The sequence below is a fragment of the Anabrus simplex genome, chromosome 1 (assembly GCF_040414725.1).
Source record: "Anabrus simplex isolate iqAnaSimp1 chromosome 1, ASM4041472v1, whole genome shotgun sequence".
Lineage (NCBI taxonomy): Eukaryota > Metazoa > Arthropoda > Insecta > Orthoptera > Tettigoniidae > Anabrus > Anabrus simplex.
In genome coordinates, this window is record NC_090265.1 from 480,383,491 (window position 1) to 480,627,430 (window position 243,940).

Here is a 243,940-nt window from a genome sequence, read left to right on the forward strand (position 1 = left end):
TCAGGAGCTAACAACGACAACAACGTCGTGATATAATGGTATCCTTTTTCTTGCTTGCTTTTTCTGTTTTGTTCTGCTATCAACTAATTTTTTTCTTCTCTGCAGGTTTCTCCCCATGGTGGCAATAACGACAACAACGTCCGAGCTTGATATCAGTTACTAATTCAACAATTATTAAGGTGAAGAAAAAAATAGATAATAGTTTCCTTTTTCTTGCTTGCTTTTTATGTTTTATTCTGCTATCAACTAATTTTTTTTCCCCTGCAGGTCTCTCCTGGTGGTGGCAGTCAAAGATTCAGTCTCTGCAGGTCTCTCCTCGTGGTGGCAGTCAAAGATTCAATCAAAATTTTATATAAAAGACTCTGTAGTTTCTCATTCAATAAACTTGAATGTAATGTAAAAGGAAATATGTTTTTATTCATTCTCCTACTCCTACTTTAGTTAGAGTACAAGGAATAAAAGAGAGGTGGCGCAGGATAGTTGAAAGCAAAGTTTTTAACACCTTTTGATCATCTAGTTTGGCTTTTATTTTTTTGAAAAATGATAAAGATTAAATAAAGGTTTACACTGCACTTTAATATATAAAGAAAGTAGACACATAGTACAAAAGCTTACAGTGCACTTCAAAAGAGAAAGTATAAATACAGTATAATACATTGAATAAAAGGAACAGCAAGTTTAATGTTTATCTAGTTTGAAATTCTATAAGAACGCGATTTTTCTAAAATAAAAAAAGATTGATAAATTAAATACAGAAGAAACAGAAGTTTCTAAATAAAAAGATTAAAGTAAACACAGAAGAAACAAGAGCTTCTTCTGCTATTACTTAATAATCACCTACACATTAAATTACATTATTTTTACATACAGAAGGGTAAACCGATGAGGAAGTGGAGGAGGTGCTCACAAAAAACGGGAGCCTACTATGAAAGATAGCTATAGATTGGTTATAATTTTCTCTGCAAGGCTGTAATTTCCAAATGGTAATGTATTAATTTTGTTGTCTGTGATGTACCTTTTGTCATTATTAACTGTGAGTGCTAGTTTATATTGACGAACCGCGAACACAGAATGAGAAGTGGAAGTGATGCAGACTTGTAGTTTGATCACTCGCTCACCTTCATACAGACAACGTCTACACTGATTAATTGTAAGGTGATCGTCAACATTTTTTGACACCTTTAGCTTTACAAGTAGGTTTCTTCTTTTTCACACAACTTAATAGCATACATCTTTGGTCGCAAACCTACAAATTCTTCAACGATACTTCCACCGTTTTCATCCTTCATTAAACCTATTTTACCTGAATTATTTCCTTCAATTTGGAAAGGATTATTTTCGTCATAATTTCCTGTGTCAAACAAAACTGAATTTTCCTTCACAAACTTGTGTATATCAAATGAAAAATTGTATATCAAACTGCCGGTGTCAGTGTAGTTATGAGTTTGAATCAGTGTTTCTCAAAATAACGTTGTAGTGAAAATAGTTCATTTTCATTTTTGACAAATCTGAAATTGGAGCACCGAGGTAAACCGGCTGATTGTGAAGAATTTGAAGTTTCTTCCTTTCGATAATCATACACTGTTCGTCCACTACAATACGACATTTGGAGTTTGCTCTTGAGATCAGCTTACGTGCACCATTACAACCCTCCCACTGTGTGACAAATTTGATGTCGCGCAGCTTCCTTACGTTCATTAATGAACGACCAAAAATTGCGTTATTCATTAATTTATAGAAACTTTTCTCGAACTCATTTTTTGCTAGCTTTCGTTTCTCTGTGTTCATATAAATGTAGCATTTTAACCATGCGCTATTATTAAACTGAATCGCTCTGTAAATGCGAGCTACTTTCATACCTAATTCTACACACTGTTTTAATAGCTTATAATGAAGAACATACCGTTCCTTGTTGTAAAGAATGCTCATTAGTTTCGTAGATTTTTCAGGGCACAAAGGATAAGCGGCATGTTTATTATGAAGTTATCGGGGGTAGATTAAATCAGCCTCTACCATAAACCCAACATCTGCTTCATCTCCTACATTCAAAATGTCTAAAATCTCGACGTTCCTTACCCACTGAAAGCCGCCCGTTGGAAGAAACTGCTGCATTGCGAATCCATACAAATTGTTCACGACTCAGTACATTATGAATGATTCCGGTTTGGACTCATCGTATGTTAACATGTATTTGTTATTTGCTACTGCATGCCGCGTAACGCATTGCACATTACCACCGCGTATGGAGCGTTCGAAAAACAGCAGCCTGTCAACATCTTGAAGTAATTCTAGATGGACAGCTGTTATTTTTTTCATAGCACTCCAGGCCATAGACGGTGCCGTGTAGAAATGAGCGGCATCAACAATACCATATGTCTCTTTTCCACTCAATCTAAAGTTTTCAAATACATCAGCCAAGATTAAAATATCGATTTTCAAGTAAAGATCAGAATATTCACCCAACGATTTACAGTTAAACTTATTCCAAATAAGGCGAGCAAACGCGTAGTTTTCTTCCGACACAGTGTTACCCTTCAAAGAGCTAAAGAATGAACTCCTTGGCAGTAAACGAATGTCGTCTAACACCTCCATGTTAGTGATATATTCGTATGGAAATATCCCTTTCCGAGAAGCGAGTTTAAACTGTAAATCATCGGTGAAATATCGTCTCGTTACAAGCTTTGACTCCTCACTAAGTAATAGGACCGTTTTGTCCAGCGAAAAAGGAATGAAGTTGTGTCTATAAATCTTAGTTCAACACATTGTCTTTGGTTATAACGTTAAAAAGTTTGAAAATCCCTTGTATCACTCAATGTTCACTGCTAATAGTTTAATGAGATTTGTCGCAACATCCCCTCCCTTCCTATGCAGTTCTGTAATTATAAAATGTCCATCGTAGGCTGTCAAATTATGGAATGCTACCGGCAAGGTAGAAATTTTACGATACTGTAAGTTACAAGTTACACGATTATAATAGGTATTACCATGAAGAAAATTATTACAAATGCGTGAAAGGTAACAATTACATTATAAATTTGGTCATCACCAATCAAATAACCTAGTTGTCTCAGTTCTGCTCGAATTAATAAGCTGAGAGATGTACCCACCATTCCTGCTCAAGCACCAAAAATGAAGTATAATGTTCCAATATCCTTAAGATTAGTTGAAAAACGTCATTGTTGCGATAGGGTGGCTGAGATTATAGGCGGTAAACTGTAATTTTTTAGGAGAGTTTTCTCCCCTACCAGGCTTTGTAGTCAATAATGACGTTAGACTGCAATTCTAAAGGAGTAGGTAAACTATTAAGGCTTAAAAATGTTCTGTCTTTATTTATAGCTTTGAAGGCTATTAGTTTCGTTAACTTAAAGCCTTAAAGCCTAAAATAGATGGCGGAGCTAAAAGGTAACCCTAATGTCGAAATTCCAGTAAAGGTTAATACAAGAGGAAAAGCGTGCGATTAAAAGAACCAACTAAAGTTAGTTTTAGTTCAGTATAGGAGAATAGAAATGCAAGAAATGTTAATCGAAGTTTTCTTTCTATTTATTTTTTGAAAGTAGTTTGATTCCCACTTTGTTTTTAATTTTGGGTTGAGGGTATCAGCCCGAGCGATTACAAGCAGGAGTATATTTATTGTTTTATACTTTATTAGCTTCCTTGCCTTTGTTAGTAGGATTATTGAATGTCCCAAGGCTGGGACTGTTCAAGAATGGAGGACATCAGTGGCGGTAACTAGCATTCGAATAGATGTATTTATAGGAAGAACAGTTCGATTATCTACATCTAATAACCGAAAACCATCTACAGGTATTTCGTTATAAGGGAGTATATATGAGTCAAATTCATAAGGAGTGGTAAAGTCTGGTTATTAAAAGTATTTGAGCAATAAGTAGAACAGAAAGTGTAGAGTGTACTAAAGAAGGTCCGTTGTTCCATAGAAGAGTTAAAAGAAGGTGACCTGCAATTATATTAGCGGCTAGACGAGCTAACGTTCCTGGGCGAATGATATTTCTAATAGTTTCAATACAAACTATAAAAGGTATGAGGACTGGTGGCGTTCCTTGAGGGACTATATGAGCGAATACATGAGTTGTATGGTTGATTCACCCATATAATATGAAGGACAATCATAAAGGTAGTGCTAATGCGAGTGTTAATACTAAATGGCTGGAACTTGTGAAGATATAAGGAAATAATCCTGTAGACACCCGTTAAATGACAATGATGGCGAACTTTAATTTCATTATCTGAGATTTCCTTCTCACATATGTGACATAATATAGACGAGAGGAATTTATTTTCTTGCTCAACAGTCAATGGTAACATCGGTTTCGTTTCAAAATAATACGGCGCAAGCGTGTCAACTAAGTTATACATCTCATCTACGAACCATTTAACACAATCACTACCTCGATAGAGTTTGAAAGAGCACAAATCTCTGTCAAAACTACAGTGTGAATAATATGCTACGCTGCATGGCACATGTTCGTGAATTGGAGTTGAATGCAACGTGTTATCATTTCGAAAACAAGTAGACACAGGTTTCAGTATGCATTCTGTGTCAGCATACACAAATAAAAGGCACTGTCTCTAACTTTATACTCTGCAAAGTAAACTAGCCGTTCCCTATCCGAAGGCATTATACATTTTGCCACCGGAAATTGTTTACTGTGCAAAGCTAATTTTTCTCATTTTGGAAGTAAGACAAACATCGTCTGCAAATATAAATTCTATTCCGGCTCTACGTAAGTGATAAGCGCACAAGACGTGCAAGATTATTAATTAAACAGAAGTGATACTTCTCACTGTCACCAATCTGAAGCATTAGAAGATCTACTTTCTGTTCACACGTTTTATGCGAAACGTACAAAGGTACAAGAGTAATCTCTTTATTGATATCTTTCTGAGCTATGCACACCCAGTTGTTCTCGTCATACTGCGCTCCGAATACATTCACGGAGATTTCGTTTTGATCTTCAAATTTTCTCATGTATCTCATTTCCATCGGGATTGGTATGTCTTTTAAATTTAGAATTAAATTATAATGTGGATAAGAAGAAATGCGATCCACATGATGTTTAGCTGGAACTAAGCCAGCAACTACACTCCATGCAAAGCAAGCATCCCGTGTGTTCTGCAGATTAATAACTGCTTTCTTGTTACTCAATTGTTGAAGGCAACCAACATTTTTATTAATGTTTATCCGCAATTCACGAATTCGTAGTAGAGACCAATCCGAATCAAGAACCTCGAACTCTGTCATTTTTTTCAGAATCGGCTTAGTTGCATGGTCGTTGTACCATTCTCTTAAATTAGTACCTTCGGTAATTTCTGCATTCCTTGAATGAAAATAATTGTTATCGATTTTATCGTGAAGAACATGTTGTGTGCAGAGAACGGTATTTACTTTTAATGCTTGCGTGTTAAGTGCTTTCTTCACATATTAAACCACACGTATGATTTATCTAGGAACTCTTCGGGAAGTAAGAAATCATTTTTAACTTTTACCACCGCTAGTGTGTACACTCTGCGCCGATAAGCTTCCTTGATTTGCTTACACTGAAAGCAGACAGATCTTCTATTTGAAAAGTTAGCCCATTAACAGTGCGAGCATGTAAATAAATTTCTAACATCCGATTACGCATTTCCTCTAGCTCGTTAAGATTTTCTATCAGCTCGAACTGAGCTTCTTCTTCTCGCTCCTCGCTAGGTTCGAACTTAAATGAAATTACTTTTTTTTTTGCTAGGGGCTTTACGTCGCACCGACACAGATAGGTCTTATGGTGACGATGGGATAGGAAAGGCCTAGGAGTTGGAAGGAAGCGGCCGTGGCCTTAATTAAGGTACACCCCCAGCATTTGCCTGGTGTGAAAATGGGAAACCACGGAAAACCATTTTCAGGGCTGCCGATAGTGGGATTCGAACCTACTATCTCCCGGATGCAAGCTCACAGCCGCGTGCCTCTACGCGCACGGCCAACTCGCCCGGTAAATGAAATTACTATTGATCCATTTACCTCCCTCATAAACTCACGAATGCGTTCAAACGCTCTATCAAAATGATCTTGCATTCTTCCCTCATCTTCATCCGTCTGTAAATTAATGTCTACTTTTCTACGTTTGCTCGAAGGAAACTCCATGACTAAAAATGTGGTCACAAATTACGTTCTGGTGCTAAATTTTTCTGCGTTCTCAAGACAAGTCCAGCAGTTGCTGTAGCAACGACTTATCAAGAATGTACAATCCGTCATCACACAATATAACCATCGAGCTAGCTAACTCTCTATTACACATAGTGAACAGCTTCGCTTGGAAACTCGTCCTGAAGCTTCCCTAACAATGTATTCCGGTAATAGGAAATTTTATTCAATTCTTGTGAAGAAAAGGAAAATTCAATCTTGTAAATTTCTTCGAATGTGTTATACCCAACAAATAGTAAAAAATGTTCATTACTTGAAAATTCGGTCAGGAGAAATCGCACTACAGCAGCTGTCACCTCTTGCTGGCTTTCATATGCTTTACTCAGGTTCGTCACATATACTGTAAAATTAAAGAGTGCACACCCGCTGTTCCATAGTTCAATACAATTACCACTCAGTTCTTGTTGTTGTTCTGCACTCAGTTGTCCCGCTTCATCGTGAACAGGCTGAGCACTGGCGACGATGTATTTGCAAGCGTCGACACTGTATGATTGCATATGTTTGATTTTCGCATCCAGCCGTAATCTCCACTTTCTTCCACTTCATCATAGCAACACGGACCTGAAAAGTAGCAGCACATACTATTTTCAATTAACAAAACAATTATACAAATACGGTAAAAAGAAGTTACATGTAAGAACGAAAAGACCTTCTGCATACTTACTTAGTTAAAATAAGTGTCGTAACTGTCGGCATTCTACTGTAGGAAGCACACTTGATGGTAGCCCCTCTCCATGCCTTTGTACATCATTTTCAAGTTGTTTATTAATAAATTTATTTCTTCTATTTCTTCTCCAGAAAGTTTCGCGAATTGCGCTGGCAAGAAAACAGTCACGGTCTCCTCATCTTCCCCTTCAATATCGGCTATTATTTTCCTTCCGAAACTTGTTTTCACTGCTCTCAGCTCTTTAACCTTAAATGGATGGTTAATTTGCAACTCGCTTAATTTTCTGTTATGAAACTGTGGTGCCTTCGCTATCTTATTTCATTAGCATATCCATTCTGTTGAAACTGGTATGTATTTTACAATAAACAAACTAAATAAACTTAAACTCATTTACTGGAGAGGAAAGAAAAGTAGTAGTAGTAGTAGTAAAGAAGTTCTCTTCCAACTAGATGATAGTTTTCATGTCGTGCTCTGCTCCTTAAATACTCCCTGCCACCACCTTCACTCCTCACCAGTGGGCTGGAGTTGTCGCTGTTTCACCTTCACTCAAAATTACAACCTGCCATGAACATCCTGTTCACTTTTCGTGATGGAGATAATGTTAATAATAATAATAATAATAATAATAATAATAATATTTGCTTTACGTCCCACTAACTACTTTTTCGGTCTTCGGAGACGCCAAGGTGCCGGAATTTAGTCCCGCAGGATTTCTTTTACGTGCCAGTAAATCTACCGACACGAGGCTGACGTATTTGAGCACCTTCAAATACCACCGGACTGAGCCAGGATCGAACCTGCCAAGTTGGGGTCAGAAGGCCAGCGCCTCAACCGTCTGAGCCACTCAGCCCGGCGAGATAGCCTACAACAAGCTGCAAAGCAGATCTTGCCTAGTAACAGCTGCACTGCACCACTCCTTAGTTTACCCCTCACCCACAGTAGGGGAGGAGGAGGGGGATCTTTTACATAAACTAACATCCTCTTCACCTTTCGCCAGCAAGTGACCTTTTAAAGCAAATCCAGTTGCCACATAGTCACTGTACCTCACCCAAAATAGTAACATTCAAGAAATGATTGCCTCTTACATAAAGACCTCCGGGTATGTGTAGTTAACATTCCACACGCGCCCTGGCAAGTGAGAGGCCCCGCAGGGGGGCCCGCGCGCTAACGCAAAGGCTGCGGTGGTCCAGACTCCCTGTGGTCCAGAGTCCCCTTTCGTAATCTACTGATGATCATTTTTCTTCCTCCACATGCTGTTTTTGCTACTCTCATATCATGCATTACTATTATAAACACGATTGGCGATAGAACACCTCCCTGTCTCAGCCCACTAGTGATTTTGAACCAACTTGTCCTGCCAACTTGTGTTTGTAGGCAACTACAATATTCCTTGTACATAGCCATGATCATTTTTATTAATTCCTGTCCAATTCCTTTCTGGACCAGACTCCCAAACTATAGTAATAAACATATTTTGGCAAGCATCTGAACCTCTTGTGATATCTGAGAATAGTTAGTATACAGGAAGTAAGCTTATAACCTATAAGGCGCTTCTACTTTGATATGAGATACAACGCAAATAATACAGCGATATATTTTTGATATATTTCCGGGTTACTACTATTTGTATTTCGCATTCAGGTAAATATGGCTGGAAGACACAGTCGTCAAGTACATGATATTGAACAGTGGCTTTCAGAAGATGCTTCTGATTCAGATCAAGACTGTGAAATATTCAGCAATCATAACACCGAATGTGAATTAGTGAGTTCGGATTCAGATGATGAAGATGAAGAAGGGCTGGTAACACACCAACATCATTTCAAGGGAGAGGTCAAATTGGAATAGGAACCCACCGAATTCTAGTGTTCGTACAAGGCGTAGCAATATAATAAAAACGCGCGTCTGCCCGTGTGTCAAGACTTAAGCAAAGCAGCTACTGTAAAAGCCCTCCGGAAGCATACTTGTTATTTTTCAATCAGGAAGTGACAGATTTGATTCTTAACAATACCAATCTTTTCATAAGGGAAATCTGTAGCAACTTCGAAGGATCGGGACTGCAGAGATATTTCATATGATGAACTGCTTGCTTTCTTTGGATTATTGTATATGTCTGGACTGCTGCGATTTTCTCATTCGAACGTCAAGGATTTATGGGCAGGTGATGATGACATTGAAGTAGAAAACTAGTGAAAACAATGTCATACAATCGCTTTTTGTTCATTAAACGAAGAAGAGTGGTGGAAAGATCGAGTAAGGTGGAGGAATTTGGTACGCTACCCTACCCAGAGAGAATCTTGCATTAGCTATTATCGTGTCGACATTTCAGTTCGGTTTATTCTGAACAAAGTATTACTGTAATGGCGTCTTGCCGCTTCACTTGATATGAGTTTAATAGTACCATGTATGTACGAGTGATGGCGGATATCTCGGTGTCAAACTTCCTGCCACCTGGAAATCTTTCATCTCCTTGACTGTTTTGGTGGTTGTTATTTTGTGGACTGTAAAAATGGCTTCTTTGCACATTGGAGCAGCGTTTTTTACTTATAAGAACGTTTTTAAACGTTTTAAGTGCATCTGTAACTACCTTTCATTTCCCTTTTGAGTCTTTGATACCTCAAGGTATTAGTAAGTAATATATAATATTGGCTTTTTCTTATTTTCGATATGCAATGTATGATAGTACATATATCACAACCTCACAGTAAATGGAGAAGTGAGAGATATTTTTGTCAGTATTCGATTATTATTATTATTATTATTATTATTAATTATTATTTCAGTTGTATGGACATACGTCGATAGAAATCTTCCGTGCTGCCGTTTCGCGTGTAATCGTAATCAATTGGATCGCCAACCTTCGGAGGGAGATGGCGTCATAAGAAGATATTTTGTCATTAATATTTGTAAGCTTGAAGGTCTCCATATGTGGTATGAGTAATTTGTTTTGTACGACGGCTGGAAAATCATTGATATAATAACTCAGGAAACTTGGATGAGTCATGTGTATATCCCAGTCTGATGAAATGGACTTGTTGATTTAGTCGGAAAGTTCCAGTGACTCATGTCAAACACCCTAGAGTCCGTTGATCTTGTGATTGCCTTGTGACATTGGAAAAGATTCAGGACGTGGTCTTGACATGTGGATCTACTGATGATTGGATGGCCAGGATCAATCTTGACGTATCATATGTGGGAAAGGGCAGGCTGAGATCTATAAAGGTTGATTATACGGCGAGAGTGCGGACACACTGTACGGGAATGAAGTAGTGCTAACACACGATACGGGAGTGAAACTGGATATACGGTACTGGAGTGACACTACTGCACTATACTGGACTGGACTCCAAACGTTTGTAGAACGTAGTCCTTTTATGTTCGTGGAAAGTGGCTGACCTACAAGCTGTGGAGTGCTTACGCACTGGGTATTGTAGCACTTGTGGCGGCCTGGTATTATATGTTGGTGAAAGCTATCTCAGACTTTCCATAATTTATGTCCACGAACGACAAGCGTATGTTGCTCAAGTGAATATATGTTTAAAACAAGTGTTAGAGTCAGCGAACACAGTATTGTGAGGTACAGAATCTGTGTGATATAATAAGTGCAGATTAAGAGAATCGGCAAGTCGTGTTGATACAGAGACAGTGAAGGGTACATATTTACATATATGTACATTGTTCAACGGACTAACTAGAAATGATGGCTTAGTTCTCGCTTTCGTTTTCCAACTGTTTTCATTGTTGTTGTTGTTGTTGTTGTTGTAAATATGGAATCTTCCAGTAATATTTTGTTGGTGTATAATATGTATATTTTGATGTATTTATGAGGTACTTCTTGCGTGTAGTTTGTGGTTATGGCAATGCACAACTGTTTATTATATATTTTGAAGAATAAGAATCAGTATGAAGGCGATGGCATAATTATAAATAAAAAGAAATATACGTGCTGTTATCCACAAATAATTCAGTTACGAAAACATCGCACCGATCGTAATCAGTCTGTGTCACTGTCAGAACAGGACGGTACCAAAAGACTGGAGTAAATATGCGAGACCACAGAAAGGCATATATCGAACATAGAGTTTCGCAGTCTGGTTACTGATTCCCAAAATATACAATATTAGCAAGCAGAGTCAGTGAAGCGTTGCCAGACAAAACTAGAGGGTTATCCATGGTAGGTACAGAATATAAAGAAGGTGAAACTTTCCAGAGAAAATCAATTTTAACAAGATTATATATTATATATTTTTAAAGAACGATAACGCGCTATGTTACAAAATAGGCTTATAAAATGCCCACAGTTTTGAAATTGGCCAAAATAGAAAGAATCAAATGTGATCAAAAAAGACTGACTAGATTAATAAGGGTGACCCTAAAGAGCCTCACAAAATCCATGATACACACACCACGACAATCTTTTCCAACTTAATTACAAAGTTTAAGAAGTACAGAGTGATCATACAACCGAATAAAGGCCACACATAAAACCATTATCAAAACCCACCAGGGGCAAAGAAAGTGTAATTTAATTAACCTAGAAATAGCTGGAAAAGTACTGGAAGTGTAAGAAAAAGGAAATACACAAGGTTAGAGGTAGACAGACAGGGAATGGGGGAGGAGGGCTCTTTCAGGCTGCTTTAATCATAATAAAGTCAATATAGACGCATACATTACGCCCCCAAAAGAAATTACTTCTTAATGTGTAAGCACTTCTGAGGTTTGTCCATGATAAAGTTCCATCACCAGACTTTTGAACACAACTTGAAACGAGAGTCAGCAAGTTTCCAACTCACAATGATAGCCAGAAGGGCATGCACTCGTAAGCCATCAAGACTTTAAGTTTTGAAAGGAAACTCAAGTATAATATGATTTTTGCTCACCCAGCAGTTCGTAGAGATTTCAAAGTAGCGTCGTAAAATAAATATGAAAATATCGCAACGGACCAGCCACTTGCGTAGTGTAGCTCTTTCTCTCTCTCTCTCTCTCCACTCTAAAATATTCACATCAATGTCTGACCGGCGATCAGAGACAGGAGCAGGCTTATATACTCGTGGCGAGGCAAGTCCAGACGTTACGACAACAGAGTGTACGTCATACTTACGCAGCGGCGGGCTGAAGGGAGTGAAGGAGAGCAGTACAGTTCGCGGTGAGCCGGACGAGCATGACGACCACATAGGAGTCACACCAGTAGAGCGGCGAAGTAGGCAGAGTGTGAGAATATATGGAAAACATTTGAAGTTGTAGAGAGTGCGTAACATGCTCATGCACGGATTTTATTGAGAATATATTTAGTTATTTTAGATTCAGTGGAGTTATTGTTGAACCTAAGTGCAGTTCCTACGTACTTAGCCGTTTTAGGAGGTTAGGTAAGGCCTGAAGCAGATGTACCAGTACGCAACATTATGTGCACGCCCTGGTAGATAAAGTATTATCATGCTCTATCTAAATTCGAGGATCCATTCTGGTGAACTCTGGCGCCCATACTACGGACATTTCGATTAACTATTGTTATTAACCTTATATATTCATTTTATTTCATTTATTTTATGAAGTTATTAAGTAATTTTATTTATGATTATTTTATTATTATTAACAGAAAGTTACAAATGGTGCCCAAGCGTGGGGCAATGTTTGTAGTTAATTATTATTATTTATTGGTATTTATCAAACAGTTTTAATTGACGCCCAACGTGGGGCAATGATTATAGTTAATTATTATTTATTGGTATTTATCAAACAGTTGCAATTGGATGCCCAACGTGTAGCTGAATGATTAGTACATCTGTTAGACATATAAGCGTAGGTGCACTTGTCAGGTGTGGTTGGAATTCTACAAACTATGTTAGTGAAGTGTTGGATATGCATTTTGGTGTATGAAGAAATGTTTTAGCGTGTCGAGTATTATAAAATTAAGAAATAGAGAGGTTGTTAAAGTTGCTGGTACTATGAATCAGGATAAGAGGGGTCAAAAGAATTCCACCACATCAAGTCTATCGAATTTAAGTGAGAGTAGCGAAATGGCTGATAGCAGGAAATATAAGTTGGCAACGATAGGTGAGGAACCGAGTAACCCATCTCAAACATTAAATCGCTATTTAATGAATTGTCCAGTAAGATTGATAGAGTAAGAAGTTAAATTCAGAGAATGATGAATTAAATGCTGTTAACAGTGAAATCGATAATCAGAGTATTTGTTAACAGTAAAAGTGATGAATTGTCCAGTAAGATTGATAGAGTGTTGAACCGTCCAGTAAAATCGATAACAATAATGTTAAACTGTCCAGTAAAATTGATAGAGTAAAGAGTTGAAGAGTGATCTGAGTTTTTTAAGTAATGAAATATTAGTGAATTAAATTCTGTTAGAACGGAACTGTCCAGTAAGATTGATAGTCAGAGTAAGGAGTTAAATTCAGTGCTGTATTGTCTAGTAAAATTTATAGTTTAAGCAGCGCTGTGAATGGTAGAATAGATGAATTAAACCAGAAGTTCGACCATCAAAGCAGGGAAATTCAGGAAATCAACAATAAGGCAGAAGCTCAATGCTTGCAACTGACTGAGAAAATTGAATGCCGATTTAATGTAATTAGGATGGAATTTATTGAAAACAGCAAGGAATGTAATAGGAAAACACAAATAGTGGAAGATAAAGTCGAAGAAATATATAGAATTGAAACCAGTCAGAATGTTTTTGCGAGGCGAATAGATGAAAATATTGAGAAACTGGAGAGAGACCTTAAGTCGGTAAAAAACCTCAAGTCAGTCGAAGGAAATGCCAGAATGGTCGTGGAAGAAGGTATTAATGCATGTCATGTGAAGTTGTTAAGACAGGAGATCGGTCAAATCAAAGTAGGTAGGTATGTATCTTGTACGAAGGACTCTGAATTACCCAAATTTAATGGTCGGCAGTTAAATCCGATGGAATTCTTGAAAACGGTGGAGAAAAAGTTTTCCAAGGATCTTGACGATGGTTTGATAGAGTGGAGTATGGTTGATGAGATGTTGGATGTTGCATTTGTTGGAGAAGCGAGATCTTGGTTTCAAGTTTATAGAAAGGATATTTCGAGTTTGGAAGAATTTGCAAATTTTCTAAATTTTGGAGTGAAGCTATTCAGGGAAGGGAAAGAGAATGGGTGCTATTTGGCAAATATAGACCTCAGGAAGGTGTGTCTATGACGGAATATTTCTTGGCGCACGTTCTTATCACCCAGAATATTGAAGGTCTATCATCGGAAAAAGATACAGTCGGCCAGATATTGAGGAATTTTCCTGAGAAGGTCGCATAAGCTGCATGTATGCATGCAGAATATCGTTACGATTAAGGAATTAGGGCAGCTGTTAGAGATGTTTGATGCTTTGGAAGGGCAGGGGAGGATTGGGCAAAGTGAAGGTAGGACTTATGGGGATAATGAAAGACAAGGTAATCAGCTAGGATGAGATAGTAATAATCATAATTTCAGTCATTCTAGGCAAGGGAATTAGGGTGATTAATTCCGGAAGGGGAAAAATACACTAATCAAGGAGTTAATCACCAGGAATATTATGGCAGAAGACCGAATCCAGGGGAATCCGAAAGTAGGGGGCGTACGGATCAAGGACCTCCAGATCAAGTGCAGAAACATGGTAATAGTGAACAGGCCACGTCAAGTAATTTAAACCGGAATCGGTCTTCTAAGGTGGGTCAGATAGGCAGTCAGATACCGAAATTCCTATTCATACAATGAAACAGGTAAGGTACGATTTAGACGTGAAAGGGGAATTATTAAATGACCAAGTGCTCTTTGATCAGGAGAAATCTGAAGTTTTTATGATCACACCTCTGATTGAAGTTGAGATTTGGGAGTACAAGGTCAAGGTCTTATTAGATTCAGGCAGTTTTGACGCCGGCGCCTGGAGAGATCTGTATGGACCGTTAGTGTCTTCTCGGTATGGATACAAGTTCGTATTTGTCGTATTAGATGCCTTCAGCAAATACGTCAAGTTGTATCCCATGATAAAAGCCACGGGAAGAGGGTGTGTCAATCAGATCATTAACAAGTACGTGCCTGAGTTTAGAAAGCAACTCAAGATACTATCAGACCACAGTTCACAATTTTCCTCAAAAATCTGGAGAACCAAATTGGCGGAAATTGGGATCCAACATATTTATTTGTCGATACTATCTCCTCAAGGAAATAGTCTGAAAGAGTCGTGAGAGAACTCGGCAGGATGTTCAGATCGTATGTGAGCGATAAACACAGCTCATGGTTTAATCGCCTGGACGATATTGAGCGGTAGTTTAACGTCACTAAGCACGACAGCACTGGACATTCTCCGATTGAGGTTCAATTAGGTAGGAAGCCTACCAACGAACTCGCTAGAATACTAGGTTTAGCTACAGGAGAGGCGGTGCCCATGGATACCTGCATCCAGCTGGCTAGGGATAACTTAATTAAGGCAGGTAATAGGAGTATTCGCCAGCAAAAGGGGAAAGTACAGGACGAGTTTGAGGTGAGTGACGAAGTGCTTCTCAGAGTTCCTCATTTGTCCAATGTCGATCAGAACATTATGCATAATTTTTTTCATTTATATCAGGGTCCGTATTCTGTGGACAGTAGAATAGACAAGTGTGCTTATCGGCTTCTAACCTCTGACAACAGGGTCCTTGGGACATTTAATATATGTAGTCTTCGCAGGTATAAGAGATATGATCTGCACCTTGGATGTTAAATATTATTACTATTATTGTTTGGACAAATTGTATTTCGCGTGTGCGAATTCGATGCAGTAGACTATCATAATAATTTAATTTTTCAGTTATGTCATTCTTGGATTATTTATGAAGTTCTGTTTTATAGTGAATCATAATATGTGATATCACCGATTCAACAAGTGGGCGTTATGTGATAGTACATATATCACAACCTCGCACTGTATTTAGAAGTGAAATATTATTATTGTCAGTATTCGATTTATTATTATTGTTTTTATCATTATTTCATTTGTATATTTTATTCTTAATATTTTAACCTGGAAGGTCTCCATGTGTGGTATGAGTAATTTTTTTGTACAACGGCTGGGAAAAGATTGTTATATTGAACTTGGAAACTTTGTATGAGTCATTTGGAACTAACCAGAGTCCGTTAAAGTTGTAGTCGGAAATCTCCGATGAGTCACATGAAACACCCTAGAGTTCGTTGATCTTGTGATTGCCTTGTGACACTGGAAGGGATTCAGGGCATGGTCTTGAAATGTAGATCTACTCACGTATGGATGGCCAAGATCGATCGTGATGTATCATGTGAGGGAAGGGGCAGACTGAGGTCTATAAAGGTTGATCATACGGCGCGAGTGCGAACACACTGTACGGGAATGAAGTAGTGCTGACACACGATGCGGGAGTGATACTGCTGCACTATACTAGACTGGACTTCGAACGTTCGTGGAACGTAGTCCTTTTATGTTCGTGGAAAATGGCTGAACTACAAGCTGTGGTGTGCTTACGCACTGGGCATTGCAGCTCTTGTGGCGGCCTGGTATTAAATGTTGGTGAAATCTATCTCAGACTTTCCGTAATTTATGCCCAGGAACGACAAGCGTGTGTTGCTCAAGTGAATATATGTTTAAAAGAAGTGTTAGAGTCAGTGAACACAGTATTATAAGGTACAGTATCTGTGTGATATAATAAGTGCAGATTAAGAGAATCGGCAAGTCGTGTTGATACAGAGACAGTGAAGGGTTTTTATCTACATATATGTACATTGCTTTCGTTTTTCCATTGTTTTCATTGCTGTTGTTGCTGTAAATGTGGAGTCTTCCAGTAATATTTTGTGGGTGTATAATATGTATATTTTGGTGTGTTGATGAGGTGTTCATTTACGGATTTTATTGAGAATATAGTTAGTTATTTTAGAATCAGTGGAGTTATTGATGAACCTAGCTGCAGTTCCTATCTCGTTAGCAGTTTTCAGAAGATTAGATAAGGCCTGAAGCAGATGTACTAGTACGCAGCATTATGTACACGCCCTGGGAGATAAAGAATTATCATGCTCCATATAAATTCGAGGGATCCATTCTGGTGTACCCTGGCGCCCATAGTACAGACATTTCGATTAATTATTGTTTTTGATTTTAGTAATTAATTTTATTTCAATTATTTTATTAAGTTTTTAAGGAATTTTTATGATCATTTATGATTATTTTATTAATATTAACAGTAAAGTTACAAATGGCACCCAAGCGTGGGGCAATGATTATAGTTTATTATTATTATTATTATGGTATTATTTATTGGTATTTATCAAGCAGCTGCAAACGTTTTCTCCTTTCTATGAACGGACTGTGTGCGTGTGAGTTTTAGAACTTGGTTGATATTCCTTTTGATTATAAGATGGTCCAGCGTATACAGTATATTTGGGTCAGCCTTCTCCCTTGCCTTAACAATCAGATTGTGATTGCCGTTCGTGTCATCGTGAGAATTCTCTTGCCTTGAATGAATCGCGGTCGTGATGGGAATTCTTTGGTGCGTTGTATTGCACGGTCTTGTTACCATATTCTTCGTGCATGCACCATACGCACGTTCCTGTGCCCGTCTGCGTAACCTTTGGGTGACCTTGGGGTCACGATATCACGATATTTACGAAATTATGTTACTGTTGGATCTGTGTACCCTGTCTAATATTTGCATATCAGTACCAAAATGTATGGCGGTGTGGATGAGTGCGCAGGTGTGTTGGGCACGTGTCATATCGATTGCCTGTTTCGATTATTCATTTCCATTTTATCTGTGTTTTGATGCCGACTCGAGGCTTGTAGTTTCGTTCCCGTATTTTCCTCTTACTATATTATTCATTTTAGAGCACGCAATTAAAATCGTGTCTTACAAATACGAAATAAAACTGTGATACAATTCACAAAATTGATATCCGTCTAAGTGAAGTTCCGTTAATGATATTTGTGTTAGGAATTGTGATGATCCTAGAGTATAATATACAATATCTATTTCAAAAGAGCACTAGACAAGATTTTTTACAGGATCTGCCATCTTGGAGCCTACTTCACGAAGAACACAGAAAAAACAGATATACCAACCAGGGATACCGAAAGGAAGCCACCAGCACACTACAACACCTAGCGAGGAAATTGATAATCATGAAATCTGTTCAATATTTGCGACAAAAGACTTGAAGAAAATGATGCAGCTGTGACCTGCGATGGGTTATACCAGCGATGGCACCACCTCCCATGTGCGGAGCTACAACAAAGTCATTTAACGCTCTTAAATCTACCAATAAAAAGAAGTCAAAACTTATATGGTTATGTATTAGCTGTGAACAAGATTTCGCCCTATATAAAGCAGGAAAGAACATGCAGAGAGCACGGGAAGACATGCGTGCGGAACTAACTATGAAAATAAATGAAATGGCCGAAGCACTTTCCAAGCTAACTGTAGAATGCCTCAAAAAAGTGAACAACAACACAAAATCTACACAGAACTTGATTACCGCCCTCGGAAGGCAAAGACAAAACCGAATGACAGAGAAAAGACCAAAATCAATAGAGCAACCTATCATCACCGAAACAAAAGCTACCATCCACGATTCGAACATAGAATATGTAGAACGAAACTTCGAACACCATTGCAATAAAAATGGTGAAGAAGATGAACATAACAGTTATAAAGAAATGAATAACAGAAGAAGAAGAAAGTGCTATCAACAGTCATCATAGGAACCTCTATGGACAACACGATTCAAGCAGCAGAAAGAAATGCATGGCTGTACTTGGGTAAACTATCCAAAAATCCACAACAGAAAGCGTCAAAAACATCCTTCAACAGAAAGGGATAGAAGAAAACATAATATGTGAGAGATTAAATTCACCGGGTACCTTTAAATCGTTCAAAATAGGATTCCCACATAGGCAACTAAAGCCCCATGATTTTGGCTTAAAGGAGTGATTGTGAGGCCTTTTCGTTTCCAACGTCGACACAGAAACAGTCCAACTCAGGGAATCAAGCTGGAAACTTACATGTGAAGATGAAACCAATGCAGACAAATATGAGAACGTCCACAAAAATGCAAAAATTGAAACCGTAAAAATGAATAAAAATTGCACCCCAGATTTATTAAAGACACTACTTTCGAACATTGAAGGATTAAAAACGCCCTGGATTTGATACCAGAAAACTTATTCCAACCATACGATACAGTAATCTAAACTGAAAAATTCCTCACCGTACAATGGAACACCAAAACCTTTTACTCCATACATTCTCACGCAACACAAGGTCTACGTGGCAGACCTAAAGGCAGTATCACATGGTTATTCAAAGGCAGACTGTCCCTATTCAGTGTCATGATGGAAACTGATACCATTCTAATGGAAAAAAACAAAGCTATGCATAATAATCGCTGTCTACTTTCAGACCGAATATAAAGAAGGTACCATCGATGAGCTGGCCACAGCAATAAATATGATACATCGGAATGGAAGTACCATATTAATGGGAGTTTTAAACGGCAGAGTCGACATTAGTCAAAAGAAATCGGAGAACGTAGTCGAGTATTTAGAAAGCGAAGGCTTGATAATGGTAAATAAAAGAGACTCTAAAACATATATATGTGTAAATGGCTGCAACACAATTGATCTAGTCTTCAGCAATGTAAGGTCAACGCAACAGAAGTTACTATCAAATATAGTTGCAAGGAAGCACCTACCAGTCGACACTATCATAAAACTGGAAGAGTTGCAAACGACCGAAAATGAAAAAGAAAAACCCAAGACGGGGAGAAGAGTTGACCAAATTAGATTAGCTGAAATGGACACAGATGCAATAAGAGTGAAAATTCGTGAAGGCAATATAGATATTGCCATTGCCAATTTAGACATTTGTATAAAAGATATCGTAATGTGTAACAATCAACAAAATCGAAAAGCGAAACCCTGGTTTAATCCCAACTGCTACAAAGCAAGGAAAGATGCGCTGAAGGCACTGAGATGCGCGAGAATAACACCAATATAAACATCCCCACGATAATATAATGACGCAAAGAAGAATTATAAAACAACAATCAGAAGAGCGAAAGATATGTTTCAAGACAAAGAAGAGCAAAAACAAATAGAACAGGTAGAACAATGGTACAAAGTAGTACTGCCCAAACAACCACATTTTCCGAGCAACACCCCGAGTGAAATATGGAAAGAACATTTCTACAAAAAGCCTTGCAGGCAAAAGAAACTCGACCATACGAGCTAAATGAAGACGAGTACTCAGAGATTATTTCAATCCTTTTACGGTAGAAGAATATAAGAATTAGAACATGTAATAAACACAACGAAAGACAAAATAGCTTGCGGTCCAGACGGAATTTACTACGAAACACAACATTCGCGACACACCTCAAGATAATATGGACAGACATATACAATAAGTGCATAAGGAAAAGAAAATACCTTATAACTGGAGACTTTCTACTCTTAAAATTTTGTACAAAGGGAAAGGAGACATTAGAGATCCAAACGCATATCGTGGAATAGCTCTCGAATGTACTGCCCTAAAAATATTGAGAAGCCTTGACACCTAGGTGTCGTATTTATTCATCTTCCCCCCTAACGTTTTGGTTCTGGGCTAATCGCCATTGAAATTTATGTCTTATAACTCTGATTTTCCACAAACTATATTCCTTTCTTTTCCTTACTACTACAAGTTTTATTTAATTAACAACTTCTCTGAGCATTGTGCTCATAGTCTTAGTTTGAACTTACGAAAATAAAGTTCCTTGTTTGTGCTGCACTCTCTACGAAAAATTCGTGTTGCGATGCTCCGCCCCCTAACCAATTAGAGCTCTGTGTTGGAAGCTCTTACTTGCTCATCTTGGATGAGCGAGAGCGGCCATTAACGTGTAGCGAGTTGTAGGAGATGGATCGTCTGTGTACCGTATCTCTCATGTGGGAGCGGATTTCGGCCTGCGTGATGGATTACGGGTGAAGAACTTTTGTGAATTGGCTCTTTCTCTTGCCCTCAATATGTTTGATATGATCTACATCTTCTTCATGGGAGCGTCCCCAGGCTGTATGGATTTTTATTTTCCTTAAGATGTTATCACCACTTATGTTAGTATTAAAATGGCGCTATGGCGTCATCTCAGCATTGGGGAATTAATTCGGGACCTTAGTGAACAGGAACTTCTTTCGGCCTGCATTTGTTTTGAAAATTTAATTGTATTGTGTGGCGTGTTGGACTCCGAATAGAATTCCGTCTGTTTTTCTCGGCTATTTAAAAACTAACGTATCTAAGGTATCATTCGCTGTAAACATAATTTCACATTTTGAGGTATCCATTCTATTAATCGCGTACTGTAAGTGCACTTAAACTTGGGGTGAAGCTAAAATTATAAAAAGAATTCAAACGTTTGTGTAATATTTCATATATATTTGCTACCTAATCACCTCACCAGGTAAAGTCTTGAACCATTTGAGTTCTAACCAAGAGGACGGAAATTTTATTTAATTTTCTCTGTCTTTAATTCGTTTCTGGGTTCTTTACTTGATTTTTACTTGTAAAATCATATTTATACCTTCGTAGTTATGGCAATTGTTACTGTTGTAACTTTTGGTAATGTTTTGGTACATGGCGTGTGTGCGTTGCTATGACGACTGGTGATTATTGTGATTGTTGATTAAGAGAAAGATAATGATGTTTCTGCTTTCTCGGAGACGAGCTATCTTGTGTGAAATGAGCCTTTAATTTTTAAATATTTGGTTTCTTATTCTCCCTGTGTGAAGCAGTCGTTGTGATAATTATAATCTGGACTGCCGTAGCCGTTCCTGTTGGAGAGAACTCCGTGGTTAAGGAAGTAATATTTTAAAGAAAAATAATAAATTCCTCTGGTATGTTGATGCCTCCAAGATTAGTTTAAGTTGTGACTATTTCATTTTCCTTTTTTTGCGTTGGTCGACCACGATTTGTAATGTTAAATTTTCCTTTGGTATTCTAACTTAATTTATGACTTTTCTCATTTAATTTTCCTGGGTGGACGTTTTCCCTGTTATAATTTTTAAATTCAATCTCCTTTTGAAAACAATTCTCTTTCGATTTTCAGTCTAATTTTAGTTTAGGTGAATAAAGTTGTTATATTTTTCTTTTCAAAGAAAGATATGTTGGTCTTCCTTTAATGTTATCACCGGAGACCAGGCACAGTTGTTATAATTTGTCCACGGGTTAAATTGAGACACCTCTCCATCTGTTCAGGTAAGTTCCTTCTTGTTTATTTTGGTGCTGTTTTGGGGGTGTGATTGCGCTTCCTGTTTTTCTTTATGAACTAGCTTCTTTGCTGTAACTACTAGTTTATTTTCTTATTTTTACTGCCGTTATCGTAGTTGTTGTGGTGTTTGACTACGTAAAGGGTCAGCCTTATAACCAAATCTCTATATAGTTTGGTTGAAGGATCAATACCGGAAGAGCAATTTGGATTCATGAAGGGTAAATCCACTCTCCAAGCAGTTAAATGTTTACAAGGGGATATAGAAGATGCATTAAAATTCCAGAGGTAAACTACACGCTGTCTTTATAGACTACACCAAGGCCTTTGACCTCGTAAATAGAAATATAGCAATCGATAAACTGGAAAAACTCAATGGGAAAAATTACAACACGTGGATTTTAAGGAACATTCTGAACAAAAATTTCATACAAATAGATGACAATATTGATATTTCAATTCCAATAAAACAAACAAACGGGGTTTTACAAGGGGATCCGCTTAGCCCGCTCCTATTTAATATAGTAACTGCGGACATAACTCAGAGCATTAGAGCAGAAAAGGTCAAATTGTACGCATACGCGGACGACATGGTGCTTGTATCCACTGAGTTAATGGGTTGGGATATATTACCATATCTGAAGTACTTGTTTGATATTTGTTTGCATAAAGGAACTTTACCAAATGAATGGAGAGTTGCTATAGTAGCCCCTGTGTATAAAGGAAAGGGTGATAGGCATAAAGATGAAAATTACAGACCAGTCAGTTTGACGTGCATTGTATGTAAGCTTTGGGAAAGCATTCTTTCTGATTATATAGACATGTTTGCAAAATTAATAAATGGTTTGACAGAAGGCAGTTTGGGTTTAGGAAAGGGTATTCCACTGAAGCCCAACTTGTAGGATTCAAGCAAGATATAGCAGATATCCTGGATTCAGGAGGTCAATTGGACTGTATTGCGATTGACTTATCTAAGGCATTTGATAGGGTAGATCATGGGAGACTACTGGCGAAAATGAGTGCAATTGGACTTGACAAAAGAGTGACTGAATGGGTGGCTCTGTTTCTAGAAAAGAGAACTCAAGTGAATTAGAGTAGGTGAAGCTTTATCTGTCCCTGTAAAAATTAAGAGGGGAATTCCTCAAGGCAGTATTATTGGACCTTTATGTTTTCTTATATACCGGTATATCTATGATATGTGTAAAGAAGTGGAATCAGAGATAAGGCTTTTCGCAGATGATGTTATTCTGTACAGAGTAATAAATAGCTTACAAGATGTTGAGCAACTGCAAAATGACCTCGAAAATGTTGTGAGATGGACAGTAGGCAATGGTATGATGATAAACGGGGATAAAAGTCAGGTTGTGAGTATCACAAATGGGAAAAGTGCTCTCAGTTTTAATTACTGTGCTGATGGGGTGAAAGTTCCTTTTGGGGATCATTGTAAATACCTAGGTATAAATATAAGGAAAGATCTTAATTTGGGTAATCACATATATATGATTGTAAATAAAGGGTACAGATCTCTGCACATGGTTATGAGAGTATTTAGGGGTTGTAGTAAGGATGTAAAGGAGAGAGCATATTTGCCTCTGGTGAGACCTCAACTTGAGTATGGTTCCAGTGTATGGGACCCTTACCAGGATTACTTGATTCAGGAACTGGAAAAAATCCAAAGAAAAGCAGCTCGATTTGTTCTGTGCGATTTCCGACAAAAGAGTAGCGTTACAAAAATGTTACAAAGTTTGGGCTGGGAAGACTTGGGAGACGAGCTGCTCGACTAAGTGGTATGTTCTGAGCTGTCAGTGGAGAGATGACGTGGGAGGACATCAGTAGACGAATAAGTTTGGATGGTGTCTTTAAAATAGGAAAGATCACGATATGAAGATAAAGTTGGAATTCAAGAGGACAAATTGGGGCAAATATTCGTTTATAGGAAGGGGAGTTAGGGATTGGAATAACTTACCAAGGGAGATGTTCGATAAATTCCTAATTTCTTTGCAATCATTTAAGAAAAGGCTAGGAAAACAACAGATAGGGAATCTGCCACCTGGGCGACTGCCCTAAATGCAGATCAGTAGTAGTGATAGTAGTAGTGATAGATAGAACGAATCTCCAGGAGGCTTTCAACAAACTTACAGTATGAGCAACCGAGAACGAACTTCAGTTAAATGAAAACTGTGGCAATGACTTTCAGAAAAGTAGGGAAACCAGCAGCTAACGATGAAATGACTTATAAAAGAGACACACTATCGATCGTAACACATTACAATTATTTGGGAATCACATTACGACTCACGGATATGTATACAGTATCCATGTTCGGGAGAGAGTTATCGCTGCTCTATCAACTATGAAAAGTATATCGAATTTATCATTAAATACTGCGTTAAAAATGTAAGGTATAAATCACCCCAATATTGACATATGGTTTGACATTAACCCTTTCGCACTCAGCGCGCCGATCTATCGGCGCGAGAGGTTATGGCGAAAACACTCACGGCGCCGATATATCGGCTCTGTCCTATTTAGGCATTTTCGTCATTTCCGTGGCTGTTAAATCGTAATAGTTGATCGTGACGGTACCTTAAAACGTTGATTTTGCGTTTTACTCTACAGATGTATCCACCTGCCCTACAAAATATTTTTATTTTCGACAAATGAAATCTGTTGACGGTGAATGTTTATGTTGTGGTTATTTGAAGTTGTTAATTGCGTGGATCTGTTTTGGTTGGCTGATGAATACAACAATTTGATCTTGATATGAGTTTAGTTAAGAGTATATTTCGTTTCTTTGGTATATCGTGTGTTCACTGTACTTCACAAACTATAATTTTACTCCATTTCATAACTCCGTTGTTGCACGTGCTTGCGTCATCTTTTTATCGTAATGGCTAGGCCATATTCAAGGCCGAATGAGGCCGATATCCTTGAATTTTCAGATGATTTAGACAGTAATAATGACCTTCTTTTGCCGAAAGTGATTCGCATTATGTGGAAAATGACACAGTCACAGCTGCTCACCGTGCATCGGACCGCGAGGACCTGACATCGATGACCGTTACGTGTACAGTGAATAACTATATGCCATGCTTCATAAACGAATTGCAGCACACACATCATATTGATATCAAATTAATCAGAAATAAATGTTCTTTCTTTCACGTCTAAGAGTAAAGAAGGAATACGCAATAATGTCTGATTTTTCAGCCATTGAAAATCAAAAATTATTTTTTTAAATTTATTTTCAAAATTTAATAATTTTTTCTGGCTTTACCAATAACAATACGTTTTACGTATGTTCATTTCTGAAATGCTCATAGTTTCCTGTATTAGTGTGATTTATTTTATTTTAATGTGTGTTAAACTCTTTACGTGTTGATTTTTTGTAAGTCGGTTTGGAAAATGACAGAAATTAGTCTGAGTGTCTTCGAGCAAACTCCTGTATATAGGCTGAGTGCCAAAGGGTTAATCTGGGACCAACTAAGAAAGAAGAACCTCAATAAAGCGAAAAATTAAAGCAAGATTCCTGAAAAAAGGCTTGTGTATTTCAAAGTATACACCCTCACGTCTGGCGTACGTTCTTACCAGAGAATCCTTCTACATTGAGGATTTGATATACGGCCTATGCCTGCCATCAACAGAAGCATACCAGAGTCTACACTGAGAACTGCAAGGAAAAAGAGAAGAACCTATTTCCTGAATTTTACGCTACAGATTCTATGGTCAACAGAGAATGGTTAAAAGCCAATTATGCATTGACACACTTCATGACGCGTTTTGCTGTTCATGGTTTTCACCACAGTATCTGCACAAGAGACATCTACCACCAACCGGATGAACTATGCGTATGCAAACCGTTGCCTACGCTATAATACAAGGCCTTGAAATGCACTAATGAAAACGGGTGCCATCTTAGTTCACCATTCAGCCACTAGGATCGCGCTGTTGCCCCCTTGTGTTCGCATGGCCGTGTATGTCTATAAGTAAATTATATCCTAAATAAAGAGAGTTGAATGTTGTAGGTGTCTACAGTTTTAAAACTTTCCTACTCAGGGGCTTCTTATTGAGTTTCAAAACTTTCTCACTTCTACTTGAGTGGCTCGAAGCAATGTTGTCTAATAGAGGTCTCAGAAATTTTTGGAGTAGAAGAAGAGGTAGTTTGTCGTCTTTACACTCTCTACACTTAATTTCACTGATAAACCTGGCTTTCAGAAAAAACGTACACATTTTTAGTAACTGTCGTCGGGGTAAATACTGCACAGCAGAGGTAACAAATTCCGTCATGCGCTGCAGAAGAGCCACAAACGATGATTTCGGGTATCTGAGGGCTCCTCGATCTTGAAAGCGAATAAGACAGAATGTTGGACTTTCACTAGCTGGAGAAGTGATATGTTCTAAACAGCCTTCACAGTCTGTTTATTCTTCTGCCACACGCACTAAGTATCCTGCTACCATAGCTAGAGAAATACCAGGTATTGTAGCTGTTGAATCTGAAACAAATTAATCATATTTATGTTCTAGCGAACACTTAAATAAAAAAGTATTGTTCACACAGATCTGATGTAATTTACCTTGCAAGGGTTTTGTAATGATAGACATTACGTGTTCAGGAACCTGCGGAATTTGCACGTCATCGCAACTTTCATTCCTTCTGTGACTTTCACCCATCTAGCACATTCTTGGTTGTAGTAAACTGGTTCGTACATTGCGGATCTTATTTTCATCCCTCAGCTCAACATTGCCATGTTTTGATGCCGCAATAATTCCTGTATGGAGCGTTGTTTCGATTGCGTTAAGGCATGACCTTAGGTCCATTGTGTCATTGTATCCCGCTTTGCGTCGTAGGTGGCTAAAGAAAAGCACGATATCATCGCTTGTTAGATTCCTCGTCAAAACATAATGAAAATTTATACTTATGAGGTATTTTACGCAGGCCACAGGGGATTGGGTAGTCAAGAACAACGCCTGATTCGTTTACCTCGTGAATATTTTCTCTTTCTCTGGATGCATTTGAATGTTCTTGATATGACAGGAAATCATTTATTAACCAACTGAGGCGTTCATCTTCATTGCTGAAAAATGCCAGTTTGTTCTCATTCCTGGAATATGTCCCATACGATGTGTTGCAGACATCATGGGCATCGAACCACTTCATAAAATGCTCCATGAAAGAAATTGTTTCTTTTAAACTGTTCCTGTCTTTAATGCTCTCGGGACAAACCACCTCCATACTCTTCAAACCAGCGATTGTTTCAGGGGAAAATACAATTTTGGCTCTTGCTACATTCATTTTCTCCAAATTTGTAGGGTAAACTACTTTTCTGGTTAGTTTCCTCACCGGCTTCACAATTGAAGATTTCTGGAGTTTGAAAAGACCTCTCAAATGATCGCCGGTCACTATAGCATTGTTTACAAAAAAGGTCTCGTGACAAATGTTGGGATCGCACATTTTTATGACGTGACTGGGATCGAAACTTAGGAACAGAGGCCTAGTTTTATCAGCTGGATGTCGTATCTCACGCGTAATGCTTCCTCCACATAATGTTTCGAACATCGAAACATTTACCTGAGAATTGTCGGTCACAATTCTGATCACTCTGAAACCACACTCTTCAACAGCATTTAACGCATCCAAGGTTAATTTTGCAAGTTGTGAGCCCGTAACGGATGAAGTGAAATAGAAAGACACCGGTATTCTGTAATATGTAGAGAGTCCCTTGAACAAAACACAGAGTAGTTTATTGGCCAACCTATCTTCGATTCCAAGAGCGTCAATGTCAATGTCATTCAGTCCAATAAACATATCTAATTTCCTGTTATACATAAGTTTCGGCTTTATGGACATTTCATCTATTATAAGGGAACCAACCTTTTCGTTATCGTTCACTAACGACAGTTTTTCTGCCAGTAATCGGGCTTTAGTTAGCGAAGTTATGCCCGTTTCTCCTTTTGAGTATCCAACATACGATTTCAACGTTCTTGGATGAGGAAGATGCAAAATGTCGAGTGCACTGAGAAGCCGATAACCAGTTGGCGACCTTGAAGATAATAGCACACAAATTTTAACTGTAGTCTCCTGGTATTTACATTTCTTTTTTCCAAAGCTCTGAAGTTGTTCTAAAAAAGTTTGCTTTCATATTACCTCCCTCAGCTTCCTTCTGAATTTTAGAAACTCGACTTGCAAGATTTCCGCGATCCTTCTTTACCTTACTAAGTTCTGCTTCCAAGTCACGAATTTTTACGCGCAACTTCTTAATAATTGTCACGTGCTTTCTATTTCTTCTGATCTCCTTCCTTAATTTCCTGGTAATGTATTTTGGTACTGTTGATTTTAGGACGGGAGAAAACTATGTACCTACTGTTGTGGCGCCTACATTTATCCAGTATTATCAGGCACAGGAGAGTCCGATTGTTCCACACATTTTCTCTTATTTCTTATATACTCATTTTCACTGTCCGTTTTTTCAAGCTATCTCTTCTTAGGAGCTTTCCTACATTTTAAAGTGACTTGTTTGTGTTTGGGGAACTCTGTAAAAACTGAAGGGACTTTATTAGGCTGGAGTGTCTTTTTCGATGTACTTATACTAAAGTCTTCTTCTCTGAAGTGTTTACTGCACACCCTCGATTTTTCTGTAGGAACCCAGAGAGATCCCGGTTTGTCTCCTCTGCGATATAGCAACAAGCCACCGTTCTTTTAAAGCACTATTCACTGGAAAATTGTAAATTCCACTACCTTTAATTTGTCGTGAATGACAATAAGGAACACAGCAATAAACCATGATTGAACCTGCGAGTGCTTATTATCACAAGAATACACACATTCATAACCAACTCAATACACACGTTTAAAGGCGCGAACCTGGTAAACAGGGGGCAAGGTAGCGATCCTAGCGGCCCGCCAATGATTTGCAGCGTGACCACTTCTATAGCGTTTTACGGGCTCTATTTCCAGGCCTTGTAAAATAGCGTAGGCAACGATGCAAACTTTGTGATAAACCATATGACAGATATCACGTAATGACAAGTGTGCGCAGAGAAATATCTCTGACAAATTCTGTGAAAGTGCTTAAGAGTATATCCTCTATTTATGCACATCGTGCGAAATTAAATTAAATAAATCTATATTATTAATTTTTTACCAACATGTTTAATTTCTTCGGTCCGTACGTTGTTCGCACAGTTTTGACCTCAGTCATTTATTTTGTTTTTCTTTGCTGAACGATCTCGTTTATCCCTTTTTAACTTCTGGAGCTCTCGGAACAAATAGTACTTTTGCTTGTTCCTTGGTGCGTGAGCGGGTAACGACGGAGATGGGATTGTTGAAAATATAAGATCTATGCGATTGGATGAAATTCATCATTGTTAGCAGCCATCTTGGAATTAATCGCGAAAATGTATTCTCCCAAATAAAACACAAATAATAAGTATTTACATCCTCTTTTGAACAGCGATACAAGTCGGTTGGTCAAGAACGAAGTCGGAAGTGTGTGTGTGTGTGTGTGTGTGTGTGTGTGTGTGTAATAACCGGTGCGTGTGTTGTAACATACCAATTGATTGTGCTAAGTGTGAGTGATGGCGGCCTCCAGTGGAGGGTTATAACCGCCTGTACAGTTACCCCTACTAGTAAGTCATGAAGAAATAGTGAATATGGAGGAAGACGCTATTGTGGATTCCCCCTCCCCTCTGTGACTCCTAACCACGTGCAAACCACGCTTAATCAGGAAGAACCCCAACAAGCCCAATCATTCATTAATCAAAGGGAAAACGATAATGTGCAACCTCTCACTAATCAGAGGGACAGTGATAGGCAAGAGACCCCGTCCAATTTGGATCAAGAATATTATCGAACCTCACATTGTGGCCAAATTGTTGCATTTGTTGAATCCAACAATGACAAAAACATTGGTCAGTTGCACCCTATGGTTTTATGACGAATGTTTTATGATAGGGATATTTATGTGAAGTCTATATCTCGCACGGGGCGTAACCGTTTGCAGGCCACATTTAACTACGCGGTCCAAGCAAATGAATTTTTACGTAACCCTCCACTTACTACCCTTAAAGTTAAGGCATATATACCCAGTTCAAATGTTCTTCGTGTTGGCATTATTCGTGGTGTTGATAAGTCTTTGAAGGATGTTGAAATTCTCAAAAACTTGAAATCGATAGCTCCTGTCAAATCCGTACGACTTAATGGGAAAGTGGTTCAAAATTATAATATTGAATACATTCCCACAGGATCCGTAAAAGTCGTGTTTCGCACCCAGAACTTACCCCAGCAAGTTTCATTATTTCAAGTATACTTGGACGTTGAACCATTTATAGTTTCTCCCATAATATGTAAAAAAATGCCATGGGTATGGCCACACTGAGAGAAATTGTAAAGCGCAGGTATATAGATGTGGTTCCTGTGCATTACAGCATGCAACCAATCAGTGTTCCGAAAACTTTCGTCAATGTGCACACTGTAAAGGACCCCATTCAACCGGGTACTCCGAATGTCCCGAACAAAAATATCAACAAATCAAGAAAATAATGAGTACTGAAAATATCCAATTCCCCGAGGCCAAATCTAAGCTTTCTCCTCCAACCTATAATCCTGATAGGTATTCACAACAATTTCCTCCGCTTTCGCACGAACCCCCTTCACCCCCTCAAGAAAGTCCTCGTAAACGTAGTTTACGCAAGTCGTACTTAAAAATCCTAGACCCACTTCCCCCCCCCCCCCGGTGTATGACAGAGCAGGTTACCTGAACCTCTTTGAGAGCAGAATGTACCGCCATCAAAACCAGTAGTGACCCCATTTACCCCATCACCTCCTTCCCTATCCTCACCCTCTACGTCCACGGCATGTGACATGCCCCGTTCGAGTTCCTTTGCCCCAATCGGAGCATCCCGTCCAACGCCAAAAATACTTTTTACAAAACCAAATACAGGAAACATTGATGCTTCTTTTACAAAGATTAGGGGATCAACCCCAGATATCCTCCGTAATTTTCCAACTTCGTGACTGTATATCCCATATCATTAATTTATATGATCAACATCATACAATGGAATGCTAGTAGCGTCCTTCATAAAAAAGTATGAATTGCAATTGATTACCCAAGAGACCTCCCCGCAAATTCTCGCAATACAAGAAACTTGGTTTTTGCCCCATATCAATTTTCGTATCTCAGGATATCACATTGAACGACAGGATGGTCAAGGTGGAGGTGTAGCGATCTTCATCCATCATACCCTTCATTATCGCATACTACCAATCTCTTATATCATCCCCAATACTTTTGCTCTAGGAATAACGTACAAGAACTTACATATTAATATCTGCTGCCCCCCTGATATTTTTATTTTTGAATCACAATGGTCTCAATTTTATACCCAATTCGATCATTTGCCACAAGTTATTTTCCTCGGCGACCTAAACAGTCATCATACGATGTGGGAAGTATTATAGATACCTCTAAGGGCACTCATCCCCCCACAGCCTCTCAACATGATCTTATTATTTTAAATGATTGTTGCCACACACGACTATCTCCTCACGGCTCCCCTTCAAGCGCGGTTGATTCACGCTATGTCGTAGCTTTCTGGCTCCCATCACCACATGGAACACTTTATCCGATACCTTTACTAGTGACCATTTTCCTATTTTTATCGCATATGGTATAGGCAACCCTATTCCTCACACTTATGCACGAGTACGCGTGGGCAATATCCGAATACTCCGTAACTTTGATCCACAAATATACAACGCCTATCTCTTTACCCACCTCAACCAATTAAATGATCATCCATTAACGTATTCAACATTAATTACAATTCTGAACGATTATATAAATACATTTCACCCCTACAAATCGGTAACAAACTATACCACTCGCCACTCCCAATGTATTTATTGGTGGGACAGAGAATGTCATCAACTGATACAGACGCGTCACACGCTATTTCGAACATATCGAAACGATTTAACACCTTCCAATTATTTCAAACTTAAACGACATATTGCGCACTCAAAACAAATTTTCAACTCTAAACGCAGAAAAGCTTGGAAAGAGTTTATTACGTCCCTTTCTACCCATATCCCATCCACTGAACTATGGAATGCAATCCGTGCCCTTACCCGTGCATCACAACATTCAATACCGAAACCAGTTCCCAGCTCAATTCTATCCCCAATCCTTAATTCTTTAACTCCTGATTGCACAGTCCCACCCTCCATATCCACTGAACCTTCATCGCGTCCTCAATTTACAACTTTACTCCAACCTATTAATTTACGGGAATTAGACATGACCCTCACTAATGCCTCTAATTCTTCACCTGGCCCGGATTATACTACGTATAGTATGCAGCGTTTATTGCCCGATCGAGCTAAACAGGTTTTTTTCACCTTCCATAATAATATCTTAATAAGTACTCATACACCCCCTCGTGGAATGAATTCTTGTTAATACCTATCTTAAAACCCGAAAAAATATCGTCTGACCCTGCCAGTTACCGTAGCATTGTTTTAGGGTCGTGTATCCGTAAAACCTTCTTAAGAACTATACTCCAACGCTTGGTTTGGGCTTTAGAGCATTATAATCTGCTTCCTAAAACCCAATATGCATTTTTGAAAGGGAAAAGCACCCAGGACCCAATAAATACTCTTATTCTTGACACCCTATTAGCCAGATATCGAAAACACGGTATTATTGCAATATTTTTTGGACATTAAAGGAGCTTATGACTCTGTTCCCTTCACCTTCTTTGGGAAAAACTTGTATTAAAAGGATTCCCTCTCAAATTCATATATCTTATGAAACAATTATATCATCAAAAAATGACAATAAAATCCCCTACACACCACATTCCCAGTCGCCAATCGTCACATGGAATCGCTCAAGGAGATATACTAACTGGGCTACTTTTTGCCCTTTATATAAGTGATCTTCGAACAAATTATCTTACAATCCACTAGATTAGTATATGCGGATGATTTTGTTTTATATTGCTCTCATCATAGTACAGATGCGTGTAAAAACCATTTATCTAGTGTCATGTGTAAAGTCTTCACCTGGCTCAAACTACATGGTTTAAAACTTTCCATTACGAAAAGTGGAACGATGCTTTTTACACCGAAACGCTCTTATGACCACTCCCCTATCACGTTTGACGGACAAGAATTCCCTTTCACCACCCATCATACCTAGGCAGTACCATTGATCATAAACTTAATTGGAAGATCCGTATAAATAATTTACGACAAAAAGCTAACGGGTGTATAAAAATATTGAAAACGATCACACGTCGTAACTTGGTATCAGATCCTATAACAGTTCTTATACCGCGCGACCATAAGGGCATACTTTGATTATAGTGCAACTATAATTGACACTGCACCTATTTCCACTTCACAACATCTTGAAACTTTACAATATCAAGCTATACGTACCAGCTTAGGAGTCATTCGATCTACATCTAGTAACGCATTACTTGTAGAATCGGGTGAACATCCACTTTTTATTAGACGTCAAATGATAGCCAAAAAAATACCTCCTTAAAAATTCGAACTTTTGAATTCCCCACATTCCAAAACTACAACTTTTGAATGAATATTACAATACAAGACCTAGAAATGCGCGAGCGCCAGCACTATATTTTGCATACAAGGAATTACATATCTACCGCACTTCCTTATTAACAACCCCTACTTTGCCTATGATAGTCTTGGTTATAATCCTTACATTACAATATCCACTGCGGAGAATTTTACAGGAATTTCTCACTCGTCGCAAAATATTACACCCAGGTACAAAAAACTCAAAGTACCTCTTTCGGATTGTAGTACTGACATTTATACGGATGGATCCAAAACCAAACAGGGAGTAGGAGCTGCACTCTTTGTTTCCATCACCTACGTTACCGAGCATTATCACTTACCACAAACTTTCTCGAGCTTCTCCGCTGAATTATTCGCGATCCGTCAAGCGTTAACTTGTATTAAAAACCACTCGTTTCCGAGGGTAACCATATATACAGTTGCATTAAGCATGTTACAATCACTAACGTCCTGTAAATCATCATTTAATTGGTACCTGCACAAGTCAAGCATCTTATTTATCAATTTGAACAATCTGAAGTTTCCTTAACTTTAGTATGGACATTCCGGAAACATAGGTAATGAGCATGCGGATTCTGCAGCAAAATACGCGGCCCATCTTCAGACTGACCCTATTAATGTAGTCACCCCCCCCCCACACACACACACGGACTATTATAACCTTGTCCAGGACTCAGCCAATCATACTTGGCAAGAGGAATGGTGTAACTCTGCCCGACATAAAGGAAAATGTTATTAACAACTTCAACCTCACATACCTGCTAAGTCTTGGAACACACAATGTTCATACATAAGACGACACATTACCAACGTAATCCGGTTACGTTTTAATCATGCCCTTACCCCATAATATAAATAATGCTTTCATCTCACCACCCTACCGCACTGCACATGTGGTGATAGAAATGGTGACATTAACCACCTACTTTTCCAATGTCCTGTTTATTCTTCCGCACGGAGATTATTTTTCGAACGATTAACACGTATAAACACCCCTTTCCCAACCAGTGTTTCTTGTATATTGCTTGACCCCACCCCTGTAATGATTCAGATAATCAATCGTTTTATTGATGACTCCCGCCTAACAATGTAAGCATTACAATTAATAATTTATTTAATGCGCACAATGTGCAAAGAATATACAAAATATTAATCTTCGTTACAAAATTTCACCAGTGATTCCGATAGCTGTTTACAACTTAAAACATGGTACCTAGTACAGTGTGCACCACATCTTGAACATACACAGTTCAAATCTGGTTCATGATAATGCTTTATATTACGTAGTTTATAATGGAACCCATGAACGGAGAACCTTGTCAGCAAGTGTCGCAGTTCATATCCACCTTGAACCCACTCGCGATTTAGCATGGCATCGGTAGAGTAGAAATCTTCCCAGATGGCAGCCTTCTTCGATCGTAGGTCTCGAAGCAGATGTATATAGGGTGTTGTTGTTGGAAGTAACAACTGTAGCCTTAGTTCTTCCACATAAAACCCCTCTCTGCATAGCTCATGCACGAGTCGGGAAGGAGAATATTTGGAGAGGCACAGAGCCCGTTTCAAGTAGTTTGCCTTCAACTTCTCGATTTTATCTAACTGTTTCATACTCAAACGTTCCCAAATGTTTTCCAAGCCATATGTTGCTATAGGGCTGATTTTTAGATGAAAGAGTTTTATGGCTGTTTCTAAAGACAAGTTTCTCAGATGCTTAATGTCAGATATTGCTTTCATAGATGCATTTAGGCGGTCCATGGGATGGAGGGTGAAAACATTACACCTAAGTATTTAAAATGCTTTACGGACTTAAGTTCTTGGTCTCCATAAAAGAAGGTTCCATGAGGCCCCCCTCTTCTAAACGTCATGGAAACTGTTTTTTCTACATTCAGTTTGAGCTCATTTTTATTTATCCAACCTACTATTTGGTTGAATGATTCCTGGAGTTCTTTTTCTGACGTTGATGTTAAGACCATATCATCAGCGCACATTAATAATTTGACGCTTTCATGGTTTACCAAATCCACTATGTCTGCTGTCGCAATGATGAATAGTAGTGGACTTAATGGGTCTCCCTGTAATACCCCGGTTGTTTGTTCCAAAATAATGGATTTGGTAATGCCATCATCTACTTCTATTGAATTGTTGAGCAGTAGGTTCCTAATCAGCGGTACAAGGTAGTTCGTACTACCAATGATACTCTCCAATTTTTCTAACACTATGGTTTTGCTTATGGTGTCAAAAGCTTTCGAATAATCTATAAAGATGGCATGCAATTTACCCCCTGGTTTCTTTAAGGCTTCTTCTATGTCAGTCTGGAGACAGCGGATAGCTAAAGTCGTTGATTTTCCTTTTCTAAATCCGAATTGCGACTCCGGTAGGTTATTTTCCACCAGTTTAATGAGACGTTTACCTACTAGTGAAGTTAAAGTCTTTAGTAGAGTACATTCTAGAGCTATTCCTCTATATGAGTTGGGATCTGCGGTGTCATCTTTGCCTTTATATAGCATTTTAATAGTAGATTTTCTCCAGTTGTCTGGTATCCTACCTTGCCGCAAGCATTCATTCATTAGGTGAGTGATGGATTCACCCAATTTTGGGAGAGCAGCTTTAAGATGTTCATTGAAAATGTGATCTGGGCCACATGCCTTATTATCTTTTGATGCTGTAATAGTTGATACAACCTCATTAATTCAAAATTCGTCAATTTCAGGGATTGTGTCTCTCTCTCTTGAAGCACTGTACTCAAGTGCTTTTACCAAACTTCCATTGGTAAGTTCCTGGAGAACTTCGGTTGTCTAGGCTTCAGGGCGAGGTAAGTATCTAGACTGGAACGTTCTATATGTTTCTTTCTTTCTTCCTCTCTATAATGATTTTTGGCTTCTTTTAGTGTTAATTTGTATGTAATGCTTCCAGTACATCTCTACGACATTTATAGCATACCTTAGTGAACCAGGGTTGAGATTTCCTGACCACAGGTATTGATGGTAGAGTAGCATTCTGGAGCAGCACTTCTAGATATAACGCCGCCTCATTAAGATTACCCTCTCGTAATAAGTTAAGTATCGCTTGATTATCTTCATCACAGATAAGAGACGGATTACTTTTTCTACTTATTTTTGTACGTTCTTTAACTGTATCAAGCATACTAGGCCCTTTCTCCAGCTGTAAGGAAGTTGCAACTGATAGGTGTTTACGTTGCGCCTCGAGAATAACCTCCTGCTTAATCGGCACAAACTTGGAGTTTATAAACACCAGATCTATTGAGCTAGCACCATTATGAGACATGTAGGTATTCATGTCAGAGGCATTCACCAACCGAAGACCTTCCTCTTCTAAGAAGTCCAAAACTTCTGTTGATTTTCGATGTTCTGTATCAATGCGACAATTTAGGTCTCCGGCAAGGATAATGGCATCATCCCTAGCAGTTACAGTTAAAGCTTTACTAACTTCCTCAATAATCTCAGTTGATGAGAAATCTGGCTGGAAATATACACATACACAAACACACGGCTTGGTTCGAACTACTAAAACGTTCGTAGATCTGTATTGTACACCAAATGGTGAGAATTGATCAGTCAACCGACGTGCAATGCCTCCTTTGGGCCTCCCTACTGGAGGTTTTTCTGCCATAAGACGAATGTTGAATAATGTCTACTGGTTTGCCACGCATGCGTTAAAATGTTTCCACTAGGATTATTACATCAAATTCCTGTATCATCTCTTCTAGTGTGTTTGTCATACTCAGCAGTCCTTCAATATTCCATAATAGTAGCTTAATCTTTGATGTAGGCAAAACGTTGTCGTCCTTAACAGGATTTGGTTGAGAGCATTGTGCCCGAGCCGTTATGGGGTCGAAAATTATACCTCCTGACCAAAATCTTCCCTGGCCAGAATTCTGGGTTATTTACTTTTTCTAGGTGGTCAAAACTAATACCAATTCGAAACGCCTTCTTTATGCCTTTTGTGTCTAATTGGTCGCAAATAATGTCATCAGATATGTTATCTCGAAGGAATTTAATAATATCCTCTCTCTCCGTGTTCTGATGACGTTTGCCTATATACAACCAGGCTGTTCTATTAGCCGCTCTTAGGTTGCTAGTTTCATCAGCCTTTCTCGGCGCCGGTTTCGCTTCACACCTTCACAGCCTCCGTCCAAGTGCCCTCTTCGGTGTTATCAGATGACGTTTCTTTGTCTTCAATTACTCTAATGTTCTGTTCGTGGCTACTTGACTCCACTTGTGGTGGTTTCGGGGCCAATCCTTTCTTGGCAGTGATTCTTCCTTTTTGAGGTCTTTGGTGTTTTTTCTTGGACTACTTCACTGTCTGAGTTCAAGTTGGTAGCCTCAGTCGTTGTGGTTTCGGTGTCTCCCGTTGTTTTGGAGTTATTTGTAGTTCTTCTGGTTGCAGATTTTTCCAAGCCTTTCGACAATATGCCTCCTTGCTGAAGTTGCGTCTCCAGGATGAGTGTCATTTTCTTAATTAAATCTTCGTTTACTTCATTAAGCTTTTCTTTGATTTCATCGCATGTTTGTTTATTTTCAAGTGCGATTTGTCTTGTCTCATGATCTTCTGAGGTTCCAGAGTTCAGTCCGTAGGTTTTTAAGCGGTTTCTGCATGTTTCACACATCCATAACAGGGATCCTTTCTTTGACTTTAGAGCGTTGTACTCTATTATTGTGAGCGTAGTGCATTCTCTGTGGAACCGGAGTTCACAGTCACCATCACAGCTGACGGTGTTTTCGTCCTTTGTCAGGGTCATGGCACATTTGGGGCACTGCTTATTTTCCATGTTCTGGTTGTTTGGTTACAGGAAGTTTCCTCGCAGTTGTTGCAGGTGTCTGCCCAGATTGTTTTATGTGGCGTAAGACGTTCGCCACCCTGCTAAAGTCCTCTCGCTTTAGCAGTGAATGCCCGTACGTATTTGTTGCAGCTGTAGACTTTTTCTTGTGTGGATCGGTTATGAGATAGTAGTGAATGTCTGTCCGCATTTAATGCAACTGTGGAGTTTCCCTCCTGTGTGAACCAGTTTGTGGGGTAGGGGTAAATATCTGAGCGCATTTATTGCAACTGTGGAATTTTTATTCAAGAGTACCAAGACGTTCACTGGCTGGAGAAAGATCTCTCGCAGATGTGGCAAGTCGGTAGTTTCCTTCCTGTGTGTGTCGTCGTCGTCGTGCGTTGTCTGTCAGTAACTAATGTATTTTGTGTTAGGAGACTTTCGCTGGTGTTCTTTGTTTTGATGTGCGATTTGCGTTTTACTCTATTTCGGCCTTCATAACCTCATTTGTACTCTTATTAAAGAGGATGGTATTTAGTGTAAATATCTTTCTAATTACCTTCAATGATGATAGGTCCTTGCTTACTTCCTGTTTTGTTTCCTATTCTCACCACTCTAACACTTATTCAAGCTACGAGAAAACTGTTTAACCTTCTATAAAACCCAGAAAACCGGGACCGGATTTCACACGCGCGCACTCCGGTCGTAACGTTCATTGAATTTGTTTCCTTGTAAGCCATTTGCTCTTGCTTCCAATTGTATTTTGTTTATATACATGTAGGCTATCTCTTGGATGAGACAACAATATACGGTTATCGACTCACTGATGTGGAAATGATACTACCCTCGAAAAGGTTGTGAGTGAATATCGGTACTTCACTGTTTTTAGACCAAGTGGACCGTGTTATAATGTGTCTATTGTTTTAAAACAGTGTTTGTGACTGGGCGACACGTCAATCCATAAATTTCCATAAGAAGAGTGGATGAAATTGTACGATCTTGAGGAATGATACGCAGGGGACCTTCGTTGATCTGTTCTGTAATTACAAAGAAATTGTCCTTGATGATTTTAATAATTTTCTAACTGTCAGCGCAATTGCAATGAGTAAGTTAAAAAAACAATTTTAAAACGTGTTGGAATGTTCACTGGCGAATGGTCGTGGGTACTACCCAAAGATCGACGATTGAGTTACGTACTATGTATTTGTCACAATTTCTATTGTTTCAATTTCATTCAGTTCTTTTTAATTTGATTTTCTTTGTTTGAATAAACCTTGTTGTTTGCACATTTGCATTTCATTCGAGTAGCATTTGGACTCTTATTAGTACTATTTTAAGAGCCCGAATTCCAGCTCAGGGTCTTAGCCTTCCCGCCTTTCCCAGTCACGGTTCATAGTTTTGTTCTCACGTACTATATTATACCGATTTTTTGTTTTTTGTTACCGGGGATTTGCGCGAGGGTTCAGAGGACGCTGCAGCTTCCGTCAGTATATTCCATACAGGCCCAATAAATTTGGAATAAGATTCTTTGTAGTTGAATTTTGAGATTCATTGCGGAAAACAGCCTGAGGGACCTTTTCAGTCCACTAGAGTACAACGCAACCGGGAAGGCGGCTTCGTTTCTTCGACTGCGCAGACAGAAGTATGAGGTGCGGTGATGCTAATTTGGCTACTCATAACTTCCATTCATTTTTCGAGATATTAGTCAACAGAAGGTACATAGAACCTGAGAGAAATGAAAGGCAAAGTGCATAGAGCATAACAGCACGAACGCGCTTATCCACTTATATCTTGAATTTCCTTAAAGTCCAAATTCATTTTTAACATCAAAGCCCGTGAGGTGTTGAGGGAAATGTTCGAGATACTGAGGAAGGTAAATGGACGTCGATACGTCCACGATTACTGGCAAAATTGAGAACTTCCCAAATTCACTGAGCAGGCCGAGTTAGTGGGAGGTTCAAATTTGGGGATTAGAAGCAAAACACCGGCAAGTACGCAAGCCGTGTAGAAATTAATGAATATGCAATTACGAAACTAATGTACTAAACACACTTGCGTGAGCTACACGCCCTTATCTATACCGTATTGAAACTGAGAAGCTTTAACCCATTACCTACCAAATCTAATTCAAACTGAATTTTACCCTATAATTGTCTTTATTTAAATGTTTGGGGTAAGAATAAGCGAGAAAATGGGATTTTATTATAGTTTGATGCAGGATCCTGAAATTAAGGGGCATCCCAATTTTGGGATACTGGCAACTTTTGATAGCAGAAGGTTACACTATTTTATTTATGCAAAATAACAGTTACTATATTGCACCCGCTCACCTCCTGAGTCCCAGACTAGCATTTATCTCAGGGGTGATCGGTTCGTAATAAAATAAAATTTTACAAAATAATATCAAATAGGCGCACAATGAACACAGGGATGAACGGGGCATGCACATTAAGGCAAGGGGATGGCTCATTCATAGGTACTAATTATAGGACAGGGAAGTGACAACTTAAATTCCATGGGCGTACTGGACTAACTACAATAAAAAGATATGATTCCTATTGAAATTGCAATGAGGAACAATTTTTTGACTTATTTTGCAAACTGCACATAATGACAATTATTACATTGAAAAACTTTAATCTTGAAAAAGATAAGACATAATACTTGGATTCACCTCACTACTCTGGTAGTGTAAAATATTAGGTAAATTCACCCCATTGGCTATTGGGGATCGAATCCCCATCCGAATGAATGGACGTTTCACCGCTGGAGATCTTTCGGAGACGAGAGAAACATTTTACTGTCATCTCCCCGTTCCGTTGGACACGAGTCACTTCCGGTATGAAGATTCTAGTGGGCCGGATCCCCACCGCGGAAATGTTATCGTATCTAAAACGGGAATTTATTGTACGGACAAACTCTAGCCTATATTTTCAGATTCACAAACATGCCAAATGTAACTCGTTAACTCAAAGCTTATCTCAATATTTACATTTGTCAAGACAAGACGTACGGAAAGGTTCATTACTATCTTCGCACAATGAAGACATGTGCCGTCCGTGGGTTATTTCGCACTTACTGCCAACAATCTCCTACATAGAAAACTAGCATCTGGTTCCGAGCAATTCGACATATGACGACTGTCCCTATCATATCTTCCTATGATTATTAAGTAATTATCATTAACATTCTTTATCTCATCATTATCATATTCTGTGACAACCATCAATTATTTTATAATTATCGTTAATTTTAATTATAATCCTATATTTATTATCATTTATCATACGGGATGATTATATGCTAACCCTTGCCGACATTTCAAATGAAGGGTCGTTTTTCCTCGTAATTTATCCGCACAAATTAATGATCAATTTCCTAATTATTATTATTATTAGTCATATTCGTAACACTGGATCATCGTCCATTAAATATCTTAATTTCCTTTCACCATAATTATTCTCCAAATACTATTGCAAGTTCTTCTTCTTCATCAAATTATTATTATTATTATTTATTATTTTCATTCGTGGAGATTATCATTATCGTATCACTTATTCATCATGCATTTAATATTTTACATTGATCTCACCATAATTATTCTCAAATTAATCTAATAAATTCTTCCTCTTATTCCTCTTCATATTATTATCGTAAATTAATTTCACGTGTTACACTACCGTTAGCGATATTTATGGTTAATGCATAAGCTTTTACAATTTCGGTCTACTTTGGCACTAAGCAATTGATTTAAGACAAGATTCACTTGGATTATTATCATCCTTATTGAAATGGAAAGTTTTATATTTTTATTTCCACTTTCTAGAATTTAGTCACACATGTTGAGTCCCAATATTAACCACCAAGATCCGACTTACATCGATCGGGACACCACAACCTTCATTCTCGTACTGCCGTTAATTTTATGCGGACACCATGTCCTCCCAAGACACATCTCAAATCCTATGGCACATCGCGGCTGGGCAAATACATCCAATGTCTGCGATTGCTGACTTTTAATATACTAATTATTCCTCGGTGCGTGGATTCTGCCACTCATAACACCGGAATCGACATTATATCGTCTTAGGTATCGAGATTTATCTATTTCATCATAAAAAACAGTACGGCTCAATTCTCACCTCATGCCGGATTTTCGTCCTGCACGGCTTCCGATCTTAAAAATAGGCTCAAACCACTCTGGTCTTTCAACATAACGTGACCATCCTATACACGTGCCTCTATCACTTCTAAACGAATTGTTATGGTTATTATAGAGTCCAAAAACGTGAAATCAACAATTTACGGCAAAATCAAATTTACTGCTCGAATTAAAGTCTTTAACGCTACATGTCATCTCCACATTGATTATAATTTTCACTAGCCAACTCACGAAGCACTGTCATTATTATTATTATACTTTAACTTGGAAGCGCACAAAATCTTATTACTATTATTATTATGACCTTCCGTACCCATCACAAATATTACACTCTCTGGCACTTTCATAATCTGGCTGTCTGGTAACAAATATCCATACTAAAATACAAATAATCACCGCAGTGATTGAAAATCAAATCAATGGGTTAGCACAAAAAGAAATCTAACACTTGAAATGAACTTTGGTCAAAGTATTGACAAATAACATACATTAATTAAAGATAAAACCCATATTTACATTATATACAACAAACAAATAGTTAATTAAACTAACCCATAATTACGTTAATATAAATTAGTTCGTCCGTCTATCTTAAAAATCATGGATTCAGGAGGCGATCCACGTTAAGTAACCATGATTAATCTACACTGAATCCCGTTTTGTCGCGATAACATCCCCAAATATATCAAATTCGTGTACTCATTCCTATGTAGAATTCCACTGTCTCGTAGCAGATGAGAAGCCTCATGGCCCCATGGTGATTTACTCGTACATCATGTCGCACTTTATAAAATTAACACAACAAAACACTTCTGGGCGATTACCCATGATTAACATCTTACTAGAGAATTTACAATGATTTCTACAAGAATAAAAAACACTTATAGGTGCCTCTAGACCCATTACACTTGCAACAATATCTCCGAACACAGACTATAATGGACTACTTTTATGTAACAACATAATAAGCAGAAAGTTTCTTAGCAAAAAGTATTTAAAAATAACATTAATCAGTCACATTTCATATTCCACGTTAATATAAAGAAAACTAATTTAATATGAACAATTTAATTTGAATTGCGAAAATATGATCTAAGAAATAAGTACACGTCCAGTATCTCATCACCAAGCCTAAACCACAAGTCGTGACACATTACGACGAAGTCTTGTTTCATTCGAACCGGCGCGTATCGCGTTCTTTAACCGGCACTTCCTGACGTATACGAGGCCGTCTTGTGATCGCCACGCTCCTACACATCCCTGCTACAATAATTGTTTCACCGTCTATTTTGAAATATTTATTTCAGGCTCTGAACACTGCCTTCAAAAAGTACTATCGGCGTTCCGACGATCCTTTAATTCCAACACATGAAATGTTGAGAAATGTATTAATTTCATATACAGTGATACCGATTATTTACACTCGATATTCTAAATAATTCTCACCGTTCGTCTTCACCTTCATGACTACTATACTTTCAACTCTAACAGAATCTATAATGCGTTTTCTGGTACTGAGTTACAGTCACCGTGTCAGCGTATCAAATTATTTCAAACGACTGGTTGCTGTGAAGCTCGACTCCCTAGTATATATGGTCGACCTGGTTTCGCGCGTGGGTTATCTGCGTACACTCCAGGACGGGGAGGGGGGGTGGTTGGTTATCCTAAATCGGCACTTGCATGTGGATTTGGATCTCTGAATTTATCCCACTTAATAAATTGGCGATACTCATTCACGGGTCGCATTCTGATTTCATATCGTTCGGCGATTACGAAGACTTCTGTCCTCCACTTTTCGCGCGCTAAGTCGGCGTCCCTGATGGCGTGATCGTCTTGACCAATGGCGAGATAGCGTGGGTAATTTCCTATAATTCTTTACTTTAATTCATTACAATTACAATAAATCAACATTGGGATGATAACAAAAAAAATCCCCTCTGTTCAATTTGGTGGTTGGAATATTTTATTATTGTTATCGGAAGGGCTAACTGGAGTTCATATTGGTTTCACTTATGTTGGCGCATCTGCGAGTCCATGATGAATTTTGTCATTGGCTAACACTGCAGCGGTTAGTTTAAATATCTTCCTGGCAACCTGACGACAAATATGCCTTGACTTATGGGAAACTTTGTTGCGACACATTCTCAGTATCGTGACGCGCTGGCTGCATCTAGTTCAAGAATAAATGCTCACATTTTTCTCGTAGCAATTAGCTCTGTTGTTGTCAGTGCTCGATTTTAATCCTCTTAGCTTCTGACAAGGAAATATACCATCCATTATGACAAGGTTAACTTTGGCGACAGATTGTCGAGAACACGTCTGACTATGTTGAAACTCTTCCTTCCACACAAAACTGACAGTGTATAATTCAATATTCCCATATCTACATTTATTTTATATTATCAAATCATGATAAGTATGGCCCATCTCATCCGGGTACAATATGCACTCATTTATTGCTTCACAACACATTTACAAATTATATGACTCTACATCTATTCACTGATGAATTTTATAACCATAGGATATACAAAAAGTTGAGGTAGGATTTTCAGAGCATCGCAGAAAATTGGTCACAACGTGGAATTCTGCCACAAGAAATAAATCTTCGGCTCCAATGAAATGTGCAACATGAGTTAGGCAGTCAAATTTATGGCAGCTAACGTTCATCGGGTGTGGAATGGAACAAAGCATTTATCGTGCAGTGGCACACTGACACGTACACAAACTCTTGTCTTCTTCTTGCCATGTCCGCATCTTCTCCGAGTTTCAATCGGTGTAATGAAATGATTTCCTGAATGGAACCTTACTTCAGTGCTCTCTGCGTCCTAGGAGTTTACCTCTTTGAGGGCCTCTGCGTATGGGCATTGAACCTGATGATTTAGAAAGATACGCTAGCGCTATCTTCCTTCGTACATACAGCAGAGATTTATTACCTTATTCAGTGGCGGTTTGGTATGCTCTCAGAGTATTTACTATTGTGACATCCAACATTTGGGTAAAACGTGGCCACCACTACATTTTGGAGCGAGTTCTTGTTTGTAAACATCCAAACGCATCAAAGAAAAATTTTTCAAATACATCAGCAACAGACTTTCCAGGTAAACTGTCAACAATATGACCAACTTCTATTGGTGAGCAGCTTTCTATACAGTATTCTAGTTGACATATTTTCCACCTGGGTGTAGCTTCATTTTGAGTATGTTCTGTTTGATGCGTGGGCTTACAGTTGGATGACATCTCTGTTAAATGGCATGTTTTCTGCCTTTCAGGCTGCTTTTTTGCTGCAGAAGGCGGTGGTTAGATCATCTAACTGTATTTCCGTTTCCTTTGTATTCGCATCGATACGAAATACTTCTTTTGCTAGTTGCTTTACGTCGCACCGACACAGATAGGTCTTACGGCGACGATGGGACAAGGAAGGGCTAGGAGTGGGAAGGAAGCGGCCGTGGCCTTTGCCTGAAGTGAAAATGGGAAACCACGGAAAACCATTTTCAGAGCTGCCGACAGTTAGGTTCGAACCTACTATCTCCGAATACTGGATACTGGCCGCACTTAAGCGACTGAAATACTTCTAGTGTCCCTGCTACATCACGTATTTCAGTGTCCAAAAGTTCATTCTCTATCACATCCTCCTCATCAGTTTCGTCAGGATCAGGCGGTAAAATTATTACTCCGATATCATCCACTTCCTGAGAATCATTTTCCAGCTCTTCGAGATAGCTTCTTATCTCTGGAACTGTCAGGCGTGTAGTATATGACATTGTATTTGCCTAGAACACAAGAAGTAACACGAAGTGTTGTACTGTAAAAACAAGAATACATTTATTGAATAAATATTCTCTATGCTAATATAATGAACTAAAATTAGAGAAATGCAGGATTGTAGGTGATGAAGCATTCAACAATGAACCAATGTAAGTGCTACTCCTTTATACCAATGTCTCAAAAATGGGACGGCGTGAAGAAACACATGTGGTTCTTACCTATATAATAATAACGGACAGCTCATGCACCATTTGCACTCTGGAAACTTATAACTATAGCGCTGATACCGGAATGAGCTTCAGAAATTCACCTTGAGGAAATATGTTCAGCTTCAAAGATCAGTTGCAAAACCTAACAAGAACACATGTAGATAAAACACTTGTGGTGGAAGAGTGTGAAACTAAACATAATGCTCTTGTTTTCTAGTGCAACATCAAACAGTATGACCAACAGGACAGAAAAAATACCCCTAACTTTGTAAGAAGTGTTTAAAAAATAGTAACATACTTGCGTCCCATAAATGGGACATTGGCTGATAATGGGTTAAAGTTTATAAAGTTTCTAATATGAAAAATTAATCATAAACACAGAATGAAAACAACAGTAAATATTAGAACAAAATTAAAACATAACAAATTAATTCAATTGGTTCATAAAGAAAGGGCATCAGTCACATTTTTTCAAAATCGAGTTAACATTGAATTTCTCATCTTGAACGGTCATCACATCGCTTTTTAAAGAAGAGATAAGGCCAGCCTCTCCTTCACTGTGAATGGAAAGTTAGCATTTTGTAAAGGAAGGGCATCGCTCCGGACTGAAGCCCTACTTTATGCTACTGATATGTAAACCTCCTTTATCAAGATTGTAAAAAATCTGTATAATTCAACTACTGATGATAAATTCGTGAAATATGTTCAGAGGAATCCTAATACGCATTCTTTATATAACAGTGTAAATTTTACATTTCTATTATGATAGTAAAAAATAGTAAAATTCAAATACAAAATTACCTGAGCATTAATTAGAAGCAGAGATACCGCCAAGATCGTCATCTCAATCATCGTCGTCTTCACTTCCACTTTCTTGGAGACTGATAATAAAGGGCTCCATTATATCTCTCGCGCAATATCTTCTTGTGTCCGCATGCCGTACACATTTTTCCCAAGCTTCAGTTGACATGCTTGCAATAGCCTCATGCGTGTCTCTATACGTCGGCGATTTTGTGTTATTTCTGTTGGCAACATATTTTCACTTGGGCCCAAATGAGCTCAATTGGATTATGACAGTAGTAGGGGGGAGAGGCAAACTGCGTGATGGCCATGTTGTTCGGCAATGCTACTTCATATTTCTTTGATTCGAACAATTTTACTACAGCAAGCAATTCTTCTCTTGTATGGGAAGACGTGCGAGGAATATTGCGCCTCGAAAGCCGAGACAGTATATCAGCTTTCCGGGCATTGGTGCATGGAGTTCAGTCGAGTTGAAAAGAATGAATACTGGCATTGTCCATTACTATTGTGTTATTGGGTGGTTTGTTAGGCAATAACATTTACACAAACTTTTTCTTTAAAAGTGAATAGTTCAAATCTTCGGGGTAGTCTGTATTTCTTGTCTTTGATTTCGAGCAGAATAATAATTTGCACTGCGGGATTAATCAAGTAGCAGATGAACAAGGCATGGCACACAATGAGGCGTCCCCCGCTAGCAAAGGGTACTCTGAATCCTCCAGAACCATCACTCATTTTCCAACAGACACTTTTGGTGTGATTCTGATTCTCCCATGTCACGTCTAGATCGAGTATTAAAGACTTCCCGGCTTCTCTTATTTTATGAATTGTTCTCAAGGTTATTCTAGCTGCAACAATGTCAACCTTTTCCATCAGAAATTTCCTCCTGGCATTGCATTCCTTAAAGAAACACATAATTTTTTAGAATCCACAGTATAGAATCTTTAAAACCCACTGCTGTCTTAATTTTCTGGGCCAGTTTCAATGCCGTAGGATATTCAACGTTTTTTATACATATCAAATATTGTTGCACGTAGAACATTTTTTTTTGAAATCGATGTCCGTCACTGGCTTCTTCCCTGGCGACCTGAACATTGCATAATTTTTATTTCTGTGGCTTATCCTCTGTACTGTTCGCAGGGCGATACCACACGAGTTCAGTCTACTTTTGAGGCGCGGCAACATCGCGTTCCTCACCTTCCCAGCTTCTGAATGCCTGCTGCTGTATATTTACAAAATAAACTCTCCAGTATGCATCATGATACAGCTATTGAAGAGGGTGAAAAGAAGAAACTGCAAATATAGTTTTGTCATACAACAGCATGATGATGATGATGATACTTGTTGTTTAAAGGGGGCTAACATCGAGGTCATCGGCCCCTAATGGTACGAAATGAAACAACAAAAAATTCAAATTCATCCACTGACCAAACTAAAATTAAAAATGTCATGAAGAATGAATGGATGAACATGAACCCTACAAAAAAAAACAACAACAGTGGATCAGACTCAAAAAGACGGTAGTTAATTAGACTATTACTGACCAAGGGACAATTTATAAAGCACAATGATGCTTGATGTCTGAAGGGGTGTTAAATTCACGTCTTAAGGCCCCACAGAATGGTACTTGTCGTGAGTAAAGTAGAACCATGGTATTTGTCATTTTGGGGTACTGATCAAAAGTAGCAAAGACTCACGGTGGTCCACACGAGATGGTACTATTCATAAGTATTGCAATTCGTACAGGGAACGCAGACCTATGGTGTCTCACACAATGGCGCCACTCATAGCCAACGCAAACCGGTAAGATTCCTCACCTAGGTGTACTAGTCACGGGCGCCGGTATTCCCGTGGTGTTCCTCACATAGTGGGTACCAATCACAGGCAACACTGACCCACGGTGCCGCTCATATAGCGGTACAACTCACAGGCTACGTCCAGACCCGCGGTGTTGCCCATATGGGTACAACGCACGGGTACTGGAATCCACCAGGACAGGCTTTCTACTGCAACTAATCACAAACCCATTTCGTACCAATTTAGTGATACTACTCGCAAGTACATGCAACCCATGGTGTTCCCCGCATGATGGTACAAATCAAGAGTAGTTTCATGGTTCTAATTCAATCATCCCTTGGTCGCCCCTTGTAGTCGCCTCTTAAGAAAGGCAGGGGATTCCGCGGGTGTATTCTACATATAACAGCATGAAAGGCGGTGGGGAGACAAAATAACAATGTATGCTAAACTTACAACGTAGCACGACAAACCGACAGAGACACTCATTTTCTACCACCTCTTCAATGTAGTTGGTATCAACGCATTTGTTGTATGGGATTTCAATTCCAGTCACGAGAAAAACATGCCAAGGAGTGTGTTTTTGAAAGAACTGGCGAAAAAAAAATTAAACCATGGCTGTTGGCACACGCTGCTTTACCTATGGTTCATTCCACGTTAAGAAAACAGTATTGCTATTGCTCTTATAACAACAGGGTTGCCATATCGAACAGCTCTGTGCAACACAATCACGGGGAAATGGCGGCACATAAATCTGTGAAATTCAATACTTAACTTCAAGATAACAAGTGGAATAAACTAAGCTCCAAGTAATTTGTATGAACTAAAGGGGACAGGGAGTTTACAGGGGCTATTTTTGGTTTGTACAGAATTGGAGGTAAACTACAGCACATAAAAAACCTCAGCATTGAAATGTATGGTAAATCGGCGAAGAAAATAGTCAAATAATATTTTTATGGGCTCAAAGGGTGAAGGCTGCATTTAATAAATTTCCCCAGACGGGCTGAGTGGCTGAGACTGTTGAGGCGCTGGCCTTCTGACCCCAACTTGGCAGGTTCGATCCTGGCTCAGTCCGGTGCTATATGAAGACGCTGAAATACTTCAGCCTCGTGCCGGTAATTTACTGGCACGTAAAAAACTCCTGTGGGACAAAATTCTGGCACCTTGGCGTCTCCAAAATCCGTAAAAGCAGTTAATGGGACGAAAAACTATTATTATTGTTATTATTATTACTATTATTATTATTATTATTAAATTTCACCAGGCAACGCGGGGTACTACTGCGCTGTCGTATCGCTTAACAAAAGACAATAGTAAAAATTAAATGTGGTCTTAAAGAAAACAGCAGTAATTAAAATACACTTAAGAATGAACAGCTAAATAACAAAACAAAGCACAAGCAAAACACATGACAAATTTTTGTATCAGTACAAGTTATGCTATGACTTATCGCTGCACACCACAGCATCAAAATCTTCAGTAACAACTTCTATACAGTACGAAAATAATACAACACACACATACTATGCAATATACAACCAAAGTAAAATATCGGCCATTAGACAACTTTATGGTACTCACTCAACACAAGACAAGTACGCACTGATCTACAGCCTAAAACACACGCATGCAATAAAGAAACATTGTATGTGACTTCACTACAGAAGTGAGCTGCCCGCAGTTCACAGATGCTTGTACCACAGCAGCACAGAAGGCAAATGAAGCGATGGCTGTTCCCTCCATTGTACTTCCTCCCCACGAATGTATATATGAAAAATAAAATGTTGTATAGTTATTTTAATATCTCACGGGCAAAAATGCCTCATCTTTTTTACCTATCTTTCATAATACATTACAAAGTACAGTATAATGTCTCTTAATCACGAGGAATTATGGATGTCTTAGAGGGGGTATGTTCACTTGTTGTAGGTCCGTAAGAGCAATACTGTTTTCTTAACGCGGAATGAGCCATAGCCTGCTTATAAATCTCAGGAAAAGACTCCGTACAGATAATGGTGACAAGGAAGATGTACAGGAGCCTGAAAATTCAAGAAAGAGATGCTAGATTTGGCCAAGGTCGAAGGACAGGAAAATAAAAAACCAGGTGTGAAAAATGTAAGGAACATGTCTGTGGAGAACATATGAAGAAAGTATGTGAGAAGTGTGTGTAATGTGTGAAAAAGAACACTGTCATGAATTTATTGGTACTTAATATGTATTAATTTCTTGTAAACAGGAATTTAAATATGGTGCAGTGTTTGCAGTAAAATAAGATGCAACTGCATTGTAATTATAGTACTTTTTAAATGTATTCAACCCCGGAAACCTTAAAGACCCCACGTGAGTAATAAAGGGGGTAAAACAGTGCGAGTAACTAAACGTTGATACCTAAATACAGTGAAACCTGTTAAGACTGAAGTGGTCGGGTTCCAAATTTTTTTTTTCAGATTTGGTCAGGTTTCCATATTATATTCAGGTAAACCAAATAAAGTACGCAAGAACTTTTTTTTATCCCGCCCTCATTAATCTGGATCGAAAATGAACTTTTTTTATTTACTTGTATGTCTTCTTGAATGTCTTTTGCGCCAAAGACAGGAATTTGAAATAATTCGGCCTAGTGTTGGCTACTGAATGCATGATTCGAAGCAGTGTATCGATTCATTCAAGTGTCCGAGTGAATCGATTCACAGGAACGGCGAGCTCACGGCATACGATTCAGGTTACTCCCAGAGGACAGTGGACGTTGACAGGGAGCCGAGCTTCCGTTGCAGCGAGACAGTGAATCATGGCACATCGAAAGAATCGTGAACGAGCGCGGCATAATACCCATTTGCATTCACTGTCCTCTTCTTACAGGGAGATTTAAATAATAGATGGATTTATTTGCAGTGTTAAAAAGGTAGTCCAAACATAATTCTGAAGTAGCTAGTAAGTAGGTAGGCTATTAGGTTATACTATTTATTAGTTTAATGAATCTTAGGATTATAACTTAGTTGACATTTGACAAACTCTACACTAGCCTGCCCTATGACTGTGAGTCATGCTCATGACCACTCAAAAGTACCTGTTTTATGTTGGGAAGAACGGCACAATATTCTCTCAGTTCATATGTCACATCGTTGCACAAGACTTCAATCATAAGTGGACAGACGCAATAACTTAACCAACAGTATGTTGAATCAGAAAACCAGCGGGCTACTGTACATCTCGGGTAGCCTATACAAAACATGACGATTGAAAAAAATCCTCAGCTGATAGAAAAATACATATTTTTAAAAATGACTGAGCGAGTTGTTGTGCGGTTAGCATCGCATAGCTATGCACTTGCATTCGGGGGATAGTGGGTTCAAATCCCACCGTCAGCAGCCGTTAAGATGGTTTTCCATAGTTGTCCCATTTTCACACTGGCTGCTACCTTCCTAATCCTAACCTTTCCCAGCCTGCGTCGCCGGAAACCTTCGATGTATTAGAGTGACTAGAATTTTTTTCTAAGAAGGGAGTTCATAGTATGAAGACCAGATGGCAGCTGCGAGCACTGAATGTTGTTGCTGCTGTCTTACCAGCACATACTACACAGATGCAGTAGGAGCGGCGACTAATGTGCCGTGAATCGGATCACTGTATCGATTCAGTAACGTGAATGGAATCAGATGTCCCATCACTAATTTGGCCAATGTCTGTCAAAGGTCCCGTCCCGGCTTTTCCCTGGAATTGAGAATGGGAAACTGTGGAAAAGCATTCCTAGGACGGCTGAGGTGGGATTCGAACTCACGCTCTTCTGAATGCAACGCAATATTAATTCACCGACGGTGAATTTGAAAATGAAACTGGTGCTCCATCAGAAAATACAATGACTCATGGAGAGGCAAAAATGCAGCTGGACAAACTGATGGCCTATTTAGAATCCTTGACTGAAACCACACTGGCAGAACTGTCGTTAGTGAAACGTCTTCGTGATCGTGCTGTGCTCAAACGTTCTACAAATGTAAAACAGAAAAAAAAAACCGCTAAATTATTTTAGTGCATAAAACAGCCGTAAATGTACGAAAAGTGTTCTCATATTTTCTGTATAATTGAAAAAAGGTATTACTGTACAACCTACGTTAATACGTAGATTATGTAACATGTACTGTATATTTTAGTTTTTCCGGATTATCGATAATCCAAATCAGTTCCGGTCCCACTTAATCCGGATAAACAAGATTCTAGTGTTTTAAATGTGACACTGTTATACAGTGTTATCTGAAAAGTCTTAACAGTGAAAGGCATGCAATACATTGTGTGAAAACTTTCACACTAGGCAACTGTACTTGCGTAGCAAAGAGCCTCCAGCGTCTTATCCATCAGTAATATTGATGTAATTCTAATTCACGGCACAACTTTTGTATATAAAAATGAGGAATCTGGTTCAGGGCCCTGACCTTTGGATGATATGCGGCTAAAGATGCTTATTGAGTTAAGCAAAACATGTACCACTTTAACATCTATGTAACAATTGTATCCTAAATGTAAGGATTATAGAGTATTGGAATGGTAATTTTGAATAAACCTGATAATTTTTATATTCTAAACTCCAATACAGTTATCAGAATGACATTCGTAACACATTTTGGAAACAACCACATTAAATTAAAAATCAACACACTACGGCTACTACAAAACTATTTCTCAATACACACAAACTTATTTCTTGCTGCTCGAGCTCCAAAAGTCAAGTTACTTCACCTGCTTGGTGTTGTGTTGGATTGAACTTCTCTCGACAGATTCTTTAACCCGGCATAAATATTCATATAGTTCAGGCAAATTCCGTTTGGCAGCAAATTTTTGTAGACCTCTCACATGCGCGAGAGCTTCACTACAGTTAGAGATTTCTAGAGTCGTCATCAACTTCTGTCTCCGTTTTTTCCTAGAGTCTCTCACCAATGATTTGTCGCAAAATCAGCAGTTTGATATGGCGACACATTACAATCATCGTTGATGTATTGGGCAGCATCCACGTCAAAGTTTCCAGATGGACACACATGGATGATATGGCCTGCACACTGTCTTCCACTTCATCCAAGAGTTCTGTTATCTCCAGTGCTAGGAAGAAAAATTTTCTGTACTGCCATGCGGATCCAGTTCACAGCATCCAGCACAGAAATAGATTTTGCCATGTCACTGGTTGTCTCCTCCATCTTCGCAGCTATTGCCTGCAGAACTAATCTCCTGTAGTGACTTTTAAAGTTGTAGATAAAACCTTGGTCCATGAGCTGAGTGATACTTTTAGTGTTCAGTGGAAACCATGCTTAGTGTTACGTTGAACAATTTAATGTGTGGCTGGCATGTAGTGTTGTCAAGGAATAGCAACACATGAAGATTTTCTCTCATCGTTTTGGCATTGAAACTAGTGAGCCATTCCTCCATCAGTGCAGCAGTCATCCAAGCCTTTTTGTTTGCTCTCCATAAGACTGCAAGATTACGCGGATCTAGATATCTGAAGCACCGTGGCTTAGCTGATTTTCGTATCACCAAAGGTTTTTCAAGTTGCCCCGCCATATTCTCGCAAAGAAAAACAGTGAACCGTTCTTCAGACATTTTGCCGCCTACACATTTTTCCCCGCGCAATCAGAGCGACTTTGAAGGAAGTACTCTATAAAACAAACCAGTTTCGTCTCCGTTGTAGATGTAGTTTGGAAGAAACCCGTCCCGATAGTTTTCCCAGTCACTCACTAACAGTAAGGTTAGCATCACTTGCTTCCTCACACACCTGATTCCAAACAATTATGCCTATTTCTAAAGCTTACGAGCCAACCATTGGAAGCCTTGAATTCTAGCTTATTCAATTTCTTTTGGAGGCATTTTCTTTGAATGAGCATTATGAAACCACTCCCACAGCAACCCATTAATTTCCTCACACCCAATTAGTTTCTGCTTCCTTTTCATATCACCATTATTACCCCCCCCCCCAGCCACTAGCTCATTAGGCGACCTTTGCTTTTCAAAGTGTCGTACACCTTTATTTTACCGCAATTAAACTGTAACAATATATCCCAAACACTTCTTTGTTCTTTTTCCTTCATTTCTATCTTTTTTACTTTGTCGCGTAATGACAGTGGCACATTTTTACAAGACATCTTGCATAAGAATAACCACATTCACCCAACCACTTAAGAGGTACTGAAGAGCCAGACTGCTCCCCCGTAAACAATGCAATAAAACAGAGGTTCCTGCCGCGACTGTCACCCACAAACAAAGTTGTGTTTACCTCCGCGGCCTACTGTTGCGAGTTGCTTGAAACTACACATTGTATTAACATAAAATTTACTTCAGCATAGTCTGTTACAGATGTGAATTCTGTTTCGAAACATAATTTACTTCAGAATAGCCTGTTAAAAATGTGAATTTCCTTTTGAAAACTCTTAAACAATTTCCGTTTCTGCGTTTAGCAGTTTCAGTTTTATTGAGGAAAAAAAAAAAAAACAAAACAAGTAATACATATGATTTTCATCGGGATCAAGAAAATATTCTGCAATAGACGGGATTCTATGTTATCCAGTGTCCGATTTGGACAATTTCACTGTATAAATAAACGTTTGCATAAATTAATATAGGAATTTTTGAAGGGTATAATAGTCATTAAAACAGGGGTTCTCTTCTATTGTACTACAGCAGCTGAGGTTGGATGTGTATCTGAGGCAGACATCTCACTTTAACCCTATGTGCCTGTGCTCAAAATTCCACTTCTGCCTTGAATCATCCTTAGCAAGCTTAGAACATCATTTCATAGGTTCTTTAATGTCCCAAAACCAAAACGAATAGAAATACTTAAGAATTTTAACATTTCCTGAACACTAAATGCAGGGTTTTCCCTATTGTGAATTACGTTAAATCGAGTATAAAATTGCATTGCTCTTACGGAATAATTTTCGGAACTTGAAATTTCTTTGTTAAATGGTTTACATTAAACAGAAGTCACGCAGGATGGGGGTTATATTGTAACATGTCGAATGTAGCATCCGACATGAATAAAGCAATTATAAAATAAATTCCTTTCTTTTAAATTAATCGATCAGAATTAGAACCTGTCAAGTATGCAGATCAACCCTATGAGTATAAAAGAAATGTTGACTAAAGTGACCTGGATTTTTAAATTTTACTTCACAGCCTGTAAGGTAGTGATGGGCAGTCTGAGACTAGGTATCGAGATTTCTCGAGGCTAGCGCAGGCACTATTTCTCGCGAGAAATTTCGAGAGATCTCGAGAGCGCTGTCCCTACATTATGCGGCGAGCAGCGTGTCGTAGGCCTACAGGTAGTCGGAGCTGAATGTTGTTTGTGCCGAGTATGCAAATAGCCAACCACGGGTCTTTGTCCATTTCGTAAATACGTGTCAGCAAGTGACTAGGGGGTTCACTTCTACCAAGGTCTATTTGACGCAGTATAACATAATTATAAAGGATACGCATTCTGGCATTGTATGCACCAGTAGGTACACGAATGAGTGGTTAAAGTACAGAACCTGACAGCTACTGTAGGTACACGTACCTGGATACTAGAAGCGTGCATTATTCAAACTCGAGACGAAGCAATATGCGCCTTGCTGCATATGCAACCACCATTACGCATGAGTGAAATGTGTAATTTAAAATGCTCCATTTTGCTCAAATTATTTCGACAGATACATGCACATAGTTATTTTACCGCACATTCAATAACATCTGACCACTGCTTGTGCTTACCGATATTTTGGTGACGAACGAAATAATTCCTTGCAATGTTATAGAATATTCCCGTCATAATTAGGTACTTCGATATATGATGGTGCAATGTGAAATTGTACTAGTTTTACACAAAACTAGAAGACGATGTCCGAAACGGAACGTAAGTCATGTATGTCGGTTATTTTGAAGAGATGTCACATAGTACAGCCTGCTGTGTTTCTTGTTCAAAAGAAGTAAAATACGTCAGCAGAAATGTTTCTGGGATGATCCAGCACGTACAAACGCATAGGCCCATCAATGAAGGGCAATCGTCACAGAACACCTCCGGCCCGGTCTGGATCACAAGAAGCTACCCTGCTGACAACTATTGTGAGGCATCCAGGTAGGTTTACATCCTAATAACAGTTAACAAATTATACGGGTTATTCAGTTAAGAATTCCACCTGAAATAACTCGTGAACAGTTAAAGATACTGGCATTCTGTCTTCACTTTCGTTAATGGTATAAAGGAGCGCATAGTTCAACATAAAGTGCTTTCCTAGGGTTTTGACAAAATTTATCGTCTCACACGTTTCCATACGAGAACTACTGATGATAACTATCAAGCTTGCACTCGTAGTTACTGGGATGTCGCATCGCACAGTTCGCAGCTCATGAGAATCGGTCTTGAGAGCGTTGGCCATCTCCCCTGCTATCTACAGTTATTCACAAATTATGTAAGGTTATTCAGCTAAGATCATCATCATCATCATCATCATCATCATCATCATTTCCCTTTATCCAGCTGTAGCCGGGTAGGGGCTCAGCTAAGATGTCCACCCCAAATAAGTCGTGAACAGTTTAAGATACTGATATTCGGTTTTCACTTTCGCTGACGGTAGTAAGAGGTTCATAGTTGAAATGCAGTACCATACTTTTCCAGGCTTTTGATCAAATGTATTGGCTCACACGTTTTCATATGAGAACGTTATTTCACGCAATAACTGCCAATGATATACTATCGAATTTACAGCCGTAGTTACTGGTACGTCGCACAGCTTGCACTACAGGAGGATCGGTCTCAAGATTCTCAAGATCTGCGACGGCAGTCTCGAGAGTCTTGAGCGAGAGAGTTGCCCATCACTACTGTAAGGGAAGTTTGCAAATTCTGTAACATCAGTGACCGAATATTTTTTCAGTTTCCAGAATGGTAATACATTTTACTCAACATAGTTTCTTCTGTAGGGAGGTCATTACCATTTACTGTGTTTCATGTTCATAAAGGTTCACAAAATACATTTAAACTTTAATGTTACAGGCTTTAAATCAGTAAAAATGTAACATCCCAGTCAACTGGAATGGCTGATAAATATCGATAACAAAAAAATAACGCACGCTAAATTGCTTGTAATAGTAGATGCATCTCGCTGCAACCGAAGGATAATACACAGTTTAATATAGGAATTTTCAAGGGACAGAAAAAAAGCTGTAGTTACAACGGAGTTCTCGCTATCTGGCGTACTCTCTATAGTGGACGTCTAATGTACATAATAAACAAGAACAGAATTCCTTAGACCACACATCCTTGGGACGATTTGAGATATCTAAAAGTCTCAGGTTTGATTTCCCATCCCTATAATTAGTTTTGACCAACCCAAATTACTGTATTTACTCACCTATATTGCCCCGTCCTTTTATTTTAGACTATTATGGAGAGGGATTTGAAAAGAAAAAAAAAGAAAAAAAATCAAGTGACCAGGCAAGTGCAACACTTTAGTTAACTCTAAAACAGATACTTCTGCACCACCTGTGCACTGGTCTTGGCTACTGTTGCCCCCTACATTTTTCAATGTCCTTCCAGCTTCTGAACTCTGCGTCTCGCACAACAGCATGCAGTATGTAATAAGGAACACAAGGAGGAATGAAAATGAGCAAGAGAACAAGTTTTATGGCATCCTTCAAGATGAACATGTTAGAATGTACTGCAAAAAATGGACTGAGAGCAGTGAGTAGTAAATATGAAGTGCAGCCATGTATGATTTCTCATTTGTATATTCAGAGAAATTATTGGGAGGGGACCAACATCCATTCCTTCCGTGGTGTGAATAGAGGAAAATACAAAAATATGGACATAAACGTTTTGGAGTGGCTTAAGAGAAGCAAGAAATGGCAGCAATTCCATAAATTACAATATAATGTAGTTAAAGGGTGTGAAATTTCACAAAGGCTTGGTGTTGCAGGGAAGATTTTAAAGCAAGTAAGATGTTTTTTTTTTTAAATTTCGTGTGGCTATTTCTAGCCGGGTGCAGCCCATGTAAGGCAGACCCTCTGACGAGGGTGGGCGGCACCTGCCATGTGTAGGTAACTGCGTGTTATCGTGGTGGAGGATAGTGTTATGTGTGGTGTGTGAGTTGCAGGGATGTTGGGGACAGCACAAACACCCAGCCCCCAGACCATTGGAATTAACCAATGAAGGTTAAAATCCCCGACCCGGCCGGGAATCGAACCCGGGACCCTCTGAACTGAAGGCCAGTACGCTGACCATTCAGCCGAGTCGGACAGTAAGATGGGTCAGCACGCTTTATCTACCAGAACGAACCAAGTCCAAAGAGGACATCACCAGCGACTTCCATCAGATTATACCGACAAAGTGCAAGACTTCAGACATTGACAATGCTGCACAGCCTTGAAGTCTGTGCAGGGCTTAGTCATGTGACCAGTTAGCCGTGGTAATGAAGGAAGGGACTAATACAAGACTGTTTAAAGGTGCTAATATTATTTCTGGCATGAATATAAACTTAAATAACGAATAACTATTTTGTGCATTAATTTTCCACTTCTGAATCATGCCAACCTAACCTACCCTCCGATATTCCTTAAGTTTAAACTTAGGTAAGAAAATAAATGCAGGGAGGGGTCAAGTAAATACAGTATTTTCCTAAATAGTGCCACGTGAATTTTATTGACATCCCCTACCGCGTTACTGCCTTCAGACTACATCGTGCAGACTTAAAAGATTCCCTTTGTATATCAACACTGTAAGGAAAAGTTGGGCATGAATTATCACAGAAGCTGAACATTATTTTAAATATACATATTTATTTAATTACATACAAAATAGGTACAATTTACAGCAGAAGTTGACTTTGTCACACGTTTCATTTCGTCATATAGGAATGATACCTTCATTGAATGAAGTACTTATGTCCGAAATCATGTATGTTGTGGTTGCTAAAAATTATTACAAAAGGGTTCATTGTTACATATTGGATGTAACTGAAATTTCTAATGTTTTGTAAGAAGGCAGTGAAGACAACTGCACACATGCTTAACCCAAAAATCCTTGTATTTTTTATTATACACCTATAAACTGATCGTAGTGACACTTTTGAGACGAATGGATACACAGGTGGGAAGTATGAAACTGACATACAAGGAACAACATGGAGAGAGGGGAAGGAAACATCATCAGAAGAAAGGAACTAATTACAGACTAGCCACATGTGCAGGTGACTTTCGAACATTTTTCTCAAACATGGCCCTCACACCCCACCCTCCCACTTCTTCTTCCGTCATTCACCAAGCAAGCCGTAGATTAACATGGAGGGACACCACAATACTGATAGGCGATGTTGCCTCACGCTAAAACAGAACCGAATATGGTGAAAATAAGTTAAGGAATATTAAACAGAAGTAACAAAGATTTATTCAATACATTAATTAAATAATACATTTTTAATATACTGTACATAAGGCAGCTGTGAGCTACCTCCTCTATGCCTTAGGAATGGACAGGTTGGGGACAGTTGAAACAACTAAGGATGAACGCATCTGCAGTGTTCATTGTCCATTCATCTTGCCGGATGGGGAAATACGTCATGACATGACTTTGCTACAGAACACAAGTCACTTTCTTGAAATGATTCGCTAGCCACACGCCAGTATGTCTTGCCGATACTCGTATTTCATCTCTCCCCAGCAGCTGAACTCCAGTAGCTATCCCCGATCACATAATCATCTAAAACAAATAAGCAATAGCACCAGAAGATGAAGACAAGTCACTGCAAACAGTTCATTAAAATAAGGATTCAAGGAGGAATAATCTGAAAATAAATATGAAACAGAAGAGAGAGAGCTGAAGATAATACAATCCATGACAAAACTCAGTATAGCGTATGTAACTTATCATGAAGTTATCATCTAGAATTTTTTCATCATTGTCTTGTCTGAAGTGCAAAAATTACAAGGAAAATAAGATTACTTTTTAAAAGTTGTGAAAAATTAATGACCCCAGAAAAAGAATTGATTTGACTGTAATGTAAAACTTGTTGTCCCTCAGACACAAACCTTTCAACAGTGTTGACTACCGATGATGAATCGACTGATCATACCCGTAGCCATTAGCCATCAAAGGCCTTGAAGACTGGTAGGGCATGTTCTGGTATGACATGCTGTTCCCCATTGAGTTGTGGGGACCAAGACCATTGGTTGCATACTGTTGCTGTTGCGGTGGAGGTGGAGGAGGGGCATAATTGCTAGATCTTGGAAGAGGAGGAAGAACATAGTTGTTTGATCTAAGTGCTGGAGGTAATTCAGGACCATAGCTAGCAGATATTCTCTGCTGCAGCAATGATGGCTGTTGAGGAGGAGGGAGGGGAGGTAGAGGTGGCTGTTGCTGTGGAGGGGGAGGAGGAGGAGGTTGCTGTATGGGCAACGGAGGTTGCTGTGGAGGGAGTGGTGGCTGATGTTGTTGAGGGGGAGGAGGAGGTGGTTGATGTTGCTGTTGGGGAGGAAGAGGTAGAGGCAGTGTTTGATGTTGTGGAGGATGTGGTAAAGACTGTTGTTGTTGTTGTTTATCTTGTTGTGGTGATTGAGGAAGTGGTGGTGGATGTTTCTGTTGCGGTTGTTGTTGGGGCGGAGGCGGAGGAGGGGGTGAAGGAAAGAAGAGAGTCGGAGGAACAGGAACAGAAACAGGAGCATTGGGAGCGGCTTGAGGAGGCGGCCCACCGCCGTTCCCGATCTGCGAACGAGGCCGCCCGTAGTCAGGCGATGGTTGCTGCAGCGGCTGGCTGTCGAACTTGCCTGATCGGTCATCGCGCCTGTCGCGCGGGCTCCTGCTGCGAGTGCGGTCTCGTCGGCTGCGATCTCTGCTCCGGCTACGACTCCTGTCTCGACCTCTGCTGCGACTCCGACTCCTGCTCCGGCTTCGAGAACGTGAACGACTACGATCTCGCCCACCAAACGCTCGTCCACCACGATCACGGCCACCTCGCCATCGATTGCGCCCTAATAAACATCAAACAGAACACCTGGATGTAGATCATGGAGGAAGTAACAGCATGCAAACATTTTCAAACACTGCAGCATGATGATAATCTTATCAAGAGAACATATTCTGACACCTTAACTATTGTATTATAGGCAGCTAAACAACTTCTGGGCAACAAGAGAGAACATGAAAGCCACACTTAATTTTTATTCAGAAAATTCAACATACTTTGTGACCTTGTTATAAGCAACTCCTATGATCGCATAAAGAAAATAAATAAATAAATAAATAAAAATAAATTTTAAATTCCATGGGAGATTAGGAAGGAGAACTTACAAATAGGACATACTGACAGTTCTATGTACAGTAGAAGTCCGCTATAACTAGTACGGCTTGTAACGAGAACACCATTGTAATGACAATTTGTCTGTCCCTTCAAAATTTCTACATTGAACTGTGTATTATCCTTCGGTTACAGCAAAATCCGTATCACTGACACATCCGTTATTACGAGTGACTAAGCGTGCACGATTTTTTCTGCCACCAACATTTATGGACCCAGCGATATATTGCACGCGATCAATCATCTTTGGTAGTTTCCTCACCATGTCCACTAGCGAGCTCTCTCGCCAACATTCGAAGGTGATGTCGCAGTTGATTAGTAATACCCATCGCCTGCTGTACCGTAAAGAAAAATGGAAATGAAAGAACACGTGTTTGTAATAAATGTGTAAATAAACTGCCGATAGCAGTTGTTAACTCTTAAAACAAAAGCTGAACTAAATGATCGCTTAATGTTAATGCTAAATCCTGCAATTAAGTAAGAATGGGACACACCAAAAATGGCAAAGGGCATTAGTGTCCACAGAAATGTTCTCTCAAGTTTCCCTGACCTACAAAGAAAAATTTCCCCGACTCACGAAAACTGAGTGACAAGTTAATTTGCCGAGCAGCACGTTTTACAAGGAACAAAAAAGGAAATTCCAGCCTCCACCATCCCCATACATGGCTTAATACTTCCTTTTCCCAATTATTTATGGAAAAACAATTTCATTGATGGCACTTTACACATAAACAAATATTTGAATGGTAACATGTTCCATTATCTTATTTCCAACAAACAAATTACAACCAACTTATTAATAGAGAAATTCAAATATGAAAATAAAGTTATTTTACAACAGCAATCTAATACTATTTTATGTGGATTTAAAGCACTCTTGAGATCAAAAGCAATTAACTTGTGTTTGTAATGTAGATGAATATAACTAATTCCCATCAATCTATGTCTATATGAAAAGTAGTTTTCAAATTTGAAGATCAGTCAGAAAAGACAGGAGAGGAAGAGGAAAAGTTTGCACTTATTGAAAAGTTTACGGTTTCGTTTTAGCAATACCAATATAAATGGTCCATTATTGGACATTATAAATTTTCCAGCTAACTCATTTTGGTTGCCAGCGTTTCGCCCTCGTGTGCTAGGGTGGGCTCATCAGTTGGTACCTAGCACACCTACCAATACGCTGGCTAGTGCATACCGTGGAGGCCACTGCGTAGGCTAACTGGAGCCACCGGCAGTGCCAATGCACTAAGAGACTTTGTCTCATCACTAAAAATTGATGCCTGCTTGGCCATCAGATGATATAGATGTTGATTCCATTTGTCCTGAATGAGTAAATTTATAATACCAATATAAATGGTCCGTTATTGGACATTATAAATTTTCCAGCTAACTCATTCTTGGTTGCCAGCGTTTCGCCCTCGTGTGCTAGGGTGGGCTCATCAGTTGGTACCTAGCACACCTACCAATACGCTGGCTAGTGCATACCGTGGAGGCCACTGCGTAAGCTAACTGGAGCCACCGGCCATCATCTGATTTTGTATCAAATACAATTTAGTTATAAATAAATTTTTTGATTAATACAAATAATGGTATTAAAAATTCTTCGTATAATGGCAGCAACCGAAAATTTCATCATCTGTGAACTGTCTAGCTAACTCCTTCTCCACAATTTAATGGCCTGTCAAAACCACTATGCGGAAGCACAGTAGGCTTAATAAATTTATGGACGTTGTTACACAATTCGTTCACGAACGTAAAAGTAAGCACCGTGTCAGCTGTATACGTGAGAACAGTAGGCTTAATTTACGTACATGGTTCACTCAGGCCTCTTTCACATGGCGCAGGAGAAAAACGTGCCCGTGTGTACGCGCAGGTGCACCCGCTTCTGCTGACTCTTGCATACACAACGGGACCATCATAGTCTTCGTTTACACTTTAATAAAATACAAAAATAGTTCACACATACTGTGTCCTTCACATTTTGTTTGAGAAGAAGATGGGTACAATTTCGGAGATACTTTCTCAACAACGGATCTAAATTATATCACGCTTTCCCGAACATGAGAACACTGGTATTTCCGACATTACAGTTATTTAAGTTCTCAATGTCTATTTCGGGTTCCATAACGACACTGTCCAATACATAGGAAAAGAAAACAGCAAACAAATAACTTTTAAATTGAAAATGAGAAATAAATACTGTACATTAAATGGGTGTGGTGGTGGTGATTATTGATAAAAGAGGAAGTACAACTAGGCAACCATCCTCTATTTAGCACTAATCAGAGAGAGAAAAAGGATCAGACACTTCGAAAAATGAAAGTAATGGCCAAAGGAAGACAAGGGCCACGAAGGGCGTGAAAACTAAAGACTACCTAGGCCTCCATACGTAATACCGCCGGCGTCGGAAAAGAACAAGAGTTGACCGAGGGAGGTCGGATAGGATAGATGAAAGTGAGGAGCCTGGCACAAGTACATTAAGTGGAAGCAATGTTAGAAATCAACTGGGGGCCCCGTGGTCGCCAACCCACGCTCCAAAGTTCAGAGCCCCTGGGGCCCCTTTCAGTCATCTCTTACAACAGACAGGGGATGTGGGCGTTATTCTACCGCCCCGCAACCACAGGGGTGGGCCTACTTTTGTTTATCGTGTAAATCCATTTTTACTTTCTTATAGGTACACTAACGGGTTCTGTACTGATGTTGCGAGCACGGTTGATCCGTTGTGTATGACGGCATGCATAAAAACTAATGTCCAATTACAAGTAACAACGTGTGGGACCGCGACTCACCATGGTCCACCGGCTGAAACATTTCAGCCACGTGCTGTTACTCTCCGCCTCTGCAACGTCTGTAAAATTGTATTTGAAAAATCAGTTTCTAGTTTAGTCCTAGGCAGACTGGCGGCTAAGCGTGCAAGCGGGTCGAACTCGTGCCATCTGAAAGAGGCCTCACGGTTGTAAAATTAAGCACCAACACGTCAGACACAAAGAGAATAAGACTGGCTTGGGACTGACACCTCCTGCAGCTGTAGGCCGACACGCGACCGCGCTCCGTGGCCGTGAAATTAAGTTCTCTACCAAATCCTTACCCTGGCCAGTTGTTGTTGGCATTCTGTGCCCGCAACTTAGCCGGGAACGGTAATTTAAATTGCTTGTGGTAGGAGTTACGAACGCACTAAAGAGTGATTTAAATGTGCTATCCAGGTTTCTTTAACATGTATTTAATAGGACACGTCATGGAACTTCGGAATAATGGCATAATATCCAGGAAAACGTGCTAGAAAGGGACGCCTTAACCAGTTTTCACTGAATTAGTTTGAAATTAAGCTTTTGAAAATCCATACAAAAGGATTGTCAGGTAATTTTTCTAGACAAGAAACAGTCAATTTACAAGAATACCACACTTACCTCTTCCACCCATACTCTTAGACATTTCAGCCATTTCATATAGTTTAGGGTTAATAACTTGATTTGCTTCCTTGAGTACCGCTACAAGATCTGGAGCCTGTCTAGCATTACTAGGAGTAAAGAATGTGTACGCTGTCCCTGTTCGTTGAGATCTTCCTGTTCTACCAATTCGATGAACATAATCTTCCGAACTTGAAGGGTAATCAAAGTTGATAACAAATTTCACGTCTTCTACATCTGCAAAAGCATAAAATAATGTTTTAACTAGGAAAGGCAAATATAATATATAAATAAAAAATAAAACAAAGCACAGATTCTATGCAACTAACAATTTTTTTCTCACTGTGAAATTACTACTACTTAACATCAATGAAATACAAGATAAAGAAAAAAACTGTAATATTTTAACAGAACTAGGCATGCCCAATATAACAATTTTAACATATACAAAATTAAAGAACAAGTAAAATTAATACTTTCTTTAAATGTTACTTGCAAATTATATTTTGAAAAGCAAATTTTTAAAAAATTCAAAACAAGAATGAAAATTGCTACCCCCACCCAAATTACAAAACCTGCAATAAAATCAGTTAAATTTAAGTACCCTATTCCTGAAATCAGACAAAGTGAAGATACAAATCAACCGAAATCTTATGCAACCCAAGGTGTTAACTTAGCCATTTACCTGTGGTTGTACCACTACCCAGTGTTAGGCACTGAAGGGCTGAGAAGCTAGATGCACACTCCACACAAGCTGCCAAGCATTAAGTCAGTGAGCTACATCTTGTGTGCGAGCATGCACCAGCGGATAGCCCCGTCATGCTCCGTTGCCCTCGTCTGCGCAACAACAGCGCAAAGTTCGCTTGCTCGCCTTGCGGGCTCCCTACCACCGGAAGGGCAGCGGGCAGGCCCGAGGCGAGGGCAGCTGGCGGAGCCGAGCTGACCGGCACGGCAGGCCGAACGGGTGGGCGGGCAGGAGGGCGGTTGGACAGGCAGAACGGAAGGGGCTCTCCGTTTGTGCCCCCCCTTCCATCCGTACCACCTCCGCCAACCCCACAATACCCATCGTGGGTGGCACGAGAAACAGGGCCAGAATATACCTCACGAGTGGGGCCCAATCGTAGAGAGGCACAGCATGAAAGACAATGCAAACCACCTTTTGCATTATCACGCCTGTGCCTCTGCAAGAGAAAGAGAAGAATTGACTTTGTTAATACTGAGAAAAATGTTGTCTCCATCTCTTTCTTTTGAGAGCATACAAAATAAAATTCAACAGTAGTTGCAAAGCATTTGGCAATTACTGTAACCCTATCAGTTAACAATATCTTTTCAACAAACATTAAGGCTTACTTTACTTAAGTTGAAACCATGAAATATATTATAAGCTGTAGTAACAATTACATCCAAACAAAAGAGATATTACAAATTACCCAAAGAACCAGAAGTACATCACTAACCTTAATACTTGTATGACAAAACTTAGAAGATAATGGCAAGCCAAGTGAATAATCAAAAAGAGCATCACAAGTAGTTTCAAAAATAAGATATTTAAAGAAGAAACATACATCTTAACTAGGCATAAAAAAAGGAGGCATCATAATAAATTAAGTAAGCCCTCCTGATTAACAACCTGACTCACCACGTATCTCCTTAATTGGTCTTTTAAATTTCATTAGCAGCAAAGATTTATAAATTTTATCCTTAAATCAATGAGAAATCTGAAGGTTTGAGACCCAATATTTTATCTGCAAATTAAACACACACTAAAATTATCAGTATTATAAAACATATAGATGGTACACATGAACAAGTAAAACTCACAGCAAAAAGTAAAAGAAAGGTAATTCCTAGGATGCATATTAAAGAACGAAACAAATCATAAATCACAACTAACCCTGCAAGTTACTACAGCTCAGAATTTTAAAAAAATATTAAAATGAAAATCTGAAAGCAAATACCATTTAAAAATCAAGAGATTTTTCCAAAATAAAACAAAATAATCTTGTAAAATGTAAGTGTCTGAAGAATACTTACCTAAACCTCTGGCTGCTACATCAGTGGCTACCAGAATAGGAGATTTGCCAGACCGGAACTCTGGAATACAAACAAATTCAAATGGTAAGCAGATAACTCAGCCTCATGTGTATGTTTATTTACAACATGCTGCTGCTCTTTTTTCTCTCTGGAAAACAAGTTAATAAAAGAAATAAAAAACCAGAGTCTCATATGATCCAGCATTTTAGTAAAGCTACACTGCTGGGCCGCCCTGTCTGAAAGCCTTACAGTTACTCACATAAGGAGGGTACCACAAACAGAATAAACATGAATAGGAAACACAAGGCGAGCAATAACGAAGTAGGTAAGAATACCTGGACGATAAAAGAAAATGGTCCACTCTTGAATTCTGGATACGACTTAAGATAGAGATAAAGAAAAAGGAGCTGACAACATAATGACACATAAGGGAGGTTATATATGAAGCAGAATGGTTCCGTTTACCAGAGAACCAGCCAATGTGAAACATCTAGGTCCTTCAAAGTGAGGGATTGTGTATAAATGGTGAAAAACTTGAAGAAAGTATTCATTGAATTTCATCAGGTTGGTTGAGCTGTAGCCATAGCAACCTAGAATATGGTAAAATTTCATAGCATTGCCAGGCAGTGTAGATATGTTCAAAGAGGAATGTATCAAAATGTATTCTAGGAGCATAAATGTCTTCAGAACTATTCTGAGCTTAGGCAGGGACATGACTATCTGAGGGACATTAGGGAAGAATATCCTGGAGGTAAGGTAGAGATGAAAAAAGGCTCCTTGTCTTGTGGAGACAAAAGTTGTGTCACATGAAAAATGTCCTAAAGGTTACAACATAACCCCTAGCGGTGCTATTTGAGGATCCAACCAGCCTCTGAAGTGATCTAACAGATGATGCGATTCATTCTGCAAGGGTTTACGTATTGAATTGTGCCAAATAGTAGATCTGTATATCATATGTGAGTGGTGTGACAAAATATTAGGTCAACTATTTTAATTTGGAAAGTGAGTGCTTATAGTCAAGATGAGCAGCAACATCAAAGGTCATACATGTGAAGTTAGGTTAACATATGATCTTTATGATGATGATGATTGTTGGTGTTTGAAGGAGCCTAACATCTACGTCATCGGCCCCCAATGGTACATGAGACAAAATGTAATGAAAAATTTAAAGTCCAAAATCCTCCACTGATCAAAATTCAAAACACGAGGACAAAGAATGAATGGATGGAAATGAATTTAAAACAATCAGTGGATCCAGCCTGCAATGCCTCACATTCACAGAAACGGACGTAAAACAAGAGTATTACTGACCAAGGGACTGCTTCTATAGCATACTACTGAACCGATGATGCTTGCAGTCTAAAAGGGTCCAAAATCCAAGTCATCTGCCCCTCACAATGGTACTTATCGCTAGGAACGTAAAATCATGCCATGCCATGTTGCGGTACTAATCAAACGTAGCATAGACTCGCGGTATTCCAAATATTATGTACTACTCGCAGGTAATGAAATTAGCACAAGTAATACAGACGTATGGTGTTTCGCACATTGCGGCACCATTTACAGGCAACGCAAACCTATGGTGTTCATCACATAGTGTACTAACCACAGGGACTCTTACTATCCAGTGGTGTTTCTCAGAGTGGTGACTAATCATAGGCAAGCCAGAACCATGGGGTTGCCCACCCATGATGTCGCTCATATAGTGGTACTAATCACAGGTACTGTAATAGCCGGAAGCGCACTATGTTGCTACTTATCACAAACCTATTTCGTACTGAACACAGTGGTACTACGCGCAAGTAAACGCGACCCTTGGTGTTCCCTGCGTGGTGGTACTAATTACAAGTAGTCTTATGGTTCCAATTCGATCATCACTTGGTCGCCCCTTTTATCCGATTCTTATGACAGGCAGGGGATAACGTGGGTGTATTCTTCGTCTGCGTCTCCCACCCACACGGGTAGGCAGAGAGGAAAAAAAAAAGAAGGGAGCCGTCACTTCGAAAATTGAAGAAACGGACGACAAAAGGCAAGGGCCACGAAAGGTGTGAAAACGAAAGACTCCCTAGCCCTCGGAAACCTAATAGCGTCGGGGTCGGAAAAGAACAAGAGTTGACCAAGAGAGGTCGGACAGGATAGATGAAAGTGAGGACTCAGCTAAGGGCCCCTTTTAGTCACCTCTTACGACAGGCAGGGGATACCGCGGGTGTATTCTTCTTCTTCTTCATCCCCCACCCACAGGGGTTTGTGTGTTTGGTCTGCGAGAGGTATTTTATTTCCCTGAAGTCCGCCGGCGAGCCGGTCAGGACCCCCCTATCCTCCACCTGGGACGCACCACGTGGGAGTATCACCTCTCCCTCTGTTACGCTAGCGCAGTAGGTTCGTGGACATATGATCTTAACCCCCTGATGCAGACCTCCATACTTTGCTGGACCTCCTTGTCTTCAGAAGCATGGTACAGAACTCTACAGGCCTAACTTCATTTAGTTCTAGCTTACATTATAAAGACGAGAATGGTGTATCTCTGAAGCTGAAGAACTCTTCTTTCTATGTATGAATAAGCCAAATCAGGGTTTCTTTTCATTTACATCTCTTGCTGTTTGAGTGCACATGAATCAGATTTCAAAATTCCGTTGATATACACTTTTTTTTAATACTGCAACCAACATTAGTCACTTGATTATGAATCAAACATTTGAATAGAATTTAGCCATTTCTCCGCTGAAAATCGAAAACCATACTGCAGGGCTCACCTGTCGACTCGGTTATCAGCTTGCTGTAGCCGTCTCTCAGCAAACGCCACCCTTCCAGAACTGTAATGTAGAGCCAAATCGCCTACATACAGCGATGGAATGACTGTGGGCCCAGTGCCGGCAACTATGCTGTTGATGGAGATTGCGAACAGCGCGACACTCTGTACCGATACCTGAGGTACCCCCATTTTCCTGAACGTAATATTGAGAAAATGCATTCCCTACTTGGGCTCAAGAGCCGGAGGGACATTAAATTCTCAATAAGTGTTGGCAAATTTCCCCAAAATCCTGACTGGTGGAGTGTGGAGTCTGACCAGATGATCGGGGGCAGACCGATGAGAGCAAAAACCACACTGGTAGTTAGACAAGAGACCTCTCTTTTCCATGACCCACACAAGACGCCAGTTAACCATCCCTCCAAATAGCTTACAAAGGCCATTTGGAAGGCATATTGGCCTATAACTATTCTGAAGTTTTGGATTTTTACCTGGCATCTCCTGTTGCCACCTAGTATTATCTTGTAGCAAAAAAAACATCTTTGGACACCACATGATGTAACGGAAACGTACTTTAATAGAGTTAAATCACTTGGAGAAAATTCCTGGAATCTGGTGAAAGGTTTCCACAAGGAATGCCACTTATTCTGCTTGGGTACAAAAGTCCGCTATTCTATTCCAGTACATTTTCTAGTTTTTTAAACACCCAAGATGCTACTGATGCTTTTGCATGCTCATATAATTTACAGAATAATATCACTCCATCTCTCCTGAGTATGTTTCACCGAAATCACGAACAAAACTTTGCAGCTTCTCGCGAACTGAGACTTTCTTTTTAGATATATTGAAAGCAACTGAATGACTGAAGCTACCTCACTTACCAAGGTCATTCAGTGTATTGAAGGAGGAAGAGGGAAGGGTGAAGGAGAGAGATATGAGCAATGTCAACTGCCGAATTGCCTCTGCTTCTGTGTAAACAAAAGCCCAGTTTCCACTAATTGACCCAACCAGCAAACAATAACTCTTACCTGCTAGAAACATTCTATACACTAATTTCCAGTGGTTCTTCAGTAGAAGTATATTCCAGTCTATCCTAAAAATTAAATTCCTACAACTTACTCTGATGTTTATAACAGGAAGTTCAAATGAAGATTACAAAAATAAATGAGATTTTGTTCAAAATATGCCACAAAACTTAAAAAAAAGGCCTAAATGCATAAATGCCCAATAAAACCTATTTAACTTTGATCGCCATGCTTGGAAATGTGTTGAAAATCCAAGACTAAACAATATAAAAGAAAAAATGACTTTTCATAGAAATCCGCCCCCTAGTCGTTATGCTATTTATTTAGAATAAACCTTATTCTGCTTTTCCTAAATAAATTGGTTCACAATCACATTTTTTTGGAAATTGAGTTAACAGTGAATTTCTCATCTTGAATAATCATCACATAGTTTTATAAAGAAAGGAGATCCGTCCAAGCCTCTCCTTCACTGTGATAATGTGATTGGAAAGTTAAGTGTTTTGTAAAGAAGGGCATCGGTCCGGGCTGGAGCCCTACTTGTTTGAATTTTATAGGACGACACAGAAGATTTCATCTCATTTCAGCAACTATTTTTCATCCTGAGACTACGCTCGCATCGGTCTGCCCCTGATCATCTGGTCAGACTGGAGAGCGCATTCAGGAGGCCTTTTTAAGGAAGGAACACCTAGTCATCGTGTTTTTTGACCTCGAGAAAGCAAACAATACTACCTGGCGATATGGGATTCTCTCCACACTCCACCAGTCGGGATTTCGGGGAAATTTGCCAACGTTCATTGACAACATTTCACTCCGAGTAGGGAACGCATTTTCACAATGTTACGTTCAGGAAAATGGGAAAACCTCAGATATCGGTACCGAGTGCCGCGCTGTTCGCAATCTCCATCAACAGCATAGTTGCTGCTGCTGGACCCGCAGTCGTTCCATTGCTGTATGTAGGCGATTTAGCTCTACATTACAGTTCTGGAAGGGTGGCATTTGCTGAGAGACAGTTACAACAAGCTATTAACCGAGTCGACACATGGGCCCTGCAGCATGGTTTTCAATTTTCAGTGGAGAAAACCTCAGTTGTACACTTCTGTTGACGTTTGCTTATGCATCTTGAATCAGAGATCCGCTTGCGAAACAATGTTATACCAGTGGCAAACACCTGCAGATTCCTGGGTCTCAATTTTGATAAGAGACTAACGTGGCAGCCACACATCCGTCAGTCAAAGATTGCCTGCATGAGGAGACTTAATATGCTTATTTCGTGGGAGGCTGACCATGCGGTGCTGCTACGTTTTTACACTGCAACGATCCTCTTCCGAATTGACTATGTTAGTGCGGCTTATGGCTCAGCACCAAAATCTACGTTGAGCCCTTTAGACAATATTCACCATAGTAGAGTTTGGCTGGCAACGGGAGCTTTCTGTACTCACCCCATTCCCAACCTACTCGCTGAAGCGGGAGTTCCATCTTTACGGATTAGGAGGCAGCAGTTACTCTTCACGCACACTGCCAAAATTTGTGAAATGCTGTTACATCCAAGCTATGAACGCATCATTAGTACCCAATACCAGCAGAGGTACCAACTTTTAGCGAGGTACCAATGTGATTAGTTCTGCGACCGGAAAGATGACTCGATCTTATCCGTGGACCCAAGGTGAACACGGATTCCTCCGTTTATCGGAGGTATTTCTAGGACTTGGTTAACCAACACCCGGCGGATGATTCTAAAATCGGAGAAAATATTGGTCGCTCTTTCGTCACCGATGATATGAGCATGAAGATCTCTCTTCCTAGTGTATGTACCGTGTATAGTGTGGAGCTTTACGCCATCTTAAAAGCTCTGCAGTTCGGACTGGGTGATGAAAGAAACCACTTTCGTATGTGTACCGACCAAGTAAGTTCTCTGCAGTCTATTGAAACCTCTTTCTCGCAACACCCACTGGTGCAGCAGATTCATGACCTTCTAGCCAGGTTAAGTAATGCTGGTACCAGAACCACTTTCACGTGGCTTCCAAGCTACGCTGGGATTGCGGGAAATAAAATTGCGGATAAAGCTGCAAAGGAAGCAGTACGTTTATCTCCAAGACCTATTAATGCACCTGCTTAAGATATTTGCTCTGAGCTACGTCAAACCATCTTGGCGTCCTGGGAATCAGAGTGGCTAGCTATCCGAACTCCCAAACAAGCTGAGAGCAATTAAGAAGACAACCTCCATGTGGCGGTCCTCTTTTCAGCCTTCGTGGGGAGAGGCCATAGTATTGTATTGGCTGAGGATTGGTCATGGATGATCTACGCACTCTTATATCCTAAAAAGGTAAGACCACCCAGTGTGTTAGTGTGGTGCCCACATCCTCACAGTGTGCCGATCTCTCTGGCCTAAAACGGAGCCTCGGTCTACAGGAAACACTCGGAACGTATACATGCTGATGACGCGACTACTTCTGATCTCATCATCCACTTTACATGCGCTAGTGGATTAATCAAGGGTATGTAAATTAGAGGTGTAATGTTACTCACTCAGGGAACGCACATTCCCTTTTGATTTGTTAGTAATATTTCGGCCTAATTCAAAATAGTTTGTTTCATTTTGTACTGCATTTCCAAATTCCTTCGTTGAATAAGTAGTTTTCTTTTATTTGAAAGTTCTTTTGCACTAATTTGTTCAGAGAGCATAATCACCCAGTTGTACTTCCTCATAAAACATAAATCACAACCATCAGCTTCTCATTCATTAATCTTAAGATGCATGCAGCCATAAATTGAAACAATAATGATAATGAAGCCTGGATCAGATATGAAAGCTACATTCACATATCACATTTTGTGTATAACGTAAAACTGATTAAATATTGAACAGTGAAAGTAACTGTAGTTTTTATGTCTTCCACAGAGTCCATAGTTGCCTAGGAGTATGCAGTGTTACCTTAATGAGTTCATGAAGTATTCAACATTACAATCGATTTTTAGGTTAAAGATTTCAAGGAATTAAAACTATTTTAACTCTGCATTATTTCCAGGCTGTAGTAATTGTAATAAAAAGGTTTCTGTATGTAATGAAAATCCACAGCCTGTTTCCAGTCACCCGACCAGGTCAGGAATGGAATGAAGCCCCCATCTAGCGGCGAGGATAGGAATTGTGCTGGCTGCCGAAGCCTGTCACACTCCTCTGGGGCAATGGTTAATGAATGACGGATGAAATGAAATGATATTGGAGAGTGTTGCTAAAAATGAAATATGACAGGGAAAGCCGGAGTAGCCGGAGAAAAACCCGTCCTGCCTCCACTTTGTCCAGCACAAATCTCACAGGAAGTGACCAGGATTTGAATCACGAAATCCAGGGGTGAGAGGTCGGCGCGCTGCCGCCTGAGCCACGGAGGCTCCTCTCTATGTAATGTAGATGCTATTCATTAAGTTATACAGGGTGTCCACCAAATCCAGATTTTGAAATTCCGACATTTCCCTGTTTTCCAGGCATAAAAACAATTTTTTTTCCCTGACACACAATGACAAAAAATTAAATTATAATAGAAGTTTCCAGGTATGACCGTAATATTAAAATATATTTCGAAAACTTAACATGCAAAAAATGAATGAGTAATTAATGTGCATATTAAATTTCAAAACTTGGAAGTTGAATTTAGTCCAATTTAATTCACTTTAAGATTTTAAAAAAATATTACCATTACTACTTCAGTGAAGAAATTTCTTTATCTATAGGCAGCAACGACTGCCGAGCTTCTGCCATCACCCTCCGCTTCTTTTCTTCCGATTCAGCAAAGTGGCCTTTCTCTCTTTTTTTTTTTTCAAAGAATCTTCTACTTCCAATGCTTCACGTTTCTCCTTCAGATTTTGAATATACAAAGCATGAGCATTCCTTACAGTATGGAGCATGTTCTTATTAATGGAGACCTTTTCAACTCCACCAAGGTTTGAGATAGCATCAGATATTCTTCTTTGAGCTACAAGGGATTCTTGTAGCATGTTCTCTACCCTAATTTCTTTATTCAGAGAAAAACCACGTTCAAGTGAAGTATTTCCATGAAACAACATTGGTATCATTTTGAGAAATGAAGCCAACTTTTCTGTTTTCAAATTTACTGTTGGCAAAACAGTGCAGAGCCAAGGGTGACCTTATCTCGTTTTTAGAAGATAAGAATTCACTACTTCTTTGAAATGGCCTGGTTGTATAAAGACATCTGACTGGAGATCAATTAAGAACTTAGTTCTGAAAATGAACAGAGATTACGACTTCATCGCGTTGTATAAAACTGAACTCGGTTTACACATTTGTAGTTCAAATGTAATCGGAGTTCAAAAAAGTTGACGTGGCAACACCGCAAAACAAATGAAATACGAAATAGCTCAGCCCTTTGGATAATACATAAATGGCGGGATTGACCTGGCCGTGACTGTAAACAAATGAAATACGAAACTGCCGTGACTGTCGAAGAAGGAGAAGAAGATAATATTGAAATCTCGCGAAGTAAACATGGAAGGAACTTCAAAGGAGCGTTCTGCGAATTTCACACCGAAATAAAAGGACGATCTGGTGGATATTGTACTATCAAGGTACAAACATATAATAGAAAATAAAAGAACCGATATGGTGACATCAAAGTTAAAAGAGAAATCCGTTAACTTGTCAATTTAAAGAGATCTCCAACAACCATTTGAAAACTTCTTGTGGCATAAAACGTACACATGGGTGACAGGGGATACTTTCTTTGAGTAGGTTTTTGTAGTGTGTCCCTTAACTTCAGTTCCAGTCGTTCCTCAATATCTTTCGAGAAACGAAATCTCATTTTGAACATTTGATCACTCGTTTCAATCATCGGATTCCGTCTGTACCGAAAGACGCAAGGATCTCATCGTAAAATCAACTCTTCTTCATCAGACGAAAAGTGGGAATAATCTGACATCCCTGCTAAAGAATATACAGTATATATTACACAGTTGCTTTGTTTTGTAAACTTGAAACATAATTTAAAATAATTATTGAAGCAGTATCATAAAACTAAGTAACAACAACGTGTTGGTATGGCAGTAGGCTATTGTTTATATGATATTCACATAACCTCACTTCTGAAAAATCGAGCGATCTTTAGCAATATTATTTAACTACTAGCATTCAAGATATTTATAACTCATCTCGATATTATTAAGGTACGGTATTTTTAGGCAAATACGATACAAGGAAACACTTCTCAAGTCTTCAGGGCTAGTTCAATGTTTAATATGAATGATAATGATCTAGGTTCAAGGAGATTAACCGACGAATATTCGCCGGTCAAATCTGAACTTAGATCGAGACGAGATGACCTTAGATTAGCGTTTATACAACGGAAAATCAAAGTTCAATTTGACTGGCGGCCATTTTTCCTCGTTAAACTCAGATCAAATGTTTTATACAACTGGGCCTGAAAGTATCATTCTCACTAACAGAAGTGAACATCCTTTGTACATGATCGGCTTCATTACCCGAGATCAATTTCTTTTCAACAAAGGCATTTAATGCTACCCTTAGCCGTTTGCTGCTTAGAGGTTGCTTGGCTACACTTGGATCGAAACAAGAAATTCCTTTAGTTAGTTTTTATGCCAGCGGTGACCGTTCCCATATCTTCTTGAATAAAGCTACCATTCCTCTTAGACAATCTGTGCGAAACACTAATATATCTCTTATCATTTAATCCAGTGCTGCTCTAGCAGCATAACCTATGTCAATTTTAGATGCAGGCAGAAGATTTTCTTTACTGTCTAAATTAATTTTGAGGACATTTTCTGAAGACTGCAGTGACTCAGACTTAACAAACCTTGTCATGACATTTTTCATTGTTGCAATGAGGGATTCATACAGGAGTGGTGCAAATGGAAGATCTGTCTGCAGAGGTGCCAACCTTTGAAGTGGATTATCAGTAATCGCCCTTTGCCCCGGAGAAAAATTTCTAGTCAAGTCCAAAGTGTGCTCCTCCCTTCTCGATAATGGCACCCTTTTTGTCCCTCCCTCTAGCAATCCATTCGAAAGTATATCATATTTCACAATAACATTTGCACACAACCTGTTAGTTCTAGTTCTCTTATAAAACATTCCTTGTACCTTGTTTCTCACGAAGCAGCTGATTTTTAGTGTAGTTTTTCTTGAAACATCCTTCACACTGTGATGACATTTTCGTCTTCTGAACCATAAGCGATTCCAGTGCAGATGTGCTTAATGTAGGCCTCACTTCTTCCTGTCAACTGTCAGGTACACTTAACTCAGCAAATACAACTTCATTGAAGGATTTATAGTAGAACATTATTTTTTCTAATAATGTCAGCTTTTCCGTAATAATTTCCCCTTTGTCCGTAATTCCGTAATCGTGAGGTGAGCTCCGTAATCATTACGGACAATCCGTAATAGTTGGCACCTCTGTGTCTGAAATGGTTTTAGGAATGGTTCCAAATCTCCAACAAGTGATGATAAAAATGACAACTTGGCCTTAAGTAGCTTATCTTTAAGTGAAGTTGATACTATTTTGAAGCTGTTACAGTTTGGGATTTTCTTGTCTCTGTTTGCTCCTTCCACATATTTGTCAACACTAGGTAGGATATCTATAGCACGTTCAATGACTTTCAAATTTTCAAGCCATCTTTTAGCACAATATTTCAAAGGAAATACGTTTGAACCTGAATAATGAGTATAATCAGCACGTCTTGCAGGAACGTAGCAAAACAAGAAGTGAAGATCATGAAGAAACTCTGCAATATTCCATTGGGTTTCTTTTACTGCTATTTTATATGAATTGTGCACAGTATGCAAGCCACAAGATCCAATGTTCACCAAAATAGGAGCATCTGGATCATCACTTAATAAATTACCGATATCCTGAAGAAACTTCTTATTAACATTTGGACCATCTATTGAAATTTGTAAGAGGTTTTTTTATTATTTTCTATTTTTTTAAGATTGAGTCCCTGCAGTGCTCGCATAAAACTACTGAATAAATCTGAGGAGATAGAGTGACCAAGAAACACGGAATCAAAATAAGAAGAGCATACTTCATTGGTATCAGGATTGAAACCACGAACTACAAGGTCCATTTGGCCCATCCGAGAAACTTTATTCAGCGACTCGTCAAAACCAACGGTGAAATGTGTGCACTTACGACACATCTCAAGAACTTGCTTATGAAAATAGGGAGCCAAACCATGAGTGATTGTATATGCAACTTTCGTTCTGTGCAGTTCAACTTTCGAAGCGATTTCAGAGTCTGGAAACATTACTGGGAACAAACTTACACTAGCTTCACTGGAACGTAAAGAATGGTGTTGCATGTCAGTATGCATGCATCATATAATCTCAGCTTTGGTTACTTGCTCTCTTGAAAGATAATTCTGTAGACATCTCATCTCTGGTGATGTCTACAGAATTATCTTTCCGTCTATAGACGGTGCGCGAGAATTTTTTTTATTAAGTTACCCGGTTCACTTTCGAGTGCGAATTTGATCTCTGACATGTTCTGCAGTCTGTTCGGCATTATGTAGAACTAACTGATCAGAGATTATAGCTTCGCGAAGTAACTTACAGAGCTTTTTGTAGACATCTGTGATGAAAACAAACATGGCGGAACAACAATCTCGCAGTGATGTTATTTCGGATCACAGAATCTTTCGGTTATTATCCAGAGTGGAAAGTGATGATGGAGATGTTAAACGATTTTGAAAGTGAGAGTGGTAGAGAGAGTGCCGAAAATATTGTATGTGAGATAAACAGAGCTTCCTACTAAACGAAAGAAGAAAAACACGGTGAGTACAAAAGCTATTTTATCACTACCTTCGTGGCGGATGGATATTTTTCTTCACCAGATATTTAAGTAACTGTGACAGGCTCTGAGGGCCAAATAGTGTTTGATGACACCCCGAAAATCATTTTGACGTTTTGAAACTTTTGTGCCAGTGGAGTTGGTGCAGATAGTTGAACAAATCGGCATCACAAAAAACCAGTAGAAAACATTTAACTATCACCACATTCCAGGTTTGGAAAATATTTTAAAATATCAACTTATATACTTCTAGGAGTTTACATGTTGCCTACAGATTGTCGGAAATAATATTTTGGGCTCTTTACTTTGTATAAAGATAATACAAGCATGGGCAAAGTGTAATTTTATTTTCTCTCAAAAAATAATATTGAACATAAGTGTGGGATTTTCCATTTGCATTTAGATTTATAAACAATCAACATTTATAAACATTTTAAGGTAATCACAGAACTGATTAGTTAAAAATTGAGGCTTCTACAATTCTTTTTACGAATGAAAAAACTCAGCACTGAGGTACCAAACAGTCAATTAGTAACTCAGCACTTAAAAGGTTAATGGAAGAAGCAGAAGCAGCAGCAGTGGAGTCACATGTGATAGAATTCGTTGTGGTAGATGTGGCAGGCAGAGGACAATTTGTGTTTGCGACTAGGGTATTATCTACCGAGTTTTAAGTCATTTGTTACTTCACTATTCGAATGTTCTTTTTTAAAATAACTTGAATGGGATGATGAGAAATGGCTGAACTTGACACTACTGGCATGCTTCTTTCCTCTCATGTAACTTTTTAATGCCTGCTTCCCCATGTTGCTAAGAGAAAATGCTGTTTTACATATTATGCAATATGCTGAAAATTTGTCCTGAGGCATGGGCTTCAACCATGTTCTGAAAGTATCATCAAGCAGCCACCTTACATTAAACAAAGTTTTCCTTGGCTTTAATGAAGACATTGTTAGCTGAAAAAAGAAGTAAGTAGATTGTAAAAAATCTTTAAATAGTTCTATACTCTGCACGGCTTTCTTCTAAACTGACAGTTCGTAAACATGTGAGCATTGCCTTACCTATGCTGCCAGCACTCTACTGCTTCGGTAACAGCTGATGCAATACAACTGCGGCTCAGAGTCCTCGTAAAATGTAATACCCTACTATGGAAATCACACGCAAATCACAAGTGAAAACCAATTCACAAAACCTTCCAAGATGGCACATGCACTTCCTAACAATATCAGAAACTACAACAAGAATAGGTACATTTTTATTAAGAGTAAAAGAAATAAATTGTTCGCAGCAAATGACTGGCATAAGGAGGTTATTGCTGATCGATACCACAGTGTCAATTTTTGCCGAGTCACATTCTTGCCACTTGCCTTTCACAAACTATACTGGGGTATGGTACACAGATGAAGTATATTATGGTAACCAACACACGGATGTAAATAAAATTACAACTACAGTGAATACTATTAAACCTATAAACCACACACGCCAAGTTAGGTAGTTTAACCACGTGGTGATGTAGACAATATAGTTGGCAGACAGGTTTCAAGATTGCGCTCAACCAATAAAAATCGATATGAACGGTAGCTTGGGATTGGCTGGATCAAGAACGAATACATATAAACATACTTCACAAACTCAAAATCTCCTAACCAACAAAACCTTCATCTTGCAATGTGATGTCGCTTTATTTCAAATCTTGTTCTCTATTCACAAAATTACAAGTGATATTACAAGCTACTAGTCATGCCTGAAAACTTCCGAACCGCTCTCACGAAAGATAGGTTAGAAACTCAACATGGCGCAGCCCGAACTGTGTCACGATGCATTACACATTTACAAAAGGCTTACCTACGTCAGCGCATTTAATAATAATAAACATGAGCACTCGAATGAGTATCAAGTTTAAATTAATTTCACACTTTCCTGCATTCAGTCAGTGTTTGTTGTCTGTTTTTACATTTTATGAGGTAGTGACTATCGCACATGTCATTACACAGTAAACAAACACAGTTATCCGCTGGGTTGTGGAATTTTGTCTATATGCATATTTTGTTGTGGAAGCCATGTATTTAAGCAATTAGAAAAACTGAGAACTCAATATAGGCCTAATTCATCAAGCTCGCCATTCCCCAACAACACAGCATATTCAATAGTAAGCACATCAAAACATTGAAAATTTGATCGATCAATCGTAGTCGCTACTGCTTGCTATAGGCTATCCATATAGCTATTGATCCTATTGGTTACTTCACATTCGAGATCACACTTGACTTTTTAAATGTTTATTCGATTTCTTTACAATTTATTCCTGGCATAAAAGACATGCCGTAGATTAAATGAAATATGTTCTTCTATTAACGGATAAATACGGTATGTCCATTTTATCTGGAAGAAGAACGAATTTCCAGATTATTTTCTGAACTCCCTGACATTTCCCAGTTTTCCCATCATTTATCAAATTCCCTGACATTTCCCGGTTTCCCATACGGGTGGCCACACTGTTATACTTTGAATTTTGTAAGTCGTATTTTTTATATTTTAAGTCCGGAATGCACTCATATTTAATACATTTTTAGGTTATAAACATCCGCCCCCTAATAATGACGAATCTAAACCTCAAGTGGCTGATTACGTATGGTCTATTTACACTTTTCCTCATTAAACAGTACAGATAGAAGTATGTAAATAATTCTAAAGATAAGAACAGCCTGGACTTACGGAGCAACAAAATAAACATTTACTGATAATAGTTTTCCTACATTCTTTTGACACATGCTGTTGAAATTATGTGAGAAAGTAAACTTACTGTATTCTGGGCAACTGAAGCAGAAACACTGCTAACAGGAAGAACAGCCAGAGCTATGACCACGATGTAACAAAATTATATTCCTCTGATAAGGTACACGACACAAAAACAAAGATAATAAGAAAAATAACTTACCTTGGAGTACCCAGTCTCGTTCTGGTTGGGACTTATCTCCATGAATACAAGAAGCTGGCCACCTGGAAAGAGATAATTCCACTGCTTTATTTCCACAGTACAGATTTTTATTTAGACCCATAAAAAGAATAATAGGAATCCTTACCCGTCTCTCTTCATTTTCCTAGTTATTTCATCTACACGTCTTTTTGTCTCTATAAATACAATACTTTTATTTTCCTTCTCAGCCATTATTTCCTTCAATAATGTACTCAACCTGTAACAATAAAAAAGAATGTAACACGTTTTTGAAATAATGGCTTATAATATTCACTCATTGAAACCATCATTAACTCAGAACAAGCAAAGTCAAATTCCTCCCTAATACACACACACAATTTTGTAAAAAGAAAATACGTAAATTTAACATTCCACCAAAAGGTTGACGTTTTAAAGTTTAGTTAATTTATTTGAAAACTGTTTCCCATTGGAGATAGTCCCATCAGACTCAGTATACCTAAGTTTACTATTTACTATGAATCCTGTACAATTTTTTCATTTATGTATCTGAATGACTAAAATTTGACACGATTTATTCAGCACTACCGTCAAAATTTTGTCTTGTAAAGACTGAGAAAATATTAATTCCTTCCTAGACAATAAAAATAACTTTGAAGAAACACCACGAGACCCTACTCTAAGTTCTATTCCTTCTAGATGTTTCACTATGTTATTGACTGCCTCCTGTATCACGCTACTTTTAAAAAATATTCATGTTTAGGTTTGAAGGTAAACAGTCAACTTTAAGAGCTTCCTACCAAGAAAAAAGAAAAAAAAAAATCCTTATCTGCAACTGATCACTGTCAAAACCAAACTTCTGCATATATTGTCAACACTGCAGTTAAGAGAGCCCTTTTCTAGGATAAGGTCTTTGGTGGATGCGACTCAAAAATATTTCATTTCATTAAGGGCTCTGGTTTTGAAACCTTTTCTAGGATATGGTCTTTGGTGGATGCGACTCAAAAATATGTCATTTCATTGAGGGCTCTGGTTTTTTGTGTTAACCTCTCAAGTACCATCCACAATCAAACATTTTATTTCAGCCTTTATTTCTAAGGAAACTGCTGTCAGTGCACTTATTGTGAAAAATGTTCGAAGAGGATGTGAACATGTTCCCTCAATCTTTGTTTACATCAGTCAACAGCACCTTTGAATGTCAGGGAGAGCTCCCTCGTGCATGTAGTGAGGAATCCGTTAAAAAGGCTGATGCCCTTATAACAGGTGAAATATGTCCCATCAAATGTTAGTATAATAAGACGTAAATCCTAACTATAGGAACATAATTGTATTGAATAGGTTGATCCTAATAAAATTTTAGTAATATTTTTTAAACCGAAGGATAATGCAGATTATTACAGGAATTTTCAAAGGGCATAATATTGTCATTACAACGGGGTTCTCTTCTACTGTACTAAAGCGGCTACGGCCGGATGTGTATCCAAGTCTAACATCTCACTTTAGCCCTAAGTGCCTGCGCTCTAAATTCCTCATCTGCTTTGAATCATGATTTGCCAGCGTATAAGTGCTTTCTCATAGGTTCTTAACAACCCAAAAACAAACGAATAGAAAAAATACCTGAGAATTGGAACATTTCCTTGCACTAAATGCAGGTTTTACTCTAATGCGAATTAAGTTAAATCGAAGATATTATCACATTGGTCTTATAGATTAATTTTTGGGACTTGAAATTTCTTCCATTAACCTTTTCACTGCTGAGTTTTGATGACCAGGTGAGCCCGCTGGGCCGAGATTTTTTTAAAAGGAAGAAGCACTTTTACAGATACATTTTTACCTATACTATTAATGGAATGCATATAATTCTCTTAGGGCCGCAGCCCAATACAGTCCCGGGGATGAAGTGAGATTATATTTTACACCATATTTTTATGGCTGGATGACCTTCCTGGTGCAAACCTCAGGGCGTGCAGCTGTGAACTTGTATCCAGGAGATAGTGGGTTCGAATCCCACTGTCCGCAGCCCTGAAGATGGTTGTCCGTGGTTTCCCATTTTCATACCAGGCAAATGCGGGGGCTGTACCTTAAGGCCACGGCCGCTTCCTTCCAACTCCTAGCCCTTTCCTATCCCATCGTCGCCATAAGACCTACCTGTGTTGGTGCAACGTAAAGCCACCAGCAAACAAAAAAAAAATATGCACTGAAACATGCGAAACTACCACATACAAAACTATTCAATATGTCTCATACCTTATTAACATACGACTTTGACTGGGGGGGAACACAGAAACATAAGAAAAAAAGTGATCTACAACTCGAATGAAACTACACACAGAAATGATGTTAACAGCCCACGAACCACACAATAACAAACTCATTCTTTCGTCCCAATCAACTAAGTTGCTTTTGCGCACTAGCCTCTCTTGCTTGTAGGATGACTGCCATCTCGAATCCCGAGCTGTAAAGCATACACACTGCTGTGTTGAGCCGGGAAACACGATACACATGAGATATAAAGCGTGAAATAATTATGTTTGAAAATGAGGTTGTGTAAATTACACAAGCACATAAGAATTTGTCCTTTATCCTAGGGGAAGAGTATTGGGCATACTGGAGGTCACATTGGTCAAAAATAGGAAGAAAGAAAAATAAATCAGAAAATCAGAAGAGTTGCAGTGTAGCTGGCTGATGCTCACCTACTTGTGTTGAAAGTATGAAGAAAGAAACGGAGGGAGCAGTAGTAGTGTTGTGATAGGCAGAACTTGTACTTTGTGGGAGGTTTTTTGTATGTCTTCTGGAATTCTTTTTCGCTACAGCTTTTTCAAACACATGTGGGGTCGCGGGTACGAACAGTATCGCACATGTGGATTTGGCCCTGTTTTCCAACCGAATGCCCTTCATGACACCAACCCCACATGGAGGGATGTAATCACTATTGCGTGTTTCTGTGGGGGTTGGTAGTGTGGCATGTTGTCTGAATATGATGAGGAGAGTGTTAGGATGGACACACACACCCAGTCCCCGAGCCAGAAGAATTAATAAAAAGTTATTCAAATCCCCAACCCGGCCAGAAATCGAACCCGGGACCCTCTGAACTGAAGGCCAATATGCTGACCATTCAGCCAATGAGCCGGGCTTGTATGTCTTCTGTAGTCTGTAGTGCGAAATATTCTTAAAAGCCTTGTATTTCTGCATTTTCATTTTTCACAACCCTTAAAACAATTTTTAATGAGTTTTGAAAAAGCAATAAAATGTAAAATTGACTTAAAATGCAAAAGTTATACCAAAATGCTATGTAAATGCATAAGCCACAATTTTTAAAAATAAATCTTTTTCTGGATTTCTTTCTTCTGCGAACTTCAGATGGAGTTTGTACAACATTGAAATGTTTATGATGGCTTAACCACCGTTCTTCAGAAATTGAAGTTGGAAACACACTATCATTATTTTCTGCAAGCTCACGTGTATCGTGTATCTAACAGTTCCAGGAAGACATGCTATGCCTTTTCCACACTGTGTGAAATGTAGTGAGATCACACTGCAGCTCATGTCACGACTGTTCGCATTGAGGAAATCGTTGCTCACCAGTCGCTTTCATTCCCTTCGTGTAGGTCAAGTCAAGAAGTGTGAAGATGGTACCGGCTGAAAATATACATAAAACAGCAGACAGAACATTATGAACACGAAAGTCTTTATACCAGTGATAATGAAGTTTTAATGTGTAAATTGAGTAATCAGAGCCTTGAACAACAGTGGACGATGTTTTAGACTAGCACAGTAATAGCTGTAGATAGATAGATAGATAGACATGATTTATTTTAACTGGCAAAGTTAGGGACACGTGTCCCTGTCTTACACTTAACCAGTGAAATACATAATTAACATAAAAATATATAACATACTGAATAAATGAAAAAAGAGAATGAAACAAATTACGACGGTACTATGCTATCCTGCTGTACATAAAAATAACTATTATAATACACAATATAAATTAACATTTTGCTTCCTGTGAAGAAATTAACATACAACAAAGAACAAATTACAATTTCAATAATAATAATAATAATAATAATAATAATAATAATAATAATATAGATAAACTTACTAATATTTACAATTAATTTGTCCAATTCCAGAAGTATATCACATTGACGAAATGTTCAGTTTTCATGTGTTTACTGTGGGTGAAAAACATTGCAAAATTGGGATAGGGATAAGGATAACTATGCAGGAAAACCACAGCTGAGTACTTTCTAACACTACTGATGAATAATAATAATAATAATAATAATAATAATAATAATAATAATAATAATAATAATAATAATAAGAAGAAGAAGAAGAAGAAGAAGAAGAAGAATGTCACACTACGAGCTCGTTTCATAGAGATATTTTGAACACACTTTTAAATCTTCCGTGGTTTGATATCCCTCTGACCTCCTGCAGAAGGAAGTTCCATTCACGGCTGGCCACAACAGTGAAGGAATTGTTGTAGGTTGAGGATTTATGCTTAGGAATAGCGAGCAATGTCGAGCTCAGCGCTCTGGTGTTTTTATCATGGTGTTCAGAAAGGCTACGAAATCGTTCATACAGGTAAGATGGGGATTGTAAGGTAAGGATTCGGTGCAATGAAGTCAGGGTATGCAGCTCGCGTCTCTCTTCAAGGCGTAGCCATCCGAGGTCGACGTAAAACTTCATATTACATATAAATCTTACACAGGCATTCTGTGCACGTTGTAGTTTATCTCGAAGCTCGGTTTTCACATCTTTGTAAACTACGTCACAATAATCGAATATTGGAAGAACGAGGGTTTCAACTAGTTTCTTCTTTAAATTGAAATTGTTTAATGTGTGCAACGTAGCAAAAACTCATCTACTCACAGATATTATCTGATCCGTCCACGAGAGGTGCTGGTCAATGGTTACTCCAAGATTTTTTACGCTCTTGCAAAAGGGCAAAACTTGATTTTGAAGTTGTACGTCGGGGATGGGCATGCGGAAATTGTCGGAAATAAGTCTTGGGTGGGCAATTACTATAGTTTGGGACTTTTTTGGGTTCAAAATAAGTCCATGCTGGTAAGACCATTTACTTATGGCCTCTAGATCCATGTTAATTTTCTCGATTGCTGTCAAAACGTCTGTTGGTTTTGCATGGATGTACAATTGTACGTCGTCAGCATAGATGTGACGTTTACAATGTGTCAGCTGTTTAGCTAGGTCGTTGATATAGAAGAAAATAGCAAAGGAGCAAGGGTTGACTCTTGTGGGACACCTCTTTTTACATATTGCCACGAAGAAAATGCACCTTGATTGGCGACACGTTGTTGACATTCGTGTAAATAAGCTCTCAACCATCTCAGAGTACTGTAGGAGAACCCTAGGTGATAAAGTTTGGATAGGAGCAACTCATGGTCTACAGAGTCAAATGCTTTGCTGAAGTCCAATAATACTAGGATAGTCAGTTTTTGCTCATCAATAGCCTGTCTTATATCGTCAGTCACGCTTAGTAAGGCAGTACATGTACTGTGATTGCATCGGAAACCTGACTGGTGTGGGTCTAATATGTCGTGGTCGTTGAGATAGTTGATTTGATTATGCACTATGTGTTCGAGTCCCTTGGCTACTATTGACAGTATATTTATAGGTCTGTAGTCACTGTTTAGTCTAGGAGATTTTATCTTCGGTAAAGGATGCACCAGGGCCATTTTCCAGACAGTTGGAAATACACTATTTTGAAGGGAGAAATTGTATATGAATGTCAATACTGGAATAATAGTGTCGATAATTTTCTTTAGCATTATGATACATATATTGTCCACCCCTGTGGATTTAGTTTTGATTCGCATGATAGCCGCTTTCACTTGAAGGGGTGGGACATAACTAAAATAAAATTTGTCTCTGCCTACGGGTGGTGTGTGGTAATTTGCACACAAAAAATTTCTTTAGCTTCTTCGTTTAATTGTACATGGGAGGATACAAAGTGATTATTCAATTCATCAAGAGAAACTTCCAAATCGTCTACCTTGTCCGGTTTATTTAGTCCAAAATGGAGGATTGACTTCCATAAAGTAGCGGGTCTTACGTCGTACCGTAGTCGAGCGTTTCTTACTGTCTGAGTCGTTTTATTACGTAGTCGTTTGTAATAGATAAAGTTTTCCTCTGTCGGGTAATGTTTATATTTCCTATGAGCTGCATCCCGCTTAGCCATCATTGCTCTAATATCATCATTTAGCCACGGGGAGAGTCTTTTACAGACGCATGCTGTTCGTATAGGGGCATGTTTGTCAAAAATTTGTAGTATCATGTTATTGAAAGTGGTGACCATGTCGTCAATATTAGTTTTATGAGTTATCTCCTGCCACGGCATCGAAAAAGCGTCTTCCAATAATTTTTCGTTGTTAATACGGCTATAGTCTCGGTAAGTCACGTGCTTAGGTTTATGTTTAGGGCATTGCAGTGCGTAACACATAAAGATGATGTCATGGGCTGACAGTCCGGGAGCAGATGTCTGGCCGTGATGTAATACTCTGTCAGGGTTGTCCGTTACTATTAGGTCCAGTAGTGTGTGTGAAGTTTTAGTCTGGTGAGTGGGAGAAAGTGGGAGGACCGCCATGCTGCATGCCTGAAATGTATTCAATAGATGGGTGGCTTTGGAAGAATCTGGATCTAGAAGATTTGTATTAAAATCTCCGATCATTATAAAATGTTCGTACATAGGTAACAGTCTGTTAATATCAGTCTCTAAGTCATTCAGGCGGCGAGCTTTAGGCGGTTTGTATAATACACCTACCAAGCATTTAACAGTATCGACCTGTATCTCTATGAACATGTACTCAGGTTTACGCTCATACTGTTGAGGCGACTGACAGATAATTTGAGGTTTCAAGCGCGACGAGACAAAAGCACAGACCCCACCTCCCCCTTTGCCAAGTCTGTCATTCCTCAGAAGGCAGTAGCCAGGTAATTCAAGATTCTAAGCTTGATGTTTGACTTTCAACCAACTTTCACTGCATAAGATGATATCAAAGGACAGTGGAATGAAAATCGCTTTTAGTTCATCTATACGAGTTTGAGAAACTAAACTCTGGGCATTAAGGTGACATATGTGAAGTGCGCTTTTATGTCTATTTAGAGCTGACTGGGGAATTTGTGTTGTAGCTTCAAGGGGTGGGGTTCGGGTCAATGGACTAGCAGGTAGACAGGTTGAAGGGCTGGGCGGGGAAGGGGAAGTGTGACAAGGAAAAGTATTGCAATGGTCAGAGGGATTACTGCTGTTAGTGGTATGCATTGCCAATTGCTAAAATGAAAACTAACTAGAAGTAGAACACAGCATGCGAATACAACCAATGAATAATCAGCACTTTACGTATTTTAGATAGCTAAATTGTCTATAATAATAATAATAATAATAATAATAATAATAATAATAATAATAATAATAATAATAACAACGTGCAACAGCAGATCACGCGTACAGAATAACTCGAGTAGGAGCTTATTATACGTTGTGTAGATGTTAGATCTATGTAGACGTAAATACGAGGGCCTGATTTAAATTTTAACCAGTTAGGAAAGTGATTAAAGAGTAAGTCAATCGACAGATGGTAGGATAAGAAGACAGATAAGCTAATCGATATTAAGATCAATTAATACGGTAAATGGATGGACAGATAGACAGACGATAGATAGATAAATAGATACATAGATAGATTTTCTTAAACTAAATAAAAAGATAGCTTCTCGGCTGAGACTTACGGTAAAGGATGGGAAGTAGACTCACACTGTCAAGTGATAAAGCAGCACTGCAACAGAACCTTATGCCATAGGAAGTTCCTTTAACTGGCAAACTCATAATTTCATCCCGTCCGCCTTCTTGATTATGATGTCTCCTGAATCAGTCCAAGTGTTTGTAAGTCCAAAACGCTGGATAGCCGTCTTCAAGATGGACATTCTGACAGCCGTAAGATCTTCACGGATTGTTGTAGATTATCCTTTCAGTTTCCTTTTCTTCGTGAAAACGTCCTGCCGTGAGCAATAAGACACAAATTTCACTAGGATAGGTCGTGTTTTTCCTGGAGATAGAGGTCCTACTCTCTGACACCTATCGATGTCATTAAGTCTCACATCTGCACCTACTGTTTTGCACACGTTGAGCACTAGTTCATCGCAGTTTTCGTTCAAACTTTCAGGAATGCCGAAAATTCTTACATTATTTCTCCTGCTATATTGCTCCAATGAATCACACTTAGTGTCCATATCCTCATTCAGTTTGCGGATTTCCGCCTCCTTCTTATCAAGTTTATCAGTTAACTCTGACAACGCTTCGATATTAAATTTTTAACTTTTTTCAAGTTCCTTTATGACCACTTCTGTTATGCGGGATGAGATGGCCTGCACAATTTTTTCAAGGAAGCTGTCCGAGTTAATGAAGTTGTCCAGCGCGCACTTCACGAGGCGGTCTACGTTGGCAGCACTGGTAATGGCTGGGCTTCCAACTCCGTTGTTTCGGTGACCCATTTTCTTTACAATGCGAATTTGGAAGAAAAAGAAGATCAATACCAACAAAACGTGTGTGTATTGATTGGTAAATACAAATGTTGCACTTCCGCAAATTTTTGTCACTTTCACTGCTGTATAACACCTTCAAATCACTTGATTACTGTGGAGCCTCACTCACTCACGTCCATCACCAAGCATACGTTGAGAGAGACATGTTGGTGCAAAATAATGTTTTTATAATTAATGAGAAGAGAAGCAATATGGAGTAAAGCAGCAAGCCACCGTGCAAATGATGCAAAAGGAAAAGTGCAACATTGGAAAAAAATGTTTTTGTTGAAGACACAGTGAAGATGTTTTTGGAGGCAAATGTAGCTATTCATAAAGCGGACCACCCAGCTTTACAGGAGTTGTTGTCAAAGTACCTTATTTTAAGGTTGTATACCGCATATTTAATTTTACCTGATTCTTAAAAACGAAGAGAGCCATGATTTTAATGAGATCATCTCCACTTTATAGAAGATGTCTGATATGTCCGAAAACTAAATTGAATTTAGTTAAAATGACAAAAAACCACATTAAGTGCCCAATATTAATCATTGTTGTACGGTACAGATCTTGTGCTTAAATCGTTTTAGCTGGATTTATTTCAATTGTACATTCAGGTACATGACAGGATCAGGAGATTTGCCAAAGACAACTACACTGCGTCATTAATATGTACAACTGATATGAATGGACCATTATTGGACATTATGGGCCGATTGCAGAAACGGTATTTAGACAATGTCTACGATTAAACAATGCCTAAATATGGCTGCCGCATTGCAGAGACGTTATTTATCACTTAGACACTGTCTAAAACCGATGTTCAACCGGTCATGTTTAAACACTGCGGACCGGGCGAGTTGGCCGTGCGCGTTGAGACGCACGGCTGTGAGCTTGCATCCGGAAGATAGTAGGTTCGAATCCCACTATCGGCAGCCCTGAAGATGGTTTTCCGTGGTTTCTCATTTTCACACCAGGCAAATGCTGGGGATGTACCTTAATTAAGGCCACGGCCGTTTCCTTCCAACTCCTAGGCCTTTCCTATCCCATCGTCGCCATAAGACCATCTGTGTCGGTGCGACATAAAGCCCCTAGCAAAAAAAAAAAAAACACCGCGGAGAGCACCGTTTAACCTCAAATGAGAGGAGTGAATCGCAATCAGAGGTAACGTATAATTAAATATGTAATATGTATTATGATGAGACGATTCCGGAAGAAAGGTTAGTCCAACGGCTGCTCTGTGGGTCCCCCACTGCTAAATCGCAGCATTTCGTTTGACATGCACTGGGAGATAAATCTTAAAATAAGGTTTCGCTTTTCGAGAGACTTGTTTCTTGAGACTGACAAAGTGACAGTCCAGTAACTGTCAACTTGAATACAATTTTTGGCGGGAGTATTTGCTACTACCACCAAGATCTGCAGCGACGGTGGCTCCAGGCAGGCTCACGCCTAGACCCTTCTGCGCTCACCGCCGCGACCCCCCTACTCGTCAGGGCTTCACAGGGCGGGCAGCCAAAGCAAAACCGCGCACCCCTCATTGCCGAGCTGACTGCAGAGTATAGGCAAGACGCTTCAGCGCCATCCATTTTCAGGGCTAGTTGCTTCGGCAGGCGAGTTGTTAGTGGATTCCGACTTCCATGGCCACCGTCCTGCTGTCTTAAGCAACCAACGCCTTACATGGTTTCCCACGAGCATCTATCCGGGCGCCTTAACCCTGCGTTTGGTTCATCCCACAGCGCCAGTTCTGCTTACCAAAAGTGGCCCACTTGGCACTCCGATCCAAGAAATAAATCTCTCGCGGCTTAAACGATATATTTTTATTATATACATGGGGTAATTTCCATGGAATTATAGGTCACTTTGACTACATACATATCACAGAATTCTGTGTCCCGGTCGTCAGAGGGCTGTCACATACATCAACCAGGAGGGATTCACTTATATTTACTGCCAAGTAAACACATATAGGATAATAATGAAAACTAACAAGGAGGTTGTGTGGGGTTTATATTTATATAATCATATAAGTTTTCAGCAACTATCAGATAGGAAAAGGATAGTGGTGGTGACTACCGTTCAAAGAGGACCGGGGAAGAAGAGCCATGGCCATAATAACAGCCCTAGTATTTGCCTGGTGTAAAAATAGGGAAACTACGGTAAACAATTTTCACAGCTGCCGATGATGCGTTTCAAACCTACGATCTCCAGAATGCAAGCTACATCTACAGGATGAAGTGAAATTTGCGCACTCGGGCATCGCAGCGCGACTCCTTACATGCCAGCAATAAAAAAGTCTCTCACAAACTTTCATCCTACGAGTATATCCGCAGAAGGACGTTGACGAGTGGCAATCTGGCAACACTGTAACCACATGTAGGGAAACTATCTCTATCAGCACATATTAGTCGTGCTGTACAGTTGGTGCAGTGGATAGAGTTTTGGGTTAGCATGCAGGAGGTCGAGGGTTCGATCCTGGGTTGAGGCATATGTTTTTTATTTTGTAAATATAGTCCAGATGGTATGGTATCTGCCACCATAATCGTCAACAGCGATTGCAGCGGATCCTCTAGAAACCTTGAAATGGACGAACAATCGTTTTCATTAGTCAGCTTTGAAAGATGCCCTTTCCACGTCGTGGGCATGAATTTATTCGCACTACTTAATCTACTAGGTGCGAAACCTCATTTCTGTGTACCTCCTCCAGTGGTCCCATAGATTAGTACCAACTATTATTCTTGCCTCGTTCAGGTCCATTACATTTCGTTTGGGCCTTACGTTACCAGCAGGCCTAGCAGCGTGGCTTTGCGAATAATGTCCAAACTCTGTTACAATTTGTATGTTATCACCATGGTCCCACTAAGTATGCCTTTCAACATTGCGTCTGGTAACCGCATGCTGTTTAGTACGTATCTCATTACACTGTTATTATTATTATTATTATTATTATTATTATTTCGATGGCATTGTGGAAACATCACCTCTATTACTGTTAGGGAAACAGTGCAATTCCAAACCGACCATTTCACAAGTGGCGGTGTCGGGGTGAACCATGCAGAACAATATCTGTCAAGAGGGGTAATGCGCGTTAGGTGGAACAGCGTGCAGGACTGAAGGAGTGTTTATTACGTAGTGTATGCACTGTCCACCAGACAAGGACTAGTGGCAAGCTGAATAACGCGGTCGTGACAGACTCCAATATACATGCGTTCACGTATCGAATGTCCTTCTAAACCAGTGTGGCAGACGTATGCCATACACAAGCGATGAATATGTGCATATGCTTTTGGTCCTTGGAACATCTGATAACCGAGCTGGTGTTGCTGCTCGTGAATATTCTGCTAGATATCCTCGGCAACGCCATCCAGATAAAAATGAGTTTCGTCGTCTGGAGCTGCGCCTTCGGGAGTCAGGTTCTTTCCTTCCACCATCGCTGACAGAGGTCGTCCACGGACTCGCCGTACTCCAGCTACTGAGGAAGCTATTCTGGAGGTCATACACCAAGAATCTCAGCGAAGTACACATAGCGTAGCAAGGCAGCTGCGTGTCTCGCAACGCACGGTCATGGGCTGCACCCCTATCATTATTCTTTCACGCTACACCTGCAAATTGCAGATCGCCATCAGCAGGTGCAATTCTGTGAATGGTTCCAACAAAAACAGGAAGCCAATGATGACTTCGTGAACACCACACTATGGTCGGATGAAGCAGCATACACTCATGAGGATGTCTTCAATATGCACAATGGCCACCATTGGTGTGAGATTAACCCGCACGTCACCCGCGACTGTGGATAAAAAGTTCGCTTTGGTACCAACGTCTGGGCCAAAATATTCAGCGACAGGTGTTTGGGCCCCTACATGTTGCCTCACCGGTTGACTGCATGAAGGTATCGAGCATTACTCTCGAACTATCTGCCTGATGTGCTGGAAGATGTTCCACTATATGTTCGGTATATAGTGGAACCACTTTCATGGTTCCAACATGAAGGCGCACCTCCACACTCTGGAATTAATGTGCGACAGTATTAATTGGACAGAACATTTGCAGGGAAATAGCTCGGACGTGGTGGTCCAGTTGTATGGCCACCGCGTTTACCTGACCTAAATCCCCTGGATTTCTTCCTGTGGGGACAACTAAAGGAGCACGTGTAATCTACTCCGCCGACAAATGTGGAAGAATTGGTAGCGCCTGTTCATGCTGCTCTTGTTACTGTGGACGCAGCTATGCTGCGAAGGAAGGGTCCAGAGCTGTATGATCCGGCGGGTTGCGCAATGTTTGGACGTGCAGGGAGGTAGCTTTGAACATTTGTTGTTCTGAGGACAACTTATTCCTCTGTGAAGGTCATGCGGTCATTAATATGGACAGTATTATTGCTAATGTGCTACATCTGAGCGCTCAAACATTACATGTAGTATGTAAATGAAAAGTAGATGTGTTATTGTACTATGCTATCATCTTTAGCATCTACAAAGTGATACTGTATTGTTTTTGTAGTTATTCTGTCCTAAGACAAGTCATTTGTTTTAACTGTCTATTTCTTATTTGTCTAACCGCGTATCTGTTGTGTTCAGCGTTACAAAATGTTGTAAATGTAGGATACATGTGACCTAAGATACGGTGACTTACTGTATTACATTATGTAATGTCCGATGGAAATTAGGAAATTAAAAAATGCGTCTCAACCCAGTATCGAACTCTCGACCTCCTGCATGCTAACCCAAAACGCCATCCACTGCACCAACTGTACAGCACGACAAATATGTGCTGACAGAGGTAGTTACCATACATGTGGTTAGAGTGTTGCCAGATTGCCACTCTTCAATGTCCTTTTTCTGCCGGATATATTCGCAGGACAAACTTTTGTGAGAGAAATTTTTTATTGCTGGCATGTGAGGAGTCGCGCTGTGACGCCCGAGTGCACGAATTTTGCTTCAGCCTGTATATGGCCCATACAACACACTCGGTTACACATTACTATTGCTTCATCTTCCCTTCGTCGAAGCTACCGTATTTATGAGTAGATTACACTCACTGTAACAATCCTATAACATAAGCTGCACTTACTCGTACGGTGGCGTGTCGCTTTAGTGTTGATAATATGAGATTTAATTTCCACCGAAAGCGATACTCTTATCTGTGGGCAAGTCATGCTCAGCCATATTTGAGTAATGTGTAGGAAGACAAACAGCTGACTGGCGTTCAGCGCGCGCACCAACGAATTTCATTGGTTGCGACAAGCAAAGAGTTCCATGAAAGATACCAAAATTGAAACTTTAAGCAATGTCTAGTTAAACATCTGAACATTGTTTATGCAATGGAAGATCGTGCTCGACTTACACGTTGTTTAGGTAGACAATGTCTAAGGCTTAAAACTAGTCATCGTTTCTGCAATCGGCCCTATAAATTTTGCAGCCAACTCATTCCTGGTTGCCAGCATTTCGCCCCAGTGTGCTAAGTTAGGCTCATCGACATTGCGTGCATTCCACCATCCTTGCAACACGTTACGTCACTGGATGAAGAAAAATGTGCCGAAGCAGAAAAGTCAGAAGCTATTGAAATGGGTGGGGGGAATGTGGAATTTGACATTAACTTCATTTCTTTTCTGTTCAGTCTTAACGGGGGGGGGGGAATATGACATACCTGTAAAAACAGTATTTTTGGAATATTTTGGAGGAGGGTTCTGGGGTTATTTTTGGCTGCATCATGATACGTCTGGAACTATACCAAGTTTTGTCATTTACACTGTGCAGCCCCTACACCTAGCAATAGAAGGCGGCACACAACAATTACAAATATAAAACTTGTTCGAGCCAGAGAAAGCTAAAACACTTGATGTATCATACATGATACATAGGATTGCTAGGGGATACAGTACAAATAAGCTGCAGAATATGCCAGCACCTATCAGTAATAATAATAATAATAATAATAATAATAATAATAATAATAATAATAATAATGGTGTGTTGCCTCTGCAGAGGCCTGGTGCAGGTATTTTGAATAGACGCCCTATAGATGATCCACACCTCTGAGAATGGGGCCCTATGTGAGAAGAATTCTAATGCTGTAGACTGACACACAAACACCCAGCCAATGAATCTAAAGAATTAACCAATTAAAGTTAAAATCCCCGTTCCGGTCAGGAATCGAACCCGAGGCACCTTGAACTGAAGGCCAGCACGCGAACCATTTAACCACAGAGCCAGACTGCATCTACCAATTAAATGAAAAATATATTGCAAGGATAGTCTAACATCGGCAACTTTCCTCTGCATAACACGAAACCCCTACTAACTTCAAACACAACAGTAGCTCCAGCAATCAAAGACTAAGAAGAAAAATTTGCTACTTACTTCTGCTCTTTCTCGTACTCGTGGCATACATCAATAATCTGCAAAATATTATGATTAGCAGAGAGCTGTAGAGAGCCAACATTAATCTGAGCATAGTCCTTCAGGAATTCTTCAGCTAAGTTTCTTACTTCCTTTGGCCAAGTAGCTGACCACATCAATGTCTGTCGGTCGGGCTGAAAGAACAAAAACTATTTCCTTACAACAACAATTTATCAGTAGAAAATAAACTGATGAGCCTAAAACAAAATAAAGAGGATTGAATTTAAAAAAAACCTTTCATTTCAAAATAATGTAAGCTTTCTCTATCTTAAACATCCACATAGCCATTACTAGCGCCCGGATTTTCAAGCAAATGCTTGTTTTCAAATAAGCTGGTTACATTTCTCAAACTTTGCAGATATTCATTTTGACTGAACTATCCCAAATAATAGTTCTTTATCTGTGCATGTTTGCATTCCTTGGCTTATTAGGAGAAAATTCATGCATAATGCCTATTTTGAAGATGGATTTAACAGCAAACATTTAGACGTTTTTATTGCACGCAACATGACTTTCCTTTCGATTTAGGCCATATATAATGTTAGTTTGCAGAATTTGAGACCGTTTTTCCATGTATATGTCTTATTAATACAGAATGTATTCCTGGCACCCTACATGACAGCCAAAGTTAGTACATACTGCAGAGATGCCAACTTTCAAGAAAGGCAATTCGTAATGCACCCGCTAGGGCACGGGAGGGGGGGGTTAATTCCCCCCCCCGAGATCTTACTAACTTACATGTCATTGAAAAATCAATGAAAAACACACAATTCTACCAGCAATTTAAAGACTGCCATATAAAGAGTGTATGATTCTTGCTAAAATAAAAGGTGATCTGTAGTACATAACTGAGTGGAGGTTGAAGGATCATTTCTTTTGTTCAGTACTGTACTCGCTCTCTTAGCAACTTTTAGTTCCTGTTTGGTAAACGTACATTGGTGACATGCTTTTTCTTTTGATATCATGTGCATCCTCTGCACTAACAGAGCACTAAACAGTTCAGAGTTCATACTAGCACGGAATTCAGTCTTATTCTTCATCATGTGCATCTGAAAAATCGCGGCTACACACACTACAAAACACGTGCGAATGAGATTTTGAGAAACGCAGTAAACCGCGTCATACATTCAAGTATTCCTCCCTAAATTTTTTAACTATTTTTGGTTTATTACCGTACTAGCGTCACTAGTCACGATAACGTCATTACACGTATTTTCCTCCACAAGAAATCGCTTCATTACTTCAAACCTTTCGCATTTTGTAACATACGATTAGCATATATCCTAGAAGAGAGATATATGTAAATTTGGCAAGCAAAATCGCAATAAATACTTCTTCAACAGTCACACACACAGTATTCACAATACTTTGCATTAAGTCTGATCATGTGACGAACAAAGACAACTCCGCAAGATATACCACTTCACAGGTGCCTACTTTTTCGGTAGTACAAGCACACACTGCGTACGGCACGTGAAGACTCGAAATATTCTTAAACGAGGGACACGAAAGGGGTTTAAATGATTACTGAGAAATCCGTAAAAAATATTCTGAGAATTCAAGCTGTAATGCCATTCCTTGTGTATCATTTTGAACACTTCATACAGTTAGATTTAAAAATCAACAAAACATCGTAATTTGTGGTGTGTGATTTGTAAAGGGGTAATTATGGTGGGTGATTTGTAATTGTTACGATTGAATCATAATAGTTGGCATCTCTGCATACTGTATAGAGATGGGATATTTGATCATTGTATAGAATCGATTCATTTGACTCCATTCATGTTACTGAATTGATACAGTGATCCAATATTATCTGTCCACGTGCAACTTATCACTTAACTGAATTATTTTTTCCAGTTTTCGTTCGTAGTGGACAACTTTCCAGTAGATTACCTTTGCATTAAAGATGCGCATATGGAATTCACCAGGAAGAATATGCAGCAAGACTTAATTGATATAAAATTAAATGTTGGCAAATTGCCTGCTGTGATACCAAAAGGGAAAGCTACAGATCTACCCCTTGTCAAATCGTTAGCAGTTATTGAAGACATTCAAGTGTGCCTGCAATAATTGCACAGAAAGTAACTGTGGCAGCTAGAGATACAGCTGTACAAAGTGAACTGTTCAAATCGTGATTTTGAATTTTTCTCCCAAATGTTTTCAGTTAAGCATCATGCACCTGTCACTTCCTGTGACATAGATCATTTTCTGTGTTTAAGATTGTGCTGACAAAGCAATTTGGAGAACTTAGTTGTGCAATGTTTCCCAAGAAGCTGAAAATGTAACCATGTTGAACTGAATTTTGATAATGCATATTTTAAAGTTTATTTTGCATGTCTTGCCATATGATAGTGCATGAATGGATGAATATTTTGAGATTTGATAGTGCAATGAAACCGTGCTCTACTCATCACATGTATTACACATGCATTGTTACAAAGGACAAAAGAATCTGTAAAGTCTTGTGAAGCAGAACGAAGTCAGCATAGATATTTCTTGTTTGCACAGTGATCAAACATTCCATGCTCCCACCAGATGAAAATCACTAAAATAACTCTGTGATTAAAATACAATCTCTGCAAGTGACCCCATTCTTAAATAAAAGGCTTGACTGATACTGAAAGTTATATTTTACATAAATCATTCATTCTTATACAATATTTACATGCACAATCCCCACATTTCTCAGAATGCAGACCAAAAATTGACAAAGAGGTGCGGAAATATAGAAAGTAAATTTTAGATAGTGCCAGCAATTCATATTTCCATACTTAAACCTTATTACGCATGCAACGGGCAGCCCCTACAGCGCGAACATCTCACATGGATCCTACATCAAACCTCATGTAATGATACTGTTGTTTACACCTGTTTGAATAGAAATCAGCACTACAAGTCTGCTATATTATTGATGGCACAGTGGACTTCTGCTGAGCGATGAGATATTTAGATGCAAGTTATTTTTATTTTAGTGACAGTGGAAATCTAATTAAATGTTGATGAAAATGAAAATCCACAGCCTGTTTCCAGTCATTTGACCGGGTCAGGAATGGAATGAAGCCCTCTTCTACTGCCGAGGATGGGAATTGTGCCGGCAGCCAAGGCCTGTCGCAATCCTCTGGGGCAATGATTATGATTAATGAAATGATATTGGAGTGTGTTGCTGGAATGAAAGACGACATGAAAAATCGGAGTACCCGGAGAAAAACCTGTCCCGCCCCTGCCTTGTCCAGCACAAATCTCGCATGGAGTGACCAGGATTTGAACCACAGAACCTAGCGGTGAAAGGCTGGCATGACCCCGCCTGAGCCATGGAGGCTTAAATGCTGATGATATTGTGGAATTAGATTTCAAGAAGACATGAAACAGTATTTTTCTGTAATATGTGCATAAGAAAGGCTTGACTGCATCCTCGCAAGAGCTTTGAAACGATGCTACACACTACCTTAAAGTGGCAAGATGATTTTGTGGTTTAGCATGCCATTCTTGTACTGTCCGCAGTGCCAGTGTATGAAAATTTTGTCAACAGGGTACACACCCATGCTGCTCCCATACATGCTCAATGCGCTTTAGTTCAGGGCCAGCCATTACAGTCACAATTTCTGCCTTCTGTAGAAATGTTGACACACACAAAGCTGCTTGAATATTGACACTGTCAAGCATTAGAACATTCCCCAACATAGGGAATATAGGAATCTCTATGTACTGGTATGCATTCATGCCCCATTTTGGATGAATACTAGCTCAGTCTAGGCACGAGAACTGATCTACACCCATCCGCAACATAACAGTACCCACTCCGTACGGTCTTTTTGCTGAGAAGGTACAGGTTCACCGTATTTCACCACATAATCGTCACACTTTATATACAAAACTTTTCAAAAAAAATAGTAGGGTGCCCATGACGTGAAGAATATTTTAATACCAGCAATCGTATTACTGAAAAAAATAATTTATAACAAAATTGTATTTTATACAAGTTTAAGGTGCATGTAATAATTGCGTATATACATCAAAATAGTCCAAATCAAAATTCATAATGTAATCGCAACAGTTCGGGAAACATTTAAATTAAAATGAACTTATGTTAATTGTCACTAACTGGAGCATTAAAGTTAAAATATTGCACTAGCAAAAAGTTATTGCATTATTGTGAAATACAGACTTCCCAGTAAACAATTTACTCGAAATCTTCTGTGTTGCTACCGCTGGTTTCGGTATCTGATCTGTCGCCCTTGCCATTGTTCATACCATCATGAGATTCTTCATCCCTCTGCCACACCGAGTCATATTCAGATCCGTCTAGTGCAAAATCAAAGTCTTACTAAAGCGCTCGGGGACAAGTTCAGGTAGTATAAGGTCCCAACTCTTCACTGCCCACGAGCATAATTAAGTCGCCGGATGGACGCCTAATATTTCCAGCGGGCGTCACCTTAGGCCACCGGAATGACTACCTGTTCTTATTTTCATTGAGCAGTTGCTTCACTTCGTTCAACAGATGACCTCATAATCTAAAATAAGCAAAGCCAGGTGTTCCAATAGTGCACTGGGTCTTCTATCTCACACAGTTTTAACCCAGTCCAGCATGAGTTCTACAAACATCCAACCGTTTGGTTCCACTCATACACAAATTCCACGGGAAAACGGTATTTGCTTAGGCATCGTTTTCCTCTTTAAAATAATGTAAGGCGGCATCTTTCTTCCGTCAGCTGCAACTGCATGCATTGCCGTGCATCACAGTTTCTCACTAGCCGATTTTCATAAAATGTTCACTCCGTAATCCTTTCAGCACAATAGTGCTGTTGCAAAGCACATCGAAAAAGACTGGAACATGATCAGCATTACTGATTTGAGAAAGTGAATGAGGCTTCCTAGTGCAAACATAAGAAAAATCGGTGAAAATTTACAATCTTGTCCGTGTAATCAGCAGGCAACCTTTGACATAGTGTTATTCTCCTTTGCACTGACAGAACATAATAAACCACCCACAACTCGCCTTAAACAGATTTATGCGAATAAAGTGTTGTCACATCACCTCCCGTGCTTTCATTTGTAACATTTCGTATGATACACTGCAGTCATTGTTGCATATTTCATTGACGTACACAAACTGTTAGTCAATTTTTGGACAGTTCTCTGATTCCAGGCGTCTAAACGCACATCTAGAATAGTTCGTGCTTTTTAGCTTGTCATAATTTCTGGCAGTCACGAACTAAGTTTTCACTCACCGAAAATTTTCTTTCCACAGCTGTTACTGTGCTAAGATAATTACCTTTAGCTTGAAGGCCACAGAAAGGTTTCTGTATTGATCTATAATTACAAATACGGTATTACCTTGCATTTACGTTCCCGGCTTTTACATTTTCCCGTCTCTTACAACATTTTTGTTGGTCCCCTGAGATTTCCTATGCTCACAATGTATTAAAATCCTCAAATTTATGTTTGCGACATTCTATACTTCCCGCCATTTACACCACCACAAGCCGTTCGAGACGAAAAAATCTGAGGAAAAATGGCGTCGCAACTAACCTAAAATGCTTCGAGTAACCATGGTATGACAACCAAATCAAACAACCATGGTCCATAGTAACTCTTACAACTCTCAGTATTGAACTTCAGCTTAACCAACACAGCGCATTCTTTGATATCAGGGGTTTTCCACAACGTCCTAAATTTTATTTTCAAGTCCGACGAGTTGAATTAACAAAAGCGCAAAGGAGGAGTAGAAGAAGGAGATATCAGGCGTTTGCTTTATTGCTAAGTACAGTATAAGCCACAAGAAGGAGACGTTATCAAGTGATTCAGTGTTTGTCTTGCCCGAGTTCGTTATTTCACGGTTACTGTTTTACACATGCATTTATTGTTGGAGTTTCTAAAGTTATTGTCGCTGATTCGTCACATTTACTGTATTTTTGTTATTTTTTATGTTTTTTGTTCTTGTTATGCGAGTCGAGCAGCCAATAATAACAATAATAATAATATCATTCTGAAAAAATATCTCATGTGAATTGTCGCGATCTTCCTTTCCTATCATGTATATTCTTTGTTACTGCTTAATTGTTTTGCTGCTAATAATAGAAAAAAAGGAAAGAAAAACTTTCACTATGAGAAAGTTCGAATATTACAAAAGGTTGAATCGTAACGCGGAACACGTGTTTCATCGGCACGCGAATTGCAGCTTCCAGTATCCATGCTGAAAACCATATTCAGGGCTGCAGACAGCGGGGTTCGAACCCACTATCTCCCGAATACTGGATACTGGCTGCACTTAACCAACTGCAGCTATCGAGCTCGGTGAAAGAACTATTCATAGACAGAAGATGCGAGAGCCAACGGGTAATGATATATATATAAAAATTTTGTGACCCTCTGTGCCATAAACAGCCTGATATACTTTCAACACTATCTCCCGGATGCGAGCTCACAGCTGTGTGCTCCTAACCGCACAGCTAACTTGCCCACAAACAAATGGCCATGTCTACTTGCTTTACGCATTAGTAAAAACCACGTGTTCTGCAGTGTGTGTTCGTGTGATTTCTCTGTGGTTCACAGTGGACGAGATGATGCCCCCACACAGAATCAAAGAAACATCACGTATATGGTGAATCAAAATTACGAAACTAGTCTGTTTCATCGTTCTTCGTAAAAAGTAGTGAAACTGCAGTGGCAAATGCCGAATTGCTATTCACATAGTTTCTTTTGGAGCATAATATTCCGTAATCAGTTTCAGACCACGCTGGAAATTTATTTAGATCAATGTTCCCCAACTCTAAAATATCTCAGAAATATGGTTGTGCAAGAATAAAACCATCTGCTCTAGTTCAATACACAGCACACTCAAAAAGCAGTTTAACTTTATCCTATAGTTGTCTCTTTCTTTAATGCTCAGAAAGGCCAAATATCAACTCTTCTACTGTCATTGTTAGAGAGTACCGACAATAGAGGTGAGGGAATTTTCTCTTGTTATTAATAGTGAATTGTCTTCTTCAGCCATTCCATGGGAAAATTGCATTTCGTTTTCATCTGAGAATGTATACACAATTATCAGAGGCAAATAAAGCCGTCGCCAAATTTGTGAAGGATAGGTATTCTTCTGTTTATGTACCGGGTTGTTCATGTCATCTGATACACATCTGTGCACAAAGAACAGAACTTTTTGGTTCAGGAGGGGGAGGAGGAATGTAGAGCGAATGTTGCAGTCAGACTGCACTACTGAAGATTTTCTTTGGGTAGATGAATCTGATCACTGCAGAGGAAAGAGGTCTGGAGGAGTTGGTTGCTGGGCAAACAGCAGCCAAGTCTCCAACCAGTGACAGCGATGAAGCAGAGGAAGACAGTGAAGTGATGCCTACCAGTGCTGATGCAAGTGCAGCAGTGGTTGTTTTACGCAGGTATCCGTCATCTGTAGAGGGGGGTGAAAATAATTTTCATAACCTTTATGAGCTCGAAAAACAAATAGAGGTCATAAGAAGGAAGTGTAAACAGATCGATTCTGGACTATATTGGTAGGAAGCAGTGATTGTGTAGTTTTCCATCTGGAATAAATTTGCGTTAATGTAGTAAATACAGGTACAATAGTAGCAATTAAAATGTTTCATTCAGAGAAAATATTGCATCTTATATAATTCTATTGCCATTCTAAGAAAGTAACTACTGTATATTAAATGAATATATTACACAAATTTTTAACCCCCTACCGGTAACTTTCTCCTGGGCAAAGGATGATCAGAATTAAAAAGGCAGTGTAAACAGTTAATACAGTACAGTAATTAACTTACATGGACCTTTATTTGAGGTAAGTATAGTAAATTGATTGAGATTGAAATACTCTATAAATTAATAATATGTACAGTGAAACTCTGTTAAGAAGTTTTTCAAGGGACTGCAAAAAAAAAACTTCTTAAGCAGGAAACTTCTTAAAAGGGGTAATGCCCAAAAACTTATTCTGTACTTTGAAATACATGTGAAACACACAGCCAACAGATTTCCTTGTTTGTGAACAATACCGAAATAGGCCGATATATAAGAGCTACTAACAGAGAGCCACAATATAAAAATTCGATTATCATGACAATATTTTTAGAGATAAAGTAAAATAATTGAACATACCATATTATAAATATATTTGATAAGAGAAGGGAACATATTAAGTTATATAAAAACATTGCAAGGTTTGCTAATTTTAGCAGGCAGAACCATTTCCTTCCACGCTTTCCTTTCCTCCGCACTTACAGTCTCTGCTTCGCAACAAATTGTTTTGTAAACGATGCGGGCTCGATTTTTAAAGCGGTCCAGCCACCCGTTCGACGCGGTAAAAGGTACCCTTAATTTGTGTGCGGCTTTCTCCTGCACAATAGTTCCACTGAAAGGTATGTTTAAACTTCGCTGCTGTTTAAACCACATTAGCAGAGCTTGTTCTATTTCATCGTACTTTTCAGATTTAACTTCCTTACAATTTGCTGAAGTATTCCCTGCAGAAGCAGAGATCTCTTCTTTCTTCGCTATAATACCGTTCAAAGTAGCTCCTTTGCCAAAGCAACACGGGAAAGTGTAGATGACTCCACTTTCCTTACAATCTCCACTTTGTCTTTTATTTTTAGTGCCTTTCGCTTGATCTCTTTCCTCTGAGTTCCGCTCATTTTCACTTTAAAAGTTTGTACGTTGATATTACAAATACAACTAACTTCACCGACTCCTATTCATACTAATTACGACGCTACACTATGCTTGGCAATCCGTAGCTTAGGCTTACAAGACGCAAAGACAAGACGTGTACTACAGTTTGTTAGCATGTGCTTTCTATCTTCCTCACACCCCTGACACCTGCTTCAAGGATAACGGCAGCAAATGGGAAGTCTAGCAACTTATTCTTAAAGATCTTAGAACCTAGGCCTAAATCGCCCCTGCATGCCTACTGGTTGTCACGGCAACGGGCATAGTTTCTGGCTGTTTCACAAGTACCGCATGGCCAAGCCAGTATTGAGTTTATTTTCCCGCTTCAATCCTCTTCATCTTATAGGTAATGAAGAAAAGAAACACAGGTTCGAAATTGCAAAAATGAGTGCATGGAAAAGTATCTGGGGTATTACGTGGGAGTGATAAAGGCGCAGTAGCAACGCTAGCACATCGAAACGTAAACAGTTTCTTTCCCCGCGAGAATTTTATTTCATGTCTCCTCGTCCTTGTACTACGTTCTAATAATGCGATGTAATAATTACGAGTGACACGATAATACAATGTTTAGCTCGTATAAACGTAAAATCAAAAATAACTTTCAATTTTATGCCAACACGTGGTATTGCAATGCGTCTGTGTGCCTCCCACCAACACCCAGTTGGCTTTCAACATTCGTTCAACTTCGTAAGCGATCGGGATCTTTCGGCTGGCTGTGGCGGCATGTGTATCAGTTGGCTGCTGGCAAGTCGGCTGTTTCCCACATAGAGTCAGAAAGTTGTTTTTATTCACCTCACTAATGATGGACACGGAAAATCTTATCAGTTTAGTTCAAAAACGTAATTTCCTCTACGGCAAGACCCATAAGTACTATTGCAACAACAACGTAAGAGAGAATGCCTGGAAGGAAATAAGCAAGGGAATGAAAAATCAAACAGGTTAGAATATTCAATTTTGTGGTAGATTAACAGTAATGTTGTGGACAAATACACTTTACGGTTTTTAATTAATGTTTAGGCCACCTCAATTAATGACTTCACCCTGTCGCGGCCCGCAAATTACTGCATTAAAGTTTTTTAAACCATCCATTGCGTGCTTTATATTTCCCACGTAGAATCCCGTTCGATTCTATTCCGCGAGATGGAACGGTGGAGTGGAAATTTCGATTGATGGATTCGATTCGATTCCGCAAGGCGAGAGTGAGCATCTGCTGTCCAAGACCAACAAAGACCAACTACAATATTGTAATTGTAGTTGGTCTTGTGCTGTCCATTTTGTCATAGCGTGACGTCATATGGCCTTGGCAGGCCCGCACATGTTCCGTGACACCAGACACACACCGCGAACGCGCGAACAGTCTAACACAGAGTGCAACTTGCGCGGAGACTGGAGGATTCTAACCATGGGCTGCTTTGAGCGGACGTTTTCTATCTCAAGGGGCTCTAAAATCTGAACTGTTTAACCGGGAAATATATTTACAACAGAACACTTTAAACGGTAAAAATATACATATATCTTAATGCAACTGATCAAGGGACCAAGAATATCACACTTCTTAGGCGGGAAAACTTCTTATGCGGGAACTTCTTAACCGAGTTTCACTGTATTTGTGTAACATTTACCTCCTTTTCCAGAGCATTTTTATATATACCTATACAAGTTGTTTCCCCCGATTTTACACTTTCCCTCCTTTTACGCCAGTATTCCTGAGTCCCTTGAAAAGTGTAAAAGAGGGGTAATACTGTATATACTTCTTGTGTTAATGTGTTGCTATGTAAATTACTGCCTAACTGTTCCATATAATTGTATTCAAACACAAAATATTTCTACAAACATCCTGAAAACGAAATAAATTAATTCTCACCCACACATGTACATTCCAGAGCAGTAGATACTTCCACTAGAGTACCTAATGAACATGAAACAGGAAAAACCTACATACCCCCACAACATGGAGAGGTCCTTTAGAGGTGAAGTACAAGGGTTACAACCAGGGGTGTACCTACTCGTAAATTTCCCAGTATCAGAATGTTCAATTATGTACTACAGTAGACCACAAGAACATGACAATGTTATAAAAAAGGAACATATTCATTCTGACATTTACCACTGATAAGAACTAATATGAACTCCCCCCCCCTCCCCGAATTAGATTCCCAACGACTCATTTTGTCGCCGTTTGCCTGAGTGTTACGGAACCAGTGCCCCCCTGGCTGCAAGGCTTCAAAAGTCGTACTAGAAAACAAGTATGCACAGTGCCCGATGTCGCCAATAAGCGATAACTTGCAGCCTTGCATATTTTAAATGAGAAATAATATCAGATCAAAAATTAGATGTATGGTTTTTCAGGCGTTTGCTGATTTTTGCTATGCTCTATTGGTGGAAAAATATCCAATTCCGTTCACGGGGACTTCGAATTTCCATTGAGAAATAATATGTCATTGGTGTATAAATTGTGCCCTGTCTAGCGACCTCGTCAAACTACCAGTAATCCAGGCGTCATACGTATACAGGTATCTTATTAATACGTTGTACATCATCTCGCAAATGTGACTGTATTGCCGAATTGTCGAAAACCCACATACATATTTAAATTGTGCATTCATATGCAAGTAACATTGCAGTTCCATTTATCTTCAAACCATATTGATGAACAAAATTTGGACATGCGACGATTATGCACTGAAATTTTGAAATCCGATTCTTGCGTTGAAAATAAAGGATGTGAAGATTATGCAATGAAATACCGGATTCCTTTTTATTTAAAACCTTCAGCGATCTACTAGATGCCTTGAAGTAACATAATCGCATTTTGGCAGCTAAATGCGATGCCCTAGCCCGAATCTCTGTTCCATAGGAATATTCAAATTCCCAGCTTATTTAAACCATTTCACAAAAACATCTAAATCCAGAAACTGGCTTTTACGAACACTTTTCACTTGGATGCTTTCCCCCTGCCAGACAAGCATCCTCAATCTTCTTTGGTTGCTTACAATTGTGTTTAAAGACATCACAGGAAAGTCCAACATGTCGGAAATTTGCACGTTACATGCAAGGATTAGCATTCATTTTCTCAAAACTAATTCTTCATCATTTGTACACTGTCTACCTTTCTTTATCTCCATAACGATATCCCACAAACCAGAACAGTAGGATTAATTAATGTACGTTTTACGTAGGTCGCTTACGAACATAGAATTAAGCACAAACACACGAGCCGTATACGTAACTATAGCAAGCCTAATTTACAGAGATGCCAACTCTCAGGGGTTGTCCATAGTGCCAGTGTCTGCTGCAGGTAACAAGAAACACACCGTGTAACACTATTATTGTCACTTTTAGAAGCATCTTGTATTGCCCTTCAAAGCATCCACACACTTCACGTTTTATTAGATTTCACATGGCGTGGATAGTCATTGCGTCTGTGTTTAACTGAAAAATCACACATTTCACAAAACACGTGCCTCCATAAAAAATCAATGGTTCTAGACACAAAATCCTTTCCATGTACTACTTTTGGGAATAACGGTTTGTTCCACAACACTTCTGTCTGATCATTCAGCTCTTCATTGTTTTTACTTTTACATAGCTTGCTATTTTATTTAATGATGTTTTCCACTTCACCAGAATAAATGTTTGCACAATATAACATACATATGCATCAAATGCAGGCAACGGAACTGTTAATCAGTGCAGATAACTCCTTACTGAATCAGAGGTAATAGAACAGAAACCAAGCACAAATGCTGCAGATCTACATTAATCAAAGAATGCTACTGAATGTTACCCTGTGCTGTTCTAAAACATGGCTGTATCAAGTCATTCTTTCGTGAACTATTTTCCAATGAGTTTCCTGTTTACAAAACATTTGTCATGAACTCACGGGCAAAATTAAGAATTTAAGACAGCCTTTCTATTTCATAAAATCCGTAATCAGCACCCCTTCTGTATTGCCGCAGTGTGACAGAATCATAGAAACTACGGAAAATCCGTAGTCAATGGCATTTCTGAATTTATGTATGTTAAACAATTCGCTTATGAATGGAAAATTAAGCATCAACACGTCAGATGAGCTACTGTTGCATGATCAAAACCACCACAACAATGATTGGCTTGACAATGACACTGCCCGAAGCTGTATGCAGAAACTCTACTGTGCTGCATAGTCCGGGGCTGCAAAAATAAGTTCTCTACCAAATCCTTACCCAGGACAGTTATCGCTGGTACGCCAAGCGTTCAACATGGCCGGGAAAGCCAATTTAAATTGCTTATGGCGGAACTTACAAATGTACTGAACAATGGCATAATAACCAGGAAAACGTGCCCGAGAGAGGAAAGCCTTAACCAGTTTCAAATGTGTACCTCCAAGGGTTTAATAACAAGTACTTGTGGAAAGAGTACCAAATCTATCACGCTAGTGGCTATATGTCGCACCGACACAGACAGGTCTTATGGCGACAATGGGATAGGAAAGGGCTAGGAGTTGGAAGGAAGCGGCCGTGGCCTTAATTAGGGTACAGCCCCAGCATTTGCCTGGTGGGAAAATGGGAAACCACGGAAAACGATCTTCAGGGCTACCGACAGTAGCGTTCGAACCCACTATCTCCCGAAAACTGGATAATGGCCGCACTTAACCGACTGCAGCTATCGAGCTTGGTGAAAGAACTATTAATAAACAGAAGATGCGAGAGCCAACGGGTGATGATATATATCAAAATTTTGTGACCCTCTGCGCCGCAAACAGCCTGATATAATTTTAACGTGTTTTGCCTTATAGAACTCCTAAGAGGCAGCAACATAACTGAACCAAAATGTTCTGTTCTTTGTGCACAGATGTGTATCAGATGACATGAACAACCCGGGACATAAACAGAAGAATAACTGTCCTTCACAAATTTGGCAACACCTTTATTTGCCTCTGATAATTGTGTATACATTCTCAGATGAAAAAAGAAATGCAATTTTCCCATGGAATGGCTGAAGAAGACAATTCACTATTAATAACAAGAGAAAATTCCCTCACCTCTATTGTCGATACTCTCATAACAATGACAATAGAAGAGTTGATATTTGACCTCTCTGAGTATTAAGGAAAGAGACAACTATAGGATAAAGTTTAACTGCATTGTGAGTGTGCTGTGTATTGAACTAGAGCAGAGGGTTTCATTCTTGCACAACCATATTTCTGAGATATTTTAGAGTTGGGGAACATTGATCTAAATAAATTTCCAGCGTGGTCTGAAACTGATTACAGAATATTATGCTCCAAAAGAGACTACGTGAGCAGCAATTCGGCATTTGCCACCGCAGTTTCACTACTTTTTACGAAGAACGATGAAACAGACTAGTTTCGTAATTTTGATTCACCATACACGTGATGTTTCTTTGATTCTGTGAAGGGGCAATCATCTCGCCTACTGTGAGCCACATAGAAATCACACGAGCACACACTGCAGAACATGTGGTTTTCACTAATACGTGAAGCAAGTAGACATGGCCATTTGTTTGTGTAAGAGTCTTGATATTTCTGTAACACTGCTGTCTTCTTAGAGGAAGATGCTATTTGACAATTGCTCTGCCTCTTTTCACAAAACTAACGAGCGAGTTAGCCATGCAGTTAGGAGCGCACAGCTGTGAGCGCGCATCCGGGAGATAGTGGGTTCAAACCCCACTGTCGGCAGCCCTGAAGATGGTTTTCCGTGGTTTCCCATTTTCACATCAGGCAAATACTGTGGCTGCACGTTAATTAAGGACTCTGCCGCTTCCTTCCATTCCCAGCCCTTTCCTGTCCCATCGTCGTCATAAGACCTAACTGTGTCGGTGCGACGTAAAGCAAATAGCAAAAAGAAAAATAGCATTTCACAAAGCGAATCTCTTCTTTTCGAATCAACGACTAGGATAATTAGAACTGAAACGCGCTAAATATACCATTCGCTCTACGCACACAACAGAGAGAGAGCCGAATACACACACTAGAGAACAGCAGAGCAAGGAGTAGGGCCTACTTCACGGCCGACTTGATATGCCATTCTAGCTAAGAGAGCAGGGTATGTACTGTATATGCAGCTGGCCATGATTTCACAACGCTAGCGGGAAACAAAAGGAAGTGACAACTGTCAAGTATGTGTAGTTGCCAACTAACCAACACTGGAACGATCAGTAATGCTCTAAGGGATTGAACGCTTTTTACTTCTTTTTTCTCATAGAAAAAATTTTTTTAACGTCACCATGTTGCTTTTCCGAAATAATTTCCCCTTCGAACATAATGCCGCATTTGCGAAGTGAAATCCGTAATCATTACGGACAATCCATAATAGTTGGCACTTCTGCATCATGTCTTTGCGTCTTGTAAGCCTCAACTACAGATTGCCAAACGTAGTGTAGCGTAGTAATTAGTGTGAATACGAGTTGGTGAAGTTGGTTGTAATACCAGAGGAAAGATATGAAGTGAAAGGCACTAACAAAGACGAAGTGGTAATTATAAGTGGAATCCTCTACACTTTCCTGTGTTGTTTGTCGAAAGAGCTGGGGATGCCGCTGTCTACTTTGAAAAGCATTATAGCGAAGAAAGAAGAGATTTTGGCTTCTGCAGGGAATACTTCAGCAAATTGCAAAAAAGTTCAATCTGAAAGTACGATGAAGTAGAACAAACTCTGCTAATACAGTTTAAAGAGCAGCGAAGTACCTTCGAGCGGGACTACTAATGAGAAGAAAGCTCAAGAAATTTTAATCAAATTAAAGGTACCTTTTACTGCATTGAACAGGTGACTGGGCCACTTTAAAAATCGAACACGCATCGTTTACAAAACAGTTTGTGGCGAAGCAAAGAGTGTAAGTGCGGAAGAAACAGGAGTGTGGAAGGAAACAGTTCTGCTTGCTAAAATAAGCAGTTACAAACCTTGCAACGTATTTAATCTCGATGAAGTTGCACACTTTTACCACCTTATCCTGGACAAGTCTCGAATTTTGAAGGGAGAATCCTGAAACGGGGGAAAATTAAAGTGCGAGTTACTGTATTGGTTGGTGCTAATATGGAAGAACTGAAAAACTACCTCTACTGATGATAGGGAAATCTAGCAAGCCACGTTGTTTCAAAAATGTCAGGATTTTACCATGCAAGTACACGAGCAACAAGTCAGCTTGGATGACAAGTTCCCTGTTAGAAGAGTATACTGTATGTAGGCACCAGATACCAAAATGGGGAGCCAGAACAGGAAGATTGTGGTGTTTATGGACTACTGCCCTGCTCATCCCAAGGAGTGGCCCCATTTAAGGAACATGAAGGTAGAATTTTTTCCACCAAATACTATATCGGTACTACAGCCGATGGACAAAGGAATCATCAAGGTATTGAAGCAGAGGCACCGAAAACCAGTTGTGTGAGATATGCTGCTACGCATGGAAGCAGGCAAACCCATCATCAAAACATCTCTTTTGGACACAATTCATTTCATTGCCTCATCTTGGGATTCAGTGGAGCCTGTAATAATAGCAAATTGCTTCAAGAAAGCAGGCTACGGTGGTGGCACCAACAGCATTGTTATGGAAGTTGGTGATGAAGAGCCAGGATGCTGGAGAACTATACAGAAGAAGATTGAGATTACCAGTAGTTTCAACGACTTCGCTGCCATTGATGATATGGTAATTGCTTGCGAGGAGCAGACCATCGATGAGATCTGCAAGGAAATTCAGGCAGGAGATGATGAGAATGAACAAGCAGAATAAGAATGAGAAGAACAAGAAGAGGAGGAGAATCCCCCAAGGCCATCTTGCAGCGAGGCAAGCAACAGCCACCATGTTAATGTTCATAGTATTTCTTCTCATCTCTTGTGCAAGGTTTTGTATAATATGTTCCCTTCTCTTATCAACCATATTTTTAACACATTAGGTACAATTATTTTACTTTATCTCTAAATATACATATCATGATAATCAAATTTTTATATTGTGGCTTTCTTTCAGCAGGGGCTGCCTGGCCGAGGTGGTAAAGGCGTGCTCCGTTCGCCCGGAAGGACATGGGTTCAAATCCCTGCCAGGAAGTCATAAAATTTAAGAAACGGGATTTCCACTTTCGGAGGTGTATATGGTCCTGAGGTTCACTCAGCCTACACCAAAAATGAGTACCAGGTTAATTCCTGGGGGCAAAGGCGGCTGGGCGTAGAGCTAACCACTCTATCCCATCACGTGCCGAGGTTAGCAATGGTGGAAGCCTTTACCTTCCACTCCTCCAAGGGCCTTCATGGCCTGTACAGAGGTGACTTTGCTTTTTCTTTCAGCAACACTTATATAATCGGCCTATTTCGGTATTGTTCACAAACAACGAAATCTGTTGGTTGTTTCGCATGTATTTCAAATTACAGAATAAGTTTTTAGGCATTACCCCTTTTAAGACGATTCCAGCTTAAGAACTTTATTTTTTATTTTAGTTCCTTGAAAAACTTCGTAACAGTTGTTCACTGTATATTGCATTTATATTGCATGCCAGATGTTCAAGTTAACATGATGCAGATTTGTACAATTATTAATTATGACCCTAGTATAACCTACCAGATCACTGGACTTTTGAAACACAGTGCAATTCAAAGTAAACCCTTATCTAACAAAAGGTTTTCACCTCACCGAGAGTAAGTGAAATGAGGTTTACTGGAATGAGTCATTTTTTAACATTATGATCTTAAAATAGAACAATCTAACATGTTACTACTTGATTCTTCTTAACACAATGAAGTTAGATCTTCCACTGTGGACTGAGCATTTTAGGGAGTTTCCACATTTTTATACAAAACCGATAACCTTAGTGACAAAACTATTCTGGATTCAGCAACATTTGAGCTACATACGCATATCCTGTTTCTCAAAATCGGAACAAATCCACTAACTTTTATAAATAAATTAAAAACCCTTTACTCTAATTTCATTTTTTTTTCAAATGTTCACAATGCATATCAAAAACATGAAAAACTGAGCTCGATAGCTGCAGTCGCTTAAGTGCAACCAGTGTCCAGTATTCAGAAGATTAGTGGGTTTGAACCCCACTGTCGGCAGCCCTGAAGATGGTTTTCTGTGGTTTCCCATTTTCACACCAGACAAATGCTGGGGCTGTACCTTAATTAAGGCGACAACTGCTTCCTTCCCACTCCTAGCCCCTTCCTGACCCATCGTCGCCATAAGACCTATCTGTGTCGGTGCGACGCAAAGCAACTTGCAAAAAAATGAAAGGTTATGTAGTCACACACACACCACATTTATAAAATACAACATACATACTAATCATTGAGAAATGAAAAAATTACATAAATTGTGGAAACTGGCTCTATTTGTCAGCCATGTGAGACCATGTAATAACTATTACAAAAGTTTAGAAAATTAACTTTTATTTTTTTTAATTCTCTAAGAAGTTACAGAAAAGTCTTCCATTAAGAAATGACCAAATAGTTAAAATATATGCTGCACTGTCTCAACAGAAACAAAATAGTTTTCATTTTATGTTGAGCAGTGATCCAGTCCAATTTAACTGCAGCAATTATTAAAATATTCCTGTCCAGTGAACACAGAATAAGAATTAGTTATTATGTAAATTTTTTAGCTACTCACCCTTATCTGCTCCACAATCTTGCGAATCTGTGGTTCAAAACCCATATCTAGCATTCTATCTGCTTCATCCAGTACAAGGTACGTACACCTCTTCAAATTCGTCTTCCCGCTCTCCAGGAAATCTATCAAGCGTCCAGGAGTAGCTATGACAATTTCCACACCACGTTCCAAATCACGAGCCTATAATAAATAATGTCCCACAGATAAAGCATTATAAAAATATAAAAATTAGAAAACTTGTTAAAAAAGTGAAGCATAAATATGACAGGCAAACAACTTACTACCTTCTCTTCCCAATTTGGAGAAGAAGAGTATGCAAGTTGTAGTTCTGACAAATAACAGTGGAAGTAAGAAGCCAATGAACTGATTCAGTGTTTTATTGATGTGAATAAAGGAAGCACTTTCTTTCAAGAGATGAATGTGCCAACGGAACCAATGAAGGAAAAACGAATTTACGCAAATAATTTGAGCAGGAAGGTGAGAAAGAAGATAGTGAAACTATTCGGCAATAGTCATTGTCACAGCCTTTCTGCGGTTCTCGCAGAACTGTGAGGTGACAGTGAAGGTTTCAACCAAGTGCCCCTCTTTCAGTAGTAGGGACCCCTTTTGAAGAATGCGGATAAACTCTCATCAAATGACACCAGTAGTTGACAGCGGATCCAACGACATAGCGAGAAATGAAGGACATCAAGCTCAAAGTACAGAAGAGTCTCGTTAATCCGAAATAATTGGGACCGGAATCTGTTCGGATGATATAGATGATGATTCCCATAGGGAATCTGAAATATTTGTTCCGAATGAGTAAATTTGTAATACCAATATAAATGGTCCGTTATTGGACATTATAAATTTTCCAGCTAACTCATTCTTGTTGCCAGCGTTTCGCCCCCATGTGCTAGGCTGGGCTCATCAGTTGGTGAAAATTTATAATGTCCAATAACGGACCATTTATATTGGTATTATAAATTTACTCATTCGGAACAAATATTTCAGATTCCCTATGGGAATCAACATCTATATCATCTGATGGCCAAGCAGGCATCAATTTTTGATAATGAGACAAAGTCTCTCATAGTGCATTGGCACTGCCGGTAGCTAAAAATTAGCCTACGCAGTGGCCTCCATGGTACGCACTATCCAGCCTCATGGTAGGTGTGCTAGGTACCAACTGATGAGCCCAGCCTAGCACATGGGGGCGAAACGCTGGCAACAAGAATGAGTTAGCTGGAAAATTTATAATGTCCAATAACGGACCATTTATATTGGTATTATATTGGTCTGTTCAGATTACAAAATTTTCGGATTAAGCGGAAAATATTTTTAAATAATAATGTCATTGTTTTTACGTCCCGCTAACTACTTTTACTATTTCCGGAGATGCCTAGGTGCCGGGATTTTCTCTCGCAGGAGTTTTTCACGTGCTAGTAAATCTACGTACACGAGGCTGACGCTGCTACGCCCACTGATGTATGTTTGAGACGCTGGTTTAACACTGCATCTTCGAGTAGGTTCCAGTCACAACGGCAAAAGAGACTAACAGACTTTCTAAAAATAAACAACCCGTGATTGACGCTTTATGATATGTAATTATGTTTACATTAAGTTATTCTAGTAAAATATGACTAATAAAACGCAAGTCAATCTTCATTCTAAAATATGTTCTTTCATTTCAATACGGAGATTTTTTTTTTTTTAATTTCATATTTAAGTTCGGATTAACCAGACTTTTGGATTAACGAGGTTCGGGTTAACGGGACTCTAGTGTATTCTCAAAAGATTCTAGGTAAGCTGACCCATACAAATGTAATAGTGACAAAAGTGGCTCATTGAGATGATTTAGCTGATTGGTAAATTGTAAATAGAGCAGTTAAGAACACAAATGAGAAATTAAAACATATGTACTTATTTTAGAAATGTAACACTATTAGACACTAGTAAACTGACTGTAGGAAATCAAGAAGATGGAACCCACATGCAGAATATGGGCACCGAAAGCACGATATCCAGATCAATACTCTACCTCGAAAGCATTCAAAACCCACTGAAGCCTGAGGTGGGCTGTGTTATGTAATTGGAGGGCGAGAATACTGTATTTATTTGCCTGTACCTCATTTACTTAATTTTCATCTTCAAAAATTGGGGATGGTAAAATAGGTGCAAATTTTACATATGGTAATATACGTTGGAATGATTTAGAAACAGAAGAATGAACATCTAAGATCATCAAATCAACACACAAAATAGTTATGGTATTATACCCTATTTACACATAGTTATATTAGCACATTGAAACAATTTTGTATCAAGCTCCTTCGTGCACTGCTATAGCTGACTAGTCACACGACTAAATGCTGTATCATAGCAACATCGTGCAATGTGGAGAAAGTTTAAGGCTGCACAGTGTTGAAATGTCATCATGCAAGTGCCTAAAATACGAAATATTTGATCCTAATAGTGGCTGACTTCTACAAACTATTTTTAAAAATGTACTCGCCTGCAAATGTACTGCAAATCAATCTGATTTCGGCAGAGTTTTTGTTTCAAATATGCAATACAAGAGAAGCTTTCTACCATCCGTTGTCGCCGGTATCACAGTGAATCTTAATTTTTCATGTCAAGTAATTTGAACTAGAATGTTTGATGCACCAGCGGCACTAATTGTGGTATTTGATGGCATATCAAGGTACAACGGCGTTCGATCAGCGTTGCCAATTTCAGACAGCAGAAAGTGACGCAGTTTCCTGTGTCTTGACAAAGCGCTGAAATTCTATCATTTTGTCCGTATAATCTGATGGAAGCCACTTGGACAGTGATGTACTTTTCCGCAAACCTAGTCCATTTTGGCACAAAGCATTCTGACAAACCTCTACTTGTTTTAAAATCATTCCATGTACCACCAAGACTTCATGCAATTTCACATGGTTTTTAAATGGCACCATTTCATGAATTACAGTATACTGTCCTTGTCTCTTGCTTCTCTAACCCACTCCAGGACTTTTATGACCACATTTTTGTAACTACCTTTTTCACACTACAGAAGAAATTTTCAGATTTCTTTTATCCCCTTTGTGTGTCTGGTTACACCAATAGAGAATCATGCAAGGCTGAACTTCGTATTTACAACTCACAGCGCTCACACGCACTTTCTGCAGCACATTCTAACACACTGAACTTAACCCTCGGGCCCGTAGTTGATTTATCTCTAATTGGTGGGTGTGCATCACACGTGCAGTATCTGTTGTATATCACTATGCCATGATTATTCACATGATATGCACTTATAATACACCAAAACGTTCACAATAAACTAAATATTTGAGAGTAGTTCACATTTACTTTCAAATACTTTATACACTGAGAGACACAAAAAACGCAACACTTCAATTTATTTCAAAACTGAAATTTAAAATAAATTTATGACACTAATCGACTATCTATGATAGAATATTGTGGTACGGTCACATCTGTGTGTCTAACAATGAAAAGAAAAGACTATTATAAAGGAATTTAACAAATTAAGCCAGAGATGAAAATTTCAAGGAAATATTGAGTAACCACATAAAAGTAATGCACTTGTTTCGATGTTATACACTTTCATTTCACAGACCTTGGAGACTATCTCACGGAAATCTGTTCACATCTTCAAAGGCGTGTATTGCCGCCTCTTGCACCAATGACAGCATTCAACCTTTCAGGCATGCTCCCTCTTAATGTGGTAATGTCCTGATGAGGAATTTTCATCCATTCTTCCAGGAGGCCATTCCGTAGGTCCTGTAGGGTCTCTGGATAGTGCTGACGGCCTCTTCTCCCCAGCTGGTTCCAAATGTGCTCAATAGGATTCAAATCACGGCTTCGAGCAGACCAAGCCACAGCACGGATCCCTGTTTCATCCAAGAACTCTTGCACTATTCTTGCAACATGTGATCGTGCACTGTAGTGCATTAGTGTAAAACCATCAATAAACAGAGCGAAAGGCACTACATGCTCCAGAAGGTTTTCCTCCACATACCGATGTGCAGTAAGGCTCCAATTCTCCACGGAGACCGAATCCGTCCTTGCAGCTGTATAGATTACTGCTCATACCATCACAGAACCACCTTGAAAAGGTGTCCTGAATAAGAATGTGCAACAAGAATACCTTTCCCCTGGCCTTTTCCAGCTCTCTCTCTTCCGTCAAGTGATCAGGTGCCAAATCGCAACTCATTGGTGAACAACACTTGATCCCATTGTACTTCCAGCCAAGATGTTCCCTTGCAAAATGCAGTTGAGTTGTGTGATGCTCTCTGGCGAGTTCTGGGCTTGTAGCAAGTCTTTTGGACTTAAGACCGGCATCTTCCAGTCTTCTTCGAACACTTTTCTCACCAACACTGACCACTCGAACTTCAGAGTTCATTTTGTGCTTCAACGGCAGTGGTGCAGAAAAGAAGCAGTAATCTCTCTCCAATGTTGCTCTTCTTGGGCCTGATCCTGGTCTCCTTGCAAAGCCTCCAGTTTCCCTGTACCTTCGTATGGTTCTGGAAATCGTGGAAGGTGCAGCCTCAACACCTCTACTACGTAATGCATGCTGCGAACATCATCTACCAAAGCAACAGTTTTTGCAGCTTATTCAAGGCTTAACGGCACGTTTACTCCAGAAAGCTGATGAAGACAATCGCAGAAAGATCATTACAAGATATTTGAATCATTCTGTATGGACGGTTTTCAACTTAAAGGAAAAATTAAAAGTATTCTCCTAATTCAATAAAAAACAATTCCATCATTAGATGGAGCAATAAAATTCAAACATGTTTAGACTCGTTTGAGCCATCTCCAGTGAAGTAAGGGGGTTGAAGTAATCTACATAATACAAGCTAAAAATGTGCTGAAAATATAATGTAGGAATGAAAGAAAAACAAAAGAGACAAGACGGAAATAAAAACAATAACAATATACAATATTTACGTCACTAGATGGAGCAATAAATAACTCGCTGAGACAAATTCAGTGAAAAAAAGATTAATATAAAACATAATTGAATCCAAAAAGTATGCTAAAACTAAGAAAAAAAATAAATTATACAGACCGAACGAAACAATAAGTGCTAATGGTGAGGCTGCAGACCACACAGTATAAAAATTGAGATTGATAACAATTCAAAACAAGACAAAATATAAGTGTTGAAAATTAAGGCTGGCAGTCTTTGTAGAAACACCACCACCACGAATAGCTAGGAGGGGAGCCAACATTGGAAACAATCTTCGAGAACGGGACTGCTAAATTGAGAATGCTGCTATTCTGAAATTCTAAATTCATTGGCATTTTTTTCATCACTTATCACATACATTTCACCTGCCACGTTGTCTCCTCTCAATGTTGGTTTCTCAAATTTTTTCGCTCCCCTCCTAGACATTTGTCGTGATGGTGTTCCTACAAAGACAGACTGTCAGCCTGAATTTTCAACACTGATTTAGTCTTGTTTTTGAATTATCAAACTAAATTTTTAGACTAAGAGGTCCGTAACATCACCATTAGCACTTATCGTTTTGTTTCTGTCTGTATCATTTATTTTCTTTTCATAGTTTTAGCACACTTTTTGGATTCAATTATGTTTAATATTAATCTTTTTTCACAGAATTTACCTCAGCAAATTATTTATTGCTCCATGTAGTGACGTAAATATTGTATATTGTTATTGTTTTTATTTCTGTCATGACTCCTTTGTTTTTTCTTTTGTTCCTTCATTACGTTTTTAGCACACTTTTAGCCTATATTACGTAGATTACTTTCACTGAAGATGGCTCAAACGAGTCCAAACTTGTTTGAATTTTATTGCTCCATCTAATGATGGAATTATGTTTCATATTAAATTAGGAGAATACATTTAATTTTTCCTTTGTAAAGTGAAAACAGAAAGATCATACAAACATGCGTAAATGAAAGGGGGAAAAATTAAAGGTGAGTGAGTGAGAGAGAGAGAGTGTGTGTGTGTGTTTTCGTGGTTTATAGCACACAAAAATCAAGAGATTTAGCATTTTGATTTTCAAATGTAGCATTTTGTAGCATCTATACTTGAGGCGTCTAGTATCAAAACCAGCCAAGTCACAAAATTTACGAAAATGAGGTAAGGTTATCAATTTGAAGAAGAAGTATAGCACTATCAGGTGAAACAAGAATATGCTTTAAAATCATCCATGTCTTCATGTTACAGAGCACTGAATTCTTGGTCGTGCAACAGAATGGGCCAAGTCATGCAGGCAGTGAATTCAAAAGCGGCCATGTCATGTTGCAGCATTATTGTCTGGATTCTTGTGTTGTTACATTATGCAACAATGTGATATCTGTAGGCAAAATTGTTCCATGTATTGTATATTCTTTGAAGTCATAATATTTTCTATTTTGTTCATTTGCAACACTGAAATACGTATTCGCAGGCTTGTTACCGTTATTTGCGCAAAAGCAATAGTATTTCCTATGTGCTCGTATTTTGTCATTGTTCCTGTGTATATTTTTCCGAGTGGTGAACTGAAAAATTTATTTTCATACCTTGTCCTACATTACGGAAACATAGAAGAAATCCCCAGATCAAGTGCAAGAAAAAAACAAGAGATACATCACATTGGAAATAACAACAATGAAAGCAAGAGTGGTAAGAATAACATTTAATTTTATTTTACTACAGATTATCAATGTTTCTCGCACAAAATTCTGTTCAAGTAAAAGGTGAGGTATTTTACAATAATGATCTTGGGAATTATCGAAGTTTGAGTAAAAGAGGTAAATCGCTGGCTCAAATGACACCTCACAGAGTGATCAAAGGCATTACTCTTCCTGTCCCTAAAACAAAAGACATAAAAAATCTCCTGCTTTGGCTCAACATGGCAAGATCATCCATCACTGCAGTTTTATAAAACTATAATATTAGCAAGAGAAACAACTTTCACTGGTATGAGAGTTCCAACACACTCTGAAGTCTGCATCAATAGTCCACGTAAAATGCCTCGCGTATAATAAATAAGAGCAAATTGAAGACTTAAAAACAACAATATTATATAGTATGTGAGAACAGTACCTATCTTAATAATGATTCTTTTAATATAAGTGAATATTATTGCTGATCATTTTCTTTTACTGTGTTCAAGATCTAAGTGAACTACAAACTTTAAGTGAGAGAAATCCTATTTTGTACTCTCCTCAGCTTTCTGATGTTCTTCATATATTATTATTCCATTTATGCTGAAATGCTTTCTATTAATTGCAATAAAGAAAAGTAATTACCATGTCAGTTTATTTTCACGTAATTGCCTTTTTTCATATGAGTTTGGAATTTAAATTGAATACAGTTTTAGAAAATCTTAAAATTATACAAAATTGCAACAAAAACGGCCAAGTCAAAATTTATATTAACAAAAAAGATGGGTTCATTATGAGTCAGATTTCTGAAAACAGTGGAACTTAAATATTGAACTATTAAGAATGAAACTATGAAAAAAAAAAAAAATCTTTTGCGACTCTCATTGCTTTGTCTCTAAAGATTTTTCATCCATATTGAAAAATATGCCTTCACTGACTTGGCCGGTTTTGATACTAGACGCCTCACTTCTCAAATTTAGCGTTTTGTAGTAAATTAGTTAAGAATAGGCATTATTTATGAAATTGCACACAACACAGTTGGGAGTAAAATCAAGTTTAATCGCACATTGCTCGTCATTCAGTTTTGATTACACTATGGAAAATAAGACAAACATCAACATAAGTCGGCAAAAAGTATTAACAAAAAAATATGCATATTTACAAACACAATTTCGAAGTCAAAAATACTACAGTAGAAGTCCGTTATAACGAGAATCCATAACAGCAAAAAATTTACTCGCTATAATGGATTGTAGTTATATCAAATTTTTTGTAGAAGTTGGGAAAACCCCCTAACACATTAAAATCCGTATGAAACGGCAATTAGTTTGTTCAAAACTTGCATTTTCGGGGATATTATCCACACTACGGCTTATGTTATTTTTTGAAATCCGATACTACGTGAAAGTGAATGTGTAATTTCATTCTGAAAAAATTATAACTCAGTACTGTATTTCTCCAAATCCAAGACGACCCTCACTTTTTTCTTCAAAAAAAAAAAAGTCCATTGTAAAATCATATGAATGCCTTTCTTGTACAGTACGCATTTTAGACTATTTTTAGACGCCGAACATTGGCTTTAGTTATGGCGTATTCCTTTGCGGCTGCGTGATCATTCTTTAAATCAGCGGGTTCAATAACCATCATAATATCAAATAGAACCCGTTGAAAATTTGCCAGCAATACCTATTCCACACGTCTCTACAATACGACGATCCATCAGGAAAACATTCTTGCCTACGATAAAACTATTACTTTCACTCAGCATCACACATGACTGGCTGCCGCTACACGCATGTCTCACTTGCCGGGTTCAGCCAACTTTAGCAGCTAGCCTAATCGCGGAAGTTGAAGGTCAGCGAATGACTTTATTGCGCTGTGGTATAGCAATTCCGACCTTGGGTTTTAAGCACATACCTCACAATTTCATCTCCGACTTCTTTAAAGCGTCCATGTAGCGGACCATTGAACGCATTTTTTGTGCAGTATAGCATTTTTAAGCTATCTTTGTCTTCACGCTAACACCGAATACTGGCTTTAGTTAGGCCTATATTTCCGAGTGTTTAATAAGCACTTAATTGGCATCATAATTCCGACAAGATCCCGTTGAAACTCTGCCGGCATTACTTTTTCCACGTATCTTTACAATACAACGATCCATCGTGAAAATATTCCTGGCATCTATAAAACTTTTTTTTTTTTGCTAGATGCTTTACATTGCACCGACACAGATCGGTCTTATGACGACGATAAATTTAATTTTACTAAGCGTCAGGTACAGTAGATGCGTTATAACTCTGCTACTGAGTAACTTTCGCCTTTCTAAGAATTCAAAGGCTTGCATTTTTTTATGCCATTCTGCAGATTTAAGAAACAACCGTAGAGGCTAAATGAATATTATTCACTCTTCAATACTTCCCGAGATCCAGTGACGTTACACATAGGCACTGTGACAACCGGTCGCTGCGGCTAGCAATGTATAATAAAGAGGGAGTGGGCGAGTTTGCCGTGCGGTTAGGGGCATGTGGCTGCGAGCTTGAATCCGGGAGATAGTGGGTTTGCATCCCACAGAAGATGGTTTTCTGCGTTTTCCCATTTTCACACCAGGCAAATGCTGGGGCTTGTACCTTAATTAACGCCACGGCGGCTTCCCTAAAACCCCTAGGCCTTCCCCAGCCCATCGTCGCCATAAGACGCGTGTCGGTGCGACAGGAAAAAAAAATAAAAAAAATAAAGAGACGATCATTTACTGTCGACGAGTTTTGTGCGCGTGCGGGTGAAAAGAAGTAGCATGGTTACTGCAGTACTTGCCAGTGGTGTTCATTACTGTTCGGCCGGAATGCAAGACAACCCTCGATTTTTCACACGAGATTCCGAGAAAAAATATATAGTCTTCGATTCGAAGAAATAAGGTATACTTTTTGTAGTCAGTTTAACGAAATCTTGCACCACTTAAATTAGACCTACATCGACATTTAAAGGTTCTGTTGAACACGAGAATATTGTTTCGAGTAAATATCGATCTTCAAGTTCTTGAATGCATTATATTCAATTCCGCCCATTACTCATTAGTCAAATTGGAAAAACAAGAAATATCATTAACACTTCTGAAATTACAGTTATTCGCGACCTTGAGCTCAGCTGGAAAGCGTGTGCGCTCTACAAGTCTGTACGAGTGCAAATTGATACAAAGCTTTTAAAAACAACATGTGTAAATAAAACAACTGCAATTTTTTATAACGTTATAACACAAAAACGTTGAATTCCCACTCTTATATTAGGACGAAAACAGTAATAGGCATGGCTTTATGTATTCTGTGTAAAGTGCAACATCTGTTCTGGTCTCGATAACAGACCTAAGACAAAACGCTGGTTAATAGGGCGAGCGACTGAAAAGCCTTACATCTGATATGGATATATTTTTTTTTTTTTATTTTTTTTTTTTTTATTTATATGAAATGCTCTATTGGTGAAAAATATCTAATTCCCTCCATGGGAATTTAGAATTTTCCATTCGGAATTGCTAGGCGGGCAATAATTCCATTGTGGAGATTTACCTCCCGTATGCAGTTATCAGACTGTACCTCTTATAAGGGCTTCTGATAAGTTCACCTGCATACAACTCAGCGTCAGTGGGTAGGGTCCGACACACATCCCACTCTGATGAGTCTAGTGTCAGACCTAAGACAAAACGCTGGTTAATAGAGCGAACGCCTGATGAGCCATACATCTGAACTGAAAGAGGTTTTCAGAGGAAACGGACGATGTAAGAAAAAAATTCAAATTTCAAAGAAAATATCTCAGGGTGGAAAGGCAAGCCCGGACAGGCTCTGTGACACCAGAGACCTACCGCAAGCGTGCAAACTGTCTGACACAGGGTGCAACTTGAACAGACTGGTGGGTTCTAACCGAGAGCTGCATTGAGTGGACGTTTTATATCACAAAAGGCTCTAAAATCTTAACTGTTTAACCGGGAAATATATTTACAACAGAACACTTTAAATGGAAAAAGATAATATCTTTATGCAAACCATCAAGGGACCAAGAATATCACACTTCTTAGGCATGAAAACTTCTTATGCGGAAAATTTTAAGCGAGATTCACTGCAAGTTGTCAGTTTCCAGCAAGCTACACAGAAGATATACAATGGGTTTCAAAAGGGGCATGTTTGTAAATATAGTAAATGCACAGTTTCCAGTAAAAACGTGTATTTTGCATTGTCTGCACTGTTTGGCTATCCGTGCAGTCTCGGGTCCGCACTACCCAGGTTATCGAGAGTTTACTGTACCTATGTACATACGACTTAATTTGACACTTGCTTGTTCTTTCCCGATACCGATATCCTTTTTGGATTCATTTTTCGCTTTGTGTCTGCCCGGTGTTCCTAATATTTTATGAAGTATACGATGGTTATCTTAAGTTCTTTACATTTAAAGTCCTGACATTGTCTTTGTCCTATTATGTGCACTTTTTCTTGTTCCTCCCAGTGCATATGACTTGATTTGAAGGCTGTATATACAGCATGAGGTTTACATAAAGAAAACTGTCCAAATACAGTATCTGTATTTTATTATTTTGCTTCCCCCCTGTTTTTTTTTTTTTACCGATGTTACCAACATTTGTTGTGTTCACACATCCATTGTCCTTTTCCCTTGAAAAACTATGTAACAAGTTTTCCTGTATTTGGCAAATGAATAAAATTCCACCGTAAGACAGATCACAGAACAAAATACAATATGTGTTGAAATAATATTTACCTGAGGACCTTTGGGTGCTCCACCAAATATACAAGTGTTCTTTATTTGTGAAGAGGCACCAAAATCCGTTGCAACTTGTTGTATCTGCTGAGCTAACTCCCGAGTAGGTGCAAGGATGAGAGCAACAGGACCATCGCCTCGAGCCAACCTTGACTGATTGTTGATGTGAACAATGGCTGGCAGAGTGTACTGCAAAAGTAAATAAACAATAAATGAATAACACTCAGACAAAATATAGTACAGTATTTTTGAAAATTAGACTGGAGATTGTGGGAAATCAAGAGGATGGGACCCACATGCAGAATGTGGGCACCGAAGGCACGATTTCCACATCATTTCTCTACCTCATAAAAGCATTCACGACCCACTGAAGCCTGAGGTGGGTTGCGCCAAGTATGTAGAGGATTAGCGCGCGCGCACACACACACACACACACACAGAGTGTGTGAGGCTTCTCAGATTACAATACATTTTTAGGCAGTAACTCATGAAATTTTGAAGATTTGTCATATTTATATGACATTTTTGCAAATTTATTTCCAAAGTTTTTGGATCTATAACAGATTTCACGTCCTTGATGCCAGGTGCTTGTCTGCTTACTCATCCAAATTTTTAAAAATTTTCAGTTCTCAAAAGGTGGTCTTCTGGAATCATGCGATTTGACACCTTATCTTCTGAAAAAAATCTGCCTTGCCATTTTTGAAGGCAAGTTTTCATAAATCAGTTTCCTAATTAATGCTGTTCTCTTTGAAGGCCTACAAGGCGAAACTTTTCCTAGAGATTGAGAGCATTTGTACAATTAAAACTGGCAAAACGTTCTGCAGACTGTGGACATTTGAAGGTGATCACATATACCGGCCTTACAGGAACGTAAAAGAACTCTTGCTGTTGCAGGACGAAATTCTGGTACCTCAGCATCTATGAAAACCATAGAGGTAGTCAGTGGAACGTTAAACGAATAACATTATTGTTGATACCTCCACAGTGAGCTTGAAAGCTGATCTGATTTCCATTCACGTAGCTTGGCACATTAGTGCTCCTGTATCTTTCCCAGATAAGCTTGAAGATATGAAGCATGTTTTTTTTTTTAAGTAAGGTCCGTTTTGTTGTAGACACTAGTAGTTTATGCCCATAACGCAACGAGCTTGTGCGTCGTGTACCGGCATGCCTCGGGAACAACTGTGCTCAGTTTCAGCTCTGTAGTTAACTTGTACGGTTCTGTTCTGTGCTTTCAAAATGTTTAAGACTATCAACTCGCCCGCCATGTGCGAGGTTCGGTCAGTGATACGGTTCTTGTCAGCAAGGAACCAGTCTGCTGCAGAAATTCATCGACAGATTTGCGAAGTGTGCGGTGATACTGTTACGGGTGAAATCAAAGTGTGAAGGTGGGTACGACAATTCAAACATGAACGTCCATAATGAGGACCGCTCCGGTCGCCCTTCTTTGATTGCAGACAATTTGGTGGCTTCAGTTCAAGCGAAGATTCGTGAGAACAGGTGCTTCACAATAACAGGTCTCTCAAACGAATTTCCTGATGCGTCGTGATCAGTGCTTTACAACATTGTTTCTGAACACATGTGCTCCCGTTGGGTCCCAAAACTCCTAACGGAGGAACACAAAAACCAACGACTTGAGTGTGCGATTAGGTTCTTGACTCGTTATGACGAAGAAGGTGCCGGCTTCTTGAGTCAGATCGTAACTGGAGACGAAACATGGGTTTCGTATATCACGCCCGAATCGAAGCAACAGAGCATGGAATGGAGACACACACTCGCCTGTAAAGGTGAAGGCCAAACAGACTATGTCCCAGCGCAAAATCATGGCGTCAGTGTTTTGGGATAGGCATGGTGTTTTGTTGCTCGACTTCATGCAACGAGGAACCACTATCAACGCACTGCCAAACCCTGAGAAAGCCACACAGAGCGATTCAAAACAAAAGACGCGGCATGCTGACAAAGGGAATTGTCCTTCTCCATGACAATGCAAGACCTCACACTGCAGGTCAGACCCGCGATTTATTAGACAGTTTTGGCTGGGAAGTTTTAGACCACCCACCCTACAGTCCTGATCTTGCACCGAGCAATTACCACCTGTCCCTCCACCTCAAACATCACCTCAGTGGCAACCATTACAATGACGACGACGTGACAACGGCAGTGAACTCTTCGTTATGAGAGCAGGCGGCAAGTTTCTACGAAGAGGGTATTTTAAAATTGGTTACGAGGTATGAGAAGTGTTTGAACAAACTTGGCAACTATGTTGAAAAATAGAGTGAAGTATGTACTTTCTGAAAATAAATTGCATCATTTAAGATATCCCTCTTGTCAAGAATATGTTTATAGTAATGTGCATATCAAAATAAAGGCAGAAATATATAACATTAAGTTGAGTGAGGGTGAGAAAGCGTTTATTTCCTTAATTCCTCACCGAGCGTGGAAATAGACTTAATTATGAATCTCTTTATTTATTTAATATTAACTTTTATCATTTACATGGGTAAGGGAACATTCATTATTGATGATTGCATTGATGTTAATTTGTTATTGTTATGTCTGGTGATTTTAATATGGTCGGTGTTATGCATCAAGCGGCTATGCGTCAAATCTTAGTTTAGCGCAAAACTCATTCAAAGGTGTTTCATATTAAAACCCATCTTATGAGAGATAGGTATTTTTGTCAAAATAATGATTTGGTAGTTACATAATGTGGTGCACGTAACGCAATTACAGTGGAACCTCAATTCTCCGTTTTTGGAGGGACCACGGAAAAAAAACATACCACACGGGAAAAAATGAATCATTTGGCTAAACTTCACAAAAAAATATGTATACTTATAATCTAACATACACCCCTAAACCAAACCATAGCCCCAATGGCCCTTCTGCCAACCAAGAGACCGCTGCTCGCTCCGAAGGCCTGCAGATTACGAGGTGACACATGGTCAGTGTGACGAATCCTCTCGGCCGTTATTCCTGGCTCTCTAGACCGGGGTCGCCATCTCACCATTAAATAGCTCCTCAAAGGTAATCGTAGAATGAATGAACCTGGAACCAGCCGACATATCCAGGTAAAAATGCCTGGCCTGGCCAGCAATCGAACCCGGGCCCTCTAGGTGAGAGGCAGGCAAGTTCGACCGCGGGGCCGACTTCAAACATTAATTACCGGTATGCGACTTAAAAATTTCGAAACTTTACATTCAGTTTTACCGGGGAAACTTCGTCAGTTTCCTCTGAAAACTTCTTTCAGTTCAACAACTTTGATCTACCAAGCCAAACAACAATCGACCACAAGTTGTTTTTAATTATCTAATCTAATGGAATAAAGCACGTTGGATAAAAAAGCACCCAACATGATGGCGAAATCCCATTTTTTAAAAATCTTCCACTGTAATTTGGTCCCCGGTTCACTGTTCGCAGTCATTTTATGGAAATCTTATACCGCGTAATTTAGGCCTACATCGACTTTTAAAGGTTATCCTGAACTCGAGAATATGGTTTCGAATGATGTAAGTATAGATTCTAAAGTTCTGGAATGCATTATATTCAATTCTGCCTGTCACTACTCACAATCAAATTGGAAAGAGAAAAAATAACATCAAAACTTCCGAAATTACAGTTATTCGCGACCTTGAGTTCATCTGGAAAGCGCGCTCGCTGTACAAGTCAGTACGAGTGCGAAATGATACAAAGTTTTTAAATGTAATGTGCGCAAATAAAACGACTGCGGTTTTTATAACATTTTAACACACCATGGACCATGTAATTTGAATGGATAATACGGGAAAACGTAGTTTCCGGGAACGTATAATCGAGGTCCTACTGTGTTCAGAAAAAAACTCATTTAGTGCAATATTTTCCTCGTATTTCTCAAATTTAACTTAGCCGTATTTGCAGTTTGCGGACTAAGATATGCATAAAGTGGTTAAGTGGTAAACTGTGGTGGATGGCTTGTTGATGCTCAGGGCTGTGGAACATTTATTTATGCAACAAGTTAAGCACCACTATGTGAGATTTTGTTGTTAATAACCAAGAACCAGCAACAGAATATTAGTTTTGAAAACCTATTACTATTTCATTATACAAGACGTTCACAGAAACATACAAATAAGTGTAACTCAAAACAAATAGCAGAAAAAGAAGGATGCGATAGTATCACTCCTAAATTCAGACTACCTGATGAGGAATCTAATCGACATCCTTCCGAATACACCTTTACCACCTGTGCTAGCACACCTATCTCAAGGTCTTAGTGGATAATTTATAATTCTTAAATTAATGAAAGCTTATAACTTTACTGTATGTATTAATAAACGATTTGGTGATATTTAAATCCAAACAGCCATCTGTACACTTATAGTGTGATACAGTAAAAAACAAGCATGCACTAATGATAATGACTGTAGGCCCTATAGCAATAACTCATACTAAAAAATACTTGCGAGGATGTTACAGAATGCTGAATACCACTTGGCGAATCAATTCTTTGAATAAGGCGAATGGACGGTTAATGTATAACCTGCAATCCCGCATTATGATAATGGCGCTTATATTTTTTCTTCTATAAGAGCTATTTAAATTTAAACACAGCGACGTAAAGCAACTTGCAAAAAAAATTGAAAATAAATAAACACAGCTCTGCGAGTATACGAGCAGTTAGATCGGTTCTTTAGGTGATGGTACCAGTATTCCGTTTTTTGAAACTTGTTGCTAAGCCGGTTGATGCATAACACCATATGTAACTAGTCAGGTCGGCAGCAGTGTTCAGCCATTTAAAAAAAAAAAAAAAGAGAATAGGGTGGCGATATTTACCTTTTAGTGTATAGCCTGAAGTGCTGACTACTATATAAGGAGCACCGCAAAAAAAATTGAAAATAAATAAACACAGCTCTGCGAGTATACGAGCAGTTAGATCGGTTCTTTAGGTGATGGTACCAGTATTCCGTTTTTTGAAACTTGTTGCTAAGCCGGTTGATGCATAACACCATATGTAACTAGTCAGGTCGGCAGCAGTGTTCAGCCATTTAAAAAAAAAAAAAGAGAATAGGGTGGCGATATTTACCTTTTAGTGTATAGCCTGAAGTGCTGACTACTATATAAGGAGCAACACAGGGAAAATCTTGGAACATGATTTTAAAAAATTTAATTCGGCAACGACTGAAGCAAAAAATTTCTTCCGTACTATCTTCTGTTGGTTCATTCAACATTTCAACTATGGATCCACCTGTAAGTTCATAGCGTTCATCACTCTTCATCTATTCTGTAACTTCAATTTCACTATCGTCTTTACATCCGGGTTATCTGCGAGATTAGATCTGATAAGATTGATATGCCATCATCATTGCTGTAATCGGAGTTACCAAAAACGGACAGGATTCTGCTAACCAATACATTATATGCCCTTCATGGTTATCTGTTGGAGGAAATTCACATAAAATTTTGCTTTAGTTTGACAGTCCTTGAAGCGGTCCGTGTTCATTTTGGATCTTGTAAGTATTCTTTGTTACCTTTGTTGTAAACGAATGTGAAGGTTCATCACTGATTGCATCAGTTGGTGGTCAGTTCAGCAGTCATCAGCACTGCAGAGCTTTCATGACGTATGCCACTGGCATAAATATAAAGGACAATTGAAGTGTGCCAAAATCAGGCCAAGTAGCAGAAATTGAAAAGGAATTGTGAAAATATGAAATTAAGGCTATTAAGTTTTGCATGAAATTCTATTCTGGAGATACAGAGAAAAGCAATAAGGAATCTCACAGTTCACAGAAAGTACGAAGTGGCTGTGTAGAATATTGCTTAAGATCAAAACTTCCTTTTCCAAACAAAGGCATCTGTATACCAGCATTTTGCCAAAGGACTATACTGAGAAGTGTAGGAATTCCATCTGTATTTTAGATTCAGAATTGAATTTTCACATTTCCCCATTCCCATATTTGAGGTTGAAACATCCTAAAAATGCAGTAAATAGCACTATCCCATCATAACAAATTTCTGAAGTGATTAGACCTACTGAATTCACAAACAAGCCAACATCAGTTCACCTAAATGACAGAATAAAACAAAGGACAGTAAATTTGATTACCGTATTTACTCGCATATTAGACCCCGTTTTTTCCCACTTTTACAGCCAAAAATAGTAAAGGGGGGTCCAATATGCGATAACCTCAACATTTTGTGCAGTGACTTCTAGGCTATAAAGAGCTATAACCCTTTCAGACCTGAAAGAAAACTGGCAGTGGCACATAATTGTGCGTGTCAGGACTTAATTCACTACTTTCAAAAAAAAAAAAAATACCTCGATGCATGTGAATATACATATGTACATGATCAAATGTTCTATTTTACAGTGGGGAATAATTAAGAACAATTAAATCTTTGTTCAAACACGAGTAAATAGAACATTTTCTACACTGAGGGCGAGTTTTGCTTTTACTGCCCTTTTGGCAGCAGCGCCTCGTCGTCGGATCTGAAAGAAAACTTGGTATGTGAATTTTTATTTGTACGTCAAAGACTTGGTAAAATACACTCAAATACATGTTTTTACAGTTTATTTTACAAAATGAGAACTTTCAGCTAAAAAACAGAACCCACATAATTGTGCGTGTCAGGACTTAATTCACTACTTAGAAAAAATAAAAAGATTCACCCCAGTACATGTGAATATACACATGTACATGATCAAATGTTCTATTTTACAATGTGGAACAACGTATTTTAAACAATAAAAATCTTTTACATTACATTTCTCACGTAGAGTACGAGTTCTGCTTTCACAGTCCTTTTCGTGGCAGCACCCAGCACTCTTGCATGCATTGCCTGTAGGGAAACCTAGCCCGCACACTGGTGCATATCTACATTCAAAACCTCATGGTATTACAGTAGGTATGATGTAAGTTCAAAATTTACGTTTGCGAAACAATTTACACACTTCATTGATTATATTCTGATGTTCAGTAGAGCTTCTAGATTATTACGAATGAAATAAATAAATAAATCAATAAATAAATAAATAAATAAATAAATAAATAAATAAATAAATAAATAAATAAATACATACTTATTTTAGGCATTGCTGCTTCCCGCCATCTTGCCGATGAATATTTTAAAACTCTTCATCCTGCCCCCTGGTAGTCAAGCAATAAATAAAGTACATGCTACGTGTCCTGCACAAGCACTGCAGTCCGGTCTAGCCCGAAGAAAACGTCAAAAAAGCTCAGACATAAATAAAATACGAACCCGCACAACTGTCCGTACACAGTTTGAAAGGGATAAATTGTACGTGTAAACATTCTATACTATTATTTAACAAACTTCGAATGTATTTAAATTATACTGGCTATTTTCGTCAGAAGGCAGAATTTCTAAACGTAAAAGGACAATAAAGGGTGAAGACGATTTTTAGGCCTACGGTCCATATAAAAGTCTATTTTAATTACTCATATCACATCATTCGTTACATCTCATGAATTCCTCTGGTGAGGCTGACGTCAGGAAGGCATATGGCCGTAAAAACTCACTACGAAGATTCGTTTCGCTTCATACTCGACCCCGTAGAAAAAAGGGATAAGGGTATCGTGTAATCATATAATTAAATATTGATACAAAAGAGCTTAATGGCCAGTCATTTGTCTGTCAGTTCAGCAGTAGCCCTACCGCACAATAAACCTGATCACTGCTTTCATTTGAATATTATCGCCTTGTGCTGTCAACTTCCCTGCCCTTCTACCAGAAATTCAAGTGACGTCATTTTCACTGCCATCTCGTCAGTCGCGTCAGCCATGCTTCATTCTTTTTGAGCCAAGCACTGTAATCGAGAGCATGCAAGGTCCCGTCTTTTTGAACCTTTTAAAAATAATTTTGTGCCCGACTATAGAGTCTAAACAGTGTGAATCTATTCCCAAATGGTTTCTGAAGATTGTCTGATATTCCCAGTTGGTGTACATGTAGCAGAAGCCACTCCTTCCAAATAAAGGCATGCTGATAACTAGCGTATGTTACGAGTTGTACTTCCGAATGTAATACATAGTAACTGGAAACATTCTTTTAGCAACGGTGGCTGTTGAAACACAGACCCTTATTTTTAAGTACATTTCTTGCTTGTTCTCTACATTTATCACATCAGGATTTACGTTAACAGCTGTCCATAACATAAAGGCAAGACCACATTGTTTAGGTTAGGTATATTATCGCCCTGATAGTGCCAGAAGTTCCTTGACGGAAAGAACAATAAATAACAGGAAAATATAACGCATTTATGGATATCTACAGGTGTGGCAGTAATGCGTTTTATTATCATAATGTTTAACTTTGTACGTTTGTTGTCCCTTTATTAACGCATGCCAGTACCTTAGTATGTTTTGTTTGGCGTCTCCGAAAATCGTTTTAAGTAGGCCTACGTGGGGACATAAAATTCTTATTATTTGTTAGGTACGTAGGCGAGTAAAACAATAGTTTTAATTGGATAGCTTTTATCACATTTTAAACTTGCTTCTCTCCAAATATAGGTATACGTATATTGACCCGAGTTACGAGATATTAAACGACCACTTTGTTAATGATCTCGCCTGGTGTATAAATAGCAACAACTGTGAATATTTATCAACTAAAGTAAACACGTTTCCTCATCCCAAGGCGGTACAGCTCTTTTCAGACAGACCCCCAGTGGAAGGGAGTTACATGTACCCGGTATTGCTTTTACCACATATCAACCTTCCTGCCATTCGTAAATGTCTGACAGTACGGTACATGGAATCGAAGTCAGACTCCCGAGAACAGCAACTAATTGTGCTAACCATTAGACTGGAGGATTATTATTAACTACAAAACACAGATATATAACATACTTGCAATGTGCGGGTCAGACACGCAGCTAGGCCTATTCACTTACAGCATTTGTGCGAAGTCATCAGAGCTGCAGTAGACCTACGCTACGGTGGCGGACATTTCTTAACTACGAAACACAGATGTAGGTAACGCATGGATTCGACACGTTTTCATTGTGTAGGTCGTACGAACGAAACTATTCACAAATTTGTGCGATGTCATCAGAGCTGCAACCAGACCTACCTGCTTCGAAGCAGAATCATTGTTCTCTGACGAATTACGTTGGGGGTCTTATATGCGAGATTTATTTTAGTCATTTTCTTCATCTCGAAAAGCCAGGGGGGGGGGAGTCTAATACACGAGTAAATACGGCATTTATAACTTACAGAAATTCTAACAAATTTGCTATAAACATCTCAATAGATACCAACACAATATTTATAGATTCCTGGGTCAGTTCAATGAATGCGTAATACTTACCGATAAGGTTTTACCAGATCCAGTCTGTGCAATGCCAACCATGTCCCTACCACTCAACGCAATGGGCCATCCTTGAGCTTGGATGGCTGTAGGCTCCTTAAAGCCTTGTTTCCTGAGAAAGAAACCACAAACACACAGCAGTTACACACAATTCCTGTTAAGATATTCATCGTTTACATGTTCTATCGAAATTCTCAAGCTATCTCGAGAATAAATTACATTCTTTCTAGTTTTCATTACTGATATACAGCTATTCTTACTGCAAAAATATAATTCAAATACAGTATATCCATCTCACAAATAATGAACACTGTATAATAAGAGTATCTTCAATTTTGCAGTAATTAACTCATTCACAGCTGTTTGTAGGATATATATTGTACCCATAATTGCTTCACACATGAAGGTTCCAGGAATGAGGAGTGAAATCTTAGCTCTTTTGTATTCTTTCACATACTAATTTAGTCTAAAGTTATGTACTTCGTACTTATTTTATTAGTACTGTATACAGTAAAACCTTGTTAATTCGAAGTCGTTGGGACTCAAAAATCGGACTTCGAATTACGTGATTTCGAATTAACCGCCAATTCGCAATTCAGAAGTACCAACCCTTGCCGCGTTACAAAATATTCTAAGGCCCGTTACTGCATGCAGTTAAACTTGATTCACAATTTATACTACCTTTCAAAAGCCATGAAAAAAGAACTATTTCCAAATGTATCCAAGAAGGTGCATTTACAGTATTCAAATAATGCACTCGGATATCTCACTGGTAAACATAACCTCACGCAACGCAAGAAAGAAAAAAAAGCACGATTCAAAGACGAGGAGAAATCTATGCTGGCTCCCATGTGCAAGTGCTTTATTAATTGGATTACTATACTGTATGCATTTTAGATGCCTTGTATTTACACAGAAAGTATCCGATGCCCTTAAAATCGAACTTTCCTATGACTCTATCCTTGTACGATTTCCCGCCGGCACTTCGCTCGTACTTCAGAAATGTAAGCACTTGCCGCGTCACAAAGTATTCCAAGACCCATTAATACATGCAGTCACGTCGATTCACAGTTTAAACCTTTCAAATGCCATGGAAAACTATTTCCGAAATGTATCCAACAAGGTGTATTTAGAATGTTCAAATAATGCACTTGGATAAATCACTGACAAACATAACCTCACCCAACGAAAGAAAAAAAATCGCACAATTCAAAGACGAGGATATATTATGCCGGTTCCCGTGTGCAAATGCATTATTTTTTGGATTTCTGTACTGTTTGCATTTTTATTATAGATGCTTTGTACTGGCATGGAAAGTGCCCGACGCTCTTAAAATATTGTGGCTTATCGAACTTTCCTATGGCGACGAGATAAAGTATCTCGCTTCCATGTGCATTGCAACGCACTACTATGACCCCCATCCGTCACACTTGTACGATTTCGCGGCTGGCAATTTCTCCTTTAAAACCATAAGACCGTTTGGGCTCGCGTTAACATAAAGCAGTGCAGTTTCACCGGCAATGCAATATTGTTCGGTGCCTACGAATTTATTATATGAGCCACGTTCTTTCGTCAACTGTCGGCATCGCCAGTGTTCCCGGATTCTATTTTCCCCGCACACCGCCTGTTGCGTGATATTTCGGCGTTCCTTAAAAGGTTGAATACAAAAGAATTCCGATTTCATTCAACTTAGCAATCATGAAGCGCACTGTAGACCCACCGAAGTGAGTGAAAGTGCGGAAAGCTACCCCTCCACGTTACGGAACGCGCGATCTATTATGACGCGGAGCGGAAAAAAATTCGAGTTGAAATTACCCTGTAACATACTATTGTTTTAAAATGTAAAGGCAGTTTCGAATTAAAGGTCTGAATTTCGGTAATGGGGCCGAGATTGTACTTCGAATTACGAATTATCCGCATTTCGAATTAAACAATTGAAATAACATGTAAAACTGTATCTCATGTTTCCGGGAACGAGAGCTTCTTCGAATTAGGCGGGATTTTGAATTAACCGATTTCGAATTATCGAGGTTCTACTGTACATGCCTACTGTTGGTTACAGTATTTTAGTTTGGGGTACACATGTTCGTTCTCGTGCTGAGAGATGGTAAAATCATTTTTTTCCCCAAGACTGAGCAAGAAGTTAAAAAATTAGAACTGAGACAGACAGAGGATTAAAAACACAAACAGCTGAAGAATTTGACATTCTTGGGTCAATGCCTTCAATACTTTCAAAAAATTATGAGACCATAGACCCGCAATAAAGGCAGAGTGCAAATAACGCAAACACGCGTTCAAGGAGCTGAACTCTTCGATTTGGAAGTGGATATAATGACCCTGTGGTTTTGGCACGTTTGAGTGAACGATTTTCCCAATGATAGCGAGGTTATTATGGGGAATGCGAATGAACTGACGCTGAAGATGGAACCAGAGTTTCAGTGTTTAAACCGATGGTTTCAGTGTTTTAAAGAGCACCACAATATTACGTGGCAGACGGTGTGCAGAGACGCAGAATCCCTGAACACTGGCAGTGCAGACAGTTTGTAAGAAAGCGTCTCATATCATTAATTTGTACGCACCAAACAACATTACCAATGAAGACGGAACTGCATTATTTCTTAAAGCCGAGCCCGAACGGCCTTATGGTTTTAAAGGAGAGAATGCCACGGTGTAAGGATAACCACACTGTCCTCCTGTGTTCCAGTGCTGACAGAAATGCAAAAGTTCAATCATCATAGGAAAGTTTGATAACAAGTCATGATGTTTTAACACATTGGGGGCAGCCATATTTGAATGTGTTTCCCTCCAGAAATTGCAGGATTTTTAATGGTTTTTGAAATGTTTTCAATGCTAGGGTAAATACAAAGTATTGAAATAGAAACTTGTTTCCTTGAATACTCCTATTGGAGAATAAGAAAAAGTAAAGCTGATAGACTGTTGAAGATGTTAAAGACGACTGTTGTCTTATCTTAACATACAAAATTAACATCTCTAACAGGATCTTACTTACTTTTTCTTATCCTGAGAGTATTCAAGGAAACACATTTCTATTTCATTATAAAGATTGAACTGTTTATTGCTCTACCCTCAACAGGTTTTGGGCGCACTGACTCAGCGCTCCAGAGTGTAACTTTGTGAACTTGTGACATGTAGCTTGATACTACGATTTTAACCAAGGACATTTTAATAATTTTATGTTAGACAAAAACCTATATTGATATCCTCTTTTCACGATTTGTAAGAACAATCAGGATCATGATTATTCACCTTACAGGTTTGAGTTTGAGGCTGATGATGCCCTTAATATGGGCGAAACATGCCCCTTGTAACTTTTTATGATAAGATTTAATTCTTAATTTACTACATCTCTTTGTATTGAATAGGTGGTTATTAAAAATAACACTTGTAACATACTTTGTATATAACATGTAATGCCAGGGTAAGCCATGATTATAACAACTTTAGGAATATTTAGAAAGATCACACTTTGTTCAACACAAAAATGAGTTTTAAATACACTATGTGATCATAAGTATCCAGACACCTGGCTGAACATGAGGTACAAGTTTGTGGCGCCCTCCATCGCAATACTGGAATTCAATATACTGTTGGCCCACCCTTAGCCTTGATGATAGCTTCCAATCCCGTTCAATCAGGTGCTGGAAGGTTGCTTGGGGAATGGCAGCCCAATCTTCACAGAGCACTGAGGAACGGTAGCGATGTCGGTCAGCGATCCCTGGCACAAAGTCAGCGTTCCAAAACATCCCAAAGGTGTTCTATAAGATTCAGTTCGGGACTGTGTGCAGGCCAGTCCACGACAGGGATGTTATTGTCGTGTAACCACTCCGCCACAAGCCGTGCATTATGAACAGATGCTCGATCGTGTTAAAAGATGCAATCGCCATCCCCAAAGTGCTCTTTAACAGTGGGAAGCAAGAAAGTGCTTAAAACATCAATGTAGGCCTTTGCTGTGATAGTGCCACGCAAAACAACAAGGGGAGCAAGCCCCCTCCATGAAAAGAACGACCACACCATAATACCACCGCCTCCGAATTTTACTGTTGGCACTACACACATTGGCAGAAGACGTTCAATTGGCATTCACCATACCCACACCCTGCCATCGGATTGCCACATTGTGTATCGTGATTCGTCACTCAACACAACATTTTTCCACTGTTCAATCGTCCAGTGTTTACGCTCCTTACACCACGCAAGGCATCGTTTGGCACTGACCTGTGTGATGTGTGGCTTATGGGCAGCCGCTCGACCATGAAATCCAAGTTTTCGCACCTCCCGCCGAACTGTCATAATATCCTGATGCAGTTTGAAGTTCCTGTGTGATGGTCTGGATAGGTGCCTGCCTATTACACTTCACGACCCTCTTCAACTGTCGGCGGTCTCTGTCAGTCAACAGACGAGGTCGGCATGTACGCTTTTGTGCTGTACGTGTCCCTTCACGTTTCCACTTCACTATCACATCGGAAACAGTGGACCTAGAGATGTTTAGGAGTGTGGAAATCTCGCGTACAGACTTCCGACACAAGTGACATCCCATCATCTGACCATGTTCAAAATCCAAGAGTTCCACAGAGCGCCCCATTCTGCTCTCTCACGATGTCTAATGACTGCTGAGATCGCTGCTATGGAGTACCTGGCAGTAGGTGGCAGCACAATGCACCTAAGATGAAAAACATATGTTCTTGAGGGTGTCCGGATACTTTTGACCACATAGTGTATCATAATAGTGCAGCAATTTTAAAATATAAATTTATGAAGATAATAAGTTTTACAAACCAAAAAAAAAAAAATCTGATGCAGCTATGGATGCCAGTTGGGTTAATATTTCGAAACCTGTCTAACAATGTGGACACATCTACTTAAACACACTAACACAGATTCTAATCTAATTGGTCAATTGGCATCGGTGTCCTTGTTTACAACCAGGAATTTGCTTTCCCACCATTCGCTGTTCGACAACTGGGTTGCATCGAATTGCTGCAGGTTGTCACCTGTACATGAGCAACACCCACATTTTTGGGAAGCAATATAAAACAGTATAACAGAACTCGCTTCAGGAAGCGGTATAAAACTACGTTACACTTCATACCAATTTGAAATTAGCTCAATATCTACATTTACTTGCCTGAAGCGCCAGAATCATCATATTTACTTAGTGTGTAATTGTTATCCTCATCCTCATTTTCAGAACTCATCTTCCACAAGAACATCCATTATGGATTCGCTGTCGAATTTTCGTACACTTGAATTAGACATGCTAAATATTCACAAGAATGACACAAACAAGCCTGCCTCTCGAACACTCTCTTCCTGTCCCCATGTACCTTACGTACTTTCCCACTCGTTTCCCAGCTGAGAGTCAACGATGACGGGGCCTCAGGTTATGTAGGAACGTGGGTGTAGAGCTCTCGACTTACGTTCAAAACTAGTGCTTATAGAAGCATTCAACAGTATCTTAGTTAAGTCACAGCTCGCTGAAACGGCAGCTGCTATTTTTTTAGCTATGGTGAAAACGTGCCCATAGATTCTCCGAGCTTCATCAGCATCAATGAAATTGCACGCTCGTAGTTTCTATGAGCGGCGTCTTTAATGTGTTAAGGGCATTGGGCACTTTCCCTGCAATTACAAGGCAGCAAACTTTTCAAGGAGTGGCTGGTGTGACTTGAGTGCAAAATGGAATACCAGGACACAATACCTCTCTAGTTAGGTCAGTGGGTGGTACACAACCGTACTTAAATTTTTTAAACCAGTGTGCCAACTAGTAACCTAAATCCGTTTTCCCTCTACTTTCCCAATGATATTCCAGTTTTCGTTGCATTGGATTTACTGGGACAAGGTATATAAGAGTGATGCTCGAGTATGTTTATCATACTCTGTAATCATCATCTTGAAACATATTGTGCACGGACACTTACAATGGCATAATGAACTTTAAAGAAAAAGTCAAACAAGCTGAACTGTGAAGTGGGTTGTCAGTAATCCCATCATAAACAGCCACTACAACAAACAAAAATGAACTACATTGCTCACACCAAGCCATCAATCACACTTCAAATTAACGCCTGTGTTAATCAGCGACCTTATTCTTGAAATTGGCGTGAGTGAGAGTGGTAGAAACTGCTCCTAACAGGATAATATTGGGTTAGTGATCAGGAACTCGGGAAGTTCGTATTTACGTATGCTGGTTAACTAGTGTGCATAGGAACAAGCATAATTTAACCATACTTTGAAAAATTCATTTTCCATGATAATTTCACATTTTCGTAATGATTTCACCTAAATAACGAGGCAAAATCTGTATTTACAATGAAGCCATAATAGTTAACACCTTTACATTATATAAATTACAAGGTAGCTTTTAAAACACTAGGCATTTTAAAAGGAACATTAAGAAAACGAGTTACTGTCTTTATAATTTATATTATAACTTAACCAGCACTTTGAAGAAGGGAACAAGCACCAAACGTGTTATTATAGACGCTCGTTCCTAGTTATAAAAAGGAACCAAAAACCACCCGCACACTGGTGTAATTGGACCCGGAATTATTCATCAGTTTGAAGAATGACAAATATCCCAATTTTGTTTCCTTCTTCGAACTGATACCAAGCTTGTCTGCCATCATTGCTGTGGTCGCGTTCCCCAACAGCCATTATTTCTATCTGCTGATCAAACTTGTTAATAACCTCATATTATGCAGTTCATAGTTTTATTTTGTTCTGTGTTTTATGTATAAAGTCTGATTTTATAATACTCTTAATTGATTTGTGGACCTACCATGAGTTTTAAAAGTGCTTTATTTTGGTCTTTCTTAAGTGCTGTAATGTTTTTTGCTGGAATGCATCCTGACTGCTAGGACTAGTTTTAAATGCGTTTGGTGTTTAGGTTAGAGTTATGTCATCAACCACATCTGAAAGTGACAACTACTCCTCTAAAGAAAAAAGGATTAGTCGTCCAGAAACACATAGTTACAAAGTACAGAAAAAACAAGGACTTTGTGTTGAAGTGTATATCTTCATTCAATCATTCATTATTTATTTAGCTCCCATAGACTGTACAATTACATATTTTGAAATATGGCAACAGTACAGGAGTTGTGGAGTGATTTCTTAATACTAACATTAATATATTCACAATAATGAACATTTTGAAAAAGAAAAGAAAAAAAAAACACCACCAAATGCCTCCATGTTAGGACAGCACATCTTAATTCTTTTGAACATCATCATCATCATCCTAAACCATCTCGTTTCCCGGGTGTGGTATATGAGCCTCCTCCATCTCATCCTGTCCTTGTTCCATTCTTCCTCCACCAACTTGTCCCAATCATGACCTCTCAGCATTACATCGCTCTTAACTAAATCTATCCATTTCCTTTGTGGCCTTCCCACGGGTCGTCTTCCTTCTACCTTTCTGTCAAATTCCTTCCTTGCAGTTCAGTTTCCTGGCATCCTCTTCATGTGACCAAACCACTTCAGTCTTGATATGTGAATCGTATTTAGGAGAGAATTGTCTATTCCTACTTCTCTAATTTTCTCATTCCTAATCTTGTCTTTCCTGGTTTTCTGGATCATAGTGCATAGGAATTTCATTTCAGCTGCCTGAAGTTTGGAATTATCTCTATTGGTCAGTGTTGTGGTTTCGAGACTGTATGTAAGAATTGGTGTATAATAGGACTTGTACAATGTCATTTTTGTTTTCATGGGTATTTGCTCATCCCACAGCAGGTGTCTTACCTGGTGGTAGAATTGTGTTGCCTTATTGATTCGATTGTTCACCTCATGTTTTGCTAGGTTGTCATTTGATATAACGCCACCCAAGTATTTCAAAACTGGCATGCTGTCCAGTTGAGCTTCATTTAACATGACTATTGGTTCTGCTCCTTCCCCATACACTTTCATCACCACCGTCTTGGTCTTGCTGATGTTTAAACCATATTTCTTAAACTCCTCATTCCAGCTTTGTATTCTCTCTCCCAATTCATCTTCTGAGTCACTCCAGATCGCAACATCATCTGCAAATGTGAAGGCTTTGATATCTCCATGTTCTTTCCTTTTAATAGATTTCATTACTACATCCATTACAATAATAAATAGAAGTGGTGACAATGAGCTGCCCTGCTACACTCCTCTCTTTGTTTCAAACCAGTCCGACAAACCACATCCTACTTGAATACAGCTTCTGTTCCCACTATACAACATTTTCACTTTGTCTATGAGGCTGTCTCGCACTTGAAGTTCTTTCATGCATTGCCAAATTCTTTCCCTTGGTACACTATCGTATGCTTTCTCAATGTCCAAAAATATTAGGAATAAAGGCTTGTTCTTCTCCCAGTATTTTTCCATTAGCATCCTAATTGCAAATATAAGGTCTGTAGTTGACCTTCCTGGTCTGAAACCATACTGCTCTTCTTCCAAAATTGGTTCAACAATATCTCTGATTCTGGTCTCTATTATTTTTTCCAATATTTTCAGGACATGAGACAGTAGTGTGATACCACGGTAATTAGTACATTTTCGTCGGCTTCCTTTCTTGAACAGTGGTGCAATGATGCCCATCTTCCAGTCCTCAGGAATAGTATTTTCCTCCCATATCTTGTTGAGCAGTCTATAGAGCCATTGGATTCCTGGAACTCCCGCTGCTTTCAGCATATCTGCACTTAGTTCATCTACGCCCACTGCCTTTCCTTTCTTCATGCTCTTGAGCGCATTTTCAACCTCAAGCCATGTAATTGGTGGATCAGTTGTGGTTCCTCGACTTGGCTCTCCTCTATCCGTTGTTATGTTTTCTGTATCTCCATTCAGCAGCTTTTCGAAATAGATCTTGAGTTCTTGTTTAATTTCTCCCTCTTCTTGTGCCAGAGTTCCATCATCACGTTCTATTGCTTTTATGGTCTCTTGATCCCTTCGCTTTTTTTCACTACTCTGTATAGCAATTTCATATTTCCTCTACTGTCCTCTTCCAGTTTGTCTGCAAACTCATTCCATTTCTTCTCTTTTTCTTCCCTTACAATGTTCTTTACAGCAAGTTTCTTGTTCCTGTATACTCCTTGAAGTCTTTGTATTTCTTGTTCATTTCGTTCTTGTCCCTGTTTTTGTTTCTCCTTGTCCAGTGCCTTCTTTATTTGGTTTCTTTCTTTCACCGCTGTTTTCACTCTATCATTCCACCATGGTGTCTCCTTTTTTCTTTTGATAGAACTTGTAACTCCACATAGGTTTTTGGCTTCTCCCACAAAGGTGTCTTTGAAGGCCTTCCATTCTTCATTAACGCTGGTTACTTCACACTTCGGCAAACTCTGTTGAATCCTTAGTTTGTATTCTTTCTTTATTTGGACTTCTTGCAACTTCCAAGTTTTAATCCTTGGTTTTTTTCGTAATAAGTTTCTGCATTTCATTTGTCTTATGTTTGAAGTCTACTACCAACAATCTGTGGTCACTGTCCATGCTTTCACTAGGGATGACCTTTACATCTGTGATGTACCTGCCACCATCTTTACTTTGAACAATAAATAATATTAATAGCCATTATTTACAAGACAAAAAGCCTCCGTGGCTCAGACGGCAGCGCGTCAGCCTCTCACCACTGGATACCGTGGTTCAAATCCCGGTCACTCCATGCGAGATTTGTGCTGGACAATGCGGAGGCGGGACAGGTTTCTCTCCGGGTACTCCGGTTTTCCCTGTCATCTTTCATTACAGCAACACACTCCATTCTCATTTCATAGCATCTATCATTCATTAATAAATCACTTTGGGAGTGGCGACCCCATCGTACTAACAGCCTATACCTGCTTCATTCATTACATCCCTGACCCGGTCAATGACTGGAAAACAGGTTGTAGATTTTTCATTTTCATTTGCAAGACAAAATAAAAATCTATTAGTGTGGTGTTAATAATTCACGTACATAATCAACGTGACATTAACATATTTTAAGAATATATACTAGATATTAAGAATGTTTACAATAATTAACAGCATCATTACCAGCACTTCATCATGTATTCTTCTGTATTATAGAAGCAGCTACTCAAGAGATTTTTTAAAGCTGTGGTAAATGAACTGACGGGACTAATATCTTTAATCTTATTTGGAAGCTTATTATACAATCTGATTCCAACAGTCTACATGTCTCAAGGCAATGGTTTTACTCTTGTGCTCGATAAAAATATTATTCCTTGTTCGAGACTGGTAATCGTGATTGTCAATTCTTTCTGATGTGATATTTTTTTTCACGTGTAGAATGTACTGCATGATGTAAATGCTTGGTACTGGGAGTATCTTTAGACTTTTAAATAATGGTCTGCAATGATACAACCTGTCACGCCTCGATTATAATTCTGATAGCTCGTTTCGGCATTCGAAAATTAACATCAAGATTTTACAGCTCCAGGAACCAATAGCATAAGTGATGACTGAATGGAAATATCCAAAATTTACTATTCTAACATATGCTAAACTACAACTACAGTAGAACCCCCGCTTAACCGAAATGCTCTTACAAAATCGTCTTTTAATACTTTGTTTTTACCGTCTCATTCTTAGCCGTCTATATTAGAGATTCTCTTGCTATATGAAGGGGTTAAAGGTATAGTGGTGTAAGTCACTTTATCATCGTTCTTAGGAAATGAGCATAATGCGAAAGGTATTGTAGTTAATTCAGTAGACAAGTTTTTGTGATGGTATTGTTTTAGAGGTACTACGTAGGTCCAAACTTAGGGATTAGGCTTGATTTGAAATTTTTTTTGCTCAAAAGTTGTACCTCACGCACTAACCAAAGTCACTTGCACCACTGTGCCTTACCAAAGCCTGTGACATACACCACTGTATGACCTAAAACCAAAGACTTACACCACTATGGACATCAACAAAATGATGTAAAGTTGACTTGCACTTCTCAAACACATTTTTATTGAACATTACACAAAGTATAAGAATAATACAAACAATTTAATTTTTTATCACGAATGGAGTCTTAATGTTTTTAACATGGCAATACGGATTCAGTCTATTTCATCAGGATATGTGGTTTCCACAATTTCCAGAGGTCCAACATCTACAAGCTCCTCACCTTCTTCAATAGTGGTTCGCAGGGAAACGAAGAATTCATGTTTCACTGGTGGAATGTATGGCAGAAGATCAAGCATATCTTTCTTTTTAGCCTCGGTAACAGGCCTTCCCCTTGGGTACAAAACATCTTGAGAAACGTTGGCCAGAGAATGTCGCCTACCGGGCTTTGCTGCCTTTAGATTTAGTTTAGAAAATGGGATATCCTCATTCACAGTTTCTTTGTAGAAGAGAGTGTAAGGTTGATCTTTCAAAATTCGTATCCATTGAATTTTCAACCAATTAACAGCAATGTTGTTCTCATTTTTCTTTCGTCGCGTGATACAACTTTCCAACTTTGCAACAGATTTGAAATCCTCTCGGCTCATTTTCGTCACCATGAATGGATTGTTCCTTCGGCACTTCATTATGATACTGTACCAGTCGTCTGCAGTATAAATGGACTTGTTCTTTGCGTACGATTCAATTGATCCAAATTCAGCGTCGTTGGGTAGAAAAGAGTGGCCACTTACCATAAATTTGTGATCGATAATTTCTGCATTGCTTTGAGGGCCCTGTATGTACTTCATGAGGTACAAGGAAAACTTAATATTACGGTTTTGGCCCGTGCATGCGTCACTGTACAACACTATGTGCCTAGCAGATGACGCTCTTGCTGCAAGATGTTTGACGATACAGGAACCAATCTCTTGAGACCCACGAGAAGCGATCGTTTCATCCCAGCAGAACATGAAGCCTAAACCTGTTCCAAGTTCATGGCAGCCAAGGTTATAACAATACATATTCCGCTTATAGTAAGCCACGGACGTCGTCAAAACAGGAAATGGCAAAGCCTTTTCGAGGTCGAATGTCAGACCATAGAATGATTCGTCTTCCCGTGCTTTCACTTTGTCCCGATCTCTAGCCTCTCTCACCTTTTCGGCATTTCTGAGGTGTAATTCTTTTTCAGCCTTCAGCTTTGTAGATTCGTCTTCATCTTCACACACTTCAATCTTCTTGTCAAGCACATCGCATCTGGTGCACGTATCTTTAAGAGGCCGGTGGAAATGCAAGTTGAACTCATTGCTAAAGGTTCGACGGTAGATGGCTTCAGAAACAGGAATATCACCTTTTTCCGTGCACTTTTCTTTGTACAGTTCATACATTGTACGTACATTCATGTCAGGAAGAAGGTATTTCCTGTTAGGGTTCTCTGATCTACTGTAGTGCGATTGATACGATGGGAAAGATGCTATGTGGTCACGCACACCATTCATGGCAGCCTCCGGTGTTTTATTTTTGGGGGGATGGCGTCCTCGGCCATCACTTCCTGGTTGTTGACCCTCTCGTACTTTTTGTATTGCCCTTGTCATTCGCCCATCCGAAACTTGGAGTGTTTGTAAGAAAAAACGCTTGCACACAGTAACGCTATTGCCTCTGACTTGGAATCTGAAGCTGTTTGAAACAGACTTTGCATTTCTCGTTGAATTTCGTGGGCGTCTTACATTAGGTTTCTGTTGCACAATCAAACCACATAAAAATACGTTTTGTTCAGAAAAACTGCTTAGCTTCCAAAAGGTGTCGAAAATTTCTCGCCTCGCCACTTCAGGTACGTTCTCCACACACTTTTTTTTACATTTACAATCAAAGTTCTGATACAGCTTACCGGCCACTTCTTTTCCTCTAGAGGACACGTACGGGAGCCCTGAATTTCGTGCTCGCCTTCGCTTTTGAGCTTTACTTTCGTGTTTTTGTCTTTTCCTCGTTCTCGGGTGAGCGTTTTCTCGATTCTCAGAAGTTCCAGCAGTAGGAAATTCGCTGGAATGGTTGCGCTGGCGTCCGCCGTCTACCTCTTCATCTCCTTCTGATTCTGAAACAACAAACATCTTGTTACACTTACTACCGAAATAAAAAACTGCAGGGGAAGCTTCGATTCAGCATTCAAAATTACGTGAAAAACGATACTCAACACGACCATTTTCAATAATCACAGAAAATTCACTAAAAACATCACTCTTCGTGCATTTTTCTCCATTTTTCCTTTCTTTTTTTTCCGAACCGATTACAAAGGTGTATTATTCAGGGAATAGTAGACCAAAAGGACCTAAGGCATAATCTAATGTAAGTACTTGCCAAAAACGTTGCAACAAAATAGGTTAGTAGGTGAGTAACTGAGAGGTTAGAAGGTGAATAGTACTTACCATCATCTGTTTCTGATGTGTTTTCTCCTTGTTCACGCTCCCATTCATCACTGGACTCCAGCTCATCCAACGGATCACTTAAACTTATTTCAGAATCCATCGTTTCTTTGAGTATTCACGCATGCATTCAACACTCGATGAACATCGCGGAACAATTACAACCACACTGGTGTAAGTCTGACTCACACCACTTCAGTTATCAGCAAAACAGATGATCCATTACCAGTCTAACTTGTGCTGCCATCTAACGACGAAATGAGTGAAGCTCTGACTTACTCCACTTTTTCTATGAACAGTTTTTTATTTCTACATCGCCTTTCTGTGCCTAAGTCAACTTCTACCGAAAATTGACTTACACCACTTTGACTTTAACCCCTTCATATGTGCTGAGAACTACTAGGCAAACCCTATTTTCATATTATGACTTATGCCAGAATGCACGTGTAGCATAAAACAAAACAGTTTCTTACCCTCTAGTTCGTTCCATGATACACTTTTCTTGAACAAGCCGGAATTATTATTACGGTATTATTATTATTATCATCATCATCATCACTATTACTGTATTATTCGTCCGGAAGATTATGCCGATGACTTCGACCTTGATAATAGCAGCAGTTCTGAGAATTGAGTTATATCAGATGATGGATTTAATGCATAGGAGGCAAGACTGATTTCGTATTTTTATTAAAATACATTGCCACACGTTTTAATTACAGTACTGTAATAAAATTACTGTGTACAGTATTCAGTGCAGTAGTAACAAAAAATTGTTTCATTATTTCAGATTACTTTGCGCTTTGTTGAACAAAGCAATGAATCTACACCAGCTGATGTATGGTTGATTAAACGGTGGCGTGACATAGCTGCACGACAGCACTGCACCAATAATATTCAGAAGAAAATCACTGATTTTATACAAGTGATATTATGGAAACATTTTTATGTTAATATACAGTAACCTTTGCTTAACATTTCAATTCCGAAAATATTTACCATGTGTCATCCGAAAAAACACCTCAACCTAAGTGGCTCCGCCCCGTTTATTTATTTTCTACCATATTAGACAAAATCCTTAAAGCAAAACTAACAAAACGCAGAGACTTCCCAATTTTTTTAATATGACAATCCCATCTTAATTTTTCATCTATATGGACACCTAAAACTTTAAGAGGTCAACGTATTTTCAATTGCATTTGTATTTAATATAAGATTGTAATTTTTTTTGCAGTTTTGTCATGGTAGTTAGATGCCTTGAATTCCATGTATTGGGTCTTTTTTAGGTTCAATGTTAATTTGTTTATTCTGAACCATGATTCTGAACTAGACAGACTGTATTTGCTGTAGGTTCTATAGACGCAGGGTCAGGATTATTAATAATTATGTTTGTATCATCAGCATACGGAATTGCAGTTGCTACTTTATTATTGTGAGGAAGATCATTCACATAGATCAAGAAAAGAACGGGATCCAAAATACTACCCTGCAGAATACTAAGTCTATGTTTTTTACCTGAGAGTGATATGTCTCATTACGCCCTTTACTGGTACAATGTGTAATTTCAACGAACTGGGATCGTTTATCCAGGTATGATCTAAACCAGGCGTTAACAATTCCTCTAACTCCAGTCTGATATAATTTGTGCAACAATATTTCATGATCAACAGTATTAAATGCCTTTGAAAGGTCAAGAAACAGTTCCATCATTATCAAGAGCATTTACAACCAACTGTATAAAATGTGATAACGCATACAAAGTACTTCTGCCAGCTCTGAGCCCGTGTTGTGCATTATTTAACACGCATACCTGCCAACTTTTAGAAACCAAAAATAGGAAGATTTTTTAATTCTTGGATTTCATCACATATATTCCACCAAGGTCTACGTGAAAAAAGGTCAGGATAAAAGGCATACTTGTCTACAGTTACGATGCGAATTGACCATTAAATTTAAAATCTTAAACTAAGAAAACATAACAATGGTTACAAGAAAATGTACCTAATCACTCTCATTTATGACATTAACATACGAATAATATTTGTCACACCGACACGCGCAACAAAATGCATAATACCGCATATTCTCGCGTAATTAACGCACTTTTTTGACGAAAAATACAGGCGAAAACTTCGGATGCGATTCAAGGAAATCGGATATTTACAAATTATTTACAATTCATTTACATTTAAAAGATACTGGTACATCAAATATAATTCAAACACAATTGGTTCAACCCATTTGCAGTTATCGTCATTTGGCGTAAAATTCCGGCGTGAGATTTTTTCTGAAAAGTCAAATAGGGTACATCAGATAAGTTAGACACGTGGGTTTGAAGTACCGACACTGGAAAACATTCTTCCCATTACGAGCTGACAATACGACCTGAATGACATACCGGCAAAAAAAAAAACCCCTGCCCAACACGAGAAGGGCCGGGCATCGATGGAGGGACCCTGCTACATTACCCCAAACCGTTCGTATCCAATCTTGTACGAATGACGTGTCCATCCACCTTTTTTCTTGAATACGAATGTGGATCACTCGCGGAAATTTTGCTTTAGGCATTGTCTTTCGTTTTAGAACAATGTAAGCTGCAAGCTTTCTGCCATCAGCTGTTACAGCAAGCATTGCAGTACATCGTTGTTTTTCTGCTTCCGGTAGCGCGTGCGATAACACTGTACGTTCCTTTCTTATCAATTGTTCGACTTAATGGTATATGGAAACTGATTGGCGTCTGACCTGCGGTTCCTATAAGGGAGATAAAATATTCCTTCATTTTATGCTTCCCAATCACAAAGCGCTGAAAATGGTTGAAATCATTCGTCACTTTTTGGCATAATGTTGTTCTTCGTCGAAGAGAAAGTCCATTTCTCTTCATAAAATTAATTCAGCCTCGGCTAACCTTCAAATACGAGACAATGACTCCACGTGCCGCGGCCATTTCTCATTCTTTAAAATGCAGCATTTTGTGAGAAACGGCTTATCCAACATTGCGTAACAAAATCATATAGTTAAGCAGATAATCCTCTACTTGCGGAAACTTGCCGCTTTTTGGTCCGCGCAACGCTTTGCGAGACTTGTTGGCCGCTTGAAGTGCACTTCTGTTACCGCGGTAGCGCATGTTTCATTTGCACACTGAAAAATTGCTGCCCGCTGCTCTATTCACTATGTTTCGGCGTAACTGATCACCACAGGTTCGTATGATGCAGTATTAATCGAGTACTGTGGACTGACAAACAATTTTGAGATCACATTATGTCCCGTACGCGAAACACTCGTAAAACTAGTGCAGTGGGATTTCCTGCCGGCTAATACAGCACGTTGCCTGTATTTGGAATGCCCGTTTTCGCAATAGGAAGCCTGCAACCTGAGTAGTTGGCATCTTTATTTCGAAAGGCATCCGGAGCTGAGTGATGGCTCTTCAAAGTTGTGGGTGCGTCGAATTCCACTTTGGACCCAAAAATATTGGGATGTGTAAATTATTCAAGGGCGTCGATTACGGTTCGCGGGAAAATACGGTAGTTTCCTTCAATAGCCGGTAAAATGTACAGAAATGTATAGGCATCTCTGAGCACTTGGAGATAACGTTTGTCATATTTTTTGGCCATAACGAGAAAAGAAAATACCAGAAACGGTCATAGAAATGCAAGGAAAAACACGTGGCCTACAACTCCGACGAAACTACGCACAGAAACGATGTTAACAGCGCGCGAACAACACAATAACAAACTCATTCTTTCGTCCCGATTAACTGAGTCGTTAGCGCGCGCTAGCCTCTTGCTTGCAGGACGATTGCCGCCCCGAATCCCCAGCTGTATAAAGCGCACACGCTGCTGTGGTGAGCGGGAAACACGATACACGAAGGCGACGGACGAAACACTCACGAAATAAAGCATCAAATACGCTTGAAAATTAGGTTTCGTAAATTACACAAGCACATAAGAATTTATCCTTTATTCTAGGGGAAGAGTATTGGCCGTACTAGAGATTATATTAGTCAAAAATCGGAAGTAGTAAAAATAAATCGGAAAATCGGAAGACGAGTTAAAAACCGGAAAGTTTCCGGGTAAATCGGAAGGGTTGGCAGGTATGAACACGTTATATTTGATTAAAAATTCAGTAAACCGATCTTTCATAGCACATTCAAATACTTTTGAAATAACAGTAAGTTTTGATATTGGTCTGTAACTATGTAAATAATGCAAGTCTCCACTTTTAAAGACTGGGATAACTTAAGCTAATTTTAGGAGATTAGGAAACTGACCACTAGAAAATGATTCATTAATAAGTTAAAAGCTGTACCATATAAGGAGCACATTTTTTAATGAGTATTGTGGGAATTTCATCTATACCTGTGGAAGTTTTATTCTTCAAAGACTGTATGATTTTAAGAACTTCCAATTCTGTTACTGGAGTTAATTGCATAGAGTTTTGCACAAAGGTTGGGAGTTCTGGAAATACACCTGATTTATTTGCATTTTCAAGTTTGTATGGTAGGGATAGAAATAAATCCTTTAAATAATTAGCCAAATGATGAGGGTCATTCATTTGTATTCCCTTATTTTTTATGGCAGCAACTTTATTTCCAACTGTGTGTCCGTTGGCTTCTCCCTTGATTACATACCATATGGTTTGTGATTTATTGCACGACTAACTTTCTTGTTATTGTGCATTATCTTAGCCGGCCTAAGAACTCTTCGATAGACTGATTTCTAGTTTTTAACATAATTACAAAAAAACCAGGTCACAACTCTGCTGTGCTAATCTACTTAGTAATTTACATTTTTGACTTGAAATATATATACCCTGCGTGCTCCATGGCCTTTTTGAAGTTTCATTAATTACTGCATTTTTTTTTACAAAAATGTAATTCAAATTGTGTTAAAAACATGTTCAAAAAGGTTCTATGCTTTCGGTCAATGCGATGACCAAATATTAATGGAGCCCAGGTCTGAAGTTTATAGGTGGACCGGCGTAAGGTTGCACATGACAGCTGCGCACAATGTCGGTCACACTGCAATTGCACACGAAGCGATGTTGCCGCCATAACAACAGCTGATTGCATGACACGTGAGTTTTTAAAAACATGGGAGAAACGTTTTTAATGTCATCGCGATGATACACAATACAAATCAAAACGGCCGACAAAAACCGAACTTTCAACTCACCAATTATTCACCACACAAAATGATACAAGATAAATACTACGTATACTACGAAGTTATCAATATTGCTATGTTAGAAAATACAGAAGAAATCGGCCGACAAGAATCTCACTTTTAATACACCAATAAATGTTAGAATAATATACACCGGCGCTAACACAAAATGTTTCAAGTAAAATCTATAACATTTACGAAAATTCAGAAACAATATTTTCATACCTGATACCCTCCAGATCACTGCCATCACTACCGTAGCCTTCGTTGTCGTCATCGTCTTCTAGGTAGATCATAAGTCCTGACAGTCACTGATGATGCCATGTATTGCCATTGCCGAGTTAATGAATGCTGCGACATGGCTAACTTTTTTCCTCCACAAAGCCGCATCCATTCGAGCAATACTCTCCCGGAACAGTCCTTCCACTTCAGTAACTATGAAGGACTTGTTATTAGTGTGTACGTAATGTTTTACTCCACCCCATACTGTACCAACTCAATAAGGTTGAAGTGACAGTGGTACGACGGCAACATAATAACCTTGTGCCCTTGTTCCTTCACTACCTCGTCGACGAATTTAGTCATACACATATACGCTGGGATATTTCTTTACTGCAGCTATTCCACTAACAGTTCTTTACGGGCACTCGAAGTAGGGGTCTTGTCCATTATTATGGAGTGGTAAAGTGCATTGTCCATAACAATGACAGAAGGGACTTTGAGCTGTAATAATCGTACTTGTGTCTTTGTATTGCATCAGCCTGGAAAGAATTAATTCCTGTTACAGGAGATAACTTCATTCATTTCTTTCCCGGAGTGCTTTGAAACAAGTCCCTACTATCAGCCCCGTCTCCGCTACTGCTATGTACCCCAGTCCCTTTTTCCTTCTGTTCCTGGAAGCAAACACCTCTCTCAATAACAGAACGCTTTGAAAGCCCTAATGTTTGACATATGCGTTCCACAACATGACCTGCAGGAACAGAGAGACGGCTATACGAGCTTACGAATTTCCTCCCCCTCTCGTAAAACTGAAGAGTTCTCCGCACTAATTCTAATGCCCAACTATTAAGGGACATTCCACTTCGCACTTCATGACTATGTTGTCATTTCCAAGACATCGCACTGCATTCGTTAAAATAAAATTTCACAATTAACTCACAATCAAAACAAAACTTTCATAAACGCGCGAATCACACCCGACCACGTGCTAGCGGCGACAGACAAAACGGCAACACTTCAATACAGTAGTCGAGCTACTTATAGATGGCACCACTATACTACCCATATTGCCAAAAACAATCAACTGAAAATAGTTCGTATTTATTTTGTGGCTCGCTTAAACCTTATAATTTTTTAAATTGCTCATATTTGTGTAAGCAAATAAAAATGTATTAGCACTATGCAGAATTAAATGCGAATTAACGTGAATAAAATGTGCAACTGCATCTGGCATTAAAAGTAGTAGATTGGCGATTCTGACTGACGGGTGACGTTCTTCATTTGATTTTTGTAGTGGTGCCAACATGACTTACAACTGTCAAGTGCAACCTTGTGCCGGCCCACCTATAAGACTTTCAATGAAACTGCCACATGCAGCTGCAGAGAAAAAACAAGTTAATTGTGCCTGCATCATTTTGGTTGAATGCTTGTTAGCATTCTCAATTTCTAGCTGTAAAATTTGAGCATGATCTGATAATCCATAATTTACATGTGGCCACTTGCATTTTAGAACAATGGAAATTAATACAAATGTTGTCTATCGTAGCTGAGGAGGCAGTTACCCGGGTGTTTTAGATTACAACTTTGAAGAACATGCAGTAGTTGTGACGTTGACAGGTTTTCTTCAGCAATATGTATGTTAAAATCACCACAACGTACTACTTCTGCACTACTATTCCTATCGAAAATGTTATGAAAGACTTGATCTAATTTTCTACGAAAATCTCCACATCAGAATCCGGTGAAGGGTACATGGTTAACAGAATTACCCTTTTACAATAGAGAAGCTTAAATTCCACTGAAGTTGGTTCAAATTTTAATTCACAATTATGCTCTTCAAGAGCCTTCCTTTCTTTACATTCAATTCCTGACTAAGCAATGTTAATGAGTTCAAGTTCAATGTTCATCCAAACAGATAAACATAACATCCTCTACTGAATTTAAAATTACCTGTAATTCTAACATTTTACTTTTAAGACACAATGTTTTAAGACACTGAATGTTCTCATGAAATTTTTTTGAACTCCTATTCCCGTCATCCAAGGCATTACGGGTATTTAATTCTGGATTGAAATGTTATTGGGTCCAGAATCTAACATATGTTTCCCGGACTAGGTAGTTCCAGGACAGTCTTTTCCTGATCTTTACTTGTAATGAAGTTACTTATCGTAGTCGTTTTTATGAAACCTCCTATGTGAGAAAATCATAATTTTTCATGAAAAAGAAAAAACGAACTCAGTACAAACGGACCATGAAGTTGAATTTATTGATCAGCGACATTGTATACTGCAAAAATGCACACTGTCAGTTAAAATGCATTAAACATATTACAGGTATTAGACAAGACAATAAATTCGATTCTATACTAGAAACGTCACATAGGAGAAATCAAACAGCTGATTTGAAATACATAGGAGCTTCTGTTAAAGGGTTTCTACAAACCTACTGACATTCATTCTTGTTTTAATATCAAATTCTACATTTTAGCATACTTATGTATACACTTGCTGTATGCATTTTATCTAGTTTAAATATTTCCTCTGAAACATGGGTGTGTTTTTTTTTTTTTTTTTTTTTTTGAATCTTTTGTTCAATGTTGCAATGCTATTTCACATCGGTGTATGTTAGGATGTGATATCTAGAGTTTTATATTTTTAATTATTTCCATTCACTAAACTTAATAGTACAAATATTTTCAAAGTTTACTATAACTTACCTTATGTTTAGCATATCTCAAATCTAATCTTATTTAGATCATAAAAACCTTTTAGAGACTAGGTCATAATCTTGTTAATCTTTTGATATCTAAATTCCCTTTCCTAATTACAATAGATGTCGTAGAAGAGAATCACCAGGCTTTCAATAGCAGCCTTCCTAATATCCAAATTTGATGAATCTGCCTTTCCTAAATCCTTCAAGGAACATACAGTCGATCTTAAAAGTACATTATAATGACGGAAACGCACTGTAATATTAACTCACAGATCTGTTAATTCAAGTACCTACTTCCTTATCTTATCTGGCTTAAAAGGGAGGCTGTCATAGAAAGCATGGCTTAAAAGGGAGGCTGTCATAGAAAGCATGATCTTCTATGAATTCTTTCATTTGTTGTAAATGTCTGAATTTGGATTCAGTGATAGGCTCACAGGGTTCACCAGTAGACCTACTCCTCTTTTGTGGCAATGGCTCAGAGAGCGGAATGATCATTCTTGAAAAGAATTTCACCACTTGGGAGATACTGTAGAGCCCTATATCAAATACAACCAGATCTCCAGCTTGTTTTCCAGGTCAAAGTGATACCAGATGTGAAGAAACTTCTTCATAATTCTTGAAGAATGTGTAATCACATAGGTTAACTTTGTATGGATGTGACGGTCTGGCAAGTCACATAAGAGCCACATATAAGATGGGGAATTTATTGGAGGTTTGAAATATTTCCCTAATGTGGCATGGACACTATCTGCCTCCATCATAGTGTGCCCTTTTCTCAAGAAAAAGTTGTTCAATCACAATTGATTTTCTCTGTGCAACATCACTCAGAGCACTGGCAAGAATTTTATTCCTGTTCTTGTAGCCACAACCATCAGAAATAAGAGTAACTTTTTTTATTGAATCTGGTATTTTTGTAATGAAATCAGTAACGCAACTGTGGACACATTGGCAGTGACGTTTCCGTTTGCTTCATGCCAAACATACAGTGTGACGTCTCCATTGTTTAGTTCATATAGAGTGAAGTTGTGCAGTTGTAACTTTTGTTTATTGTACAACTGAGAGGCAAGTTATTTAGGGCATGATAGCACAATTCGCAAATCCATTGTAAGGACCAAATGATCCTTACTTGCAGAGCTTTTAGCAGCATTCTTCGCTGTTGTGGCATAATTTTTTAATTTTTTTTAAAGGTGTGCTCATGTCTCTTTACTAATTGCGCCAACTTTAAAGCTAAAGCATACATCACACTAGTCTTTGCGAGGCATGTGAATGGCAATTTCCTCCGATTCCAAAACTTCATGGATTAAAATTCTTGATGCATGTGGGAAGTTTTTGCCTGCACTCCACTCCTTTGTAGACGCTGAAAAAGTGAAGCTCTGATCTCAATGATGACTCTACATAGATTTGCCTTGATGCCCTACAGTAATGGGCAGGAACTTTAGGAACCAATCCTAAGCAACATTTAACCCTCTCAACCATTTCAGGTTTCCTTCTATTCTTGGTTAGAGCTCTGTCCAATCTTTGTTTCTTTCTGGAAGGCTCACGGTGTTGGTTTTTAGATCTATGAAGGTCTTGCATTTTCTTATCTGGGGGTATTTCTCATTTCACCCATCTTTTATGTGTGTCCTCGCCAATATCAAAGGTAGCTAGAAAAAATCTACGGCACTCCCTCACTTTGTCTTCATTTTCTACCTGCAAAAATATATCATGCCCCCCTTTCTTTTTATATTCTCCACTGTCCTTTCTTCTTTATCGAACAATTCTTGTGTTCACCAATCCTTTCACATAAGCCTTTTCTTGCCACGTTGGTATTTTCCAAAACTCCTTGAATATTTTTTCTGTGTCCATCTGTGTAACCCGAGCACATAAAAAGGTTTGGTTACTTTTCTTATCAATAGCTAAATGGTTACAACGCAACCAAACTCTTCTGCCTGCTTTTGGAACATTCTGAATTATCATCATTCCCCTTTGTTTGAAGCCTATGTAAGGTAAACCTAAAACTCAATTGTGTTTCGCAGTCCTGTCCTGTAGAATGTTTACCCCCTTTGCCTCCTCCTGTAATGCTTCAAATGACTCCCCTAACCTAGGAATTACATCATTTCATCTATACGGTGCCGGGCCGGGCCCACTACCAGTTGACATGGCGGACGCTATGACCATTACACCGTTTCAGCTGTATCCTTCAAACAAATTTCTTCCCGTTCTGAGATATTTTCTGTTTGTATCATTGGAATAATTCCATCCTGAGGTCTGTCTTCACGTCTTTCGGCAACTTCAATAGTTTCTTCTGCACTCACAGTCTCCTCCTTTTCTACGTCAACAACTTTGTTAACACACCTCTGTTCTCCAAAGCCAAATTTATCATTGTGTATAGCTCATCTCTGGGATTCAAAATAACCTCATTTAAACCTTCCTTTTCATTTATCACTACCTCTGACATCTTATTTGTATTCAATACGCCATTAACTGCAGTAGCAACTTTATCCCTACTGGCATTCTGCATTACCATATCAACCATTTTCCTTCCACAAGATGCCATAACGCCTAAAAAAATGTATAATGAAGCAATCAATTAACTGAAATCGTGAGCTAGCTGGCCTGCTCTATGTTGAGGTTAGCTTGCAGTAGCCTACAAAAATATTCCAGTAAACAATATGAATTGTAAATAATAGCTTTATTTTCAATAACAAATATAAATAGTGGGTTTTTAACAGTTATTCATCACTTACCACAATTCACGCCACAATATTCAAGTAAAATACGAACAGTAACTTATCTCCCAAATGCATAAGCCACTAAAACTAAACCATGAATATTCAACAATTAGTGCTGACAAAACCTCCTATGGGAATGAATTCACCTATGAGCATTTCTAGTCACCATAGTAGGGTGTAAGTCTAATATATGATAGCTGCTATGTGTGGTCTGACCACATAGGATATATCACTTTTAAAGATTTTAATGCATTATTATCTATGTTTATCCACATAGATGTTTTCTAAACTGTGGAGCTTGAACAGCTAAATCCAATTATTTCTCAAAATAGCCAGTTTTGTCACATAGGAGGTTTCATAAAATCAACAACATTATTAACTTGTTTACATATTGCTTCCCCAGTCTATTCAAGTGCATGCTATGCATCGTATGAAAAGTTTGGTTCATTTCACTGATGTCTAATAGTGTTAAACATTTCTGAAATGATTACATATTTGCTTGAATTTCTCATTTGTCCCCTTGACAGCTTTATTCACAATTAACCAGACAGTTAAATCATGTCTATGGGGCACGTTTGTCATTCACATTTGTATGGGTCAGCGTACCCAGAGTCCTTTTCAGAATACTTGCGGCCTGAAGGCCTTCATTTCTCGCTACATCGTTAGTTCCGCCAACAATAACTATGACGCCGTTTGACGAGAGTTTATCACCAGTCCTCAAGAGGGGATTCACTACTCCTGAAAAGGGGGTACCTGGTTGAATAAAAGTTGTCACTTCACTGTCGGATTTCAGTTCTGCTAGATTTGCTAAAAGGCCTCGACTGTGACTATCACCAAACAGTTTTACTTTCTTCTCCTTCCTCACTTTCTTGATCACGTTATTGGTGTGAATTTGGCATTTTTTCGTCGGAAGAATCGCATCTCGGGAGAAAGAGGTGCTTCCTTGCTCTTCCTGAACTTTGTGTAAAACGCTGAATCTGTTCATTACTACAGGATAATTTTCAGATAAATTGGGAGCGCACGCGGCCATGCACACACACGCGCGTTCATAGATATTACCAGAACAAATGTCTTTCTGGAGAGAAGGAGCGATTACTTTCACTACTGAGAATACCTTGACTGTTCTTCTCACCATCTGTTACATTTTCTGTACATCTTATAGCATATTTCCCTTCATTTTCTAACAAAATCTGGAAACACTCATTAGAAGCTTGCAATGCGACGGTGTTTTTTTTACGACGTAAATATTACCGCACCTGAATTTAAGGAGCAATATTTGTAAAAAAAGAAAAAGAAAGTGCGGGTGGTATTCAAGATTGTACGTTTTTTTTATGGAGAATGGATATACTGAAATGAGAATTACAGATCTTCAAAACTTATCAAGAGAGATACAAGGCAGTAATAGAGCCTTCGTAAAGGATATGTAATTAGCTGAGGGTATGCTTTGAATACACGCAATGTTATGGTAGGAAATTAATTCCAGCGTTGTTTGTTTGTGTGCGTCTTCAAAATTTTACCGTAAGTGGGTGTGATGTTAAGGGAGAGATATCCATATAGATAACAGAATATGCATCTTGATGTTCTTAGAATACAATCTCGAAGACTATACCTTGTTTTGATAACTTTTCAAAATTGACATCAGTAAGCTCATATTCATAAAGTGCGTGTATATTTGCGAATGTAAGAAATATTAGTCGCCTACAGGCAACAACCATGGTAAACGCACAGAAACAAGAACATTAGGGTTATCTAACCAGTAGAATACACGGGAATGAATTTTGAGTCCAGCTCCTTGGCTAAATGGTTAGCATGCTGGCCTTTGGTCACAGGGGTCACAGGTTCGATTCACGGCAGGGTCAGGAATTTTAACCATCATTGGTTAATTTTGCTGGCACAGGGGTTGGGTGTGTGTCGTCTTAATCATCATTTCATCCTCATCACGACGCGCAGGTCACCTACGAGAGTCAAATCAAAAGACCTGCACCTGGCGAGCCGAATATGTCATCAGACACTCCTGGCACTAAAAGCCATACTCCATTTCATCTCTTGTTGACGAAAAAATTGAATGTCTCCTCATAAATAGTGATTCTGGAGAGCTATATTTTGATAACGAAGATGGAGAATATCTAAGTGTCTATACTGAACTAAAAAAAAAAAAGCGAGACAAAGTAGTAATGAGTCTCATGGGGAATTGTCACCCCTTCCTCAGATAAATTACAGTATTTTTTCCCCAAATGTAATTGATTTTGATATTACCAGTTCTTGGATCAAGAATTTTATATTTCAGTAATGGTATCACCGAGCGGAGTAACCGTGCGTATTAACATGCTACGGCTATGGAGCCAAGCTCTCCACTCGGCAGGCGAGTGGGTTCGAACCTCACCATCAGCTGACCAGAGAATTTCTTCTCTTTGTGGTAACCCTTTCATACTCCCAAGCAAATGCCAGGACAGTTCCTCTTCATAAGCCACACCCGATTCCTTCCACTTCTGTACACAATTTCATTCACCATCATTGAATTCATATTCATTATCTTCTCAACTGAGGTTTGCGTCGGGAAGAGCATCCGGTCGTAAAATTATGGTGTAAAATTGATCTTTTTATTGCAGAAAATATATCACTACATCTGTGAAATAGAATAGAAGAAAACATATAAAAAGGCGTAACTTTTTACCCCTCCGTCTTTCTAGGTGGTGCGACTCATTCTGTCTTTCTAGTGTTAACATGTAGGACAGACTGGGACTTTGGAATTATGACGTAATAACCAGATGCTAGAGAAGGACATTTTAATCAGTTTTGACTGTATGTATCATGAAAACACATTTCAAGCGCAAGTAGAGAAATTATAAACTTCTCGCTATGAATTCACATGGGAATAGCCTTTCCAAAATTTAAACACACGAAAAAAATTTAAAAATTTTTAACTTTTATTTTACGTCACACTGACACATGTAGATCTTATGGCAACAATGGGATAGGAGTGAGAAGGAAGGGATCGTAGCCTTAAGGTAGAGCCCCAGCATTTGCCTGGTGTGAAAATAGGAAACAACAGAAAACCATCTTCAGGGCTGCCCACAGTGGGTTCAAACTATCTCCCAAGTGCAAGTCGATATCTATGTAACCCAAAATATAAACTAACCTATGAAATCAGTGATGCACTCTTACATTAAAATTCAGCGATCGTTCATCACAGCCTTTATTTCTATTTATTTCTAACTAGTTAATTGCCATCGGCTACGTTATTTACGCATTTATTACGAAAACATGTTCTCCATTTTGAATTTTCTTTATAGAACAGCAGTCGACGGATAATACTAATCATCTCCGAAGTCACCCTCGAACGTCTGTGAGAAAGCTTGCTAGTGTAGTGTACACAGCGATAATGATACCAAAGATAATTGATCGCATTCTGGTGCAAACGTTGCAGTTTTCTTATTCATACGTCGCCTAACCTGACTTATCATATTTGTATTATGAAAACAGTGCCAGTAGAGAAATTATAACCTTCTTGCTATAAATTTACATGGGAATAGTCTTCCTGAAATTTAACCAGACGCCAGAAATTATAAATGAACCTTTGAATTCAGTGATGGACTCTGCCGTATCATGAAGTGCATCACATTCTTACATAATATCAGTATAAAGCTTTATAATTAAGTAATAGTTCACTTCAGTCTTTATTTCTTACAAGTTAACATCCGGTATCGGCCGAATTATTTACACATTTACTACAAAATATATTCCTCTTTCATTCCTAATTTTCTTTAAAGAACAGCAATCTATGTGTATTACTAGTAGACACCAACATAGTCTTCAAATGCTGATAAGAGAGCTTGCTGGCGCATACAGGGAGAAAACTATACCAAAGATGATCGATTGCATTCAATGTGATCGCTGCAGTACAGAAATGTTTATAGCTGAAAAAATAGCATGCACTTACCGCTCACATTAACGGATGCATCAGTGATACAGTTCTTGCTGTAACCGAAGGATAATGAGTTCAATGTAGGAATTTTAAAGGGATAGAGAAAAAACATCCGTTATAACAGGGTTCTAGCTGTATGTCATACTCGCTATAGCGGACTTCTACTGTATATATATTTTCTCAAGTTGTATGGTCAATACAGATCAATATGAACATGATTACTTTGTAATTACTTGTAATTATTTTTTCTCTACCGGCCGCAAACTGTCAACACACCTCTGAAACATGCTGACAAGACACTACAGTCTCTCCATAAACCTCTACCAGGTGCCGGTGAATTTCAGCCGCGGTTAGATGTTTCGCCCGCAGAAATCTAATAACTGAGCTGAAACCAGTTTTACAAACAAGTTGCCATTTGTGTTTACCTGTAACTTATGGATGTAGATGGCGGGTGGCTGAAACTCTGGACAGTTGCCAACCACATGTATTAGAAGAACTGCACACTACTAATTTCTCTAACAAACAGAACTCCAGGAATATCAGGCCAGTAACAGTTTTTGATCATCTCTCATAAATGCACGCTATAACTACCATTCTTTCGTCCCATTCTGCAAGTCACTTTACAACTCCCTCGTCTAGCTGCTATAAGAGACTGAAAGCAGCTACTTGTTCCTTTAACTCTCGTCCTGCCCAGAGGAAGACCAGGGTAGCTGGTAATTGGAAGCGATGGCTAATGGCCCTAGACTTTCCATTTGCAGAGGTATTTATACTTGGTCCAGGAAACACGTTTGTAAGGTGCAAGGGGTGTCCAATTTCTTACCACCAAAAGTGCTAGTAGAAATTAAGCAGCATGCAAAAAATGTAAAAATAATATTCAGAAAATGTCTGAAAAATCTTAAGAGGGGGAAAATGGCAAGCGGGAGGACAGGGTGGGGAGACACATTACGCAGGTAAACACTGTATATTACATTCATAGTGAATGTTATGCCTATTGTACACTACCAAGGATTGAATAAATGAGATTCACGTTGTGTTCCAACTACATTAATTATTAAGTGAACCTGGATATTCACCCACACTTTCAGAAAGGTCATACCATTAACCAGACTGTTTGTTCATCTACCTTCTGGGAAGATTCCTCATTGCAAGAGCAACATGTCCTGGCCTCTACCTTTTCATCCCCCCTCCAACGACACTGTTAGCACATTGTAGACGGGGACTCCGTATCTTACAAGTCTCAGCTGGCTAACTGCAGTTGCACACATTTGAAGATGAAGTTGCCAAATCCCCATGCCTTGCGAGCAATAACTAATTGAAATATTTCAAACTAGATGGTCAAATGCCACATAACAGTGAGCAATAAAAGAAAACTGATTTGCAGGTGTGCGATGAAATCGTTCAAAATGTTTATATAACTTCCCATATAAGGACCACCCTAATAACCGCTGATACGTAAGTAATAGCTTAAAAAGAAATATTTTCTTACCGAATTTCCTTCAGCACATAATCAGGAAAGCCAGCTTCCTCAAAAGTACGGATGGGATGAGGAATATTCTTCCCCTTCAGAGTTATTTCCTTGGCACTTCTGTATTCTTCAACTTCATGAAGGGGTCTGTGGAAAATGCAAAGCATAAGTAACATAGAAAGCAAATTTTTCAGCATGGTGTTAATTCTATTCTGCAGAAATAGAGAACAAAATCATTCACTAAATTAGCAATATAAGTTGGTATTCAGAATAACTGTAAAGGATGGTTTTATTACATTACGGGCTGCTTGCATAAATCGTATCTTAGATCAGAGAAGAAAATGACCTCAGTTCACGCTTAACACAGATTTGTTGTTGTATAAATGTTAATCTGAGATCAATTCCCACTGAACTAGGATTAGCTTTGACTGGAGAAATTTATCCGATTGAACTCTTCAATCTCAGTTCAAGGAGTTGTTTTCTATTCGAGATACAAGAACAGCTGATTGTGAACATAATATTACCTGTGTTGTTACCATAAATCATAAGAAAATACATGAAAGACTAACCTAACACATTGTTGGCTATAGCTGTTGCCTGTATATAAGCTATATTACGCTTCTTGTAACGCTATAAAACATAATTCTACAACATAACCTCTATGAATTGCTTACGATCATGTTTTACAGATGTCCGATTACTGGGATATAGAGGGTTATTCAGTAAGTTGTCCATCCCAAATAACATATGGACCGTTCAAGATAGAATGGCGTCAATATCCTCTGAGATAACGCTGCTAATTTTGTTTTTAAAATGGAACTACACTGTTTTCTACACCTAGTCTTAAATTGACAAACATTACATGTTCAGCACTGTGATTATTCCGTAAATCGATCGAAGTACTTCTCAAGAAAAGGTATTCAAATGTGCTTCATTTGCCAGCTGGGAACTGCCCTGTTCGATTCGCACTACGTATGAAACATGAGCTAGCCAATGACATGCAGAGTTGCTTCACCTTTTCCTGACAGCTACGAATTCGCTCTGTTGTGCTCATAAAAGCACTATGATCAAATTTATGATTTACAACCTCCTTAATATCGCCATAGGTAACAGGTACCGTAAAGGGAACGGACATGCGATGGGCTCTATGTGACAACATATTTATCCTGACGTGATATTAAACGACATAAGACCTAACGAGCCTAGTGCAACTCAGCACTCGCCCCTTCTTAACACTAATCGAATCTTCAAAAAATGAATAAAAGAAAAAATGGCCACGAAGGTCATGAAAATGAAAGATTCACTAGGCTTCGCAAACCTAATACCGTAGAGATCAGAAAAAAAAAGCAAGGATTGACTGAGGGAAGTCAGATACCCGTTTTTCATTCACCAGTGTTCGCTGTGAAGAAATTCAAGTCCGTGCTGCTAATGACGTTCAATTGTCGACAGTCAAGGCCAGCTCCATTCAACGTCTATTATCCAAGGGGCAAAGCAATTTTGTATTTCATTTGTTCACAGTCACCACCATGTCAAACCCACCATTTAAGTATTATCAACGGGCAAAGCTATTTCGTATGTCATTTGTTTTGCGGTGTTGCAACATCCACTTTTCTGAACTCCGATTATATTTGAACTACACATGTGTAAACAGAGTTCAGTTTTGTACAATGCGACAAAATTTGTAATCTAAGTCCATTTTCAGAACTAGGTTCTAAACTGATCTTCGGTTAGCCGTCTTTATGCAATCAGGCCTAAGAATCTTCATATAAGGGAAGTCCCTGGCCATACAAAATTTAGTGTATGACCAGGAGCGTGTTCACTAAGGCCCGGATTTTTATGCAGTAACAGGATGGATTGCAAACTAATTAGGTTAGTAGGAAGTGTCGGCCACCCGCTCTTCCATAATGTAGCAAGAGTAACATAAATTATAGGGGTTCTGATGGGCCGTACCCCTAATGTTCATGCAAACCCCATAGCATAGTCGTTGTGAAGGTAGACTATACTTGCTACTCGCTTCAGTTAGTTTGCATTCTAACCTATTAATGCATAAAAATCCGGGCCCTAGTGTTCACGCATTCATGGAGCAGAAACTAAACCTAAAGTTGCAAACAGGTGTAGGTACCATAGGAAACTTCTCATATTGAGCAGGAGTACTTCAGCCACCTGCAAAGTACCTGATTATATGTGAATTAGATCCCATGGCATTTCAAGAAAAAGAAAATTTTAAAAAATTAAAGCTCGCATATACGATGATAATCCCAAAAATAAGATCTATTTTTTAATAAAACACAGACCTGTTCATTTCTACAATGGTTTACATGATTTTACAGCTTGAACATTTAGCTACTTTTCGGCATAATCATCATTTCGGTTGATGCATTTTTGTAGACACTGTGACACTTTTTGTATGCCCATGTCAGACCAGATAGCCGCCATGCTGTTCAGGAAGTTGTGAAACTCATCTTTCACCTCGTCGTCGGTGTTGAATCGCTTTCCAGCCAAATGCTCTTTCAACTTAGGGAACAAGTGACAGTCACTGGGCGCCAAGTCAAGCCTATTGGGTGGATGGGTGTTGATGATCCACTGTTAATTGTTCCAGGAGAGCAACAGTATGCTGGGCAGCGTGCAGGCGAGCGTTGTCATGCAGAATGTTTATGCACTTGCTCAACATTCCTCTTCTCTGGTTCTGAATTGCCCGTCTGAGTTTTTTCAGCGTTTCACAGTACCTGTCAGCATTAATTGTAGTCCCAGCAGGAAAAAGTCAACCAACAATACCTCTTTTCGATCCCAAAACACAGTTGTCATGACTTTACCAGCAGACTGTGTTTGCTTGAATTTCCGCAGCTTTGGCGAAGAGGGATGCCGCCACTGGCGTGGTTGTTGTTTGGTCTCAGGATTATAGTGGAATGCACAAGTTTCATCACCCATGACAACTGAGTGCAAAACGTCGTCCTGTATGGCTGCAAAGTGTTGAAGAAATGCACAGGAACAATCAACTCGTTCCCGCATGTAGTCTTCAGTCAGCATGTGTGGCACATCTTGCGCACACCTTCCGGTAGTTCAACTTTTCCGTTAAAGTTTTGTGAGCAGCGCTTCGGGAAACCTCAGGAACCAAAGTGCAGAGATCATCCAGGGTGATCCGCCTATCTTCAATTTGCCCTTGTGCGAGTTCGATTTTATTTTTTAAACTGCTCAACTAAGTCACTTCTGTGCTTCGAACTGGACAACGATTGTGCGGGTTCCGCACTACATCATTCAACTGTTTTTCCTTTATATACCTGTCTCCAGCGGCTAATAAACATTGGCGTTAAAAACTGACCATGTGCTCTCAAGGTAAGTGCTTTATATTTTTTTAAATACGTTATTGGGCTATGTTTGGGAATGTGTCATTTGTAGACATACTTACTGATTTTACGAGCATTAGTTTGATGTAAATACAATAATATTAATTTATACTTGCATCAAAGTTCAACTAGCAAGATTGTAACAGATGGCTTTGCTTCAGGTCGGCGGGAATTCTAACCTAAAATTGAAACATTACTTTGTAAGCAGTACTTTTGAATTAATTCATAGTTATAGTATGACTGTGCAATATTTATGTCCAATTCCATATTATTTACAGTTACAGGTTTATCCGAGCATCGGATATTACATTATTTGGACAATTCTGATATTAGTGATCTGTCAAGTGACGAAGATGACTGGATACCCACGGGATCAACACCTGTTCCCTTAGCTCTAGGAGATGAGAACAACTCTGGCGATGGCAATAATGATAAGATTGTTAAGTGGAAGAAACGTGTGAACCGGTTAGGTCTACAAGTACAAGATTAATCTACAAACAACAGGAAATTGTCACAAAAGCTCATCCTGCCTCTAAGGATTACCATACCATCCGGGTCAGTATCTTTCATTTTAAAATTTAAAGTGATGTCAACTCTAAATAGGGGTAGAAAATTTTCACCAAAAGTCCGAACATCTCTGCAATATTTTACGGACAATTACAGTGACCAATTGTATGAAAGAAGAGCAGATTACCAATCTTTACAGTGTTTTATAGAAGGCAAAATCTTTCGGAATAACTATAGTGGAGTTAAAGAAATTTTTTGGGATGAACTTGATCATAGGTTAAGAATGAATTGGCAGAAAGGAATCGATTTGGCCATGGTCGGTGACTATGTCCAGGGATAGATTTCTTTCATTAAGAATTAACCACATTTTGTGGATATCCAGTCATCCCCAGATGTAGGGAATAAATTGTGGAAAGTGCAGCCTGTGATCGATGCAGTTAGGGTTCAATGTGAAAAACTACCAAGGGACCATCACTACTACTCAATAGATGAACAGATGATTCCCTCCACAGGGCGTTGAGCATTAAAGCAGTATGTTGAGAACAAGCGGAGGCCTGTAGGCATTAAAAATTTCGTCCTCTGTTCATCTAAGGGTATGGTCTTGGATTTTGAAATTTATCAGGCTGACACTACTCCACTGTCTGACAGGCAACTAAGTCTGGAACCAGCTTTTGTAACGAGACTAGTTTGTACTTTGCCACAGGGCACTTTTGTTTATTTTGATAGGTATTTTACCACTTTAACACTATTAGAGACATTGGGACAAAAAGGTATCGAAGCCTTGGGAACAATAATGGTGAATCACATGGAATGTGTAAAAGTGAAGGAAGGAAAAATGGAGACGGGCGAATGTCATGAAGATGTGCATTCTGACAATGCCATTGTAGTTGTGGAATGGAAAGACTCTCAAAGAGTTGTTGCTTCTACTTGTGCTGGGATTGACCCCTTAGCCAAGGTAAGAAGGTGGTCCAAAAATGAAAAATATATTGAAGTCGACTGCCCTTTTTTTATTAAGAATTACAACGAACACATGGGGGGAGTACATATTTGCAATTAACAATTAGAATGCTACTGAACACGGTTCAGGACAAAGAAATGGACCTTGAAAATGATACTCCACTTCCTTGATATGAGCATTATTAATAGTTGGCTACAGTACCGGGAGGACTGTCGAGCAAATGAAGTTCCTAGGAGTAAGATTTTCGATCTTCTCAATTTTCGAATGGCAATAGGGCAAGCGTTGATAGCAACTCCAGACAGAGAGGGAAGAAAAGAAGATGAGGATAAAGAAGTTGAAGACCATCTTGCAAGAAAGAAGACTAAGATCTACACACCATCTCCTAAGACTGTCTACGAAAAGAGATGACTGGTACGAACACTGGCCCAGTGTTGATGACAGGTTCACCATGCTCTTGTCAGTACGAAACTTGTAAAAGTAGAACCAGAACCCTTTGTCTTAAATGTGATTTATATTTGTGCATTTCAAAATTCCACATCAGGTAAAAATTTGAAGAATGTTAGGAAGATTTTTTTGGTGCGTGTTTGTGTGTAGGGTGGGGGTGGGGGGTAATCACCACCACTGCTGTATATTATTCATGTAAGTTTTGCTTTTTAATCATTTCCATACTTGTGTGTAATGTTATTGCTTGTATTTTGTCTGTCAACTTTGTAACTTTGTAAATATGGTGTAACACCTAACTAGACTAAGCAGGTTAAGTAGCATTAAACAAAACCTAACCAGCACAGACGTGCTAGTTAAGTTTTGAAGAAAGTATCAATTCTGGAATTTGTTATATTTTTTCCCCCGATTCTGCATACCAAACAATGGGTATAAACATGCACTGTACACAAAAATTCAGGAAAAATCTCTCACAGATGAAAGGGTTAGCATGTGCAAGTAACAACCAAAGATCTGAACAAAAAACACATTGAAATACTCCTATCGACTAATCTACATATTCTTTTGCTTTCCTTCCGTTCTCTAATTCCTTCAACTCCAATCAGAATTTGAAGGCTAAATCAAGGTTGGGAACCATTACTTAAGTCCCATTCACAATGCAAACGTAACGTAACCTTAAAGTTAACATTAACTTAGAAGTTAGTGGCCATGTTATCTAATGGAACCATCCACAATGCGCCGACGGAACTGCGAGTCCGTAAAATTAAGGGACTGCAAACTCCAAGCTCTTGCAGTTAATTTTACGTTAGGTTTAAGAACCAGCCAATCAGAGCACACGTAAACATTGTATTTTGTGCGCGATATAATGACTTCTTTCAACGAAATATTTGTAATTCTCTTTCAAAATAATCTTTGTGTGTATGTATGAAAAAAGGAAACAGAATTAAAAAGACGCTGTACCGAAAAATACGCGGAAATAAATATGCTGTAGCAATGGAATCTGACGGTAAATGGCGGGAGACAAGCTCGCAGCACTGGCGACCGGACGAGAGACAATCCCTGTCATAGATAAAACAGTGTCCCTGTATATATATTTCTTAACATCATGACAGACTACTAGTTTACGAAAACGATATCATCCAAACATCTCATCGGAGTGTAATAGCTAGGCGCATAGATGTTGGTAAAGGAGACGTTAACACTTCTTTTTAGTAGGAAAAAGGAATCAAATCGTAGATAGTGTCAAACAGTTCAGGTTTCATCCGCAAGTAAAAAACGAACTGAAGAGGCTCATTTCTTACAGTAGATTACCGAAATCGTCCTGAAATAACCTTCTTTGATCCAAGGGATGAACCCATTTTCTGCACCGCTGTTTAGTTAGCCTTTTCATGTACATAGCACCCAGGAGTAAAGCAAGGGATGTCTGAAGTAATATGAATCTCGCTACCACGTTTGATTCCATAGAGATATTAAAATATAAAACTGCGAGGTAGCCTAAAACCAACTTCCATGCTAAATAACATGGTACGGTTTTGACTGGCTGCTGTGTTCTCTTTACGTCCATGTTATGTTCCTCCATTGTGAATACCACAAATTTTACATTAATTTTACGGTTACGTTTGCATTGTGAATGGGGTCTTACTCATCTAATAGAACACATTCATTTTTTTTAATGTCAGCCTAACCATAATATACCTGCCAACGTTTAGAAATAAAAAACAGGAAGACATTTAATTCTAAGATTTTATCGCATATAATGCGCCACAGTCTCGATGAAAAAAAAACCTACAGTTACAAGGCGAATTGACCATTAAATTTAAAATCTTAAAAGAAAACATAAAAATGGTTACAAGAATATGTAACATGGAACAAAATGCATAATAGTTTCCTTTATTAAAATGCAACACAAATGGAAATTCAATTTTATAGGTATCTCTCAACACTTGGAGATAATGTTTGTTATATTTTGTCGCCATAATGTGAAGAGAAAATACCAGAAACTGTCACCCACATAGCTCTCTGAAATACATTCAACTCATTCAAATTATGAACTAAGAACGAACACAAATGCACTGAAATATGTGAAACTACACAATACAAAACAGATCAATATGTCTCATACAACCTGTGTCAATAAAGTACGGTGAATAATCCTGTATTATCAACATAGATGAACAATGCATGACAGTGACCTTACTGCCCTTCGAAATAGTCCCCTCCCATAACCATGCACTGCTGAGATCGACAACACATGTCCTGTAAACTTTGCAAGAAGGCTTCCTTTGGAAGGGTGTTCAAAACCCTCATCACGTTTTGCTGGATGTCAGGAATATTGTCAAATCTGTTTCCTTTCAAAGCGAGTTTGAGTAGGGAGAATAGGAGGAAATCTGGAGGATTGAAATCTAGCAAGTATGGGGGATGTTCAAGTTACACCACCCCCTTTTTTGCCATGAACTTTCTGACGATACTGGCGAGCGTTGTCATAGGCAAAAAAAAACGTGATCCTAGTTGTGCATACTGGGGTCGTAACCTGCATAGACTTTTCATGAAAATGAAAAAATGAAAACCTACAACCTGTTTTCCAGTCCCTGACCGGGTCAGGGATGCAATGGATGAATCATATATAGGCTGTTAGTACGATGGGGTCGCCACTCCCAAAGTGATTAATTAATGACTGATAGATGCTATGAAATGATAATGGAGTGTGTTGGTGGAATGAAAGATGACAGGGAAAACCGGAGTACCCGGAGGAAAACCTGTCTTGCCTCCGCTTTGTCCAGCACAAATCTCACATGGAGTGACCGGGATTTGAACCACGGTATCCAGCGGTGAGAGGCCGACGCGCTGCCGTCTGAGCCACGGAGGCTCCTAGACTTTTCAACGGGTCAAAATTTCAGTGTACCGTGCAGCATTCAACGTTGTTCCCTCAGGTAGAAATTCCTTGTGGTTAATGCCTTGACTATCGAAAAAGGTGATGAGTATTATTGTGATGCGCGACTTTTCGGCTCTGACCTTTTTCCGACTAGGGGATAACGGAGAACAACATTCCATGCTTTACATATTACAAATCTCATGTTATGGTCCCTACTGAAATGTACTTAAAGTCAACTAATAACACTAGATTATAAATTCCACCTGTTCAATACATAAGAGTTTTTTATTTAAATTTAAGAAAAAGTTCTTAACATATTAGATACAGGGACATGTTTCATCCATAATGAAGGCATCATCAGCCTAAACATCTCATACCTGAAAGATAGATCAGGATCCTGATTATTCTTATGTTCATTGCTCACGGTAAAATGTTCCGTAAAATTTGTTTTACAATTAATTTTATAAGAATTTGGTGAAAACAACTTGTGTTGCTCACGGTAAAATTATTTTATAAAATTCGTGGAAGCATCAGGATAGCCATCTATGAACTCACTTCTGAACTAAGGTTTGTCTGTGCTGCTATCTATCGATAAACTTTTAAACCAAGAATCAGCTGTTCAACTTACAGTGTGTTTGAGAGTATGGCTCCAACAAACAAAGCAAAACTTGCTGCTTTAGCTGCAATTATATGTTGTACAGTGGTAAAATGGAAGAAAAGAAATGTCAGGAAATGCTGGACTCAGGATCAGATCAAAAGAAGAGAAGAAGGTGGAGGATTGCTGTCCTTGGTCGAAAATTAGTTGAGGTTAGAAGACCAGCATTCATATTGGAATTCGCCGATTGTGTTTTCTGCCTCTCTTCTTGCATTTCTGTTGTGATAAAGTGGCATTTTAACTTCGTACAAACAAGGATATTTCTGGTATTCGTCCAGTAAAACACTAACAGCTTCTTTAGTCCACCCGGATCCAGCCATTTTAGAAAGAGGTGTTTGTTTACAATCGAGCTTCACAATCTTCTCACGACGTAGCGCCAGCATAATCGTGATGTCAGCTTCGCTGATTGGTTCGTTTCGTAAAATTAATTTTACGGAATAGAACGTCCTATTTTATGAAACGTTTTATCAAAGGTTTTATAAAACTTGAATTTGACCGTGAGCAACAGACATTTTATAAAATTAAATTATTGTACAATAAATTAGACAGAAAATTTTACCGTGAGCAACAGGCATTATATGTAAATAAGGGGATACTGTTTTAGGTATAAATGTGTATAAAATAGAATATAGTAGTTATAAGTACTCTTATGACGAAGTCTTACAATCAATCCTTATGTAGATCTTTACGAATGTCTTGTTTTTGTAAATGGTAACAAGTAGTTAGTTAAAAGTTCAAAAAGAATACGTAAATTACTGCGTTGAAATAATTCAAACCTTATAGATATTATTGAAGTAAAGAACCCATTATACGAGATTTTACAAAAATTGTTGCAATCTCTAAACTATAAACACAATAACTTAATAAACTATTTAAAATTATCACTTTCCAAGACCCCTCCCACTTTAGCAGGCACAGCTTCCCCCCCCCCCCCCAAGGGCCAACCAAATCCAATGCCACTTAAACTTTGATGCCCCGCCAAGGTCACCCCCACCTCCGCGCCCTCTCCTGCCAATCTCGCATCGGTATAACACTAGAAGCAGAAATATCAGCCATCAAACGCTACCCTAGCAACTAATTAACATAACAGTTGAAAAGACAAATTAAATGCACACACAATATACAGTAGAAGTCTGCAATAGCGAGTACAACATAACGAGAACTCCGTTATAGCGACAATATCTTTCTGACTCTTCAAAATTCCTATATTAAACTGTGTGTCGTCCTTCGGTTATAGCGAGAGACCTATCACTGACGCATCCGTTATTACAAGCGATTAAGTGCGCGCAAATTTTTCCGTTCCCAATATTTATGCACCCCAGCGATTATATCGCATGCGATCGATTACCTTCGGTATCGTTTCCTCCCTATGTCCACTAGCGAGTTTTCTCGTCGACATTCGAGGGCGATGTCAGAGTTGATTAGTAATACCCATCGACTGCTGTTCCGTAAAGAAAATTCGAAATGAAAGAGGACAATTTCGTAATATATGCGTAAATAACGTGTCCAATAACGGTTGTTAACTCGTTAAAAGTAAAGGCTAACTAAAAGACTGCTTAATTTTAAGGTTAAACACTGCAATTTAGTAAGAATGGGATACACCTCAAGATAAGGTAGACTGCATATTGATTTCAGAGGTTAGTTTATATTTTCTCGCGTCTGGATAAATTACGGAAATTCCTACAGCTAAAGCCCTCCCAAAGATCCATAAGGCCAACATCCCTATCTGCCCTATTATTAACTATAGGCCTAGGCCTCTGTATAAAGCCTCTCAATTTGTCCAAAGTTTCTTGGCTAAAAAAAAAAAAAAATTTTCTCGCCAATAAGTCTATTAAAAACACCACTGAACTAACTGACAAACTAAAGACCTTTGACTTGCAACCTAACCACTCCCTTCATTCTTTTGACATAGTCAACATGTATCCAAGCATACAAACAACAAAGCTTTTCCCTTTTATTGAAAGCAACTTAAAGAAATACAGTCCTCTTAGCAAACTTGAAATACATGAATTCATCTCCATTCTGAAATTAGTCGTCAATAATAACTTTTTCACTTTTGACAAAACTATTTATCAACAAGACGGATTAGCAATGGGTTCACCCAACTCTGGTATCTTAGCGGAGATTTATTTAGATTATCTGGAACACACTAAAATCAACAACAAATTTCCCAACATTCTTCTATGGGCCAGACACGTGGATGACACATTTGTAATTATGAACGAAGAAATTAAGAACGAGGCCTCTATGAGAATGCGTACATTGCACAAGCACACAATTTATCCTAGGGGAAGAGTATTGACCGTACCGAGGTTATACTGGTCAAAAATAAGAAGAACTAAAATTAAATCTGAAAATCGGAATACAAGTTTAAAAACCAGAAAGTTTTCGGGTAAATCGGAAGGGATGGCAGGTATACCATAATGAAGTCCATTTGATATCTTCCCGTGTCCCCAGGTCTTCTCAGTGCACCAATTGTTTCACTGAGGGTTTTGAACCAAATTGTTTGTAAGAAATGAATAAGCACCAGCGAAGAATTCTACAACAGCCAACTTCTCCATTTTTTGGTCCTAGTCCAGATTCTTCAAATCCAATTCCCTTCTCTCCCTTGGTCTATCACTGCATTGCAAATCATTTGCAATGCTGATCATAGTAAATTACCTGCTGCCCTATTTCTTATTAATCACGACAATTATTATTTATAACAGTGCATTTCATATTTGAGTTAATAATTCTAAAATCATCTGACTACAGATCCTACTCTTCCTCCCACTGTTCCTCACTTAAGGACTTCTTTTATTTCCAGAATATTTTACCCCAGGAGGAAGCTACCATTAGAACATGAGTATTTAATAAAGAAATGCATGTCCTCAGAAGCTACAGCTGTTGCTTTCAGCCATGCAGCCATGTTAAGTATTATTACAAGGACATTTCAATTTGTACTCCTAACTGCCATCATTCCAAAAGACTGTTACCCCCATCAAGAAATCATTTATTACCCTGGTCTCATCAAATAACCATTCCCTATAGTTGCATATGCCTTAGCTGGCGGGACCTAGTGTTTACAGTGCACTATGTCTTCTGGTATAGGCTAGAACAATTTTGTTACTTTCATAGATCTGTCTCTGTCTTATCCTTGGCTTTGACAATATGAAAGTGATTGAGGTATAAGCAATGCTAGTAATGCCGATCCTTATGTAGCCAGTCCCTGCTAAGAATGGTGTGAAAATGTTGCTCATAGGGTCAGTTGGTGTATGCATTTCAGTGGGCTTGGCAGACTGATATGTAATAGCAACTCTGGCTCTGTGAGGAAAGCAACAGGAAACTACCTCACTCCTCATTTCCCTAGTACGCCTCTTCAGTGATGCCTAGGCCACCTATGACAGCTGATGGCAGAGCTGTTGAGGATCCCACCAGCGGAATCGCTGACGGACTGAACATACATACATAGTTGCATCAATAGCTAATTTACCAGCTTCATTGGGTCACAAGCCACCATACCGAGGAAAGGATACATGGTTAACAGGGGAGGCCTATAAAACTTACAGCTTTTATAACCCAGTTACAAAAGGTTAAAAGAGAAAAATTACAATTATAGAATCAGAATGTTTGGACTTATTCACTGATTTTTCCAACAAATAAGCATTAAAAAAAGTATGTACATACCGGTTGGAAACATCTGGATGTGGTACATAGAAATCTTTCCTAAATGATGGAAGCCTGCTTAGGTCCCAATGAGGTTTCCGAAGACTTCCGCCAGGCTGAGATCTCTTTCCTCGACCTCCAGCTCGACGATCATCTCGAAATCTGTCACGATCCCGGCTGCGGCTGCGTTCACGCCTGCGATCTCTATCTCTATCACGATCTCTGTCGCGATCCCTGTCACGATCCCTGTCTCTGTCACGATCCCTCTCCCTGTCACGATCCCTAGAAAAAAGAACATTTATCACATAACATATTCATGGGGGTGATTAGCGTATACTTTAACCCTATAAGTGCCAATGTTATATTCTGTAATGCCATGTGTTAATGCTAAACCTGTAATGGTTCAGAAAGTATTTTATAAAATGGGTAAATACTATCAGAAACAAACAATATATGCTTCATTTTGATCACGAAGAGTTGTTTCACAATAATATGACATATAAAAACTGAAAATATTGTAATTAAAGATCCTTTATAGAAAGCTAACTTCTTGTTGGTTTCAATTTTTGTAATCTTGAAAAAACAAAGTGAAATTGCACCAAAAAAGTCATCATAATAAAAAAGCAGAAATATACAAACTTTTCCCTATACAATGCTGAAATAACCCTGAAGGTTTCAAGAATATTTGTAATTAGCACTCCTAGAGCACCTTGTCATAATCGGGGGAAAGGAAAAAAATTCACTTTTTCTTTGCAGCTTATTCTGATTCCGCTCGTCTCTCCTTGTTCTGAAGAAGTGCTCCAATTGATCCCAGCATGATTCATGGACTTCCACGTTACATCTGGATACCAATGTCCGTATCGCCCTCGCTTTCCCGTTGTCGCACATAAAGCGCACTCCCTCGGTTGTCCGCAATGGTGTATAGTCACGTAACACGACCTAATACGTTGAAAGTCTGTTTCGATTATAATGCGGTCATGAAAATTCAATATTCATAAACCAGTTATGCCATTCACCACTGGTCATTGCAATCTCACCTGGCACTAGCACGATGTCTAATGCGCCTTGAGCATTTAATTGGAAAGGAATTAAAATCAGTCATTTTTGTGATATTTTTATGAAATTAAAACTACAATGACTGAATATTTTCACCACCATACTTAGAAAGTTACAGACTTACTATAGCAATGTTTGAAGAGTTATATTTATAGTTCTATATCGAAATTTTTTTTTTAGGTTAGTTGCAAGAAAATGCCAACATCAGGTAAAAATTTATGTTCAGACTACAATCTACGCTTATGAAAGGAACCCATACGTAACGCTCTCCAGGAAACCATATATTAAGTTGGAAAATTGCAGTTTTGGTTTATTTTATATTTTGATATTTTCCTGAACACCAGGAACACTTAAAAAATGTTCACTTAATGTAACAATGAAGTTGTAAAACAGAATTTATTGAATTTCGAGAAAATCAATTGGAAAATTTGGAACAGTACACCGGTAATATATTAAGGATTTAGGAAAACTGAACATTTCACTGGGTAAAGGAATACCAGCTTTGTATGGTAAAATGATTTTCATAAATAATTAGTAGTTTCATTCTGTCCAACTAAGTGGCTGAACAATCACCATTGAGGCCTTCAGTTCAGATGGTCCCAGGTTCGATAACCGAGCGGGTCAGGCATTTTTAATGAGTCTGATTAATTTTTCAGGATAATATATAAGTAATAATAATAACAACGTAAACGTTTCCACCTTTTCAATACTAAAATATATTCACAAAATTATAAATTACACGGTACTAGTTTCGACCCATCTAGGGGTCATCATCAGCCGTATTGGAGCAAAGATCACTTTTGGCGAAATCCTAAGAAAATGTTATTTTAAAGAATAACAAGTGAAATGAGATGTTATTATGGTAATAGTTAATAATACAAGGAATATACATACTAAGAGGTTTTTAACAAAGAATAAAGTATAAATGGGGTGTTGTAAAAATTATGATCATGGAAATCAGTAAGTTCTTCTATTGAAATGAAATATGGCTTAGGAAGAGGGCTTAAGGTATCTTAGCAGAAATATACCTGGACTTCCTCGAATACACCAAAATTGACAACGAATTCGAAAACATTCTCTTTTGGGCCAGATATGTCGACGATGTCTTTGTAATCATGAATGAGAAATCAATTAACGCACCCACCACCCTCTTAAGACTCAACAATATTGATCCTCATATCAAATTCACACTAGAATCTGAATCAAATCAAAAAATCAACTTTCTAGATTTAACCATCACTAGAAACTCAGATTCTTTCAGTTATAAAATTTTCAGAAAACCCACTCAAACAGCCTCCACCATTCGCCAAGATTCAGTGCACCCCCAGTCCCACAAACGAGCCACACACAACAGCCTAGTTCACCGAGCCTTCAGCATACCTACGTCCAATAAAGATCTAAAAAACGAACTCAACACAATCCGCGGAATTGCAAAATTCAACGGCTTCAGCAATCATTTTATAGAAAGGATAATCAATAAACACAAACATCGCCCAAAAACTACCCTCAAAAAAGAAATAACCAAACCTCTAACATTTTCCACCTTCACGTTCAACAATGATATCTACAAGTTAACCAACATCTTTAAGAAACAAGGCGTTAAAATAGCCTTCAAAACCAACAATAAGAACATGAACATTTTATACAATACTTCACACATCATCAAGACCAGCAGTTTTTTAAAATCAGGAGTTTATAGGATCAAATGTACCACCTGTAAAAAAAACCTACATCGGGCAAACCGGGAGAAACTTCATTATCAGATACCACGAGCACACTAACGCAATAAAATACAACAGGTTTTCAGCCATCGGCCAACACATGCAAGATTATAACCATAATTTCACCAATATTGAACAAGACATGGACATCCTCGTATTAGCAAACAAGGGCCCTTTACTCAACATAATGGAAAATTACTACATACACCTAGACCAATACTTTAATGCCAGTCACAATCTCAATGAAATTTCAGAGAAACCCAACATACTCTTCGATCTATTTATCACTTTCCTCAGAAACAATAATGCAGCCAACCTAAACTCAATCCTAAATTTAATCAAAGGTACTTTTCCAAGACAATTACACTTTCTCCCGCACCCTTCAGCCCCACCTTAAGCCCTCTTCCTAAGCCATATTTCATTTCAATACAAGAACTTACTGATTTCCATGATTATAATTTTAACAACACCCCATTTATACTTTATTCTTTGTTAAAAACCTCTTAGTATGTATATTACTTGTATTATTAACTATTACCATAATAACATCTCATTTCACTTGTTATTCTTTAAAATAACATTTTCTTAGGATTTCGCCAAAAGTGATCTTTGCTCCAATACGGCTGATGATGACCCCTAGATGGGTCGAAACTAGTACCGTGTAATTTATAATTTTGTGAATATATTTTAGTATTGAAAAGGTGGAAACGTTTACGTTGTTATTATTATTACTTATATATTATTCTCAGTTCAATACGGGCCAAAAACATGAAATTCATAACCATTAATAATTTTTCAGGCTCGGGGACTGGGCGTTTGATGCAGACAACACACTACACTACCAACCACCACAGAAACACACTAGTGATCACCCCCCCCCCCCCCACATAGAGTTGGCGTTATGAACGGTACCCAGCCACAAAACAGGGCCAAATCCATATGTGCGACACAGTTCACACCTGCAACCTCATAGGTGTGGGAAAAGTAAAATAAGTCGCAGTAGTAGTAGCCGATTCTCCAGAAATTAAACCTTTTTCATTTTTTTTAAATACTACCGATCTGTATTTAGGGCAGTCGCCCAGGTGGCAGATTCCCTATCTGTTGTTTTCTTAGCCTTTTCTTTAACGATTTCAAAGAAATTGGAAATTTCTTGAACATCCCCCTTGGTCAGTTATTCCAATTCCTAACTCCCCTTCATATGAACTAATATTTGTCCCAATTTGCCCTCTTGAATTCTAACTGTATCTTCATATTGTGATCTTTCCTACTTTTAAAGACACCACTCAAACTTACTCATCTACTAATGTCATTCCACACCACCTCTCCGCTTACAGCTCGGACCATTTATATTGGTATTAAAAATTTACTCATTCGAGACAAATATATCACGTTCCCTATGGGAATCAACATCTGATCAACTGACACACCACTTAGTCGAGCACCTCGTCTCCTTTCTCCCAAGTCTTCCCAGCCCAGATTATGAAACATTTTTGTAACTCTAATCTTTTCTAGGAAATCAAGTGCTTTTCTTTGGATTTTTTCCAGTTCTTGAATCAAGTAATCCTGGTGAGGGTCCCATACACTGGAACCATACTCTAGTTGGGGTCTTACATAGACTTACATACCCTATCCTTTTCATCCTTACTACAACCCCTAAAACAGCCTCATAACCATGTGCAAAGATCTGTACCCTTTCTTTAAAATCCCATTTATGTGATTACCCCACTGAAGATCTTTCCTTACATTAACACCTAGGTACTTACAGTGACCCCCATAAGGAACTTTCAGCCCATCAACACAGTAATTAAAACTGAGAGGACTTGTAACCCCGTTTATCATCATACGCCTACCGTTCACACTACAACAATATCAAGGTCATTTTGAAGTTGCTCACAATTGTGTAACTTATTTATTACTCTATAAAGATTAACATTTTTTTTTTTTGCTAGGGGCTTTACGTCGCACCGACACAGATAGGTCTTATGGCGACGATGGGATAGGAAAGGCTTAGGAGTTGGAAGGAAGCGGCCGTGGCCTTAATTAAGGTACAGCCCCAGCATTTGCCTGGTGTGAAAATGGGAAACCACAGAAAACCATTTTCAGGGCTGCCGATAGTGGGATTCGAACCTACTATCTCCCGGATGCAAGCTCACAGCCGCGCGCCTCTACGCGCACGGCCAACTCGCCCGGTAAAGATTAACATCATCTGCAAGAAGTCTTATCTCTGATTCCACTTCACTACTCAGATCATTTATATATATATATAAGAAAACATAAAGGTCCAATATTACTGCCTTGAGGAATTCCCCTCCTAATTATTACAGAGTCAAATGAAGCTTCGCCAAATTCGATTCACTGAGATCTATTTTCCAGAAATACAGCAACCCATTCAGTTACTTTTGTGTCTAGTCCAATTGCACTCATTTCTGCCAGTAGTCTCCTATGATCCACCCTATCAGATGCTGTAGACAGGTCAATCGCGATGCAGTCCATTTGACCTCCTGAATCCAAAACATCTGCTATACCTTGCTGGAATCCTACAAGTTGAGCTTCAGTGGAATAACCTTTCCTAAAAGCGAACTGCCTTCTATCAAACCAGTTATTAATTTTGCAAACTTGTCTAATATAATCAGAAAGAATGCTTTCCCAAAGCTTACATACAATTCATGTAAAACTTATTGGCCTGTAATTTTTAGCTTTATGTCTATCACCCTTTCCTTTACACACAGGGGCTACTATAGCAACTCTCCATTCATTTGGTATAGCTCCTTCATGCAAACAATAATCAAATAAGTACTTCAGATAATGGTACTATATGCCAACCCATTGTCTTTAGTATTTCCCCCCTAAGACCTTATCAATTCCAGCTGCTTTTCTAGTTTTCAACTTTTGTATCTCATTGTAAATGTCACTGTTATCATAGGTACATTTTAATAGTTCTTTAGCATTAGTCACCTCCTCTATCTGGACATTACCCTTATAACCAAGAATCTTTACATACTGCTGAATAAATACATCTGCCTTTTGAAGATCATAACATACACACTCCCCTTATTCATTAATTATTCCTGGAATGTCCTCCTTGGAATCAGTTTCTGCCCAAATGTACCTATACATACTCTTCCATTTTTCACCAAAATTTGTATGACCACCAGTTATGCTTGCCATCATGTTATCCTCAGCTTCCTTCTTTCCTAGATTCAACTTTCTAGTATGTTCCTTCAATTTCTCCTTACTTCCACAACCATTGCTAATTCTATTTCTTTCTATACTGCACCTCCTCCTTAGACTCTTTATTTCTTTATTATAATAAGGTGGGAAAATGAGGAAAATGTAGTTTCTACAATACAGTACAGTACATACTATAATTTCAAATGTACATTCATTATCAGTTACATTAATAAAATACTGTATAAAATTACAGTAGGGTAGTTAAGAACAGAATTACAAACAGACCAAGAAATTGTAGCTATGGTGGAGAAAGAATCTGGAGTTCATTCTTCATTATTACAGTGTTCTGTGTGTATGCCCCTACAGAGGGGGCAGAAGATGAGGTGAAAGATGCATTTTACACCAAATTGGAGGAAGTAATCAACAAAAAAGACATGATGTAAAAATGATCCTTGGAATTCTAAACGCAAAGATTGGAAGAGAAGATGTGTATAAACACAAAGTAGGAAAAGAAAGTGATGATAGTGGATTGAGACTGATTGACTTTGCGAGTGGAAAACATATGATCAAAAAAGTACTTGATATCCTCGGAAAAACGTAAGGAGACGTGGATATCGCCAGATGGAGTGACGAAGGAGTGACAAACAAAATAGACCATGTTACCGTATTTACTTGTGTATTAGGACCCCCCCCCCCCCAAGAATGGAAAAATTAATCTCGCACATTAGACCCCGTAACGAAATTTGGCTGAGACAAACAACGACTCCACTTCGTAGTGGGTACTACAAGCCGTACTGCAGCTCTGATGACATCATACAAATATGTGTACAAGTTTGCGCACATTTCCATGAGCCCTCAGCTGCCTTGTGCCAGATCGGCAGAGCTTGGTACTCTTTGCTTGCCCCCTTATCTGAGCAACAAGTCAAACAACAACTCGGACAGGCACATTGCTTTACACTGCTAACGGATGCCTCGAACCACTGGAATGTTAAAGTTTTCCCAGTTGTTCGGTTTTATGACCCCTATGACTGTGTTCAAGTGAAACTGCTGGACCTTCAATCTCAACCAGGTGAAACATCAGACATTATTGTGAAATACTTGGAAGTGCTAGTAAAAAATGACACTGCAATAAAATCATCAGGTTTTGTGGTGATAATACAAACAGTAATTTTGGAGGGTCAGCAAGGAAAGGACTTAACAATACTTTCAGGAAACTGAACGGTTTTTGGGTAGGGACTTGACTGGTATAGGATGTGGTGCTCATATTATACATAACGCAATAGTCCTCTCGTGATTGTTTACCTATTGATGTTGAGAACATAATTAAGGTGTACTCTCACTTTCATATTTACACAGAGTTGAACAGTTGAAAGAGTTCTGCGATTTTGTGGAAATTGAGTATAAATAAGTCCTTGGGTATAGCAAAACAAGGTGGATAGCACTCATACCAGCAGTGAAGAGAATGCTCGACATGTACCAAGGACTGAAATCATACTTCTTAAACAAAATGTCCGGTTTCCTTGAGACGTTTCTTTGAAGATCCTATTTCAGAGATGTGGTTAAATTTTGTCTTCACACAAGCCAGTTCTTACCACTAAGTAGTATTGAAAATTGAAGGTGAGCTAATTTCTGCAACAGAGGTTATGGAAGCAATCAGTGAGCTTCTTCTTCTTCTTATGACACCGTCTCCCTTCGAAGGTTGGCGATCCAATTGATTATGATTACACGCGAAACGGCAGCACGGAAGATTTCTATCGACATATGTCCATACCACCGCAAGTCTTTCAGCCAGGAATTTCTCCGTCTTCCCACAGATCTTTTCCCATCAATCTTCCCTTGAATGATCAGTCGGAGAAGTTCGTATCGTTCACCTCTCATGATGTGGCCGAGGTAGTTGAGCTTACGCTCCTTGATGGTTATAGAAGCTCTTTCTTCTTGTTCAAGATGTTGAGGACTTCATTTGTCTTCTTTTCTACCCCAAGATATTCGGAGTATTCTTCTGTATAAGTACATTTCAAAAGATTCAATACGCTTCTCCAATAAAGGGCTAAGTGTCCACCCTTCGAAACCATACAGAAGGACATGAAAGACATAACACCGTAGCATTCGAACTCTGAGCTGGAGGTTGAGTTCTCGGCTGGTGAATAAGGTCCTCATGGTATTGAACATATTTTTTGCTTGTCCAATCCTGGATAAGATTTCGCATTTTGAATCACAATGCTGGTTAACTAGAGTTCCAAGATATTTGATAGAAGATACTTGTTGGACAATGTTGTTGATGTAAAGGGAGGCCTGTTTTAGTGTTTTTGAGAATACAATCAGCTTGGACTTGTTAATATTCAAGGATAAACCGTAGGTTTCACTGGTCCTCACGATGTTGTTTAAAATGATTTGAAGATCACTAGGGTTGCTGGCTAACACAATCGTATCAGCAAATCGGATGTTGTTAATGACAAAGCCATTGATCTTGATACCTAGATTAACATCTTCCATAGCCTCTCTGAACACAGATTCAGAGTAGATGTTGAAAAGGAGAATGAAGAATGAAGTCTATCTGATTCCTTACAATATGATCTTCACAATCTGCAGGAGACGTCCATGTATACAAGCACCGGGGATGTAGCTTGAAAAAGGTATTAATAACAGAGAGCTGTTGTTCTGATCAAAACTGAACTAGATGATCACCTCTGGCATTTCTCTCACCAAGGCCACATTGCCCAACAATTTCATCCTCTGAACTGAGAGCTATCTTAGCATTGAAATCACCAAGGACAAGAGTTACATCCCCTTTCTTTGTAAGGGACATTGCCTCCTCTAGAATGGAATAGAATTCTTCTACTAATTCGTCATCACCGGTTGGAGCATAGGCCTGGATAATATTCATGGGATGATGGGAAGTTTGTAGTTTAAGAAACATGACACGCTCTCCAAAGGGAATGAAATCGATGACAGACTTCACCAGATCAGACAAGAGGAGCACAGCCACTCCGTATTGATGTTGAGGATCGTTACCACCAGAGCAATACAGAACTCCATGATTAGTTTGTTGTGTTTCTGACCCAGGCCATCGAACTTCACTAAGGCCCAAAATCTTGATTTCCAAGCGTTGCATTTCTGATTCAACGTTTGCAAGTTTCCCAGCCATATATAGACTTCGCACATTCCAAGTGGCGATTCTTATTCTTTTGTTATAAATTTGAAACTTATCAATACTTGACCTCGGGGGGATTCTTAGCACCCTCTCCCCACTAAGAGGTGCCCCGGACTGAGGGCAGTTTCTTTAGTATCTGTAACCATAATCATATTGAAAGATTTGGAAAGATAGCTCAGTAGGACTTTCGTTTCTTTTCTGTGCCGAAGTGTGAGAACCGTGGAGGCTGTTACAGCTGCGCTTCTCACATCCAATGTAGTACCACTAAAACACCATTTTTCAGATAAGTCGTCTTGTAAGTTTTTACTATATAAGATAAGAGTTCTTGTTGGTGTGCTTGAAAATGAAGGATTAGCATTAGGAAAAATGTTGAAGAAGTGGAAGGAACTTTTTACGAGACCTCTATAGAGTATTTAGACCAATGGTCTGGTCATTTTAAAGACATGAACAATTTCCAATGGGCATCACTAAAAACTGTCCCTGAATGGTCTGATGTGAAAAAGGTTGTGATTTTGTTGCAAGTAAAGGATTTTTTTGACAAAGGGAAATGACTCAGAACTATTTGATCAATTTTCCTGCTTAACCCCTCAGCGTCGCAGCCGTTTAAAGAGCTTCCTACCCCGCGGTCAGATGCGATTTCAACTACGCGCGACTGAAATACATTAAAAATTAAATAATTGAAAAAAGAGGTTCAACCTCTATTTAATTTTTAACGTTAATACTTTCAATACAGAACAATGAAATTTTTATCTTTAAATGAAATACATTGATTCACTTAAAGTGTTACTACTAGTATAAGAGTATCCCAATATTCATGAAATTTGGAATTCCTTATGGTAGATCTATGTACATGAAGATAATTACATAATTGTTTCACATTTCCTTAGTAATTTAGTTCCGTGTGATAGAGTTCGAAGCACTCTTCGAGACAGAGACCCAAGGCACACTCCTGGCAGCAGTACACAGATGTCTTCTTTTCACCGTGTTTTGAACACGCGATACGTCTCTGAGGTTTGGATTTCTCACTCTTGGGTGCTAATTTCCTGATAAAACGTATTTCCTGCAACCTTGGAATTGTATTATCTGATGCGCGCCGGCCTTGAATATTTCGTTTCCCGCCTGAGAAGCGTATTTTCTACTACGTAAACAAACCTTCCATCAGCTGAAACTGATAAGATAACTGCTGAATGTTTGTCCCTGTGACTTGTCTAAGTATTATTGGAGAATCTAGGAATCATAATTCACTGTTGAAAACTTCCCTTTGACCTGTATGCGTATCTATAGTCTCCTACATGAAATTTCCAAGTACTGGTTCCTCCTCACCGTCACTCACCATTTACCACTGCATCGGCCACAGCCACATCATGTATTTCATTATCGCTACTGCTAATACTGCCACTACTACTTCCGACTAAACTTTCATTTGAATTATACAATATTTCAAGCAAGTTACTCTCAGCAGGAACTAGCCATTGAGCGCGGTGCATCACACAAGCTGATGAAGCTGCAGCAGGACCGAAAGCGGCAGGACGAAACTGAATGAGGGGAATAACATTTATGACGAATCAAACCAACTCGATACATATTTCAGATTAAAAGGTCAATACATAGTCTTTCAAACGAGATATATACCATGCACAACTGCTTCTCGTGTCGTATGACAGAAAGCAGCACTAACTGATGCCTACACAGAGCACTCGTGGAGAGTTACGAAGACTACAAGCTGAAAAATAAAGACAAACATAATAAATAAACTGCACTCTTAATACAAAATTAGAGCAAAGCACATCACACGAAGACAAACTCCTCAGATCATCATTTCTTTATTTTATTCTGTGGGAAAGAATGAAGCAAACGGACTATTAAAAAAGCAGGGATTGGTGATCAGACATAATTGACAAATACTTATCCTTGCAAAAGCAACTACACTTTAACGATTTTCAATTCTTATTTAGAACACTGATAAACCTGAAAATGTCTTCTTGGAAACAAAACAATTTGCATATCCATAACACCAAAACTCTTAGCGCTATAGCCGTAAATTCAAAACCATGTATGGGTCTATACCACGTATAGAGGTCGGCGGCTACGGAAGAAAAGGGGGGTCTATACCACGTATAGAGGTCGGCGCTGAGGGGTTAACCAAATATGCCACTACAGAGAAAATATCCAATTGGAATGACGCAGAAGTTTCAGTAGACAAAAGGTGGACAGAGGATTATCTTCACTTCAAGGAAAACAATTAACTCTTAATAGGTCTCTGGGATATTATCTTCCCATCTCGTATACACATAATGGTTTTAGGGAGTTTATCTTCCCAGCTATTTCAGAGCATGCAGTTCCACTTGCTAGTGTTGGAGGGCTGCACAGTTTCATTTCAAACTTAATAACCTGATCGCTACTGCGACCTAGATCACTAGGTGAGAAGTATATATCCCAGTGGTTCCTAGCATGCATACAGTGACAGTCACTTTGTGTTCAACTGCAGTGAAACGGTGTTTGTAGGAAGAAGGTGTGGAATACTCAAGACAGAAGATTTCTAAAGGTTAGTATATACTTCAGAGATGCAGTTTTTAATGTTTTATTCAAGGAGAAACTCTATTTGTGTCACGGATATAATAACGATCTATTCGTTGTGTCATTCAGAATAGTAATAACAGAATCATAGTTTCTCTGCAACTTAGTAAGATGCTATTTCAAAATTATTTACATATTTTTCAAACTTACTACACTTCTAAAACTATTTTAAGTTTCCCCTTATGATGAAGGGGCAAAGATGTTACAGTCATTTGCACTTAGTCTGTACTTGGGTTTTATGTAAGATCTAGGCCTAATTTTGGTTGGACTGTATTTATGCTATTTAGTTCTCCTAATAAGTGGTTTCAAATCATAAACATAGGTAAAGCATGTTTCCTCTAATAGTAGCTTGGTATTAATAATAATAATAATAATAATAATAATAATAATAATAATAATAATATTTATTTATTCACGAAGCACAAGATACAGCTACACTGAGCAAATTTCACTTGCACTGTCAACAGACTATTTAACCAACGTAAACTTTCATAATAAAATATAACAAACATAACAAAATATAACAAGATCAGGTACACATCCTACTAATAACTGTCCAAATCAAAAACCATGAGAATGTCCATGTTCATAGCCAAGTCGTCGTGGGTCAAGATGGCGGTATAATCCCTTCACATCAACTTATCTTTAAGATACTATTTACACACCTCTCGAATACACTTTTATTTGATGCTATATCAAGCTCTTGTCTCCTATTAATATTGTTAAAGAGTGTTGGGAGGCGGATTAGGAAAGATCGTTGAAGTATTGAGTGCTGAGTGTGGGGAATGTGGAGAAGGTCTTTGGTTCTGGTGGAGCAGGAAGGAACGCGGAGAGAGAAGAGAGAAACAAGATGTTCCGAGCAGTAATGTCCATTTAAGATCTCGTGGAGAAAACTCAGGTCAGCTACCTGTCGCCTGATGTGCAGCGGTGACACATTAATTGCCATTAATATCTGCTGCGTAGACAGATTTCTGAGCTTGGGGTTTCTGTTCCTTACAATTGCAGCAAAGAAGGACACTGCTCTGTCTAACTGCTTGGTATTGGAGGAGGTGGCTGTTGTCCAAATCGGAGAGCAGTAGTTTAAGAGAGGTTGAACGATCGTGAGGAAGAAGTGACGAAGAGCAACGGGGTCAGAAATTTCTGTGAAGAGATAGAGAATGTCTAGTAATTTCATAGCCTTAGTTGTATATGTTTCTATATGGGTCTTAAATTGTAATTTTGTATCGAATATTACACCTAGGTCACGCTGTTGCGTAACTACGGTGATGGGCTTGTCGAGTAGGTAATATGATGTCGGTAGAGGAGATTTACGCAGTGTTATGGTCATGTGGCTGCATTTTTGTGGATTGGGGATAAGTTTCCAAGTACGGCACCAGTTCGAGAGGGCATTAAGCGATGACTGTATCAGAGCTGCATCTGCTGGATTCCTGATCTCCCTAAATATCTTGCAGTCATCAGCAAAGAGTAGGGTATTCGCTGTTTCGTTGAGTTTGGACGGCAGATCGTCCATAAACAAAGAAAACAGCAAGGGGCCAAGAGTACTGCCTTGTGGGACACCGGAGGTGACTGGTAACCATGAGGATGAAGTGCCAGATATTACCACTCTCTGCCAACGGTTATGTAGGAAGCCAGCAAGAAGGGTCAGTAGACTGCCATGTATATTAAATCGTTTCGAGAGTTTATGGAGCAACAGAGTATGGTCAACAGAATCGAAAGCTTTCGAAATGTCTACGTAGCAGATATCCAGCTGTGATTTAACTGCAATGGCGTGTGATGCAAAGCTATGCAGAGTGGCCAGGTTTGTTAGACAAGAGCCACCTGGTAGAAAACCATGCTGCTTGGTTGAGATATACGGCAAAGTGAATGCGAGGAGACGCTGGTGTATAATTTTTTCAAAGATAAAGGATAGTGTGGGGAGAATAGAGATTGGTCGGTAAGATGAAACATTAAATTTGTTGCCTGATTTGAGAAGTGGAACAATATTTGCCTGTTTCCAGGTAATAGGAAAATAGCCCGCGGCAAAACATCTGTTAAATAATTTAGAGAGAGGGATGCAAAGAGTGCTAGCAGTATTTTTTAGGAAAAGAGGACCTATAGTGTCGGCACCGGTAGCTTTGTTGGTACGAAGAATTTGAAGGAGGTTATGAACTTCACTTGGTGTGGTAGTTATGCTTGATAGGGTTCTGTTTGAAGCTGTACCAACGGGAGGGAGCGGTTGGTTTTGTAAGGGAGGGGAGAAGTTGGAGAAGAAATACCTGTTGAACAGTGCATTGCGATCGGCGCCATCTGCTGTTGCATCGTTGTGGTTCACGCTGACAGGAATCCTCTCCGTCCTTCTCCGTGTGTTGATGAGACTCCAGTAGCGCTTGGGATTGCTGCGGACGTTTTCAGTGACAGTGTCTACGTGTGTTTTGTAGTCTCTTCTGACCATAAACTCGCGTGGCGGCGGATTTTAACGAAGGTATTGTGAGTGTGTGGGTTAGGGAAGTCTTTCCACAGGCGCCAAGCTCTCTTCTTATTAAATAGTATCAGTCTGGTCTCTTGTGATATCCAGTGTTGATGTTTGCTAGTAGTATCCCGTTGTGCAGGTACGAAGTCTTTAATTGCAGCTTGCAGCCAGTCGTACAGCAGGTCAAGAGCCGATTCGATATCAGCTATTTCGAGCAGACTTCAGGGAAGGCATTCCAGGGCACGACACATTGCAGGCCAGTCGGCACAGCGCCAGATGTAGGTAGGGTGGTAGGATGTCCTGCTGTGAGGCTTTGAGGAGGGGTGGGGAAGGAGGAATGTAGCATCGAGGGACTGGTGGTCGCACAGGAAAAGGTTTCTGCCTGGGTTTATTGTTTTAAGTTCTAATGAGGAGAGTATGAAGTCCAGGGTGTTGGGCCCACGGGTTGGGTACATATTAAACTGTTTCAGTCCGAGGCCATTAATAAAACTGTCTATAAAGTATGTGTCACAGTTGTTAGCTGACAGTCCGGTAGTTGGAGAAGACCACTTTATAGACAAGTTAAAGTCCCCCATTAAAATTACTTCACCATGAGGGAGAGCTGCAATGACTGAGTCCAGGCACTGCTCAAGGTCACTGAATGGGCTGTTTGGTGGTCTGTAGTAACATCCCACAAGTACAGGGCGTCGAGGAAAGAGTAGCTCCACCCACACTAACTCACAGTTCCGTTCGAGATCTGACCTTCGTTTACACGGTAAAGCACTGTTCACTGCTAGCAACACTCCACCACCTAGAGTAGTGCGATCACAACGGAATATGCTGTAATTAGCACTGAGTGGTAGTTCACTGTCACTAGCCCAAGAGAGCCATGTTTCAGTAAGTCCGATCACGTCAACTTCTCTTAAGTCTGGCAGGGACAGTTCACAATCAGACAACTTATTGTTTAGGCTTTGCACATTCTGACAATTGATGTTTATGTCTGTTTTCATTTCACAAGTGGTGGGACCGGGATTTAAGTGGACATCTCCAGCCAGTAGTAGGAGGCAAAGCAAGCCCCTAATCGCTGAGCGACCAGGCCTAGGCTTGTTCGGCTCCGAGCTAGTAGGGAGGCGCCTATAAGTTTGGAAAATGGCGCATCCAGTCAGAGAGAACGCCGGAATGTAGTAGTAGTAATAATAATAATAATAATAATAATAATAATAATTTTAATACAGTATTATATTGGAACTAATTGTAGGCTGATTACTACTGCTCTGAATATGGAAGCAAAGATTGAAGTCTGGCTGGATGAAATATCGGAAGAACAATCTGTGGACTCGGAGAAAGGTGGAGACTGATGCTGAAGATCATGTCCAGTACTCTGGTAAGAAAAAAACAATGTTCAACCCACACAACCTATTATGCTTGGAATTGCTATACATACTGTCTTATAGGTTCATGTTATCTTTTATTGGCAGGTCAAGAAGTAAAGAAGATGGTAGCTCAAGATTTGTATTACTTCCTGGACAGTATGTTTGTCAATTCACACACAGTGTACAAAGCAGAAATGAAAGAGGAGACAAAAGGTAGGTCACACCTGAAGTTTAGGTCACAACTAGTAAATGAAATGATACAGTCATTTTCAACCAAGATACACCCTGGCTATTCCCCAGCGAACAGGCGTGGAAGGAAGAGAAACTGGTCTGATGGACAAGCAACGATCGAAAATACCATGAGATTATCAGACATCGGCAGCCATCTACCTGTGCTAATAAAAACATATCGTCGCTTTGCACAGTGTAGTATCGAGCAGAAAAGAAACGCAGTAACATGAAATGTAATGTTGCATTATGTAAATCATGCTTTGAACCATTTCACAAATTATGGACAGTATTTTCAAAATTTTCTGCAACCAAAGTAAATGAGGTTTGAGAGATTTCATTATCATTTTTTATTACATAGGCCATGTAGTATGTCATGTTATTGTATTATATTGATGTCAATAAAGTAACTAATACGTAATGAGCGCATTATCATAACAATTTTTAAGTAGGAAATTATTATATCACTGCTTACACACAAACACTACCTATCCAAAACGGACAGTGGGATAATTTCCTACCCCATATTTTATGAAATAAGGTGTAAATCCATAAACTAGTTGTACATCCCTAGTCATACATATTTTTATGTACAAATTAACTGGTTTTTTAATCCCTAAAGGGTTAAGACACAGTCAACTCTCGTTAGTGGCACAGTATATTATTTTTTTCTCTTCCCGGAACTAATGCTTCAGTTGAAAGAGTTTTCTCTCAAATGAACGAACTGTGGACATCTGAAAAATCTCGCCTGAAACTTTCTACTCTTAGGCTTTGTTAATTATCAAGTTTAACTTTTCGCAGAATTGTTTAGAGTTTGTAACCGTACAACAGGGTTACAGATTCCATTCAGTATTTTTTATTATTATTATTATTGTACCGGGTGGTACACCTCCACGCCGCTAATTCAAATATTGCGCCAGTTGAAACTTCTCTACAGGAGAAAGCCTGAACTTTAACAAACTGTATTAACTCAACAGTTTCTCGGAAGATGCCACTACTGTAAATTTGGTAATTTTGAAGTGTTCTGAACTGTGTCTATTTTGATTTGTGTTTGTTTGCTCCATATCAAGAAGTTTGAACATTCTCTAACAGATGTCGCTACCCAAAACTATGGTAACACACTCTGGTGCAATGGAATGAACTTTCTTGAAGAAATATTGTATTCCTAAGTTTTATTTTTACTAAATTTTGTTCTGGGGTTTGTGGGTTGGCAATATAAATCCTTTCTTTCAGCCCGTTTTGAATGTAACCAATCACGAATTTACGTAATTAATTTTCCACCAATAAGGTGTTTCTTCCTCGTCTTGTGTATTAGTTTTTGCTGTTTGCCAATAAAAGTTGTGTTATCATTCATGAAAGGTCTTGAATGTTCCACGAGTGTATATAAACTGCTGGTTTCTTGTCTCGGTGCCACTTCAGTAACATCTTTCTTAGTGTGTGAATATGTAGCAGGGGGCGGGAAGCGCCTCTTTCTTCAAGCAGCAGTTCTCTAACATCTTCATTTCTTGCTAGCTCAGCAGTGTAACTCTCGGGGAGGGTTTGAAACCTTTAGTATGTAACCTATCTTTTCAAAATATAAATTCTTTTCTATGTAAAATCTATAAATTACTGTAAAGCGGGGATAGAGAGTGCTTCACCCTCTCGAACTCCCCTTCATTTTTGAAAAGGAGGTGACGACGTTTTCATAACTGTTCTTCTCTTCTTTATTGTAGTAAAAGTTTCTCATACGTGTCACCTCCCTTGCTTGGGATTAGCCCCTGTATGTTCGGCCTAGTGCCACATAGGTTTTAGACAAAAATGCAAGTTATCGCCTCCATTCAATTTTGTATTTTGGGCCATTTACTTAACCCGTTTTGTTTTCCTTCCTGCAAAGGCCCAGTAGATTGGGTACGATATACCCATGTTTCTTTATTATGCCTTGATGGCAGGTTGTGTAAGAGTCCGTTATTGCCTTTACTGGCTTGAAAGATTGAGAGCAGGACAGCTCTTTATAGTGTTGTGGTAAAAGTGCCTTAGAGAGGCTTGAGATGTAAAGTCGGGAGCTAAGGCTCCATGTAATTAAGGGTGTTCTGCCCTTTGGTGTCTTGTTATTGTGAGCTGAGAGCTCAGAAATTATATTTGGGGCTCGGAGCCCAGATCTTGTAATACCCCCCTAAATCTTGTGATTTCTTTGTACCTGATTTTGGCTTGTGGTTGACTTGTTAAGTTTACAAATTCTATGTCATCATTGTTAAGTTTTGAAAATATCCTTTGTTAAAGTTTTAAATTAACTTTAATTTTGTAGTTGAGACCTATTCCTGCCCACACCTTCTTTCACCTCTAACTACCACGGATATCTCCTTAACAATTATTATTATTACTATTATTATTATGAACCCGATTCATGAGATTTTATATTCTGTTTCTCATCATTTAGACTGTAATAATTAGGTATCACGCATATTATTGTAATTAATCATAGGTTAAGTGAATATGTTTGTAATTATGCTGTATATTAGTGAGATTTGTTGGTTTGATATAGTCATTCTGTGGCTTGTAACCCTAGCCAGATGTGTTGGCAGAGTATTTTGCAATCGAGGCTATGTTTAACTGAGAATGTTATGTGCAAGTAGGTTTTCCGATAACTCATGCAGCATAGTCAACTGTAATCCGCCTGGGTACGCTTATACGACACATGACTGATGACATCAGTGCGTGGGCACGTGATTGCGACCAAGTGTCTGTATTCGCCAGCTACTGTATATTGAGGTGGAAGGGATGAAGAGAGAGTAGGGAGATGAGTCGTCATCGTGAGGTTATAAAGTCGATGCAACGGTGGTGAGAGGTATCAGATCATATGTATCAGTCAGATGTATCAAATGGAAGAAGTGGTCTTAGAGTGATGGTCAGAGCTAAGAGTTGTGTTTGAATAAGTCTTGTAATAATCGAAGTCTACAAATGGTGGTTGTATCCGAGCAGAGACGGGTACTATGCTGACAAAGGAACATCATCATCTTGTGAGGATGGACTTCACAAGATGTTTCAATAATATTTTCCAATTTCTTATAATATATTGAGTGGATGTAATTACATTGGAGCTCCCTACACGCGTACATGGTATGTAGGCCAACTCCTTGTTATATAAGAAGATAACAGCAGACGGCTCCCGACCTCAGCTCATAGATTTTTCAAGGAATTTTAAGTTCATCAGCGGTATATGCAGACATCAGGTAATTAAAGCATCAGACATGTTATGCATTCATAACATGAAGAAGAATGTAATCAGCGGCGATATCACATTTCACTTCAAGTTCATGCCAATAGCTTTTTTGTTTAGATTAAATTTTCTTTTTAAATGTTACCACAAATCTCAATAAATATACTTTTTTGTTAAATTAAAATACGTCAATGCTTGTTCATTGTGACGTAAATTATAGTCATAAACTCAGTTTTATTTTAATTATAATAAGTGATTCTAGTTCCATGTACAATCCTCAATTGTGGAAATGCAACCATAAATTAATATTGTCCTGAACCATATCCCTGTATATTGCCAGATGTGTGAGTTTATCACCTCACGCCTTGAGAGAATTGATTTAAGAGGTATGCTCTACCGAATTTTGTTGTTTTTTTTTTAAAAGCAACTGGCGCTAAAACAAATGTTATTTATATTGTGTGGAAGATATGAAGGTATAAGAGTAGTGGTTGGAGTAGCAACAAGTTTCATAAGTTTTTGAAATCAACACCACAGTTGTTTGCACACACACACACACACACACACACACACACACACACACCCGGCGCAACAGCACTTGAAGGGCCTTGGCCTACCAAGCGACTGCTACTCAGTCCGAAGGCCTGCAGTTTATGAGGTGTCGTATGGTCAGCACAACGAATCCTCTCAGCCGTTATTCTTAGCTTTCTAGACCGGGGACACTATCTCACCGTCAGATAGCTCCTCAATTCTAATCACGTAGGCTGAGTGGACCTCGAACCAGCCCTTAGGTCCAGGTCCTGACTTGACAGGAAATCGAACCTGGGGCCTGTGGGTACGAGGCAGGCACGCTACCTCTACACTACGGGATCAGCTCCACAGTTGTTACAGATAATTATATCCTCTGTGAAGTACGAGTAACACTGGCGTGTATCACAAGGGACGGTATTGTATTATTATAACTTTATCTTAAAATCTGTAATTGAGAAATATTGCAATACGAACTTCAACGTGTAAAAAATAGCTGTGTCAAAATTTGACCTCTCGTTTATGTGGCGGCTGTTGGATCAGTGTGTTCCACTTTGAGCCATGGAAAAAATGGTCAGTTTAATCCTGCGTATCCCTCTTACTCACAAATACCCGTCCCTCTTCCAGTGTCTGGAGTTCCCACGAGTGTGTTTTGCTAGATTATCAACAAGTTGCAGGGTCAAATGCTCTGCACGTCCATCTACTGATGAGCTGCTTACCGCACAGACAGCTGTATGTGGCTTGCTCCAGGGTCATACCTTCCAACTTTAAGAAATAAAAAAAGAGGAAGATTTTTAATTCTTGGATTTCATTACATATATTAGTCCCGGTCTAGGCGAAAAAAAGGACAGGATAAAAGGTATACATATCTACAGTTACAATGCAGTAACCATTAAATTTAAAATCTTAAACTAAGGAAACATAAAAATGGTTACAAGAAAATGTACCTAATCATTCTTATTTATGAGCCTTGCGAATAATATTTATATCACACCCACACATGCAACAAAATGTATTATTAGATGGCAAAATGAATGGAAATTTATAGGTATCTCTGAACGCTTGGAGATAATGTCTGTTGGGTATTTTGTGCCATAACATGAAGAGAAAATACCAGAAACTGTCACGATACAACTCCCTGAAATGCATACAACTCATTAAAATTATGCACTGAAATACACAAAACTACCACATGAAAAACAATTCAGTATGCCTCATACATTAACATACGACTTTGACAAGGGGGAAGGCACAGAAACGCAAGAAAAAACACGTGGCCTACAACTCCAATGAAACTACGCACAGAAACGAGTGAACTACACAATAACAAACTCATTCTTTCATCCCGATTAACTGAGTCGCTAGCCTCTCTCGGTTGTCAGACGATTTACTATATAGAAATAATATGAATCACCACCTTATCAATACACTATTTTATTTACTACCAAACTGGTAAATAGGGTCAATACCGGTTTCGACCCCTAAGGGGTCATCCTCAGTTGACACATATAAATATCTATAAAAACATCACATATAATAGTTAAAGTTTAAAATTGATGTGTCGTTAGTATACTGGTAAGTACATATGCATGTATTATGGAATTTATAAGTTTGTTCTATTAGAGCTATTATGTAGATTTTCTGTTTCTTTGTAAACAGTATCAAAAGTATTGTATTGGATGTGGTTCATCCATTTGACAAAATGCTAGTGGATTGAATATGTACATTTGCTGAGAGATACATGCTATTCTATTTTACAATTTTTGTTTTACATAATATGGGGTAAAATTATTACATTTGCACATATATGGTGATATTAGGTACAATGTAGGGTGTTAAAGATGTACTATTTGAATTTTCAGTATCCTGATTACATTTCATGTAGTGGTTGTAAGGTTTACTGATTCACTTGTTTAGTTCAGTTAAATACATAATGACCTTGTTGGTTTGAATTCTTATGATTAAAATATTGGTATGTAATACCTAGTTAACATGAATCCTTAATATTAATATATAAGTTTGTAGCACCTCATTCCCGTTTTCAGTCTTAAAATAGAATTGTGTGTTGACACTTTATTTTGTTAGACATATAAAAGTCTTGTTAAAATAAAACTTTGGGGCTAAAACCGGTATGAAATACCTATTTAAAATACATTAGATAATGGTATTGATATGTGGTGCTATGTGCATATTCAAAAAATCTAAATGAAATATAAATATAAATTGGTGACAGTACTGTAGGTTGTTGTGTTGTAGTTAACGGCTGGTCCATTAAAAATATATATGTTTACTTGAATAGGATCGATCACATGCTGTACGCGTTACGAGTGAAATTGCATAATATATTATAGTAATAACTGGTAATTTTGTAGGGTACTGCTGTTGTAGTTGGAAATCTTGAATATCATTGAGAAAATGTTCTCATTTTGTCGCGTGTCGAATACAGGTTGAGTAGGTCACCATTAAGAGATGAAGTGCATATTGGATGTCGTATATCTAAATTAGGTTGTACGTTGGTTGTATCGTGGAGACGTGTTGTAAATTAATATATCTGTAAGTAGAAATAATAAGTGTGTGAGATAATGTATCGAAAGAATGTAGTGGCAAGTATATATCGTATTACTTACGTTGGCTGTTGGGATCGTGTGCTCTGTATGGCTGTCTGTTGAGATCTGTAACGTGTTGCTCTGAGGTTATAGTTTGCGGCGGTAGAGGGGAGGCTTGAAGGGATGGGTGGAGCGCTTGTAACGGGAGTGGGATTAAAGGAGGGGAGGTCTTGGAGCGGTAGATTTGTATTTATGGATTTTTGTTTATCTATTCTTTTTAAATAATAATCTTTCAGGAGGGGAATAACTGTATGAAAAAGAATATTATTTCTGTCTATGTTATCGTTCAAGTTGGAATTTGGATTAACGTATTTGTCTAAGTTTATATAGAATTCTTCTAGTATACTGAGCAAGGGGCTTTTTGGGTTTATTTTGAGGATTTGCATATCATTACTGATGTCTGTAAACTTATGTTTCTGATCGTTGATGTGTTGTCCCATGGCTGAGAAGTGTCTATGTCTAACGGCATTTACGTGTTCGTTGTATCTTATTGAAAAACTTCTACCAGTAAGCCCTACATAACTGGCTTGGCAATCATTGCATTTTAGACGGTACACTCCTGAGTGGTTGTATTTGTTTATGTTATTGACTGATTTAGAATTGTATAATATGTTGGTGTTGACCCTATTTACCAGTTTGGTAGTAAATAAAATAGTGTATTGATAAGGTGGTGATTCATATTATTTCTATATAGTGATACCAATCAATACGGACATGAAGCTTATAAATAATAATAAATGTCAGACGATTGTCGTCCCAAATCCCCAGCTGTAGTCTAAAGCACACACGCTACTATGGTGAGCGGGAAACACGATAGACGAATGCGACGGACGATACACTCGCAAAATAAAGCATCAAATAAATGCGCTTGAAAATAAGGTTGCTATATTACACATGCACATAAGAATTTATCCTTTATCTAATGGAAGAGTATTGACTGTACTGGAGGTTATAGGAAGAAGGAAAAATAAATCTGAAAATCGGAAGGGTTAAAAATCAGAAGGGTTCGCAGGCATGTAGGTTGAACAGCAGCAGCAGGGATCTGTGCGTCTGCATTTTTGGGGACAAGAAAGAAACTATATGGTAAAAACTAGGAGCCTGAGAGACGCTATGGTCAGATGGGTCGATAAAGTAAATGACAGACAAACAGAGGTGCTGAACCGCTGAAGGTCAGGAGGATTGGAGACTGATTGAAGAGGTGTATGCCCTGCAGTGGGTATCAAAAGAGTGAAAGGAAGACATGATGCATACAACTGTACTTAACATTTTCAAGAAGACTCACCAAGTGTCCCAAGATTATAATCTGCTGGGGCCTATTCCACAAAAGTATGGTCATGTACATTACAAGTTACTAGTGTGGGTTCTTGTAATGTATGGAGTTGTACATTTCTGTTCCACAAAAGATTGATAGTCTCTTGTATATTACTAGTGAATTGTTACAAGTTTTACAAGTGACAGCATATCAATAAACATACTACGTCATAGCATGAATCAGCTGTTTATCTTCATATTCCATTCGTTGAATTAGATTATGCTTGCTCATTAATCTTAATATCGTATTTTAAGTTATGTAGCAAAGATTCAAAGAACTCTAATATTTCTGTGAATTTCTCAATGCTACAATGTTATTTTTCAGTTTATTTCTTTGATGATAGGAAATTACTCCGTTATTATCACCCATTCTGATCTTCCGTGATCCTCGCATATGTTCCACAACAGTCTGACATACCCTCCTTGGTCTGTCATATGGAATCGGATGCCACTAATAACGACGTTCGGCCGCCAAACTTAATTGTTACAAAATTGCACACTCTGCATGAATTGTTAAAATGGTGTCAAGGAAAGGAAGTTATTCATTTTGAAGGAAATAGAAAGAAGGAAAGATATTCATTTCGGTGCATTCAGCGAGAGTCTGAAAAAACAAGACAAAATAAAGGGTTGGATGGAAATATTTGATTTGGAAAAGCTCATGGAGCTTTAGAGGGGAAAAGTTGGATTAATGATTGGAATTACTTGGAATTAATGATTCCAGGAATGTCCTTCTTGGAACATGTTTGTTCAGTATTTTCAGGTCAAGGAACAATTTGAGGAAATTTTATATCATTTATTGCAGCTACCACAGAATGTATTGACCTACAGACCGAAGATTTTCATCCCATGCATATGTGCAATACCATGGTACTGACCACAATTTCCTAGCCAAAGCAGTGTTGTTAGTAGGCCTAACTGTTGTTTAGCAGAGAGAGATTTATTTCTGTTCGTAGGATGTTTCAACCTATGATAAATATCCATCAAAAGTTCTTCCACTTGTATTGTGCTTAACCTAAAACTCTCATTGTATTCAAATAGTGTTAAACTGGAAGTTTATTCTTTCCCTATACAGACGGTAGTTTTCATTTTCATTACCATCACTATCACTTCTGCTAGACCACATATTTATCAAAATGTATCTGAAATAAGTATATTTAAATAGCACTAGTACATTTATATATTATTGTCCATTCACTGGTAGAGAATAGTTCCCAATTCACTAGTAAATTACAAGTACTAGTACTTTTGTGGAACATACCTATAAAAATTCACTGGTAATTTGTAAGTATGGAGTAATAAAGTACAACTGTAGAAAATTCTTTTGTGGAACAGAAACTCTGGTATTTGTACTAGTTACTAGAGAATTTACTCGTAATGTACAAGACCATACTTTTGTGGAATAGGCCCCTGGTATTAAAATAATTACTGGTAAAAACCAAATTTCATGCAGATAGAAGTTACAACCATATAATCTTATTTTTGTCTGCAATTTTACAAATACACTAGCATATGTACCCGTTCCTCGCACAGGAATTTGTAATCGATTTCACGACTCCTTCATGAATTTATGCTGTTACAAGCCTGTATTCAAACGTTTAACACAGCACGTTAAACGGATATTCTTCTACGAAAGCAGTAACGCGAAGTACGATAATGTTGAACAAAGTGGACACAGAATTAGGACAATAACAAGAGTTTATTGAACAGTACAGTTCCTGGTCCGAAATAGCACATAATTCTCCCTATTTCTCGGTTACATATTGTTCATCTGAAACCAGGAGTGGCGCTGTGGCTGAAGACTCACGAAACCAATCGTTGACAATAACCTCTCTTATTATCTATTCTACTGAAAATAGTAAAATGGCTCTTTAGTTAAACCCTTTACCCCACCTTGAAATGACATGACAGCCTGTAAAACAGTATGTTAATGACATTTCCCTTGTTATCCTCTGATTGGAAATGTGCACATGACAAAAAAGTTTTTAGAAATCTATTTCCATTAACCCTCGAAGTGGAGGTCATTTATCCTGTAGTGGCAGCGATATTTTACCAGTGTTGCAGACTCTTAGTGTAAATCAATTATGACAATATTTAGAGGCACAAACAACGTAGAACATTACTTCTCACATCAACAATATGTCTAACGACTAACACAAAATTTTTCCCGCTCACCAGCAATTCATTCCGCCAGAAGAACGAAGAAATGATTCAGTATTGCTGACATGAGTGCATATCAACACTTCAGATTGATATCAGAAGGAAAACTGGCGACTAAATATAGCTGGCTGAGACATAAGTGTGGCCGGCCGCTGAGTATGTAGCAGCTAGCACAAGACAGCGGAATTATGACACTACTTTGGCAACGATTTACAATAGATTAGTGCAACATGCTATTATACAAACTATTTCATGATTATGACCGAACAGTTTTCCTTCGATTAATTCGTAATTAGCACATTTCGATAAATAATTTGATTATTGCGATAAAATAAAGAGCTTGTCAAAACGCCTGATAACAAGTGTTGCCACTGGGCAAACGCATAAAACGCCTGATATCAGGTGTTTGCCACTTGGAGGGTTAAGGTGTTGGCAATGTATATTTTGTGGGAGTTGAAATCAGTTGACTTCCTATAAACCCCCAAAACAAACTGGGAATTAAATAATATTGCCCATAAAATCTACCCAAAGGACAGGTGGATTCTAAATATGAAGTTGTTAGAAATATACCCAGCAGAGTAAAATTGTTCTATAGTTAAGCACTTCAATCCACCTTGAAATGACCTGACAACCTGTAAAACAGTCCGTTAATGATATCTCCCTTATTAATCCTCATATCGAAACGATGCTCAAAGAAGTTCTATAATCTGATTTCCATTAAGGCAGGTAGATTTCCATTAGTTTGACTGCGATTATTTTGAGGGAGTACAAAATCACAGTTTTGGTTTCGTGTAAAACCCCAGTCAGTTCAGGGATTTAGAAAAAATATTGGCCCAAAAACCTAACCAAGGACAGGTGGATTCTAAATATGGTAGAAATATATCCAGTAGTTTTCAAGTTATATGTTATAAAAGACACCAAAGCTAAAAAATATACAGATAGTCATTATTACACCTGAAAAGGATAACTGAATGAAAATTTTGCCAAAATAGTCAATGTACAGACACGGTTGTTATGATTTTATTTATAAAGATTGAGTTGTTAACAAGATAATCACATTCCAGTGAGCAGACACTGCCTATTATATAATATGCAAGTAACACTGCGTACATGTAGGTAAGAGGACTGACTTTATCTGGGAGCAAAACTCAGATAAAGTTAATTAATCTTCCAAGTTGATTTAGCACACAATATAACAGAACTTGTCCAAGTTGGTCAAGCCCATAATTATGTGTGCATACAAACAGCCTACTGCAGCATATGAAGACAAAACAAGTACCAAAGTCTGTATCCCATGGGAAGCTGATACCATTGCTGTCGTTTTCATCAAGTAAAAAAATATTTAATTTAATGTACTGAGTGGGTGGGTTAACGTAACATAGAAGCATTTGGTTTGACAGTTCTCTGTAAGCCAAAATGCCTCCCAGTTGACACAGACAATACATTACTTTCTAATAATAATAGTACAAAACAAAATATACAAGTCCAATATACTATATACAATTAGAATGTTTACAGAAGGAAGTCCACATGATTAGTAAAGCCATCTAATAACTTACAAAGTAGTACAACAAACTTGCAGGGTACAAAGAGTACAGTTCAGTGTAAAGAAATGCAATCAAAGATAAGGCTGTTTGCAGGTGATGTTATTTTATACAGAGTAATAAACAAGTTACAAGATTGTGAGCAACTGCAAATTGACCTCAATAATGTTGCGAGATGGACAGTAGGCAAAGGTATGATGATAAACGGAGTTAAAAGTCAGGTTGTGGGTTTCACAAATAGGAAAAGTCTTCTCAGTTTTAATTACTGCATTGATGGGTTGAAAGTTCCTTTTGGGGATCACCGTAAGTACCTAGGTGTTAATATAAGGACAGATCTTCATTGGGGTGATCACACAAATATGATCATTAATAAATGGTACAGATCTCTGCACATGGTTACGAGGGTATTTAGGGGTTGTAGTAACAATGTAAAAGAGGGGGCATGTAAGTCTCTGGTAAGACCTCAACTAGAGTATGGGACCCTCACCAGGATTACTTGATTCAAGAACTGGAAAAAATCCAGAGAAAAGCAGCTGGATCGGTTCTGGGCGATTTCCTACAAAAGAGTAGCGTTACAAAAATGTTGCAAAGTTTGGGCTGGGAAGACTTGGGAGAAAGGAGACGAGCTGCTCAACTAAGTGGTGTGTAAATAAAAAGTATGTTACAAGTGTTATTTTTAATTTTTAATATCCACATGAGAATTATAACGTGTAAGTGGTATGTTACAAGTAATAAATCTCATTGTAGACCGTATTGGACATCAGATATGAACATTAAAACAAGAATAGTTAACACCACCTTTCCAATACTTATCTTTCCTTGTATTTTGGAAATAAACATTACAACACGCGTTGTAAGATGGGACATGTTTCGCTTAACAGTCGTAAGCATCATCAGCCGAAAATAAATCTTAGCCTAAAGTTAGGTCAGGGCCCTGAACCTAGTGTCCTTAACATATATGGCACCCTAAGAAACAACATTTATATTTAGAAAATGAAAATAGGCTTAAAACTAGTGTGAAAAAAACATAGAATGTTACAACATGGCTAACACGATTACATATTTTTTCTAACTCAGCCATGATGAACACTCATATATTTTCACTCAACACTTATATATTTTCACTCTTGTTTATATGTTTGAACATTCTGATTGACTGACTGGTAACATTGATATCCTAATGATTTTAATTATTTCACTACCAGCTCTGTATTGTACATTCTGTTCTTATCCTCCGTCTCAACTCGATTGTGTTTTTTCTCTTAGCCATGTTGTAACATTCTACGTTTTTTTCACACTAGTTTTAAGCCTATTTTCATTTTCTAAATATAAATGTTGATTCTTAGGGTGCCATATATGTTAAGGACACTAGGTTCAGGGCCCTGACCTAACTTTAGGCTAAGATTTAGTTTCGGCTGATGATGCTTATGACTGTTAAGCGAAACATGTCCCATCTTACAACGCCTGTTGTAATGTTTATTTCCTAAATATAAGGAAAGATAAGTATTGGAAAGGTGGTGTTAACTATTATTCTTGTTTTAATGTTCATAAGTGGTATGTCCCGAGCTGTCGGTGGAGAGATGGCATGGAATGACATCAGTAGACGAATATGTTTGAGGTATGTCTTTAAAAGTATGAAAGATTACAATATGAAGATAAAGGTGGAATTCAGGACAAATTGGGGCAAATATTAGTTTATAGGAAAGGGAGTTAGGTATTGAAATAACTTACCATGGGAGATGTTCAATAAATTTTTAATTTCTTGCAATCATTTAAAAGGCTAGGAAAACAGCATACAGGGAATCTGCCACCTGGGTGACTGCTCTAAATGCAGATCAGTAGTGACTGATTGATGAACAGTTCACAACTGGCCTTTGTCCCATCAGTGTACAGTACCATGGACTAACCAGCATCAGCCATGTGGGTAAAACTGCTTAAGTCCATACTGCAATGACTGTTGTCCTTGGGAAACAAACTTTTAAATAGCAAATCCAGAGGTGGAATGAACATGTGCAAAGTAGTTGTGAATGAGAATGTATTGGAAGTGAAGTTCCAGTTCTACACTACAGATCTTAACAAGGTGAAAAAGTAAGCTGACAAGCTTATAAATGTATAACAAATTGGATATACATAAAGGGGCTGTTTGGCCGATGCCCATCAAGAAGTTACTCATGAAAATGGCCAATCATGCACACAAAAGGCCAAGTCCATCGACTCCAGAAATCCACCAGTCATCCTCTGCCAATGGATTGGCAACTTTTCCCAAAATCAGCAACTTGGAATTTGACCACTCTCCAAATTTGTAGTGCCATTATTATCTCTTTACAGTAACCAATTACAGTAGGACATCGATTATCTAAACCATTTGGGACCGGACATACTGTAGTCCGGAAAATCAAATTTTCGATCAATCGAATATCAAAGAGTGCACAAAAATTTCACCATGAAAATTGATTTATGTAATATAATTTATATAGCTGGTTCACTTATATTTTCTGAAATAGCCTACATTAATAGGTAATTCTTCACTATTGAAATGTAACTCCGTGTTTCCTGTCTGCGAGGTCACTAATTTCTTTCAGTACTGTAGAAGTTTAGTTGAGCAGCATTCAGACTGACGTTTGAACCACATCATTGCAGCTTCCATGGCAGCAAACTTTTCATACACGGGACCCTTATTTTCTCCGACATCTCCATCTGTTTAGTTTTTTGAGGCATTAGACTTTCCCTGAACACATTATGTGATTTAGTCTTCATTTAAAAGTTGAAAACTAGGATCTGCAACACTTTCCAGCCACTGATTTGCATCTCATTCATCACACTCCTCACATCAAGAGTAATCCTGTAAATCCTGCTGTTCTGCAGGTTTCTACTGGCCAAAGATTATTCCAAGCTCTTTCGAGACTGTTTCCTTCATCAGTTCCTATGATTCTGCTAACATACAGCAGCAGTCTTTTAGACTGAGCTGCTTAGAAAAAGCAACAACACTCTCCACGTCATCATCTACGAGCAATAAACGGCAGTAGACCTGCTTCTTATACATTCTCTTCAGTGTTTCAATGCCCCCCCCGATCAATTGGTTAACCCTAGAGCTGGCAATGTTATATCTTGTGGTGACAGCCATACGTGGCAGTTTTTATTTGTCTAAATAAAATTAAAAATATCTATAAGGTATGAAATAAATCTACTAAGTTTTATATATCTACATGAAGCTAATACACTGAGGACTGTCGTGTTGACCCTCCGAGGAGTACATCCTTGAAAATAATACGGAAAATGTATTGGCATGCCTTGCTCAAGAGGTGTAACCTGAGACCACGTTGTTACAGTAGGTTATTATTTGTTTTGTTTTGTTTCACTTTTCAAAATTTGATGCGAAGAAATAGCTGATTCACATTCCGAATCAGGCTCAAAATCTGTTTGTTCATTCTCAATACCCTTAAAGTCAGATCCGTCGCTTTCATCTTCCACCAAATTTCGCACTATTTCAACACTAATTTTCCACAATGAAGATGCCATTTTTTAGGCACACACTATCCTAAAAATCCTAAAAATGTATATAACCAATGGAATAATGTACAAAGATTGGGGCAAAAGTAATTGCAACTATTTTTGTTTCTTGCAGATACGTGACTGGATCACAAACAGCTATTTGCCGTGTGGAAGTTACGCAGGCATACATAGTATGTATTCACAATAACAGATGGTTCTGGGTTTGCTGGTAGTAGCACAGAGCACTGTGAAATCAGTTCTGTGGCCAGCATCGTGCGAGATGGAAGCGACCCGTGTTGAGCAATGCACATACGTCAAAATAACCGTTCTCCTGGGGAGAAATGCGAAAGAATGTCGCAGTGAATTAGTGGAAGCCCTTGGGAATAATGCCTTTCCATACCGTACAGAAGCATGGTGGGTAGGAAAGTTTCAGCAAGGACATGTGGCAACGGGTGATCAGCAACACTCGGGACGACCTGTCTGTGTGTGGACCAACGTGGCACATGCAGCCATCGAGCAACTTCTGGAGAAAGACAGACTACGGATGCCACTGGAGTTAGAGAGGCAAGTGGCATCGAGAAAGGCATCAGCCTGGCACGTGCCACGTCTATCTGTACACTGATAGGTTGTCTTGAGCATTGCTGATCACCGGTTGCCATACGTCCATGCTGAAACTTTCCTACCCACCATGCTACTGTACGGTATGGGAGGGCATTATTCCCAAGGGCTTCCACCAATTCGCGGTGACATTCTTTCGCATTTCCCTCCCGGAGAACGGATATTTTGATGTATAACCACTGCTTAGCACTGGTTATTTCCATCTCGCACGAAGCTCGCCACAGAACTGATTTCACAGCGCTCTCTGTGCTACTACCGGCAATCACAGAGCCATCTGTTGTGAATACACATTATGCCTACATAGGTTCCACGCAACAAATAGCCATTTGTGACCCGCTCACATGTGAAAGAAGAAAATAGTTACAATTACTTTTTCCCCAACCCTCATATATATATATAAATATAATTATATGGAAGTAAATAACTCGCACCAAATGGAAAACTGCAAAATAAAACCGAATAGCAAAGTAGAGCCCGTGAAAGTTTGTTTATAAACGCTACAACAATAGTGCTACCAACAGATGGCCAAAGGCCGCACTCATTTATTTTCATGAAACTGCACCCAAAGAGGTTGTACCTATGAACGAAACTGAACTCACAGCTGCTATGTTCAGTGAGAACGACAAAAAGACTGTCATGACATCTGCTGAAAAATTGAGGAAATTATGTGGTGAAACACAAGCCCGTGAAATATTTGACAGTGCCACTACAGCAGGGACCAAAGTGTTGTATATTCCCCAGCTGCCAGTTTTAGGTATTTAAAAGCAGTTATATTTGGTGGAGAGTACAAAAATTTGGTTACTGCAGCACTTTTTCAGCGCAGACTGGTTAGGTCTGACTAGTGACCAAACCATTGGTCAGGATCGGTTAGGTTAGTGACAAAACCTGGGATCAAGCGTAGGGGTCTGAGGGGCGTAAGACCCCAGGTTAAGGCCGCGAAACGGATGTTAGGCCTCTAGCATTCCGTACGGTGAGAGCAGCATATTCAGAAGGCTGACGTAATTTATCACGCCTGCTAGTTACAAAACTATTGATCAGTATTGTACAATGTTTCATTACAGATTGCATTTAGTTGTGTTTTTATTGCGTGCGAGTTGGTAATAGCATGCATTTCACTTGATTACTGGGAATGACATATCCAATAGTATCTCAACCAGTGAAAATGCTACAGCTCGCTTGAGCAATGAATAATGGCGTGTGATAAATTATATTAGGTTATAAAAGTAAATGAACTTCTGGGGGATGGCGGGTGGGTCCCTGGCTGTTGCAGCGAACACATCTCTCCTCTATAAGGTATTCCACATAAGATTTGTAATATTTCAAATCCCTTATGCTATAAAACCTATGCTGCACATACTGAATTTCTACCACGGGGAGATGTTAAGTTGTTCTAGTGAAAGTTTCTTGACCGAGCTGAAAGCTAATTAGCGTCAGATGACTGACAGACTGGAATCCGAGTGTCTGGTGTAATCCCATAACTGCACTGTTACAGACTACGAGAGAGAGAACATCATTGTTCCAAGCGCTTTAACAATAATGAAAAGGGAAAAAATGGAAAAATTTAGGTTAGAATAATCAACGTTCAGATAATTGACGTCACACTGCATTATCAAAAGAGATCGAAGTGACAAAAAGGTCAAGAACAGGAAGGTAATAAGTCCTGGTGACACCCCAGCTAAAGTGAGGTACATTATTCAGGGTGCGGCAGAAATACCTGACGAATTTCAAATATAAATAACTCGGCAACGCAACAAGCCATTCACAATTTTGCTGCGCAGTTTAAAAGAGCAGGGTTTGCCATTTGTGTCACATACAATAAATTGGAGTGAACTAAAGGTCGTATTGGCCACAGCTTTCAAACAGGTGTTATTGTCGTGGTGTGCGCGGTCTTGGCCTTGGAGAACACGTGCATCATCTCGTCCGGGCTAGTCAGTCAGCCAGCCAGTCGCTAGCATTGCGTGGAGTGGTGAACACCGAGGTTTAGTGATTGAGACTTATTTAAAAAATGCCGACTTACCAAAACACAGAGTTTGTTTCGCAGACTCTTTGGCTTAGGTCGACCTGAGAAAGTTTTGAGCAGAAACACCCTTCTGTTATGGGTGAACAGTTTAAGAAAAAGTGGTTCGAGTGCAAAAACAAAGCCGCCTGGTAGGCCTCGTAGTGTCCGAACACCAGAGACCGTCCGTGCAGTGAGACACGCCGTTACGCAATCTCCTCAACGGATTCACAACTAATATTTATTTTCCATCTTGTCGATACACTAAATTGCTTAAGGTAACTTATTGGTTAAAAGCAGTATTTGTTTCGAATATTATCAACATCTTCAGCCACATAACACTTATTTTGATGAAACATTCATATATTGACAAAGTATCAATGTTTTAGAGGAAGTGTCTTTAAAATTAAGGATGTTGATTAAGATGTTGATAATAATATACGAAACATGTACCACTTAACCAATAAGTAGCCTTAAGCAATTTAGCGTATCAACAAGGTGGAAAATAAAAAATACTTAGTTGTGAATCTGTTTAAATGCAATACGGACAATGAAGCTGATTTTATGTAATCTCCTCAAAGTTTTGTGCGTAGGCATTCACGTGCTATGGGACTCTCAGATTGCACTGTAAGGAGGGTTTTACACACAGACATGAAGTTCCATCCGTACAAAATGGTGGGTGTTTAGAAACTCAGTGAACGTGATTGGGCCAACCACAAAACGTGTTGTGAGACTATCCTGGAAGCTGTAACAACTCACACCAGTATCCTGACAAGTAATGAAGCACACTTCAATTTGTCAGACTATATTAATAAACAAAATTTTCGATACTCGTCCACAACCAATCCTCAACAGCTCCTTGAGCAACTTCTCCACAGCGAGCATGTTACTGTTTGGTGTGCTGTCACTGATTTCGGAATTGTAGGCCCCTACTTTTTTGAAGAGGACAAAACTGTAATAGTAACATCGGATCATTATGTACAGCTATTAAGCAACTTCCTGCAACCGACATTCACCGACTTAGGAAATTCTGCTGTATGGTTCCAACAAGATGGTGCCACTCCACACACAGCCAGGTCAATGGGTCTCCTCAGAGAAATGTTTCCAGGACGTGTCATCTCCTTACGGGGTTACGCTCCATGGCCAGTCCGTTCCTCTGACCTCGCCCCGTGCGATTTCTTTCTCTGGGTATATTTGAAGGATCGCGTCTTCCGACGTAAGACGCAAACACTACACGACCTGAAAGCTGCCATCCATGAAGAAATCGAGGCAATACCACAAGACATGCTCAAGCGAGTCATGCGAAACTTCAGGGAGAGGCTTCAAAGGTGCATCGAACAGGACGGTAAGCATTTAGGTGACATAATTTTCAAAAACTAATGTGTATGCAACGCAAATGGCAAACACTACTCTTTCCAACTGTGCGACAAATCTTTAAATGGCTTGCAGGTATTTCTGCCATACCCTACTCCCTTTTAAAACAATAATCACCACCACCACCACTCCTGAATCCTTCAAGCTGCCCTTTCCCACCAAGTCATTCAAGTTTTTTATTTTGCTACACAGGATCTTTGAGAACAGCTGTTACGCAACTTCCTCCAGCCGACACTCACCGACTTAGGGAATCCTGCCGTGTGGTCTCCTCAGAGACTTTATGTGGCTTTACGTCGCACTGACACAGATAAGTCTTATGGCGACGATGGGATAGGAAAAGGCTTGGAGTGGGAAGGAAGCGGCCGTGGCCTTAATTGTTGTGAAAATAGGAAACCAAGGAAAACTATCTTCAGGGCTATCGACAATGGGATTCGAAACTGCTACTTTCCTAAATCAATTTCATCTTTTCGCGCTATCATTATAGAATTATAATTTTTTTCAACTTATTTTATTCTAAACATTTTCTTAAGATGAAGTTCTGGAATTTTGTACATCTAATCTGAGCGTACAGACAAATATTATAATCTATAGAGTTTTGTCTGTACATTGTTCAGAATTTGAAAAAAATGGTATTTCTGCATCGGTCATGTCCTTAGTAATAAGGAAACGCACTTTTTACTTTTCCGTAATTTCTGTCTGCCTGTATGTATGTACATGCATCACTAGAAAACGAATAAAGAGAATTTAATGAAAATCGGTATTATTTTTTTCAACTTATTTTTTTCTAAACATTTTCTTAACATGAAGTTCTGGAATTTTGTACATCTAATCTGAGCGAATAAATATTATAATCTATATATATATAAAATAAGAGTTTTGTCTGTACATTGCTCAGAATAAGTCGCTACAATCTAGGCCATAAATAATTTTATTCATGCTGACAGAAATGGTAGTTTAGGGGAAGGCCTAAAATTTAATTTTCAAATATTTATGTTAATGGTTCATGTTTGTGGGTTACTGTAGTCACGTCCTAGTTCGTGAACCATGGGCAACGGCTGAGTGGCCTAGTAAGTGGTCCTGAGAGTCGGGATACCAGTTGCTATGGAATGGGAGTGGGCATCTCGGACACATTCTGAGTCGTGGCCCTCCTTGTGCTCAGGCGGCTAGGACTATACAATTCACCGGTGGTCCATAACCCGTTAGAGGAGAGATCCTCACTTGGACTATGTGCAAGTAGGGCAGCATCCTGCTTCATGAATTTACCGAGCTCAGAACACTTTAAGCAAGCCTCGGACCTATGGGAGTAATGGAGTCCCACTCCCATTTGACAGGCGAGGGACTCCTTGGAAACAACTTGGCGAACGAAATGGAATTTGATTCGGAGCTATTAATATTAATGGGGCTTATGGAAGAAAGAAGGTAGAACTGGCTGAGTCACTGGATGTGCTAGGAGTAAGTGATATTCGGGTAAGGGGAGAAAATGAGGAAGAGATAGGAGATTATAAGGTGTACTTGACGGGTGTTAGAAAGGGAAGGGCAGAGTCTGGGGTAGGGCTCTTTACCAGGAATACCATTGCACGCAACATAGTTTCTGTGAGGCACGTAAATGAGCGAATGATGTGAGTAGATTTGTCAGTGGGAGGAATTAAGACAAGAATTGTGTCCGTGTATTCACCATGTCAGGGTGCAGACGAGGATGAAGTTGACAAGTTTTATGAAGCATTGAGTGACATCGTGGTCAGGGTCAACAGCAAGGATAGATTAGTGCTAATGGGCGATTTCAATGCGTGAGTTGGGAATAGAACTGAAGGATACGAAAGGGTGATTGGTAAATGTGGGGAAGATATGGAAGCTAATGGGAATGGGAAGCGTTTGCTGGACTTCTGTGCTAGTATGGGTTTAGCTGTTACGAATACATTCTTCAAGCATAAGGCTATTCACAGCTACACATGGGAGGCTAGGGGTACCAGATCCATAATAGACTATATCTTAACAGACTTTGAATTCCGGAAATCTGTTAGGAATGTAAGAGTTTTTCGGGGATTTTTCGATGATACAGACCACTATCTGATCTGTAGTGAACTAAGTATCTCTAGGCCTAGGGTAGAGAAAGTGAAATCTGTCTGCAAACGAATAAGGGTAGAAAATCTCCAGGACGAGGAAATTAGACAGAAGTACATGGATATGATTAGTGAGAAATTTCGAACAGTAGACAGTAAGCAGGTTCAGGATATAGAAAGTGAATGGGTGGCATACAGGGATGCTGTAGTAGAAACAGTAGTAGAAACAGCAAGGGAATGCCTAGGAACAACTGTGTGTAAAGATGGGAAAAGGCGAACATCTTGGTGGAATGATGAAGTGAGAGCAGCCTGTAAACGTAAAAAGAAGGCTTATCAGAAATGGCTCCAAACACGGGCCGAAGCAGACAGGGATTGGTACGTAGATGAAAGAAACAGAGCGAAACAAATAGTTGTTGAATCCAAAAAGAAGTCATGGGAAGATTTTGGTAATAACCTTGAAAGGCTAGGTCAAGCAGCAGGGAAACCTTTCTGGACAGTAATAAAAAAATTTAGGAAGGGTGGGAAAAAGAAAATGAACAGTGTTTTGAGTAATTCAGGTGAACTCATAATAGACCCCAGGGAATCACTGGGGAGGAATATTTTGAACATCTTCTCAATGTAAAAGGAAATCATCATGGTGGTGTTGCAAACAGCCAAGCTCATGGGGAGGAGGAAAATGATGTTGGTGAAATTATGCTTGAGGAAGTGGAAAGGATAGTAAATAAACTCCATTGTCATAAGGCAGCAGGAATAGATGAAATTAGACCTGAAATGGTGAAGTATAGTGGGAAGGCAGGGATGAAATGGCTTCATAGAGTAGTAAAATTAGCGTGGAGTGTTGGTAAGGTACCTTCAGATTGGACAAAAACAGTAATTGCCACGTATCTACAAGCAAGGAAACAGGAAGGATTGCAATAACTATCGAGGTATCTCATTGATTAGTATACCAGGCAAAGTATTCACTGGCATCTGGGAAGGGAGGGTGCGATCAGTCGTTGAGAGGAAGTTGGATGAAAACCAGTGTGGTTTCAGACCACAGAGAGCCTGTCAGGATCAGATTTTCAGTATGCCCCAGGTAATTGAAAAATGCTACAAGAGGAATAGGCAGTTGTGTTTATGTTTCGTAGATCTAGAGAAAGCATATGACAGGGTACCGAGGGAAAAGATGTTCGCCGTACTGGGGGACTATGGAATTAAAGGTAGATTATTAAAATCAATCAAAGGCATTTATGTTGACAATTGGGCTTCAGTGAGAATTGATGGCAGAATGAGTTCTTGGTTCAGGGTCCTTACAGGAGTTAGACAAGGCTGTAATCTTTCACCTTTGCTGTTCATAGTTTACATGGATCATCTGCTGAAAGGTATAAAATGGCAGGGAGGGATTCAGTTAGGTAGAAATGTAGTAAGCAGTTTGGCCTATGCTGACGACTTGGTCTTAATGGCAGACTGTGCCGAAAGCCTGCAGTCTAATATCTTGGAACTTGAAAATAGGTGCAATGAGTATGGTATGAAAATTAGCCTCTCGAAGACTAAATTGATGTCAGTAGGTAAGAAATTCAACCGAATTGAATGTCAGTTTGGTGATACAAAGCTAGAACAGGTCGATAATTTCAAGTATTTAGGTTGTGTGTTCTCCCAGGATGGTAATATAGTAAGTGAGATTGAATCAAGGTGTAGTAAAGCTAATGCAGTGAGCTCGCAGTTGCGATCAGCAGTATTCTGTAAGAAGGAAGTCAGCTCCCAGACGAAACTATCTTTACATCGGTCTGTTTTCAGACCAACTTTGCTTTACGGGAGCGAAAGCTGGGTGGACTCAGGATATCTTATTCATAAGTTAGAAGTAACAGACATGAAAGTAGCAAGAATGATTGCTGGTACAAACAGATGGGAACAATTGCAGGAGGGAACTCGGAATGAGGAGATAAAGGCTAATTTAGGAATGAACTCGATGGATGAAGCTGTACGCATAAACCGGCTTCGGTGATGGGGTCATGTGAGACGAATGAAGGAGGATAGGTTACCTAGGAGAATAATGGACTCTGTTATGGAGGGTAAGAGAAGTAGAGGGAGACCAAGACGACGATGGTTAGACTCTGTTTCTAACGATTTAAAGATAAGAGGTATAGAACTAAATGAGGCCACAACACAAGTTGCAAATTGAGGATTGTGGCGACGTTTAATAAATTCTCAGAGGCTTGCAGACTGAACGCTGAAAGGCTTAACAGTCTATAATGATAATGTATGTATGTATGTATGTATGTATGTATGTATGTGTTATTAGTGGTCCTATCTTCATAAAAATTGGTGTGCAAAGTCGGGGAATAAGTCGATTCAATCTAGCCTATACATAATTTTATTCACGCTGTGTCAAATTGTAGTTTAGAGGAAGGCCTAAAATTTAATTCTCAAAAATTTATATTATTAGTGGCCGTAGCGGTAAATACTACAGAAAGTTATATAGAATTAAATTTCCGACCATTTATGTCTTATACATTTTTACCATATATTCATGATTTTGTATTTTTGTTGCTGAGTCCATATCGACGCCAAGCCACGAAAAAATGGGTTAACAGAATTTAATGAAAATCGGTATATAGAGTCGGGGTATAAGGAACTACAGTATAAGCTACAAACAATTTTATTCACCCTGGAAGAAATTGTAGTTTAGGGGAAGGCGCCTAAAATTTAATTTTTAAATACGTCCGTTTTTGGTCCTATCGAAAAGTACTACATAACGAAAGTTACTGAGAATACAATTTCTGATAATTTATGTTTTATTCAGTTCTATCATACCGACTATGATAAGAGTGGTATTTCAGAGTCGGAAGAAAACTAAATGTGAAGGCCAACAATATCGAAAGTGCATAACATCGATCAACAATAACATTACATTGACCATTGTTTTTGTAATGTTATTTTGCTGCCTCTCAACTCTGATAGATGGCATTACTGCTGCGTACTGAGTATAACAGCTTGATTGAATATTGGTGGGAAATTGCCGGGGAGTTAGAAAACTCTTCTTTAGCATGCCACTCCTATGGTTCATACTTTTTCTGATACAGCTGGTATGTAACATACTGGTTCTTCACAGTATTCCAGTTATTCGATCCCTACACTGACGTGCTGTTTAGAATGGGCAGTGTACATACTTAAGGCAGAGGCTCACTTGGTGGTAGTAGTAGTAGTAGTAGTAGTAGTACGTCCTGGTCTAGAATAACAATTTAGGCCTATTCCAAATTATAGCACCATAATTCACTAAATAACTTAAAATTCAATCCTGAAAAGAGCAGTTTCTTAAGAAAAGCTTCTTCCTCTTCACTTTTATGAAATTCTACATTCATTTTATTCCAAATTAGCTGTGAAGAGGGGGTTTCTCCTCTGGCTTGGAGGAAAAGTTTGCCTCGAAGTCAGATAGATTTTTCCGCCGCCAGTGTAGTGAATTGATATTATCCGACTCACAGGGTACTCTTAGAAAACAGATTAGTAAAAGGGCATAGTTTTTGCCCTGGGAGTCTCCACTATTCGACCATCTCCCCACCGAAAGAAACGAAGAGTGTTCACGAATCACGGCTGTCTGCGGCTTGGTCATTACAGCTCTGGAACTTTGGACTGTTAGGTCAGTAGTGTAGTCCTGTTCGTTAAAAGTGAGAAAATGTGTTATGTTTCATTTGATCAAGTATTTCATACGAAAGCATTGCTTTTAATCGCTCCATTCCTACAGACGTAATTGTAATGTATGTTCATTTCAGTTGGGAAAACCACTAAGACAGTCTTTCTGAGGATGTAAAAAGGCAGGTGGAGAGTGTCTACCATTATAATGAATACTCCCCAACCTGATTGTGACTGGTGGTATGCAAGTGGGTCTACCATTACAGTGATAATTCCCTAACCCAGTCTTCATATGAGAAAAGATGTTTGGTGACTTCCCCGCCACGTTTCTAGGGTACCGTCAAGAGCTGTGCAATTTAATACAATCTTGCTCACAACATGTACACAGGAATTCCGCATACATTGTAGAATTTCGTAGCGAAGCACGGGTACATCAGCTAGTTTTATTTACATAGGTGAAAGTAGGCCGAGTGGCCGCACTACAGCTATGGAGCCAAGCTCTGCATTCGGGAAACAAATGGGTTCGAACCCCACTGTCGGCTGTTCTCACAATAGTTTTTTGTGGTTTAATTGTACTTTGAACAGCTGTTTACTTAACATGTCAGAATGAATATTTGAACAGTTTGAGCATTATGTAAGCATTAATTTAATATTGTCCCCTATTGTATAAGAACCTGTCAGTTAACTGTTAAGCTTGAGATGAGCTAAAATTGCTTCAAAGAGGGTAGCACTGTCGATGAAGCAAAATGTTACAGTAAAATCGGGTATGATGCGCAAAGGTATCACCCAAATATCATTATAAAATTTGTCACAAATGGAACATAATAATTGCTTTTACACATATCAAGTGAAAAATCCCTGGCAAATTAAGAAATACCGTCGTTATTTGAGAAATATGAAAACATATTTAAGGCTTGTAGACAGGACTGGTTTATGTCGTACTACGCTGCTGGTACCGTCTTTTGTTACTTTCTTCAGGTCCAGGGCTAGCACCGTGGAATGGGAGGGCTATGTCTGTGGATTCTCATTATCTTTGTCCATTCGCTGCTGGTGCCGTCTTTTGTTACTTTGTTCAGGTCCAGGGCTAGCACCGTGGAATGGGAGTGCTATGTCTGTAGATTCTCATTATCTTTGGCCAGTACAAACAGCAAAATGGAGGTCAAAAGAAAAATAGCATGATCCCTGGACCAATAAATATTTTTATTTCTGTTCGAACAAAATCACTAGTCCACTGAATTTTTCTTATGTACATTGGCCATATCATTTTGTCGCCTATTAAATATTGCATATCGCGATACAATTCATGAAATGATGTCACTGACAAGTGAAGAATGAAACGAAAGCAAAGAACTTCAGTGAACAAAGATATCACACACGAAATTGTTCAAAGTGTCACTGTGAGCGCAACACCAAATGTACTTGTAAAGTAGTAAAGTACGTATTAATATTCTCCAAAAAACATATATTTCTTAATTTGCCAGGGATTTTTCACTTGATATGTGTAAAAGTAATTATTATGTTCCATTTGTGACAAACTTTATAGTGATATTTAGGTGATACCAATGCTCACTATACCCGCAAAATCCTTTGTTTTGAAATCAGAAAGTGTAAAATTCAACGATTTTAATACGCCCAACTTTTGACCTACTCATTTAACCGCCTTTACACCCATAACCATCTAGTAACTCTAAATAAAAGGTTTATTCGAGTCCTGTTTATTCTCTGTCAGTTCAGATATTAACACATCTCTCTAACTGTAAATACAAGTAATTTAATGAGTTTCAACATAGATATGTAAGAATCCTAATATGTAGCTTCGCCAGTTACTTGAGGAATGACTTCCTGTAGAAGTCCTTCAGTAAGAAATTCCCTCACAGCAACCTGTCTGTCTGTATGTCACTGATCAGAGTGATCACAAATAGGACAATGTTTAACCCGTCAAAAATAAATTAGTCTTGTACTCTACCCAAATGATCGCAAATGGGACTGATCGCAAACAAGACTGATTGCAAATGGGACACCACCATCTGGGCAGGGGTATAATTTTTCCTTCCGCAGCCCAGAGTTTATAACATTATAAGGAAGCTAAAATAATGCAAATCTTACTTGGAATACCTTGTAGAAGAGAGATGTGTTCATTGTGATGTCTAGGAACCCACCATCCCGCCCCCAGAAGTACATTTACTTTTATAACCTAATAAGAGCAGCAGCCGCCATCGGCCAAGGCCAGAGTAATGTACAGCACACAGCTGAATGTAACGAGTGCTGGGCTGCGGAAGGTAAAATTATAATTGGGCAGGTAGTATACAACAGATCACGGCGGTTAGAATGAACGAGAACAAGTGAGGGGAAAGAGAAAGGAATGCTGGAATGTGGCAACATCGTGAAATGGCACGTGCAATGCTCCTCCCTCCAGACCTAGCTATCAGAATTCTTTAGATATTAGAAGTATAGGTTATATTTTGATCAATCCTGCAAGGGATTCCATTTTGAAATACATTTACTTTTTACGGAAAAATATCAGAAATTGTGCGAATTTTCCATACCTTTCGTTCGTTCAGCCTAACCATGAAAGGCAAAGGTAGGAATTGTGTTTCAAGTGATTAGAGCATGTGAACTGTTGTGGTTGGACATTGTTCATGCTTGCTGTGCAGTTTTTTTAGTTTTTTATTATGTTCCCAGACTATCACAATACGCCTACTTCTAATCTAATTTAAGTCTCGAGTATTTTTTAATACTGCCCCTTCAGAAGTGTTCACGAATATAAGGTTAACCGAAGTTATCAAAACGAGTTTCATTTATACTCAATAGAATTAGCTATGCACTTATCATAGGTAATCCTTAATCGAAAACAGATCAATAGCCTACATCGCCTCGCCATACGTACGTACTTGCGCTCCCAAATAGACTGGCCTCACTAAATTGGAAGATGGTGAGCATGGAATACATTAAATAACCCAAAAAATGGACAATATGCATAAAAAATACAGAACAAAGTGAAAATTTCAGACACCAAATGCAAACAAACCAACAAATAACCTTCCTTCAGCCACATCATGGTTCAGTTAACACAATGTGTAAAGTGCACAGATCAAAGCAAGTACAGAATAAATTTTCAAAAATGTTCCTACTAAATCTCAATCATTCAAAAACCCAGGACCAAATAATTAAAGCAAATGTGTAAAAGAACATGTGCTTCCATGAATTAGCCTACTCTAATGTCTCAACGTGAATCTCAAAAGCAAAAATCATTTTCCTAATCATAAAAAAAAGAAATCTCATCACGGTCATAATTAAGATGACGCTCAACATTTCTTACACCATATATTTTAACCATCCCAATATCTACGCTCCATATCAAATAAAACATCAAAATCAATAACTCGACTCTTGAACGATTCACAATGACTGCCTGCCACCATTCTCATGATTTTCAATATACACTTACCCTCTTCGTTCTGAGCGGCCCATATTCAATACAGATACACACTAAATATATACACAGAACTATAATCAAGGTTCTATTTTATTTCTTCTAAAGTTTATTCAAGAAGAATTACAGCTGAAACTGCTAGCAGCGACATTCCCACACTCCCACGGCGTCCCGAGATGGAGAAGGAGGCTGCTAAGCAACTTCCGGTATTAATGCGCCTTCTATTTCGTTGGAGCCATCCAACAAAAAGGAAAATAGCCTATATACGATTAATATATAAATATATTGTTAGAATAATTTTATTTTACGTTGTAGATACAACTCTTTCATAATCTTTCTCGGACTATTTTCTTCATCCGCTAAGCATTTATATTTGATCCATAGTACGTTGGTACATTCTATTCCATAAATTATCTTTACATTTCCATATAATACAGGGCCCAAGGATCTCGTTGATGTGTGGAAAGTGCACTTCCTAGCTCATGCCCACAGCGGGGTTAAAAGTCAGGTTTGAATTACACAACTACGAAAAGTTCTCTGAGTTTTAATTAGTGAGTTGATGTGGTGAAAGTTCCTTAAGGGGATCAATGAAAGTAAGTGTTAATATAAGGAAAGACCTTCATTGGGATAATCACATAAATGAGATTGCAAATAAAGGGTACAGATCTCTGCACATGGTTATGGTTGTAGGGGATGTAGTAATGATGTAAAGGAGAGAGCATATCAGGATTACTTTATTCAAGAAATGGACAAAATCCAACTAAAAGCAGCTCGAATTGTTCTGGGAGATTTCCGACAAAAGAGTAGCGATACAAACATTTTGCACAGTTTGGGCAGGGAAGATTTGGGAGATGGAATTTAAGTGGTATGTTCCGTGCTGACAGTGGAGAGATCACAAGTCAAAGCTTACTGCCCTGGTTGTAATGAATTGCACTGTCAATGGTCTCGTGCGTGCCCCACACCGCCGTCTCGATCCTCCTATACTGCCTGCTCTATGCGAGCCTTTTTGCGACTACGCTGCGACAAAATTTCTCCGCTAGATGGCAGACATGGACGCACAATGGTCTAAACTTATTCTAATGACGACAGCCTACAAAACACTATGCAGTATGGTCATATGTTCACTGAAGCTTGTAAATTACATTAGTAATATTAAATACCGGCAATATTACCTGCACGATGTCGCAGTTGGCCTCTTCATGCACAATTTGAAGATTTTCCTGGACGAAGGCTTGGAGTGGTACCGTACTTTTTGTGTTCTTGCCAATGCAATATGAAATAATAGAGGTCTTACGAACTTGGCTAGGATAATATCACTAACATTTTGCTGATGTTCTTTGACCTCACACTGTAACAAAACACATTCTGAAAGTTTTTTTTAAATATTTGTTTTACGTCGCACGGATACAAGTGGATCTAATGGCGATGATGGGATAGGAAAGGCCTATGAATGGGAAGGAAGCGGCCGTGGCATTAATTAAGGTACAGCCCAGAATTTGCCTGGTGTGAAAATGGGAAACCACGGAAAACCAACTTCAGGCTTGCCGACCGTGGAGTTCGAAACCACTATCTCCCGGATGCAAGCTCATAGCTGCGCGCTCCTAACCGCATGGCCAACTCGCCCGGTATTCTGAAAGGGAAGACGTCGCAAGTCTTCGTATTACGCTCATACGCTTGAAGGACTTCGACAATAGGGCACATCAGTTTAAACGAACTCCTGGAGATGCTTCACCAGAGCAACAAAACTAGGTTTTGGGTATCAAACTCCTCCTCTGTCCTGATGCATACCGGTAATCAGTTCCCTTTAGAGGTGTCGAAGCTCTAGGCAGTGAGATGTTGCTGACACAAATGTCACACTCCATCCTCTCTTCAACAACACGAACCTAGTACCCGCAAGTTAGGATTTGATTTCCTGTTTCTAGTTTGATTGGAATATTATCGTCTGGATATCTGAGGTTGTCCAAAATGTCTAAACATGAAGGCGTTTTGTGATTGTCCGTCACAATGTTTATCACAAGGAATCCACTATCCTCCACGGCTTTAATCACCTTCTGGAAAAAAATCCGCAGCCTTTTTCCAGTCATTCGACCGGGCCAGGAATGCAATGAATGAAGCCCCCATCTAGCAGGGAGGATAGGAATTGTGCCGGCTGGCGAAGCCTGTCGCACCCCTCCGGGGCAATGATTAATGAGTGACAGATGAAGTGAAATGATATTCGAGTATGTTTTTGGAATTAAATATGACAGGGAAAATCGGAGTATCCGGAGAAAAACCTGTCCCGTCTCCGCTTTGTCCAGCACAAATCCCACATGGAGTATTTGAACCACAGAACCCAGCGGTGAGAGGCCGGCGTCTTCCGCCTGAGCCGCGGAGGCTCCATCAAATTCTGAAATAAGGTGTAAAGGCACAGATGCGAGAGTAATCTGAGGATATCCAATTACTTCCTTCATTAGGTCCTTGCCTAGATAAAGCCGACAGCCGCTTTTCTCTCAATTCTCTTCTAGACGGTATTTCATGGAGTCGTATATTTTCAGGCTGCGAACAACCTTGCCGAGATTGGCAAAATAGTATACAACAGTTGAATATTTCGGGGAAAGAATCTGAAGTTTCAGTTCTACGAAAAATATACCTTGCACGAACGGAAAGAATCAAGTACCAACACCTTAAAATCACTTTTGAAATATTTATAAACATAACATAATTAATTCATTTCACAGTTCTATTCAATATACATCTTGTACGAACGAAAGTGACCAGACACGTTTACTCATTGTACAAAATAACTCACGTTTTCACACACATTCATGCACCAATAATACAGTGCTACACCCACACTGACAGCGAAGATTGTGCGTCTACTGCTGCACTCTTAGGGCGATTTGGAGAACTATTGGTAGTCGCGCCTTCCTGTGTTAAACTAGTGGCATAGAGCAGGCAGTATAAGAGGATCGAGACGGCGGTGGTGCCCCATCAAACGACTGCAGCTGTATCCGTTAGGGGCGCTAGCTACTAAAAATCTCGTGCGCACACGGTCGCTATAAGAAAATAAAGCTGAAATTCAAGAGGACAAATTGGGGGAAATATTCGTTTATAGGAAGGGGAGTTAGGGATGGGAATAATAATTCACCAAGGGAGATATTCAATAAATATACTATTTCTATGAAATCATTTAAGAAAAGGCTAGGGAAACAACAGATAAGAAGGGAATATGCCACCTGGGCGACTGTCCTGAATGCAGACCAGGATTGATTGATTGATTGATTGATTGATTGATTGATTGATTGATTGATTGATTGATTGATTGATTGATTGATTGATTGATTGATTGATTGATTGATTGATTGATTGATTGATTGATTGATTGATTGATTGATTGATTGATTGATTGATTGATTGATTGATTGATTGATTGATTGATTGATTGATTGATTGATTGATTGATTGATTGATTGATTGATTGATTGATTGATTGATTGATTGATTGATTGATTGATTGATTGATTGATTGATTGATTGATTGATTGATTGATTGATTGATTGATTGATTGATTGATTGATTGATTGATTGATTGATTGATTGATTGATTGATTGATTGATTGATTGATTGATTGATTGATTGATTGATTGATTGATTGATTGATTGATTGATTGATTGATTTAACTTAATTTGGCAGTACTTTACAAAGAGGGCCGCAAGGATTAGTAACACGAGGCACCTAGCGTTGGTGCAAGCGAGGTGACTGACCATTTCTCTCGCATGGTCCTTGGACTGTCTCACACTTGTGTCTCTTGTCTTGTCTTGATAATTTGATGGCCTTGGCATGATAGCTGTGTACCAGTCACAGATCCTTTAATAAAACTCAAAGTATGGAGGAGGCGAAAACGCAAGAGATAAAATTAAAAAGGAGGGTAAGAATTTACCTACTAATCTAAAACACACAGGAGTAACACAAGGACACAAGGTACAAAGCTTCACGCTAAATAAACTATACTAGGCGACTTTCTACCATACGAACATGATCGCGACAACACATAGGGAAGTGACATCATCATCATCATCCTAAACCATCTCCAGTTTCCTGGGTGTGGTATATGAGCCTCCTCCATCTCATCCTGTCATTGTACCATTCTTCCTCCACCAACTTGTCCCAATCATGACCTCTCAGCAGTACATCGCTCTTAACTAAATCTATCCATTTCCTTCGTGGCCTTCCCACGGGTCGTCTTCCTTCTAACTTTCTGTCAAATTCCTTCCTTGCAGTTCTGTTTATTGGCATCCTCTTCATGTGACCAAACCACTTCAGTCTTGATATCTGAATCTTATTGAGGAGAGAATCATCTATTCCTACTTCTTCTCTAATTTTCTCATTCCTAATCTTGTCTTTCCTGGTTTTCTGGATCATAGTGCGTAGCAATTTAATTTCAGCTGCCTGAAGTTTGGAATTATCTCTATTGGTCAGTGTTGTGGTTTCGAGACTGTACGTAAGAATTGGTGTATAATAGGACTTGTACAATGTCATTTTTGTTTTCATGGGTATTTGATCATCCCACAGCAGGTGTCTTACCTGGTGGTAAAATTGTGTTGCCTTATTGATTCGATTGTTCACCTCATGTTTTGCTAGGTTGTCATATGATATAACGCTACCCAAGTATTTGAAAACTGGCACGCTGTCCAGTTGAGCTTCATTTAACATGACTATTGGTTCTGCTCCTTCCCCATACACTTTCATCACCACCGCCTTGGTATTGCTGATGTTTAAACCATATTTCTTAAACTCCTCATTCCAGCTTTGTATTCTATCTCCCAATTCCTCTTCTGAGTCACTCCAGATCGCAACATCATCTGCAAATGTGAAGGCTTTGATATCTCCATGTTCTTTCCTTTTAATTGATTTCATTACTACATCCATTACAATAATAAATAGAAGTGGTGACAATGAGCTGCCCTGCTACACTCCTCTCTTTGTTTCAAACCAGTCCGACAAACCACATCCTACTTGAACACAGCTTCTGTTCCCACTATACAACATTTTCACTTTGTCTATGAGGCTGTCTCGCACTTGAAGTTCTTTCATGCATTGCCAAATTCTTTCCCTTGGTACACTATCGTATGCTTTCTCAATGTCCAAAAATATTAGAAATAAAGGCTTGTTCTTCTCCCAGTATTTTTCCATTAGCATCCTAATTGCAAATATAAGGTCAGTAGTTGACCTTCCTGGTCTGAAACCATACTGCTCTTCTTCCAAAATTGGTTCAACAATATCTCTGATTCTGGTCTCTATTATTTTTTCCAATATTTTTAGGACATGAGACAGTAGTGTGATACCACGGTAATTAGTACATTTTCATCGGCTTCCTTTCTTGAACAGAGGTACAATGATGCCCATCTTCCAGTCCTCAGGAATAGTATTTTCCTCCCATATCTTGTTGAGCAGTCTGTAGAGCCATTGGATTCCTGGAATTCCCGCTGCTTTCAGCATATCTGCACTTAGTTCATCTATGCCCACTGCCTTTCCTTTCTTCATGGTCTTGCATTTTCAACCTCAAGCCATGTAATTGGTGATTCAGTTGTGGTTCCTCGACTTGGCTCTCCTCTATCCATTGTTATGTTTTCTGTATCTCCATTCAGCAGCTTTTTGAAATAGATCTTGAGTTCTTGTTTAATTTCTCCCTCTTCTTCTGCCAGAGTTCCATCATCACGTTCTATTGCTTTTATGGTCTCTTGATCCCTTCGCTTGTTTTTCACTACTCTGTATAGCAATTTCATATTTCCTCTACTGTCCTCTTCCAGTTTGTCTGCAAACTCATTCCATTTCTTCTCTTTTTCTTCCCTTACAATGTTCTTTACAGCAAGTTTCTTGTTCCTGTATACTCCTTGAAGTCTTTGTATTTCTTGTTCATTTCGTTCTTGTCCCTGTTTTTGTTTTGCCTTGTCCAGTGCCTTCTTTATTTGGTTTCTTTCTTTAACCGCTGTTTTCACTCTATCATTCCACCATGGTGTCTCCTTTTTTCTTTTGATAGAACTTGTAATTCCACATAGGTTTTTGGCTTCTCCCACAAAGGTGTCTTTGAAGGCCTTCCACCCTTCATTAACGCTGGTTACTTCACACTTCGGCAAACTCTGTTGAATCCTTATTTTGTATTCTTCCTTTATTTGGACTTCTTGCAGTTTCCAAGTTTTAACCCTTGGTTTTTTCGTAATACGTTTCTGCGTTTCATTTGCCTTATGTTTGAAGTCTACTACCAACAATCTGTGGTCACTGTCCATGCTTTCACTGGGGATGACCTTTACATCTGTGATGTACCTGCCACCATCTTTATTTGTGATTACGTAGTCAATCAATGTTCTATACTGGCCATCCCAACTGTACCTTGTTATTCTGTGACTGTCTCTTTTTTTGAAGAATGTATTTTTGATTATAAGATCATTTCTTCTGCACAGATCTAATAGTTGTTCTCCTTCTGGGTTCCTTTGTCCAAATCCATGTGGACCAATGATGTTCTCGTACCCAAGTCTGTCTACCCCAACTTGCGCATTTAGATCTCCAATAATAATAACATTTTCCTCATTAACTGTATCTTCCAGGTCTTGCCGAAATTTCTCTTTGTCTTCCTCACTGCAGCCTGTCTGTGGGGCATACAGTTGTATGATGGTGTACTTAGTGTTCTCCAGTTTCATGAACATTTTAATGATTCTATCACTTTTGCAGATAACTTCAGCTGTAGCATCAGTCCTTTCGTTAATTAAGAATCCAACACCATTTTTCGCTACCTTCTCCTGTCCACTCCAGTATAATTTATAACCTCCACGAAGTGTCTTACTTCCAATTCCTTTCCATTTGGTCTCACTTAATCCCAATATTGATATTTTTCTTCTATCCACCATGTCTAGGAGTTCTTCTCACTTTCCAGTTAATGATAGAATGTTCATAGTTCCAATTCGGTATTTGGGTCTCTTTTTTATTTGGGGTTTCCTTTCAGAACATTGTATATCATCAGCCTTACGGTCATCATACTTTACAATTGTCTGAGAGGACGTGTCAGTCCGGTCTATAATATTCTTTCCGAGGCTCTTTTTCTTATTGAAAGCAACTGTACTCAATACTCTCCTGCTGACTTGCTAGGCCTAACGCATAAGAGGATTTTCTTTCAGGGTTTACTCCCTTAGCCTTTGAGGATGCCTTCCTCGTCCTACAAGGCAGTAGGTTCCATCTGTACACCCCAGAAGGATGGAAGGAAGGGAAGTGACAAAGGGACAGAAATTAAAGGAAAGTGTTGGTGTCAGAAAGGAAATTCGATAAATATACGACCGCATTGGGCGTGGGATTGAGTATCCAACATGACAGTTGGGTGGGTAACCCGAATTGTTTCCGGAAAAACGGCTGTAACCATTTTCGCCTACTAACTTCGAGCAACGGACACTGAAACAAAATATAATTGCACTAACCGAAGTTCGACATTTACAGAGGTTAGTCTCGACCAACTTCATACGAAATAATTGATCAGGCGTGCACACATGATTTAGTCGTCAACGGATAATATTAGTTATGTGACGTCTAGTATAATAATGTTTAGTAAACCACGGAGAGCGTGGAACGTTCGGAAGGATCGTAAACAAACTCCGGCCTGTACGACACGAGGGGTGGCTCCACTCCTCCTGCCATAACTGTCTTATTTTCTCTCGACAACCGCTCCAATAATCAGTGAAGGGCAACGCCAAATGGTCCGCAACACCCTGACCTTGAGCTGCCGCCTGAGGCAAGGCATCCGCCTGTTCATTACCTGTAATATTTGAATGACCCGGAACCAAAAGTAAGGTAATATTTTTACCTAGTTGGTGTAGATCGAAACAGATTTTGCGAAGATTTTGAATATACCAATTGGACCGGAAATTGAGACTATTTAAAGCTTGGAGTACACTCAGAGAATCAGATGCAATGTAGGCACAATCTAGATGCGAATACTTGATGTACAGTAAGGCTTGACGGATTGCAAAAGCCTCCGCCGTAAAAATAGTTGTCTCTGATGGAAGTGAAAATTGTTTGGAAATGTGTAACTCGGATGAGAAAAAGGCCGCCCCCACACCTGGAGGGGTGTGAGTTTTAGACCCATCAGTATATAGAATATTGGTGAAAGAGAATGAACATCCTGGGACAAAGCCAGACGGACATATTTTCTAGCACCGTGTGTCCAGGCTGGGCCAATGGGTTGAGAACCACCTAATGCTGGTAAAATCAGAGCAGGGACATAATAATTTGCTTGATATGGAAGAATGTAATTAGTTGTGAATGGGGTACGAATAATAGAACTGCGAAAGGAATTAAAGTAATAATATGCCCAGGCATAGTGGGGTACCTCTATCTGGATAGTAACTGACTAGTAATGATAATTTAGGGAGGATTGGATGGGAGGTAAGAGAGAGAGTGCTTAAAATAAACTTGGAGGCAAGCAATTTTCTCCTCAGATACAAGGGGAATTCCGCGGCCTCGACCAATGTCGCATTGTTGGGGGACAACTGCAGAACCCCAATACAAAGTTTAATAAATTGTGCATGAAGCGAATCCTATTGGCCGCCGTGTCAAGGAACCCCGTGCCATAATCCAAGGTTGAACGAATAATATTGCGATATAACTGGAGCATAGTACTGGGATCCGATCCCCAAGATCTCTGTCGTAGGGCAAAAAATAGAGTTTTTTGGAAGAGACTTTCCCACAAGATGTTTAACGTGAGAGTGCCATAATACTTTCCTGTCGAGGTAAATACCTAGATATTTAGTCGAATGGAAAACTGGGATCGAAAAACATTGAAATCGTATAGGCGGGTGATCAGTACGCCGGGACCAAGAGAAAAGAACCGCTCGACATTTATCGTAAGCCACTTCTAATTGACGATCGTGAAGCCAACTAGTAAAATCAGAAAGCGTCGTATGTAATGACGTGTAAATAGCTTCAAGTGATGGGAGACTAAGATATATCACTAGATCATCGGCGAATTGTATCATGCGAGCACTGCGGGTCATAATTTTCTCTAGAGACATCGAATAAAGTGTAAATAAAATAGGACTGAGAATGTCTCCTTGAGGAAGGCCCGTAGACATCATACGTGCCTGAATATGAGGAAAATGTTTTAATTGAAGCGTTCTGTGCGTCAGCACGTTCAAGAGCAGATTAACGAAAACGGGCGGGAAGTTATAATGAAGCAATTTTTGGAATAGCACTTGGAGGTCAACATTATCATAAGCTCCTCGTAGATCAAAAAAGAAAGCCAGTAAGGGTTCTTTACGACAGCGTGCGAGGTTGATGTCAGTTACCAAGAGGTTAATGGCATCAATGGCAGAGCGACCCGGTAGAAAGGCAAATTGATATTTGGGCAGCAAATTATAAAAGTCTAGAGATCATTTCAATCGTTCACGAAGATTTTTTTTTGGAAAATCTTTCGAAGGCACATCCCTAGGTATATGTCCCTACGGCTTTCAGGAAGTACAGGGTTTCCCCTGGTTTCAGTAGGGGGACCAAATAAAAATCGTTCCAGGTGGAAGGGACTTGAGCCGACTCGAGGCACCGATTGCATATCTGCAGTAATTTCTGGCGAGCCAAAGGGAGGAGTTGCTTTAGTACTGAATACGAGATATTATCCCGTCCAGGGGTCGAAGTATGGGATGTGTTGATGGCCAGATTTAATTCTTTGATATCTACTGGGCTAATGAGCGAAGAAAATTTATTGGCGCTAGGAGGAAGAGAGAAACCATAATGTGGTGCTACAAAATCCGGAGTATAAGTTGTTGAAAGAAGCTTAAAAAGAGCCTCCATGTTGAAGTGTACAGTAGATGGAGTACTAATAAGACGGTTGGATAGGCCGGCAACTGCTCGCCAATTATGTTTGGACGATGACTGCCTATTTAGAGAGGAAATGAAGGCTTCGAAAGCCGGGCGTCGTTTATCGTCAAATACCTGTTTAGTTTGGGCAACTAGTACTTTATAGTGTAAGTACGCTTGGAATGTTCCAAAACGGCGAAAGGAGCGAAGTGCTGCCTTCCGTTTTGCTAATAAAGCAGCACACTCATTATCCCGCCAGCGAGCATAATGAATAGTTTTGGGTCGTAAATGTGGCTGTTTCGGATGGTATAGATCTAAATATTCAGTGAGAATTGATGTGAAGGTATCATAGGGCATATGTTGACCGTCAAATGCAGATAACTTTTGAGACAAAAAGTGTTGAAACTGGAGTGTATTGAAGGGGAACATGAGCCTACTCACTTTAAGCGGGGGGAGAGTGGCTGGTTGACTGTTCGTAAACCCAATAAAGTTGGGGAAACTATCACTCGAATGAGTGTCCTTGACTACCTCCCATTAGATTCTGTGTGCCAGATCGCTAGTACAGATGGTTAAATCGACAGCACTCCTATTTACAAGAGGAGACGTCACTCGAGTAGGTGAGCCGTCATTCAAAATGCATAAATGATATAAGGCCGCTATTTTAGCTATTTTCTTCCATTTAGGACACGAGACCTCGAATCCCCAGCTCTGATGATGTCCGTCAAGATCGCCCCCGATGATAAAGGGGTGTGGAAGCTGCGATGAATTCGCCCAATTCGAATATGTGCCTTGGATTTTCGGTGGACAATAAATAGAACATTTTAAGCAAGCCTCGGACCTATGGGAGTAATGGAGTCCCACTCCCATTTGACAGGCGAGGGACTCCTTGGAAACAACTTGGCGAACGAAACGGAATTCGATTCGGAGCTATTAATATTAATGGGGCTTATGGAAGAAAGAAGGTAGAACTGGCTGAGTCACTGGATGTGCTAGGAGTAAGTGATATCCCGGTAAGGGGAGATAATGAGGAAGAGATAGGAGATTATAAGGTGTACTTGACGGGTGTTAGAAAGGGAAGGGCAGAGTCTGGGGTAGGGCTCTTTATCAGGAATACCATTGCACGCAACATAGTTTCTGTTAAGCACGTAAATGAGCGAATGATGTGGGTAGATTTGTCAGTTGGAGGAATTAAGACAAGAATTGTGTCCGTGTATTCACCATGTGAGGGTGCAGATGAGGATGAAGTTGACAAGTTTTATGAAGCATTGAGTGACATCGTGGTCAGGGTCAATAGCAAGGATAGAATAGTGCTAATGGGCGATTTCAATGCGAGAGTTGGGAATAGAACTGAAGGATACGAAAGGGTGATTGGTAAATGTGGGGAAGATATGGAAGCTAATGGGAATGGGAAGCGTTTGAAGACTTCTGTGCTAGTATGGATTTAGCTGTAACGAATACATTCTTCAAGCATAAGGCTATTCACCGCTACACATGGGAGGCTAGGGGTACCAGATCCATAATAGACTATATTATAACACACTTTGAATTCAGGAAATCTGTTAGGAATGCACGTGTTTTTCGCGGATTTTTCGATGATACAGACCACTATCTGATCTGTAGTGAACTAAGTATCTCTAGGCCTAGGGTAGAGAAAGTGAAATCTGTCTGCAAACGAATAAGGGTAGAAAATCTCCAAGACGAGGAAATTAGACAGAAGTACATGGATGTGATTAGTGAGAAGTTTCGAACAGTAGACAGTAAGCAGGTTCATGATATAGAAAGTGAATGGGTGGCATACAGGGATGCTATAGTAGAAACAGCAAGGGAATGCCTAGGAACAAATGTGTGTAAAGATGGGAAAAGGCGAACATCTTGGTGGAATGATGAAGTGAGAGCAGCCTGTAAACGTAAAAAGAAGGCTTATCAGAAATGGCTCCAAACAAGGGCCGAGGCAGACAGGGATTTGTACGTTGATTAAAGAAACAGAGCGAAACAAATAGTTGTTGAATCCAAAAAGAAGTCATGGGAAGATTTTGGTAATAACCTGGATAGGCTAGGTCAAGCAGCAGGGAAACCTTTCTGGACAGTAATAAAGAAAGGAAGGGAGGGAAAAAGGAAATGAGCAGAAAAATACTTCGAGTTCGGCGCGGATCCTATCTTTAGCCGTCAAAAAGGGCTTAATTGAGACCCATTCAACCACGCTCTGCTACCACTTGTTACGGAGTTACCCGTGGAGCAGAAAGAGGGGAAAGAAGGTGTAGGCTTGAATGGGTCTAACTACGACATCCAAAATTGAATTAAAACTTTGTTATATTTCTTTTCCGAAAACAAACTTAACAATCTTTTTCACTGAGTGAACATAACAACATGACAGGTACAAGTAGCGATCTTGAAACAAGACTAGGAAAATCCAAGATTGGTGAATTTTACAGATTCTGGGCTTCAAGCCCCTAGTTTACAAATGTACAATTTCAAAGTGGTATAATTTAGGTAAGGGCAGAAATTCCCCAATTCAAGAGCACTTTGCTCTAACAAATTTACAGCCTTCCAGAGGCACTCCTCAAAATTACAGTAAACTTAGGAAAGAGCTTACAAGCTCTGCAACATTCATCCAGTTTTAACCGCCTGCTTAAGGCCGGTCTCCACTGATTAACATTTAACACCAACATGTTAAATTTAACATGTTAGAATTGACATGTAAGTTTATATTGTGATTGTGTCTTCCAATTGGCTTTGCATGTTAACTCAGAATGTTGAGGTTAACACTTTTAACATATTGGCGTGTTTTCCGCTCCAGGTGGAAAACATGTCAAGTCAATTCGTTGTTAGTGAGATTTTGGCACAACTTCGGCAACTTCCTTTCCGTTTCCATGTCAACAGATAGCCAAACGATGCAAACGACGTGCTTCTCGTGAAGTAGGATCATAGTTGCAACACTTATTCTCTTTGTTATAAGCCACAAATACAGTACTGGTACCGATACGCGCACGTATGTCGTTCTCTCTGTACTATACTAAAATTGATAATCAGAAACGGAGTGGAGCAAGGAGATTACTCTGGACTTAATTAATAATATAATAGATGGGTCTTGTTTGTGGGATGTCTCATCAAAGGAATGCAGTGATAAAGTGAAGAAAGCCGACATTTTCCAGGAATTCTAAATTATCTATAATTGTTTCCGCGAGTGCATCGAAAAAACCTAGTGTCCCTCCGCTCCCAGTACAGTCGAGTATTGCGAAAAGAAAAAAAGAATCAGAAAAGTCGGGGCGGGAGCGGCCAAATTTATACTTCAAAATGGTTTGCTTTTGAAGCAATGAGCAGGATGACGGGAGGAAATGTGTCTAATAGAACTGCATTTCTAAATCATAACAAGAAGCAACAATGGCAATAACAAAGGCCAAATCCTCTTCATCTGAGTCCATTGTCCTTATCTGAAAATACCAGACACCACCTAAATGTATTACCACAAATTGATATGATGAACTACCTATATATAAACAAGTCAAGTTGAACATGTTTATTAAGTGTGGACACAATGTTAAATGAAACAGTATTCAACATTTAACATGTTGATGGTGTCACCATTTAACATTTAATACTTTTAACATTTAACATATTGTTGTTAAATGTAAATCAGTGGAGACCGGCCTCTAAGGCAACATTACACAAAACTCTTACACTCTCTGGCCTCTCTAGGCACATATTACAATTTATGTTACTTTTACAGGGGTATTTATTACCCAACCTACTGAGCCTTCATGGAAAAAGAACAGGTTAGATAACTGGCCCAAACACAAAATGAATGGAGGCATACACTTGCACTCCTAGATAATGAAGAATAAAATCCTAACGGGGCTCTTGGCCCAGATATACAGGGGCTAATCCCAATCTACTGAGGTGACACGAATAAAGGTTAATTTAATGCATAACAGAGAGGAAGAAAAACAGTTACAAAACGGAGTCACCTCAAACCAAGATGAAGGGGAGCTCGAGAGGGTAATTCACTCCCTATCCCCTATTTACAGTTAAAACTTTATGAAATTTTTACATTAGCCGAAAGAAGATTCACATTATAGAAAAGTTTGTTACATAATTAAAGATTTGAACCTTTCCCTCGGATTGATTAGCGGATAAGGCAAGAAAGATACAATTTATGTGCCCATTACCTTGTAGATGTTCTGCTGGCCGAAGAAAAACACACACACACACACAGAAAAACGACGATCAATTGACAAGGTAACATGAAAATCCGCAGTCTATATATCCTCAGGGAAGGTTTGGGAGGAGTCTGGGCTAATCCGGAAACAACGAGGTAACCTTCCCTTATGTTGTACGTGCTTCAATTTCAAGCTTTCTTCTCTTAATTTCAAATTTTTGTCCTTACATACCGGTAACCAAACCTGGATCCTGAAAACAAATTTCTTAAAGTAGACGAATTTAAAAATTGAAACCCTAAATAATTATATTAAAGATAGAGTTTTAGAAAGTAGATCATGTGACTTGAAAGGCCTACACAAAAATGCACAAAGCATAAAAAATAAATTTGATGATATCCAAATTATCTTAGATCAGATTAAAGAAGTAGATATTCTTGCAATTTCCAAAAATTGGTTAACCAACAGACTAACCCATGCTTTTGAAATAAAAAACTACACTTCTCATCATGTGTTACCCTAAAGGAGCAAGTAATAGAGCGAGTCAACTCAGCTAAGTATCTTGGTATAATATTAGACTCAACACTTTCCTGGAAAAGCCATATTGGTTTTGTAATCAGCAAAATTACCCCTTTGATAGGAATAATGCACAGATTAAGATAAAGTATTTTTTCTCATCAACAGTTGAAGTGTATATATTATGCAATGATCCACCCACATCTAACATAAGTACACAAACTTTATTTGGGGAAGATGTAGGAAAGATTACATTAATAATTTGGAAATCCTACAAAAAGAGCCATCAAAATCATGTATGGATTCCCCTTCCTCAAACCATCACATGAAGTTTTTTCAGAGTCAAATATTCTGCCATTCCATAAACAAATTGCATTTTCATCGGCAGTATTTATGTATAAGCTAGACGGAAATTAACCCATTCTACTGTTAACTTCTCCCATTTTAGTGAAATTCATGGATATGCAACTAGAGGATCATTGAGGATATATCCCTCTCACTCTCATTCAGTAAAGTATGGAGTGAAAGGCATATCAATGTTTAGGGAATATAATGTGTTGCCTCCTGTTATAAAGAACTCTAAATCAGTTACCGGTAAGTTATATGTTTTAAGAAAAAACTGAAGGAATATTACTCTTTTACAGATATCTTAATATAATCTCTATATAACAATAACTAATAATCAAATTACAAAATCTTGTTTATTTTCAAAAAAATATTTCCAAAAAAAATTCCTCCTTTTTTAATCATTGTAACACTAACAATCACCTTGCACCAATCCTTACTATTCATACATTAAAGTTTTTAACAATGAAGTGCCTGATAAAAAGGATTACTGTGATAGAGTAAATCATGTAATTATTTACCTTCATTATATCTAATAGATTTAAACTATTTCCTATTTATTAATACATATAAGTAAATCACACCCAGAGCAATACAGAGCCTGCTTGTTGAATCCATCTATGACTACACCTAGCCAGTCTAAAATTCCACCTTCAGATCCTATTCCTATTTCTAGTAAAAATGGTCAGTCAACGAAGTTGGAAATAACCTCTGATCAAAGAGAGCAAAAAAATAAACCTTACCACGACGAACTGAGTAAATGGCTAGATATTTTTCAGCATGAACTGAGTGATGCTGAATTCAATGAACAAGTCACTAATTTTGTAAACTTCCTTGCCACAGCTACAGACCTACTGCCAGGTCCAAAGAGTCCAGTTACTAGATATATTGAAGCTCGTAAACGTGGCACTTACAAAAATAACAACCGACAGTATAAAACCTCCAGTAACCCACAGAGATCCTCTAAGAATGATCGTGAACGTCGGAAGGCTAAATTCGAGTATGAAGTGACTCAATATGAATATTTTTACCAAAGGAGGAAAGCAATTAGAAAAATTTTAAGTGGCAAAAGAACTAATAATTTGAAACTAGAGAAAGATGTTGTTGAAGGATATTTTAGGAACAGATTTGAAACTCCTAATGATTGCATGAGAGACTCCTATATCGATTATACGAATGAAACCTTAGATGATACAATTTTAATATCTCAAGAGTTAGTTTTCTCTATTATCAAGAGCATAGCAATTGACACTAGCCCAGGTCCGGATAAGGTTTTATTGAAATCTGTTTATGATCCACTTGCTGCTAATATTTTAGCCCATATCATCAGAAGAATATTTGAAAGTGGGTTCATTCCTGAGGTTCTTAAGGCAGCGAGAACTGTTCTTATACATAAAGGCGGTGAAGAGAATGATCTGTCCAAATGGAGACCGATTAGTATTTGCTCCATTATTCGGCGCATATTAAGTAAGATCCTTCATAAAATTGTAAGGGAATACATCCCTTTGAACCAGTTCCAAAGAGGTTTTGTCATGACCCCTGGCTCTTTCATTAACGTGAATATTGTTGATGGCATTTTACGAACAGCTGTAATGAAAAAGATTTCAGGCTGCGTAGTATTCCTCGACATCAGCAAAGCGTTCGATAGTATTGGACACAATCACTTAAAGGCGACAATAGAGAACTCTGTACTACCCAGATCCATTAAGAAGTTACTAGTCAACCTTCTCACAGAAAACACAACACAAGTTCAAACTGCTCGTGGTCATACAGATAAGATAAACATCAAATGTGGAGTGATGCAAGGAGATCCCATTTCACCTTTCTTATTTAACTGGGGTATAAACCACATCCTTGATGAACTCACAGACATCAAAGTATCAGAAATGTATGGTTTTCAATTGAGTCCTAACACTGTACCTTTAACATCCCTATGCTTTGCCGACGATCTGGTGATCATAGCTAAAGATCAAGCAGCAGCTTCAATCCTAGTCACTTCTGTCATAAACCTGCTTCAAGAAATAGGTTTGCATATAAATGCAGACAAATCAAATGCCATTATTATAGAAAATGGTAAGCTTCATTCTGACGATATCGTGACGGTCTCTGGAAACATTAGAAGTATAAATGATAGTGAAGAAATAAAATATTTAGGGGCAACTTTCAGACAGACTTTAGTCTTCAATGAACATCAGGTACTTGAAAAATTGAAAGCTAACTTAGATCAGATTACCAGGACTCACTTACTCCAACCGCATCAAAAATTGACTGTAATAAATCAGTTTATTGGCCCTACACTGATATACCCCTTCCAGACTGTTTCGGTTGAGAAAATTCCCAAATCAAGTCTGTTAAAAGCCGACAACATGATCAGAAGCGCACTTAAAGAAATTCTACAACTTCCGAGTGACACACCGACAAGTATGATATATTCGAGCCACAAATGTAAAGGGTTAGCACTAATGCGCGCTACTTGGGAAGCATACCTTCAACAGCTGAACATCAATCTTAAGCTAGAAGCTGTGAATGATTCGCACGTAAATGCTGTTCGAAATTTCACAGCAATAAAAACTCGCTGCCTATCTGAACTTCAACTCAATGAAGAGACATCAACGAAATCTGTTAGACAACTGCGCGATATACTTAGAACACGCGAATTTGAAGCTTGGTGTGCATATCCACAAAAAGGAAGAGGTGTTGAGTTATTTGCTCAAGTTCCTGCTGCTAATTCTTGGGTTACCAGAAGAGATGGTTTAACTTGTTCGGAATGGAGGGAGATGTTGAAGATGACAGCGATGGTTGCACCAGTACGTACTCTGCCGGGACGTTCTACCAGCACAGGCCACTGCAGACACTGCAGTGAGTATGAAACCTTACCACATGTGCTGGGGAGTTGCCCTCAAGGAGAACTGCTTAGGATCAAACGCCATAACATCATCAGAAACCTGATTGCTAATGCTCTTCGTCTCAAAAATCTAGAAGTGTACGAAGAAGTCCACTGCCTCGCCGAAGGAGGCAGCACTCGCAGGATTGATATTATAGCGATTGATAGACGGAGGAACGAAGCAGAAATTATTGATCCTACGGTACGCTTTGAATCTTCAGCCTCTCAGCCGACTGACGTAGACAATGAGAAAAAGGATATCTATAATCCAACCATCCCTTTCTTTCTTGAGTCGTATAACCTTAAAAAAATTACGGTGACTGGACTTTTCTTTGGCGCGAGGGGAACAATTCCCAAATCTTTCGTCACATGGCGACAAAAATATAAACTAGCGAGAAGCCTACAAGATGAGATAGTCGTCTCACTCATCAAGTACTCCGTTTCGATTCTTCGTCACCATTTATATGGAGTTCATGCCATTTAACATGGTTAATTGTAACCTATCATTTTTTAAACATTAATCTTTTTATCTTCCCTCAAAATTGTTATTGTGTATTATTCTGTGTCTTATGGCAAATCTAGGGTGTCCTGGATCAGACTAAATAAATAAAATAATAATTGTAGATATTTAATATACCTATTACAGCCATACAATATCTGAATATACTTCTGAAAAACTATGAACCTAACATGTAAAAAAAGAAAGCAATGTCTTAGTTATCCAAAAATGTACTTGTCACTTCATAGAAAAAGCTATTGTATACGAAATGTAATTATTGTGTCGCCTTAAGAAAAGTACACTGTATTGTCCTTATCACGAGCAAGAGGTTCATGGGAGCTTTTGTCACCAATAAATAATAATAATAATAATAATAATAATAATAATAATAATAATAATAATAATAATAATAATAATAATAATAATAATAATAATAATAATAATAATAATAATAATAATAATAATATAAAAAAATCCGAATACACCCTCTCAATTTTATTGGTTAAGCTCAAAAGTTACACTCAAAATCGAACAAGAAGCTTGTGATAGGTTGAAAATTAATTACAGAAATTTTTCATTGGCCAGATTCAAAATTGGCAGATAGAAAAGGAAGTGTTGCCAATCCCAAAATAAATGAACATGGATTCAGTTATGGAAAACCTAGCAATATGAAACTTCTTTTAGTTACAAGTTCTTTCACCTTGCACCAGAGTGCATGATCAAAGTTTTTGGTAGTGTCATCTGTTGAAGAATGCCAAAACTTCTTGATGAATGGCAAATAAATCAAGGAGAAATTCAATTAGTTTAGGAACTTCACAATAGCACTATTCCTTAATTTTTCAGTGGTGACATCTTCCGATTAAAGTTCCAAGTTCAGGTATTACCAGTTTCACATTTTGATCGATAGGGGAGGTTATAAGGGTGCTTATTTTGAATGCGCGGCATTTAGTGTACCTCCTGGTACAATTATCATTATTACTTTTACCTTTTCATGATTTTAGTGGTCACTTGTTCCTTGGCATAAACGCTTTAGCTGAGAACGAAGTGGCATGATTCACATCTATTCTTTCTTTGTTAATCTGCTTACCCTCCAGGGTTGGTTTATCCCTCGGACTCAGCGAGTGATCCCACCTCTACCGCATCAAGGGCAGTGTCCTGGAGCTTCAGACATCGGGTCTGAGGATACAACTGGGGAGGATGACCAGTACCTCGCCCAGGCGGCCTCACCTGCTATGCTGAACCGGGGCCTTGCGGGGGAATGGGAAGATTGGAAGGGGTAGACAAGGAAGAGGGAAGGAAGTGGCCGTGGCCTTACGTTAGGTACCATCCCAGGATTTGCCTGGAGGAGAAGTGGTTGGTCGGTCGGTCGAGGCCACTGTGTAGGCTACTTGGAGCCACCAGCAGTGCCAATGCACTCATTTTCAAAAATTGATGCCTGCCAGGCCTTCAGGTGATAAAGATGTTGATTCCCAAAGGGAACCTGAAATATTTGTTCCGGATGAGTAAATTTATAATACCAATATAGTTGGTCCGTTATTGGACATTATAAAGTTTCTGGCTATTTACCAACTGATGAGCCCAACATAGCAAACTGGGGTGAAACGCCGGCAACCAGGAATGAGTTAGCTTGAAAATGTATAATGTCCAATAATGGACCAACTACATTAGTATTACATACCGATTAGTCGAGCAGCTCATCTACTACCAAGTCTTCTCGGCCCAAACTTCGTAACATTTATGTAACGCTACTCTTTTATTGGAAATCATCCAGAACAAATCGAGCTGCTTTTCTTTGGATTTATTCCAGTTCTCGAATCAAGCAATCCTGGTGAGAGGCCCATACACTGGAACCATACTTTAGTTGGGGTCTTACCCGAGACTTGTATGCCCTCTCCTTTACATCCTTACTAAACACCCCTAAACACCCTCATAACCATGTACAGAGATATGCACCCTTTATTTACAATCCCATTTATGTGATTACCCAAATGAAGATCTTTCCTTAACACCTACGTACTTACAATGATTCCAATAAGGAACTATCAGCCCATCAACACAGTAATTAAAACTGAGAGGACTTTTCCTATTTGTGAAATTCACAACCTGACCTTTAACCCCATTTAGTGTCCATCTCATCTCAGAAACTTTGTAACATTTTTGTAACGCTACTCTTTTGTTGGAAATCACCTAGAACTACTCGAGCTGCTTTTCTTTGGATTTTTTTCAGTTCTCGAATTAAGCAATTCTGGTGAGTGTCCCATACACTGGAACCATACTCTAGTTGGGGTCTTACCAGAGACTCGTATGCCCTCTCCTTTAAATCCATACTACAACCCCTGAACACCCTCACAACCATGTACAGAGATCTGTACCCTTTATTTACAATCCCATTTATGTGATTACCCAAATGAAGATCTTTCTTATATTAACACCTAGGTACTTACAATGATTCCCATAAGGAGCTTTCCCCTCATCAACGCAGTAATTAAAACTGAGAGGACTTTTCCTATTTGTGAAATTCACAACCTGACTTTTAACCCCATTTGCTGTCCATCTCATCTCACAACATTATCAAGGTCATTTTGCAGTTGTAACATATTTATTACTGTATAAAGGAAAACATCATCCACGAAAAGCCTTATCTCTGATTCCACTTCTCTACTCAGATCATTTATATACAAAATAAAACATAAAGGTACGATAATACTACCTTGAGGAATTCCCCTCTTAATTATTACAGGGTCAGATAAAGCTTTGCCTACTCTAATTCTCCGAGATCTACTTTCTAGAAATATAGTCACCCATTCAACACTCTTTTGTCTAGTCCTACCACACTCATTTTTGCCATTAGTCTCCCATGATCTACCCTATCAAATGCCTAAGACAGGTCAATTGCGATACAATCCATTTGACCTCCTGAATCCAAGATATCTTCTATATCTTGCTGGAACCTTCAAGTTGAGCTTCCGTCGAATTACCTTTCCTGAACCCGAACTGCCTTCTATTGAACCAGTTATTATTTTTACATACATGTCTAATATAATCAGAGAGAATGCTTTCCCAAAGCTTACATGCAATGCATGTCAAACTGATTGGCCAGCAATTTTCAGCTTTATGTCTATCATCCTTTCCTTTGTACACAGGAGCTAATATAGCAACTCTCCATTCATTTGGTATAGCTCCTTCATGCAAACAATAATCAAATAAGTATTTCAGATATGGTACTATATCCCAACCCATTATCTTCAGTATATCCCCCGAAATCTTAACAATTCCAGCCACTTTTCTAGTTTTCAACTTTTGTGGGTATCTTATTGTAAATGTTATTGTTATCATAGGTAAATTTTAATACCATACTTCCTTAGTATTAGTCACCTCCTCTATATGGAAATTATCCCTGTAACCAACAATCTTTACATATTGCTGTCTGAATAATTCTGCACCGTCGCCAATAAGAACTATCTGTGTTGGTGCGATGTAAAGCAAATAGAAAAAAAAAATCTGCCTTTTGAAGATCCTCTTATAGACACTTCCCTTGTTCATTAATGATTCCTGGAATGTCCTTCTTGTAACCTGTTTCTGGTTTAAAGTACCTATACATACCCTTCCATTTTTCACTAAAATTTGTATGCTTGGCATCATGTTATACTTAGCTGACTTCTTTGCTATATTCAGTTTCCTAGTAAGTTACTTCAATTTCTTCTACAGCTATTTCTAACTCTATTTTTTTCCAACCTGCACCTCCTGCCTAGCCTCTTTACTTCTATGTTATAGTATAGTGGGTGTTCACCATTCTTTACCACCTTTAAAGGTACCGGTACAAACCTGTTTTAACATTCTTCAACACTTGCTTTAAACCCATCCCAGAGTCTGTTTATATTTTT

At 38.9% G+C, this 243,940-nt stretch overlaps 1 protein-coding gene across 4 annotated transcripts; it reads right to left on the reverse strand.

Annotated features, from left to right (window-relative positions):
* Nucleotides 1–59,977: 59,977 nt before the first annotated feature.
* Nucleotides 59,978–222,028, reverse strand: LOC136856975 (probable ATP-dependent RNA helicase DDX17). 4 transcript variants are annotated; one of them, XM_067135297.2, is made up of 13 exons: nt 221,858–222,028; nt 178,238–178,498; nt 165,816–165,941; nt 136,339–136,450; nt 127,039–127,227; nt 115,672–115,851; nt 97,363–97,535; nt 82,614–82,724; nt 82,469–82,530; nt 67,949–68,008; nt 65,915–66,151; nt 61,981–62,184; nt 59,978–60,540 (listed from the first exon to the last, which is right to left on the reverse strand). In XM_067135297.2, the coding sequence occupies exons 1-13, from the start codon at nt 221,878–221,880 to the stop codon at nt 60,536–60,538; spliced, it is 1,743 nt and encodes a 580-aa protein (XP_066991398.2). In that variant the 5' UTR covers nt 221,881–222,028; the 3' UTR covers nt 59,978–60,535. The 4 variants fall into 4 exon arrangements, with proteins under 4 accessions (XP_066991398.2, XP_066991397.2, XP_066991395.2 ...); XM_067135296.2 differs by lacking the exon at nt 59,978–60,540 and adding an exon at nt 60,582–60,916; XM_067135294.2 differs by lacking the exon at nt 59,978–60,540 and adding an exon at nt 60,582–60,916 and having other exon boundaries at nt 61,246–62,184.
* Between the last annotated feature and the right edge of the window lie 21,912 nt (nt 222,029–243,940).

What these genes read in the sequence shown, in the direction of transcription:
- LOC136856975 (XM_067135294.2), bottom strand. Translation starts at nt 221,880, where the DNA reads ATGGGCCGCTCAGAACGAAGAGG. An exon ending in GGCCGCTCAGAACGAAGAGG is followed by an intron (nt 178,499 to 221,857) that starts GTAAGTGTATAT and finishes TCTTTTTTCTAG; the next exon opens with GGATCGTGACAGGGAGAGGG. An exon ending in TAAGAGTATGGGTGGAAGAG is followed by an intron (nt 62,185 to 65,914) that starts GTAAGTGTGGTA and finishes GATGTTTATTAG; the next exon opens with GGCGCAATCGATGGCGAGGT.